Source organism: Oncorhynchus kisutch, linkage group LG18 (assembly GCF_002021735.2).
Source record: "Oncorhynchus kisutch isolate 150728-3 linkage group LG18, Okis_V2, whole genome shotgun sequence".
In the NCBI taxonomy this organism is placed as follows: domain Eukaryota; kingdom Metazoa; phylum Chordata; class Actinopteri; order Salmoniformes; family Salmonidae; genus Oncorhynchus; species Oncorhynchus kisutch.
This window is the reverse complement of record NC_034191.2, coordinates 47,018,794-47,268,415: the sequence shown is the minus strand read 5'-3', so window position 1 is coordinate 47,268,415 and position 249,622 is coordinate 47,018,794. Positions and strand designations below refer to the sequence as shown.

Genomic DNA, 249,622 nt, shown 5'->3' with positions numbered 1-249,622 from the left:
TGACACCGCCTGGTATAGAGGTCCTGGATGGCAGGAAGCTTGGTCCCAGTTATGTACTGGGCCGTTCACACTACCCTCTGTAGTGCCTTGCGGTCGGAGGCCGAGCAGTTGCCATACCAGGCAGTGATATAACCAGTCAGGATGCTCTCGATGGTGCAGCTGTAGAACCTTTTGAGGATCTGAGGGCCCATACCAAATATTTTCAGTCTCCTGTGGGGAGGTTTTGTCTTGCCATCTTCACGACTGTGTTGGTGTGCTTGGACCATGTTAGTTTGTTGGACACCAAGGAACTTGAAGCTCTCAACCTGCTCCACTACAGCTTCGTCGATGAGAATGGGGGCATGCTCGGTCCTCTTTTTCCTGTAGTCCACAATCATCTTCTTTATCTTGATCACGTTGAGGGAGAGGTTGTTGTCCTGGCCCCACACAGCCAGGTCTCTGACCTCCTCCATATAGGCTGTCTTGTCATTGATCAGGCCTACCACTGTTGTGTCATTGGCTAACATAATGATGGTGTTAGGGTCATGCCTGGCCGTGCAGTGAACAGGGAGTACAGGAGGAGACTGAGCAGACACCCCTAAGGAGCCCCTGTGCTGAGGATCAGCGTGGCGGATGTGTTGTCACCTACCCTTACCACCTGGGGGTGGCTGTCAGGAAGTCATGGCGGGTATCTGTATGGCTTGTTTTTGTGGCTGAGCTCTGCCTAATCGCCCAACATTAGTCCCCGACCTCACTAAGTCCCCACAGCAATGTTCCATCTAGTGAATGCCTTCCCAGGAGAGTGGAGGCTGTTACAGCAGCAAAGAGGGGACCAACTCCATATTAATGCCCATGATTTTGGAATGAGATGTTCGATGAGTGGGTATCCATGTACTTTTGGTCATGTAGCGTATTATAAAATAGGATTGGTGGAGTTACAGTTGAAGTCGGAAGTTTACATACACTTAGGTTGGAGTCATTAAAACCAGTTTTTTATTTTTTTGTTTTTTTTACCCCTTTTTCTCCCCAATTTCGTGGTATCCAATTGTTTAGTAGCTACTATCTTGTCTCATCGCTACAACTCCCGTACGGGCTCGGGAGAGACGAAGGTTGAAAGTCATGCGTCCTCCGATACCCAACCAACCCGCACTGCTTCTTAACACAGTGCCATCCAACCTGGAAGCCAGCCGCACCAATGTGTAGGAGGAAACACCGTGCACCTGGCAACCTTGGTTAGCGCGCACTGCGCCCGGCCCGCCACAGGAGTCGCTGGTGTGCGATGAGACAAGGATTTCCCTACCGGCCAAACCCTCCCTAACCCAGCCGACGCTAGGCCAATTGTGCGTCGCCCCACGGACCTCCCAGTACTTTGTAGATTATTGCATGGTATGCAGAGGGAGGTGTTTAGTCCCAGGGTCAGCTTATTGATGAGCTTTGAGGGCACTATGGTAGCTGAGCTGTAGTCAATGAATAGCATTCTCACTAAGGTGTTCCTTTTCTCCAGGTGGGAAAGAGCAGTGTGGAGTGCAATAGAGATTGCATCATCTGTGGATCTGTTATGGCGGTATTCAAATTGGAGGTTTCTGGGATAATAGTGTTGCTGTCAGCCATGACCAGCCTTTCAAAGCACCTCATGGCTACAGATGGTCATTTAGGCAGGTTACCTTAGTGTTCTTGGGCACAGGGACTATGGTGGTCTGCTCAAAACATGTTGGTATTACAGACTCGGACAGGGAGAGGTTGAAAATGTCAGTGAAGACACTTTCCAGTTGGTCAGCGCATGCTCGCTGTACACATCCTGGTAATCTGTCTGGCTCTGCGGCCTCATGAATGTTGACCTGTTTAAAGGTCTTACTCACATTGGCTGATGAGAACGTGATCACAGTCTTCCGGACCAGCTGGTGCTCTCATGCATGTTTCAGTGTTATTTTCTCTCGAAGCGAGCATAGAAGTAGTTTAGCTCGTCTGGTACGCTCGTGTCACTGGGCGGCTCTCGGCTATGCTTCCCTTTGTAGTCTGTAATGGTTTGCAAGCCCTGCCACATTCAATGAACATCAGAGCCGGTGTAGTATGATTTGATCTTAGTCATGTATTGACGCTTTGCTGTTTGATGGTTCGTCGGAGGGCATAGCGGGATTTCTTATAAGCTTCCAGGTTAGAGTCCCGCTCCTTGAAAGCGGCAGCTCTAGCCTTTAGCTCAGTGTGGATGTTGCCTGTAATCCATGGCTTCTGGTTGGGGTATGTACCTATGCTCAATGTGGGGAGGACGTCATCGATGCACTTATTGATGAAGCCAATGACTGAAGTGGTGTACTCCTCAATGCCATCGGAGGAATCCCGGAACATATTCCAGTCTGTGCAAGAAAAACAGTCCTGTATCTTAGCATATGCTTCATCTGACCACTTTTTTTATTGATCGAGTCACTGGTGCTTCCTCCTTTAATTTTAGATTGTAAGCAGGAATCATTACTATATGAAATGTCATGGGGACAATCAATTATAAGATAAGCAGACTATGCATATGGAACTTTTTGCCCTCATAGTATTGTGTATTCATTTTATTTCATATTATTCAATAACAATTGCTTTCTAAAAAATAGGCCTACTGAGATTCCCAGCACCATTGCTCAGAATCTCAGACATTCTTTAATGCTGTTTTTTGGTTTCTAGTGGCAATTGTACTTTCTAAGATTAATTTGGTGCCTAACAACTTGTATAAACAGGTTCAATATTAGAAAGAACTTTGTTTTTTAAATATTAATATTCCACAGAGCAGCAGTATTGTTTTGTTAATTGAGGGAATATGAACATTGAGGTCACCCAAGACGATAATTTTGGGGTTAATTAGTACTTTGATGGAATGATGGTAAAGCCCGTCTTGAACCTGTAACCAAAATGAAACTACTGTCAGACAGTACCAAAACCTATGCATTAGGCCTATATCCTCTTCATTACAGAACCTGCATTTTGAATCTTGCTTAAAACCTGTTAGGGGGCAGTATAGGGGGCAGTATTTTCACGTTCGGATGAAAAGCATGCCCAGAGTAATCTGCCTGCTACTCAGGGCCCAGAAGCTAATATATGCATATCATTAGTAGATTTGGAACACTCTGAAGTTTCTAAAACTGTTTGAATGATGTCTGTGAGTATAACAGAACTCATATGGCAGGCGAAAACCTGAGAAATATCCAAACAGGATGTGGGAAATCCTCAACACGGAGGCCCCAACAGGGTTGCGTAGTAAGTCTCTTCTTGTACTCCCTGTCACCCACAACTCCAATACCATCATCAAGATTTTTGATGACACAACGGTGGTAGGCCTGATCACCAATGACGATGAGACAGCCTATAGGGATTAGGTCAGAAACCTGGTAGTGTGGTGCCAGGACAACAACCTCTCCCTCAACGTGGACAAGACAAAGGAGCTTATCGTGGACTGCAGGAAATGCAGGGCCGAACACCATTCACATCGAGAGCTTCAAGTTCCTCGGTGTCGACATCGCTAAGGTCCAAACACTGGTTCAAACACACCAACACAGTCATGAAGAGGGCACGACAAAGTCTCTTCTCCCTCAGGAGGCTGAAAAGATTTGGCATGGGCCCTTAGATCCTGAAAACGTTATACAACTGCACCATTGAGAGCATATTGACTGACGGCATCACTGCACCGCATGGTGCTACAGAGGGTAGTGCGTACGGCCCAGTACATCACTAGGGCCGTACTCCCTGCCACGCAGGACCTCTACACCAGGCAGTGTCAGAGGAAAGCCCTAAACATTTAAAGACTCCAGCCACCTAAGTCATAGACTGCTCTCTCTGCTACCACACGGCAAACAGTGCCGGATTGGGACCAATAGGCATCTGAACAGCTTCAAACCCCAAGCCATTAGACTGCTAAATAGTTAATAACTTTTTGACTCTATGCACACACACTGGACTCTACACACACATACCCACACATAGGGTGCGTTTGAAAATTCACACTGGTTATCTACTCCGATTTCGGAGCACTCTCATCTGAGTGTGCCGGAGCGCAGAATAACAGAAGCATTTACAAACAGCATCCATTGAATATGACCGGTCATAGCAAAAACATCAGCAAAAAAATAGTAACAAATTCTTGCCAGCAGGACAGTTAGTCACCAACTCTCTAGATAACATGAAAACAGCATAACCGGCTCTGCTAGGGTGAGTAAAATGGTCAGAGTGAGGTGTTCTTTCTTTTGTGTCTGGAAGCTAGCCATCTTTAGCCAGTTAGCTTGGGTGCTTGACTGCCGTTCTGAGGTCAGAACTCTTGGATTGGTGTGCACTCAGAACGCTCCGACAGCGAAATGCTCTGAATTTACTGATGGACAATCTGACAATGCTCTGAATTTACAAATACCCAGAGCAAACTCTGAGCACACTCTGGCACTCCAGGGTGAATTTCAAATCAAATCAAATTGTATTGGTCACATACATGGATAGCAGATGTTATTGCGAGTGTATCAAAATGCTTGTGCTTCTAGTTCTGACAGTGCAGCAATATCTAAGTAATCTAACAATTCCACAACAACTACTTAATACACACAAATCTAAGTAAAGGAATGGAATAAGAATATTTACATATAAATATGGATGAGCAATGACTGAGGGCATAGTTACACTGACACTCCAACACATACAGACATACACTCATTCACATTAACACGAACACACATTCGCCACACACACACTTACATACTCATCAAATACTGTATTATCTATCCTGTTGCCTATAGTCACTTTACCCCTACCTATATATCTCCATTTCCTCATACCCCTGCACATTGACTCTGTACTGGTACCCCATGTACAGTGCATTCGGAAAATATTCAGACCCTTTGACTTTTTCCACATTTTGTTACGTTACAGCCTTATTGTAAAATGGATTAAATGTTTTTTTCCCCTCATCAATCAGCACATAATACCACATGACAAAGCAAAAACTGTTTTTTAGAAATGTTTGCAAATGTACAGTACCCGTCAAAAGTTTGGACATACCTACTCATTCAAGGATTTTTCTTTATTTTACTATTTTCTACATTGTAAAATAATAGGGAAGACCTCAACTATGAAATAACACATGGAATCAAGTAGTAACCAAAAGTGTTAAACAAATTAAAATATTTTATATTTGAGATTCTTCAAAGTAGTCCCCCTTTGCCTTGATGACAGCTTTGCACACTCCTGGCATTCTCTCAACCAGCTTCCTGGAATGCATTTTAATTAACAGGTGTGCCTTGTTAAAAGTCACTTTGTGTCACACCCTGATCTGTTTCACCTGTCTTTATGCTTGTCTCCACCCCCCCCCCCCCTCCAGGTTTTGCCCATCTGCCCCATTATCCCCGTGTATTTATACCAGTGTTATCTGTTTTTCTGTTGCCAGTTTGTCTTGTCTCATCAAGCCTACCAGCGGTTTCCCGTACTCCTGTTTTCGCTCGTCTCTTTTCTAGTTTTCCCGCTTTTGACCATTCTGCCTGCCCTGACCCTGACTGCTGTTCTGTACCTTTCGGACTGCTCTGGATTACTGACCTGTCGTTTGCTTGCCCACTGTTTTTGTAATAAACTTTTTTGTTACTTCGAACTGTCTGCATCTGGGTCTTATCCTGAGGTCTGATAAGTTTGTGGAATTTCTTTCCTTCTTAATGTGTTTGATTCTCAGTTGTGTTGTGACAAGGTAGGGGTGGTATACAGAAGGCAGCCCAAATAAATGCTTCACAGAGTTCCGGTAACAGATATATCTCAACATCAACTGTTCAGAGACTGTGTGAATCAGGCCTTCATGGTCAAATTGCTGCAAATAAACCACTACTAAAGGACACCAATAATAAGAGACTTGCTTGGGCTAAGAATAAACATTAGACCTGTGGAAATCTGTCCTTTGGTCTGATGTGTCCAAATTTGAGATTTTTGGTTCCAACCGCCATATGTCTTTGTGAGATGCAGCGTAGGTGAACGGATGATCTCTGCATGTGTGGTTCCCACCGTGAAGAATGGAGGAGGAGGTGTATTAAAGGAATTTAATTGCTCTGTTTTAATACCCAATTAAATTAAACACTGTCAATTCATAAGGATTTGTAAGACCCTTATTCTATAATAATGGACAGAGCCCAGTCTTAAAGTCAATCAGCAGAGTTTATTCACGAGAGTACTGAATACGATACAGTTTACCACAGGTTATAAACTGAAAATGACGTCATTAGTTTCAGCACCAACCCGTGCCATCTCCGTTCCAGTACAAAGGCTGTATCTCAAGCCTTCCCACATCCGTCTCCCTACCAATTTAATATAATTTACGAGCCAAGGTCTTCTCGTGTAGATAAGCATTCTAGCCAGTCTGAAGATATCGTCCATTCATTCCTACCAAGGAACAGACAGTCATTGTTGTAACTCTTGACCACATTCACACACATTATATTCAGTACTGGGATAAAGAAAGAAAACTCATACATATACAGCAACATAATAGTATTCTGATTAGTCAGTCCTGATTGAAATATATACATAATTAGTCATCATTGATAAAAATTCCCTTAACAAGGTGTGATGGTGCTTTGCTGGTGACTGTCCATGATTTATTTAGAATTCAAGGCACACTTAACCAGCATGGCTACCACAGCATTCTGCAGCGTTACGCCATCCTATCTGGTTTGCACTTAGTGCCACTATCATTTGTTTTTCAACAGGACAATAACCCAACACACCTCCAGGCTGTGTAACAGCTATTTGGCCAAGAAGGAGAGTGATGGAGTGCTGCATCAAATGACCTGGCCTCCACAATCACCCGAGCTCAACCCTATTGAGATCATTTGGGATGATTTGGACCGCAGGGTGAAGGAAAAGCAGCCAACAACTCCTTCAAGACTGTTGGAAAAGCATTCCAGGTGAAGCTGGTTGAGAGAATGCCAAGAGTGTGCACAGCTGTCATCAAGGCAAAGGGTGGCTACTTTGAAGAATCTACAATATAAAATAACTTTTGACTTGTTTAACACTTTTTTGGTGACTACATGATTCCATATGTGTTATTTCATTGTTGTCTTCACTATTATTCTACCATTTAGAAAATTGTAAAAATAAATAAATTGTAAAAATCCTTGAATGAGTAATTGTGTCCAAACTTTTGACAGGTACTAATATATATATATATATATATATATATAAACTGAAATTTACATAAGTATTCAGACACTTTTCTCAGTTCTTTGTTTGTTGAAGGACCTTTGGCTGCAATTACAGCCGTGAGTCTTCTTGGGTATTACGCTACAAGCTTGGCACAACTGTATTTGGGGAGTTTCTCCCATTCTCCTCTGCAGATCCTCTCATGCTCTGTCAGGCTGCACAGCTATTTACAGGTCTTTACAGAGACGTTTGATCGGGTTCGTCCGGACTCTGACTGGGCCACTCAAGAACATTCAGAGACTTTCCCAAAGCCACTCCTGCATTGTCTTGGCTGTGTGCTTGGATCGTTGTCCTGTTGGAAGGTGAACCTTCGCCCCAGTCTGAGGTCCTGAGTGTTTTCATCAAGGATCTCTCTCTACTTTGCTCCGTTCATCTTTCCCTCGATCCTGACTAGTCTCCTAGTCCCGGCCACTGAAAAAAAAATCCACAAGTCATGATGCTAACACCACCACGGGCTGTCATGTGCATTTTTACTGAGGAGTGGCTTCCGTCTGGCCACTCTACCACAAAGGCCTGATTGGTGGAGACCTTCAGAGATGGTTGTCCTTCTGGAAGGTTCTCCCATCTCCACAGAGGAACTCTGGAGCTCTGTCAAGAGTGACCATCGGGTTCTTTGTCACCTGCCTTATCAAGGCCCTTCTCCCCTGATAGTTCAGTACGGCCGGATGACCAGCTCCAGGAAGAGTATTGGTGGTTCCAAACTTCTTACATTTAAGAATGATGGAGGCCACTGTGTTCCTGGGGACCTTCAATGCTGCAGAAATGTTTTGGTACCCTTCCCCAGATCTGTGCCTCGACACAATCCTGTCTCGGCGCTCTATGGAAAATTCCTTCGATTTCATGGCTGGGTTTTTGCTCTGACATGCACTGTCAACTGTGGGACCTTATATAGACAGGTGTATGCCTTTCCAAATCATGTCCAATCAATTGAATTTACCACAGGTGGACGCCAATGAAGTTGTGAAACATTTCAAGGATGATCAATAAAAACAGGATGCACCTGAGCTCAATGTCGAGTCTCATAGCAAACGGTCTGAATTTTTATGTAAATAAGATATTCAAGTTTTTAATTTTTTTAATGAATTTGCAAACATTTATAAAAACTGTTTCAGCTTTTTCATTATGCGGTATTGTGTGTAGATTGATGAAAACAATTCATGAATACATTTTAGAATATGGCTCTAACGTAACAAAATGCGGAAAAAGTGAAGTGGTCTGAATACTTTCCGAATGTACTGTATAGCCCCTCGAGTCATTTCATAGAATGCATAGAACTAGAAATGCTAACCCAACAAGGAACTTGTTCTATGGTTGAACGTGCTCCATGGTTACCAACGCAATGACGCTTTTCCGTATCCAAGACATCTCCAGCGCTGAAGAGGCGAGCTAGCTGATGTAATATTTTCAGATATCACCGTCAATAAACATAGACAGTTAAAAGCGTTGTGTAACTATTCGTTTGTCTAGCCAGTTAACATAACAAATAGCAGTAAAAGATTTGGGTGTTTGGCGTCAACAATGGTGAGTACATTAGCAAGCTAAGCTACTTTAGCCCAGCTAACGTTAGCTAGCTAGCTTATGTATCTAGCAACATGATATGGCCAGCTTGCTGGTGTGGATTTAGCAAGGGATCAAATCAAATTGTAATTCGGCGCATGTGACGAATACAACGGGTGTAATGTTAGACTTAACCGTGAAATGATTGCTTACGAGCCCTTCCCAACGATGTAGAGTTTTTAAAAAAAATGATTCAAAGAAAAATAGTAGCTAACACAAGAGGAATACAATACCCAAGAATTGAGCTATATAGTTACGAGTACCAAATCAATGTGTATGCGGTATTTGAGGTAGATATATACATGAGTCATGTCATGAAGGCAGGGTAAAGTGACTAACGACGTTAACGTTAGGCATCAGGATACAGTAGACATAATTCGAGTAAAATAAAGAAAAGAGTAGCAGCATTATGCTTTGTGACGTCTGGTGCGCGAACAATCTCTGTAATCGATGCGGTCGTCTGCACGGATAGTTAGCTTGCTGACGTTAGTTTAGTCAGTGAGTAGCGAAATTGTAAACATTCGCTAGCTAGACCTCTAGAATGTACAATGGCGTTTCCATGACGACGCAGCGCTGCATGCTAATTAGCTAGAGTTTCCACTAATTGCCACAGTCAAAATGGACTATCGTAAAAATTTAGGAAAACTCAAATGAGCTATTTGGTCTTAATTTAAGGTTAGGCATAAAGTTAGCAGTGTGGTTAAGAATGGGGTTAGGATTCAAATCCAATTTGAAGTAGAGAAATTGTTCGATATTGTGCTTGAAACAGTAACTTAACCTGAAGAGGGCCACAACCACAGATCCGTCTTCTAGTTTATGTTACTTAGCTGGAAATTGACATCCATCCCTGCCCCTCTTTCTATCTCCTTGAAGGCTGAGTTTGGTTTCAATGAGCACCATCAGAATGAGGCCATCAACTACATGCGCTTTGCACGCTCCAAGAGGATCATCAGACTCAAGACCATTGACTCCTGCTTCGAGGACCTTAAAGACAGCAGGTGTTGTATCACACAATTTTTTTTTTTTAAATCACAGCTAGTCAACAATGTTTGTTAGAGGAATGCAAGTCTGTCTTTTTAGGACAGCTTTGAAGGGTATTTGTGTGTATCTCCAAAGAAGAAGTTCCCCCACAGGGAGAAAGAGTTATTCTATTTATATTCTATTATAGGCTAGTGGAGGAGACATTCACAGTGGACGAGGTGCGGGACATGCTGGACGGGCTGCAGCTGGTTGTGCGAGGGGAGGTGGAGACAGAGCTCATCAACACGGCCCACACCAACGTGCTGCTGCTTCGGCAGCTCTTCTCCCAGGCTGAAAAGTTCTACCTCCGTCTGCAGACTGACATATCGGAGCTGGAGAACAGGTGGGCTGTGGGGAGGGGTGGGATGGCTCGGAAGTGGACTGTGGGGATGAGGGGGGGCTTCAAGGACAGGCTGAAGCCCATTTTGCGGCTCAGTTGGTAGAGCGTGGCGCTTGCAACGCCAGGGTTATGGGTTCGATTCCCACGGGGGACCAGTACAAAAATGTATGCACTCCTAACTGTAAGTTGCTCTGGATAAGAGCGTCTGCTTAGTGACTAAAATGTAAAAGAGTAGGTAGTACTGAGAATTAGGGAGTGTATGTGAAGGTATATTTCAGTTTAACATTGGAAACTAGCTGGTGGCTCAATGAATCTCAATAGCGCACTTCCTAAATCTAAACTCAGACTTAAGGCTATTGAAGCAATTACGCAATGGGTCAATAGCAGATAGCGGTTTCTCTCACTTCACTACACTTTTCCCCCAACAATACAATGAAGTGGGTGGGTGAGGTTAAAGACCCTTCCCTCACTCACTGCTTCACTCTGAGGATGGATCTGAACTTGCCACTTTGAAATGTATAACATGGCTCTGTGATGTGGAGTACATTTCCAGGCTGAGGGACTGTGTTAATGTTTTTTTTGTTTTTTTATAGAGAGGGAGGGGAAAGCCATTCCTTTTACAGTCCCAACTTTTTGATGTTGAAAAACTGACAGTCCATCAGCAATGTAGAATGGAGACAGTGAATACATGGCGAATTGTATTAGAGAGACCATTTTCGTACTTTACGAACAAAACTTTGATTTGCCTCTAAGGATATTGTGAGGTTGTTGTGAGATTGGTACATGAGTGTGAGGGAATGAGAGATATTGGTTTAATTCAATTTTTCTAACAATTTGGGTCTTTTGTTTGTATTTGCCATCTAACATCTGCTGAATTGAGAATATTAACCAGCTGTGTTTAAACTACATTTGACCTTTATTACACAGACACCAGTCATAGTACAAAAACAAAACATACAAAATCAAGCCTGTGCTTTTGTAGATTATGTTTTTGTGTTTCTATTATGTCTACAGTCACTCAATAAGATAACTTACCAAGCCCCTGAAGGTGTTCCGTAGGCCTCAATCCCGTGTGGCTGTCAGAAGCAGGGAATACGCCCATAGTAGCCAAAGAGCTACATGCATTCTGCAGCTTTTTCAAACCACATATAAGCGTGTAGCGGGGTGCTTTGTTTATCACAGACATTTATTTAAACTATCTTCAGGAGGATAACAATTGTGTTTTATTTTTCTTCTTAAAGATACATACAGTAACTGCCAGGTGGCTGCTTCCCTGTACTCCACGTCAAATGTTTTGCACAATGTTATTCTGTTGATCTCTTTCCTAAAGAAACATGCTAAGCTGTTAGGCCAGTTGTCCCCTACTTTCAGAAGCCCAATGAGTCAGTACACTCAATGAAACTCACTTTATGGTATCAAACATTAAGGTTAGAATGTTATTAGTCATTACTCTGGTTCGTTTATAAGCTATAAATGTGCCTAAAAGTATAAAATGTTCAAATTTTTTGTACATCTCTTTTTCTCATCTCCTTTGCTCTTTTTCATTTTCTACAGAGAGTTGTTAGAGCAAGTGGCTGAGTTTGAGAATACTGAGTTTAAAAACCCAAATAAGGTGAGTGCCCAACCACTTTGAACTATTTCCCCTTTATAAAAAAGAAGTGTGCATGTATTACATGTTTAGGGTTAGGGCTGAAATGTTGCACTTTCATAAAATACACAGCACTTGAATCCTATCACAATTGGAAATGGCAGACCTTTTTAAGTGAATGTTTTAAGTCCACATTATCAAGGTAATGGACAGCTGACAACATATATTGATGCCATTTATTGATGGGAGAGTATGTGCTCACTTACATGCCTTACTTCCTTACCCAGACTAACCAAGAAATTAGCAAGCCCAAGTTAGCACCGCTGAATGAAGGTGGGGTATCTGAACTTCTCAACAAGGTAAGGTACTCAAACCTCATCTGGTAGTACAGATGTATTTTGTAATAGCACCAGCTCAGCAGCTATATCACCAGCCATCTCATCAACTGTTTCTTCACATTGGTTTTTCATCAGGAGATATCAAGGCTACAAGAGGAAAATAATAAGCTCAAAGGCAGGCTCCGGACTTTGGAAACCCAGGTACCTTACACATCTGAATCCATAAAGTGTATTTCTGATTGACATGTTCTTACTTAGTTATGACGTTGCTTATCAATGGTGTGGTACTGTAGATTTGGACATAATTTTGTCAAGTTCTGTACCTGATCACTTCCATGATCATGATTAGTTTATAATGGCACGACAATATTCACCTGAATGACTCCTGATTTCCTAGTAACCACAGAACAATCATGAGCTGCTTGTCTGCTAGAGTGGAATGGATAGCCGACCAACTGCCTGGTTGGTTATTTGGGTAGCTATTTCCTCGGAGAGGGGTTTGGAAGGGGCTCCTTTTCATTAATGTACATAAGTAATAAAATAAAAAAATTGTAATATAAAAAATAGTAATATAGTAATATGCATAGTCTGGAATCCGTGTGTGTAAACTGCGTATTGAGGATTAACATATTCAGGATTTCCATTAAAATGTTGGCAGTGCCATACTCCTAAAATAAACAAATGAAAGACACTGTACTGTAGCAAGCTAGCTATCTGGCTAGAATAGCCTGCTATGTTACTAACTAAGTAAGTTATGTTCAAGTACTCTAGCTATTGCCATTCCAGCTGACAATCAGAGCTTGCATTTCAGAGCAGAGCGTCCAGAGTGAATTTACGAACACACCCTTTAATGCACTCTACTCTAATGCACTCTGCTCATGTTTCCACCTGACCTACACCTGACCTTGCTAATTGAATGATCGTATCACTTATATGTTTGTATCACTTATATGCAGTATACTGATTGTTTTTCAGGCCATGGGTGCGTTGGATGAGAAGACCAGGGCGGAGAGAGCTCTCAAAGACTTGCAGAAGGTCAAGGGGGAACAGCAAGTACTGTAGCACCATAAAAGGGCCATGGGTTCAAGGTTTTGGGTTAACAATATAACAAACAAATCTGGTTCAAAAGACCATAGAATGACAACTGCACTTAACTTTTCAGTTGTATTTCCTGTTTACTTTCTGATTTTTGTGCATTGTATAATTTTTTTCTTTTTAGTGAAGTTGTCCACATGCTGGACTTGTGTTTATGATGTGTTGAAACTTTTGTCCTGCTTTTTTTCTAAACGATTACTATTATTTAATTTGCTTTCATGGAAATCAACTGGTATGTATCAATCTGACCCTATGCTTTGTGTGTTGAATATATGTCAATCTGAGTGTGCATCTCAAATGGCACCCGATTCCCATAGAGCTCTGGTCAAAAGTACTGCACTGTATCGGGAAAAGGGGGCCATTTTGGAACGCGCATAAAAGTTCACCCACTGACATGCTGTGTGTTTCTCCCCAAGATGGCCACCCGTTCTCAGGAGATCACTAGTCTGGAGGACACGGTGGCAGCACTGCAGGAAGACTACCAGAAGTCCCTGAGTGTCAACGCTGCCTCCCAAAGAGACCTGCAGGACAACCTGGTGTCTGCCAAACATGACCTGCTCAGGGTACAGGAACAACTGTCCCTGGCAGAGAAGGTACGTGCTTGGTCCGTACCCTATACTGGTACCTACCTGATGCGTTTCACATAAATCCTGCATTGATTTCAACCAATGGACAATTGTGTGAACTTCAGTCTCAAAATACAGTGTTTCCTGAAAGTATTCTGACCCCTTGACTTTTTCCACATTTTATTACGTTACAGCCTTATTCTCAAACTGATTAAATATTTATTTTCCTCATCAATCTACAAACACTACCCCATAATGACAAAGTGAAAACAGGTTTTTAGAAATGTTTGCAATTTTTTAAAATTATTTACATAAGTATTCAGACCCTTTGCTATGAGACTCGAAATTGAGCTCAGGTGCACTGTTTTCATTGAACGGCACACACCTGTCTATATAAAGTCCCACAGATGGCAGTACATCTTAGAGCAAAAACCAAGCGATGAGGTCAAAGGAATTGTCCGTAGAACTCCAAGACAGGATTGTGTCGAGGCACAGATCTGGAGAAAGGTACCAAAACATTTCTGCGGCATTGAAGGTCCCCAAAAATACAGTGGCCTCCATCATTCTTAAATGGAGAACCACCAAAACTGCTCCAGAGCGCTCAGGACCTCAGACTGGGGCGAAGGTTCACCTTCCAACAGGACAACGACCCTAAGCAGACAGCTAAAACAACACAGGAGTGGCTTCGAGACAAGTCTATAAATGTCATTGAGTGGCCCAGCCACAGCCCAGACTTGAACCAGATCGAACATCTCTGGAGAGACCCGTAAATAGCTGTGCAGTGACACTCTCCATCCAACCTGACAGATCTTGAGAGGATCTGCAGAGAAGAATGGGAGAAACTCTCCAAATCACTATAATCACTGCCAAAGGTGCTTCAACAAAGTACGGAGTAAAGGGTCTGAATTCTTATGTAAATGTTTTCATTTTTAATACATTTGCAATCATTTCTAAAAACCTGTTTTTGCTTTGTCATTATTGGGTATTGTGTGTAAATTAGTGAGGAGGAAAAACAATTTAATCCATTTTAGAATTAAGGCTGTAACGTAACAAAAAGTTAAAGGGGGTGAATACTTTCCGAATGTACTGATCTGAAGTTATCATTTGAGCTATGGACCCAATTGTATATCTGCCATTTCGAGGTTATCATGCAATCGAGTTTTGTGTGTGTAGGAGCTGGACCGGAAGTTCCAACAGACTTCTGCCTACCGCAACATGAAGGAGATCCTCACCAAGAAAAATGAGCAGATCAAGGACATCAGGAAACGGCTTTCAAAGTGAGTCGGTTGATTATTATACAAATTTGTTATGTATGACTGGTTGATTAAGATTCTTCTCCTGAAAGATGATTATGTTTGCAGTTCCTGTCTAACAACCTTCTCTGCTAACAGTTCCAATGTATCAATTCTAGATACGAGTCTGATGAATGAACCCTTTGCATCACACAACAAGACACAAAATGGAGGTTAAAATATACGACAAGAGGGTAGAAATGGCCCAAAACCGGGGACTTGTCACTCTGGAGAGGGTTTTTGCCCATTTACCATTTATTCTACCCCACTGCAGGAGCAGGTGCTTTGAACAAAAAATTGAATTGAGAATATCACCTGTAGTTCAGAACCTTTCAGAAGAATTGTATCATCTTGCTGATCCAGCAGCTTTTGTAGTCATTGGCTTTAGGAGATGATTGCGGGGTATTAAGGGTTGGGGGCTAATCGACAGCCTCCTATGGTCAGTCTCACTGGGAGAAGAACCTTGAATGTCTCTGTCCCTCTGCTACTCCGTGCTGTCCCATATCTAGGAGCTGGAGCTTTGTGTGTTTAGTAGTAGGTTTTCCTCATTGCACTATGCAAGTACTTTCACGTCCTTGACTTGCTGTCTAAAACGGAGGCCTTCTGAATAGGAGAGATATGCTTGAAGCTCTGGTGCTGTCTATATCTGATGGTGATGGGTACATTTTCCCATGACACCAATATAAATTATTGGCTCTTCTCAAGACTGTATAATCTTTTTCACCTATTTCTATGTAGCTGGGGTATCATGCAACATCTGTTTATATGTATTCAGCTGGCGGATTTGAGCTCCAAGTTTTAATGATAGTGAATAGACATGGCTAATGGTACATATTATGAATCGCAGCATAACATTCCAAAATATCTTGAGGGGAAGGTTTTGAGGGAAACGTTTACGTATGATTTGACATGTTTTCTTATTTTTCTTACAATTTTTATCCTGTTTTCGCATGTAAAAATTATTGGAACGATCAGAGGTTGGACCTAAGCAAATGTATAAGTACTTCCCTACACATATAGAATATTTTTATGGGAACAGTGAACTTTTTTGTCCTTAACCCTGATAATAGCCTGGTATCAAGGCATATATTGTATTCCGTCTGGTACCAGGCCAGAGGCATATGTGTGTAATATGACAAAAATTCTATGTTGCTGTCTTTGACGTAATGCTCTTGTAGAGTATGATACACGACCACCTATGTCATATTAGACGTGTATGTGTGATATGTTTGAATTGTTGTGGGGTAATAAAAGCTGTTACCAAAATGTCAGCTTCTTTCACATTTGTTCAAAGTACACCCTGGGACAGAATATAAAAGATGTGGGCCTGCAAGCAGCTATCAGTGTATCACACTACAATGAATGGGATTGGCCTGGATATGGGTGGTGGCAGTGCTGCCTTCTCTATGGGTCGCGGCAGGGTGCTGGGAGCGTGTGCAGCTCTGGCTGTAGCATCTGCTTCTGCAGGGCCCATGCTGGCTCGGGTCTGCTCATGGGCTGCAGAGAAACACACCCTCTCTAAGCTTAACAAGCGCTTCTCAGGCTACATGGCGCAGATATGACCAACGAGCCCAACCGGAGCCACCACGGCTGAGTACGAGACAGCTGATGGAGTACCGCGGAAGATCGGGCTGGACGGCATCCGGGGAACCCATGAGATGAAGGCCATGGTAAGAGTCTAACTGCATGTCATCTCTCTGAGAGAAGTGCATGTGTACTTCCCAAATGGTACCCTATTCCCTATATAGTACCCTACTTTTGATCAGGGCCCATAGGGGCCTGGTCGAAAGTAGTGAACTATAAAGGGAATAGGGTGTCATTTGGGATGCTACTGTTTTTTATTTTATAAAAAATATAAATAAAATCTAGCTATCCCTTGTCTGCTAAACCAATTTTGAGAAGATGTTTGATTACCTGTCACCTTTTGGTCATGCAGGTATGAATTTGAACAAGGCTGGAAGCATGAAGAGGGTTACTGCAGAATCTATGCTTATAAATATCAGATTTTGTTAAAGATCTCATTCAGCCGTGTTTATCTCGATATCAAATTATTTCTTGATACCTTTTCTTTTCAATTAAAATGGTCAAAAATAGCTTCTTAGCTAAGAGCAATTTCTCATCAATAATTATGCTAGGACTGTCTGGGAGTGATCTGAGTGGGGAGGGGAACATTTAAAATTAGCTGTTATTGGCAGAGAGGTTTGGAACTCCCTTTCTTATTGGTCTATTAACTAATTTATCTCATGGTGATGTCACCAGGCAGACCAAAACTCCATCCCACCAAAACAGGTTGATATTTCAGGTGGTCTTTTCAAACAGCTCTTACACTAAAAGGGCATTATCATAAAAAAAAATATATATATATATATAACAGGTAAAAATGTTTACTGCATTGTCCCTGAATTTCCTGTTCAATTGGACAACAATACCCAATACACTATAACTATCCATACTGTAGGGTGTTGACATAAGTGGAGGTTGGTGGGAAGCGCTATAGGAGGACTGGCTTATTGTATTGTCTGGAATGGAGTAAATGGAACGGTATCATACACATCGAAGATATGGAAACCACATGTTAGACTCCGTTCCAAGTATTACATTTCAGCCATTACAATGACCCCCATCCTCCTATAGCTCCTCCCACCAGCCTCCACTGGTTGACGTGGCCCACGAGATGCCAAACACTCAAGCCTTAAAGGGCAACTGCACTTCCTGATTTGGCCTTGTTTTTAGATGTGGTTCATTTAAGAAATGTTAGCGGCTATGATTGATTTCAAACGTGAGTTCGTTTCGGGTGTGGTTTGATGTGGGTGTCTCGTGTATGTGTTGGCAGGTGGGATAAATTAGCCAAATTATTTAGTCAATTAGCTTCACGCCTCATATCCACCAGAGGCATCCGATGGAACGCAGAGTCAATGGAGCAACTCTGTTGGGGAATGCCGCACTAGGCAGCGATGCGTTCTGTGTGCAGCATATGTTCAACTCGTTCGTTGCTTTAACGTGCGGTGGTACACATGGAAGTACCCACACATATTCCAACTAGCTAGCTTTTATCTAGTTGAAAAGTGAAACATGTAAGTACGGAAAAGACATCCAGCAAAAATAATATGCATCTGATTGACAGCAGGCGTCAGCTGGCTGGATGGTACCAAATAATAGCCAATCAGAGTTGAGTTTAAAAAGTGTCAAAGAAGCCAGTTTTGGGATTTGGCTTCACACCAATCACATCAAAAGCAACATGTCGTTGACAGAACTTAAATTGTGGCATCTAGTTGTGTCGTCCTCTGATGGCTGACTAGCTAGATAAAATGGGCCCTTTCTTAAATGATCCATGGATGGAGATAGGGATTTGGACTTGTGGTTTTACTTAATTCTCCATACTGGCCGGTGATTCTGATCCAACCATAAATGTATATATTGGGCCTCCTGAGAGGATGGAAGTTCAATATGTAGCTAGAAGCGTGTCCTGTACCAAAGGCCCGAGTCATAGACTGTTTGTCAACATGAAAGAGAGGAGGATGGCATTGGCATTTCTCTACAAGTAGGGTGAGTCAACATGTTTTTTTTCCACACACACACACACACAGACACAGACACACACAGAGAGAAATCAGAACAATGGACAGGCACATATTTAGCTTACGTTTACTGGACTAAATCGTTTTTGGTATCTTTTAGTTGTCACTGTATTTGACATAGGGGATTTGATCATGTTGAAGTTGAAATGGTGCTGGAATAGTGGAGGCAGCTCCTGTTTTCTTTGTGACTTGCGGTGACTCTCCATGGTTCTAAATCAATAGTTGTTTAGTAGTCCGAAAATGGCGGAAACATTAACTTGCTTGACCATGCTGTAGGTCATGTAACTGTTTGTTACATGCAATATGCTTTGTGGACTTCACCGGACAGAGGTTGCTCTCTAGTTTTGTGATGAAACAAATGTGTGGTTGAATTTATTCTGGCACTGTGTCTTCTTACTGTCTCGGCGTTGGGGCTATATATCACGGTGGCAATGCATATGAACCGAACTGGGCAATTATCACAACACGAGTTATAGTATGGCTTTTTGTTTCTGGCTTGGCTTCCAGTGATTTTTACCCATGTACCACTACTGCTGGGGGTGGTGGTTTTACAGGAGCTGTTCAGGCAAACTCGGGATCTCGTTTTCTGTGAAATACACGCTCTGTCCACTGGGGGTCAGTAGATATGGCTACACCATATAGTTCTGGGCCCGGAGCCGCAAAGCATCTCAGAGTAGGAGTGCTGATATAGGATCTGTCCATGTAATCTTTGTCATTCTAGTCTAAATGCTAAAACAGATCATAGCTCAGTACTACGACTCTGAGATGCTTTGTAGATACGGGTGCTGGCTACACATTTAGCACCCTTGTGCGGATGAGAATTCCAAGTCAAACTATCTCGACAGGAAGATGAGACATTTTTGGGGAGCAGAGCATTATACAGCCTTTGAAATCTGAGTAATGAAATTACTATTGCATGGTTACCAAATTTTGAAAAGCAGACCAGGATGACTAGTTACCGAATGAGGATGAAGTGCACTTTCTTTTTATAGAAAATAAATACAAATCAGGGATTCTTGGAAGACTGGACAATCTCCCTTTTCCAAATATTAACAACATTTGAAATATACACTGAGTATACCAAACATTAAGAACACCTGCTCTCATGACAGACCAGGTGAAAGCTATGATCCCTTATTGATGTCACTTGTTAAATCCACTTTAATCAAATCAAATTGTATTTCACATGTGGCGAGTACAACAGGTGTAGGTAGACCTACTTACTTACAAGCCCTTAAACAACAATGCAGTTTTGAGAGAAATACAATTTTTATTTATTTATTTATTTTAAGCCTTGAAACAATTGAGAGATGGATTGTGTATGTGTGCCATTCAGAGGGTGAATGGGCATGACAAAATATTTGTGCCTTTGAACGGGGTATGGTAGTGCTGGTTTGTGTCAAACTGCAACGCTGCTGGGTTCCTGTGGAATGCTTTCGACACCTTGTAGTTTCCAGAGTTAGTTTCCAATTTGGCATGTTTTTCTAGATTCAGAACATAAAACAACATTTAGAAAGCAAACATCCCTTGGATCTAATAACACAGCAAATATGTCAATATGTTGCAGAACAGTGATTTACATTTTTTTTCTTCAGAATATGGACAAAAAGATGAAGGGGGTTAGCCATCAGTGACAGAGTTGACAAGCCATTGAAGGAGTTAACAGCAAATACTAAAAACATACATACTTTTGCCTCTAAAAATACAAGTTCAATACAAACTTTTTGTAAAATATAGAACATTATTATTTTGAAACCCCCAAATAAAAATAGAACCATTCTAGCAGTTCTTTCAGCACGTTACACAAAAATCTGACAGAGTTGATGTTTTCCAGAGTTGACAAAAATGTAACTTGTCTTTTTCATTCAAGTGATATGCAAAGTAACAATTTGTTTTTCTTCAGTTGCTTTGACTCTAAAATTGGATAAAAATAAACGTTAACCAAATTAATCAATTAACCAAAATGAATATCCTATCGGGCAGATGGAGTTGTTTAAATCTATCAAAAGTAGAGAACTTTACAGACCCTGAGTGGTCTTGTTGCACTACATGTAATGAGGACATGAAGAAGGGTTCCTTATGGTGTAATCAAACCATGTACGAAAGTCAAACAGTGATTCTATGACAGTTTCGGGATGCAGCTGGCAAGCTGATGAGTATCAATGTGTGAAATAAATCCGTGCTAACAGTCACACAGGAAGTGGTTACTATTGTGTGTCTGCGTGCCAAACTCCCCTGCCGCTGAGGGCACAAACAGCAACTTTCTAGAAACACCCGGGCAACTGTCTGCTTATACACACATCACAGAGATTCACAGCAGCTTCCTGGCCAATTTAAAGACCGGGGACTAAGGGGGTTTACCAAGGGACTTTTCTCAATTCTAACTCAAAATCAGTGTCAGCTGTAAATTGTTTTTCTTCAGAAATTTCAAGTGAGGTCCTGTTTATGGGAAATAGGGTGCATTGACTGGCTCTTTGATTTTGAAAGACTTTTGGTCACATGGTCATGGTGATTTATGTTGTGTTTCCCAGTTAATTAAACATACTGTATGTTCTAACATGAGCTAGTGAGTTAACAGAATTATGGTTCTGACCTTCCCCATACTGGACTCCTGCCAAAACCACTTCCTCCCCTCTGTAGAACATGTCCCTGGACAACCTGGTCTCAGAGCGTTTTGTATTATTCTGTACGTGAATCTGAGAAAATCCATTTAGTATGATATAAGTTTTTCTTATGGTACAGTATGTATTAATTTGTGGATGTCTATCACTCATTTTGTATGATATGTGACAAATAACCATTTTTATTTATGTTACAAAATGTTACACATTTTCTAAAAGTAAAATATTTTACTTGTTTTCATAGCATTAAATATTACGAATTCTAGCTAGGTGGCTAATGTTAGCTAGGCTATGATTAAGGTATTAGGGTTAGGGGAAGGGTTAGCTAAAGGGGTTAGGGCTTAAATTAATAAAACGATGGACAAGGGGACACTTGAACGCAGCATCAGAGCTCTCATTCAATTCCATTCATTCTTTATTCGATTCATACTTCATTGCCAATCGACAAAGGTTGATAGGGAAATGGATAGGAACTCACGTCATTCACCAGTGACAGTGAGGCAATAACCAGTTGGCTGTTGGCTGTCCTTCCAGTTTCCCCATCGAGTTCTTTGGAGCCCCGCCAAGCCTGTGGCTCTCTGGCAGAGCTCGCGGCAGGGATGAAGAAACAGGAGAAAATAAACATGTAGTTTGAGATTAAATTGTCACGTCTGAGCTATCAGCAAATGTCTTGCATCATTCAATATAATTGACAAATTAAATAGTTACCTGTTCCTTTTAAAACCACCCTTATATTCTAAAATAATGTTTTTAACCTATCTTTCAGGTATCTGCAAAGACCATGTCTTTCACAGAGACTTCCTATACTTACACAGGTGAGAGAACATTTTGGAAACCACCAGCACAACAGGCATCTGTTGCTTACAAGGACGGACTAGGACCAGAAATCGGCCTGGGCATTTCTAACACACCAGCCTATTATAATTTTTTTCCCTTCACCGGCCCATTGTTTTCCTCAAGGCCCACATTATTGGCCAAATAATGATAATTATGTGCAAAACAAATAACTTTAGACAGGACCAATGGGCTAAAGATTGTCCAGCCATCTGGCATTTGCCCAAATTGTCCAATGGCCAGCCTGAGGATATGGGTAATTTAATTACTAGGTAATTTACAGATGTCACACCAGCAAAACCACACAACAACTGTTTTTCTCAATATCAATATCTATGCATAACTGTGCCGTGTCATTCTTCTTAGGAAGAGTACCAATCAATTTGCCAAATAAATCTTTGATTTAAGAGCTGATTCTCTGTGCAGTGACAGAGGTGGTGATGAGAGTGACACCAAAGAGGAAGTCGTCACTGGTGAGTCCCTGTAACCAATTTCATTTGACCAGACAGAGCCAATGTGTTGGTAGACCAATGATCCAGTACCATGTGGTTTAGGGTTATTGTCTGTTATGAATCACTGTGAAGGTGAATCAGTTTCAAGCACTCCGATTGTCAGGGTTTCACATAGTATCACCATCAACCACATATTGTTATGTACGTAGGCCTATTACTAATCAGCAATTCTAATGAATAAGGCTTGATGTCATCTCAGAAGGGGTTGCTGGGACTCACAATGCTTTCTTTCAACAGAAGCCCACTCTGAGACCACCACTAACACGTCTGATGCGGAGTCTGAGTCCTAGAGTTCAGAGTTCAGACCTAAGCAGCACAGCATGGTGACCCTATATAACCAATACACTCTGCTTCATCATGTAGGATTTCATTGTGGTCGTTATTGTGTTCTGGTGAATAGCAAGATTTCTGTTAGAATGTCCATAATGCACGCAGAATGTAGATGTGGTGTTTCCTTCTGTGTGATTTGAATAGTTTATGCAAGAAGCCCAATATCATTTGGTGACTGGCTTTGTCATATTTAAGTATCAGTGTGTGTGTGTGGATGTGTTTTCAAGCATTATTCGAGTTTAACAGAGAGGTCTGTCCTGAGGTTGCACAGGTGTTCGCAGCTACCACGCAGGTTACAGCTCCAGTAACACTGCTTTGCCGTGTGTCAGTTTGAACTGATGTCACCACCAACACCTCTCTTGTCTGTCACTTTATTCAAGAGTTTTTTTTCATAGGCACCCTGAAGCATCCTTAGCCCAGCTTACGGCCGGTTTCACTTTGCCTCTTTGTGGTCCAAACCGAGAAACGCAACCTGAAAGAGGAGACTGGTAGCTACTCTCAACCGCCAGCATCTCACCCCTGGGTCCTATGAGAAACCTGAGACAGAAACTGCTACATCAAGTTGGGTAGTGAAACTTTTATGACGATTCCACACTTGTCTGCACTATGCTCTGTTGTACTCAGTGCCCAAATCTGTGTTGAAACACAGGAGGTTAGAAAATACTCTTCCTTACACTACTCACAGGAAACAAACAGACATGAATGAACTTCCCTCTCCCTTTGTTTCTATCATAACAGTCACTTTGGCTTTGGAAACTCAAAAGATGATAACATATATTGATTTATTTGTATTCATTTATTTTCACCAAAGAAAACAAGTAATAGACAGCAATACAGATAAAAACAATGCAATCAAAAAGCAATATGCAGGTGTGGTTGGAAGCCTGAAATGAAAACCACACATGGTATCAAGTTGTCAAACTATTGATTGTTGCTGTAACCTGGAACACAGCCTGATTTTAAAAAACATCAAAACTATCACTACTGCCTCTTTGTTTTGATGTGTCCATAAACAAGTCCTAGAATACCGGGAACCTATGATGCAGTGTTTTTGTGGTATACTGTACATGGGATTTACCGTGCCCACATTGCAAACCAGTATTTTGTCCCTTTGTTTAAATTCCCCCTTGCCTTTCACATCTGCTCATAGTAGCTGCACTTCCTATGGCGTCTGCTTCTTTCTCGCAATTGTTAACAAAGGTGGATATGCTAAGATGAAGTTCAATCGAGGACAGACTAACTGAATGAGTAACAGAGCCAGTGTAATATGAACATTTTATTAAAATAGTTTTGGGAATAGCCTCGTCTCCGAGGAATAATCCTCGGAGCCAGATGATAGGATGGCAGGTAGCCAGCCCTATGGGGGGCAACTGGCATTGAGACCCTAATGCTGGGAGAAATGAGGTGGATGGGTGGGGAGGTGGATGAGTGTCAAACTGTGAGAGAACATGGGTAAGTTGACATATAAATACATCTCAAGATTTCTGCCCTATGGTTGAGAGAGGGGGAGGTGATCATAGGTAAAACAGCAAGCATGAGGAATGTACATAATTGTGCTATGCTCATAGGCTATAAGGTCAATAGGTGAATGACATTCCGCATGTGGCAAATAGAAAAGAAGGCGAGATATGAAGCCATGATGATAATGTTTGTAAACACTAACATATACAGGTAACTGCCAAAATAATGGAAATGCTTGAATAAATTAGTGATACAAAGTACAGTGGCAAGAAAAAGTATGTGAAACCTTTGGAATTACCTGGATTTCTGTATAAATTGGTCATCAAATTGGATCTGATCTTCATTTAAGTCACAACAATAGACTGTCTCCTCCCCTTCATCTACACTGATTGTACATACTGGGCGGTGTCAGAGGAAGGCCTGAAAAATTGTCAAAGATTCCCGTCACCCTACACTCATAGACTGTTCTCTCTGCTACTGCACGGCAAGCGGTACCGGAGCGCCAAGTCTAGGTCCAAATGGCTCCTTAACAGCTTCTACCCCCAAACCATAAGACTGCTGAACAATTAGTCAAATGGCTAACCGGACTAACCATTGACACTCCTCTCTGTTAATTATCTGTGCAGAGTCACTTTACCCCTACCTTCATGTACAAATTACCTCGACTAACCTGTACCCCCACACATTGACTCGGTACCAGTACCCCCTGTATATAGCCTCATTATTGTTATTTTGTGCTTTTATAATTTTTTTACTTTTGTTTATTTAGTAAATATTTTCTTAACTCTATTTCTTAACTGCATTGCTCAGTAAGCATTTCACTGTCAGGTCTACTACACCTGTTGTATTCGGCGGATGTGACAAATATATGATTTGATGGAAGTGGATTTACCAAGTGACATCAATAAGGGATCATAGCTTTCACCTCGATTCACCTGGTCAGAGCAGGTGTTAATGTTTCGTACACTTAGAGCATTATACTTACTGGATGAAGTTAAAGAAGCAAGCCATTCAGTCCGATTTACTGATTGAACTTGAGTTATCAGCTACATTACTTTAATTTAGGCAACATCTGGGCATTTGACATATTCCAGAAGATTGATTGTCAGCCCACAATGAAGTTCCCCCTCACCCTCTCACGAAGCTGTCGTTGTCTTACTACCAAGTTTATCCATTTTCATACATCACTAAGTGCTTCACTTGAGCATACTGTGTTATGGAAAGGGTTTTTAGAGGGATGAGGCAGAATTGTTACAGCTGCATAAGACTGGTGATGTGAGATCCAATGCAGAGCAGATATGCCTAATAAAGCCTGCATTTAATTCTATGAGTGACTTTATGTGAGGTGTCTCATAGAACAAATGCAAGTAATCTCTGGCTGACATGTTTTATAGAGTATGCCACAGGTTCCCCAAAAAGAGACAAGTTTCTCAATTGAATGCATACAAAGTTGATTAGAATTGTACACTGGTATTCTGTATGTTAGAAAAAACAGAAACTACTGGCGTAGGCAAAGCAGTCTATCGACATGTGACATTGTGGTTAGGACGACAAATCCTAAAAGCTGGTGATGATGAGACTGGTAGCAGTATTCATCAAGGGCTAGAGGCGTCTACTCAGAGAAAGAGACACAGCATTGAAGTCTCATCACTGACTGGGTAAGTGCATGTAACATTGTCTTTGTCATCTTGCTAGTGAGTTTTGTTTCATAATAGTGGATAGTATTATTTTGTTAACATTTTTGTTAGGTTGAAATTGTTTTAATTGTGGATCAAAGGTCATATACACTTAATTTATGTAGTACTTTTCCCCCTCATTTTTTAAAAAACATTTGACTTCTGACAGGTAAAATGGAGTGGCCGTTGTTCACTGCACTCCCAACTGATGAAACTGTAAGTATTATTTTAATCTTAAATGCTTGTATTGACAATTACAAAACAATTCCATAAAATGAATTGGAGAGCAGCATCAAACATCAGAGAATGAATTCAATCCAAACATGTTGATTGTAGCCTAAACTATCTACTGTTTGTCTTTTGAACTCACATACACAGACCACATAAGATTTCACATCAACATTAATGTGGCCGGTGAGAATTAATTTTTAGTACCCAAGATTCAGATCAGATTTTAGATCAGTTTTCTGGAGGGTTGCTTATCATGTTTGCAACAGTGTTTTTGTGGTCTGTTTTCGTGAGAGTGTATGACTGTGGACAAGTATGTGATCTGTCTGTGTGTATGTTATTACAGTACACACATACTGTACGTAGATGCTTTTAGTTATTTTCCATGATACATAAACATTAATTTAATTATATATATTTTTCAATATTCAGTTGATCAGATTCAGTGATAATTTTCAAGAAAAAGATCAATGAGGCTTGGAGTTTGTGAATTTAATGCTTGCTTGCCTTTAAGCTAGGCAAATGTTTCCAATAAACACACACACACAAATTTCGCCACAGTAGGCTAAAACATCAGTCTAAAAATGTCCATGGTGTGCATGCTGTCACCGCTTCCCCCAATTTAATCGCCATCCTACATCTGTTTGTGTTGGTGTCGACAATGAGTGCTGTGTCGTTGACGTGCATCATGAACCCGAGCCACTCTGTAGCCCCTGTGGAACGTTATCCCGCCATCTCTCATCCCCTCCATCTCTCAGCGCCTCCATCTCATACAGGAGGAAGTGGTGTAGTGGTAAGGTTTCTCCTGTAGAGACAGGGAGACACATCACCTGCATCTGAGAGCAGCCAGAGTAGCATCTGGTTTAGATAGAATGTCACTACCACCAGATCTTGGTGTCACCCTGCTGTGCTCCACTGAATCCACAGCATTATGAAACCCTGTAGTGTAGGTAGATGGTTTGGGGGAAGAGACAGGCAGTCAACCAAGTGACGAAAAAAAATAGGAAAATAATAGTTAAATTAAAAGTAGGCTAAATTGAAATCTGTCTGTCTTTTAAACCGACAAAATAAATGATTAGGGACACCTGTTACACAAAATCAGAGTAAAAGTCTCCCATTAAAGAATGCTTGTTTGTGTTACAGCTTTCTGGAGATTACACAGACGACTATGGGACCTTCACTGAGACCCCAGGGGGGCTATGTGACAAGAGCTGGGTGAGGGAGTTTCGGGGTCTCTACGAACCCCCGCTGTTCTGGCTCATCTTCATCTTGGGCGCTGTGGGCAACCTGATGGTGGTCTTCATCTTTACCACGGTGCGCCACCGCCTCAAGACCATGACGGACGTCTACCTACTCAACCTGGCCGTGGCCGACCTTCTCTTCCTGGGCACCCTGCCTTTCTGGGCTGCCGACGCCACCATGGGCTGGATGTTCGGCCTGAGCCTCTGTAAGCTCCTCTCGGCCATCTACAAGATCAACTTCTTCAGCAGCATGTTGCTGCTCACATGTATCAGCGTGGACCGCTATGTGGCTATCGTCCAGGTTATCAAGGCCCACAACCAGAAGAACAAGAGGCTGTCTGTCAGCAAGCTGACCTGCCTAGCTGTCTGGATCATCTCAGGCCTCCTGGCCCTGCCGGAGTTAATCTTCGCCCAAGTCAAGCCTGACCGTAGGGGCAATTCCTTCTGTGTCTTGGTCTACCCAAACAACCTCTTCAATCGCACCAAGATCCTGGTGCTCGTTCTGCAGATCTGTGTGGGGTTTTGCCTGCCGCTGCTGGTCATGGTGCTGTGCTACTCTGTCATCATCCGCACCCTGCTGCAGGCCAAGAGCTTCGAGAAGCACAAGGCACTCAGGGTCATCTTCGCTGTGGTGGCTGTGTTTGTCCTCTCCCAGCTGCCGTACAATGGGCTACTGGTGGTCGACGCCACGCAGGCCGCCGACACCACCATCACGGACTGTGCTGTATTGGAACTTTTCGATGTCGCTGGTCAAATTGCCAAGAGTCTGGCGTACACCCACGCCTGCATTAACCCCTTCCTGTACGTGTTCATTGGCGTTCGCTTCCAGAAGGATCTGCTGAGGCTGCTGAAGCTGTGCACCTGCGGCCTGAGCCAAGGAGGTGTCAGTAAGCTGCAGGCCGTCCCCAACCGCCCTTCTGTCATGTCTGACACTGAGACTACCTGTGCCCTCGCCTTGTAATCGTGCCCACTGAAGCCACACACACATTCAACATCACCTCAGATCACATAATTTCATTGGTAAACACCTCATTCCACACCTTTCTTCTTCCATGATATCATATGCTGCTAGGTGGGACACTCCCACCTGTTGCATCCTGAGTACATTGGTATTTTACCAGTATAGAAATGTAATTATTTTACCCTGTGCTGACAATCAAGAAACATGAAAAGCATACCATTCTCTAAGACATTGTATTAAAGTGTAAATTATTGTATATATACTGAACAAAAAATAAACGCAACATTCAACAACAACAACAATTTTGCTGAGTTAGTCAGGAAATCAGTTGAAATAAATTCATTGGGCCTTAATCTGTGGATTTCACATCCTCCTATGGAGCAGTGGCCCTGGTCTTACCATGACTGTTTTAATATGATCTCTATTTGCAGACTTAGTGCTGGTCTAGAGTGTAAAATCCTCATTGTGTGTGTTTTTATAATTGTTTAACAAATTTGAATAACATTTACAAAACCCAATTTCTCTCAGAACAGAATGCCTCATCTTGGGCTTTATCATCACAACTTTTTTTTTCAGAGTACAATGAGGTCACTTGAGTACGTGTGAGGCACTCTCTATCTAACCTTTTTAAGGTAGCAAGATTAGAATAAACAGCAATTAACAAAGTCTTAATGAAGCAATGCTTTGAACCACAAGAGCAGCATTCACTTAAGGTCATCTACTTTGTGTGAGAAAGTAGCATGCTGTGTGGCTTGTTGCATTCACAATACTTTCACTATGACTGCAGCCTAAGACTATTCTTAGGTGGCTCTTCAAACATCATTGACTATATGCTGAGTTTCCACCAACAAAAGCAGTTGTACTCTATGTTGGTTGGGGAATGACTTGAAAGTGTCCCCTTTTTAATTTTACCTTTATTTAACCAGGCAAGTCAGTTAAGAACACATTCTTATTTTCAATGACAGCCTGGGAAAAGTGGGTTAACTGCCTGTTCAGGGGCAGAACGACAGATTTGTACCTTGTCAGCTCGGGGGTTTGAACTCGCGGTTACTAGTCCAACGCTCTAACCACTAGGCTAGGCTACGCTGGTATGTGAGAAGTTTGCACTCATTCACCTCTCAACACCGTTGACTCTGCACCTTTGGTTCAGACAGGGTGAAAGTAGCATGCCGTGAAATTTGACGATTGAGAATTTGATCGTGATCCCACTGAAATACAAAAATAAGTTTTGTCTGCTGTCTGATTACCTAAATTCAGGTTGTAGGCAGGTGAAGTGTAGTGTGAAATCGGATTGCCATTTTAGTATCATTTACACATTACACTAGCTTCGGATTTGAATCACCGTTGGTAGCATCAAAACACTTGTCTTTGAAGATGTCACCAGCCTATATTACATCGGTACATACAGTTGAAGTCGGAAGTTTACATGCACTTAGGTTGGAGTCATTAAAACTAATTTTTTTAACCACTCCACAAATTTCTTGTTAACAAACTATAGTTTTGGAAAGTCGGTTAGGACATCTACTTTGTGCATGACACAAGTTTTACAACAATTGTTTAGATTCATTCACTGTATCACAATTTCCAGTGGGTCAGAAGTTTACATACACTAAGTTGACTGTGCCTTTTAAACTTTAAAATTCCAGAAAATGATGTCATGGCTTTAGAAGCTTCTGATAGCCTAATTGACATCATTTGAGTCAATTGGTATTGTACCTGTGGATGTATTTCAAGGCCTACCTTCAAACTCAGTGCTTCTTGCTTGACATCATGGGAAAATCAAAAGAAATCAGCCAAGACCTCAGAATTTTTTTTGTATTTTTTTTGTAGACATCCACAAGTCTGGTTCATCCTTGGGAGCAATTTCCAAATGCCTGAGTGTACCACATTCATCTGTACAAACAATAATACACAAGTATAAACCCCATGGGACCCCACAGCCGTGGCGCTCAAGAAGGAGATGTGTTCTGTCTCCTAGAGATGAACGTATTTTAGTGCGAAAAGTGCAAATCAATCCCAGAACAACAGCAAAATAACGTGTGAAGATGCTGGTCGAAACAGGTACAAAACTATCTATATCTACATTAAATCGAGTCCTATATCGACATAACCTGAAAGACCACTCAGCAAGGAAGAAGCCACTTCTCCAAATCCGCCATAAAAAAGCCAGACTATGGTTTGCAACTGCACATGGGGACAAAGATCGTACTTTTTGGAAAAATGTCCTCTGTTCTGATGAAACAAAAATAGGACTGTTTGGCCATAATAACCATTGTTATGTTTGGAGGAAAAAGGGGGAGGCTTGCAAGCCGAAGAACATCATCCCAACCGTGAAGCACAGGGGTGGCAGCATCATGTTGTGGGCGTGCTTTGCTGCAGGAGGGACTGGTGCACTTCACAAAATAGATGGCTTCATGAGGGAGGAAAATGATGTCGGGATATTGAAGCAACATCTAAAGACATCAGTCAGGAAGTGAAAGTTTGGTCGCAAATGGGTCTTCCAAATGGAAAATGACCCCAAGCATACTTCCAAAGTTGTGGCAAAATGGCTTAAGGACAACAAAGTCAAGGTATTGGAGTGGCCATCACAAATCCCTGACCTCAATCCTATAGAAAATGTGTGGGCAGAACTGACAAAGCTTGTGCGAGCAAGGAGGCCTACAAACCTGACTCAGTTACACCAGCTCGGTCAGGAGGAATGGGCAAAAATTCACAACTTATTGCAGGATGCTTGAGGGAGGCTACCTGAAATGTTTGACCCAAGTTCAACAATTTAAAGGCAATGCTACCAAATACTAATTGAGTGTATGTAATTCTTCTGACCCACTGGGAATGTGATGAAAGAAATTAAAGCTGAAATAAATAATTATCTCTATTATTCTGACATTTCACATTCTTAAAATAAAGTGGTGATCCTAACTGACCTTAAACAGGGAGTTTTTACTGGGATTAAATGTCAGGAATTGTAAAAAACTGAGTTTAAATGTATTTGCCTAAGATGTATGTAAACGGACTTGGTGTGCCTTAATACTCGTTGTAGAGCCAATATTCTCCACCCAACAGGTCCTGCCAACATCTCAACCCTAACCAGCCACTAACAGAATAGACACAGATATTTAATATGATCCAGTGCTAGGCAGACATGGGAGTGTTTTTCTATATTTGGCCATGCTACAAAAACCATGGGAACATCAAAGACCTGTAATGGTGGCCAGTTACTGGTAAGGCCTCATCTCTTCACTCCGGAGTGCAACTGGAGATTGTGAAGCAGGGTGAGCCATTCTGTAGGCTGTCTGCCCGTTGCATAATCTCAGTTCCATAACTCCCCCTCAACTCAACCTGCTGTCAAAGCATTTGTCTTAATTCAGGCTGAATAGCAAATAAACTGAGATTGACTGAAGTTGGGGTTGGCATGGGTGCACGCCATAGAGTTCCATCCCACTGGGGACACACTGGTTGAATCAACATTGTTTCAACGTAATTTGTCAACATTGAGACGTGGCATCATCGTGGAAAATACATTTGATTTGAAAAATGTAATCAACCAGTACTGTTTTCATTTAATTTCAACCAGTGGTGTAAACATTGACATTAGGGTAAAACGTATACTTAAATACATTGACTTAACCTGACTGACAGGTTGTTGCATCAATCTAATTTCAACATAATCATCAGAACTATGTATATGTAAAATTCTGTTCATCCTATAATGTCAAGTTGTACTGCAAAGAGGGTTTCTCCATTATATAAAAAGGTTTTATTGGAGCTATGAAATTCTACAAAGTAGAATGTGATTTTGTGACAAATGTTTTATTGTGTGCTCACTTGAGAATGTGTTCTATTTGAAACTCACTAAAGATACCCTAAAAGAAAATTACTCAAGTAAAAGTGAAAGTCACCCAGTAAAATACTACTTGAGTAAAAGTCTAAAAGTATTTGGTTTTAAATGTACTTAAGTGTCAAAAGTAAAAGTATAAATCATTGAAAATTCCTTATATTAAGCAAACCAGACAACACAATGTTATTGTTTTTATTTATTTATGCACAGCCAGGTGCACAGTTCAACACTCAAATTAAAGCATTTGTGTTAGTGAGTCCACAAGATCAGAGGCAGTAGCCATGACCAGGGATGTTCTCTTGATAAGTGTGTGAATTAGACAATTTTCCTGTGCTGCTAAGCATTCAAAATGTAATGAGTACTTTTGGGTGTCTGAAAATGAAAGGAGTAAAATGTACATTATTTTCTTTAGGAATGTAGTGGAGTAAAAGTTGTCAAAAATATAAATAGCAAAATAAAGTACAGGAACCCCAGAAAACGACTTAAGTAGCACTTTAAACCACGGGCCCAGAGCCACTGTACTTGTGCAATGCAGGTGGGATCACAGATGCACCACTTTCATTTGTCTCTTTTGTTGTGTCTGCCCATCTCACAACAGGAAGCCATCAGTCATGTCAACAACAGGCTCCACTACAGCTCCCTGTTCTACTGCAACACTATAGACAGCTAGGCCTCCACAGGGAACCCAGCCAAATTACTAACCTCCATCAAATAACAACTTTCTCTCAGTTTCTCCTCTGCTTTTTCTGAAGTGACTTATTTCATTTTATTTTACTGTCATGTGGCCATTTTTATTACCAATGTGGGTATCAAAGCATCCTTCACTCATGCTGCCAAACATACCCTCGTAAAACTGACCATCCTACCGATCCTCGACTTTGGCGATGTCATTTACTTAATAGCCTCCAACACTACTCAACAAATTGGATGCAGTCTATCACAGTGCCATCTGTTTTGTCAACAAAGCCCCATATACTACACACCATTGCGACCTGTACGCTCTCATTGTCTGGCCCTACATTCATACTCGTTGCCAAACCCACTGGCTCCAGGTCATCTACAAGTCTCTGCTAGGTAAAGCCCCGCCTTATCTCAGCTCACTGGTCACCATAGCAGCACCCACCCATAGCACGCGCTCCAGCAGGTATATCTCACTGGTCACCCCCAAAGCCAATTCCTCCTTTGGCCGCCTCTCCTTCCAGTTCTCTGCTGCCAATGACTGGAACGAACTGCAAAAATCCCTGAAGCTGGAGACTCTTACCTCCCTCACTAGCTTTAAGCACCAGCTGTCAGAGCAGCTCACAGATCATTGCACCTGTACATAACTCATCTGTAAATAGCCCATCCAACTACCTCATCCCCTTACTGTATTTCTTTATTTATCTTGCTCCTTTGCACCCCAGTATATCTACTTGCACATTCATCTTCTGCACATTCTACCATTCCAGTGTTTAATGGCTATATTGTAACTACTTCACCACCATGGCCTATTTATTGCCTTACCTCTCTTATCCTACCTCATTTGCACATGCTGTATATAGGTGTTTCTACTGTATTATTGATTGCATGTTTGTTTTGATGTTGAGTCTTTGCCTGACAAAGTGAATATTTCAGTTATCCCATACAAGCTTTTGTGCCAAATACATTACGTTGTTACAGATGTCAAGCTCATGGGCATGTGGCAGCAATGTGTAGAAGGGAGGTTGCTAGGTGTGAGACAAAGGCATGTATAGTATTGGGGAAAGAAGCGGTATGTGGGCCTCCCGGGTGGTGCAGTGGTTAAGAGCGCTGTACTGCAGCGCCAGCTGTGCCATCAGAGACTCTGGGTTCGCGCCCAGGCTCTGTCGTAACCGACCGGGAAGTCCGTGGGGTGACGCAAATTTGGCCTAGCGTCGTCTGGGTTAGGGAGGGTTTGGCCGGTAGGGATATACTTATCTCATCGCGCACCAGCGACTCCTGTGGCGGGCTGGGCGCAGTGCGCGCTAACCAAGGTTGCCAGGTGCACGGTGTTTCCTCCGACACATTGGTGCAGCTGGCTTCCGGGTTGGATGCGCGCTGTGTTAAGAAGCAGTGCGGCTTGGTTGGGTTGTGTATCGGAGGAAGCATGACTTTCAACCTTTGTCTCTCCCGAGCCCGTACGGGAGTTGTAGCGATGAGACAAGATAGTAGCTACTAAAACAATTGGATACCATGAAATTGGGGAGAAAAAGGGGTAAAAAGAAAAAGAACACATACCGCTTATTTTTTTCTTTTTCTTTTTACCCCTTTTTCTCCCCAATTTCATGGTATCCAATTGTTTTAGTAGCTGGAGCTGGGATCAGAAATGTGCGGTGTGAGAGAGGCAAGTTGAGCTTACCATGGTTACAGTTTGGACACACTCAAGAGTTTTTCTTTATTTTTCTTTGTTTTTCTACTATTTTTTATAATATAGAATAATACTACTGCAGAGTGAAGAAAATTGCAGCCAACAAGTGCTCAGCATATGTGGGAACTCCTTCAAGACTGTTGGAAAAGCATTCCATGCCAAGGGTATGCAAAGCTGTCATCAAGGCAAAGGGTGGATACTTTGAAGAATCTCAAATATACAATAGATTTTGATTTGTATAACACTTGTTTTGGTTACTAGATGATTCCATATGTGTTATTTCATAGTTTTGATGTTTTCCCTATTATTCTGCCATAATAGGATTGTCCAAACTTTTAACTGGTACTATATGCTTCAGTAAAATTGGCTTTTTAATGTTCATAGCAATGGTTATCAACTGTACCGCATGGATGGAATGTCAGTCGCACAAAGTGGATGTTGTGACAGCTGCAGAGAAGCATTTGGGTGTACAATATTTGACGTCCGAAGAGTTACAGGGTGGGTAAAAGGATGTTCTCATTCATTTAAATCTATTTAATTTTCTTTGTTTGGTAGATAATATTCCTGTGTTTGTTAATGACGTGCTTTCCTAGCCCTGTTTGAAATTAAAGCTCATGTTCATTTATCCTTTCTATAGACCTTGATGTGTTTAGTTATTTGTGCTTTTGTGTTTTTCATGCCTTGTTTCGTCATCCGTCTAATGGTCAAGTGAGAAAGATGGTCCTAGTTTTCTGATAGACAAGACACTCAACTGCAAAGCTGTCACAACCACACTGACATCCCTTTCAGTGTTTTTTTCTGGTAATAATTAAAGTTCACAAGTAATCTACTTCACTAATGTTGTACTGCTACTTATTGTTCACTTGAATTCTTCACGTCAAAACTTTGAGGAGAACGTCACAACATTAGGAGAACATGAGGGCCTCTATTTGTAACAAACATTTGAGAACTTTCATTCTGTGTGAAAGGAGAGGACTGTATCTGCCACATAGAGAATGATAGATACCTCTAGTGGACAAAAGGCTGTGGGCAGCACTGTTGAGGGCGGGACTTTCAACTTTATTGGCTGATCCCTCCTGGTGACCCTGTAGGAGTCATGTCCGACCGGGTCATCAGGAGGGATCAGCCAATTGTGAAGAAGAAAATGGACTACTTCAAAATGCTGTCACAGACGCTATAATGGCACAGAAAGATGAGTCCTGGCACAAGCTGGAATAACTAGCGTTGCTAGGGATACCTCTGACTTTAGTCTATGGTGTGAATATTATTGGTGAATTAGCGCCATCTAACGGCAATGGAAATAACTGCCTGAGATCCTTTGGTCAAACTGACTTGAGAAATGCTTATCTTTCAGTGCAAGACAGTCGGTGACAAACAAACTTTTCCAAAAGACAGGTTGATTGATCTAACATTATATTCAGCTCTCTTTACTCTGTATAATGTTATGACAATTAACACAGGGGAGAAGAAGAGCGTATAAAACTGAGCCAGAAGGAATGCGTGGGAGAACTCACAAATGGAACAGCACCTGTGACCCAAGACATCCCATCCATCTTTCCTCTTCCTGGGATTTAGGTTGTGTGTGTGTGTCATAGGATTGTATAAGAACAACAGTGTGTGTGTGTGTCATAGATTGTATAAGAACAACAGTGGGTGTGTATGTGAATGAATGCACAGGCATGTGTGTGTAGGTGCCTGTGCGCACATGTGCAAATGTTTACAAGAGAGCGAGAGAGAAAGGTCTCTGAGTAATGGGTCGGGATTGGTTGAACCATTAACCCGGCTGCATTCGGGCACCACAGAATATTCTGTACTGACGGACCATGGCTTATGGATCAACATTGACACAATGGCCTGCGACACACTTTACATTATGACAAATGCACTGTGTTGCAAAAGTTTGGTATTATCTTAAAGGTTCATTTGAAAAAAGTTTATCTGTGAGTTCAAGCTATCTAGAATGTAATATAACACTTATATTAAAGGCAAATAAAAGCTTAAAGGATCTCCATAACATTTTTAGAAAACGTAACAGCACGTGGACCTCCTCTGCAATCGCACCCTAAACAGTGATCCTATTATACTACGCCATCTCTCCATCAGTTAATATTTCACTTCAGCCTCCCAGGTCCACAGAATGAGAGATGTTTCCATTTCATGTCTGTCATTTCCAGGCCTGTGTGCTACTTGTATGGTGATAAGCGTGTGACTGACTAGGAGTGTCATTTGTCACTGTCCACCTCTGAGGGACAGCCACAGATTGACGACGTAGGGCTAAGGGGAAAATACGCAGGTATGCACACACGCATGGACACAAACACACAGACACAATCACACACGTCACATCATTTCAGAGCATGTCATTTTATGAAAATGTGTTGAGTGTACAAATCTGGCGACAATGCAGCATATTGCACATACAGTAGCAACACCATAGCGATATTAATGTGATCCTTCCTTTTGATTTGATTCAAAAATAGTTTTGTGTTAAAATGTTAGTGCTTTTCCATTTTTAAAACTGGGTATTCCGTTTCTTTGCTTAGGGTCCTTACATCATCCTTGTGTTATGAAAGAAGAACAACTCAAACACAAAATCAACTTTGAAAAGAAACTAGATTCTTTCAACCACAACAACACATCAAAGTATCCCCCAACAACCAATTATCAATGCTCTTCCTGCTCCCCCAGCTAGAGAGCTCTCCAGGGAGTTTGACGTGCTCCCGGCAGGTTTGGCATGTCAGACGGTTCCTCTTTATGGCCTGTCTGTCCCCCCTGCTGCTCTGAGTCTTCTGACCACATGTTGATGTCCTCAAGGTACACTGAAGATTTTATGAGAAAGTGTGTGTAGTGTAGCTGAGAAACTGAGAAGAAACACCAAGGCCTTATTTTACTCCACTTAATTGTACAATCATTTCCCCCTGCATATGTGATTCCACCATTCCTTGGACATCCTCAGAGTAAGTATATCTTCTCCTTTCTAATCCCAGCCCTCCCCTTTGCGCCTCATCTTCCAAAACGTGAGACAGTTAAACACGAGACAGACTAACACTGTAACCGAGAGTTTTTTTTTTTTAAAGGAGAGCGGGGGAATCGCTGTTGTCTCTACAGCCATACCAGAGGAGCAAAACAAAAGAGCTGTACCTGTAGGATTATAATGGGAGCGGATAGCTTTGATGTGGGCCAGAAAGAGAGAGTAGTTTGATGAAATATTGATGTTACTCTTTTTTTAACTGTGTCCTGTGGGATCTCTGTTTGCTTTCAGGATGTGTGAAGTGTGTGTAGTGCTCTGGTCCACATTGCTGCTGCTGTTACTGCAGGAGAATGGACTGGGCTATCAGTTGAAGGAGTCTTATTGGTCCTAATGGTCCTTAATGTGGATGGAAGGCCCCCTTGACGAGGTGGAAAGTTGGTCGGGATCAAAAGGAGAGAGGTCTTTTTGCTGTTCTTCTCCAATTAATATTAGCCAGTAGATTTACAGTTTGTGGGTCTGACAACAAATGACTTAAAATGTCTGGGATATTTCCTGTCAACATTCAGCCAGAAGGGTGTGAATCCTTATGTATTAGTGTGTATGAATACTCAATAGGAAGTGTGTAGAGTAGAGGAAGAATGTTCACTTGAACATTGACAACTTTGTAATCGTGGGTGGGGGGCAGGTAGCCTAGTGGTTAGAGCGTTGGGCCAGTAACTGAAATGTTGCTAGAACGAATCCCTGAGCTGACAAGGTAAAAAATATATTGTTCTGCCCCTGAACAACACAGTTAATCCATTGTTCCTAGGCCGTCATTGTAAATAAGAATTTGTTGTTAACTGACTTGCCTAGTTAAATAAAGGTAAAATAAAATAAATAAAAATGTCATAGTTGAAGAAACTCTCCTCAGCAAAGTGAAATAATACTTTTCTGACCCAATATTCAAATCCTTACTTACTTACTTAGCCTAATATCAGCGAGCGTGTAACACGATTTCCAATAGTGGCTCCAGAAGTTTGATTTGAGTTTGTAGGAAAGTGAACCACATTATTCCAGCAACAAAGAGGATGTCCACGCATGGAGAATAATTATGAATATTGATAATCGCCTTGAGAGCTTTTGTCTGAAAGCTAAGAGAGAGCAACACACGCTCCAACAGGCCCAAAGAAAGAAGAGAGGGTAAAAAAAAACGAGTGAGATTAAACTCTGGCTCTCACACGCTCACGTTCGTACACATACAGAGATACCCAGCACACATAATGACTTCTGCTGAGGAGAGCTGCGATTATTTAAACTTAAAGGAAAGGAGAGCGGGAAGGAGGGAGAGAAAGGGGGAGAAAGGAAGACGGACTACTTCAGAGGAGCCAGGGGCAGGAGACAGGGCTGGGTAGGGTCTCGCGTTTAAGTGGAATTAACATGCTTTTCCATTGGAGTCCATTAGATAGTCATATTCATGCCACACAAGGCTCCAAACCCCCTCACTTTGATTATTCCCTTTTAATCCGCCCTGATAAGGGGGTGCAGGCGTCGTCGTTTCATTATGTCGTCATTTGGAAGCTGCACGAGAACCCTTGGGATGTTATCACAGGGAAATTGCTTAAATAGCCGAAGTGGATATAGTTTTGCGTTTATTATTTCTGACAGATTCAAAATAACCCTGCAAATATCCCTCTCTGCGATTATAAGGGGGAGGGGCACTGAGCGCCTGTTATCAGTCATGCACGCTAATGGGCCACTCATAGACACCTGATATACCTCCAGCAGGCACAGAGAGACAGGAGAGAGAGCAGAGTAACGGAGAGAGAGAGAGCAGAGAGAGAGGCTTTATCTCAGTCGTGTCTTCACTGTTTGCTCTTTGGTTTGGCAGATGGCTGCGAGGCCTCTGTGTGTGTGTGTGTGTGTGTGTGTGTGTGTGTGTGTGTGTGTGTGTGTGTGTGTGTGTGTGTGTGTGTGTGTGTGTGTGTGTGTGTGTGTGTGTGTGTGTGTGTGTGTGTGTGTGTGTGTGTGTGTGTGTGTGTGGAGGAGCACTTGAACCCTGTGTACACAGCTCTAGGATGGATGGGGCCTAATGCTCTCTTCAGGAGTAGATTAGTGGTCAGTAAAGCAGTTCTTGTGGTGTGTTCATTTGGCCCCAGTAACTCTGGCCCCTCTGTTCCCTGACACATTGGGAAGCAGGGACCACTGGTAGCCCTAGTCTGTTTACTGCCTTGTCAGGCCTTGTCATGGAGAATAATGGAGTAGCAAACAAGTGGGGATCAAGTAAACAGTGAAGGGCACTCTGTCAATTGAAAATAGTGGAAAAAACAAGGCTAAACGAGTCCCAGCGTAGAATGTCATTGGGGCTTTTTAGTCAAATCCTGAGTTAATAAAATTGTAATTAAAAAACCATTACAATATGTGAATGTATTGTCTTATTCATGAAATGAAAGCTTTAAAATATACTCTATTGGTTCAGAAGGAGTGGAAAACTGTTCCTTATATTGGGACCCTTGGTATTAACTTGAGAGGAGACTGCATGTAGTTATCAACTGCACAACTCACTGAACAAGCCTGCCATTCTCTTGGTAAGAACCCAAAATAGAGCACTATTCCTTACGTAATGCACTACTTTTGACTGGGGCCCATTGGGCTCTGGTCAAAAGTAGTGCGCTATTTAGGGAATAGGGTGCAATTTGGAACTTAGCATTGGTATGTCCAATGCAATGCTAGAGGTCAAATCTGGATGGATATCATATGCTTCTCTGCTAACATATCCCTTTCACTGTGACATCTGTCCAATGAGAGAGAATTGGAGACAAAAATTAAACACTGTATTGCCAAGTAGTAATTGTATGTTACTTGTGTAACTTAGACATAGATCATTGCATGATATTTCAATGAGAGCATGAAATTACTTTTGGGGAAAAGACTGTTCTAGTATTAAATGCATATTTGTTGTGATGTATCAATCAGTGTGTAGATGAAGACAAACAAATTAATGTGTATGTTACAGTTTATAACCATTCTGTTTTTTTCGAACACAATTCCAAAAAGCCTCCAAAATTAATCACAATATATGTACTGAGAATATACTGTTTGTTTGTTTGTATGTCTTGTTAAACCATGTAATATTAGTGTGTGTGTGTCACTCTCTCTCTTTCTCTCTCTTGGTATGTGTGTGTGTCTATCTCTTTCTCTCTGTGTGCCTGCCTTGGTGTGCACCTCCCTGACTGCAGTAGATCTCAGGTCTGGAACAAACAGTAGATCCTCCTTAATTGGGGTGAGATCTGGGGCTTAGACGGGGCCAAGAAGGGACCCCTCACCCCTTTCTTTCTCCTCCAGAATCGCTTTGGCTCCAGAGGTGCTTTTGATGTGTGTTTTGGCTCTCTGAGTTCTACTTTGGAATATGTTCTTGGGAGACCATTGGTTACTTGCCTCCAGGCAGAATCTCAATCCCTAGGATCCTAGCCCTCTTTGATGAAATACTTTCGGGAGTTGCTAACCCCACTGATGCCAATGTGCACCCCCACCTCCCTCTCTTCATCCCTCCTTCCCCTCACCCCACACCCCTCCTACTATCTCCCCTGCCCTCCCCTGCTCCTCCGATCATTCTCTTTGAGAGACTCATGCAACAAGGACTTTATCTCGGTGTAGTCTAGTCCAGCGGAGCACAAGCCTTCACAAACAGACAGGCGGATTAGCCATGTTTTACAGGGGACCTTTGACTAGGCACTCCATGTTGCTTGGTTTGCTGTTGTCACAGTCACTTATTGGCCCACTTCATGCTTGCTGCTTATAATTCTGTAGAATAGAATAGAAGAAGGGATATTCTATCTGTAAAGCTGAAGCTGTACAGATTCCGCGATAGACATGTACATGTAATTTCCGATTGAGCCGACATAAGCAGCGTTTACCTAAAAATTTCAATTACGCTGCAAAGCTGAATGTCCGTGACGCAGATTGAATAGAGATCTCACTGAATTTTTCCCAGAGGAAAGTTCAGTCTGTACAATCTATGTTACATTTACTACATGTGTACATCCCTCCATCAACTTGAATTAAACTGAATATCTAGGCCAAATGTTGATGAAGACAGAATTATTGCTCTATTTGATTCTAAGGAAAATGTTGTGGAGGCACAGGCTATCCATGACAGCATACATACAGTATAGATCAGAACATATGACACACTGATTGTTGATTAAGAGAGTAATTTATCAATATTACATTTGGAAGACCCATTTGAAACCAAGCTTTAACTTCCTGACTGATGTCTTGAGATGTTGCTTCAATATATCCACATAATTTTTTACTTTCTCATGATGCCATCTATTTTGTGAAGTGCACCAGTCCCTCAGGCAGAAAAGCACCCCCACAACATAATGCTGCCATCCACGTGCTTCACGGTTGGGATGGTGTTCTTCGGCTTGCAAGCATCCCCCTTTTTCTTCCAAACATATCGATGGTCATTATGGCCAAACAGTTCTATTTTTGTTCTTTGTCCCCATGTGCAGTTGCAAACTGTAGTCTAGCTTTTTTTATGGTGGTTTTGGAGCAGTGGCTTCTTCCTTGCTGAGCGGCCTTTCAGGTTATGTCGATATAGGACTCGTTTTACTGTGGATATAGATACTTTTGTACCTGTTTCCTCCAGCATCTTCACAGGGTCCTTTGCTGTTGTTCTGGGATTGATTTGCACTGTTCGCACCAAAGTGCGTTCATCTCTAGGAGACAGAATACATTTCCTTCCTGAGCGGTATGACGGTTACGTGGTCCCATGGTGTTTATACTCACATACTATTGTTTGTACAGATGAATGTGGTCCTTCAGGCATTTGGAAATTAATCCCAAGGATGAACCAGACTTGTGGAGGTCTACAATTATTTTGGGCTGATTTCTTTTGATTTTCCCATGATGTCAAGCAAAGAGGCACTGAGTTTGAAGGTAGGCCTTGAAAAACATCCACAGGTACACCTCCAATTGACTCAAATGATGTAAATTAGCCTATCAGAAGCTCCTAAAGCAATGACGTCATTTTCTTGAATTTTCCAAGCTGTTTAAAGGCGTAGTCAACTTAGTGTATGTAAACTTCTGACCCACTGGAATTGTGATACAGGGAATTAGAAGTGAAATGATCTGTCTGTAAACAATTGTTGGAAAAATTACTTGTGTCATGCACAAAGAAGATGTCCTAACCGACTTTCCAAAACTATAGTTTGTTAACAAGAAATTTGTGGAGTGGTTGAAAAACGTGTTTTAATGACTCCAACCTAAGTGTATGAAACTTCTGACTTCAACTGTATGTAAGTCATAATGATCTATATAGGTAAATACTCTCTCTATGCGATACACTGGATAACAATGCTTTAAAAATCACAACAATTGGAAAATAATTGTTACAGGGAACATTGATTTGACCATTATCCTGCTTGACGCAACTGCATTTCATTAGTATTTTTCCCCCTTCTTCTTAGTGGAGACCGTGACGCAATTCCCCACTACCATAACTTATGGAGTCAAGATTCCCACGTTTGGGGAATTCGCATGGGGTCAGCACGGCCGGGCTTCATCCCTAGGTGAGCCTCTCCCCTGCCAGGTATATATATCAACTGCATTTCTGTGGTGCCTCTACAACATATAGAGTGACATGCTCTGTTGTTGTGATACCTAAATAGAATGATCTACTGTAGGTCTAGATCTAGATCACGTTGTCCAGTGGTCTACAGATGTGTCCCAAATGGCACCCTATTCCCTTTATAGGGCATTACTTTTGACCAGGACCCATAGGGAATAGGGTGCTATTTGGGATAAAAAGGACATCTTAACCACACACACACACACACACTGTTAGATCCTGCTTAAATGATTAACTGGGGATTTTGCACATCTTCATTGATTGATACAGAACCGTGTAGACCTCTCTTACTACATAATTTCCCTGTGTATTGATTGTATATTGATCATACCTAACACTACAGGAAAGCTTTCCCCCCTCCTTACCATAACATTAGGTCTCATTCAGAAGGCTGGCCCAGGGGACCACACGCCCACTTTCCGCGGCATGACTTTCCTCCGCATAAATCATAAGAAGCAAGATACATCACATAATTGCCCTTCATTCGTGAATGGGATTTTATATTTGGAAAACCCAGAGCGAGTGACCTACGTCAATTGGCTGTTTTTTTAGGTTGAATGTATAATTGCAGAAAGGTAAAACTGTTGTAAGTAGGCTGCTATGTAACTATGTGTACCTACTCTCTGCAACTACTCTCTACTTTCCCTTTCCTAATGTAAAGAGGGACCAGGTTAAACATAAGCCTACTTTATGCTTATCTGAAGGCGGAAGCCCGATGAGCTAGCTGAGGCACCCCCGGTTCCATCCACGATGGCACCCGGACCCGACGTCACCAACCAAAACAAAAAACAAAACTCCCCAATTCTTCTTTTAGTGGTGTCAGCATTCTGTGAAGATCAACGCTGGAGACGAGAAGCAGGTACAGGGAGTGAACAGCTAATGAAATACGGACATGAAATAGGACAGGACAGCGTCTGGACATGAACACAACGGCATTAATGCTGACACAGGGAACCAACGGAGGAACAAACACAAATAGACGGGGCAATCAACAAAGGGAAGGAGTCCAGGTGAGTCCAATGAGCAGTGCTGCACGTAATGATGGTGACAGGTGTGCGTAATGAAGGGCAGCCTGGTGCCCTCAACCGCCATAGAGGGAGAACGGGAGCAGGCGTGGCAGGTTTAGAGAGCTGAGCCACAGCGACCCACACTCCAGATTTAGAGAGCTGAGCCACAGAGACCCACACTCCAGGTTTAGAGAGCTGAGCCACAGCGACCCACACTCCAGGTTTAGAGAGCTGAACCACAGCGACCCACACTCCAGGTTTAGAGAGCTGAACCACAGCGACCCACACTCCAGGTTTAGAGAGCTGAACCACAGAGACCCACACTCCAGGTTTAGAGAGCTGAACCACAGAGACCCACACTCCAGGTTTAGAGAGCTGAGGCTCAGTGACCCACACTCCAGGTTTAGAGAGCTGAACCACAGAGACCCACACTCCAGGTTTAGAGAGCTGAGGCACAGTGACCCACACTCCAGGTTTAGAGAGCTGAACCACAGAGACCCACACTCCAGGTTTAGAGAGCTGAGGCACAGTGACCCACACTCCAGGTTTAGAGAGCTGAACCACAGAGACCCACACTCCAGGTTTAGAGAGCTGAGGCACAGTGACCCACACTCCAGGTTTAGAGAGCTGAACCACAGAGACCCACACTCCAGGTTTAGAGAGCTGAGGCACAGTGACCCACACTCCAGGTTTAGAGAGCTGAGCCACAGAGACCCACACTCCAGGTTTGGGAGAGAGAAGAAGAAAGAAAGACACTAATGTACTTATTGGAATAGCATTCAACCCACAACTAAATGCAAACAGATCATTTATGCTCAGTGGTGTGAAGTACTTAAGTAGCAATACTTTAAAGCACTACTTAAGTAGTTTTTTTGCGGGTATTTGTACTTTACTTTATTATTATTCTTTTTTGACAACTTTTACTTTTACTTCACTACATTTCTAAAGAAAATTATTTCATTTTTACTCCATACATTTTCCGTGAGACCCAAAAGTACTTGTTACATTTTGAATGCTTATTTAGCAGGACAGAAAATCCAATTCGCACACTTATCAAGAGAACATCCCTGGTCATCCCTACTGCCTCTGATCTGATGGACTTACTAAACACAAATGCTTTGTTTTTAAATGATGTCTGAGTGTTGGAGTGTGACCCTGGCTATCCGTAAATAAATGAAAACAAAAAATTGTGCCATCTGGTTTGCTTAATTCTTATTTTACCTTTATTTAACTAGGCAAGCCAGTTAAGAACAAATTCTTATTTTCAATGTCAGAACAGTGGGTCAACTGCCTGTTCAGGGGCAGAATGATAGATTTGTACCTTGTCAGCTCTGGGATTTGAACTTTCAACCTTCCGGTTACTAGGCCAACTCTCTAACCACTAGGTTACCCTGCCGCCCCGGCATTAGGAATGTTTAATTATTCGTACTTTTACTTTTAATACTTAAGTATATTTTAGAAACGACAGGTACTTTTGTATGTACAAACAAATACTTTTAGACTTCTACTCAATTAGTATTTTACTGGGTGACTTTTACTTGAGTCATTTTCTATGAAGGTATCTTTACTTTTACTCAAGTATGAGTGCTTTTTCCACCACTGCTCATGCTTAATTAACATTAATTATTCATTACAGACACTTTATGATTGAATAATATTCATATTCATAGGATGAATTCATAGGATGATTCATGAAATGAACTCAGACTAAATAAAACCATACTCACCTTATCCTGCTTATTTATGATGCTGCATTATTGTTTGGGTGAAGAATAAATAGGCCTAAACGCAATTGAATACAGTTGTGTTATAGCCACTGGATTCTGGGCCACTGGTGTTGATGAAACTATTATGAATAACAAGACAATACTGGCACTAAAGATCACAAACTTCATCCTGAAGTAGAGGCAGCTACGTGAACTATGTGAGTATTTGCCAATCCTTTGCAATTTTGTGGGACTGGTACTGTACAACAGTTCATTCGTTCCAACCGTGTCTGCACCGTCTCAAGTAAATTGCGGCCCGGAGCAGAGAGGCAGGGAGGGGGAACGGGGGGGAGAATAGAAAGGAAGGGGGGTAAGAGAGCGAGGGAGCCCGATCTGAAGACAAGGGAGGAGTCAGGCAAGGGAAAGAGAAGCTGGATTTCCACATTTCGCCCTATTCTCTTCGAAAAGCATACTTAATGTAATACCAACAGTCCACGAGTTTTTGCAAACACATGCTTTCTTATTCATACAGGTTTAATATCTGATATCGGGCAGGTAATGTATGGGGTTCACGGTATTAACTCAGTTTTCGCTCTATTCAGCAAACTGTGAAAAGAAGAAAGACGCGGAGAAGAAGGAAAAGTCTGGCAGAGCGGAGTTGGAGTTGCGACGTCAAGTCACATAGTCACATAGATGCACATCTGCAACAAGCGAAAAAAGACTTCACTTACGAGAAGACAAAAAAAAGTTCAAGAATTATAGGAGGGGAAACATCATTCGAACACGTAAGTGCAAAAAACACAGCGAGTCATAATGAACTGTTTCCCTCGAACATTTTGTGATTTGCTGGCTTTGAACATGTTAAAGAGAAAACAAGTTTATTTCAAAAACTGTCGAGAGGCATCACGTTTAAAATAAATCATAGAAGTCCACAAACGGGGGGGGATGATATATAAACAGAAATTAGTATGAAAACACAACCTATTCACTAATATACTCACTTGCACAACATAAACTACTTTAGACACGCGTAACATGTATACTAACACTACATATTTTGCTGGATGTTGTCTACTTTCTTTAAAGTTACAAGTTGACCCATTGCACATTTTCGAAACTTTGCTGATGCATTTTCTTAGAAGGTGATAGACACTTGGCAATGGTTCTTATTCCCGCAAATCTGATTTAAAGGTGTGTTAAGGTTATTTGATGGAAGGTTTATACATTTTAAGTTTGTGTATTGGATACACTTGAATGCAAAAGTAATAGCATTGCTCAGAATTGTGATATTGGCTGAAACTTATTTTGGAACTTCCAATATTAACACAAAAACACTTCCACTACTTGGACTTTTGCCCAAAGACACGCATGGGAGGCATGCATATTTACATGTGATCACATTTCAGCAGGATTTTTACCATGTTATCGATTCGGCCTCTTATTCATGAGGCCTAATATGAGTTATGCCTGGATTGATGTACTATACTTTTATAGACTATTGTTCAGAATCACATAGCCTATTCACAACAAAAAAATCTCATGCAACCACTGAAGTCCCCATTTCTACAATCAAAATATGAAAGTAAGCCCGCGTTTATTTTACAATGCCATAGGCACATTTGAACGATTATACAGGCATGTAGACCTATATAATGAGCATTGTAGGCCCATCGTGTTTGACAATAGAAAATCAACTAGGTTTTATCAAATGAAATGGAACAGTTCACAATAGCAAATGTAATTTCTCTGTTTAAGTAGCCTACACTAGAGGCTACTTTTGGAGAACCCTTATATTCGCGCGTCCACATTTGGATGTACTTTCCGTTAATATTTTATTGACCTGGTTATAATTAGACCTACTTATTATGCTTATCATTTTTTGTGTGTCTTTTATCCATTTCGTTGTTTTTTTTATCGTATGTAATTTTCGGTCACTTAGGCTGTGTATCATGGCAGCGTACCTTCACATGCGGAGATATTTGTTTTAAACTTTTCCTTCTGCTCACAGCCAGCTGTTCCACATTTTATCTGCTTGTCAGATTCGGTGTGAGTGACTGGTGGACCGTTTGTGTCTCGGGTTTCACGCCGCCATACAAACGACAAGGGTTCGAGGCGTTTAGCCGTGCGGTGACGGCTCAGACAACCTTCTTTGACACTTGGCAAATTATTAACGTAGATCTACAGCAACTGGCAGTAAAGATTTGAATGCAAAACAACAACATGTTGATTAAAGATTTTATTTATTTTTAACCTCGGGTTAAGAACATGATCATCTGGACTGGCCAGTTTTAGGCCCCTATGAGATCTCTCTTGTGCTGCTTTTAAGAAGGAAAGAAAAATGACAAGACCATAGGCCTATAAACCCACTAAATTTAGTGATCGTTTTTACGCATAATTTTGTTTGCTTATCCCAAATCTTTATGCACTATTTTGAAATCATATGCTCAGTATTTAATCATTTAATTGATAATGGAACACCCCAACTATGTTTTATGAAATAATATTTGTTTAGAGTATGAACATCAAGGAAGCCATAAACCTATATTTTAGCGTAAGTCTCAATATGTCAATAGAATATTGTTCCTAATCAAAACTAGTGTTTTCAACAGTAATATGGTTCATTGTTATCCTTATCTATCCATGAAACGAAATCTAAATGTCATTTTATCATTAATGCATTTTTGCATATATGATATGTAATTTTAATCAAGAGAATGTTTTTGGCTTGCAAAAATCCAAATGTTATACCTCAATTTGATAAGGCCTACCAGCATTTTAAAACTATCAACTGTTATTTTATTTAGTGAGGATGCAATGGACTTAATAAACATACTTCAATTGATATATTTCTGGCATTGTGCTATTAAGTTTTATTTTTGTAGTGATTGATGGTCGACAGAAAGCTCTATGCCAGAGTGCATTTCTCATGATGAATGTGTGATTGCTTACCCCCAGATTTATTGATCACCAAAGCAACATTAAATGTAATTCCATTCATTTGAGCTCTATTTAGCTTTAATGGATAGCTGATATTTTCCACATGAAAACGGTGTTCAGAAATAACCACAGATTGGCTCTAAGTACATGCCTATATGTGTATGGAGCTGGATATAATTTATGATTTAATCATATTAAATATGAATGATATCTGATGAACACACTCAGTAATATAAATATGTATGGCGTTACTGTTTTACATCTCCAAAACAGAACGGAGCTCAGCTAGGGGCTGTAGCTTCACTTGAACAGGTGCATTTTTACAAAACAAGGACTGCATGTCAAATGATTCAGTAACAGTAATAAATACACACAATGTTTAAAAAAAAGGCTCAATGAAGAAGCCTGTTTTTTTCGTTCAACGGCCAAGATGAATCAATGCCCGTCTGATGAAGGGAACAATCTGTAACTCACAGTACCACAGATAGGGAAGGAAAGGCACGGATAACCCGTATTCCTCCCTCCCTATTCCTCCTCAGTGCTTCTGATAGCAGAGCAGCCCTTTATCTCTATATTAGCATACCTTTACATTCAATTATGTATAGCTGCGAAACACCAGGCAGTGACCTCCTGACCTTTCTAACTTGCCCAAAATGGGGCCTGTTACACAAGCAGATGTTAATGCACAAAGATGACACACTATTACCCTTAAATTAAGGGCCTCTCAAATCCACTATTCTAGGCAGGCCTCTTGTCTTTAGGCTCCTTTATATCCTAGAGGAAGAATACCTGTTAAAAGGTGTGTATGCATGAGGCCCTAATGACATCTGTTGTTGTGGTAATGGAACTCAATAAAGACCCAGTCAGAGGTACCAAGTGTATTGTTCTATGAGGGTATTCTAGGGTAAGTTGATTTAATCTAAGGTAACATGTACCAAGGCTTTTTTTGTGTGCGTTTATTCACATTTTTGGTTTGATGTGTTGTGGATACGTCGGTGTGTGGCAGATATAGTGTGTGATTTCTTTTGTGGTACTCAAAGGTTGTTATAGTTGGTCACAGATGTTAATATGATGAAAGGTTTATCTGTGTCTTTCAATGGAAGCTCAACTCTTTAGCAGAGCGCTAAGTACTTCTATCCCACAAACCACAGTTTGCATTAGCAGGTGAGGAGCCGTTACCTCAGCTATTTAGAGCATGTTGGGCAGAAATAAATAAACACACTATCACAATAGTTACCCAATCAAAGTTTGGAATCTTTCCCCTAAGTGATTTGATTCGCCAACGCTGCCCTGTGAATATAGACACTACATGAATAGATGGCCCCCAATAGGAATCCTTCACTTTGATGATTCTGAACTTTGATATATTGACATCAAATGGAAAAGTTACAGTGGGGAAAAGAAAGAGAATGGAGAGAGATTGAGAGAAAAAAGGCAGCGAGACAAGAGACAGAGGTGTGTGTGTGTGTGTGTGACGTGTGAGTGACTCCTTCACCTCCTTGTAAAAAGTTGGGGCCGTGGCAGTATGCCGCTGAGTGTAGTCTACATCAAAGTGTCTGGATGCATTTGCGTGTGAGCGGCGAGGAGGCAGGCAGGCGGGCGGGCGCGAGGCGCGGCTCAGCATGAGGGGCTTCTCCTTGGCCCTCCTAATCCCCAGGCCCAGCCATCCCTTCAGGGCATGCCTCAGATCTGGCTCTCCAAGCTCTCCGCATGGACGTACCCAGCCTCTGCCGGCCGATTTAATATGCTATGTGTTCCTGCTCCCCTCCACCTTCACCAGCAGCGTCCTAGAGCGGGACCCCATTCACCCCCATTCCCTGATTCAAGGAGTCCCACTTAAGGCACCTTTCATTGGGCACGTCTTTGCACAGTGAGGGGGTGGGATGGGTGATCTGATGATAATATTTTGGTGGGTGCTTATATTTGTCACATTTCACACATGTACAAGTGTGTATTAATGAGCATCTGTGAATTGGAAATGTGTATTTTGCATATCCCATCTGCCCCTGAGACACCCTCGGAGAGTCGGGTCATGGCCAGGGTCTGACATTATCAATGGGGACCCTGGAGCAATTGCGGTTAAGTGCCTTGCTCAAGGGCACATCGACATATTTTTCACCTTGTTGGCTCGGGGATTCCAACATGCGGCCTTTAGTTTACTGGCCCAGCTCTCTAACCGCTAGGCTACCTGCCGCTTACGCGGGTGCGAGGGAGATGCATAGTGTAATGAAATGCATAGTCAGCTCCACACCATACGCAGAGGCTCCCAAATGTACTCTTACCCCCATATGCATGTTTTTTTTTAATGTTTCAAAAATGCAAATGTACCTTTGCATAAAATATCCCCATCATAGACATATTTTACACACACACACACACACACACACACACACACACACACACACACACACACACACACACACACACACACACACACACACACACACACACACACACACACACACACACACACACACACACACACACACACACTCACACACACACACACACACACACACACACACACACTCACACTCACATAGAGAGAGAGAGGAGCGTGCAAGCAGAGTAGCCAGTACTCCTTCTTCAGGAAATAAGAAATGAGAAAAGAAGCCAGAGCTCAAGCTGCCTTACCAGAGGCTGAGAGTCAGAGTGATGTTTTGTTTTCCAGGGCTTTAGTCTCACTCAGACTGGACCTACCAATTAGCCTGGTCAACCTCCCAGAGAGAGAGAGAGAGAGAATTTAGTCTGGGGAAAAAATGAAGATGAATACAGGTGTGAAGGAGAGCTAGTTGTCCTGGATGACAGGACTGTGAACCCCAGAGCGTGATGACAGGACTGTGAACCCCAGAGTGTGTCAGTGGGTGCCTGCCTTTTCTTTTCCCACACACTCGAGTGCAAACAGAGGCAGGTCGCGCCTGGGTGACGACATCGCTTGACGGCGCTCGTCTCCTCTGTTTGCCATGAGCCGCCGTACAAGCGTCTTTACGGCTGCGGTGTGAGTATGGCAGCAAGGGGTGAAGTAAGCTGCAGGCCCATTTGCTTGTGGCGGGGCTGTATAAACTTGAGATGCTGAGCTGGGAAAGTGGTGATGTAGTTCTCGAATTCCCAAGTTTCGGGTCTGTTATTGTTATGTGGCATTGTGTCATGGGCTTGATGGGAGCTAGTTGTGGCATCCGTAAGGGGGCTTGCTCTCCCTCCTCGTCCAGGGAGCGTGGTGATGGCCAGGGGACAGATGAGGCGGCCAGATAACTGTGAACAATGATCTGTCACCTCCACCTCCTCATCCTGATTTCTTTGTGTATGTGGAAAGCCTTGTGTCAGGCTGCTGCACTAAAGACACACACACACTTGCACAGGCTCAGACAGGCACACACACGCACACACACACACAGCAGCACTGCCAGAGAGGTTGATTGAAGGGTCTCTGATTATTGTGATTTAAACTGAATGTAGTAAAATAAATGTACACCCAAAAGTGTATGAAAAATGATTTACAATAAGGAAAATACAATTAAAATTCACTGGGGAAAAGAAATCAATTACTAATATTAATTTCATAAATATCTGTTTGGAATTCTTTAGTTGCATAGCTAAATACTGTTCTGATACACATAACAATGGTAAAGTTGTTTTAATATGTATGTAGGTGCAGTGCCCCATGCTGGCCTGGTTATCTTAGTGAAACCTGGGGGTTGAGGAGGGGGACATTGTTTCAATGTCAAATGCAAATCCCAAGGATAATACATGCATAAAGTTCAGGCCCACTTTCTCCCTCCCTTCTGCAAACATGTTTAAATGTGTGCCTCGTCCCCTCTTCTCCCCCTTTCCCCAACTCCTTCACTTCTGTCCTCTGTTGCAGGGATTGTGAACCACGTTCCCCTCTTCTCAAAAGGGGAACACTACTATCGGAGCAAATGTCTTGCCCGACTTGAAAGAAGGCCTATTTTGTCAGGATGTCATTTGAAGGCTAATCCGGGATAGAGAGAGAGCGGGAAGGAGAGAGAGGGGGTCCAATACTTCTCGCAGGGAGCGAGAAGGAGCAGGGGTTGGAGGGGCGGAGGGTGTGGACGGGGTATTCCTCTCCTTTGCCCAGTTCCTTGCAGGGTGGGAGGGGGAGGTGGAGGTGTGGGGGATCCAGGAGTTTTTAGATCCTTGAAAATTATTTTTAGATCCTTGAAAAGAGAGAGGGGGGGGGACGACGACGACGACTCCAGCCATTTGTAATGATGGTCTGTCATCGGGGCTGCCCTACCTGCCAGAGGAAACCTCAGGGCGGGCCCCTACCCTGCAACGTAGAGACAATTGCCCTATGTAGAGTGGGGCAAAAAAGTATTTAGTCAGCCACCAATTGTGCAAGTTCTCCCACTTAAAAAGATGAGAGAGGCCTGTAATTTTCATCATAGGTACACTTCAACTATGACAGACAAAATGAAAAAAAAAATCCAGAAAATCACATTGTAGGATTTTTTATGAATTTATTTGCAAATTATGGTGGAAAATAAGTATTTGGTCAATAACAAAAGTTTATCTCAATACTTTGTTATATACCCTTTGTTGGCAATGACAGAGGTCAAACGTTTTCTGTAAGTCTTCACAAGGTTTTCACACACTGTTGCTGGTATTTTGGCACATTCCTCCATGCAGATCTCCTCTCCTGCAGTGATGTTTTGGGGCTGTTGCTGGGCAACACGGACTTTCAACTCCCTCCAAAGATTTTCTATGGGGTTGAGATCTGGAGACTGGCTAGGCCACTCCAGGACCTTGAAATGCTTCTTACGAAGCCACTCCTTAGTTGCCCGGGCGGTGTGTTTGGGATCATTGTCATGCTGAAAGACCCAGCCACGTTTCATCTTCAATGCCCTTGCTGATCGAAGGAGGTTTTCACTCAAAATCTCACGATACATGGCCCCATTCATTCTTTCCTTTACACGGATCTGTCGTCCTGGTCCCTTTGCAGAAAAACAGCCCCAAAGCATGATGTTTCCACCCCCATGTTTCACAGTAGGTATGGTGTTCTTTGGCTGCAACTCAGCATTCTTTGTCCTCCAAACACGACAAATTGAGTTTTTACCAAAAAGGTCTATTTTGGTTTCATCTGACCATATGACATTCTCCCAATCTTCTTCTGGATCATCCAAATGCTCTCTAGCAAACTTCAGATGGGCCTGGACATGTACTGGCTTAAGCAGGGGGACACGTCTGGCACTGCAGGATTTGAGTCCCTGGCGGCGTAGTGTGTTACTGATGGTAGGCTTTGTTACTTTGGTCCCAGCTCTCTGCAGGTCACTCACTAGGTCCCCCTGTGTGGTTCTGGGATTTGTCGTGTGATCATTTTGACCCCACGGCGTGAGATCTTGCGTGGAGCCCCAGATCGAGGGAGATAATCAGTGGTCTTGTATGTCTTCCATTTTCTAATAATTGCTCCCACAGTTGATTTCTTCAAACCAAGCTGCTTACCTATTGCAGATTCAGTCTTCCCAGCCTGGTGCAGGTCTACAATTTTGTTTCTGGTGTCCTTTGACAGCTCTTTGGTCTTGGCCATAGTGGAGTTTGGAGTGTGACTGTTTGAGGTTGTGGACAGGTGTTTTTTATACTGATAACAAGTTCAAACAGGTGCCATTAATACAGGTAACGAGTGGAGGACAGAGGAGCCTCTTAAAGAAGAAGTTACAGGTCTGTGAGAGCCAGAAATCTTGCTTGTTTGTAGGTGACCAAATACTTATCTTCCACTATAATTTGCAAATTAATTCATAAAAAATCCTACAATGTGATTTTCTGGATTTTTTTTCTCATTTTGTCTGTCATAGTTGAAGTGTACCTATGATGAAAATTACAGGCCTCTGTCATCTTTTTAAGTGGGAGAACTTGTACAATTGGTGAAAGACTAAATGCTTTTTTGCCCCACTGTACATGGTCACTTTAATAATGTTTACATGCTGTTTTACCCACTTCATATGTATATAATGTATTCTAGTCAAGGCTCATCCTATTTAAGTACTGTTGTACACATATTTCTATTCAATAATAAATATCCACACTGTCCATACTGTCTATACACACCATCATATACATATATATTTATATTCTGGACTCTGACATTGCTCGTATTTCTTGATTTCTTTTCTTTGTCTTTTATTTGTGTGCATGGTTTTGTATTGTTTACATTAGCATTTTTGTCATTTAGCAGACACTCTTGTTCAGTATTTCTCCACTTATGTAGCTGGAAACAAAAGTGTTTCACTGAACCTGTGATAACATCTGCAAACTATGTGTATGCGACCAATAACATTGTATTGTATTTACAATACCCTGACTCCGACAGGCTTGGCCTGGGGAATAAAAGTGGGCCTCAAAAATGTATCGAGCAACAAAAATATGAACGTGTATATGGGCCCCTAAACCGTCTTTGGCTATTTCAGGCCTGACTGGTGTTTTTATTAAGAGAGGTTGACATGCTTTGGAAATGTATCTTATTCATGAAGAAAAAAAGCCAGGGCTGGACTTCCTAAAGAATTCATTATGTTCCCCTTTCCCATAAGCCTTGCTGCTCCGCAGGTCCCAGCCGGGCCTCAGAGGACGTTGAGAGTGTTGAACGACATTGTAAAGCCTCCCATAGCGAGCAGGGGAGTGCGAAGGGTTCCATTAGTCAAAGGTGCACGGACGTTTTTTTCTCTCCTCCCCAACACTTTCCCGGCTCTGTCGCAAACTCATTGTCTGAGCTAAGGCAGGACATTAGTCACTGCGGTGCTAGTGGAGCCTGCAGGGCAGTGGGACCAACCAACACTGCTTTGGAGCAGGGACTGCTAGCCGGACAGAGAGAGAGAGAACTAGAAGAGAGAGAATGAGTGAGGTAGAGTGTGTGGAAAAGAGAAGGGGAGGGAGAGAGAAAGAAAAGGGAGAATTTCTTTCTGTGTGGGTGCATGTGTTTGAGAAAGAGAGTGTGGAAGAAGGAGAGAGAACGTTAGAGGTGTGGAGTCTATAGCTCTACCTCAGGGCTCAGTATGTAAGCCCCTGTTTTCCCCCCAAAGCTGCTTTCACAAAGAGATTTACAAGACAGGTCTCGTGTGTGTGTGTGTGTGTGTGTGTGTGTGGGTTAAATGTGCACTGCTAGAAGATGTTTTTTCCTATCTTTTACATTATCTTAGGTTTTCCTAAATGAGTGGTTACTAACTGCTCTGTCCTAACCAGAACCAAGGGATGCCATGAGATGATTTATTCTACCTGATGAAGGAGGCATGCGAGGCGGTCGGCGGTATCTTTGGTGTATGTATGTTGAGGGGAGTCAGCAGTCACACATCACACATACAAGGGATCCTGTTTGCTTTTGGAATTATTTATAAAGCTTGGCTTTTGTGTGGCTTTATAGTTCCCTGTCTCCTCCCATTACTGCCTATGACTTCTACCTGTGCCACCTTCAACCCCAACCAGTCCCTCTGCCACTGTGCTGAGTCTCAGAGTAGGAATGCTGACCTAGGATCAGTTTAGCCATTTAGCTCATAATGAATAACATCAGGGGTAACTGGTCCTAGATCAGCACTCTTTCTACTCTTACACAGTTTATATGGGCTTGTGTTTTTTATATTCAGAGTTTTTTTAATGGGTTCACAAGTAGGAGAATAAACAACTGTTGGTCCAATAGTTCCTCTATGGGTTTTATTATTTAGTGGAATTCTAGTTGTAGTGACAAGCACAATTTTGAGGCATCAGAGAAAATCACAATGTTATACCGACCATTACATATGGGCTTGATTACACTGTAATCCAGTAGAGTTTTGTGTGTATTTATACTGAGTCCGGGTAGAAGGTTTAGTGTGTTTTAGATGGTATATGTTAATGTTTTCTTTATTGATACAAGCAGGGATGTGATTATGGTTCAGCTCAGTGTATATGAGCAGAGCGCTGATCTAGTTTCCTATTTCTCCCTCTGGCATAGAGATCAATGCAAACCAGCTAACACAGCCTAATAAGCCATTTACACATACATTGTGGAAAACATTTACATACATTGAAAATTAAACTGATAAAGTAGGTCCATGTCCTAGAGGTAAGAGTTATTGTGCTTGTGTGTGTGTGTGTGTGTGTGTGTGTTTGTGTGTGTGAGAACTCTCCCGTGACTGCCAACCAGTCCTGTGTGTGATAGGTGCCAGATTGTATAGCTGCTAGCCAGACTGTCTCGGCCTGTCAGAAAAGAGAGAGAATGAGAAAAGAACAAGAGCAAAGAGAGGGGGATGATTACAGTACACTTTTCCTCTGATCTGATTCATCACTAACTGTCTCTCATGCAAAGGGTGAACTTATTATCCCTGTCTCAACCTCCAGTATGGTGCCAGCTGCTCACCATGTTTCCCAATTAACCCCCCGGCACCCATCTAACTTGCCAATTAAGGTCTCCTCCTTAGCTCTTTTATTTGTGTGTGTTAGCATTTTCGCTGGAGCCCTGGGTTGTATTTATTGTGCACTAAATAGAATAAAACAGGGAGGGACAACCTGTACCTGTCCAATAGACAGACAAGAAACACACATTTTGTATCCCGTTGCAAAATGTTTTAAAATGTTTGTGCCCTAATGAATACGACCCTGGTGTGGAGGAATGCAGTGGAGAGGGGGAGGTGAGTGAGTGTTAACCAAGTAGTAAGAGTGTATGTTTAGGAGGTGTCCTAAGCAATGGTTTTACAGCCCCCAGAATTTATTTGAGGCGGCGACGCAAACAGCTGAAAGGCTTAAACACAGCCAGATGTTAGTTAGCTTCCTGACTGACGACTGCTAAAGTGCCCGAGAGGGCTGCTATTGTAAGTCTTCTTCCCCATGTTTATTTGTGGTCTTTTCTTTTGGGAGCCATTTTGGAGCATTCTGTATGTCCCCTTTGAGTTTAGGGGAAAGTTTTTGTTTCACACTTGGAAATGCTGTGAGTTTTATGATAAGTCATGTGGATGTTATTGCATATCGTATAGGAGTATGGGTTTTGAAGAGGATGTATATTTTCTTCGCCTGACTTGCAGTAAATGACTGGCATTTCAACTTCAAATTCTGTATTCACTCCAAAGATATTCACTTGTGTGTGTTTTTAAAACCTAAAGTACAACCTCAGTAGACCTATATGCCGAGCTCTGGGACATGTGTGTGTGACTGTGTGTGTGTGTGTGAGTGTAGGTGCAGCTTACTGACGCTGTGGGAGGGATGCGGGCACGTTGGGGAGCGCCAATCCCTCTGTGTGTGTGTATGTACAGTATGAGCGAGCAGGCCCTGATGGGGGGGGGGGGGGGGGGGGGGGTGATAGTGAATTGTTGTCTCCTTACCGACCTAGCTGTGCTGTTGGGAGACATGTCAGCCGTGGGGGAGCTGGCTGAGTGGAGCTGCATGGGAGTCTGACTGGGACTCCCTCTGTGTCTCTACTTTCTTTGATCTAACACTTCCTCAACCATACTCCTTATACAGTACAGTATAGTCTCACCCCCCAGCTTCATTGAAGTGTCTTCACCTCTAGCTGAAGTCAGTTGAAGTCAGTGGTTGATGGCGCCGATGGTCTGGGCTGTGTATCTACAGTATCTACTGAATGGAACTTTGTTGAGCGCAAACAGAAACGTCAAACAACAGAATAAAGAAAGTGTTCGCTTTTAACTTTCTCAGCATTGTGGGTAATGGGAACAAGCTATTAGGAACAAGCAAACAAGGGCAAGTAATTACAAATGGAATGTCATGTGGAAATGGCGTTTGTTTTATACATGTGATTGGGGGCACCCGAATGGCGCAGCGGTCTAAGGCACTGCATCTCAGTGCAAGAGGCATCACTACAATCCCTGGTTTGAATCCAGGCTGAATCACATCTGGCTGTGATTGGGAGTCCCATAGGGCGGTGCACAATTGGCCCAGCATCATCCGGGGTAGGCCATCATTGTAAATAAGAATTTGTTCTTAACTGACTTGCCTAGTCTGAGACAATAAGGAGACAGTGGCAGAATAAATTCAACCACACATTTGTTTCATTACAGAACTGGAGAGCAACATTTGTCCGATGAAGTCCACAAAACATATAGCATGTAACAGTTACATGACCTACAGCATGGTCACGCAATGTAATGTTTCACACATTTTTGGATTAAGCAACTATTGATTTAGAACCATAGAGACTTTGAGCCGAACGCGCCGGGGAGGGGGTACCGTCACGTATGCTCTCTCTCCAGGGCTCGTCTCAGCCGGACTGACAAGATTCCCGCGCCTCAGCAGAGGTGACCGGTCCCCTCCTGATCCCCGGGATTGTAATTTTGGCTGGCGTCCTGCGGCTGGAGCCACGTTGGGGAAGGGGTACTGTCTCGTGTGCTCCCTCTCCGGCCTCTAGGTCACCAGGCTGCTCGTTATGGTGCACACCTGTCACCATCGTTATGCGCACTTGCGCGTCACCTGGACTCATCACTTTCCTGATTACCTTCCCTATATATGTCACTCGCTTTGGTTCCGTCCCCAGGCGTTACTGTTTCTGTTCCTGTGTCATGTCTGTGTGTTGTTCGTGTTTTCTTGTTTTGTATTATGTTACGTTTATTTATTAAAACACTCACTCCCTGAACTTGCTTCCCGACTCTCAGCGCACTCGTTACACACCATTTCAACTTCAACATTTCAACATCATCTAATCACCTATTCTTAGTCTAATACAGTCACAACTAAAAGATACCAAAAACAATTTAGTCTAGTCAACGTAAGCTAAATATGATGTGGCTGTCCATGGTACTGATTTCTGTGTGTGTGTGTGCAAGGAGAAAAAACATGTTGAATCACTCTACTTGTAGAGAAATGCCAATGCCATCCTCCTCTTTCATGTTGCCTAAACTGTCTGTGACTCTGTCATACAGTACACACTTTTAGTTTTTGTTGTCCCTAGGCTACCTGGCTAAAATACTTGCCCACCAGCCTAACTTCCTTTCATGGGCGCATCGCTAGGCCAGCTAGTTAGCATTAGCATACCACATCTAGCTACATGTTGAACTTCCATCCTCTCAGGCCAGGGGCATGATGTATTAATTTATGGTTGGATTAGAATCACCGTTATAATCATTGGCCAGTACGGCGTATTAAGTCCAAATACCTATCTCCATCCATGGCTAAATTAGGAAAGGAGTGATTTTCGCTAGCGAACTAGCCACCAGAGGACAACAACACAACGAGATGCAACAATTCAAGTTTTCTTTCGGTCAATAATGACGTTTGGCTTGTGATGTGATTGGTCAGTAGCCAAATCCGAACTGGCTTCCCTGGACACTTTTGTTTGGTGTGCCAGGACCATTCAAAGCTGTGTTCACTCAGTTTAGCTCAACGCTGATTGGCTATTATTTAAAAAAAATGATCAAGGGAGGACAAATGCTCGCTGGCTTCCCTGGCATTCATACTCTTTCTGATCAGACTGTATCAGATAGATTCCCTGCACAAACTGAGACAGAAGGGAGCTGTTTGTTTTTGTACATTTTTTGGGGAAGCCTGGCTTCCCATGGCATCCATGAATACACGCCACTACCCCCTATATTTCCACTGTCCATCAGTGCCATGCTAAATTACTATTGGAGCTGCATAACATGCAGATAGCATGAGCACTCACTAGGTGTTCTTGGCTGAGGCTGTTTGAAGGTATTTCTTAGGCATATGGGCCCTGGTCAAAAGTACTGCACTAAAAAGGGAATAGGGTGCCATTTGGAACTCAGCCTCAGTCTCAGTGGGTCCAACTGATAAAACAGAATTATCAGAATCGGGTGTTGTCTGTAGTGTGGAATGTATGACTCAATAGCTCTTTGGATGTGAGCCCACCCCTCAGACAGGAAAAGCGGTATTAAAGCCATGCCTTTCCTACTTTTTCGCTTCCTCCATCTGTTCATCCTCTCCATCTTCCTCCATCCCTCCCTCACATTCCATTGTGCAAGGGTCTAATTCCAGGACAACTGCATTTTGCAATGTGATGGCATTCCTTTAATTTGCCCTCCCTTTCATCCTCCCTTTATCGGCAGAAAGCCAAACACTAGTGCGACTTCATCTCGCCCAATCATCCTCCCTCTAATACGCTTTAAATGGCGCGGCCGCGAGGGCTTGGACGGAGAATTAATAAGAGCCAATAAAGCGTGCTGACAGGGCATGTCGGTGAGTCTAAGTAAACATTATGACTTCTTGAGGGGGGCATCGGGGGTTGTTGCGACTTGATGAATCGTTGCGTAGCTCAGCGAGGGCTAATTTCTCACTTAGCCGTCCTGATGGGGCCTACCTAATAGGGCCCTTTACTGCCTGATTTGGCTTGCTGATTGTCTGCTTCATGGGTTGATTATTGTGCTGTATTATTATCACGCTGCCCCCTGGCTGTTGTTCCACCACGTGCCCCGCAATGGCCCCGCTCTGTCATTAATCACTTCATTCACTACCCTCCTCTCCTCCCCTCACTCTGGTCTGTGTTGTACTGTTTATACCACTGACACAGAGGAAAGAAAGAGCGGGGGTGGAGGAGAGAAAGGCAGCAAGAGAGAGGGAGGGAAAGAAAAATACAAGAGATAGAGAAAGAGAGTGATGGAAAGATGGAGGGAAAATAGACAGAGACAGAGGGAGAGTAGGAGAGCCCAGAGGGAACATGGGGATTAGAGTGTAGAAATGAGAGAGGGGCCACAGTAACTTGTGGCTCAGCCTCATAACAGACAGACAGACACTGTCTGGGGGACAAGTTCCACAACACACTGGAACTGACTCAGGCTACATCCCAAATGGTGCCCTATTCCGTTTGTAGTGCACTACTTTTGACCAGGGCCCTGGTCAAAAGTAGTGTACTGCCAAGGGAATAGAGTACCGTGTGGGACGCAGCCTGTTTCAGGGAATAGAATTCCATTTGGGATACACCCAGTGTGTCCAGCTGTATGATTTGACCATACAGTATGTCCACTATGTAAGTACAGTGGGAAGAATTCCAGAATCTTGGGAAGAATTCCATTGCCTGCTCAATGCAATGATACAAGTTTAATGATATGAACAGAGGTTGTATGGAGACATTGCATTAAAGAATAATACAGTATAAAGATATGAATTGGAGTTGTACTGTATGTGGACATAAACTCAGCAAAAAACGTCCTCTCACTGTCAACTGCGTTTATTTTCAGCAAACTTAACATGTGTAAATATTTGTATGAACATAATAAGATTCAACAACTGAGTTATAAACTGAACAAGTTCCACAGACATGTGACTAACAGAAATTGAATAATGTGTCCCTGAACAAAGGGAGGGGGCAAAATCAAAAGTAACTGTCAGTGTCTGGTGTGGCCACCAGCTGCATTAAGTACTGCAGTGCATCTCCTAATGCACTGCACCAGATTTGCCAGTTCTTGTCGTGACATGTTACTCCACTCTTCCACCAAGGCACCTGCAAGTTCCCTGTCATTTCTGGGGGAATAGCCCTAGCTCTCACCCTCCGATCCAACAGGTCCCAGACGTACTCAATGGGATTGAGATCCGGGCTCTTCGCTGGCCATGGCAGAACACTGACATTCCTGTCTTGCAGGAAATCACGCACAGAACGAGCAATGGTGGCATTGTCATGCTGCAGGGTCATGTCAGGATGAGTCTGCAGGAAGGGTACCACATGAGGGAGGAGGATGTCTTCCCTGTAATACACAGTGTTGAGATTGTCTGCAAGGACAACAAGCTCAGTCCAATGATGCTGTGACACACCGTTCCAGACCATGACGGACCCTCCACCTCCAAATCGATCTCGCTCCAGAGTACAGGCATCAGTGTAACGCTCATTCCTTCGATGATAAACGCGAATCCGACCATCACCCCTGGTGAGACAAAACCGCGACTCTTCAGCGAAGAGCACTTTTTCCCAGTCCTGTCTGGTCCAGCGATGGTGGGTTTGTGCCCATAGGCGACGTTGTTGCCTGTGATGTCTGGTGAGGACCTGCCTTACAACAGGCCTACAAGCCTTCAGTCCAGCCTCTCTCAACCTATTGCGGACAGTATGAGCACTGATGGAGGGGTTGTGCATTCCTGGTGTAACTCAGGCAGTTGTTGTTGCCATCCTGTTCCTGTCCCGCAGGTGTGATGTTCGGATGTACCGATCCTGTGCATGTGTAGTTACACATGGTCTGCCACTGTGAGGACGATCAACTGTCCGTCCTGTCTCCCTGTAGCGCTGTCTAAGGCACGTTCATGCAGATGAGCAGAGATCCTGGGCATCTTTCTTTTGGTGTTTTTCAGAGTCAATAGAAAGGCCTCTTTAGTGTCCTAAGTTTTCATAACAGTGACCTGAATTGCCTACCGTCTGTAAGCTGTTTGTGTCTTAATGACCGTTCCACAGGTGCATGTTCATTAATTGTTTATGGTTCATTGAACAAGCATGGGAAACAGTGTTTAAACCCTTTACAATGAAGATAAATAATTTCGATTTTTACTAATTAACTTTGAAAGACAGGGTCCTGAAAAAGGGACATTTTATTTTTTTGTTGAGTTTACTTTATTAGACATCTCAAGATCTTTATGCATGTGAGTAGTTGTATGTGGCGACATGGAGAAAAGGCCTCCTGTAAAGGGGGAGGGATAGAGAGAGGGAATTATCTGGTCCCCAGGGCCATGCAAGGGGACCCTCTCTCAAAGCCTTACCTGGTCCCTCTACAGCCCCCCCTATCATCCCTCTGCTTTATCCTACTCACCTCGAAGTTTGTGTGTGTGTATGTATTAGTGTTTGGGAGTTTTTCACAAAGGAATTCCTCTGCTTCCCCTCATGCAATCCCTGGGGTCCCCTCTCTTCTTGATGCTGAGCACACACTCTTGTAGATGGAAAGGCACACACACTCTCAAATACAGTACAGAGCATCTCTCACTCTCTCTTTGACACAGGCTGAAAAACCTATAGTGAAAAACACAGTCATACATATATACAAAGCAAAGCACAGGAGGGATGTGTACAGTAGGTACTGTGGTTTTAGTTTTTGTGGTGTCTTCCAAAGTGTTGTGAATTGTGTCTTTATAGGTCGGGGCTGCCTTTGCTAAAGAAGAGAGGCCCATTGACAATATGACCCTCACTCTTTCCTCCACTTTGAGTTCCATGCGGTCACTTATATTATATTATATTGTATTTCTTTGGCTGCCGCAGTGTATTTTAGCTGGATACCAGTTTGCAATTGTTGGGTTCGGCTTGGAAACGAAATAGCTGAACAAGCATCTTTTCCCTCTTTCATGCTGTTTTCAAGGAGTGCAGAAAGTGTACAGAACAAACAAAGACTCTGTGGCATCGTGGGGGGAGTCAAGAGTAAAAGCACGAGAGAGAGCAACCAAGTACCACATAGTCCTTTTCCCATGGTGGAGTGGTTGACTGCTTTTTCTATTGTTTAGGTCTTGGGGACTTTTTGGTTCCCAGTTGCTCTTAGCTCTAGCATAATACACAAGTATTAGGAAAATAAATAAGCAGAGGGCTGGGTGAGTGGGGAACGCCGGAGGTTTCCATTGTGGCCCGCCTCTTTATTTGCCCCTTATCTACTGGGTAGCAAGCGCAAAAGAGGCCTTGTGTAAGCATTAAGATTACATCGTGTGGTTTTGTTACCCACGAATGTAAGATGTACTCCACTCGTTGCTGTGCGAAACGACACATGGTCCCTCGCCAGTCCTCCAAAGCATCTTAAGTGGAGAGGTCTGGGAGACCGAGGCGCGCGACGAGGATAATCGCATTAGCTCCGCCGAAAGCCACCCATGGGCCGCGTTGTTGCACTGTTTGTCCTTGAAAACAAAATGTAAACCAAGCCTCTCACTCGTTCACTTTGCAGTCGTGCCTCCCCACTCCCAAATAACTACACAGTGTTGATACCTAGGACAAAAAGCCCCAGTTTTGTTGAAATGATTCCTCTTGAATGTATCTGTGTGTGAGAGGTAGATGTTGACAGACTTCTTTGAAGGCTATTAGACATAAAACTTAGCTATTTCTCTACACTGAAGGCCTTTTTCACAAGACACTTATCTAGAACTCATTGCCCCACAAACAGTTCGGATTTACAGTTGTGGTGTCGCCCACTCTGGCAGAACAAATCAAATCAAATTTACCTGGCCGGGGTATCCTGGAAGGACATTGACCTCATCCCGTCAGTAGAGGATGCCTGTTTTTATTTTTTAAATGCCTTCCTCACCATCTTAAATAAGCATGCCCCATTCAAGAAATGGGGCATGTAAATGACAAAGAGTTTGAATAGCCGGACCATGTCACTGATCACAAAAGGGTGAGGAGGTCTATAACTGAACCAGTTGAATTGTGTGTGTGTGTGTATGTATGTGTGTGTGTGTGTGTGTGTTTGTGTGTGTGTGTGTGTGTGTGTGTGTGTGTGTGTGTGTGTGTGTGTGTGTGTGTGTGTGTGTGTGTGTGTGTGTGTGTGTGCGTGTGCGTGTGCGTGTGCGTGCGATGAGGCGTGACTAATTGCTACTAAATGTCACTTACTTCAGGGGGCGACCAGACTTAGTGCCATCTGGGAACAATGTTAAGTCTCAACCTTCTTGAAAGGAACCCACTACCCAAATCCTCCATCCAGCAGAGAATCCCACTCCCCTTCCCCTTCCATAGGGCCAAGGGCAACCCCATATTCCCACCAGTGCAGTGTAGCACACAGTATGACATCCTAAGTATGTGCTATTCACTCAATGACCATTGAGCTTGTGATTGTGAACGTCTCTCTAGTCTCTTCAATAAAGGCATTGAACCAGGGAACAACCTTCGACCATTTGGTCACACTTGAGGTTTGCTTACCGCTCTACCTTGCAGCAGTTTCTCTTGGTCTGCATCCCAAATGGCACCATATGTATCCTGGTCAAAAGTAGTGTACTAAATAGGGAGTAGGGTGCCATTTGGGATGCATACTTGGTTTATATGTGCTCCTTTTATAGGGCCCTTTCCTTTAACTACCAACCTCTATCTCAAAAGCAAACACAAATCAAATCAAATTGTATTTGTCACATGTTTTGTCAACAACAGGTGTAGAGTAACAATGAAATGCTTACTTATGGGCCCTTTCCAACAATGCAAAGAGAAACATTTCAGAATAATAGAAAAATAATAACACAAGCAATAAATATGAAATGAGTAATGATAACTTGCCTTCATAAAGTAGTCATGTCCTTGACTTATTTCACATTTTGTTGTGTTACAGCCTGAATTCAAAATCTTCTCACCCATCTACACACAATACCCCATAATGAAAAGATGTTTTTAGAAATCAGGAACATTCAACATTCAATGTCGTCTTGGTAAGCAACTCCAGTGTATATTTGTCCTTGCGTTTTAGGTTATTGTCCTACTGAAAAGTGAATTTGTCTCCCAGTGTCTTTTGGAAAGCAGACTGAACCAGGTTTTCCTCTATGATTTTGCCTGAGCTTAGCTCTATTCTGTTTCTTTTTATCCTTGCCGATGACAAGTGTAACCGGTGTGAAATGTCTAGCTAGTTAGTGTTGCGCGTTAGTGGAATTTAAATCGGTGACTTCACTCGTTCTGAATCCTGAAGTAGATGTTTCCTTGCTTTGCAAGGGCTGCGGCTTTTGTGGAGCGATCGGTAACAATGCTTCAAGGGTGACTGTTGTCGATGTGTGCAGAGGGTCCCTGGTTCAAGCCCAGGTTGGTGCAAGGAGAGGGTCGGAAGCAATACTGTTACACAAGCATACCCATAACATGATGCAGCCCCCACCATGCTTTAAAATATGAAGAGTGGTACTCAGTGATGTGTTGTGTTGGATTTGCCCCAAACATAACACTTTATATTCAGGACTTGAAATACATTTCTTTGCCACATTTTTTGCAGTTTTACTTTAGTGCCATATTGCAAACAGAATACATGAACCAGAATACACAACTGGACCAAGCAGCGTGCCTGGGACGTGATGGCATCCTGGTCTTTGGAGGAGGTCGAGGAGAGAATATCCTGGACTTGGGAGGAAGTCTTGGCAAGATACAAAAGCCTGCCGTGGAAACAGACGACAGAAGAGACGGGAGGACAGCGACGACGCCGGGGTTCGTGGCCAGGAAGAAAGCCACAAAAACAGCCCACATTTTTGGCGGTGGGGGGCACACGGGGTGGTCGGTGGAGCCGAGGAATGAGCCAGAGACCGTCAGGGAGTCGAAGGAGGAAATCGACGAAAGATTCCGGAGAGAGGTGGTGGCGATGAGAATGCTGCAGAGCGGGCGTGCTGAAGAGCGTGACACCAGTCCGGTGTCATCTGCATCAGTTTCACGCATCTGGCCTCCAGTGCGCCTCCCCAGTCCGGTATGTCCTGTGTCTCCTCCCCGCACTCGCCCTGAGGTGTGTGTTTCCGTTCCGGTACAAGTTGTGCCGGTTCTACGCACCAGGTCACCAGTGCGCCGCCACAGCCCAGTACGTCCTGTGTCTCCTCCTCGCACTCTCCTGGAAGTGTGTGTCCCCAGTCCGAGAAGTCCTGTGCCTGCTCCTCGCACTCTCCCTCAAGTGCGCCTTCCCAGTCAGGTACGTCCTGTGCCTGCTCCTCGCACTCTCCCTTAAGTGCGCCTTCCCAGTCAGGTACGTCCTGTGCCTGCTCCCCACACTCGCCACACTCGCCCTGAAGCACCAGTCTGGTGCTACCTGTGCCGGCCCCACGCATCAGGCCTCCAGTGCGCCTCCCTAGTCCAGAGCCTTCTGTGAAGGTTCCCAGTCCGGATCCTCCTGCGAGGGTTCCCAGTCCGGATCCTCCTGCGAGGGTTCCCAGTCCGGATCCTCCTGCGAGGGTTCCCAGTCCGGAGCCTCCTGCGAGGGTTCCCAGTCCGGAGCCTCCTGCGAGGGTTCCCAGTCCGGAGCCTCCTGCGAGGGTTCCCAGTCCGGAGCCTCTGGCGAGGGTTCCCACGGTCCGGAATCCCCGGCGACGATCCACGGTCCGGTTCCTCCGGCGGCGATCCCCGGTCCGGAGCTTCCGGCGACGATCCCTGCACCAGAGCCGCCACCGAAGCTGACGGATCCGCGAGTGGAGTGGGCTGGGGTCTACGTCCTGCACCGGAGCCACCACCGAGGCTAGATGCCCACCCGGATCCTCCCCTATAGAGTCAGGTTTTACAGCCGGAGTCCGCACCTTTAAAAAATATATATATTTAATCCTTTATTTAACCAGGTAGGCAAGTTGAGAACAAGTTCTCATTTACAATTGCGACCTGGCCAAGATAAAGCAAAGCAGTTCGACACGAACAACAACACAGAGTTACACATGGAGTAAAACAAACATACAGTCAATAATACAGTAGAAAAATGAGTCTATATACAATGTGAGCAAATGAGGTGAGATAAGGGAGGTAAAGGCAAAAAAAGGCCATGGTGGCGAAGTAAATACAATATAGCAAGTAAAAATAATAAAAAATAAAAATAAACACTGGAATGGTAGATGGAAGAATGTGCAAAGTAGAGATAGAAATAATGGGGGTGCAAAGGAGCAAAATAAATAAATAAATACAGTAGGGGGAGAGGTAGTTGTTTGGGCTGAATTATAGATGGGCTATGTACAGGTGCAGTAATCTGTGAGCTGCTCTGACAGCTGGTGCTTAAAGCTAGTGAGGGATAAGTGTTTCAAAGATTTTTGCAGTTCGTTCCAGTCATTGGCTGCAAAGAACTGGAAGGAGAGACGGCCAAAGTAAAAATTGGTTTGGTGACAAAATGGATGCACTGTGATAGACTGCATCCACTTTATTGAATAGGGTACTGGAGGCTATTTTATAAATTACGTTGAGGATCGGTAGGATGGTCAGTTTTACAAGGGTGTGTTTGGCAGCATGAGTGAAGGAGGCTTTGTTGCAAAATAGGAAGCCAATTCTAGATTTAACTTTGGATTGGAGATGTTTGATGTGAGTCTGGAAGGAGAGTTTACAGTCTAACCAGACACCTAGGTATTTGCAGTTGTCCTCATATTCTAAGACAGAACCGTCCAGAGTAGTGATGTTGGACGGGCGGGCAGGTGCAGGCAGCGATCGGTTGAAGAGCATGCATTTAGTTTTAGTAATTGGAGGCCACGGAAGGAGAAATTGTATGGCATTGAAGCTCGTCTGGAGGGTTGTTAAACACAGTGTCCAAAGAAGGGCCAGAAGTATACAGAATGGTGTTGTCTGCGTAGAGGTGGATCAGAGACTCACCAGCAGCAAGAGTGACATCATTGATGTATACAGAGAAGAGAGTCGGTCCAAGAATTGAACCCTGTGGCACCCCCATAGAGACTGCCAGAGGCCCGGACAACAGGCCCTCCGATTTGACACACTGAACTCTATCAGAGAAATAGTTGGTGAACCAGGCGAGGCAATCATTTGCGAAACCAAGGCTATCGAGTATGCCGATGAGGATGTGGTGATTGACAGAGTTGAAAGCCTTGGCCAGGTCAATGAATACGGCTGCACAGTATTGTTTCTTATCGATGGCGGTTAAGATATCGTTTAGGACCATGAGCGTGGCTGAGGTGCACCCATGACCAGCTCTGAAACCAGATTGCATAGCGGAGAAGGTATGGTGGGATTCGAAATGGTCGGTAATCTGTTTGTTGACTTGGCTTTCGAAGACCTTAGAAAGACATGGTAGGATAGATATAGGTCTGTAGCAGTTTGGGTCAAGAGTGTCTCCCCCTTTGAAGAGGGGGATGACCGCAGCTGCTTTCCAATCTTTGGGAATCTCAGACGACACGAGAGGTTGAACAGGCTAGTAATAGGGGTTGCAACTATTTCGGGCAGATAATTTTTAGAAAGAAAGGGTCCAGATTGTCTAGCCCGGCTGATTTGTATGGGTCCAGATTTTGCAGCTCTTTCAGAACATCAGCTGACTGTATTTGGGAGACGGAGAAATGGGGAAGGCTTGGGCGAGTTGCTGTGGGGTGCTTTCCAGGTGGAAAGCATGGCCAGCCGTATAAAAATAATAGTAGCCAGGTGGAAAGCATGGCCAGCCGTAGAAAAATGCTTATTGATATTCTCAATTATAGTGGATTTATCGGTAGTTTCCTATCCTCAGTGCAGTGGGCAGCTGGGAGGAGGTGTTCTTATTCTCCAAGGACTTTACAGTGTCCCAGAACCTTTTTGAGTTTGAAGCTTGAAAAAGCTAGCCTTGGCTTTTCTAACTGCCTGTGTGTATTGGTTTCTAGCTTCCCTGAAAATTTGCATATCATGGGGGCTGTTTGATGCTAATGCAGAACGCCATAGGATGTTTTTGTATTGGTTAAGGGCAGTCAGGTCTGGAGAGAACCAGGGGCTATACCTGTTCCTGGTTCTAAATTTCTTGAATGGGGCATGATTATTTAAGATGGTGAGGAAGGCATTTAAAAAAAAAACAGGCATCCTCTACTGACGGGATGAGGTCAATGTCCTTCCAGGATACCCCGGCCAGGTCGACCCCGGCCAGGCTGACCCATTACGGATGCAGGCAATGAGGCAGTGATCGCTGAGATCTTGGTTGAAAACAGCAGAGGTGTATTTAGAGGGCAAGTTGGTTAGGATGATATCCATGAGGGTGCCCGTGTTTATGGCTTTGGGGTGGTACCTGGTAGGTTCATTGATAATTTGTGTGAGATTGAGGGCATCAAGCTTAGATTGTAGGATGGCTGGCTGCGGTGTTAAAGCATGTTCCAGTTTAGGTCGCCTAGCAGCACGAGCTCTGAAGATAGATGGGGGGCAATCAGTTCACATATGGTGTCCTTTGGGGGGGGGGGGTACTGTCACGCCCGGACTTTAGAGAGCCTTTTATTCTCTAATTGGTTTAGGTCGGGTGTGACTAGGGTGGGTACTAGTTTTTGTATTTCTATGTTGGCCTGGTATGGTTCCCAAACAGAGGCAGCTGTCTATCCTTGTCTCTGATTGGGGATCATATTTAGGCAGCCTTTTCCCACTGGGTCTTTATGGGATCTTGTTTTTGTGTTGATGCCTGTCAGCTCTACAGAACGTCACGTATCGTTTAGTCTTTATTGTTTTGTTGTTCGGTTCCCCTTTAAAATAAAAGATGCCGAACCGATTCCACGATTCCCGGCGGCTCTGGCAGCTCAGGACAGACGGGCGACTCTGGCAGCTCAGGACAGACGGGCGACTCTGGCAGCTCAGGACAGACGGGCGACTCTGGCAGCTCTGGACAGACGGGCGACTCTGGCAGCTCAGGACAGACGGGAGACTCTGGCAGCTCAGGACAGACGGGAGACTCTGGCAGCTCAGGACAGACGGGAGACTCTGGCAGCTCAGGACAGATGGGAGACTCTGGCAACGCTAGGCAGGAGGAAGGCTCTGGCAGCTCAGGACAGACGGGAGACTCTGGCAGCTCAGGACAGACGGGAGACTCTGGTAGCGCTGGGCAGGAGGAAAGCTCTGGCAGCGCTGGACAGGCGGGAGCACCTGTAGGGAGGAGATGGAGAGACAGCCTGGTGCGGGGGTCTGTCACCAGAGGGCTGGTGCGTGGAGGTGGCACCGGATAGACCGGACCGTGAAGGTGCACTGGAGCTCTGGAGCAACCTTACCTGGTTGAATGCTCCCCTTAGCCAGGCCAGTGCGGCGAGGTGGAATAGCCCGCAATGGGCTGTGCTGGCGAACCGGGGACACCATGCGTAAGGCTGGTGCCAAGTACCCCGGCCAGAGGAGACGCACTGGAGGCCAGATGCGCTGAGCCTGCTTCATGGCACCTGGCTCGATGCCCACTCTAGCCCGGCCGATACAAGGCGCTGCTATGTATCGCACCGGGCTATGCCTGCGCACCGGGGACACCGTGTGCCTCACGGCATAACACGGTGCCTGCCCGGTCCCTCTCTCTCCACGGTAAGCACAGGGAGTTGGCTCAGGTCTCCTACCTGACTTAGCCACACTCCCCGTGTTCCCCCCCCAGAAATGTTTGGGGCTGCCTCTCGGGCTTCCAACCGCGCTGCCGTGCTGCCTCCTCATACCACCGCCTCTCGGCTTTCGCTGCCTCCAGCTCTGCCTTGGGGCGGTGATATTCTCCAGCCTGTGCCAAGGTCCCTTGCCGTCCAAACTCTCCTCCCATGTCCAGGAGTCTTGAGATCGCTGCTGTTGCCCGTTACCACGCTGCTTGGTCCTTTGGTGGTGGGTGATTCTGTATCGTTCGTCGTCTTCCTCTGATGAGGAGTAAGAAAGGTTGGACCAATTTGTAGCGTGGTAAGTGTTCATCCTTTTAATAACCTGAACTGAACACTAAATACAAAGTAATAAAAGTGAACAAACGAAACAGCTCCGTCAGGTGCAACACACACTAAACAGAAAATAAATATGGTTCTCAATCAGGGACAACGATAGACAGCTGCCTCTGATTGAGAACCATACCAGGCCAAACACAGAAATAGCAAATCATAGAAAAGCTAACATAGACAACCCACCCAACTCACGCCCTGACCATACTAAAACAAAGACATAACAAAAAAACTAAGGTCAGAACGTGACAGAGTTGATGTGCAGGGGTATGAGGTAATTGACGTAGATATGTACATATAACTAGGAATAAAGTGACTAGTAAACAGGATAGATAATAAACAGTAACAGCAGCATATGTGATGAGTCAAAAAATGTTAGTGGAAGAAGGGTCAATGCAGGTAGTCCAAGTAGCTATTTAGTTAAGTATTTAGCAGTCTTATGGCTAGGGGATAGAAGCTGCGCAGGGTCCTGTTGGTTCTAGACCTGGTGCATCGGTACCGCTTGCCATGCAGTAACAGACAGAATGTTCTATGACTTGCGTGGCTGGAGTCTTTGACAATGTTTAGCCTTCCTCTGACCACACCTGGTATAGAGGTCCTGGATGGCAGGAAGCTTGGCCCCAGTCATGTAGCTTGGCCCCAGTGATGTACTGGGCCGTACGCACTACCCTCTTCAGCACCTTCCAGTCAGATGCCAAGCAGTTGCCATACCAAGCGGTTATGCAGCCTGTCAAGATGCTCTCAATGGTGCAGCTGAATAACTTTTTGAGGACCTGGGGGCTCATGCCAAATCTTTTCAGCCTTCTGAGGGGGAAGAGGCATTGTCGTGCCTACTTCATGACTGTGTTGGTTTATTTGGACCATGGGGGCCAATACAGAGCGTTCTGTTTTATTGCTAGATTCAGCTAATCTTGCAGAGAGGTTATGGTTATACTCCCCTCCTCCTCCTCCTTTCCCCTCTACAAATCTCCTCACTCTTACCAGATATTTTCCTCCGTTGATGGAATGATATGGCGCGCTACCTTTTTTCCTCTTTCATATTCCTTTTTATCCTCTATATCCTTTTCTTTCCCCATTTTCCCCCTTCACCCTCCTCTCTCCATTCATCCCTCCTACCCTCTCTCTATTTATCCCACTTTTCCTCACAACCTCTCTCATTCCTCAATCTCCTCTCCTCTCCCCCTCTACCCCCCCCCCCCCCCCCCCCCCCTCTTTGTGCTGTAGTGTGTTTGTGCACTGTTGATAAGCGCCAGATAAAGGTTCTCAGTGGTCACTGATGTAATGATGATGAATGCTGCAGCGCTGCCAGTACTCCCCCCCCAATGAAATGAACACAAATTCAGTATCCCCTCAGCAAGGGGTGGGGGTCGCCAAATCTAAGAAGACACTTAGAGTTCATAGAGAGATCTCCCCCAGTGTGTGTGTTTGTGCGTGCTTGCGTGCATTCTAGATGAAATGGTGCAATTGGAAGCACACCTTCAGTATTTTGATCTGTGATATTACTTTTGTTTCTATAAGTTTCCATACTGTGTTTAGTGTGTAACGACAGGACTATTTCCATACCTTCGATAATGGTCTCCTTTACCAGTTGCAGAAATATATATATTTTTTCAAAGGCAATGTTTTTTTAGCTTGTTGTTTAACCCGATGTAAAAACCCTCCCACTGCTTTAAAAAAAATCCACGGCCCTATTCCTACTACGAGAGATGAAGGAGAGTCTGAGTGGCAAAGTGGCGAAAGAGATTTCTACTTTTCAATTTACATTACATCCTTGCTTTACCTTTTATGGTAGCTGGCAATGCAACATTCTTAGTCCGCAGCTCAAATTGACCGTAAATATCACAGTAGCCACTAGTTCTTAGTCTCTTCCTCATCACAGAACTCTCTGAAACAAATCATTTGATTGGGCAAACTTATCAAGCACAAACTATTTAACAATCCTAGCAACTTTTCTTCTAAAACCTATTACAATATTGAATAATGCAACCAAACCATATTAGACTCTTGAATAATAAAACAATCCACAAGCATGTGCAGAATATTAAAGGGCTTATTTTCTCATCTGTACACATTAAATTAGCTGAGAATACACAGCTAACTCCTAGCTTACTAAAATTAACAACATGCTTCATGATCAAGTAACGTTAGCATATCAATAAAGAATGTTTACCCCCACCATAAGATTCTAAAAGTACAGTTATGTTATCATATAGTGTCATTCATATTATAATTTAGGCTACTCAGCTAGGTAAAGTTAGCTAGCAAGTCCCCCATACCCTGTGGGAATTTCGCCTATGTGTTAGGCTAACACTAGCTACCATATTAAAGCTACTATAGAACACTATGGTAAAAGCAAATTGTGACTGAAACCGTCTAATGTCAATTGCTCGTGTTTCTTGGCCCAAGCAAGTCTCTTCTTCTTATTGGTGTCCTTTAGTAGTGGTTTCTTTGCAGCAGTTCGACCATGAAGGCCTGATTCACGCAGTCTCCTCTGAACATGTCATGTTCTGACCATAGTTCTTTTGTGTTTTCTTTGTTTTAGTGTTGGTCAGGACATGAGCTGAGTGGGCATTCTATGTTGTATGTCTAGTTTGTCTATTTCTATGTTTGGCCTGATATGGTCCTCAATCAGAGGCAGGTGTTAGTCATTGACTCTGATTGGGAACCATATTTAGGTAGCCTGTTTTGTGTTGGGGTTTGTGGGTGGTTGTCTTCTGTCTTTGTGTTTATGCACCAGATAGGACTGTTTTGGTTTTTCACATTTGTTGTTTTTGTATTTTGTAGTGTTCACGTTTATTGTCCTTATTAAACATGTTGAACACTAACCACGCTACATTTTGGTCCTCTTCTCCTTCAACGGAAGAAAACAGTTGATGTTGAGATGTGTCTGTTACTTGAACAGGCCAGTAACTCTAACTTATCCTCTGCAGCAGAGGTAACTCTTGAGTATTCCTTTCCTGTGGCGGTCCTTATGAGAGCCAATTTCATCATAGCGCCTGCGACTGCACTTTAAGAAACCGGATTGACTGACCTTCATGTCTTAAAGTAATGATGGACTGTTGTTTCTCTTTGCTTATTTGAGCTGTTATTGCCATAATATGGACTTGTTCTTTTACCAAATAGGGCTATCATCTGAATACCACCCCTACCTTAACACAACTGCTTGTCTCAAATGCATTAATTCCACAAATGAACATTTAACAAGCCACACCTGTTAATTGAAATGTATTCCAGGTGACTACCTCATGAAGCTGTTTGAGAGAATGCCAAGCGTGTGCAAAGCTGGCATCAAGGCAAAGGGTGGCTACTTTGAAGAATCTCTGATATAAAATATATTTTGATTTCTTTAATGCTTTTGGTTCCCACATGATTCCATATGTGTTATTTCATAGTTTTGATGTCGTCACTATTCTACACTGGAGCAAATAGTGAAAATAAAGGAAAACCTTTGAATGAGTAGGTGTGTCCAAACTTTTGATTGGTACTGTATGTTTTATTTGACACGCCTGTGTGATGTCTGGTATACATGAATACAAATGTTTTCACCCTGGACATTTACTTTAGACCCTCATACGACCTTCATACGAATCATATGCTTCAAGTGTTATCTATGTGTTTAACTTATCACAGAAGTTAGTAAAAGTTACTGACAAACATACTATGAAAAAGTTATTGTTTTGTAATCTAACAAAAATTTAAATGAGTTTATACATCCCCAAAATGTGGCCTTTGAAAGCCTTGGCAGTTGCATCCAACCTCAGGTAATTGTCTGCATATACAGTTGAAGTCAGAAGTTTACATATACATTAGCCAAATACATTTAAACTCAGGTTTTCACAATTGCTGACATATAATCCTAGTAAACATTCCCTGTTTTAGGTCAGTTAGGATTACCATTTTATTTGAAGAATGTGAAATGTCAGAATAATAGTAGAGAGTGATTTATTTCAGCTTTTATTTCTGTCATCACATTCCCAGTGGGTCAGAAGTTTACATGCACTCAATTAGTATTTGGTAGCGTTGCCTTTAAATGGTTGAACTTGGGTCAAACCTTTTGGGTAGCCTTCCACAAGCTTCCCACAATACGTTGTGTGAATTTTGGCCCATTCCTCCTGACAGAGCTGGTGTAACTGAGTCAAGGTTTTAGGCCTCCTTGCTCACACAATTTTTGAGTTCTACCCACAACTTTTCTATAGGATTGAGGTCAGGGCTTTGTGATGGCCACCCCAACCTTGACTTTGTTGTCCTTAAGTCATTTTGCCACAACTTTGGAAATATGCTTGGGGTCATTGTCCATTTGGAAGCCCCATTTGCGACCAAGCCTTAACTTCCTGACTGATGTTTTGAGATGTTGCTTCAATATATCCACATCATTTTCCTCCCTCATGTTGCCATCTATTTTGTGAAGTGCAACTGTTCCTCCTGCAGCAAAGCACCCCCACACCATGATGCTGCCCCCTCCGTGCTTCACGGTTGTGATGTTTTTCTTCGGCTTGCAAGCCTCCCCTTTTTCTCCAAATATAAGATGATCGTTATGGCTAAACAGTTCTATTTTTGTTTCATCAGACCAGAGGACATTTCTCCAAAAAGTACGATCTTTGTCCCCATGTGCAGTTGCAAACTGTAGTCTGCCTTTTTATGGCGGTTTTGGAGCAGTGGCTTCTTCCTTGCTGAGCGTCCTTTCAGGTTATGTCGACACCGGACTCGTTTTACTGTGGATATAGATACTTTTGTACCTGTTTCTTCCAGCATCTTCACAAGGTCCTTTGCTGTTGTTCTGGGATGATTTGCACTTTTCGCACCAAAGTATGTTAATCTCTAGGAGACAGAATGCGTCTCCTTCCTGAGTGGTATGACAGCTGTGTGGTCCCATGGGGTTTATACTTATGTACTTTTGCTTGTACAGATGAACGTGGTACCTTCAGGCGTTTGGAAATTGCTCCCAAGGATGAACCAGACTTGTGGAGGTCTACTATTTTTTTTCTGAGGTCTTGGCTGATTTCTTTAGATTTTCCCATGATGTCAAGCAAGGAGGGACTGAGTTTGATTGTAGGCCTTGAAATACATCCACAGGTACACCTCCAATTGACTCAAATGATGTAAATTAGCCTATCAGAAGCTTCTAAAGCCATGACATCATTTTCTGGAATTTTCCAAGCTGTTTCAAGGCATATTCAACCTAGTGTATGTAAACTTCTGACCCACTGGAATTGTGATAAACTGAATTATAAGTGAAATAATCTGTCTGTAAACAATTGTTGGGAAAATTACTTGTGTCATGCACAAAGTACAGTGGGGCAAAAAAGTATTTAGTCAGCCACCAATTGTGCAAGTTCTCCTACGTAAAAAGACGAGAGAGGCCTGTAATTTTCATCATAGGTACACTTCAACTATGACAGACAAAATGAGAAAAAAAAATATTTGCAAATTATGGTGGAAAATAAGTATTTGGTCACAGTATTTGGTTGCATCCAAAGAACACCATACCTACTGTGAACAAGCAAGATTTCTGGCTCTCACAGACCTGTAACTTCTTCTTTAAGAGGCTCCTCTGTCCTCCACTCGTTATCAGTATAAAAAACACCTGTCCACAACCTCAAACAGTCACACTCCAAACTCCACTATGGCCAAGACCAAAGAGCTGTCAAATCAACTGTGGGAGCAATTATTAGGAAATGGAAGACATACAAGACCACTGATAATCTCCCTCGATCTGGGGCTCCACGCAAGATCTCACCCCGTGGGGTCAAAATGATCACAAGAAAGGTGAGCAAAAATCCCAGAACCACACAGGGGGACCTAGTGAATGACCTACAGAGAGCTGGGACCAGAGTAACAAAGCCTACCATCAGTTATACACTACGCCACCAGGGACTCAAATCCTGCAGTGCCAGACGTGTCCCCCTGCTTAAGGCAGTACATGTCCAGGCCCGTCTGAAGTTTGCTAGAGAGCATTTGGATGATCCAGAAGAAGATTGGGAGAATGTCATGTGGTCAGATGAAACCAAAATATTACTTTTTGGTAAAAACTCAACTCTTCGTGTTTCGAGGACAAATAATGCTGAGTTGTATCCAAAGAACACCATACCTACTGTGAAGCATGGGGGTGGAAACATCATGCTTTGGGGCTGTTTTTCTGCAAAGGGGCCAGGACGACTGATCCGTGTAAAGGAAAGAATGAATGGGGCCATGTATCGTGCGATTTTGAGTGAAAACCTCCTTCCATCAGCAAGGGCATTGAAGATGAAACATGGCTGGGTCTTTCAGCATGACAATGATCCCAAACACACCGCTTGGGCAACGAATGAGTGGCTTTGTAAGAAGCATTTCAAGGTCCTGGAGTGGCCTAGCCAGTCTACAGATCTCAACCCCATACATTTTTTGGGGAGGGAGTTGAAAGTCCGTGTTGCCCAGCAACAGCCCCAAAACATCACTGCTCTAGAGGAGATCTGCATGGAGGAATGGGCCAAAATACCAGCAACAGTGTGTGAAAACCTTGTGAAGACTTACAGAAAACGTTTGACCTCTGTCATTGCCAACAAAGGGTATATAACAAACTATTGAGATAAACTTTTGTTATTGACCAAATACTTATTTTCCACCATAATTTGCAAATAAATTCATTAAAAGTCCTACCATGTGATTTTCTGGATTTTGTTTCTTCTCATTTTGTCTGTCATAGTTGAAGTGTACCTATGATGAAAATTACAGGCCTCTCTCATCTTTTTAAGTGGGAGAAGTTGCACAATTAGTGGCTGACTAAATACTTTTTTGCCCCACTGTAGATGTCCTAACCGACTTTCCAAAACTATAACAAGACATTTGTGAAGTGGTTGAAAAACTAGTTTTAATGACTCCAACCTAAGTGTATGTAAACTTCCGACAACAGGGTGGCATGTTTTTTTTGTGTTGTTTGATGTGCTGTTCTAGAGTCTGGGAGACTTTTACAGGGAGGAGAGAGCATGAGTTTTGGCTTGAGTACAGTGAATCCAATCCAACCAGTGGCTGTGGATAATATGCTATGTCATCACACAGGCAAACTGTTACTTTGAAGGAGGTGTACATGTTGCAGCAAGTATACTATTATGAGCGTAGCTTACTTCTCTGTGCTCTGGAGAGATCGCAGGTAGTTGACTAGAAGGCTCTGGAGGTCCTTGGACCATTCTGTCTCTGTAGTACCTGGAGAGAGATGGATAGAGGTAGTGAGTGCTAGAAAGAGAGAGAGCCCTCACCTCTGACCTCCTACTGGCCCAGGGCCTCCTGTCTAGTATCATGACATAGTGTTCCATGTTCCTGCTGGTAGCAAACCTCAACCTGGATGCAGAAAAATGTCCTGCCTTGTTGTATGGTTGCATCCATATCCACCAGGCTCCAAGAAATCAGATGACAAACCTGCAAAGACTAACAAAATCAAATCGTACCTGTATTTAAGATTCATGTATCAGTTTGCCTATTTCACATTCATGTATATAAATGACAACATTAGATCTGATTTAAAAGTATGCGTGCCATTTTGGGATTAAAGCTATGACAAATTACATGGCATACGTGAATTTATAGCTAGCAAAGATATTATTTATATTTTCATCTCACTAACAATTGCTTAGGCGAACAGCAAATTCCAGTATTGTGGCTAATCCGTATTGTGGCTAGCTTGACATAGAATAAGTCACCTATCATGACAACATCCTCCTTATTTGACTGTAGCTAGCTAGCTGCTAGCCTATTAAGTGTCCACTCTATTGCTTAATAACTGATGTAGTTAGCATGAGCTAGGAAACAAGCGTTGCTTCTGACATGCCCCCGATCCTGCTTGCTTTACATCTGACAGGTATTTGACTACCGTATGAAGCTAGATTATAATGGTTTATGAAAATTGCAGTTTAGTTAATTAGCTAGCTAGCTAAGTGTAAAACGGAGAGTATTGTTGTAAAATGCAGCTAGCTAGCCAACTGGACTTTATCAGTTGTACCCAAGCTAGCGATCTTAATCCTCAGTAACATTAGCTTACCATGCTTTTCTGGACATTCCTCTTGCCCATCCTGGTCATTCCTCTTGCTCATCCTGGTCATTCCTCTTGCCCATCCTGATCATTCCGCTTGCCCATCCTGGTCATTCCTCTTGCCCATCCTGGACATTCCTCTTGCCCATCCTGGTCATTCCTCTTGCCCATCCTGGTCATTCCTCTTGCCCATCCTGATCATTCCGCTTGCCCATCCTGGTCATTCCTCTTGCCCATCCTGGTCATTCCTCTTGCCCATCCTGGTCATTCCTCTTGCCCATCGTGGACATTCCTCTTGCCCATCCTGGTCATTCCTCTTGCCCATCTTGGTCTTCAAAACTATAGTAGTCTGGTGCCTTATTGTCAAATGCAACCCACTTGTATTTTACACTTATTTAACTTGGCAAGTCCGTTAAGAACAAATTCTTATTTATGACAGCCTACACCGGCCAAACCCAGACGTCGCCCTATGGGACTCCCAATCACGGCCGGTTGTCTTACAGCTTGGATTCGAACCAGGGTGTCTGTAGTGGCACCTTAAGCACTGAGATGCAGTGCCTTAGACCACTGCACCATTCGGGAGCCCACAGACGCATGGTGCAGGCAGGCAGTCAATGGCTCAGTGTTCCAAAACTGTTCACCAGTTTCTATGCCAAGCAATGACAGTGTTCCATTTGTTATTTTTATGTTTTTATGGTGCACAGCAGCATATAATAGATTTTATTTCCAATTTCCCCCCATAAAGTGACATATTAATACATACAGTAGCTATATGTGCGACACATTATTGTTTGGGGATTCTAATGGGAAACATAGCCTTTAAACCTTTAACATGTTCTGTCATACTGAACGCAGACCAGGCAAATGCAATCGATCAACGCACCGTGACATTGATCAACCACTGGTGTGTTAGATACCACACACACACATTTGCTTGACACGCCCTCATTATCATATTGGAGGCAGAAATAGAGAAATTATATAAATGAATAACATTAATTAAAATAATTATTTATGTATTTATGTGTGCATTTATTTATTTAATTCTAATTATGGCAGCTTTGGTCCTCCATACAGTGTAGGCAAGTAAAAAAAATAGACTGTTGAGACTGCCCTGCTTAGAGGGGGGCAACTGTTGGGTGAGTGTCGTCCAGACATTACAAGTTCGCAAGTTTATATTCCAAGTTTATATTCCAGTATATGTGTAGTCCAGGGTATTAGAATCCCCAAACAATAAAGTTTAGTAAGTGTGAAGACCCTCAAAGAGAAAAGTTTATTTCAGTGTTTGACTTTGATGCACAACTGGCAAATGACTTTAAACTCAGAGCCTTTGTCATCAAAGTGTATAATTTATGTTAATTTGATTGGCTTAATGTGCTTATAATACAAGAATGTTTATTTTTCTTACCAACAGTCTGAATAGTGATATTTTTAACCTGATTAATCGCCTCCCTTTCTGTGGGAAAGGATTATGATGGCATACAAATAAAGACACACCCTTTCATTCTCCATACACTAATTGAGTGTGGGACAGTCATTTCAAGGAATAAACATTCATATGAAATGTGGATTTATTTTGGGTAACGACTTCAACCGATGCGTGGTTCATAATGCCTTCTTTTGTAAGGTGCTTACTGAGCATGCAAAGACCAGCCCTTCTGTTATACAGCGAGGCTGAACATTATACAGCCTCCGTAAAATGTTGGTTCGTTTTTTTGGTGATATCTCATGCGAACGTGGTGAAATATTTGATTTTCTAATGACATGTAAATAGATTAGTATGTATTCTCTGCAGCTAAGGTTTATGGTAGATGCCCTACAAAACATGACAACATACAGTATCATGACTTTCAAAAGAATTGCATAATATTTACACTATACAAAACATTAAGGACACCTGCTCTTTCAATGACATAGACTGACCAAGTGAAACCAGGTGAAAGCAATGATCCTTTATTGATGTCACTTGTTAAATCCACTTCAATCAGTGTAGATGAAAGGGCAGAGACTGGTTCAAGGAGGATTTTTAAGTATTGTGTATGTGTGCCATTCAAAGGTTGAATGGGCAAGACAAAATATTGAAGTACCTTTGAACGAGGTATGGTAGTAGGTGCCAGGCGCACCGGTTTGTGTCAAGAACTGCAATGCTGCTGGGTTTTTCATGCTCAACAGTTTCCTGTGTGTTTCAAGAATGGTCCACCACCCAAAGGACATCCAGCCAACTTGACACAACTGTGTAAAGCATTGGAGTCAACATGGGCCAGCATCCCTGTGGAACGCTTTTGATACCTTGTAGAGTCCATGCTCCAACGAATTGAGGCTGTTCTGAGGACAATTTAACATTAGGAAGGTGTCCTTAATGTTTTGTACACTCAGTGTATGCGCCTTCCTGAGATAAATCCTCAGATAGAAAAATAACATTAGCATTACCTGACCTAGATTATAATTTCCAAAAATGGCACATCCTGTAGGTACTTACAATATGGCATACTTATGACTTATTATATAATGATAATGGTTATAGCAAGGCTAGGTTATGACTAGTGCCCAGAGTTGATCCTGGTCAGGTGGTCACAAAGTCAGGAAAAACTCTGGGCCCCACTGATAATCCAGGTACTGTACTACCCCTGAGGGACCCCAGTGTTAAGGATCAGCGTGGCAGACGTGTTGTTGCCTACTCTTACCACCTGGGTGCGGCCCATCAGGAAGTCCAGGATCCAGTTGCAGAGGGAGGTGTTTAGTCCCAGATTCCTTAATTTAGTGATGAGCTTCGTGGGCATTATGGTGTTGAACACTGAGCTGTAATCAATGAACAGCATTCTCACATATGTGTTCCTTTTGTGCAGGTGAGAAAGGGCAGTGTGGAGTACGATTGAGATTGCATCATCTGTGTATCATTTGGGGCGGTAAGCGAATTGGAGTGGGTCCAGGGTGTCCGGGAGGATGCTGTCGATGTAAGCCATGACCAACCTTTCAAAGCACTTCATGGCTACCGACGTGAGTGCCACGGGGCGGTAATCATTTAGGCAGATTACCTTTACTTCCTTGGGCACAGGGACTATGGTGGTCTGCTTGAAACATGTAGGTATTGCAGACTTGGTCAGGGAGAGGTTGAAAATGTCAGTGAAGACACTTGACAGTTGGTCTGCGCATGCTTTGAGTACACATCCTGGTAATCCGTCTGGCCCAATGGTTTTGTGAATGTTGACTTGTTTAAAGGTTTTGTTCACATCGGCTACCGAGAGCGTAATCACACAGTCATCCAGAACAGCTGGTGCTCTCGTGCATGCTTCAGTGTTGCTTGCCTCGAAGCGAGCATAAAAGGCATTTAGCTCATCTGGTAGGCTCGCGTCACTGGGGAGCTTGCGTATGAATTTCCCTTTGTAGTCCGTAATAGTTTCAAAGACCTGTCACCTCCGATGAGCGTCAGAGCCGGTGTAGTAGGATTCAATCTTAATCCTGTATTGACGCTTTGCTTGTTTGATGGTTTGTCTGAGGGCATAGCAGGATTTCTTATCAGCGTCCGGATTATTCTCCTGCTCCTTGAAAGCGGCAGCTCTAGCCTTTAGCTCGATGCAGATGTTGCCTGTAATCCATGGCTTCTGGTTGGGATATGTTCGTACAGTCACTGTGGGGATGACGTCATCAATGCACTTATTAATGAAGCCAATGACTGAGGTGGTGTTTTCATCAATGCCATTGGATGAATCCCAGAACATATTCCAGTCTGTGCTAGCAAAACAGTCCTGTAGTGTAGCATTCACATCATCTGACCACTTCCGTATTGAGCGAGTCACTGGTACTTCCTGCTTTAGTTTTTGCTTGTAAACAGGAATCAGGAGGATATAATTATGGTCATATTTGCCAAATGGAGGGCAGGGGAGAGCTTTGTATGCATCTCTGTGTGTGGTGTAAAGGTGGTCTAGGATTTTTTCCCCCCCTTGTTGCACATTCGACATGCTGGTAAAACTGATTGAAGATTGCCTGCATTAAAGTCCCCGGTCACTAGGAGTGCTACCACTGGATGAGCATTTTCTCCTTTGCTTATGGCCTTATAGAGTTGGTTGAGAGCGTTCTTAGTGCCAGCTTCGGTTTGTGGTGGTAAATAGACAGCTACAAATAATACAGATGAGAACTCTCTTGGTAGATAGTGTGGTCTACAGTTTATTATAAGGTACTCTACCTCAGGTGAGCAATACCTTGAGACTTCTTTAATATTAGACATCGCGCACCAGCTGTTATTGACAATAAAGGACACTCCTCGTCTTACCAGAGGTAGCGTCTCTGTTCTGCCGGGGGATGGAAAATCTTGCTAGCTCTATATTGTCCGTTTTTAATGTCCCGTTGGTAGAATAGGTTACACAAAACGCATTTAAAAAAAGAAAAATAGCACAATTGGTTGGGAGAATGTAAAACGTCAGCCATGTTCTTCGGCTCCGTCTATCAACTTTGCATTGCTTGACTGTGAAGACTGATAAAAGTAACCAAGAAGTGGAAAGAGAAGGTTAAAAGATAAACAGAATGAGAGAAAGAGACAGACCGAGAAGGAGGAACACTTGTAGAATGGTGTGATTGGGTGTAGCGGTGGTGTCCAGGTCAGAGGGATTATGGGTGAAAAGGTCCTGCTTTTAATTGCTGTCTCTAAAACCATGGACTGCTCTGAATGCTTCATAACACAAAAGGGTGGTCAGCCACACTTGAGTGGCCAGGAGCTGTGAATATTTGTTGTACCAATGGAATGTGTATGGCCCTGCTTTTCTCCTCACCCCGCACTCCTCCCCCAATATATTTCTCTTCTGAATCTGAATATCCCTCCTTCCTTCCAACCTTTTCTGACTCACCTGGGGGGAGGGAGGTAGAGAGGTTTAGTGGTTCAAACATGGAAGGGAGCCAACGCACGCATACTTACGCTGGCACGCACCTCGCACCCACGCAGGGACACACGCAAACACCGGCAAAAAGCACCGGCAGGTCGAGGGTGTAAACAAGTTTCTCCTTCTTCACTTTTTCAAGGAGTTCAATTGTCAGAACGGTGCAATTTAAAAGAGGGCAGAAAAAAAACCTTTGTCTGATCTCCCCTCTGCCAGAGACAGAATGTCAGTCGAGGAGTGCCTCACATTTGAGTTTCTATGGTTGCAGGCCAATGAAAGTGGGTGAGTGGCTTGCTGTCTCTCTCAACCCAGGACCTGAATCGATCGAGTGCTCAGGAACTCACACATACACACTCACTCACTCTTGTTGTTCTACAAAAATTGAAAAAAGTTCTGAAACTAACCCCAAAACTCAAACACTCATCAAACGCATACCAGTGATTTGAGATGAGATCTGTTATAGAAAGATAGAAATTAGGTCTGGAGTGACATGGTACACATGTATTCATGTGGGACTGATTAGAGGAAGAGTTTGTTTAATTCTGTCTTGATTGGTCGGGGAGTAATTGTGCTTTGTTTTTTTTTTCGTTTTGGGAGGGGGGCAATTAACGATTGCTTACAGATGTTGTTGTCAGCTTAGAATGGACGGCAGGAGGGTTGGGAAAAAAAAAACTAAGCGCACCTTGTTTGTCTGAAGTTGCCCCCCCCACCCCCACCCCCCACCCCCCATCCTCTACACCGCCCTCCCAGGAGAGTTTTGGTAACACCATCCACTTCTCCTGTAAATTCAACATCAGCCCTGTGCATTTCAGCCCTATTCACCAACTCCCCTCTTTCTAATCTGCTAGTGTTTATGGGATGGAAGGCAATTAAATAGTATCGTTTGGCAATTAGGACTCTATTTGAAAGAAATGTTGCACAGACTAAATATTTCCAGCAATTATCCTTGAACAATGGTGTGTTTCGGGGTCTAAGTGAAGGGCTTGCAGTGGATTTAAATGATCCCATATTTTATGTTGTGGTTTAGCATGTTTGGTTGCTGTCTCCATGGCTAGGGTTCAGGGATGACTTGACCCAAATAGAGGTTCTGAACTGAACTGAGACGGTTTGCTACTATAGACTGTTGGCTGAATCTCTTAGGGGCAATCTGAGATTCTAGTCCCAAAATCAATGTACCAAACCCAGATTTGCCCTTCAAAATGGAGAGACAGCATTAACCGAAACAATGTTTGTTCTTTGAGAGAAAGAAACATTGCCAGGCACCATGATATTCCCAAAAGCACCACAGACGAGCCTTAATTGTTTGAGGCTGTGAATGTTTCTCTCTCTGTAGTATCCCCTGAAGGTTTCTTCTTTCTCTCTGGAAGAGGAGGAATTATCCGTACGTACCTATCCACAACCTTCACTTCCATATACTCTAAGATACAGTATAAACTGAGCTTACTGAACAGCAACATCCTTAACTAATATACTTTGAAATAAAATGTATAGAACTTAATTCCCCCACATTACCGTAAGTTTACGGAACTATTACGGAACTATGTCATAGTTCAAAATTAGGTGAGATGAGAAGTTAGCTAGCTGTCCCATTTTTGAGGTTGCAAAATTATCTTATTAGGTTTTTACAGAAATCCCGGTTGGAAGATTCATGCTATAAGGCCCATTGGGTGCATTGAGAGGGCAGTGGGAAGATCAAACATAACAATTATGAGTGAAAATAAACCGAGTGGAGCTGGTGGATTGACCCATGGCCCTCTCTGTGGCCAGGGATAAAAGGGGATTGACTGGAAGGACTTCCTTATGGTATGGAGGTCAGAGGTCAGCAAACATGAAGCGCCAGTTCCATGGGATTGTTTTCTTGAAGACTTTTAGATTTCATGCTTTCATACAGTCTGTTTCTAAAGAGGTGGAGCCATCCCACTGGGCACAGATGTCAGTTCAACGTCTATTTTTTATTGACATTTGGTTGTCACCATGTCATTAGATTTAGTTTAAATATTGGATGAAAAAAATACGAAATGCCCTTAAGTTGTTGACTTTTTGCAAATCCAGTTAGTTTTCCATATTGATTCAATGTCATCACAGAATTTTGGGGTTGAGGTGACGTGGCAACAGTGTTGATTCAACCTGTTTTTGCACAGTGGGATACTGTTGCATCTCTATTGTTGAGAGAGTGTGACATTAACCTTTCGAGCAATTCAACAACGATGTCTTTACACTTAATTGCACTTTGTCTTGTTAAAAATTGGGTCAGTTTAACCATTTCTTGAAGCTTTAAACGAAACAAAAGTGTTAAGAGTTTTACTATGATAGACACTCCTTGGACAATCATCGCTGGAAGACCAATGCACCTGGAGATAATGTTAGGAAAGTCTGTAGCATGACAGTTTGCTCTAATAAAGCTCTGCAATGGGACATTTTACTGTAGGTCTGCTCTTGTTGACATCTCCTTGGACACCTGTTCCCTACCCCCCAGGTGTCCTGTCTCCATGAGGTGCTGAGGAATGAGCTGTCGCCATGGAAACCCAGTCCCAGGCCAGTTCTGCAGCTGAGAAGAAGAAGAAGGTGGTGACCATCGTGGCAACCAAGGGCTTGTCCACGTCCGCCGACATCAGCGAGAAGGCTGTGGCCTCCAGCACTACATCCAATGGTAAGGATTGTTTCCAGCTTTTACCTCCTCTTCTTTCCTTCCTTACCCTCTCTGGTCCCCTCTCTTGTTCTCTTCCTCACTGGTCCCTTCCATCTCTCTCCTGTCGATTTCTTGTCTTGTCTGACTACGAACAGGAAGTTGTAAGTAGTTGAATGGTTTGGTCATAAAGTTAAGATATTGGTGTTTCTTCATTTAGGATGCTGTTTGTAGTGGAATGCAAGATGTGAAGGGATCATGTTCTTACAAACTCAATCATGTGTAATGTTGAAAACAAGGTCAGGCCCTTTTGGAGAAAGTTGAGTTCATATACAACAATCGTATATGCAACATATGCAACATCTTGAATACACAACAAAAGATGTTCATTGTTCAGTCTTTTGGCCCTCACAACACAGCTGCAGAAATGAAGAATATTCGAAAACAAAATATTTTTTTCTCCAGGAGTGACTGGGACTGCCAGACAAAAGTCATAACAAAACCAGAGGACAAATGACCATGACTTAAGTTGCAGCTGTGGTCATTAGCTGCATCTGGAAGAGTTATGTATTTTTTTATTTTTTTTTGGGGGGGGGGGGGGGGTTGTTGAGGTGGTAAGAGGTGTGTGGGGGGATGGGGGAGTAGTAGACTTAGGGGTGTCAGCGGAGAGAGAGAGGTAAGGAAGCCCTCTGTCGCCCTGGGTTTCCATCTGATTTGTAGCATGTCAAATGTAATCATTCCAGGTCCACGGCAGAAGCCTTCAAACACTCCAGGAGAAGGTTGATGACTCAGAGGGTCTCTCTCTCACACTCACACTCACTGTCTCAATCTCTCACTTTTTCTCTCTCTCTCTCTCTCTCTCATATATATATATATATATATATATATATATATATGGGAGTTATTGCAGGAAGTTGAGTGGGGTGGGGGTGGGGGTGGCGTGTAGGGGGGAATGCATCTCGATCCGTCTTGGGAACACTGTCCCTCTTACTCATTCCCATATGGCAACACTATTTTATTAATTAAAGGAGGGAAGATAAAAATATGTTTTGCGGTGTGGAAAATGCATGGATGTAATTTGGCTCTGGTGATTGTGCATTTTTCTTTGTAATGCTCTGGTAATTACTCCTACTAACAACGTAATGTTTGTCTTGGAAAGGTACTCCCGCAATGATCTGAACTTACACAAGGGGCCATACCTGGGGTTAAAGAGTAGTGAAACAAAAAATACTATTCTTATCCAAGATCATAGGAGAGAGAGAGAAAGAAAGATAGAAGGAGGGATGATACTTATCCACAGAGAAAGAGATAGCTTACACATTTTTTGAGCAGGTTCTAATGACAGCACATTCTCCAAGTTGCCCCAGAACTCATAACATCTTATCAGGTGTAACCTTATACACCCCTGTCAACTTTAACCTCTGTAGCCCCCCTGTCCCCTCTCCTTCCCCATACAAACAAAAGGTAATTGTGAGCAGCTGTGGAACCCCAGTGGCTGGCTCTTCTCAGGAAGGCCCAGGTGAATATTTCCCCCATCATGCTGCAGAGGAGTGGCCCCTGAACCCACACAGGGGAAACCCTGTAGGACACCCCTCCACCACAGCATGCTACGATTAGAACTGAAGAAGTAAAAGCTAGCAAAAAGTAAAAAATAAATTGAGTGGACTTATGGGCTGTTTATAGCTTTGGTCTCTCTGAAGTGTTTTCTGTTGCAATACAATTACTACACGATTGCGTGTTTTGGTTTTGTTTGTGATTAAGGCATATGGAAATAATTTTCTGGAAAACCTCGCCTGATAGGCTTTGTGTCTAAGTCCACATTTTTGGGGGACTTAATTGATTCAAAAGTTGGCAAGTCCTGGAGGTTATAATTTGATTAAATTATGTTTTTTTTTGTGACAAAATTGACTTCATGACGTTACTAACCACTCTCCCAAATCTAATTCCAGAACACAAAGAACAAAGACATAAATATAACTTTTTTCTTTCTAAAGATTAGAATGTTTTGGTTCTTTATATTGTGTATAGATGACACAAGTAAAAAACACAGTACTTATATTACACATACACTATGTAACCGTGTGTGTACATATGTCCTGAGCAGTTCCCTAACTCAATAAAAATCAGAACAGTGGAAAACTTTTGTTTCTTCCTTTCTGTCCTTTCTTTGCTCCTTTGCTCTTTTCTCTCACTTTTATATATCCTACTACCCTCTCTTTTCTGCCAATGTGCACTCCTCTCTCTTCCTCTCTTATTCTTCTATGTAAGTTTTGTCGGAGTTGAGAGAGCTTGCTTGGCTTTGTAATGTGCAGTCTTGGAGGGGGAGCTAGCGAGCTAGCGTTCCCACATGGTTGGCTAAATGGTGGCTTCATCCCGTGTACTATTCATCTTTTCGCTGCTCCCCTGGCCTGACAGCTCAAAAGGGCCGACTGAGCCACAACAATGCTGTGATTGGTGTTCTTTAGGAGGGGCAAGGGGGAGACCTCCCCCCACCCTCATCATTCTCCAGGCAGGTGGACCACAAAGTCTCCTGATTCTTTTGTTGTTTCCCCAGGCCTTCCAAAAAAAGATGTCCATGCTCTTGGCTGAATAAATCCTGTCGTCATGGGATAATTTGCTAATAAAAAAAAACTAGAAAAGAAGGGAGGGAAAGGCCCCTGCTTATTGATTGAGGAGAGAGAGGGTGAAAAAAAAAAGTTTCTGGTTGGTTGGTTCATTGGATTTTTTTTATATGGATGCTGCTGAATTAGGAAAGTGAGGGAAGAGAGGGACAAAGAGGAGTGAGAGAGAGGGAGGGCTAGAAGAGAGGGAAAGAGTGAGCGAGAGAGGGGAAGTGAGGGTTTGAGTTAGCGAGCTAGTTTAGGAAATTGTAGTGGAATGCATGCCCTAAAGTAGCAGGGTTTTCTGTAGACCAGAGGATGTTAGCGGGAGGAGCTATAGGAGTATGGGATCATTGTAAAAGCAAGGAATGTAAATCAATGGAATGGTACCAAACACATTGAAACAAAGTGTTTGACTCCGTTTCATTGATTCCATTCCAGCCACCATTACAATGAGCCCGTCCTCATATAGCTCCTCCCACCAGCCTCCTCTGCTGTGAACCTAATAGTTTATGAAGGAAGGACTCAGAACCTTTTAAAAGGGTGCTTTATCTACTTCCCCAGAGTCAGATGAATATGGATACCATTTTCTCTGCATCCAGTATGAAGGAATTAGAGGTCATTTTGCGAGTCAACGCTAACTAGTGTTAGCGCAGTAACTGGAAGTCTATAATATCTTATAGCATGCTAGCAGTTACCATAGACTTCCAGTCATTGCACTAGCGCTAGTTAGCAATTGGGTTAACACTATTTAGCAACTTCCTTCAAACTGTACGCAGAGACATAAATATAGTATACGTAAGTTTATCTGACTCTGGGGAAGTAGATAAAGGGCTTCCTTGTCAAAATCCTGAAGTATCCCTTTATAACGGTCACGCTTGGAAGGGCAGGAGCAGGAGTCTCAGAGGCCCAAATTTTCTGCTTACATGTAGAAGGTTACCAGCGAAATCCCTAACCCAAACAGAGATCGTGGCAAAAGTGTTTAGGAGAAAAAAAAGAGCTGTTGACTGCTTTAAAAACATACAAAACCTCAGAGAGAGGAGAGGAGAAGGGGAGATGCAGAGAGAGAAGGGGAGAGATAAAGAAGAAAAAGTAAGGGGACACCTTTTTAGGTAGCCATTTAAATGATCAATTGTAAATAGAAGGGGGATGTCATCTATCAGAAATAAAGTTTCCGTTTAACAGCGGGGATGGAAAGTAATTTACAGATACGCTGTCCCCGGCCATCTTTGTGCCGCTCAGATAAGGTTTCATTTCAGAAACGGATAGGAGACATTTTCACTTACGGGGCCCCTATTCCGCGACACCTGTGATAACAGCTTGTGGGCCCTAATTGAAAATGGGTTTCAAAATGGATTTTCACATTTCTTCTCCTCCCTCCCTCACCCCATTCCTTACTCATTGCCCCCCTCTCCCCCACCTCCTCACTCCCATCAAGACAAACCCCCCACCTCTGCTCCCATCCCTTTTCCGTGGTGTTCCGTGTGTCTGGAAATATTGGAGGAATGGAGGGCCAGGGAGGGGGAGGAGAGAGGCCGGTTTTCCCGGCGTTGGGGAAAATGGAGCGTGGGGAGCAGATTATCCCTCAGCACCCTGTCAGTGGTATGACAGCCTTGCGATCCGTCTTATTAATGAAATCATTGATCACTTGATGGGACTCATAATCAACTTTCATCAAAGTGTCCTCCTGCCCCCCTCCTCACACACGCACGCACACACACACACACACACATTTGTTTTACTATCCTTGTGGGGACCAAACAATTGATTCCCATTCAAAATCCTATTTTCCCTATCCCCTAACACTAACTGCCACCATCACTGCTCTCCACATTTCATCTCTCACTTTTTCTCTCTTTAGATTTACTACTCTACCTGTCTGATTTTTTGTTAACAAAAAAAAAGAGATTTTATGAGTGGCTTGATCATTATATAAATTAAAGAAATGAGTCGGCGCTGCTAGTGGCTGGGGACTTTAATGCAGGAAAACTTAAATCCATTTGATCTAATTTCGACCAGCATTTCACACGTGCAACCAGAGTAAAAAAAAACTAACTCTAGACCACCTAGAGATGCGTACAAAGCTCTCCTTCACCCTCCATTTGGCAAATCTGTCCATACTCTATTTGGCAAATCTGACCATCCTGATTCCTGCTTACATGCAAAAACTAAAGCAGGAAGTACCAGTGACTCGCTCAATAAGGAAATGGTCAGATGATGCAGATCCTAAGCTACAGGACTGTTTTGCTAGCCAAGAATGGAATATGTTCAGGGATTAATCCGATGGTATTGAGGAGTATACCACATCAGTCACCGTCTTCATCAATAAGTGCATCGATGAAGTCGTACCCACAGTGACCGTACGTACATACCCCAACCAGAAGCCATGGATTACAGGCAACATACGCACTGAGCTAAAGAGTAGAGCTGCCGCTTTCAAGGAGCGGGACTCTAACTCGGACGCTTATAAAAAATTATGCTATGCCGTCTAACGAACCATCAAACAAGTATTGGGTCGATACAGGACAAAGATTGAATCCTACTACACCAGCTCTGTCACTTGTCGGATGTGGCAGGGCTTGCAAAGTATTACAGACTACAAAGGGAAGCCCAGCCGAGAGCTGACCAGTGACGCGAGCGTACCAGACGAGCTAAATGACTTCAATGCACGCTTTGAGGCAAGCAACACTGAAGCATGCATGAGAGCACCAGCTGTTCCAGACAACTGTGATCACGCTCTCCGTAGCCGATGTGAATAAGACCTTTAAACAGGTCAACATTCACAAGGCCGCAGGGCCAGACGGATTACCAGGATGTGTACTCAGAGCATGCGCTGATCAACTGGCAAGTGTGTTCACTGTCATTTTCAACCTGTCCCTGAGCGAGTCTGTAATCCCTACTTGTTTCAAGCAGATCACCATATTCTCTGTGCCAAAAAATACCAAGGTAATCTGCCTAAATGACTACCGACACGTAGCACTCGTGTCTGTAGCCATGAAGTGCTTTGAAAGGCTGGTCATGGCTCACATCAACACCACCATTACAGAAACCATAGATCCACTCCAATTCGTAAACCCCCCCAACAGATCCACATATGACGCAATCTCTATTGCACTCCACAATGCCCATTGCCCCCCTGGACAAAAGGAACACCTATTTGTGAGAATGCTGTTCATTGACTACAGCCCCACATTCAACACCATAATGCCCTCAAAGCTCATAACTAAGCTAAGGAATCTGGGACTAAACACCTCCCTCTGCAACTGGATCCTAGAGTTTGACTCAGTACTGGTACCCCCTGTATATACAGTGCATTCGGAAAGTATTCAGACCCTTTCACTTTCTCCAAATGTTATGCTACAGCCTTATTATCAAATTGATGAGGAAAATAAATATTTCATCCATCTACATACAATACTCCTTAATACCAAAGTAAAAAAGGTTTTTGCTCATTTATAAAATAATAATGGAAATATCACATTCACATAATTATTCAGACCCTTTATTCAGTACTTTGATGAAGCACATTTGGCAGTGATTACAGCCTAAAGTTTACCAGTCAAAAGTATAGACACAGAAAAACCCTTGAATGAGTAGGTGTGTCCAAACTTTTGACTGGTACTGTACATTTAGGGAGTTTCTCCCATTTTTCTCTGCAGATCCTTTCAAGCTCTGTCAGGTTGGATGGGGAGCGTCGCTGCACAGCTATTTTCAGGTCTCTCCAGAGATGTTAGATCGGGTTCAAGGATCTCTCTGTACTTTGCTCCGTTCTTACCCTCAATCCTGACTAGCCAAAGAGTTCCATCTTGGTTTCATCAGACCAGAGAATCTAGTTTATTATGGTCTGAGAGTCCTTTAGGTGTCTTTTCGTAACAGGTTTGTGCCTTTCCAAATCATGTCCAATCAATTTAATTTACCACGTGGACTCAAATCAAGTTGTAGGAACATCTCAAGGATAATCAATGGAAACAGGATTCACCTGAGCTCAATTTAGACTCTCACAGCAAAGGGTCTGAATAATTATGTAAATAAGTTATTTCTGTTAAAAAAAATGTTTTTTTTATACATTTGCTAAAATGTATAAAAATTTGTTTTCACTTTGTCTTTATGGGGCATTGTTTGTAGATTGATTAGATTATAATAAAAAACATTTTTTATTTGATTATGGCTGTAACGTAACAAAATGTGGAAAAAGGGAAGGGATCTGAATACTTTCCGAATGCACTATATTGTTGTTTTATTCTTTTATTTTTTATAAAATGTGTTTTCTATAAAACTGCATTGTTGGTTAAGGGCTTGTAAGTAAGCATTTTCACAGTATGGTCTACGCCTGTTGTATTCGGTACATGTGCCAAATACAATTTGATTTGATTTGAAAGGAGGGAACACCCAGACACTTTATTGCTGAGGGATGGAGCTCTGGATGGCATCAGAGAGAGAAGTGAGGAAATCTGTTGGTGATATGAAAATATGCCTGTGTAATCATAATTTATTTCATAATTTAGTGGCTACTTGTACATCTCTTTCTGGCTGGTAGCTCTAGTATGGTAGTGGTGTCGTCATTTCTTGTGAGAAGTTTATAGATCTGCTAGATTTATGTCTATGGTTGGGGCTACGATGGAATATGTTTGTAGACTTGCACAATGTTTGTAGACTTGTAGTCTCCTTGTTGTAATAGTAGTTTTGACTGTGAGTGTGCTAGCGAGGGCTATATAGATGTATAGGTGTAGTGTGGCTCCTGTGGTAGAAAGCAGGGAGGTGGGTTCTCTTCTCTTCTCTTTCTCTCTGACAGCCAGGGGTTAATGAGAGAGGGGTCTGATGGGGGGATAAGGGACCTCAGAGGGAGTGCTGGCTGCACACCATGGGTCAAACAGCACAATGGAGGGGGCAGGACGCATACACGTGCCCATGCATGCACACGCAAACACACATGCACAGATATGTGAACAGAGAAGCACACACACAAAAGGAGTGACCACCTTCTATTATTATTTTTCACTCTCACTGGGTTTTAGGCACACAGCATAACGTTACAGTAAGATGGGTTGAGTGGTGGCTGTTGTTAGATACAGAGATATGAACAGAAAGTCGATGTGGCCCTGTACACATGCACACGTACAGGCACACACACAATCGTGCAGTAAGCTGTGGACTCTATCAGTGAGCCAGCCATCTCATGGCCCTCTGCACTGAAGGCAATTTCCTGCAGCAGTGGGGCGACAGGCCTTGGGAGGGACGCCTCACAGCGGCCTGAGACACAGGATTAGGGTGGCCTGCTGACAACTCAGGTGGAGGGGCCCTCAGCTATCCCCAGCCCAACAACCTCAACCCAGCCTGGCCTCCTTCTGCCTGTCTGGCTGCATGGAGGAACCACACGGATCCATTCAGCATCCACCACCTCTGGACCTCTTTCACCTATTGGGTAAACTGGAAAAAAGTCTCCAGTGCTTTCACCTACTGGGCAGCAGGGGCCACCTTCAGCAGTATTCAACTGTAGCATGCAGAATCTGAATCACCATAATCTTGCTCTCTCTCTGGTCCATAAGGGGTAGGTGGAGGTGTTTTGCCCAGTACCCACCTCTCCTAATCTATGTCAACTGTCTTGGAGGGATCTGGCAGAGGTGTTTCTGGCAGAGGTGTTTCTGGGTCTTGGTGTTTTGCTAAATGTTGGTGTTGTCCTATTATGCTAAAATTGTTCAATGTGGGTCAGCAAAAGAGGAATGAAAAATGCCTTGAAAACAAACATATGGGTAATTCTATTAATGTATCTAGTAGTAATAGATTTGAGTTTAATCTGTTAGTAGAGTTTTACCTCCATTGAAGCTCATGGAGTCATTTTCTATGACGTGGTGAAAGGCATTGAGGCCTATGATGTCAGGGTCAGGAACATGAACCCTAACCAATGAACATCCTTATTGCTCACAGAGGGAGATCCGTCTGCGCAGAAGGCAGGAGGAGGTCCCTCTCAGTCTATTCCAGGACACAGACAGACAGAGAGTCTGTAAGGTAGACATAAAGCAGTAAAGTAGGGAAACAGTAGTTGATTATTTTTGCTACTCTGTCCATTTGTCGGTATGCATCAGTGGCCTCCCTCCTACTGAGGGGAACAAAGCAGGAGTGTCCTGACCCTGCCAGCAGAATGTATTGTATTGGTATGTATTGGTCTGTGTCCCTCTTCACTTCTTTCTTTCTCTTTCTTGTTCACGAGTTAGCAACAAGAAAACGAGCCTAGCTAGCCATCAATACCATGCAAAAATGATAAACAATGATAAACAAGTAGCTAGATTCATTCAAAAACCAAACAATTGAAATTCCGTCACAAAACCATAGCTAGCATGCTAACACACAATGTTAAGTGAATGGGTGATAGTTAGGCAATCAGCTTAGCATCATCGGAACTTATAATACTAGAATAAGCATGTATAAAACATAAATATTCTAGAAACACAATTTGAATTAGCAAAAGCATGTTCTAATAACTCGAAAGGCCTAGTAAGATAGACAAGCTCTATTTTTCTGTCTGTTGTTGTCGCTCTGATTGTTCTGACAGGAAATAGCTCTGAACCAAAAGTTGGCTAATTAAAAGCTACAGTATCCACATTTGCCACTATATGACAACATAGAACAATATAATACTTTGTACAGAAGTAGGCTGGACAATAGAACTAGTCAAAATTCACCCACGGCTGAAAAATGGCAAAAGAACGTTGGCTAAGCTGGAACACTAGAGCCCATAGCAAATGAATGGAATCGAACTTTCGCACAGCCTCTTCTGACTGGAGTGACGCTTAGAATTCCATTTCGCCTAAATGGCACCAACAAATGTAGCTCTTTTTATTTTACCACTACAATCTCTTCTTAGGACGAAACTGAAAAATAACAAGTTGTGTAGAAAGTTAACATCCGCACCTCGATGGTGCCAAGTGTGCTTATGTCTGCATAACGAGGAAGTAAGAAAAAATGGTCATCTTCTAACTATTTCTTGTCTAGCGATTTGAACAAGTCAAAATATAGACATTGCGAGATATTTGGCGAAATATATCAGCATGCCTCTCCATAGGAAAACAATGGGGCTCAGCGTTCCAAGGGCAAAAGGTGTTTCGGGGCTAGCGTGTGATGACAAAGAAATACACTATCCAGCCTTACATAATTAGAAAGAGCAGATTCTCATGATTAAAATGGTGTCCAATTTTGTAAAAATCTACATATACACATTGTGAGATATTTGGTGAAATAGACAGACATACATATATTTCCATATAGGAAACAATTGGATGACCTCAGAGTTCCATGAGTAATTTTTTGTTGTTGTTTGCATTATAACTACCAGCAACGTGGGCAGGTCTCATTGCCAACAATAGCAAAGCAGGCATTGTGACGTAGAACAAAAGGCTGGGAATAGAACTTTCAGAAGGCGAGTTGGTGCCACAGTGCTCAATAGAACTAATAGGAGCTGGCAGGGTGAAAAAGGACCTAAAATAAGGCCTGTTTTTACATGATTACTTCAAAACTAGGGCAAGCAGCTGGGACATATGGATATAGTCTGAAACTTGGCTCCACGGCGGATGCCATGATCTAGTTTTTATCAGAAAAATGCATTGTTTAAAATGTAATGTGTCCAGCCTAACAGAAGTACAGCTATCGGAACTGTGTGTGTGTGTGTTTGTGTGGGTGTGTGTGTTTGTAAGTATAAATACTTGTGCTTCAGGGAGAGGTCTGTTATGCTGTATGTGAGCTTTGGTGAGACAGTGTTTTTGTGTTTGTCAGTGAATAAGATGTACTGTAAGTTGTCCAGAGTGTGTATATATGAATGATTGAGTGTTTAATTGTGTATAAATTTGTATTTGTTTTCTAATACATCTGTGCGGAAGACATGATCTTAGGTTTCTGGGTGCAGGGTGTGTACAGTGGTTCCTCCTTTAAAAGTTGCATCATACTGCAGCACACCTTATGGGATGCTGCAGAATTCTATGGCACGTTATTTAATTGTCAGCCATTTTTACCATGAATTCTATTTAGTGCTAGTTTAACCAGAGAGCGATTTGATAGTCATCAATATTGGCATTATTAGAGAATGTAAAACCTTTTTTGTAAGAATATAGTTTATGGGATTGATTTTAAGAAATGTAGCTTAATTAATTTGTTTAATATTATGGTGTTTCTATTCCAAGAAAATGGTTTCCGTTAGGATGGAAAGGAATGTATGGAAAATATTGCGCTGTACAATGTGATGTTTGGGAGTAGGCTACAGTACTAAGAGCATAAGGAAATTGGAGGATTCCAAATTGATATCTAAGGGGCATTTTTCATTAGGTCAAATTGGATCTGTTAGAATATCTAAGGGCTTTTATATATTTCTAAATGAATTAATAATAATAATCGCTTTGTTTAAAAAATAACAATATTTTGGAGATGATTTCATTTTCATTTAACCTAGAGTGAGCGAGAAAAAGGCCATTCTTGAACATGGGGTGAGACATTCTCAATAATTTGTAAATAAAGCCAGTTTGTTAGAATTATTTATTTCTGTTTTTAAAGGGAGAAAAACCAAATGCCGCCTCATGGGTCTCCCAGTGGTGGCCGGCACGGGTATCAAACCAGCATCTGTAGCAACGCAGTTTGCACTGCGATGCAGTGTCTTAGACCGCTGCGCCGCTCCGTTAGGAAAATATGGCGCTGTACAATGTGACCGGTCGGGAGTAGGCTACAGTACTAAGAGCATTACATTTCCACACCCTAATTATAGTGTAAACAATACCCAATCAGATATTCAGTGAAAATAAAAATCTAATTGATTTATCAAGACCAGTCCCCATGCTTGTCTCAGAGCAGCGCGAAACGATGTTGCAATACTTTTTGCTTCAAATCGTATTGCTTCTAACTTCAATATGCTTTTTAAATAAATAAGACCTACACCACTTTTAACAGCACATTACTCAACACTAGTGAGACTAATTTCGCCTACGGTAGGCCTACAGTATATCTACAAATATTTTTTTCAATGACGTGACTCTCCGCCAATAATTACATTGGATTGAAGGTGCCACGTTCTGACCTTTAGTTCCTTTGTTTTGTCTTTGTTTATATGGTCAGGGCGTGAGTTGTGGTGGGCAGTCTGTTTGTTTTTCTATGTTTGGTTTCTGTGTTCGGCCTAGTATGGTTCTCAATCAGAGGCAGGTGTCGTTAGTTGTCTCTGATTGAGAATCATACTTAGGTAGCCTGGGTTTCAGTTTTGGGTTGTGGGTGTTTGTCTTCCGTGTCAGTGTTTGTCGCCACATGGGACTGTTTTGTTCATTTCACGTTTCTTGTTTTGTATTTCGTAGTGTTCAGTTTATGTTTTAAAATAAACATTATGGACACTTACCACGCTGCGTTTTGGTCCTCCGATCCTTCTCGCTTCTCCTCCTCAGAAGAGGAGGACGTGATCCCTTACAGAGACACCCAACTCACGGCCCTGACCATACTAAAACAAAGACAAAACAAAGGAATTAATAAGGTCAGAACGTGAAATTAATGTCTAAGGGGAATTTTTCATTAGGGCAAATCTGATCTGTGAGAATATCTAAGGGGCTTTTATATAATTCTAAATGAATTAATAATAATAATCATCACTTTGTTCAAAAATAACGATATTTTGGAGATTATTTTATTTTCATTTAACCCGCGAGAAAAAGGTCACTCTTGAACATGGGGCGAGGTGGCCGGCACAGTATCGAACCAGCATCTGTAGCCCTGCAGTTTACACTGCGATGCAGTTTCTTAGAGCCCTGCGCCACTCAGGCGGCCCCATGCACAACGTTTTTAATGCTGATCAATTGCCTTGCACAAAGCATCAAAATACAGAGAGGTGTTGGTAAGCGTATATTGTCCTGCTAATAGCGTATAATGGGCTATTATAATACTGTACATGGTGTCCAGGTCAGGATAACCAAAACATGTATTTATTAAAGACTATCAGAAAGAATGTTGGTACTTATTTATTTTGATCCAAAGCCACGAATGAGTGAATCACTCAGGTTGTATGTCTGTGCCATCAACTTTATTATTTAGCAGACATCACTTGCTTATATTCAGTCAACACATACAGTATATCTTAAGAATATCATGGAATATAATTGAACATTTTCTCCATGCTTGTCTCAGAGCAGCACAAAACTGTGCTGAAATAGTTCACCACAGTGGGTAGGCTATATATAACGATATTTTGGAGAGGATTTTGTAAAAAAAAAAAAAAACGATAGTCACCGATTTGTCATCTGAATAAAGACCAAAATAATATTTATAAAGGCCAAACTATGTATTTCTGTTTTTAGAGGGAGAGAAACCAAGGACATCCCGGCCAGCCAAACCCGGATGATGCTGGGCCAATTGTGCGCCATCCTATGGGACTCACAATCACGGCCAGATGTGATACAGCCTAGATTCGAACAAAGGACTGTAATGATGCCTCTTGCAATGCCGCCTGGCTCTGGACCAATGCATCAGCTGTCGCCCGTATCTCTGCCCTCAGATAATGTTTCTCTTTCTGCTGGTCTGCCTTCAATGACTCGATCTCGGTCTTCAAAGTTTGAATCTGATCCATGTGCACCTTCATCAGATGAGCAGAATAGAATATGATAGAAACGGTAGATCAATTAAAGAATTAAAAGTGACTCCAACACACAAATGCTGCATACACATAAGAACACTGATCTCTACAGATGGTTGTCGACATGGTTATATGCTCTGCAAAAACACATTCACGAATTTAGAACACAATTATTTTTACTATTATTATTTAATTATCAATTTTATTACACAGTATGCCTACTACACATTGGGAGGCTATATCATTTTTTAAAAAGAAAATGCACTGAAACCAAAATACCTTTAGTTTTGGTGAGACTCTCAGCTCCGGTTCATTTTCAAGTCCTCTTGAATCACTGGAACGGGTAGCACCATAGAAAGAAGCTGGCTTGATGAAAACGATGTCCATTTTGTCTGTTCGCTTTGGTCGCAAGTTGGGGGATGTTCACACCTACAGTAGCCGGGCTATACAGAGTTGTCCTATTGTACACTTGTGAAAAACCTGTTTTCTAAATGCCTCCAGCTGTCCATTACTACTGTAAATAAAAACACAGCATCTTGTTTACATCCTGTTTTCATTCCAGTTCAGATTTAAGTATAACTTTTGACTGACACCTTTAGTGAGAGGACTAATGCTCTATTATTTAGTCATTTCTGCCTCCGAATTCATGTCTAAGGGGCATTTTTCGCGCCATTATTAGTTACATTTTTTAGTTTGAACGTGCAGACAGGAACTAAGAACAGCGGGAACAATTCCCTAGTCACTGCCATTATTAATGCAATGCCCCTTAAAAATGTTGCTCTGTGTTACCCAGTGGGGCGGGGTCCCCCCCCCTCCTCCATGGGCTAGGTCCGTCTTCTGTGCGATGCTCTGCGGTCCGTCCCGTGCTTCCTGCCCTCATGACTTGAACCTTGTGCGCCTACCACTATCTCAGTGGATAAAGCTGGAGAACTGCAGGACAATCCCATTGTGCACCACTCTGGAGCCATGACCAATAGAACCAAATCTAACAAGTAATCTAACAATATACCCAAATCTAAAGGGGTGAATGAGAATATGTATATGTAAGTATGGCCGTGCGGCATAGGCAAGGTGCAATAGATGGTATTAAATACAGTTGAAGTCGGAAGTTTACATACACCTTAGCCAAATACATTTAAACTCCGTTTTTCACAATTCCTGACATTTAGTCCGAGTAAAAATTCCCTGTCTTAGGTCAGTTAGGTCACCACTTTATTTGAAGAATGTGAAATGTCAGAATAATAGTAGAGAGAATGATTTATTTCAGCTTTTATTTATTTTATCACATTCCCAGTGGTCAGAAGTTTACATACACTCAATTAGTATTTGGTATCATTGCCTTTAAATGGTTTAACTTGGGTCAAACTTTTTGGTAGCCTTCCACAAGCTTCCCGCAATAAGTTGGGTGAATTTTGGCCCGTTCCTCCTGACATAGCTGGTGTAACCGAGTCAGGTTTGTAGGCCTCCTTGCTTGCACACACTTTTTCAGTTCTGCCCACAGATTTGTTTATGTTTATTTTTGCCCTGCAAATGCAGGGCGCTGGCACAGGACGCACTGGGCTGTGCAGACTCACCGGAGACACAGTAGGCAAAGCCGGCGCAGGATATCCTGGTCCAAGGAGGTACACTGGAGACCAGGAGCGCTGAGCTGGCACCCTCCTTCCTGACTGGATACCCATTCTAGCCCGGCCAATGCGAGGAGGTGGAATAGAGCTCACCGGGCTAGAATAGCGCACTGGAGACACTGTGCGCTCCAACGCATAACACGGTGCCTGACCAGTAACACGCTCCCCACAGTAAGCACGAGGAGCAATCACCCCCCCCCCCCAAATCTTGGGGCTGCCTCTCGGGCTTCCGTGCCAGCCGTGTACCCTCATATCTACGCCGTTCCTCCTGTGCTATCTCCACCTGCTTCCATGGCAGGGTCTTGTCCCCCTGCCATTACCTCCTCCCAGGTCCAGGATATCCTCCTCTCCTCTTTCTCCCGGGTCCAAAATGTCCACTCCTTTTTAGCACGCTGCTTGGTCCTTTTATGGTGGGTTGTTCTGTCACGTTCGTCATAACGAGGAGACCAAGGCGCAGCGTGATATGAATACATTCTTCTTTAATGAAAGAGAACACTGAACAAACTATACAAAACGAACGTGAAGCTACATATAACGAGTGCTGACATGCAACTAACCATAGACAATAACCCACAAAATACCCAAGGAATATGGCTACATAAATATGGTCCCCAATCAGAGACAACTATAAACAGCTGCCTCTGATTGGGAACCAATCTAGGCAACCATAGACATATAAACACCTAGATACACAAAAACCCCATGACATACAAAAACCCCTAGACAATACAAAAACTACACAAACCACCCTCGTCACACCCTGACCTAACCAAAATAATAAAGAAAACAAAGATAACTAAGGTCAGGGCGTGACAGTAGGGGAAGAGGTAGTTGTTTGGGATATTTATAGATTGGCTATGATGCAGTGATCTGTGAGCTGCTCTGACAGCTGGTGCTTAAAGCTAGTGAGGGAGATATGTGTTTCCAGTTTCAGAGATTTTTGTAGTTCGTTCCAGTCATTGGCAGCAGAGAACTGGAAGGAGAGGCGGCCAAAGGAGGAATTGGCTTTGGGGATGACAAGTGATATATACCTGCTGTAACGCGTGCTATGGGTGGGTGCAGCTATGGTGACCAGCGAGCAGAGATAAGGCGGTGTAATATTTGTGTTGTGGAGAAATGACCAGGCAGGAGACGGGAGTACAGTTAGTTTTCGTTTAGTCAAAACCCCTCGTGCTCTACAGTTCGCGGCATTCCAGTGCGCATGTGCATTTCCTATTAGGTGTAGTAACGTAACACTGCCGTAATGCATTACTGCTTAGTAACAGCACAGTAACTAATATAAACAGATGTAGATCCCAGATACTACAGGCGGGACTTTACCTAGCAGGGTCTTGTAGATGACCTTGGAGCCAGTGGGTTTGGCGACGAGTATGAAGCGAGGGCCAGCCAACGAGAGCTTACAGGTCGCAGTGGTGGGTAATATATGGGGCTTTGGTGACAAAACGGATGGCACTGTGATAAACTGCATCCAATTTGTTGAGTAGGGTGTTGGAGGCTATTTTGTAAATGACATCGCCAAAGTCGAGGATCGGTAGTATAGTTAGTTTTACGAGGTATGAATGAAGTAGTGACGCAGGGTACCCCACTAAACCACAAATGACCTCAAAATCCCGCAGCATAATCGCAAAACTTTTAGTTGAGCAACCACTGTACCATGTTCTAGTTTGCACCCTACACCCCTTAATCTCTCCCCTCTGACCTCACCACCCCTGGCTCTCCCTTTCTACTCTCTCCTGTCCCTTCGCTACTCTCTCCCTCACTAGTGCGAAAGAGGAGCCTGGATCAAAGAGTGTAAAACCCTGGCAGCGATTTCTGGTGATAGATTAGAAATCAGCAGCGGCGCTTTCCTCGCCGTCTTTTCTTCCCACCTTCTTGTCGGCGGTGTGCGCACCCTCCCAAGATCCTCATAAGTAGCTCAGGTTTTCAAGCCAGTGCTAATTGGTAGCCAGTACCAAGAAATACCAAGTAACAACATCCATGTTGGAACGAGCTCTGAGCTCAGGCTGTTTTAGGTTATGGATGTGCATGTTGGAAAGCAGGGGAGGGTCGGTTGATAAGATCCGTTTGTTGTCTTCCTACTGTCTAATAATCCCTTAGTCCTGGTACAATCTGTTGTAAACCAGGGGAGGAGAGGAATGGAGGAGAGGAATTGATTTACAGAAAAGGAGGGCATGCAGAGATTTGAACTCAGATGTGTAGTGGAGACGGAGGTTTGAAAATAAAATAATAAATGTCAGACTGACGGGGAAACTGAACTCCCGTCTTTTGCTTACAGCAGACGGGCATGCAGTTTGAATATGAGCAAAGCCCTTCTCATGTTAATCAATGCCATAGCTGTCTCTCATCGTCTCCCCCTCCCTCCTTCCTAACACAAGCCAATCCAAGGCCATGGTCCCCTGACAACTGAAGGGCCCCCTAAAGGCATATTAAAGTGCCATGCTTATTCAATTTTATTGAGATAAATATGCTGTAATGGGAGCAAAAATGCAAGCATATGCACACAGGAATACATGCATACATGTACATCAGTGATGGTCGGTGACGTTTAAGATGAGGGAAGATGATTCTTTTTTTAATAAGCATGGCTTTATAGCGATTACAGCATCTTGGATGACTGTCATTCATATTCCATTCACCCACTTCAATGTAAAATCGATAGGTTTAGGCTACTACATACTCAAATATTCCCTATACCCATCATGAGGTTACTGCAACCTGCAGTGCATTCGGAAAGTATTCAGACCCCTTGACTTTCCACATTTTGTTACATTACAGCCTTGTTCTAAAAATGTATTAATTTGTTTTCAACACATAATACCCAATGATGACAAAGCAAAAAAGTGTTTTATTTTTTTGGGGGAAATTTATTAAAAAATAATAAACAGAAATACCTTATTTACATAACTATTCAGACCTTTTGCTATGAGACATGACATTGAGCTCTGTTACATCTTGTTTCTATTGATCATCCTTGAGATGTTTCTACAACTTGATTGGGGTCCACCTGTGTTCAATTAAATTGATTGGACATGATTTGGAAAGGCACACACCTGTCTATATAAGGTCCCACAGTTGACAGTGCATGTCAAAGCAAACTCCATGAGGTTGAAGGAATTGTCTGTAGAGCTCGGGGACAGGATTGTGTCGAGGCAAGATCTGGGGAAGGGCACCTAAACATTTCTGCAGCATTGAAGGTCCCCAAGAACACAGTGGCCTCCATCATTCCAGAAGCAAGCCGCTCTTCAGTAAAAGGCACATGACAGCCTGCGTGGAGTTTTCTGAAAGGCAGCTAAAGGACTCAGACCATGATATACAAGATTCCCTGTTCTGATGAAACCAAGATTGAACTCTTTGGCCTGAATGCCAAGCATCACATCTGGAGTAAACCTGGCACCATTCCTACGGTGAAGCATGGTGGTGGCAGCACCATACTGTGGGGATGTTTTTCAGCGGCAGGGACTGGAAGACTAGTCAGGTTGAGGGAAAGATGAATGGAGCAACGTACAGAGAGATCCTTGATTAAAACCTGCTCCAGAGCGCTCAGGACCTCAGACTTGGACGAAGGTTCACCTTCCAACAGGACAACGACCATAAGCACACAGCCAAGACAACGCATGAGTATCTGAATGTCCTTGAGTGGCCCAGCCAGAGCCCGGACTTGAACATCTCTGGAAGGACCTGAAAATAGCTGTTCAGCGACGCTCCCCATCCAACCTGATAGAACTTGAGGATCTGCAGAGAAGAATGGGAGAAACTCCCCAAATACAGGTGTGCCAAGCTTGTAGTGTCATACCCAAGAATACACGAGGCTGTAACCGCTTTCAAAGGTGCTTTAACAAAGTACTGAGTAACGGTTCTGAATACTTATGTAAATGTGATATTACAGATTTGTATTTTTAATACATTAGCAAACATTTCTAAAAACCTGTTTTCGCTTTGTCATAGATTGTTAAGGGGGGAAAAACGATTTCATCCACTTCATCCAGGTTGTAAAGTAATTAAATGTGGAAAATGTCAAGGGGTCTGAATACTTTCCGAATGCACTGTATTCACTGAGGAGTATGGCCCTCCCCTTCCCCCTTTGAGGAGCCTCCAGTGATATACATGCATACACACACAGTCTTGTACAGCTAATCTTGTAGGGACACAATTCAGTCCCATCAAAATCAAAAAAATTCTCTAACCCCAACCCTAAACCTAACCCTAACCCGTACTCTTACCCCAACCGTAACCCTAACCTTAAGCCAAAATTCTAATCTTAATCCTAACCCTAAACCTAACTCTAGCTCCTAACTCTAACCTAGCTCCTAACCCTAACCCTTAACGTAATTCTTACCCTAACACTAATTCTAACCTTAACCCTAAAACCCCTAGAAATGGCATTTTACCTTGTGGGGACCAGTTGGTCAAATGTTTGTTCTTTTACTATTCTTGTGGGGACTTCTGGGACACACACACACACACACACACACACACACACACACACACACACACACACACACACACAGCCCCATTGTATCTCTCTCTCTCTCTTAGTCTCTTACTTTGGGTCTCACCTGAAGCTGTGAGCCTAATGATGTTGAAGTTTCTGCCTCGCACCACAGCTCCAGTCCAAGGGAGATCAGACTGCGCGCCAGACAGACTCTGACAGAGGGAGAAGGGGGGGCATACGCCCCTATCACTGGACCCAAGCAGAAAACTACTGGAGTAACTCTCACTAGATCGTATTGTGTTTTATCAATGACCTGTACACATGATCATGCAAGTAATTACACACACACACACCCACACACACTCCACCCACCCCCCACAATCTCCTCTCTACACAAACACTCCCTGGGAACTGAAGCAGGATGGGCCTCCTCTGCTTACTAACTGTTTGACGACCTCATGACTTCATCTGTGGTGCTTTCAGAACGGAGGAGAGGATAGGCATTACGTTTCCTCAGTCCTGGCAGCACCGCTTACTCAATAGGTTCTTTGTTCTGGTCTGGCATGCTGCTACAGCATAGGGCTGTCTCAACCATACAGTCCCAGGGAGAGAGGGAGGGGGGACAGGGAGGGAGGGGAAGGAAGGAGGGGGAGAGGGAGGTGAGAGGTAGAGACTGGGGGGAAAGAGGGGTGATATAATATCTAGGGGTTTATAGTACAGTACTTATAGTACAGTATGTTTAGTTTGGTTTCATAACCATTGGTAGCCGACCTTCTCGATTCGGTCTTATGTAGCAAAATTATAAATAGTGTTTTTTACATTGGATAAAAGTACAGAGTCAGAGCTAGAAAATTCTGCTTTGAAAGTTGATAAACTTGTAACCCAACTTTTGAGAAAATGGCCATTGAATGTTTTTGGTACAGCTACTGTACTGGAGAACTCTTCTTTGTCTACACCCATTCAGCATCGTTCACTGGATGGGTGTTGCAGCCCCACCCATCTCTTTAAGGATTCACATGTGTGGCCATGTGGTAAACATACACTATATCAAATCAAATATTTGTCACATGCACAGGATACAGACGGTGTAAATGCTACAGTGAAATGGTTACTTGAATAGTAGCAATATCAAAATATAAAGTGTCCAGATATAAATATTTTATAATTATTAGATGACACTTACCAGACATGCTATAACCATCCCCCAGCCACATCAAGCTAAGTGGATTGGTCAGTATTGTCTAGAAATGTACACATGTTCATGAAATACAATAGATGGCCTTAAATACCCCCAGACACACCTGGCTAACTTGATGGGTCAAGCTAAACAATGAACCAGCATAATCCCAACTCATACTAGCTACTACCAAAACAAACATGTTCATGGCTGTAGTATGAATCTGCAGGAAGCTAAAGCTAACAAACTAGGTTCAATGTTAGCTAGCTAACATTAGGCTATAACTAGCAATAAAAATGAATTTCTGATTTGATTAATATTACTACACATATCATACACTTAACGTTAGCTAGCGAGCCAGCAAGCTAATGTTCGCTAGGAAACTAACAGTACGCTTTAACTTGCAATGAAAACAACTTTCGGACAAAATTAGAAACCTATATCTGAAAATGTACCTAGACTCTTACCTGTATACATGGATGAACTAGTTCACACTGACCGTGGAGTGTGTAGAAAGTAGCTCATCACTTTTTCCAACTGATCTGTCGATAGTACCTGCTAAATTCAGGACATCAATGTTGTTGACAAAAGTAGCAAAACTTTTGTAGTTCTCAATGTTATCTTTAAAAAACGGCACGGTGGTAAGGACTATCAATCCATAGTGATTATCTCACGTTATAGACAGAAGTTTGCTACATGGCAGACCAATCCAAACTCATCTCCCGGCATGTCCAGCCCATCCATTATCTCAGCCAATCATGGCTAGCTGGAAGGTTCCTGTCTTTTTCCGTGGCTAAACCAACTAGGTTCGTAATTTAACAATTTTATTTGTATTTACCGATGGAATACAAGTTTGTTATTAAGCCACATGAATGTTCACATGTTCCAGAAGGTATTTCTGCCAATAAACACATTTTGATAAAAAAAATATATAATATATGTTTACGTTCAAATGCCTCTCCTGTGAAGTAGTGACGTGCAACATAAGCCTAGTTTCCTGAAATGAGTTACATTTAGCATTTAGATTAGCTCCTATCATGATTGTGTTGGTACATGATGTTCAGTACAGTCTACAAGTCAACATAGTCCTTACCCACCATTTTAAAGTCATGATCATGTAAACCATAACAGAGCTGTAAGACAAAGCTGTTGTCCTTAGGGAAACAATTTGAGAAGTGCAATGTGTCGGTTGGTCATCTCATCTGTGTGTGTGTGTGGAATGTTGGGATTAATGGGAATTTAATGGGCTGATTTAAAGAGTAGGGGAGTTTGGTGGCAGACACATCTCTAGAGCAACGGAGAGGATGATGAGGAGAGGAGGATTTCACAGGCCGTGGTGACAGGATAGGTCACAGAGGAGTAAATCTCATTACTGAGAGGGGACAGCAACAGGAAGCAATACCCCCAAAAAGAGAGGGAGGGAGGGAGAGAGAAAAAGGGCAGAGGGACAAGGTTGAGAATGATTATGACAGAGAGAGAGAGGAAGGAGTATTAGGGAGAAGGGGGAGAGAGTGATCGAAAATGAAATATTATGTAAGCGACAGATGTAAGTAGAATACCAGTGTGAGAAAGTATGGATAATCGTTGAGGTTGATGTAGGAGAGGAAAAAGGATGGTGAGAGCACATCTAGTAACAAGCACTTCCTTTCCCACAATGCACTATTGTGGTCCCTGCTCAGCTCCGACTTGAACTTAACCTTCTTCTATCTTCTCACTGCACTCCTCCAACTCTTTCCCTCCTCTTTTTTAACCCTCTAGCATGGTGACCTGGCTTTGGCTAAGTTGGCTATGTAATCATAGGGAGCCTTGTTCTCTACCCACCTCCCCCTCTCCTCAGACCCAGACTGTGGTTAAGTCTGTATGGCCAACATGACAGATCCTTTAATCTCTAATGCTTTCTCTGTCTGCCTGAGACAGTGTAATGACGGGGTCTGCACCTCACCTAGGTGTTTTGGGGACTGAATTACACTCTGTTTACAGTGGTCACTCCCTCCCAGATCACAGGAGGTGAAAATGAACTGGAGATGGCGGTTTAAGTTGTCCTACACATCTGCTGAGTGTAAAAAACATTAGAAACACCATACTAATATTGAGTTGCTACCCATTTTGCCCTCAGAACAGCCTCAATTCGTTGGGGCATGGACTCTTCAAGGTTTTGAAAGCATTCCACAGGGATGTTGGCCCATGTTGACTCCAATGATTCCCACAGTTGTGTCAAGTTGGCTGGATGTTCGTTGAGTGGTGGACCATTCTTTTTTTCATTTTTTTCATGCTTTTTTATAGATTTTTCCACTAATGTACAGAAATTTACCATAGAAAAACAAATGCAAAAGGCCCGAGGTTCAGGGATACATTACGTACAATACTCACATCACAACATACATGCAGTTATGTCATAAGCACATTTAGTAGTTAAAGTCCCATTACTGAGCCTCAAACCCTATCCATTTCTCACATCTCACATCTGTCCTCAAACTCTCACATCTGTCCTCAAAATGTGGACATTTTCACCTAGGGGTGTACTCACTTTTGTTGCCAGCCGTTTAGAGATTAATGGCTGTGTGTTGAGTTCTTTTGAGGGGACAGCAAATTTACACTGTTATACAAGCTGTACACTCACTACATTACATTGTAGCAAAGTGTCATTTCTTCAGTGTTGTCACATGAAAAAATATACTCAAATATTTACAAAAATATGAGGGGTGTACTCACTTTTGTGATATACTGTATAGACTGTATATATGCTTTACTAATAGCTCTCAAAATTCCCATTTTAGTCCATGGGGGAGTTTGGCTGCTTTACCCCCTTTATATAGTATCTAAAAAATCCTGTTTCCTTTAGATCCTGAAAACTCATAATTTTCCAATTTTCAACAATAGTACACGATGCCGTTATACCCTGATTAACCCACTTTTTAAACCATTGATCATACGTTCCAGGTTTAATCATCATATGCACACCATCTCATCATCCTAATTCCTCTCTCCAACTTGTGTTTCCACACCATATCAAACCAAATATCTAACATGAATGTTGTTATTGGGTCCAAAATGCCCTCCATGGTCTTAAATAGTTCCCTATCTCCCACCAACGGTTGGATTGGCTTTCCTGTTATTCTTCTCTCTATATCCTTCCATCTTGCACAGAGATTTTTTATCACACCAGTAAACTATGGATCTGAGTGGTGCTACTTATAAATATTATCTCAGGTTGGGTAATTCCTTTATTCTTGGGAAGTTGCAATATCTAATCCTAGGTTTTGTACCATCCCAAATAAATCTCAATATCAGTTTGTCCCATACTCTAAATTGACTTTGATGTATTATAATTGGAATAAGTACAACATTCTGGGTAGAATATTCATCGTCACTACTTCTATTCTGGAGCTGAAATCCATTGGGAGTATGGACCATCTCTCAGCATCTCTCTTGATATCTAAATGTATATGGTCGTAGTTAGCTTTATATATCTTTGAGGTATTTTTGGTTAAATTCACACCCAAGTATTTAATTTATTTAGAATTCCAGTTCAAACCAAATTTGGGCTTAATTTTTAGAGAAAGGAAATAGTTAAATGTGAGGGTCTGCATTTTATGCACATTCCATTTATATCCAGAATAATGACCATATTCCTCTAATAGATTCATAAGCTTAGGGAAACTTGCCTCTGGCTTATTCAAATACACTATGACATCGTCTGCAAATAGTCCAATCATATGTTCCAAGATTGTGTCAAGGCACAGATCTGGGGAAGGGTACCAAAACATTTCTGCAGCATTGAAGGTCCCCAAGATCTCAGTGGCTATCACCTTTAATCTCCTCTATTTGTCGTTAATTCCCTTAATACTTTCAAAATGAACTGAGTTTTGAATAAGCATCTCCACCCTTTTTTTGTGTTTCTGTTTAAAAGAGCTGCAGAATGGTTTTTAAAACCTACTTTTCAGTTTTTCATGTTCCAATTGTGATAAATATGTTTGTTGGAGGTTTATTTTTTTATTTTTATTATTTCAACTTTATTTAACCAGGTAGGCTAGTTGAGAACAAGTTCTCATTTGCAACTGCGACCTGGCCAAGAAAAAGCATAGCAGTGTGAACAGACAACACAGAGTTACACATGGATTAAACAATTAACAAGTCAATAACACAGTAGAAAAAAAAGGGGAGTCTATATACATTGTGTGCAAAAGGCATGAGGAGGTAGGCGAATAATTACAATTTTGCAGATTAACACTGGAGTGATAAATGATCAGATGGACATGTACAGGTAGAGATATTGGTGTGCAAAAGAGCAGAAAAGTAAATAAATAAAAACAGTATGGGGATGAGGTAGGTGAAAATGGGTGGGCTGTTTACCAATAGACTATGTACAGCTGCAGCGATCGGTTAGCTGCTCAGATAGCAGATGTTTGAAGTTGGTGAGGGAGATAAAAATATGGCCTGTGCTTTCTCCTTTTTTATTCTTGCAATAACCATACTTCTCTTAATAGGATTGTTCAAACCATTCACATTTAAGGACACCAACCTAATGTCATTCGTCATATGCTGCATTATTTTTGTACATCAAGACGGTATTGGGTCCCAGGTAATAAAACCATTTAAACCCTGAACATCTGGATACAAAATCCCAATAAAATAGACCTCCAAAAAATGGGTTGCCCAATGCAGCCCTCCCCACACACACTCTGTGTTGTTCGACCAAAAAAATCCACGCACTCTCTAGCAGTGCGGAGATGGCTGAAAATTCTCCCTATGCACACTCGAGCTATGACCAGTTTCTGACTCACACCCACTGGTCTTGGTTACTATTCAAAAGAGTCAGTGTTCCATTTGCAAGATTCCCTTCGTTTGTGAGTTTCCAAATAAAACTTTATTGCGGTTAAAGTAAACAGTCGGCCTTACAGTCAGCCTTTTGAGCGATCATTTTCTGGAAATAAAATTGTGTCAGTATGTTAGTCGATTGGCCTTAATCCTCAAGTTACCCTATCCAATGCTGGGTTATAGCCTATAAACAATTACAGTTTTAGCCCCAAAACAAATTAGCCGGGCTGATGTTACAGGCTGTTTGGCTAGCTATAAATTGGTCAAACCGGCCCAGCAATATGATAGCCAACCAGCCAGCCATAGTTGCTATTAATATACCCTAGCTAGCTAAACTGCCATCTATTTATGTTATCCACCTACCTCATATTTCAGCCCTAGGAAATTCCTCACACCCATTTCTACAAATCACCTATGTATCCTTAGAATTAGGTCTCAGCTTGAATTCCTGCAATCTGTCCCTTGCTCGTTGTACCGTCTCCTCTCCGCCCCCTCCCACACGCCTTCACGTCAACACTCGTTGTAGTTGTCCCTCACTGTTGGGCCCCTCCTCTCCTCCGGCCGGTACCTCGATAATGAATCCCCTTCCTCACGAGCATCCAAGAGGGTGTAGTAGTCAGACGTGTGTTTGTCTTTTCCCGTCTTGTCCCATGGAAGTAGTCGGTTTCATCGTTTTTTCCCGTCTCACTTTCCACCTACGATCTAAAAAGACTTTCCTGCAACCCGTCTCACCCAATGTGGTACGGATCTGCTATTTTTATACATTATAACTGGAACCCCCATCAGAAGCTAGTCAGCTAACTAGCTACTAGCTAGTAGTCACTGCTAGCCATGGCTAGCAATCTTCACTTTTAGCTCGGACACCAGCCAGCTTTAGCTCGGTCAATACCTGACAGTTTGCACAGCGCAATATCGGACTGCTTTTCTCCACCACATCACTGGATTCCTGCCTCAAACACTGGGCCATTACACCGGATCATTGCAGCTAGCTAGCTGCAACCGAGTGGCTACCGCTGGCTAACACCTCTGTCCCGAAGCAAGCACCAGTTAGCCTTGAGCTAGCCTCGAGCTAGGCCCATCTCCCGGCTAGCCGAAGACGTATACCCGCTAATTCGTGGGCTACAATACCTCTTTTGCCAATTGGACTGGACCCTTTATTGCCGACACGGAGCCCTGCCGATCCATCACGACTGGTCTGCCGACGTAATCGTCCGATGGGGCTTCATCAGGCTTTTCCGTTGCGGTGTCGCCGAAGACCCATCTGCTAGCCCCGGGCCGCTACCTTTCTGAATCGCCGTGTCTTCAACTCGCCTAGCATAGTAACCACTACCGAACGGCTGCCGGACTCACCTATTGCTGCTCATTGGACCCTATGATCACTCGGCTACACATGCCTCTCTCTAATGTCAATATGCCTTGTCTTCTGTTGTTTCGGTTAGTTATTGTTTTATTTCACTGTAGAGCCCCTAGTCCAGCTCAACATGCCTTAGATAGCTCTTTAGTCACACACCTCACACATGGGGAGACCTCACCTGGCTTAGCTGGTCACTCAATGCCTAGGCTTCACTGTACTCACATCCTACCATACCCTTGTCTGTACAGTGCCTTGCGAAAGTATTCGGCCCCCTTGAACTTTGCGACCTTTTGCCACATTTCAGGCTTCAAACATAAAGATATAAAACTGTATTTTTTTGTGAAGAATCAACAACAAGTGGGACACAATCATGAAGTGGAACGACATTTATTGGATATTTCAAACGTTTTTTAACAAATCAAAAACTGAAAAATTGGGCGTGCAAAATGATTCAGCCCCGTTAAGTTAATACTTTGTAGCGCCACCTTTTGCTGCGATTACAGCTGTAAGTCACTTGCGGTATGTCTCTATCAGTTTTGCACATCGAGAGACTGAAATGTTTTCCCATTCCTCCTTGCAAAACAGCTCGAGCTCAGTGAGGTTGGATGGAGAGCATTTGTGAACAGCAGTTTTCAGTTCTTTCCACAGATTCTCGATTGGATTCAGGTCTGGACTTTGACTTGGCCATTCTAACACCTGGATATGTTTATTTTTGAACCATTCCATTGTAGATTTTGCTTTATGTTTTGGATCATTGTCTTGTTGGAAGACAAATCTCCGTCCCAGTCTCAGGTCTTTTGCAGACTCCATCAGGTTTTTTTCCAGAATGGTCCTGTATTTGGCTCCATCCATCTTCCCATCAATTTTAACCATCTTCCCTGTCCCTGCTGAAGAAAAGCAGGCCCAAACCATGATGCTGCCACCACCATGTTTGACAGTGGGGATGGTGTGTTCATGGTGATGAGCTGTGTTGCTTTTACGCCAAACATAACGTTTTGCATTGTTGCCAAAAAGTTCAATTTTGGTTTCATTCTTCCACATGTTTGGTGTGTCTCCCAGGTGGCTTGTGGCAAACTTTAAACGACACTTTTTATGGATATCTTTAAGAAATGGCTTTCTTCTTGCCACTCTTCCATAATGGCCAGTTTTGTGCAATATAAGACTGATTGTTGTCCTATGGACAGAGTCTCCCACCTCAGATGTAGATCTCTGCAGTTCATCCAGAGTGATCATGGGCCTCTTGGCTGCATCTCTGTCAGTCTTCTCCTTGTATGAGCTGAAAGTTTAGAGGGACGGCCAGGTCTTGGTAGATTTGCATTGGTCTGATACTCCTTCCATTTCAATATTATCGCTTGCACAGTGCTCCTTGGGATGTTTAAAGCTTGGGAAATATTTTTGTATCCAAATCCGGCTTTAAACTTCTTCACAACAGTATCTCGGACCTGCCTGGTGTGTTCCTTGTTCTTCATGATGCTCTCTGCGCTTTTAACGGGCCTCTGAGACTATCACAGTGCAGGTGCATTTATACGGAGACTTGATTACACACAGGTGGATTGTATTTATCATCATTAGTCATTTAGGTCAACATTGGATCAGAGATCCTCACTGAACTTCTGGAGAGAGTTTGCTGCACTGAAAGTAAAGGGGCTGAATAATTTTGCACGCCCAATTTTTCAGTTTTTGATTTGTTAAAAAAGTTTGAAATATCCAATAAATGTCGTTCCACTTCATGATTGTGTCCCACTTGTTGTTGATTCTTCACAAAAAAATACAGTTTTATAACATTATGTTTGAAGCCTGAAATGTGGCAAAAGGTCGCAAAGTTCAAGGGGGCCGAATACTTTCGCAAGGCACTGTATATTATGCCCTGAATCTATTCTACCACACCCACAAATCTGCCCCTTTTATTCTCTGTTCCCAACGCACTAGACGACCAGTTCTTATAGCCTTTAGCCGTACCCTTATCCTACTCCATCTCTGTTCCTCTGATAATGTAGAGGTTAACCCAGGCCTTGTAGCCCCCAGCATCACAGCTATCATTTGTTGACTTCTGTAACCGTAAAAGCCTTGGTTTCATGCATGTTAACATCAGAAGCCTCCTCCCTAAATTTGTTTTATTCACTACTTTAGCACACTCCGCCAACCCTGATGTTCTAGCCATGTCTGAATCCTGGCTTAGGAAGGCCACCAAAAATTCGGACATTTCCATCCCCAACAACAACATTAACCGTCAAGATAGAACTGCCGAAGGGGGCAGAGTTACAATCTACTGCAGAGATAGTCTGTAGAGTTCTGTCATACTATTCAGGTCTGTGCCCAAACAGTTCGAGCTTCTACTTTTAAAAATTCACCTTTCCAGAAATAAGTCTCTCCCTGTTGCCGCTTGTTATAGACCACCCTCAGCCCCCAGCTGTGCCCTGGACACCATATGTGAATTTATTGCCCCCCATCTATCTTCAGAGTTCGTACTGTTAGGTGACCAAAACTGGGAAATGTTTAGTACCCCGGCCGTCCTACAATCTAAGCTAGATGCCCTCAATCTAACACAAATTATCAAGGAACCTACCAGGTACAACCCTAAATCCGTAAACATGGGCACCCTCATAGATATCATCCTGACCAACTTGGCCTCTAAATACACCTTTGCTGTCTTCAACCAGGATCTCAGCGATCACTGCCTCATTGCCTGTGACCGTAATGGGCCCGCGGTCAAACGACCACCCCTCATCACTGTAAAACGCTCCCAAAAACACTTCACCGAGCAGGCCTTTCTAATCGACCTGGCCCGGGTATCCTGGAAGGACATTGACCTCATCCCGTCAGTAGAGAATGCCTGGTGGTTCTTTAAAAGTGCTTTCCTCACCATCTTAAATAAGCATTCCCCATTCAAAAAATGTAGAACTAACAACATAACCCTTGGTTCACTCCGGATTTGACTGCCCTTGACCAGCACAAATACATCCTGAGGCGAACGAATAGCCCCCACGATATGCAACTTTTCAGGGAAGTCAACAGTCCGTTAGGAAAGCTAAGGCTAGCTTTTTCAGACAGAATTATTTTCAACTGCCCGGGAGCTTGTTTTCTACATGGCCATTCTGTCGCTCGCCAACCAGGAAGTCGTGAGGGACCATTCTTGATGAAAACCCCAGCAGCGTTGCAAGTTCTTGACACACTCAAACCGGTGCCCCTGGCACTTACTACCATACCCCATTTAAAGGTACTTAAATATTTTGTCTTGCCCATTCACCCTCGGAATGGCACACCATGTCTCAATCCATGTCTCAATTGTCTTCAGGCTTAAACATCCTCTTTAACCTGTCTCCTCCTCGTCATCTACATTGATTGATTGATGTGGATTTAACAGGTGACATCATTAAGTTATCGTAGTTTTCACCTGGATTCACCTGGTCAGTCTATGTCATGGAAAGAGCGCTGTTTATAATGGGGGTTGTGTAGGGTATAGGAAGTTTGGTACCTTTGTAATAAGGGATTCTTTGTGGATTTTTGAATGTGATTTGACGGAGGGACTTCGACTGAAAGAAGCAAGTCTCGAGCTGGGAGGAAACGTGAGAAAAATGGCATGGTAAATCAACAGATGGCTTTCAAATGAATGTCGTGTCAAGGTAGAGAATGTTGATTCGATTTACCTTGAAGCGTTTTTTTCTTTTTCCTTCTGACTTTAGGTGACTGCATGTGTTGAGAGTGTTCAGAAAGTCCTGGTTACCAGGTTGGGGTAGTTTTATGGCTTTGGGCAAGTGGTGCAGAAATCTGTTTGGTCCTGTTTATTTTTATGACGTTTGGCTTGTAGTTTGGAATTCTGATTGTCATGCTCTCCCTGTAAAAAGAGGCCGTATGTCTGAATGTGACGGCTGAGAAACGGTAAGCATTAACAGCTGCTTTATCAAAGGTGCCCGGGCATGTTATGCATTTAACTCAAATCCGTCACGCTCGCACACAGCCCCTGATTCAACCTGTAATGTAGACATTGAACAGAAAGCGTCAGACCACAACCAATAAGAAATTATGGACTTTAATTAAAAAGCTGCCATGTCTCAGTAGAATGAAAAGGTTGAATCAACTTTTTGTTGAGCTGTTAAGTATGTAGTTACAGCCAGAATAGATCAACAACTAAGGGAGTACCGGCCAGGGCAGTGAACTGATCCATACATTGAGTGTAACATCAGAAGAACCATAATAACTATGGCCACTGAGCTGGGGAGAGGGAGAGAGGGTCAAGGAGATGAACTGAGCGATGGATGTTCCACTCCGAGTCTGAGACATTTACCAGTCATCAGGCAAATTAATGAATCGAGAGAGAAAGAGAGAGATAGATTTTTGGACTTAGGGGGAAGGAGGAGGGCAGTAGTGGCCCCAGGGGGAGGGCAGTAGTGGACCCGGGGGGAGGGCAGTAGTGGACCCGGGGGGGGGCAGTAGTGGCCCCAGGGGGAGGGCAGTAGTGGACCCGGGGGAGGGGGGGGGGCAATATCTGATCCCTCTCATTCCTCAGGTATCAAATGTCAAAAGTTAAATTAGCCTGCTAGCCTCAGATACGAGTTAATATGCATTTAAACGGGGTGAGGGGGTGTGGAAGGTGCCGGGACAGTTGGCGAGCAGGTGCCTTTGAAATGTCTACTTATCCCTCTGACTAGTAAGCACTGGCTAACTCTCTTAATATTCACACACACATGCACACACACACATTTTTTATTTATTTTTTATTTCACCTTAACCAGGTAGGCTAGTTGAGAACAAGTTCTCATTTACAACTGCAACCTGGCCAAGATAAAGCAAAGCAGTGTGACACAAACAACAACACAGAGTTTCACATGGAATAAACAAGCATACAGTCAATAACACAATAGAAAAAAAAGACAGTCTACATACAGTGTGTGCAAATGGCATGAAGAGGTAAGGCAATAAATAGGCCATAGTGGCGAAGTAATTACAATTTAGCAAATTAACAATTAACACATCAATAGATGAGCAGATGGTGATTGTGCAAGTAGAAATACTGGTGTGCAAAAGAGCAGAAAAGTAAATAAAAACAATATGGGGATGAGGTAGGTAGATTGGGTGGGCTATTTACAGATGGGCTATGTACAGCGGCAGCGATTGGTTAGCTGCTCAGATAGCTGATGTTTAAAGTTAGTGAGGGAAATAAGTCCTCAACTACAACTAACTACATAAATCACAGTATACATCACATCAAAACAAATGAAATACCGTATACAAAAAGGTGGTAGTCAGTCGGTCAGTCAGACAATCCAATCCGCCAATAGATCTCCAGCGGAGAAAGGCCACGAAGAACGGAGAGGTGTAGTCCACGGACGCAAAGAGTGGATCCGATCCTAGGTAAACTCTCTTAGGCTACAAAACACACGTTTAACGGCAACAAAACAACAGAATAGAGAAGCTTCGGAACTGAGGGTTGAACACATCCTCATTCACGTCTCCATCACAACCCCACTTTTGCGCAGCTGATGCTGGCTATTTAATTGTGAATTAAAGGGAAAGCGCCCTATTGGAAGGAGCTGCACTGAGACGGTTCAGAATAATTCAGGGCCGTCACACCGTGACCAGCTCAAAAAACGGATTGCACGGCAATTCGAAATGGTCAGTGATCTGCTTATTAACTTGGCTTTCGAAGACTTTAGAAAGGCAGGGCAGGATGGATATAGGTCTATAACAGTTTGGGTCTAGAGTTTCTCCCCCTTTGAAGAGGGGGATGACCGCGGCAGCTTTCCAATCTTTAGGGATCTCGGACGATACAAAAGAGAGGTTGAACAGACTGGTAATAGCGATTGCAACAATGGCGGCAGATCATTTTAGAAAGAGAGGGTCCAGATTGTCTAGCCCAGCTGATTTGTACGGGTCCAGGTTTTGCAGCTCTTTCAGAACATCTGCTATCTGGATTTGGGTGAAGGAGAAGCTGGAGAGGCTTGGGCAAGTAGTTGCGCGGGGTGCGGAGCTGTTGGCCTTGGTTGGGGTAGTGCGGAGCTGTTGGCCGTGGTTGGGGTAGCCAGGATTTTAGCATGGCCAGCCGTAGAGAAATGCTTATTGAAATTCTCGCTTATCGTAGATTTATCGGTGGTGACAGTGTTACCTAGGAGGTGCTCTTGTTCTCATGGACTTTACAGTGTCCCAAAATGTTTTGGAGTTAGTGCTACAGGATGCAAATTTCTGTTTGAAAAAGCTAGCCTTTGCTTTCCATCATCTATCCATCGCAATGTGTTAGCAAAGCAGCCTTGAGACTCTTCATAGAGTTTGCAGAAACTTTAGTGAAGTAAATGTATAATATTTTGCATAATTCTGTATTGTTTCACTACCACAGTGGCATGCTCTAACTGTTGGTTGTCACTTCCCCACCTCTTGCTTTGGCTTGGTGTCCAGATTCTCTTGGCGAGTGCCTCCTAATCTGAGTGCCACCGCTACTACACTGAACAAAAATAGAAACGCAACAATTTAAAAGATGTTACTGAGTTACAGTTCTTATAAGGAAATCAGTCAATTGAAATGAATTCTTTAGGCCCTAATCTATGGATTTCACATGACTGAGAATACAGATATGCATCTGTTGGTCACAGATACCTTAAAACATAAAGTAGATGCATGGGTCAGGAAACCAGTCAGTATCTGGTGTGACCACCATTTGCCTCATGCAGCGTGACACATCTCCTTCGCATAGAGTTGTTCAGGCTGTTGATTGTGGCCTGTGGAATGTTGTCCCACTCCTCTTCAATGGCTGTGCAAACTTGCTGGATATTGTCGGGAACTGGAACATTCTGCCAGACACATCGATCCAGGGCATCCCAAACTTGCTCAATGGGTGAAATGTCTCGTGAGTATGCAGGCCATGGAAGAACTGGGACAATTTCAGCTTCCAGGAAATTTGTACAGATCCTTGCGTGCATTATCATGCTGAAACATGAGGTGATGACGGCGGATGAATTACACGACAATGGACCTCAGGTTCTCTTCACGGTTTCTCTGTCCATTCAAATTGCCATTGATAAAATGCAATTGTGTTTGTTATCCATAGGTTATGCATGCCCATACCATAACCCCTCCACCACCCTGTGGCACCCTGGGGCACTCTGTTCACAACGTTGAGATCAGCACACCGCTCGCCCACACGATGCCATACACGCTGTCTGCCATCTGCCTGGTACTGTATTCATCTGTAAAGAGCACACTTCTCCAGGTGCCAGTGGCCATTGAAGGTGAGCATTTGCCCACTCAAGTCAGTTACCATGCCGAACTGCAGTCAGGTCAAGATCCTGGTGAGGACGATGTGCACACAGATGAGCTTTCCTGAGAGGGTTTCTGACAGTTTGTGCAGCTGTCCGGGTGGATGGTCTCAGACGATCCCGCAGGTGAAGAAGCCGGATGTCTAGGTCCTGGGCTGGCGTGGTTACACGTGGTCTGCGGTTGTGAAGCCGGTTGGACATACTGCCAAATTCTCTAAAACAATGTTAGAGGTGGCTTATGGTAGAGAAATTAATATAAAATTATCTGGTGATAGTTCTGGTGGATATTCCTGCAGTCAGCATGCCAATTGCACACTCCCTCAACTTGAGACAAATGTGGCATTGTGTTGCGAGACAAAACTGCACATTTTAGAGTGGCTTTTTATTGTCCCCAGCACAAGGTGCACCTGTGTAATGATCATTCTGTTTAATCTGCTTCTTGATATGCCACACCTGTATGGATTATCTTGGCAAAGGAGAAATGCTTAATAACAGGGATGTAAACAACATTTGAGAGAAATAAGCTTTTTGTCTATATGGAACATTTCTGGGATCTTTTATTTCAGCTCATGAAACATGGAACCCAAGCCTTATTTTTTTTCAGTTTAAATGAATATAGTGGAAATTGCCTTTGTTATTGCCTTTGTGGTTTTGAGCACTGATCAAATGCATCTCCTGGGTTTGATCCTTAAAAGAAAATGAGCCAAGGTGCCCTTTGACTGAAATTCTTAAACATTCTAAAAGGCATGGATACCCATGGCCCAAACCCATCACCGTGCATTTTAGCCAGTGCTTGTGGCTCTTTGACTAGAACATCACTGCTTCTTCACAATGTGCTCCTGATGAAATGGGTTGAGGGGCTGTAGAGAGTGCTCCGTGCCCCAACGGTGGGCCTGCGTCAGGCCCCTGATGTGTGAAAGGTAGTCATTGGGGATTGGAGTGGGGTTAGGCACAGCCCTGCTGTGAGGCTGATTTGAGCACAGAGAGCACAGAGACAAGGTAAAGTGGAAGAAGCCTAGCTTTCTTTTGATTCCTCCCCTTTCTTCCCTCTGCCTTCTAGGCCAGGGTTTCCCAAACTCTGTCTTGGGTCCCCCCATGGGTGCACATGTTTTGGTCGGGGCAGGACTGAGTATGGGAAACCCTGCTCTAGGCTATGGCCTGTGACTGAGAGCCCCAGCGCCAGAGTGTGGGACTCCAGGCAGGGGAGATGAGGGGGGTGCCGGGGGATTGGGGCGGTGCACCACAGAGCCAAATTGAGACATGGGAGCCGTCAAAAATGACCCTAGATGAATATTGAGGAGAGCAGCAGTCGGGGCTGTGGGGGAAATCAGAGGCTGACAACGGGTTGCCAGTGTGGAGCAGGAATCATCCCGACTTGCCCACCGCTTCTCACTGTAATTACTCCAAGCATCACTCACAGTGCCCGTATTTAAATAATGCGGCAATATGGGACCACTCTGCAGAGAGAAGTAATAAGACAAGGACTAAAGGTTACAGAGGGAACTCTGGCGTATTGCGCAATTGCACACTTTTGTGTGGTTTCCACATTGACTTTATAGATTGGTAATTGTCTACTTTTCTCTGTTGGTATCCTGAAAATAAATATTATCAAAGTTATATTCATACATCTATGATTTGTGATTGATAAATGGGAAGATGGCCAATAGTCTATTGTCCATGATGCTACAGATCATGGCTTGGGAGGTTAAGAGAACAGGTTGTTATCTGATGTTGTGCTAGTGTCGTGACATTCGACAATGACCCGTTTCCATGTGAAAGACACTTGAAAAAGTTCCGTTAAGACTCAGTCACCTTTAACACAATACACAATTGAACTCTGTTGTGGGAGATGCCACTGAAGCTCCCTCAGCAGGGGTTAAAAAGGAAACATTCTTGCAAAAACCTGCATCCTATAGGACAGCTAGCCAAGAAGTTGATCAGAAAAACACAGACAATTGCACTTATCCATGCTGATCACTTCTCTTGTTCTGTTTGCGATTCCTCCTCTCGTGGAGTTTGAAGGTTCTCTCTCACTCTCTCTTTCTCCTTTCAGCCTGTTCTGCTAATCGTAAATTATTCCCTCCGTCTATAGATAAGCACAGGTGCCAGGTACAGCAAGCTCTCCCTAAGCCGCTTGGAGAGGTAGCTGCTGCGCTCTTATTAAACCCTAGCCAGCTGCTGTAATTTCTCCTCCTTCTTTCATTGTTAATTGGGTAGTCTTGAGTCTTTTTGCCGGGAGTTGATTTACAAGAGAAAGAAAAAAAGATGAGAGAGAGAAAGATTATTGCACAGGAGGAGAGGAGCTTTGAAGAAGCGTTTTGTGTTTTCCGTCTGCATCCTCCACTCCTCCTCTCCCCCTTCCTCCATCGGTTCTCCAGCCAAACCCCATCACCACGCCACCGACAACATGACTTGCAAAAATGTGCAGGTGGAGGAGAATAGTTGTGTTGCTGCTGGCACTTGTTCAGAGGCTCAACGAATGACACCTCCTTAATGATAAAGGTTCCGCCCAACAAAGCTGGTTCTGTGTGTAGAATGTGCAACAATGTGCAAATGCCCCTTCGTGATCCTCTGACTGAAACACATGTAGTAGCGTAAGGCGGAAAAGACTACTAAATCATCTTGTCTGTAGGGTACCAAGTCAAATGTCTGAGAGGCTGGAGCAGATTGGCACTCCAACCCTTGTTATACACAACGGCTGCTGCCTTTGAGAAACACTAACTCCCTCCGAAGCAGCCAGGCTTTTTGTCTTCTCTCCCTCTCATTACTTTGAATTAGCCAGGCACCCTTAACTTCAGCCCCCTTGTCCCAGGGCCCAACTCTCTATCTCTCTCTCTTTCCCCTCCTCAAAGGAATTGGCTCCTCTCCACTCCATACCTCATTATAATTACATTTTGTCATTTGTTGCATGAGTTCCCTCCTCCTTTATGCTCAGCCATTAAAGGCCCTCCCCTGCTCAGGCATGGGGCTTCTCTAAAGGTATCCAGAGCAGCCATTTACATTGAACGGCCCCAGAATGAAAAGGGGAGAAACCTGGGCATTAGGATTTAATGACTGGCTGGCTGGGCGAGAAAGAGAGATCGAGAGAGAAAGAGAAAGTGAAATAGAAAGTGAGAGCATGTGGAAATGAAGAATGAGAGAGGAAGAGGAAAAAGTGAGTGAGGAGGTGGGTAGAGAACAAGAATGCCAGGGAGAGAGGGTGGAGAGAGCACTAGGCTCCATTATAGTGGCAGAGAAATTCCCTGAAATACTAGCGTGCGCTCTGATCAGGACGGCAAGTGAGCACAATTACCTTCTTTTCAAATCCTTCAGTGACACTGCAGGAGGAAGGAGGACTTTGAAACTTGAAAGGTAGGAGCTCACTTTCAACCTCAAACGCGAGCAGGAAAGGGCTCTGAAATTTGTTCAGTGCTCCCCATCCACCATTAGCTTGTTTCTTCCTCTCGCCTCCAGGCATTTAAGCGCTTTTTTGAAAAGATGTTAAGAAATTCAATCACCATAGAGAGACCAGGACAGTCCTTTTTTCATTTTTTTTGTGTGTGAGGCATGCTTCCCCTTGGTCCACTGAGGACCGGCTTGCTGCTTTGTGTTGTTGCTGAATAGACCTGTGAATCGGTGGAGGAGAAGAGGACGGGATGGGGGCAACGATGGGAAAAGGGGGGGGAAATGAAAGAGGAATGAAAAATGAGGGAAGGAAGAAAGAGAAAAATCCAAAAGGGTCTGTTTGAGGCTGATGATGGTCAGGGTTGGAGAGGTGCTCCTGAAGTTCAGGCTTTTCAAAGTGTTTGCAGACACCTGTGTCCTCCACATCAGAGCAAGAGCACTCAGTGCCACCGCAATGGATGAGAACTCTGACTGGAAAGTCTCTGAGCTAAATTGTATGCTCCAATCTTTTTTTTGCTTTACATTAACTTTACAGAGTACCAGGACATTTTAGCCCAAAATCTGGTTGCCTCTGCCAGGAGGCTGAATCTTGGCCGCAAGTGGATCTTCCAGCAAGACAATTAACCTCAAGCACACATCAAAATTCACAAATAAATTGTTCACTGACCACAAAATAAACATTTTGCAATGGCCCTCTCAGTCTCTGTGTTTGAACTCCTTTGAAAACCTGTGGTTTGAATTGAAGAGGTCAGTCCATAAGCGCAGACGAAGGATATCAAGGATCTGAAAAGATTCTGTATGGAAGAATGGTCTAAGGTCCCTCCCAATGTGTTCTCCAATCCCTTAAAACATTTAAGAAAAAGGCTCAGTGCCGTTATCCTCGCAAGGTGAGGTATTGAAAACAGGGGTGCCAATAAGTTTAACCCGTATCTTTTTGAGAAGACAAGAATATTACTTGTTTAACAAAATCGCTTTCTCTGAGCAATTGCATTAGAATAAAATAATATAATTTCCTCTTTTTTTGAGCATTCAATATAGTTAGGTGTTTGTATTATTTATTTTATACAGTCTATTGCTTATTTTTACCAAGTGTGGCGTTTTGGACCTGATTGTAAGAATCATTATCAGTAAACTGCACACATGAAGCTCAGAACGGTTAAAATAAAGTAAAATAAAAGTTTTCCAGCCATTTTGGTTGGATGACATTAGAACGGGATATAAATATAATAAGCCTTGGAGTATTCCTCCTCTTTTAGCATCACCATTCAAGTGGTAGTTGTTGACCTTCTGCTGCCCAGTGTTTGTTAAACCATTTAAGGTGGTACAGTTGAAGTTGGAAGTTTACATACACTTAAGTTGGCGGCATTAAAACTCGTTTTTCCAACCACTCCACAAATTTCTTGTTAACAAACTATAGTTTAGGCAAGTCAGCATCTACTTTGTGCATGACACAAGTAATTTTTCCAACAACTGTTTACAGACAGATTATTTCACTAATAATTCACTGTATCACAATTCCAGTGGGTCAGAAGTTTACATAGACTAACTTGACTGTGCCTTTAAACAGCATGGAAAATTCCCCAATGGCTTTACAAGCTTCTGATAGGCTAATTGACATCATTTGAGTCAATTGGAGGTGTACCTGTGGATGTGTTTCAAGGCCTACCTTCAAACTCAGTGCCTCTTTGCTTGACATCATGGGAAAATCAAAAGAAATCAGCCAAGATCTCAGAAAAACAATTGTAGACCTCCACAAGTCTGGTTCATCCTTGGGAACAATTTCCAAATGCCTGAAGGTACCATGTTCATCTGTACAAACAATAGTACGCAAGTATAAACACCATGGGACCACGTAGCCATCATACCGCTCAGGAAGGAGACGCGTTCTGTCTCCTAGAGATGAACGTACTTTGGTGCGAAAAGTGCAAAGCAATCCCAGAACAACAGAAAAGGACCTTGTGAAGATGCTGGAGGAAACAGGTACAAAAGTATCTATATCCACAGTAAAACAAGTTCTATATCGACACAACCTGAAAGGCGACTCAGCAAGGAAGAAGCAACTGCTCCAAAACCGCCATAAAAAAAGCCAGACTACGGTTTGCAACTTGCACATGGGGACAATGATCATATTTTTGGAGAAATGTCTCTGGTCTGATGAAACAAAAATATAACTGTTTGGCCATAATGACCATCATTATGTTTGGAGGAAAAAGGGGGAGGCTTGCAATCCAAAGAACACCATCCCAACCATGAAGCATGGGGGTGGCAGCATCAAGTTGTGGTGGTGCTTTGCTGCAGGAGGGACTGGTGCACTTCACAAAATAGATGGCATCATGAGGCAGGAAAATTATGTGGATATATTGAGGCAACATCTCAAGACATCAGCGAGGAAGTTAAAGCTTGGTCGAAAATGGGTCTTCCAAATGACCCCAAGCATACTTCCAAAGTTGTGGCAAAATGGCTTAAGGACAACAAAGTCAAGGTATTGGGGTGGCCATCACAAAGCCCTGACCTCAATATTATAAAAAAATTGTAGGCAGAACAGAAAAAGCGTGTGCGAGCAAGGAGGCCTACAAACCTGACTCAGTTACACCAGCTCTGTCAAGAAGAATGGGCCAAAATTCATCCAACTTATTGTGGGAAGCTTGTGGAAGGCTGCCTGAAACATTTGACCCAAGTTTAACAATTGCTATCAAGTACTAATTGAGTGTATGTAAACTTCTGACCCACTGGAAATGTGATGAAATAAATAAAAGCTGAAATAAATAATTCTCTCTAGAATTATTCTGACATTTCACATTCTTAAAATAAAGTGGTTATCCTAACTGACCTAAGACAGGGAACTTTTACTAGGATAAAATGTCAGGTATTGTGAAAAACTGAGTTTAAATGTATTTGGCTGAGGTGTATGTAAACTTCCGACTTCAACTGTATATGCTGAAATAATTAACCCATTTTAGGTGGTAAACACTGAAATAAAGAACCCATTTAGATGGTATGTCACGTTTCAGGTATGACCCAGATGCAGACAGTGTCGAAGAACCAAAAGTTTATTTCTAATACAGGGGCAGGCAAACAACGGCAGGCAGGGGTCAATAATCCAGAGAGGGTGCAAAAGGTCCAGAACGTCAGGCTGTCTCAGGGTCAGGGCAGGCAGGGGTCAATATTCCAGTAAGTTGGGGCAAGGTACAGAACAGCAGGCAGTTTCAGGGTCAGGGAAGGCAGGGGCCAATATTCCAGTAAGGTGGGGCAAGGTACAGAACAGCAGGCAGTCTCAGGTCAGGGCAGGCAGAGCGATAAAAAATGGGAAGGGCTAGAAAACAGGAGCAAGTAACAAACACTGGTAGGTTTCACGAAGAAAAAACGAAGTGGCAACAGACAAACAGAGAACACAGGTAAAAATACACAGGGGATAATGGGGAAGATGGGTGACACCTGGAGGGGGGTGGAGACAAGCACAAAGACTGGTGAGTCAGATCAGGGTGTGACAGGTATAGACTGAAAAAATAGACACCCTTAAGGTGGTATACGGAAGAATGATGAACCCCCCTGACTCAGTTCACCATGGCGAAGTAGAGGGAGGAGGAGAATGACGTGACACTGGTTTGATTTTACTATTATCTGCTTGACATCTCAGAGACATGAGTGAATAGGGCTGGATTTCACTGAGAGAGAAATAGATAGAGAGGGGGAGGGAGGGAGAGAAAGAGAGACACCCAACTGGGGAGAGGGGAAGAAGCCAAAGAGAAAGATAGGAATGTAGTGTAATAATATCTTTGGGAATAATGACCACAGTATTTTGTCTCTAGAAAGAGTTCATATAAACTGTTTAGCTGGGCTTGTGGGAGTTTGGCTTCACTTGCAAAAGTCCAAAGATCATTGCTACAAGCACATTGTGTATGTCAAATCTATGGAACTCATACATAAATAAACTAGAACAAGGACCAGAAACTTATCCCGGGTCTACTATAGATGCAAGGTCTTATTCCCGGCCTCTGCACTGTGTTTGCTGGATGAGTATTCAGTACATATAGGCCCACACTCCTCTCAGCAGCACTATCCTTTGCTCTATTGGCTCCCAGCACAGTTTACAGTCGCGACTTCCTTCCTTAAATCCAATTCATGCGAGAACATGAACCCAGAGTCTGAAATCCCTTTATGTTAATATTGCGCTTTGCCAGAGAAGACCCTATTAATCCAGCTTTAACAGCATAAATGCCATTATTCCCTTAATAAGATCAGGGGCTGTGCAGTATAGGATTAAATACTTATATCATAACTGACACTGTCAATTCCTGCGGATGAGAGCGTGAGCCTCTGCTCTCTCACTTGTCAGTTCCGCGTTAAGACTCGTGGAATTTTCTGCTCCTAGCGCCGTGGCGCCATTCGGGGCATGGCTGGGCCCTAACGCAGGTAATGGATGTGGGAGAGTGAGAGGAATTAATGACAGACCCGTGGGTCTCTCTCTTTCTCTCTTCTCTCTCTTTCTCTTTCTTTTCGTGCCACTCTCTCGCTACTGTAGCGGCCAACTCGGGGTGCTCGGGGTAGCGCTCTTTAATCGAGCCCTCTCTTCTCCTCTTAATTGGCTTTTGGAGGGCTGCAGTTTTCCGCTGCCTGCAGTTCATAGGGGGGCCTTGCGGTGCTAGGCTGGTAAGTGCTACAGAACCTTTGGCACCGGCACCGCGGCACTCTGCCAGGGCCCTCAGTGAGACATTTAAAAGAGAGAGACGGAGAGAGAGAGACAGAGACAGGCTGTGGGTAATGGGCACTGGACCATGCTGATCATCAACAACCACAGTGAAATTAGAATCAACCAGGAACTTGGACCAGGGGAGATTTCCCAGCAGCGTCTAATGAAGTGAATCTGTTGCTCAGTCAGGATAAACTTGGTGGACTCTGGATCTGGTAGAGGAATAGGTTGGATATGAGGCATTGAGAAAGATTGATAGAATCGTATGTAACTGAATCAAACTGCCTCCACAATAGCTCTGAATTGCACAAGGCTAGAGCTGCCAGTGTAAAACTTTCAATCGTACAAAGCATTTACCTAAAAATATTTAGCTCTAATAATTTATCATAATCATACTATAGGTTCTGATGATAGGAATAATCTCAGACCAGAAATTTTTTGTCCAGAGTATCTGCTCTTTAGGGACTACTCCTAATAAGTCCGTACAGTATCACCCACCAGGTCAGGGGCCAGGCGACCCCATGAAGGCCAGGGTCAGTGTTTAGGTCAAAGGTCAAGTTTTTCCAAAGCAGATCAGCCCTTGAACTCTCTTCACTTTTATCCCCACAAACTCTGCCCAGCACACTAGGGATAGCTTCTCAGGGGAACTCTCCTTTCCGTCTCTCCATCTCTCCTCTTAATTTCTCTCCTTCACCCTGAGAGAGAAAGAGAGCGAGAGATTACTCTGGATGACGGGGGTTGAGGAGGAGGAGGAGGAAGAGGGGGGGGGGGGGGGGGTTGATACTACCCATGAGGCTGGTTAATGGGCAGTTTGGAATGCAGGCGAGAAGACCCGGTTGCTTTCTCCATGGGAATCCATTTATTTTATAAAAAGAACAGAGCTGCCTTTAAGATCTGACTTGTGGGAATCGCTCCCCCTCTGACTGTGGCCACGATGCAGGGGGTTGGGTTTGTTTAGTTGGTGAGAGCACCAGAGATGAGTCCTATTGGATGTTATCTGACTGCTGCTTGAGAACTCAAAAGTTCAGATGGCTCCTATGGAGGCTAAACCCAGGTGGATTTGCGTACTTGGTTGGTTGCAGGTGTACAAAACAAATCTACTGCCCCTCACAGGAGTATGCTACGTGATCTTACTTCTTTCCCATGTCCATGGGTGTCTTGTCTTGTGTGCACGCGTGTTTGTGTGTGTGCATACTCTGAGAGGTAAAGAATTTCCCTTTGTCGGCAGCAGCCGTAAGTCACTGTTATGATTCTACTGACAGTGAAACCACTGTCACAACCAAATGGATTTCAGGTTGTGAAGAATTAAGCAGCCTTTCGACTCAGTGTCTTACAGTATATTTCAATGTACCGAGATCTATGCTGTATCGTCAGTAAATATGGACTCCTATTTTTACCCAAATATATAATTTCACCCTCTCTCTTCCCCCTGTCCCCTTAAAGAAGATGAGCGATTGGGCACGCAGTACCACCACCACCGCGAGAGGCGCAACGCCATCAGCACCCAGGCCTCCACGCCTGGCACCCCTGGAAGCAAGCTGGGTGAGGAGCCCTCCACGTTCACAGAAGAGCGCCCCCCACTGGTAAAGAAAGAGCTGCACAGCTCACTGCCCCACCTGGCGGACCACGGCCTGCCCTATCGCGGAACGCTGTTTGCCATGGATCCCCGCAACGGATACCTGGATTCCCACTACGGTGAGTACATAAAACAGAACTCAGTTTAAAGAGGAGTGGTTGGATAGGTTGTTCTTTTATGATTGTTAGAGTGTTTATGAAGTCAAAAGTAGTGGGTACATGGCTAGTTTGTGTCAACGGGGCTTTACGTCATCAGACAACTTGAATTGCCTCAGTGATTTAGTAAATTGATGGATAATTACATAAAACCTAACATACAATATTTTCGGGGGTTAAGATAGAACATTTGGTCTTGTTCTATGTATATTTATGAACAATATACTGTAATTTGAGTGAGGCGGCAGGCCCCCCCCCCCCCCCAGTCGCACCAAGGTTCTCTCTGTACAGTAATAGGTAAACGGCAGGGCTGCTAGTCGCTTGATTAGGCCTGACGGATCAGCTGCTTTCTCTACCTCTCTCCCTTCCTCCCTCTCCTTTTCTCTCTCCCTAATCCTGTCTCTCTCTCTCTTTCGCTCGCTCTCTGGGAAGTTAGTATGTGGAGCGTTCAGCGTAGCTTCTTAATTCTCTCATTAGGGGCCTGCCTGAGCACAGTACTCCACTTTCACTCATCAACACACACATCAAAGCCCCAACACAACACTGCACTGCACTGCACAGTCAAACCACTCTCACTACCCCCTCGTCTCCCTTCTCTCTCTCACTGGGACGGAGAGAGTGTGGGGAAGGGGGATGAATAGAGGAGTGAGGGTGATAGAGTGAGGTAGAAAGATACTGTTGATATGAAAAGGGAGGGACATGAGGTTTGAGGGAGAGGGAGAGTATGCTAGAAAAAAAAAATATTAGAGAGAGAGAGGAGAGGGAAATAGAACAAAGGAATAAGAGAAAGATGCAGTTATAGAATGAGAGACAGATGAGTGGAGAGCGAGAGGGGGGTTGCGGCGTTTAGGAGGTCAATTTCGTGCATGTGCGTGGCCTCCGGACAAGGATTTGATGTGATGGCCTGTTTAGTTTCGCTAAATTGCCTGCGAATTGAGCCTGACCGAGTAGTTTTAATCTGTAGGCTGTAATGAAAAGGTCTCTCTCTCCCTGGCTCCGGCTTTGGTCCTTTACAGTAGCTGTATGTATTTAGTTCATTAGCCGGCATCTCCTTTGTACGCACTGGTGCGTACATCCACCACAAAGCTACAGTACTAATGTGAAAGGTTACTTAAATTCGGGCCCAGGGTCTGTTCTTTGGCATAGCCGACAGGATCCTCGCAAGCAGAACATTATTGCCGATTACAGCCCGGTCTTAGCTCAGCATGTGTGTGTGTGTGTGTGTGTGTGTGTGTGTGTGTGTGTGTGTGAGAGAGAGAGAAAGTGTGTGTGTGTGTGAGCACTGGTGGTAGAGGGTTCCAGACCACTGAAGCCAAGGGAAACTAGGGGCCGTGGTTGGGGTGGCTTGTGGTTGGGGGTCACAGTAAGGGGTGGCAGTGCCTCGGGGTAGTGCTTAAAAGTCACAGTCAAATGTAGAGTTCAGAAGCAGTAAGAAAAGTCAAAGGGGCCATAGAGCCTGAAAGCGCTCCATTCTTTCTGCAGAACAGGCAGTGGATGGAGAGAGTCATACCGCTATTGGGGCGCACTGTCTTCCGTTTCTTTCTCTCTCTCTCTCTCTCTCTCTCTCTCTCTCTCTCTCTCTCTCTGTGACTCAGATAATGATGAAATATTAATTCCATTCCAATGTTTTACCAGAGGCTGTATTTAACAGAATTTAGATGCCTAATGGAGCACATGCTGAAATGCCAAGGCAGTTGTTTTACCTCTGAGGGTGGAGTGTGCTGTAAATGGATGTCGTTGGAACGTGCCCTCACCCTGACTCAGTTCAGAAAGAGTTACGACCAGAGGTGAGAGAAAGGAGCAGGCCGGGGGCTGTGTAAAATGGCTTCCTCTGGTACCAGGTGTGGGGAACACGAGGTGTCCCTGAAGGCGCCTGCCGGTCGGCCGGTCCCATTCTGTCTGATTGGCCCATGTTCCAGGCCCCTAGGCTCCTAATCCGCCGATGGCCCCTTTGAACACGAAGCCCCATGGCTCCACCACTGCTACCCCCAGAGGCTGGGAAGTGTGAAGAACATTGATCCCTGTGCTTGGTTGAGCACCCCCTTCCCGCCCATCCTTCCATGGTTTCACTCCACCAACACTCCCCTCTCCCTGGGGTCTCTGACTGACTATCACCTTCCTAAATGTATCCCAGCTGTGTGTTGTGCATGTGAGGGTGATGGAGAGGGAGTCCTGGGTCTTTGTGCTGCGCTTGCAGAGTGCGGGGCGCTACACGACCTGGCCACGGCTGACAGCCAGGTAAATGTGATTACTCTTCCCGCTGGTGTGTTGTCAGTGCTTAATGCAGCTAAACACGCCGGCACCTGCAGCCTCAAGCGCACTTGGACTGCTGGGTTGTCATGGTTGTCGCTGTGGCGGCGATGGGGTAGAAGAGTGGGGGGACAGCCCATTCTGTGCTCTATCCTACTCCCCTAAGGACTCTGTGTTTATTCTCACCTGTACACCCACTTGCGCACATCAAGGAGGAGGCATTAAGAAATAGCCCCTATTACGTGCATTAGCTAAATCGCAGTGATGCATAGAGTCTAAGACTCTTTTCTTGGGCCAACACTGGATAAGTGTCCATATCCCGCTTACCACAACACTAATACGTGGGGCTTTTGCTTGGATAAGGAGAAGGAAGCTTTGGGGAGGAGGATGAATGAGAAACTTGAGTTTTTAAAGATTTGTGTATTGCGAAGGAGATGTGTATTGTGAAGGCGTTACCATGGCGGCACTAGCGACATCTGTTTACATTGTGGGCTTATTAGCTGGTCAATAGTCCTCAGCAACAGTGGAACACTTGCTGGAGTTCCGTCTGTTGTCTCCGCTTACTCTCTCCACCGGGATCCCTCTTCTTCCTCCAAGTGTTTGTCTTATTCTTAAACACTTTTTCTTCCTTCCCCAGCCAGTCAAAACATGTCCCGTTACAGGATTGTAAGCACATTCTCTTCAATGGACAGCTTTCTTATGTTTCTTTCCAATCCTAGCAGTATTGAAACATCAGAAAAAAAATTGTCAAAGGAAGGCGACTGGGGAGGGTGGGAAAATCACTAAGCTTTACCCACCCTCTCACCCTCCCCAGCACTAAGTATGTTGGTTGTTTCCTCAATGACCAAGGCTGCTTGATGGTTGTGTGTGTCTGTGATGACACAGTAGTAGGTCATTATGTGGACCGAGACAGACTTTTATAGCTGAAGTATACGTGGGTCTATATCAGCCTTATACAGTCTGTCATCTGCAGACTGATGGAATCAAGATCAAGATCCTAGGCCAAGCACCACCAGCTGGTAATCCTCAGACCAAAACCTTGGTCATGTCTCACCTCTGAGACATCTTAGACCAGGGCTGCTAAAGCCATAGCAAGGTGGAAGTACAGTACAAATTGATGGCTGGTCTAGTGGATGGTTTGGATACCATCAGGCTATATCCCTTAAAACCTTGCTCTTTTTGGCCAAAGCTCTGACAGAAGTGACCATTACCTGGGATTGTGGGGAGCCAGCCAGCTCTCAACCAGACCCAGGGCGAATGGATTGGGGGGTGGGATGATCTCCAGCTCAAGACATGGGTTAAGTTAACCTCCAAGGCTGCATTGTAGAGGAGAACTCAGGTCTACTGGTCCGTAGCATGGCAAGTACTGGGTCCACGTCAATCTGTCTGCCTCTTTATCAAACTACAGCAGCTGATCAGTGAACTGAATGAGCTGGCTGTCACAAAGTTAACGACTGCATTACTGCTCTCCCTGATTCAGAGTCAGAAGTATAGGCCCTACAGGAACTATAGGAAAGATTTCCTGACACAGAAAAAAGTCGTGAAAATAACCCACACTGGAAAAGTACTTTATAAAACATTTCCTCGCTCAAGGAGGCCAACTTTCTGGGTTCCACATTGGTTCCTTGTCACGGGTTCTGGCAAAACAGTTTCAAGCACTCCTCCCCATAGCAATTATATTACAGAGGAGCGGGGGTGGTGGCGGGGATGCGCTGGGAGACATGTACCCATTTCAAGAACAATTGGGGGGGGGGAGAAACCCGTGGGGAACCCGGGGGCCACCCTACAGTACAGGCCACGGAAAGGAATCTCTTCCATCCACCTCCTTTGATTATGAAAGAGAAACATGGCTGGGCAGCTCTTGAATTAGCTCCGCAGTCCAGCGCACCAGGGATAATCGCTGTGATCCCTTTTATACAGCTTATTACAGGAATCTCACAGTATAATGCGGGTAAAATATGAAGTGGTCAAAGAAAGACACTTTCGCTCTAAGTGAAGGTCAGGCTTTCTTGCATTTACTCTTAGTACCACAGAGCCCGAGAACGTGCGTGAATTGCATTTTTAACAATAATGTTGTTAATAATATTGTCACAATAGCAATATTCATTTGGAGTGGCTCAAAAAGAATGAGAAATATCTTAACAAATGAGTACTCGGCGTTTCTTTATATCATTCATGCAACATCTGTCTGTGTTTTGAACCCCCTTGTCAAATGAAGAATGGCTAATCGGTCAGAAAACGCGCAGAGGCATCACATGCCTAAAACAATAGGCGTGCTTTGAAGTGGCGAAGGCTTAAAAAAAAGACTTGCAGCGCGTTTCTCTGACTGTCCGTAAGGATACGTCACCACCACAACTAACATCAACAAACACACCACCAACCACAACAATAACGCCATTCAACATAATGTCCATAAAGACGTGAGTGCAGGCAGGAACAACATGAGGCTCATGGGTCTTCTCTTCCTATTCCTGATGGTTTTTAAACCATGACATCTTGAGCCTTTTCTTTTCTCTCCCTCCTGAAGTGTTGAGTGGGAATAAGAAGCAGGATAATCACCCGGCGTGGAGTGAGACAGTCACACTCATTTCATGCCTGCCTATATGTTTGTTCACTGTAAGCAAATCTCACCGCCCGGCCTTGTAGCGCAGCGATTTGTGTCCCTCTTCTCATAGAGTTAGCACCCTTATCCCTTCAACCAACCCCCAACTCCTCCCTCCCCCTCTCCTCTCTTCTTCTCTCCGGAGGATGGACTGTACCTATTATTCTATAGGAGGAGGGGGCTGAGACATGCTGGGTAATTAACATGTTTCCTCTCAGCTCCGTTACGGGCTGGAGCAACTAAGTAGACTAGAGTACATCCTCTTGTCCATACCACAGGGTAGAGACTTAAAAAAAAGAGAGAGAGGGAGAGAAAAAGAGGCAGAGCGTAAGAGACAGAGAAAGTGAGAGAAAGAGGACTGGAGAAAGGGAGGAAGAAAGAGAGATGGAAGGGCAAAAACGGGTGAGAAGAAGTGCCAATGAGAGAGAAAGTGAGACTGGAGAAGGAGAGGAGTGAGGAGTAGGAGGGGGGATGTAACAAAGCAGAAAATGAAGAGAGACATAAAGGAATGGGAGCTCGAGGAGGTCAGGCCCATCATAGGCTTAGTGTTTCCTTCAAAGATGGCTGGGACAGGTGGCAGTTCCAGACAAGTTCCAGCAGCATCCTCCCAGGAGGAGATAAGGGATTCCTCCATCCATCCATTCAGTCCTCTCCTCTCCTCTCCTCTCCTCTCCTCTCCTCTCCTCTCCTCTCCTCTCCTCTCCTCTCCTCTCCTCTCCTCTCCTCTCCTCTCCTCTCCTCTCCTCTCCTCTCCTCTCCTCTCCTCTCCTCTCCTCTCCTCTCCTCTCCTCTCCTCTCCTCTCCTCTCCTCTCCTCTCCTCTCCTCTCCTCTCCTCTCCTCTCCTCTCCTCCATCTCCTCCTCTCCTCTCTCTCTTCGGCTCGGCTCCCTCAGCCGGGGCTGCTTTGATGTGGCTCGGTGTGAGCAGTTTGAGCTTAGGCTCATGGCTGGGGCCTGTTGGACCGCTGGGCTGCTGCAGGGGTCTCCGGGAGCCAGACTCTCTGGCCCGGCTCAATCAGCGTTGCTCTCCGGTGCCCGCAACTTTCAGGTCTCATTAAAACACTCCGGCAGCGTTAATCCTCTTTAAGTTTTTACATGGCGCCCCTTTTTTTCTCACAGGCACAGGAACCATGGGGACCCCAGGGCGCCGCCTGCGTGACAAAATGCAAAAATATCACTGTGACACCAAGTTCCGCTCTTTTCTCTTCTCTTCTACACTCCCTCGCTCCTCTGTGTACAGTATTGCATGTTCTACTCTCCTTTTCTTTTCTCTTCTCTCTTTGGGTGCAATCGCTCCTTCTCATTGTGTGTTCTCCCTTCTCTCTCTCTCTCTCTCTCTCTCTCTCTCTCCCTCCATTCCCTTGATAGTACCTAGCTCTGGTTGTAAGTCATTCAGGATTATTTTTGGTGGGGGAATTTGTTGACAAGAGTGGAGTAAATGGATTACAAGTTGTCCTTGTTTTTGGGAGGGGGAGATCAGGCTCGGCTTTGAGTAAGGGACAAAGAGAGAAGGGGGAGAGAAAGAAAGGGGGTGAAGTGAGGAAGAGACAGAAATATAGGCCCATGTGGAGAGAGACAGAGAAAGACTTGGAAGAGTGTGAGAGAGAGTGAGAGAGCTACAGAGAGTGTTGCGGTGCGGAGGGGAAGAGCCAGGGCTGTAATTGGCCCAGAGGTGACGACCCCAGTCATTTGTCTGCTTGCTGTTTGCTGTGACTCTGCGTCCAAAATGGCACTCTATTCACTAAAATGCACTACTTTTTAAGTAGGGAATAGGGTGCCATTTGGGACACAGCTCTGGGTTTCCCTTTTGCTTTACACTGCCTGGTGTGACCCACCGTTTCCTCCATTAGACACCCATAATGGACAATAGATATAATCTACTTAGAGAGATTGTCTATAAACAAGCATGTGCACTACATATGCAAATTCCTAACAACTTAGTTTGTTATGTGAATAACGGACAGAATTCTTGAATCTTGAATATCACGTTTAAAAAAATTTAGAAATCTATCAGACCGCAGAATAAATCAACACAATGTAAATGTAAAATGTACATAACTAATGAGGGAAATAGATAGTAATAAATAAACCATGTCTACTAAGTTCCTAGTTTTCTCCTAAACTGTCCCCATAACACATCAACTTGGATGCCCTTGGCCACAGTCATGCTGACCAATGCCATGTTGAATCCCAACCCTGCTCACTAGCTAGCTTCTTTCTCTCTCGGTGGGTTAGAATTGAGCTGGGTCCGAGTGCCTCTTTCCCATGCCGTGCCAGGCCTGTGTATTATTAGCCTTACAGCCAGAACAGCTGTATTAGCCTCAGTCATTGACTCTCACACAGCAGAGTTACTCTCCTACACGCTGTCATGCTGGGTCAGCCCCAATAGGACCTGCCGTGGGGCCAAGGGGGAGCTGCACCGTGGGGATATCGAGGCTATGGGGCTATGGAGGGTCAATCCAGAGTGGACCTGCATCATTAGGCTGTGAGAGAATGAAAGGATAGCGCACTTTCCCATTGACTCAGACTCACACCAGCCGTCACACCAGCCGAGACAGTTGGGATGTGAGCATAAAATACACATTTCCATTCAAGTCTTATCATATACTTATAGTACTACATATACACGATGCATTAGACATGCTTAAAATATATTTTTTCGTGGACGGTCTGGCACAAAATGTTCCTATTTATTTTTTAATTGGAGTTCGACTTTAAAAAAACACAAATCTGAAAATAGTATGGTCTCGGTCAGACCAAATAAGTGTGTAGCTTGGTCCTGTTGAGTTAAGCTGAGGTTTAAATAATTTCCTTTCTACCGCAAGATGTATGATTGTGTGGACTGGCTGGCAGGCTGCTCGGGGGTCATGCACTGGGCAGAGAGAGATAGAGAGGGAGAAAGAGAGAGAGGGGGTACACAGTGGCAGAATACCTGCCTACTATGACTAACCCAAGATTAAGGAAAGCGTTGACTATGTACAGACTCAGTGAGCATAGCCTTGCTATTTAGAGAGGCCGCCGTAGGCAGACGGCTATGTGAGAAGAAGAGAAGACAGGCTATGTGCACTCTGCCCACAAAATGAGGTGGAAACTGAGCTGCACTTCCTAACCTCCTGCCAAATGTATGACAATATTAGAGACACATATTTCCCTCAGATTACAAAGATTCACTAAGAATAAAAAACAAATCCAATTTTGATAAACTCCCATATCTATTGGATGATATACCATCACTGAGAACAATATTTGTGACCTGTTGCCACATGAAAAGAGCAACCAGTAAAGAACTAACACCATTGTAAATACAACCCATATTTGTGTATTTATTTTCCCTTTTGTACATCGTTACAATAGCTGTAATATAACATTTTGAACATCTTTATTCCTTTGGAACTTTTGTGAGTGTAATGTTAATGTTTACTTGCTTTGGCAATGTAAACATGTGTTTCCCATGCCAATAAAGCCCTTTGAAATTCATTGAGAGAGGGAGAGTGGGAGACAGAGTGTAGACTAGAGAGTTTTAGTGCAGTTTTTCTGCCACTAAATCGCTGTGTAAATCTCTACCCAGCTGGGAAAGGGGGAGGGGAAGGAGAGGGAGGAGGAAGAGGAGGGTGAGCCGACGCACGGCGCTTTGTTCTGCTCCCCAGCTTAGGCAATCTGGAGGAATTCACCAAATGCAGGAGATAGATTGGCGCTCCGCAGAGGACCCCATGATATAACCTTCACTTCTTTTCTGCTGCTCTGGGAGGGAGGGAGGGCCCTTGTCGGGTGCGCAATTTGTTAATATTGACTCCACTTGGTTAATCTCTTGCACATGCGGGACTTCCATTGAGCTGTTTGAGGTGGGGTAAGAGGGGTACGGTAGGGGGAATAAGGGAGGGTAAGTTACTTTGACCAAACATATTTGTCTGCCTAATCTCAACCCTGATCTCTAGCCTGCTTCCTGATTGGTTTAAACAACTACACTATGTGGCCTTATTGGTTTAAACGGTCAGCAATGCCTAGACACAGACCAAAATACTTTGCGTAGAGTGACTTCTGCAGTAGAGAGAGAGACCGAGACAGAGAGGAGAACTGTATTGATTTACTTGTAAAGGAGAAAGTGTGAATGTCTCTCTCGTTGATGAATGGGCAGAGAGAATTAAAACGCTCTTCTTTTATTTAACCTCTACCTCTCTCGCCTTGTCTTCTCTCTCACAGTTAGTCTTTGCTGAGTAAAGGATTTGTTTGCTCCTCAGTCACACACACACTAGCTGTTTTCCTGAGTCTAGGCCACTCACACACACCTCGTACAGTACTGCAGAGAGCCTCAGCACAGCTGGAGCATTAGGCTAATTTATTCAGCGGTAATTAGCCTATTAGACGTACAACAGTCTGGGACTGTAATTAAGCAAACCACTCCAAAAGTCAACAGCAACTCCCACTGAGCTTAGCTAAACAGTCCCGGGAATGTGTTATTTACATGTTCAGTTTGAGGTCTCAGTGTGAGCAAACACAAGCAAGCAACCAGAGCAGGGGTTGATCCCCCAAAATAACCTCCAACATCACACTCGCATGGGGTTCCTTTCATGTGAACAGTTGTAGCCAATCACAGACACAGGTGTGCTGGTGTGATTGGTATTCATGCAGAGGTGTTTGCGGTGGACATGTCACACAGTTTGTGGAGTGGAGAGACAAGGAGGGGATTGCAGGGGGGTTACGTTAGGTCTTGCTTAGCGGTACATACACACACGTGTGTGTATGCACACACTCACTCATTCATTCACATATGTTGTTACTCACAGTAATTTACACACGCACACACCTCCCCCCCCAGACACACTCAATGAGCATCTCTCACACACTCAACTAAGCTAGCACTCCTCTACTCGCTCCTCAGCCATCGTCTGGCGAGCGTGCCCGAGTGCTGAGATCATGAGCGAGGAGAGAAGTGCCGTAATGAAACTTGGCAGGCCCAGCACCACTGTCATATGTTCCACATTACCCATTCACAAACCTCTGGAGCAGAGCAGGCCCCGGCAGCAGCCCTTTTCTCACTCCGCTTTAGTCGGTTATGACAATCTGTCAGTGCGTCTTTGTGCTATTGCACCAGAACTTCGAGGCGCAGAGGAGAAGCTCAGTGGGTTCTGGATGACTGTTCTACCTCAGTGTCAAGCTGCAGATGACACAGTGGATGCATCCCAAATGTCACCTTTATCCCCTATTTAGTGTATTGGTCAAAAGTAGTGCACTATACGTAATAGGGCACCCTTTGGGGGGGTGCCATTTGGGACGAAGCCAGTGCCAGAGGAGAGTCAGGGAGCACTCAGTATGGGACAGGAGGAATCTCAGTTATGACAAGTCATCAACTCTTCTGATTAGGTAACAGAGATATTGTTTATGTCAAATTACGGTTCAGATTCGATTCGAGTGTAGTTGACTATTCAGATTATTTTCAAGTGCGGCAACACAAACTATGGCCGTTGCCTATTTAAATAAAAAATAATGATACACTTTGTATTAGACCTTACATTTCTCACATAACGGAAGGAAATGATCTAATAACAACCAACTAGAATGATATGCTTCAGGCTTTATTCTCTCTACCCCCCCCTCTTTAAAATCCTTTGTGTTGTATAAAATAAAAAGTAATTATCATCCTCTTCGTAATGAAGGGGAAGCAGCAGGCTTTTGGTGCTCAGTAACGGTGTGTTTTGTGTTGAATTACAACTAATGAGTCTGGTCAACGTTGCCCACTAATTGCCCTTTCATTACAGACCCATTTGTAATCATATCTTAATGAGTTCCATCTGTAAAAATATGAAACAAAAAAATGCTCCCATGCAAAGTTATGCAGGGTCATTAAAATATTTCAAAAGAATTGTAAACTTATTTGGTACTGAATAGTGATGAATTGTTGATGAGTTGCTGTTTTGGAAATGTACTCAAATGGACACATTTTGATACACCCCCCCTCCAAAGCAAAAAGTTGCCTGACTGTGCCCCATTATTTCTGAGGGTTTTGTTCTGTTAGTGACATACTGTATTTGGTTGGTACAATACAGTATGGATGCGTCCCAAATGGCACCCTACTCTCTATCTACACTGAGTGTACAAAACACGCTCTTTCTATAACAGACTGACCAGGTGAAACCAGGTGAAAGCTATGATCCATTATTGATGTCACTTGTTAAATCCATTTCAATCAGTGTAATCACTGGCTCTCAGTCCTGGTCCTGAGGACCCAAAGGGCTGCACATTTTAGTTTTTGCCCTAGCACTACACAGCCGATTCAAATGATCAACTCATCAAAAGGTGAAGGGGAGGAGACAGGTTAAAGAAGGATTTTTAAACCATGAGACAACTGAGACATGGATTGTGTATGTGTGCCATTCAGAGGGTCAATGGGCAAGATTTAAGTGCCTTTGAACAGGGTATTTTAGTAGGTGCCAGGCACACTGATTTGAGTGTGTCAAGAATTGCAAAGCTGCTGGGTTTTTCACGCTCAACAGTTTCCCGTGTGTATCAAGAATGGTCCACACCCCAAAGGACATCCAGCCAACTTGACACAACTGTGGGAAGCATTGAAGTCAACATGGGCCAGCATCCCTGTGGAAAGCTTTTGACACATTGTAAAGTCCATGCCCTGATGAATTGAGACCGTTCTGAGGGCAAAAGGGGGTGCAACTCAATATTAGGAAGGTGTTCCTAATGTTTTGTACACTCAGTGTAACGCATAACTTTTAACCAGTAAAAACGAGTGCACTAAATATGGAATAGGGTGCCATTTGGGATACAAGTTATGCTTTACCCTGTAATGGTTTACTATATCAGCGGTGGGGATGGTAAAAGCTGTGACACACGCATTAACTTTATATAACCTCCAGCTGTGTCTGTATTCTAAAGAGGCCCCTGAATACATTCAGGGACAATTTACTCCCAGTCAACCAAGTAGTCCCCACAGGAGACAGTGGAGATGGATTGTGGGATGGAGCACACTCTCTCTTTTTCTCTCCCTTGTCACCCCCCCCCCCCCCACTCACTCTCTCTCTCTCTCTCTCTCCCCCCCACTCACTCTCTCTCTCTCCCCCCACTCACTCTCTCTCTTCCCCTCCACTCACTCACTCACTCCCCCCCCACTCACTCACCCACTCACTCACTCCCCCCCACTCACTCACTCTCTCTCTCCTACCCCAATCACTCTCTCTCTCTCTCCCACCCCACTCACTCACTTTCTCTCTCTCTCTCCCACCCCACCCCACTCACTCACTCCCCCCCCCCCCCCCCCCCCCCACTCACTCACACTCCCCCCCCCCCACTCACTCACTCCCCCACCCCCCCACCCCCACTCACCCACTCTCTCTCTCCCCCACTCACCCTCTCTCTCTCTCTCTCTCCCTTGTTCTCTGAACTGTATACATTCCCTCAAGTGGCACACAGGGCTGTTTGCCTTCCTAATGGAGGTAGTGTGGCAGAGCCTATTTAGATAGGGGCCCTGCTAAAGTAAACTTCAGACAGGGATTCAAATAAAGCAGCTCCCTTAACTGACTGCTGTAGGCTGAGGCGAGGGAGGAGTGGAGGAGTGTTGGCTAAGCCCAGGAGGGAGGGAAGGAGGATAGGAAACTCCAGGAGGAAATAAGGAAGAAGGAGGGGGAAGGCACAGGGGTGTGTTGAGTGAGCAGCTCCAGAGGGATCTGGGTAATCCAGAGTGGAGAGGCGGGTGTGGTAGAGGAGATGGAGGAGGAGAAGTAGTATTATTCAGACTGGAGCAGGAGAGGTTCTGCAATTTGAAATCTCTATAGTCCCTCCGTAGACCTCTGCCCTGCCTCACGGGTTGAAGTTTCAGCCCAGGGTTTCCCATGAGTAGTCAAGGAGACGGCTTAGAGACCCTAGCTTTAAGACTGCGTTAGATCAACACAACTGATAGCAGAGTCCAGATTCCTCTCCTTCAGAGAAGACCTGGAAATAGAGAAGGAGAGCCGGGCCAAACAGGATTCATCAGAAGGAAGCTATCGAAGAGACAGATAGTCAAACACAGTGCCAGAGGGCTGCTGCAGTAGGCATTTAGCTATCACGTCTCTTTGACGTCCTATCTTTCTTACAAAAAAACTAGTTCAGTTCAAATACATTTTCACATTTGTGTAAGACACTGGAAAGGAATTTAATAGCACAGATTTGTTCCACAGTATGTTTTTGGGCCTCATGATCAAAGTGTCATTTTCCATGTTAAAGCCAGGATTTGTGCTGTATACTCTATTTTGATAAACAATGCAAGACATTATTTAGAAAGGCTTACACAACTGGTATGCAATCATAGAAAACATTCCTAATCTATTCACCAGGATGCATCTGATTTATATCCATCTGCTTACACGATGCGTGATACAACACCTTTCCCTTTTAAGACCTGCATGCGCTGCAGTTCCACTAAACAAGGCCTGTCCGAGTTGTCCTGTTGGTAGAGCTTGGACAGGGTAGGTAGTGAGTGTTTAGATAATAAGTGCTTAGATAATGAGTGCTGAGGTAGTGAGTGTCGAGGTAGTGAGTGTCGAGGTAGTGAGTGTCGAGGTAGTGAGTGTCGAGGTAGTGAGTGTCGAGGTAGTGAGTGTCGAGGTAGTGAGTGTTGAGGTAGTGAGTGTTGTGGTAGTGAGTGTTGAGGTAGTAAGTGATGAGCTAGTAAGTGATGAGCTAGTTGAGGTAGAGCAGCAAGCCTGAGTGAGGCAGGGGGGGATAAACCTCTCTGTGTTGCTGCCCAGCAGTGGGCCCTATGTTTGGCGTTGACCAGGGTGCACAACTAGATCCAGCTGTTTGGCACCACTCCCCCTGGCTGCCTGGCAGCCTGCCCATCCCACTACTGCTGGCACACGGGCGCCAGATGTTTACACGCTAAAAACACTTCCTATCACAAAGCGCCCTCCTCCCCTCCCTGTTTGTGTGTGTGTGTGTGTGTGTGTGTGTGTGTGTGTGTGTTTTAACCCTTTCCATTTTCATAAGGGTTCAAGTAGCCCCTCGTGTAGTGTGGGCAAGATGCACTTAAATAGACATAGCTCATACTGAACTTGTCCTACAATGGATATCAAAACACAGCATTCTAGCACTTGCTTGAGGGATTGTATACCATAGGGTAGATGTTGCAGTTGAGGTGAGGAGACTTGAACTTATATAGTTGTATGTTTCCAGCCCATGCAACAACTCAGCAGCTTCTCTCTCAGGGGGTAAAAATAGCAAAGTGCTGATATTATGCAAATGTTTTATCTGGGGAATTAGATACTTCTCTCTGACAGTTGTGACGAATCATTTCCCTGCCTGAAATGATTTCCAAACGCATCCTCAATTTTTCTCCCTATTCCCTCTGTTTCAATTGCTGTTCCTCAGTGTAAAAAGTGTATTTATGCCTGATCAGCCTTACAGCAAGACAAAAGGCACAAGTCTTGCAGTTAATTTGTGTCTAGGTTTATTTTGAGATGTTTTAAGTGCACTTCTTAGTGAACATTCTAAGGCAGTGAGGCTTTTTAGTTCAGTTATTTTAATGAGGTCTCATTTGGGCAGGGCCTCCTGAAAGATGGCTATCAACCACTGCTTTTCATTACTCTGTCCTGAGACTGGCTGAAGAGGAACATTACTTAGTAATTCCCTCAAAAACACATTGAGTCAATACATGCAACCATGATTCAATGGCATGCAAAGAGATATGTGCTTTGTCACAACTTCTGGCGTAAAAAGGGCTTTATAAAATAAATGTTATTGGCTTTAAGGCTGATTGTCTGTAGCAGTGTCATCTCTAACATTTTTCTCTCTCTTTTTCTCTTTTCTCTTTCTCTTTATCCCCATGTAGCACCGCCACAGTTTTTCCCTGCTTTCCATCCACCGGTGCCCATCGACGACAGACATGCCCAGGGTCGCTACATCTACGAGCCGTCCCCCGTTCCCCCTCTACACGTGTGAGTGTCACAGACTGTACACACACACACACACACACACACACACAACCCCCCCATCCCTGTACACATCCACTTCTTCTTTACATAAAATAATGCAAAGGAATTTGTACAATTCTACCAGTGGGAAGTGATTTGGATATCAGTATCATATCATTGGTATCAGCAAGAACCCCCAGTAGTGTTAATGGCAATATTAATAAGATGCTCCTGTTTCCAACACCCCAAGGCATGTTGCATCCTCCTCAGAGGTGCTCTGTGCTCCCCTGCTCTCCAGATCAAAGGTCATGGCCCTGTCTGGGAGTAACATGATCCACATGTCAGAGACACGCAAATTAACATGTGCCAGAAACATGGAAACTAGGGCCTCTGAGCATGTTATTCTCATAAGCACAGTGATCAAGTCTTGTCAACTCCCAACCTGACATACCTTCACTGACACACACATCTCAACTGACACACACACCTTCACTGACACACACACACATCTCTTCTGACATACGCACTGCACTGTACCATGTATGCACTCCCCCCCCCCCCACACACACACAAATAACACACATATTAGAATCCCTCTCATTCTAACTGTCTTTCACTCTCTCCCTTCTTTCTCTCTCTTTCACTCCACCGCTTTTGCTCTCTGTTCTGCCTGAACAGTGAGTGCTGGTAGTGGATGCTCTGTCGCCCTTGCATCACTAATTTCTCACCCAGAGACAGCAAGGAAGCGATCAGTGCGCGGCTGGGACAAATTGGATGGGGCAGCTACTTGGGCCACATTATGTTTGAAATTCTTCTTCATTATCAACCCCCCCATCCTCAGGAGTCATATCTCTCCCTTGCTGATGTGCCACTAAGCATAATGCATTTTTTATGTCTCCCCCCACCCTCACCCCCCCACCCCCCCCCATCTCAGAAGAGAGAGGGAGAGGCAAGGAAATAAAAAAAAGGGTTAGTGATTGATGCCCCGTGTCAAAGCAAACAAAATGGCAAATATAATTGAGCATTTAGCTTCTGCAGAGAACATGTGCCGCCAATACGGCTCAAACAAACAGCCGTGTTTGTTATCAGTCAGAGGCGCTTTGGAGAGATCTGGAGCACAGGTTAGGGGGAAGGGGGAGACATGGAACCCACTGAATTAAATGAAGGGGTAAGAGAAGTTGCGCAGAACGAACGTGTTCAGTCACTCGATCTCTGTCCGGATAAGAGTTATCTGGCTGGCGCGCTTCGTTTGCTCAGCCTGTCAGGGGAGTCGTGGTCGTGAGTCGTTGCCGTACTTATGGGCTGTTTATCCACTTGTATTGCTGCTTAATATGACACGCCACGCTGAAAGGCCCCATTTTTCATTATTACAAGGCAGTTTAGTGGATGATCTTATTCAAATTGACTTGGGTACTAGTACACACATTATCGAGTTACACGTGTTCCTTTGAGATCTCAAATCAAAGTTTATTTGTCACGTGCGCCGAATACAACAGGTGTAGACCTTACAGTGAAATGCTTACTTACAGGCTCTAACCCCTCTGTTCTCAATGCCATTACTCTTGCTGCTTTTCAGAGTAGGAAACAGTGTTACATGGTGTTACTGTTTAGGGTAAGTCCAATCGACAGATTACCGAGTTATGTAGGCTACTGTAGTTCCTTGGTTCAGATTTGGACTGTAACATAAACTCGGTATTGCTTGGGAACAATTTCATCTGGCAATTTGGTCTCATTGGATAGTGTTTTGGAATTCCTTACGAAGGAGCATTTTGATCCAGTCACCCCCAACAATGCCATCATGGCCCTGCACACAGAGAGAACATGCATGGCCCTGCAGGGGACAAGTGGGGGGGTGTTCAGACAGAAATATAGAATTGTTTTAAGACAAGCTCTCCTTAGTGAGCAGAATTAATCGTTATTAGCCCTCTTAAAGATATGGTTAAGTACACAGTAGAGTATTATTGGCATTACTTCCCCATACAGAGGTTTCATTACAGCGGGTAATTACAGTGGGTCTGGCCCCGCGGCGGTACAATCAATCTAGCTTTGAAATGCTAGCCGTCACGCTAACGCTAGCAGCGCTAAATGCTAGGACTTGGTCCGGTAGAAAAACACGCAGCCTCCTCATATTCTCATGATACATTCTGCCGTCCAACCGACGTTGCAAATTAACAGAATCCTGTCCTATTATTGTGACAGGTCTAATTGAAACATGTTTATTTATGTCCCGGCGCCGCAGAAGAGGGAGGAAGGACGGAGCGTTTGGCGAAGGCGCTAAGCTAAAGGCATCCGGTCGAAAAAATGAGACCGACGGAATTAAATTAAAAGCTCATAAAATGAAATATGCTCTGTATTAGCTGCTTGACACTTAATTTGCCTTCAAATGAGCGGAGGAAATCACAAATTAACTGTCCTTTGTTTTTCCACTCTCTCTCGCTCTCTCACTCTCCTGCTGCACGCCACCCCTATTAGGCAGGGAAGAGTGCAATTACAGGCAGGAGCTAGGATAATCGTTTAGTTTATGAATTATTGCATGGGAAGGCACCCGTGTGCCATTCAATATTAAAGATAGGATCAGGGGTTGCCTTCCTTGTGTGGGTGCATTGATGATGTACTGTTTCTGTGTGGAAATGGAAGTGATCCATTTCCACACAATAGAGGATGTCTATGTCTATGTCCTACATGTCTAAAATGGGAAACTGTGGAGTCTTTTATCAATACCCTCGGCATATAGAGCTCTGACCAACCACTTTTTAATGACTATAGAATAGGACCTCAGTGCAGCTGATCTAGGATCAACAGCCCTCTTCCCCACTACCTCAGTGTCTCTGACTAAGAAACAGCTGACCTTTTCCTCCTCTAGAGAGTATGCTTCCTCACTTCCTGCTTAAATAAACACATGAATCAGTGAAGAGCAGACTCCATGGAAGCTCTCGTCCCCACCGTCGCTCTCATTGTGTTGGCCTATATTCATCGGGAACTGGGGGGCTGTGGGGCTTTGTGGGGGATGCTGGGGCCTTTCATAGGGGATATTATTGGCCGACTGACGACTACCGGTGGAAACAAAAGGCCCTCTCTTGTGGCACAGTGCCTGGTCTCGGTCACCCGGAGACGGGCCGAGAACAAACAGAAGTATTTGACTACAAGTAAATTATCTGCATGGGAGTTTACTCGCGAGTTAGAGGCCCTTATGCTTGAATGTGGCCACTGAAACAACAAAACACTCTTAGGGGATAAGTAATTGACTTGCAACTGTTTGCGTAGTCACAGTCGTTGCCTTCGGAAAGTATTCAGACCCTGGACTTTTTCCATATTTTGTTACATTACAGCCTTATTCTAAAATGTATTAAATAAATAAAATCCTCAGCAGTCTACACACAATACCTCATAATGACAAAGCGCAAACAAGTTTTACGTTTGAATTTTTAAAATTAAAAATAAACAGAAATACCTTATTTACATAAGCATTCAGACCCTTTGCTATGAGACTTGAAATTGAGCTCTGTTACATCCTGTTTCTATTGATCATCCTTGAGATATTTCCACAACTTGATTGGAGTCCACCTGTGGTAAATTCAATTGATTGGACATGATTTGGAAAGGCACACACCTGTCTATATTAGGTCCCATAGTTGACAGTGCATGTAAGAGCAAAAACCTTAGAGCTCCAAGACAGGATTGTGTCGAGGCACAGATATGGGGAAGGGTACCAAAAAATGTCTGCAACATTAAAGGTCCCCAAGTTTGGAACCTCCAAGACTCTCCCTAGAGCTGGCCGCCCGGCTAAACTGAGCAATCGGGGGAGAAGGGCCTTGGTCAGGGAGGTGACCAAGAACCCGATGGTCACTCTGACAGAGCTCTAGAGTTCCTCTGAGGAGATGGGAGAACCTTCTAGAAGGACAACCATCTCTGCAGCACTCCACCAATCGGGCATTTGTGGTAGAGTGACCAGACGGAAGCCACTCCTCAGTAAAAGGCACATGACAGCCCGCTTGGAGTTTGCCAAAAGGCACCCTTAAGGGCTCTCAGACCATGAGAAACAAGATTATCTGAAACTAAGATTGAACTATTTGGCCTGAATGCCAAGCGTCACGGAAACATTGCACCATCCCTACGGTGAACGGAGCAAAGTACAGAGAGATCCTTGATGAAAACCTACTCCAGAGAGCTCAGGACCTCAGACTTTGGACAAGGTTCACCTTCCAACAGGAAAACAACTATAAGCACACAGCCAAGGCAACGCAAGAAGTCTCTGAATGTCCTTGAGTGGCCAGAGCCCGGGCCTGAACCCGATCGAACATCTCTAAAGAGACCTGAAAATAGCTGTTCAGCAATTTTGGAATAAGGCTGAAACCTAAGAAAATTTGCATTTGCTTAGGAATTAGCTTGAATGATCTACTCCTGAGTACAATACACAATGGAATGTTTAAACGTAGGTACTGTATCTCCACAGATTCGTATCCCACTCAGATAACGTGTGCGATTTGTCATGTTACCGTTTAGTTCTGCCACTTGTTTGTAAAGTCTCCTGAGGATTCTCTATGACATCATTTGTGTCGTAGTAATGATGTCAAAGTCACAATGTAAAGATGATAATGGAAATGGAAAACATACTGATTTGGCACAATGTTCTGTGTAAGTGGTGAATAGACACGTGGATTCTGACTCTGGAAGGGGGTGAAGGTGTGTCTGTGCGTATGTGCGCCTGTGTGTGTGTGTTGGGCCTGTAAAGGTATGCTAAGTCCTGTATGTGGTGTTATTGCATTCAGAAGTGTATTTGTACAGCTGTGGTCCCCAAACGGACTGTAAGGTATTCTGTGAGGCTACCAGGGGGAAAAGCAGCAGGTCCCATTCATTTCAACACAACATCAGCACTCTGTTGTCAGCTGCAGTGAAACCATCGTTAACTGCCCAAAAAATAGTGTAATTTATTTTCATGATCATTCCATCTTAGTAACAACATACTGAAACCTTTTTGAACATATTAATTGTTGTGCTCTCTCTCTCTCTCTCTCTCTCTCTCTCTCTCTCTCTCTCTCTCTCTCTCTCTCTCTCTCTCTCTCTCTCTCTTCTCTCTTCTCTCTCTCTCTCTCTCTTTCTCGCTCTGTGTCCTTTTGGCTGAGAGTAGAGTGTGTTCTTGAGGTGTACGCCATTTTGTTTGGTTATTTACATAAACTGTTGTCAGAGAGCCAAATGTGGACATTGAGGAGCGGCGCGCATAAAGACCACAGTCTTATCTCCACACCTCCCTCCAGATTTCTCATCTACTCCGGATGGTAAGACGCCTGGAATTGCACACACACACACACACACACACACACACACACACACACACACACACACACACACACACACACACACACACACACACACACACACACACACATACACACACACACACACACACACACACACACACACACACACACACACTTACTTCATGACAAAAGAATGACAAAGGCATAGTGTAACAGCTTTCATTGCAATTTCATGTGTTGAGGGTTTTATTTATTTTGGGCTGATGTTTCACCCTTTCTTACTGTATGTGAAGCTGTTTTATCATTTTTGTATTCATTCATTCAACGTTTGCAAACATTAGCAGTTTTCATTTTCTGTTTATTGAGTATACGTTTATTAATATGTTCATAAATCTCTCTAAACCATTTGTAAATTCCCTATAAATGAACCTGTTTAGTATAAGCCTATATTTATTCCTTTACCCTAAAAAAATCATGGTAATATTAAACCTTTATAAATTGTAATAAATATAAAATGGGACTCTAAATTCTATTAAATTCCAATGATAATTTTCTTATCATCTCTAGAGGATCTCTATGTGGCTTCTGTCAGTAATGAGAAGGAGGAGAGCAAGCCACTTTTCTCATCTCCCTCCCTTTTTTCCCCCTTATCCCCCGTTCCCTGCGAATTCGTAGGTCACCCTCCTTTTGGTGAAGTCACCAGGTTCCCCCCATCCACCCCTCCCCTCCTCCTCCCTTCTTTTTAAAAGACTTTCTCTGTGGCGTCAGGCTGTATTCGTTGGACAGGCAGTCACGCGGTAACTGGCTTCGTGATTAATGGTGTTTATTCTTGACAAAAGTCCCCTTTATTTATCTGCATTGCAGTTTCACCGATACTATCAGTCACCTGAATGAAACATTTTCAGTCATACCAATTTTGCAGTATAATTGAGTAGAGTCACTCCCCCCCCCTCCTCTCACTTTCCTCTCCCCTCTCTTCTCTCCTCTCTCTCCTCTGCCACTCTATCTGGCAGTCTTATCATGGCCACAGTAATTTTCGCGCTGCGTTGCTTGATATGGAGTGGCTGGCTTTAGCCTTATTTGACATAAAGCCCCTTCAATTTTCACTGGAGAAAAAAAAGGGAAGAAAAAGAAAGTTGCGTGCCACTCTGTGAAATGGGCGGGAGAGGCGGGGGTAAAGTCTCCCTCTCTTTTTTTTCTCAAGCAATTTCAGGATATAGAGAGAAAATGAGATAAATGCCTATAAGCATAATTGTGGGCAGTTTGAAGTTATATAATTTTTGTTGTAATACACCAGGTTTGAAAACCTAAATGGATGGTGTCTTCTTTTTTCCCCCCCAATGACTGTGCGATGAAGCGGGATATTTTCAAGGCACCTGTGCATTTTGTGGTTGATGGATACTGCAGGTTTAGAAAAAATAAAGTATTTGGTAGAGTAGACATGTGACAAGCCCTGCTCTGGTTTACAGTTGAGTACCCAAGGAAACCTGTTTAGACATGTTGCTAAATTCTACTTAAGAGCTGCTGTTACTACCATATAAATATATTTTAGTGATTCTATTACTATGCATTTGTTTTTTTAGGGCATATGGATTACATCTTTTAAAAAAATAATTCTGCTGAAACTGTGTTTTAAGAATCAAGGGTATTTATTCACACTAAACTCACAGCTACATAACCATTTTAATTGCAATAGTTGGTTGTACTGTGTACGACATTGTTGTTAGATTTGATGTCATATATGTTTGTTTCAACCCAGCTCAACAGCTGTTGAAATGCCCCTTTCATTCATTTGTAAATGTACCAAAAGAAATGAGAATGTGGCACTGGTGATTCACATTTTTATTGAGTAGTAACAATATGGGTCAAATGAATAACCCAGTCAGTCATTTCGCCGTACATTTCCTTTGATCTTTTGTAGGTTTAATTAATTTAAGACTATTACAGCAAATGATTTATTTGACTACAAGAATAATATCTATCTTTCTACTAGTGGCCTTTTGAATTTCCACATGTAACACAGTAGTACACTTGATTTTCTGTACAGAAATCTATTGCCCTCCTGTTTATATTTGAGATCTCAATTTGTAGCTCGCCCATGTTGCACAATGGAAGAGAAAGTCTGGAGGAGAGGAGATAACAGACAGGTGCTAACAGCTAGCTGTGTGTGTCAGTCAGCCTGTCACTGTGTGTATGTGTGCGTGCGTGTATGCGCGTGTGTGCGTGCGGGCCTGTGTGTGTGTGTGTTCAATCTGCCTAAGGTTAACAAAGCCTTGTGCTCAACTGTCAATTCCATAATGGGAAGATTCGACAGCCATGTCATTACATCACTCATCATTTCAAATATTAAGAAGGGTTTGTTGAGTAATGCTTTTCATGTTTAGATTTGTCTTCCAAATAAAGATTCAGAAAATAAAATGCAGATACAATTGTAACTGTATAACCTAAGTGTATGAACCGTTTATATGCTATAAAATAAATGTCAATGATGAAAGTGATTCATTATTATGATTTGAATTGACATTTAAATGATTCCCAAGTCACCATTATCACAGTGTTTTATACAAATGCTCTAAACCTTTTACAGGCCCTCTGTTTTAACATTTTAAATTGCATTTACCAACATTATTGACATTACAAATGTTGGCTAATTGACTTTAATATTAAATATTGATTATGGTAATGCTGTTGATAAGCAAGACCTCAGTATATCCCAGAATTCCAGGGCCCGTATTCATTAATAAACCTCTCAGAGTAGGTGTGCTGATCTAGGATCAGTTCTGCCTTTTAGATCATAAGGAATATGGTTATATGGACAGGGAGGACCTGATCCTAAACTGCACTTCTACTTTGAGATGCTTTATGAATACATTCCCAGAGGCCTGTCTGTTGATGAAGGGGGTAATGGGTTTGTGGGAGGGGCCAGCTGTCACATCAGTGCCTTCGCTTAATTGGCTTTGTAAAGGCCCCTCCCAACTTTCTACTGGCCTGGAGGTTCATGTGTGTGTTTGTTTCTTGATGTTTTTTTCATCTTAGAATATTATTTTCATAAAAAACAAAAAAATGTATATATATATATAGTAACAAGCATTTGTAAAAAGAAAACTGGAAAATAGATATTGCTATACAGAGTTCTGCATTTGAGAAAACACAACAAATATAATTATATCATGTCTGTCGGCATACTAACCTACTATTTAGTTAATAATTGTTGTTAGGTTAAAGGGGCAGTCTGGGATTCTAATCAGAATTCATGGCTATAGGGCCATATTTAATTCATTTAAAAGTGCCAAAAAATATGTACAGATTGCCACTTTTAAAGTGAGTCAAAATAATGTGATTGAAGAGAGAGTGCAGTATGTAGTCAGTGTTGGGACTCAGACCCTTGCTTTGTGGAGGCAGGCAGAACCATCCCGGTGGGCCGTCAGAAGAAAGTGTAGAAAATGTTGACTTTCCATTATTTCGACTTGTGCTCGGGGCCCTGGGAATTCACTCTGGGGGCCAGTTACAGCAAGTAACGAGATCTAGGGAACAGGGTCGTAAATTCTGCCTGCTTTTTGCTAGAAATACTTTCTTTTCCCCCTCTGTCCACTCCCTCCATCTCTCCTCTCGTCAAGCTTTAAGTAAATGGGGGGGAAACATAAAGGTAACAATGTATAATATTACCACATGTTGTCGATTTAAAAAAAACATTTGTTTAACATTTGTTAAACTGTTCTGAAGGCCATTGACAGCTTTAACGGTGAAGGAAATGAGATCATTACCTCCTCTCCTGCACTGACTCTACCTCTCCTTCTCTCCGTTTCACTCCTCCTTGTTTTGCCCTTTATACATTCTCATTCTCTCTTATGAGCTATCGTGGCATTTTGTAATTCTTCTTCTTCCTTCACCTCCTTCACTAAGGATATTAATCACACTCACATACGGCTACTCTATTCTTTGAGCACCGTGTTATCTCTTATCCAATCAAATCTGAAGTCCATTATTCATGTGTGAGAAGAATGTTTTCATCTCTCACACTGTGGTTTGGACCTTAACTGTTTGGAATGAGCAACAGACAGAGCCCATCTCTGCTGTCTTCATCTTCCATGATACCTCACTCTCTCAGAAGAGGGGTCAGCGTGTCAAGTATCTCTCTGCACGCATCATCCAGCGGGAGTGGCACAGTCCTGCACACAGCTGCGGGGTGCCGGAACTGTTAAAAGGAATGCAACTAGCATTTGGTGCTGCTCTGTCTGTGTGTATTTGTCAGTAGGTTGCATTTTGTGTGTCCAAAAGCGATCGCTTTTTAATAAATGAGAGATGCAAGTTGAATTAAATTGGACTGGAAGACTGGAAAGTTCAGCCAAATTTGGATATACAGTGAGTATACAAAACATTAAGAACCACCTGCTCTTTCCATGACATAGACTGATCAGATGAATCCAGGTGAAATCTATGATCCCTTATTGATGTCACAGTGTAGATGAAGGGGAGGAGACCGGTTAAAGAAGGATTTTTAAGCCTTGAGACAATTGAGACATGGATTGTGTACGTGTGCCATTCCGAGGTTGAATGGGCAAGACAAAATATTTAAATGGGGTGCCTTTGAACGGGGCATGGCAGTATGTGCACCGGTTTGTGTCAAGAACCGCAACACTGCTGGGTTTTTCACTCTTAACAGTTTCCTGTGTGTATCAAGAATGGTCCACTACCCAAAGGACATCTAACAAACTTGACACAACTGTGGGAAGCACAGTCATGGCCAGCATCCCGGTGGAACACTTTCTCTTATCTCTATCTATGTCATACTCTAATAACTCTATTTAATGCACCAAACCACTCTGAAGACAATATATCATTTATAGAGAACCTTTTGATGTTAGTGATGTGCTATGTGTGCACCTTACTGTAGTGGGTGAGATTGTGTATGTGTGTGAAACGTCTTTCTTCCTGATGAGGCTCAGGAATCCTCCGCCGCCTCTGTACTTAACCAACATAGACCCTGATAAGGTCAAGGGCCGGGGCTGTGGCCTGGGCTGGGGCCAGAGCTGCGGGGTCGGTGGTGCTGGGGCTGGGTACCACTATGCAGCTCAGCCCGTTCATGATTAAATATCAGGCAACTCCACTTGACATTTTATTAGTACAACTCCAGCAAGATGGATGAAATGGTAAGAATAAAGTAGGCTGTGTGTGTTGACTTTCCCACCTGCCCCTGCCGCCTGCCTGCCTCCTCTAACCAGTCTTTGCTTTCTTTTCCTTCCCCCTCTTCTCTTTCTCCTCTAACAGGAGTATATATTAGAAAACATTTGATGGATTTCTTTTTTCAGTGCTTGAAAGAGGACAATTATGTTTTTCTAAAGGTCCAATGCAGACATTTAAAAAAAATCTCAATATCAAATCATTTATGGGCAACAATTAAGTACCTTACTGTGATTGATTTCAATGAAAATAGTCAAAAGGCAACAAAAATAGCTTCTTAGCAAAGAGCAATTTCTCAAGCAAGAAATTTGCTAAGACTGTCTGGGAGTGGTCTGAGTGGGAAGGGAAAACTGAAATGTAGCTGTTATTGGCAGAGAGGTTTGGAACTCTCTTTCTTATTGGTCAATTAACTAATGTACTGCCTGGTGATGTCACTGGTGATGTCACCGGTGATGTCACCAGGCAGGCCAAAACTCATCCCACCAAAACGTTCTGAAATTTCAGGCGGTCTTTTCAAACAGCTCTTACACTAAAAGGGCATTATAATAAATTTCACAATTTCACAGTATTATTCCACACCTCGTAGTGTGGAAATATACAGTGCCTTCAGAAAGTATTCATACCCCTTGACTTATTTCACATTTTGTTGTGTTACAGCCTGAATTCAAAATAGATTAAATATATTTTTTCTCACCCATCTACACACAATAATGCCCCATAATGACAAAGTGAAAACATGTTTTTAGAAAATTTAGAAAATGTATTGAAAATTAAGTACAGAAAGATCTAATTTACATAAGTATTCACACCCCTGAGTCAATACATCGTAGAATCATCTTTGGCAGCGAGTCTTTCTGGGTAAGTCTAAGAGCTTCACACGTGGATTTTCAAAATTCTTCAAGCTCTGTCATATTGGTTGTCTTGCTATAGATTTTCAAGCCGATTTAAGTCAAAACTGTAACTCGGTCACTCAGGATCATTCACTGTCATCTTGGTAACCAACTCTAGTGTAGATTTGGTATTGTGTTTTAGGTTATTGTCTTGCTGGAAAACTTTTCAGTTCTTAACAAACGATTTCAAGCGTACCCATAAACATGCAGCCACCACTATGCTTGAAAATATGGAAACTGGTACTCAGTAATGTGTTGTATTGGATTTGCCCCAAACATAACACTTTGCATTCAGGACAAAAAGTTCATGTTTTTGAATATTTTTATTCTGTACAAGCCTCCTTTATTTTCACTCAATTAAGTTAGTATTGTGGAGTAACTACAATGTTGTTGCTCCATCCTCAGTTTTCTCTTATCAGCCATTAAACTATGTAACTGTTTTAAAGTCACCGTTGGCCTCGTGGTGAAATCCCTGAGCAGTTTCCTTTCTCGTCGGCAACTGAGTTAGGAAGGACGCCTGTATATTTGTAGTGAGTGGGTGTATTGATCCACCATCCAAAGTGTAATTAATAACTTCACCACGCTCAAAGGGATATTCAAGATCTGCTTTTTTTTACCCATCTACCAATAGGTGCCCTTCTTTGTGAGGCAATGGAAATCCTCCCTGGTCTTTGTGGTTGAATCTGTGTTTGAAATTCACTGCTTGACTGAGCGACCGTACAGATAATTGTATGTGTGAGGTACAGAGATGAGGCAGTTATTCAAAAATCATGTTAAACACTATTATTGCACACAGAATGAGTCCATTCAACTTATTATGTGTCTTGTTACATAATTATTTCGATCATGTTTTAATACTTATTGACTCAAGACATTTCAGCTTCTCATTTTTAATTCATAAAAAAATATATATTCCACTTTGACGTTATGGGATATTGCGTGTAGGCCAATGGCCAACATTTTAAATGTAATACATTTTAAATTCAGGCTTTAACACAACAAAACGTGGGAAAAGTCCAGAGGTTTGACTACTTTCTGAAGGCACTGTATGTAAAACACAGAGAATTTCACGTTTTTGACTGCACTCAGCCTTTAACCTGATAAATCCTCTTTGTTTTTCCTCTTTTCTCTATCTCCCTGTCCTCTCTTTCTCTCTCTTTCTGTCTGAAGGATTAGCCCTCTCCAGCAGCGGGACTCTCCTTCTTGGTCGCTGTATGTTTTGTTTGTGATTTGCTTGAGTCCGTCTGTGCAGTGGTTCATTTCATGAGGCCCACTGTGACAGAGTGAATTGAGGTGGTTCACGGGGCTCTCTCTCTAGCCAGTACACTGATACACCGCTGCCCTATCAGCCCTGGGCTACGTTCCCCTCTGGATCCCCTCTCCTCTCTCACTTAGGATGGGATATACACATACACACGCATGCACATATACACACACTCCCCGACCGACTGGCTCCAACCCCAACACCACAACTCATTACAGGCTAGAAGGGTTAGTGAGGCTATGGAGCGTAGAGGATACCTGACCCTATTTGTCTGCAGGCGTCAGTCTCTGTCACTGTGTAAGACACTGTGTGTGTGTGTGTGTGTGTGTGTGTGTGTGTGTGTGTGTGTGTGTGTGTGTGTGTGTGTGTGTGTGTGTGTGTGTGTGTGTGTGTGTGTGTGTGTGTGTGTGTGTGTGTGTGTGTGTGTGTGTGTGTGTGCGTGCTGCGTACGTGCGTTTGTAACACACAGGGGCTATGGAGACATTCTCTGAGAGGATGTGCTGGCGATAGGTGTACTCTTTCTGAAGCTGTTTTCTTTCAACACCCAGGAGTCCCCTATTCTCCTCTCTGTAGCCTGGGGCATGCCAGAGGAACTCAAACAAACCCTGTGAAAAAGGTTAAGTCCACCTGTATTTACTGTTGACTCTCACTTTGAACGAGAGCAACCTAGTGTGACTTTTTGGAAAAGTGAAATGAAAGAGAGTGGATATTTCGGTGTTACTTGGAGCACATTTATCGAACCGCAATGAACCGTAAAGTACGAAAGAGGAGCATAAAAATGGACATTGGTCTCATGTTTGTTGCCTGAACTTCCAAGCCCACTTGAAATTACATGAAAAAAGGCAGGCTCATTTTGTATGATTTCACTTTCATGTTTCTTTTTTTTTGTGAACACTTTGTTGATTTACTTCGATAGACATCCTTATCTCGATGGCTGAAATTAGGTTTAATTACGGTGTGGAAATGGTTTTCCAAACAGCCTGTGAAAAGCCTGCAGAGAAGCAAGCTGAAACATAAATGTTTCTTTAAAAAGGCTCATACACTCATTCATGGTAATAGTGTTTTGCCATAATTTGGAACAGTGCTATAGGGGCTTTTAAAGACAGCTGAAAAGTGTGTGGTACTACAAGTTGACCTTGCCTGCCATTTTACTCCATGGTAATTTCCAAGGTCACACAGTACAGTAAGTATGTAGACACTGTTCTAACGTTGGGTTTGCATCTCCTCCCTAATGATTACGTGTTCTTAATGCTTTGTACACTCAGTGTATATCCAGTGAAATGTGAAACACTGAGTATGACCCATGGGTTGTTCATCTCACTGACACTGCTCTCACAGGTTTGTGTCTTCACATTGTCGGAGCGCCGAGTTCACAGGAGTGTGTTTACTTGTGTGTGTTTGCGTGCGTGCATTTTTCTTTGAGTGTATGTGCGTGTGTGTGTCTGACACCTGGGCCCGGTTGTTATGACTTGAGCCTGTCACACTCATTGCCTCCTGTTGAACAACACCTGTTATCTTCGTCATAGCATGGAGTATCGTACGTGCCTGCTGAGATGTGCATTCTCCTAGCAAGACAACGATGTGTGTGTGTGTGTGTGTCTGCTTGTGAGAGAGAGATATCGAGCGCTCCCCCTCATCTCCACACAGCTTCCTGTGTCCAGTGATAGACAACAGTAGCGTGTAAAATATATAGGACATCCTTGCACACGCCCAGAGCTATCTATACCATAGAGAGTGATCCCCCCCCCCCCCCAGCCAACCCTTTGATGTAAGGGGTCACAGAACTCCCAGCCCCCCTTCTTAGCGCCAGGTGGGCATAGTTAGACCCCGGCACGATTGGCAACCCCATAGGTGCCCCTAAACACAACTACACACATGCAGCGTTATTGTTCAGGCAGGGTGGAGAGGAGACGGTCCAACTCATCAGGAATGAGGAAGTTCAGTAGGGGTGTCTGAGAGACATTCTAAAGCAGGGGTAGGCAACAAGATTCAGCCGTGGCCCAATTTTGGTCGGAGCGGATGGTCGGGGGGCTGGAACATAAATATAATAATTTGTACACTGCAAATTGACCACAACTAAACCCCAAAATAGGTTAAATTGGATAATATCAATAATATCATACCTTGATTACATTTTTCTATTTTCTTTATTAGTGGAAATACATTCCTATTTTTAGCTGAATTCCTGGTGATCTTTTTTGACCAAAAACGAAAATCCCCCCCCAAAACCCTGTTCTAAAGGATGATGGTATCAGGTATGAAGTTAAGACCCAGATGCAGACAACGTCAAATTAACAATGGTTTAATAATCCAACAGGGGAAGGCAATAGATCAAGGCAGGCAGGGATAAGTAAACCAGAGGTGGGGCAATGCTCAGGGTCAGGGGCAGGCAGGTGTACTCAGAGTCAGAACAGGCAAGGGTCAAAACCAGGAGGGTGAGAAAAAGAGAGACTGGAAACAGCAGGAGCTGAAACACAAAAACACTGGTTGACTTGACTAACAAGACAAACTGGCAATAGACAAACAGAGAACACGGGTATAAATACACAGGGGATAATGGGGAAGATGGGCGACACCTGGAGGGGGGTGGAGACAATCACAACGACAGGTGAAACAGATCAGGGTGTGGCAGATGGTTTCTTCACTGCGGTGGCAGGAGACAAACACAACATGAAGGTTAATGGTAGGATAAGGGTTTATTTAGTGTTTATAGATGTCCCTTAGAGTTACAAGTACACTCAAATTATATTGCTTTGTCTTTGAAATCATTAGATTGTCTAAACCACACATTAACCCTTCCTTACATAAGCCAATAAACCAATACATATATTTCAAACCAGGTTTTACTTTTACTCTTACTGTAAATGTTACTCTTACTGTAAACGTTACTCTTACTGTAAATGTGCACAATTCCTAATACCTACTGCTGCTTTATTTAAACCATGCAGCCACACAGAACAATGATATTATTACTGGCTTGACTTCTGATTATGATTTCTTGCTGTCAGTAGCTCCCAAAGGACCTTCCAGAAGTTACCATATACTCTAGCAAACTGTTTCCCTTTGCTTTCCATATGTGCGCACACAGGCACTCTCTGGCAATTTCTCTGTTATATTCAGACCACAAACACACACTTTCTCTCAGTAGTGAAGGCTCATGCTCCTGCTCTCTCTCATTCCTTGTGTGTGTCTTGTCTCTCTCACTCCCTTTCCCCCTGTATCGCCCTCCCATGTCTCTAACCCCCCCTCTCTCTCACTATCCCTCCCATCACTCCCCCTGTCTCTCCCTCTCCCTCCTTGTCCCTCTCCCTCCTTGTCTCTCTCCCCTTTTGTCTCTCTCCCTCTCCCTCCTTGTCCCTCTCCCTCCTTGTCTTTCTCCCTTTTTGTCTCTCTCCCTCTCCCTTCTTGTCTGTCTCCGTCTCCCTCCTTGCCTCTCCCACTCTCCCTCCTTGTCCCTCTCCCTTCTTGTCTCTCTCTCTCCCTTCTTGTCTCTCTCCCTCTCCCTTCTTTTCTCTCTCCCTTCTTGTCTCTCTCTGTCTCCCTCCTTGCCTCTCTCCCTCTCCCTCCTTGTCCCTCTCCCTCCTTGTCTCTCTCCCTTCTTGTCTCTCTCCCTTCTTGTCTCTCTCCGTCTCCCTCCTTGCCTTCCCCTCTCCCTCCTTGTCCCTCTCCCTTCTTGTCTCTCTCCCTCTCCCTTCTTGTCTCTCTCCCTTCTTGTCTCTCTCTCTCCCTTCTTGTCTCTCTCCCTCTCACTTCTTTTCTCTCTCCCTTCTTGTCTCTCTCTGTCTCCCTCCTTGCCTCTCTCCCTCTCCCTCCTTGTCCCTCTCCCTCCTTGTCTCTCTCCCTACTTGTCTCTCTCCCTCTCCCTTCTTGTCTCTCTACCTTCTTGTCTCTCTCTGTTTCCCTCCTTGCCTCTCCCGCTCTCCCTCCTTGTCTCTCTCCCTCTCCCTCCTTGTCTCTCTCCCTCTCCCTTCTTGTCTCTCTCTCTCCCTTCTTGTCTCTCTCTCCCTTCTTGTATCTCTCCCTCCTTGTCTCTCTCCCTTTTGTCTCTCTCCCTTTCCCTTCTTGTCTCTCCTTCTCACTCTCCTCTCTCTCTGCTCAGTGTCTGGGCTGGCTCAGGCTCTGTGTAGCCATGGCCTCTTTGATCACAGTGAAAGGGTTGGAGCTTTAAAGCGTCTGCTATTTCCACTGTCAGGAGCCCCTCTCTTCCCCTCTGGTTTAGACTTTCAGAGCCGTGGCAGGGAGGGCTGGCGGGGAAGGAGGGATGGAGGAATCAGGGGAGGGGAAACGCTGTCAACCCGGGCCAGGAGAGGCCTCTGACACCTGACTGATCTCTGCTCCTCTCTTCTCTCATCCGGTCTGGGAGCACAAGAAGCTAACCCACCTCTCTCTCTCTCTTCACATTTCTTCTGGTGGATGGAAGGATGGATGGAGGGTGTAGGAAGTGTTGGGAGCTAAAGTGACCATGGTTCTGTACTGTGTCTTTGTAATGGTAGTTAGCTAGCCTCTGGACTCTCTGAATACATTCCAAATGGCACCTTATAAATAGGCCACAACTTTTTTTTTTACCAGAGTCCTAAATGGAATATAGTGTTGTCAGGATACCAGAATTTTGACTTTGAAACCGATACCAGGTTTATTATCACAAAACCTATCATGATTATTATTATACTCAATACCAAAACAATACCACGGCAAAAAAATAAGGCGTATTAGCTTAAGTCACAGAATGGCACTTGATCCAGACAGATAAACTCAGCTACTGCTCTGTTCAATCGTTGGTCATCTTTTGAGTTCAGTATCATTACATTTGAATGTTCTTACGTCAACATTTTTCACAGACAGCCATGTATTCATTAATTATACAATCATACAATCAATTTGATTTTGTTTTTACCAATATAACTACATAACAACATAATGGTAACCATTTATTTGAATGATAAATCTCTATTGATAAACTGGCTAAATCAAGATATAGCCTAGGTTCATTCACAGTACAGGTGAATTCATATTCATTTGGAGTATGTGCAAGCATTGAGTTATTGAGCTTGTTTTGGCTCATTGCATGGGGCTACAGATCACAATCTGTTTCCCTTCCATTTGGGACAGATTTTACTGTACTGATAAACAACATTTGCATAGAAGTAGCTTATTTTATAAAAGAGCGCTCTGTCTCTTTAACCAGTGATGACGTCATTCATGAGGCAAGAGGGGGGAGCCCTATTCACACTCTGGCTGAATCACAAATCACCCCCTTCCTGTCACTACTCTGCCCCTGATTTGCATGTTCACGAATGCCTCCGCCATTTGCACAAGTGTCCCAAAGCTGAGGGAGTGAAAATTATCGAGGGTTAGGGGCTAATTAGACTCTCAGATAGCCACGTCGACCGACCCAGCAAGGCTGCAGGCTTCAGAACAAAGTGCTATCCCAACATACACTGTGATATGTTTGGACTTGTGCAATTTCATACAAAAGAATGGAGAGAAGTGCCTAATTATATGTCACATGCATTTGTTTGTGTCTGATTTTGAGACTTGACACATGTAACAGATGAATACCCCCCAAATTAAATGTTTAAACTGTTATTGAGGTTTATATCTTGTAAAATTACAGGGGAATTTGTTCATTTGAATTTCATACTTGTTTTATTATTTAAAAGTCAGGAGTGTCTCCCGACGCTGATGGGTTTATTGTTCCCCTCGCCACTCTCTCGAAGTCACACTTGAAGTTTCGTCGGCAAAATGTGAGAACGGAGGGCCCTCAGAGCGATTTGGCAGGGGCGAGGGGATGGTTTGAGATTCACCAACAGAATCAGTTCGCTGAGGCATTAGATAATCTTTGGGAGAGATGTGAAAGGGAGACCGATTTATGTTAATAAGGTTTTGGTGGCAATCATTTTTTAAGTCAGCATATCTTGCGTACTAGGGGTAGTGAATTGATCTTGGCTTGAGCTGTAAATAAAATCAAATGCTTCATAAACAACAGGTGTAGAATAACAATGAAATGCTTCCTTACAGGCCTTTCCCTCCAATGCAGAGATAATTAGAATAGAAAGATAATAATAAGAGGAATAAATAAATAATGAATAACGATAACTTGGCTATATACACTGGGTACCAGTACCGAGTCGATGTGCAGGTGTAACGTCTGCTTCCAACTCACACCCTCAAACACGTAGATCTGAACGCAGCTCACTTTCCAGCTCACACTCTCAACATAGATCCCCTGAACGCAGCTCACTCTCCAGATCCCAATCAACTCAATTCTAATCACCTGTTCACACACCTGTATGTCATTATCACACACTATTTAGTTCAGTTCTTTGCCCCCCATCACTGTGAGGTATTGTTTGTTTTGTGACACAGCTTTCGGAGTGCTGGGTTTCCCGTGATTTACTCATGTAAATTATTTTTTGAAATCCTGCCTCACTAACGACTCCTTTTCCCTGCCTGTACTTTAGCCTATCGGATTTCCTGTTATCTACCTATTGCCTGGACTAAGTTACTAGTCTTTTCCCTGCCTGTACTGTTGCCCTTTGGGACCCCCTGTGAATGACCTTCTGCCTGCCCCTGGACCCAGCTACCTGCCTCCTCCTGTGGTCCTTTGCAATAAACACCCTGCGCTTGAAACCAGCTCTCTGTCTCCCCTCGTGTTCATTACAGCAGGGGTATGAGTTATTTGAGGTAGATACATATAAGTAGGTGTAAAGTGCGGGATTGTCTGAAACCAGCGACTCTGAGAACTGATGAAACTGTGGGCTTGCACAACCAAATCATTTCTGCACAAACTGTCAGAAACTGTCTCAGGAAAGCTCATCTCATGCTTATCGTCCTCACCAGGGTGTTGACCTGACTGCAGTTCGGCTTTGTAACCGACTTCAGTGGGCAACTGCTCACCACCGATGGCCACTGGCACGCTCGAGAAGTGTGCTCTTCAGATGGTGGTCACACCAGAGACTGACTGGTTTTCTGATCCTCACCCCTACCTTATTTGTAAGGTATCAACAGATGAATGTCTGTATTCCTAGTCATGTGAAATCCATAGATTAAGGCCTAATTTATTCATTTCAATTGACTGATTTCCTTATAGGAACTGTAACTCCGTAAAATCTTTGAAATTGTTGCAGGTTGCGTTTATATTTTTGTTCAGTGTAATAAGCATTAGCCACAAAGTATGTGATGAGTCAAAAGTGTTAGTTCAAAGGGGGGGGTCAATGCGGTAGCTATTCGGCTAACTAGCACTCTTATTGTTTGGGGGTAGAAGCTGTTCAGGGTCCTGTTGGTTCCAGACTTGAGGCATCGGTATCGCTTGCCTTGTGGTAGCAGAGAGAATAGTCAATGACTTGGGTGGCTAGTCTTTGATCATTTTTAGGGCCTTCCTCTGACACTGCCTGGTATAGAGGTCTTGGATGGCAGGGAGCTCGGCCCCAGTGATGTACTGGGCCTTACGCACTACCCTCTGTAGCGCCTTGCAGGTAGATGCCAAGCAGTTGCCATACCAAGCGGGGATGCAGCCAGGATGCAGCCAGTCAAGATGCTCTCAATGGTGCAACTGTAGAAGTTCTGAGGACCCATGCCAAATCTTTCCTGCCTCCTGAGGGGGAAGAGGCATTGTCGCGCCTTCTTCACAGCTGTGTTGGTGTGTGTGGACAATGTCAAATCCTTTGTCAGGATCTTGAAGCTCTCGACCCACTCCGCTACAGCCCTGTCGATGTGGATGGGGCGTGTTCGGCCCTCCGTTTCCTGTAGTCCACAGTAAGATCCTTTCTCTTGCTGATATTGAGGGAAATGTTGTTATCCTGGCACCACACTGCCAGGTCACTGACCTCGTCCCTATAGGCTTTTCATCTTCGTCGGTGATCAGGCCTACCAACATCGTTATTGCTGGCATTGGAGTTGTGCGCGGCCATTCAGTCGTGGGTGAACAGGGAAACAGTAGGAAACTAGGCACACACTCCTGAGGGACCTCTGTGTTGAGGGTCAGCGTGGCGGATGTGTTGTTGCCTACTCTCACCCCTTAGGGGCGGCCTGTCAAGAAATCCAGAATCTGTAAGGGCACAAGGCGAGACCCAGATGCAGACACAGGAGGCAGATGGTTAGAGTCCAAGATGTTTATTAACAATCCAAAAGGGTTAGGCAAGAGAATGGTTGTGGACAAAAGGCAAAAGGTCAAAACCAGTTCAGAGTTCCAGAGGTACAGAATGGCAGGCAGGCTCAAAGTCAGGGCAGGCAGAATGGTCAAGCAGTCAGGAATGGAGTCCAGAAAACAGGCAAAGGTCAAAACCGGGAGGACTAGTAGAAGAGAATAGAAAAGCAGGAGCACGAGGAAAAACATGCTGGTTGACTTGAACATACAAGATGAACTGGCACAGAGAGAAAGGAAACACAAGGATAAAACACCTGGAGGGTGTGGAGACAATCACAAGGTGAAACAGATCAGGGTGTGACAGTACCCCCCCCCCCCCCCTCTAGGGGCGCCACCTGGCATCCTACCTGGGCGCATACCGGGGTGTCGGCGGTGGAAGTCGCGATGAGGGCTGGATCCAGGATGTCTCCTCCGGGCCGTAACTCTCCCAGTCAACCAGGACTGGAAACGTGGTCGAACACGGCGAACATGGCGTTTTACCGTGTATGCCGGATGGCCGTCAATGACATGGGGAGGGTGGGTGGGTCTGGGAACCGAAGACAAGGAACAGTGAGACACAGGCTTAATCTTAGACACATGGAAAGTAGGGTGAATACGGAGGGCATGGGGTAACAAAAGACAGACAGCAGTGGAACTAAGGACTCTAGAGATGGGAAACGGAACAATGAAACGGGGGGACAGTTTGCGAGACTACCCGAAGGGGTAGGTCCTGTGTAGACAGTTATACACTCTGCCCAATACGATAGCGGGGAGCTGGAGTCCAGCGGCGGTCCGCTTGTTGACGATACCTGGAGTTGGTCTTGAGAAGTGCTACCCGAGCTCTTCTCCTGGTACATCGACAGCGGCGGACGAACATCTGGGCCGAGGGTACGTTGACTTCCAGTTCTTGTTCTGGGAAGAGAGGAGACTGATACCCCATGGAGTACTCAAAAGGGGAGAGTCCCGTGGCTGAACAGGGAAGGGTGTTCTGGGCATACTCCACCCAGACCAGTTGACTGCTCCAGGTAGTGGGATTGGTTGAGACCAGGCATCTTAGGGTGGTCTCCAGGTCCGGGTTAGCGCGCTCTGACTGGCCGTTCGATTGGGGATGGAATCCGGAGGATTGGCTGGCCGACACCCCAATAAGGGTGCAGAATGCCTTCCAAAACTAAGATGAGAATTGAGGACCCCGGTCGGAAACCATATCCACTGGGAGTCCATGGGTCCGGAAGACGTGCTACACCATGAGCTGGGCCGTTTCCTTGGCAGAGGGAAGTTTTGGGAAGAGGGATGAAAGGAGCTGCCTTAGAGAACCGATCCACTACTGTCAGAATGACGGTGTTGCCATCAGACGGGGGAAGCCCAGTGACAAAGTCCAGAGAGATATGGGACTAGGGACGATGAGGGACCCGTAGTGGCTGAAGAAGGCCAGAAGGAGATTGCCGTGGAGTCTTGTTCTGTGCGCACACCGTGCATGGGGCGACGAAGGCAGAGACGTCAGGAACCATTGTGTGCCACCAGAAACATTGTCTGTGGAATGCTCGGGTACGGCGGGAACCTGGATGACAGGTTAGCTTGGAGGAATGAGCCCATTCCAGGACCTGGGACCGGACTGAGTTAGGGACAAACAGCCGGTTAGGTACGCCCCCTTCAGGTCCAGGCTAGGAGCGTTGTGCCTTGCCAACCAGGGTCTCAATACCCCAACCCACTGTGGCTGCAAGGCATGAGGTAGGGAGAATGGTTTCGGAGACCGAGGGTGTGGCAGAGGAACTGTATAGGCGGGAGAGGGCATCCGGCTTCACATTTTTGGACCCTGGGTGGTAGGAAATGGTGAAGTTGAATCTAGTAAACAAGAGAGCCCACCGGGCCTGCCTGGAGTTAAGACGCTTGGCTGTACGGAGATATTCCACATTTTTATGGTTGGTCCAGACCAAGAATGTCTGTTCTGCTCCTTCCAGTCAGTGCCTCCACTCTTCCAACGCCATCTTAACCGCCAGGAGTTCTCGGTTGCCTACGTCGTAGCTATTCTCTGCAGGATTGAGACGATGGGGACAGGAAGGCACTGGGGTGAAGCTTTTGGTCCTGGGCAGATCGCTGGGACAGGATGGCCCCCACTCCAACATCAGAAGCATCAACCTCAACCACAAATTTATGAGACGGGTCCGGATGGATGAGAATGAACAGATGCTTCAGCTCCACAAAGGCTTTGTCGACAGCTGGAGACCATGTGAACGGTACTTTGGGGGAGGTGAGTGCTGAGAGGGGGGCCGTCAGGGTGCTGTAACCCCGAATGAAACGGCGGTAGAAGTTTGCAAAACCTAGGAAACGTTGCAACTGCACCCTGGACGTAGGTTAAGGCCAATCCACCACTGCTTTCACATTTCCAGGATCCATCTGGACCCTCAGCAAGGACATATCCCAGAAAGGCGATTGTAGAGCGGTGGAACTCACACTTCTCGACTTTCACGAACAATTGGTTCTCCAGGTGGCGCTGAAGGATCTGCCTGACATGAAGAACATGTCGTCAAGGTAGACGAACATGCATTCCAGGGGACTACCTCATGAAGCTGGTTGAGAGAATGCCTAGAGTGTGCAAAGACACCGGTGTTTTACCCAATAAATTGGGTAAAATTGGGAGTTTATATATATATATATATATATATATATATATATAGAGTGTGCAACTCTTTATTGAACTAAATATAATATTTGACACATCATTGTTCACATGTCGTTAGGCCTGGTAGCCTACGATGCGCCTCAGGAAGTTTCAGTTGAAGGGTAATAAATTGTGTGAGACAAAACACATCCTTTTTTTAAAAACATAATTTAAGGTGCAAATTACGCTTTTTAAAGACACCTTATCCATATGGAAATGTATAGTACAATTTTGTGTAATAACCTTCTGGTGTAAAAGCCATGGAAAACAATGTTTTAAATGATAAGTAGAGATTGGTCTGAAGCCGGAAAATCATGAGCACCCCAATGCCTACTTCACCCATGTTCTACGTAGGTTTTCCAGCACACAGCTTTGACCTACTAAACAGAGGCAGGTCGCCCATTATGGCATTAGGGGCAGCACCCCACTTGTGATTGGTCCAAAAAATAAGTACAAATATTTTTATTAAAAACAATATATGGATTATGTTTTAAATTCTCATAAATGTGTGGTAAATGTTTAATTTTCCTATTGAACTTTTCTAGCGCTAGCAGAACCCCTCGACAACATTCCGCTGAAAAGGCAGTGAGCGAAATTCTAAAATATTTTTTAGAAATATGTAACTTTCACACATTAACGTCCAATACAGCAAATGAAAGATAAACATCTTGTTAATCTACCCATCGTGTCCGATTTCAAAAATGCTTTACAGCTAAAGCACAACAAACGATTATGTTAGGTCAGAGCCAAGTCACAAAAACACACAGCCATTTTTCCAGCCAAAGATAGGAGTCACAAAAAGCAGAAATATAGATCAAATTAATCACTAACCTTTGATAATCTTCATCAGATGACACTAATAGGACATCATGTTACACAATACATGTACATTATGTTTTGTTTGATAATGTGCGTATTTCTATCCAAAAATCTCAGTTTACATTGGCGCCTTACGTGCAGTAATGTTTTGATTCCAAAACATCCAGTGATTTTAGCAGAAATACTCATAATAAACATTGATAAAAGATACTAGTGTTATTCACAGAATTAAATATAGACTTTTCCTTAATGCAACCGCTGTGTCAGATAAAAAAAAAAAAAAAGCATAATCTGAGAGCGGCGCTCAGAACCCAAAACAGCCAGAGGAATTAGCCGCCATTTTGGAATCAACAAAGTTAGAAACAACACCATAAATATTCACTTACCTTTGATGATCTTCATCGGAAGGCACTCCCAGAAATCCCAGTTCGACATTAAATGACTGATTTGTTCCATAAAGTTCCATCATTTATGTCCAAATAGCCACTTGTTGTTAGCGTGTTCAGCCCAGTAATCCATCTTCATGAGGCGCGAGCATTTCATCCAGACAAAAACTCGAAAAGTTCCGTTACAGTCCTTTAGAAACATGTCAAACGATGTATGGAATCAATATAAAACATCAATAATGTTCCAATCGGAGAATTCCTGTCTTCAGAAAAAGCACTGGAACGCGAGGTAACTCTGTTGGGAGCGCGCGTAATGAGCCCGAGGCTCTCTGCCAGACCACTGACTCAAACAGGTCTCATGAGCCCCTCCTTTATAGTAGAATTCTCATTCAACTTTCAAAAGACAGTTGACATCTAGTGGAAGCCCTAGGAAGTGCAACCTCATCCATATATCAATGTGTACTCAGTAGGCAAAGCTTTGAAAAACTACAAACCTCAGATGTCCCACTTCCTGGTTGGATTTTTCTCAGGTTTTCAAATCAAATCAAATTTTATTTGTCACATACACATGGTTAGCAGATGTTAATGCGAGTGTAGCGAAATGCTTGTGCTTCTAGTTCCGACAATGCAGTAATAACCAACAAGTAATCTAACTAACAATTCCAAAACTACTGTCTTATACACACAAGTGTAAGGGGATAAAGAATATGTACATAAAGATATATGAATGAGTGATGGTACAGAGCGGCATAGGCAAGATACAGTAGATGGTATCGAGTACAGTATATACATATGAGATGAGTATGTAAACAAAGTGGCATAGTTAAAGTGGCCAGTGATACATGTATTACATAAAGATGCAGTAGATGATATAGAGTACAGTATATACGTATACATATGAGATGAATAATGTAGGGTATGTAAACATTATATTAGGTAGCATTGTTTAAAGTGGCTAGTGATATATTTTACATCATTTCCCATCAATTCCCATTATTAAAGTGGCTGGAGTTGAGTCAGTATGTTGGCAGCAGCCACTCAATGTTAGTGGTGGCTGTTTAACAGTCTGATGGCCTTGAGATAGAAGCTGTTTTTCAGTCTCTCGGTCCCAGCTTTGATGCACCTCGCCTTCTGGATGATAGCGGGGTGAACAGGCAGTGGCTCGGGTGGTTGTTGTCCTTGATGATCTTTATTTCGCCTGCCATATGAGTTCTGTTATACTCACAGACATCATCAAACAGTTTTGAAAACTTCAGAGTGTTTTCTATCCAATACTAATAATATGCATATATTAGCATCTGGGACAGAGTAGGAGGCAGTTCACTCTGGGCACGGTATTCATCCAGAACTGCCCCCTATCCCAAAAAGGTTTAAAAAAAATATTGTTAAAAACAAGCTGTTCAGTTACTTACTACTCTGGCCCTCAGTGACTGCCAGCAGGAGCAACTATGCCTCTGTGCAGGCCATGCGAACATTGCTTGTGTTGTGTTTGCTAGCTATTTGCAGTGCCTGACTTAACTGAAATAGGTTCCTGTACTAATTTAGGGTGCCAGCACTGTTTATATTTAGATGCAGGCGCTCCACAATACTTTTGAGCTAATATTCTATAAGAGGAACTGGAGCTCAAGTAGTATACATTTGAGGTACCGGTACTCAGCTAAGGTGAGCTTCTGCTCAAGTCAAGCACTGGCTATTTGCCATGAGGGGGAAGAGCGTCAACAGGTTTTCATAGCATCAATTACAGTATAGCAGCAACAAGTAAATTGATCGTCCTGGGGCACTCAAATGTGTGTTCAGTAAGAACTTCTTTGTTTGCTCTAGTCTCCTCCTCCCAATGAGTTTTTCGCTCCAGACAGCTTACTACAGCATATGACTAAATTTGCTCTATCAGTTAATTAAAGATGGAGCTAAAGCAAATTGTAAGGAACTTGTAAATAAATAATCATAACAGTCATAGCAGCCTGGGACCTGATAAACCACATCCAATGAGAGTCGAGGGACAGAGGGATACACTAGCTAGAACTTTCTCATTGCGGCTCTGATAGGACAAAAAAGCATGGCTAATTCTATCGTTTCCCCCTTGAGGTTGTTTATCAGGTTCTACTGCAGGTGACAGAGCGACAAGTTGTTTGGACTAAAACAGCATAAAACCGGGTGTATCATAAAGCATGGTCAAATTAATTAGCCAGTTACAGTTATTTTAAGAAATTGTGAGAAATATTTGATTAATGTTTTGGTCAAATTACCGTTTATCTACCTTTGATAAGCAGCTAGCTATAGGTAGCTGGAAGCTTGCTAGATAGTTATCTCCCATGCCAATTTCAATTCTTTCTAAACTCACATCTTACTAACTCGGAAATATGAAGTTATTTCAAAATGAACTTTAACTGGCTAGCGATGCGCAATGTTAACTAGCTATCCCCAGACCCCAGTTAAATAATGTGTTTTCACTTATTGCATTTGTGTGGTTGTTTCATTCTCCCTGGTGTACTCGTTCGTTCGTGAGCTGGGTACTCGTTCTAAATAGTATGATCTAATCTGTTCAAAACAATGTCAGCATTTGCAGCAGTGGTCATTCGGTTTTTGACATGCAAAAGGTGTATTTATGCAGTTGTTCAAATGCACCGATCACTTTATATATCTTCTTAAAGAAACTACCGGTAGTTCGAAAACTTGGCATCGAATTTCTGTCATGCTGCTTTGTTGACACCTCCAACCGTCTCGCGCCCCAGGTATTCAGCCAATCAGTGTCTGCTACTGCTAGTACTGTAGCTATATTGGTCTATTGTACTTCAAGCAATGTGTATGCAGGTTGCTTACGATTTCAAACCTTCTCAAACAGCCTGATTCATACTCTTCTGGGGATAATAGACTAGCAGTGTCCTGCTATTAAATAATGTACAGTAAAAACACTGAGTGTACAAAAAATCAAATACACCTTGCTAATATTGGATTTGCCCTCAGAACAGCCTCAGTTCGGTGGGGCATGGACTCTACTAGGTGTCGGTGGGGCGGCAGCGTAGCCTAGTGGTTAGAGCGTTGGACTAGTAAACGGAAGGTTGCAAGTTTAAACCCCCGAGCTGACACGGTACAAATCTGTCATTCAGCCCCTGAACAGGCAGTTAACCCACTGTTCCACTTTCATTGAAAATAAGAATTTGTTCTTAACTGACTTGCTAAATAAACTAGTTAAATAAAGGTAAAAAAAAAAAATGTGTTCCACAGGGATCCTGGCTCATGTTGACTCAAATGCTTCCCACAGTTGTGTCATGTTGGTTGGATGTGGGTGGTGGAAAGCGTGGAAAAACCCAGCAGAGTTGCAGATCTGGACACACTCAAACCGGTGCACGTAGCACCTACTACCATACGTTCAAAGGCATTTAAGTCTTTTGTCTTGCCCATTCACCCTCCGAATGGCACACATACACAATCCATGTTTCAATTGTCTCAAGGCTTGAAAATCCGTCTTTTCCCCTTCATCTGGACTGATTGAAGTGTATACCAAACATTAGGAACACCTTCCTAATATTGAGTAGCAACTTGCCTTTTGCCTTCAGAACAGCAATAATTTGTCAGGGCATTGACTCTACAGGGTGTCAAAAGCGTTCCACAGGGATGCTGACCCATGTTGACTCCAATGCTTCCCACAGTTGTGTCAAGTTGGCTGAATGTCCTTTGGGTGGTTGACCATTCTTGATGCAAACGGGTAACTGTTAAGTGTGAAAAACCCTGGATTCACCTGGTTAATCTATGTCATGGAAAGAGCAGGTATTCTGAATGTTTTGTATACTCAGTGTATATGAGTGACTGTGTCCAACACACCAACACCTGTTGTTATGTTGGGCACCTACTGACCAACATTTTATTTCTTCTCAATGACATGTATTGCTAAAATAAAGGTTTAAGGAACTACAGGAAGGCACTACATTGCGACAAGACAAAACAGCTCGTTCAATCAGGCATAATGGTCTTGTAAGTATAAAAGCAAAGCTTGCTTTCATATAATTAAAAAAACTAGAGACGGTAGTGGAATGGGATTAGTGGGTTTGTGAAGAATCCAATGCTTTAACGTGTATGCGGTACAAATCACTTATTTGTGGGAGCACCTCCTCTAATGAACTGCTGCATGGTATGAATTAGGCTGTTTAAGAAGGTTTGAATCCTCAACAACCTGCCTACACATGGTTTGAAGTACAATACCAACATAGCTTCTGTAGTAGGTCAAAGCTGTGTGCTGGACAACCTTGGCAGAGCATGGGTGGAATAGGCATAGTGGTGCTCAGGTGAATTACTTTTCTTTTCAGCTTCAGACCAATCCCTACTTCTCACTTAAAATGTTTTTGTTGTTGTTGTTATTAATCTCCTCAGGTCTGTTTGTGTAATGGTCACCATGTGACAGTGACATCAAAGTGAGTTTCACTCAGCAGCTGTGTTGATCTGTGTAAATGAGGCGTACTATGGTGGCCTGTGGGTGCCTTATCTTCTGCCCTTGTACACACACACACACACACACACACACACACACACACACACACACACACACACACACACACACACACACACACACACACACACACACACACACACACACACACACACACACACACACACACACACACACACACACACACACACGTGCACCGAAGGGGAACAGGGACAAGGGTGCCCTGTTTACTCAGAGAAGGTGTCTCGTGACTCAGAGGATAGGAGACGTGCAGAACCACTGCTAGGGGATGGAGGTAGTGTCATAGTCAACATGATAACACTGGTATCAGTCATCATTTACCTTAATTCACTCTCTAATCATTGGTTCTCAAGGCTACTCTGGCTGTGTCCCAAATGGCACACTATTCCCCATATAGTGTACTTCTTTTGACCAGAGCCCTTAAGGGGACACATTTTGGGTCTCCCAAAGAGAAATTCCCTAAAGCGTCCAGCTAGTCCAGGAACATCTTAGGTTGTACTCCCAAACTAAACAATTTAGGAGCTTCCCCCCCTCCAAAATCCTCTTTCCCAACCTCCAACCTTTACTTCAATCAGCTTTCTTTGTATTGTTTCCTTAATAGAGATGACTCCTCTTGAGAAGACAAGAGCACTCCATACATACCTGCTACAGCATCACAGAGACTATGTTGTCATGCACTCAAACAGAAGGAAAAAGAGTGCTTAAAATTCACCTCATAGTAGTCCTTGTGGGTTAATTGGCGCAAGCTTGTTGAAAAGTAAGCGGTAGAAGAGGGTTTGTGTATGTGTGTGTGTGACTGTCTGAGTGTGTGTGTGTGTGTGCTCCAGTATTTCCGCTCCTCAGCGTTCATTATTGGCCTGAGCTCTTTCATTAGGGGGTTGTGATGGGGAAGGACATGAGGGGACGAGAGGGGCTTGGTGGGGGCCGGTAGGGGACTTGGGGACAAGGTCCAAGGGTGTAATTGGGCTGTTCCGGTCCCCTGGCCTCGCTCAAGGTCACTCGAAGCCAAACTCTGAGCCAGGCTCCTCCTTCTCTTTACATGGATTATTCTCTCTCTCTCTCTCTCTCTCTCTCTCTCTCTCTCTCTCTCTCTCTCTCTTTCTTTCTCTCTCTTTCTCTCTCTTTCTTTCTCTCTCTTTCTCTCTCTCTCTCTCTCTCTCTCTCTCTCTGCTACTCACTTGCTCACTCACTCTCTTTTCTTCATCTTGTTCTCACTCTCTCGCTCTCTCTCTCTCTCTCTCTCTCTCTCTCTCTCTCTCTCTCTCTCTCCCACTCCCCCCACTCCCTTCCCACACTCTTTTCTCATCTCGCCTGGGGACCATAGTGACAGGCCAGTCCTATGAGGAGCCACAGTGGATGAGATGAGGGTCTAATTCACTCTAATCTCCCAGCCTCTTAATGTCTAGGCTGATGTGGATTTCTCCTCATCCTCCAGGGAGGGTCTTTCTCTTCAAGAACATCATTATGAAGTTTTCAAGCCCTCTTAGCCAATTTTAAAAAGGGAAACAGTATTAGTTGATTCTTCACTTCAGTGTCCTGAGCTAGATGTTGAGGTTCTAATGTACACATTAGAACAGAGATGGATAGTACAAGTCAAAAGTCTGGACAAACCTTCTCATTCAAGGGTTTTTCTTTATTTTTACTATTTTATACATTGTAGAAAGGTAGTGAAGACATCAAAACTATGAAATGACACATATGGAATCATGTAGTGACCAATTTTTTTTTTCAACAAATCTAAATATATTTTATATTTGAGATTCTTCAAAGTAGCCTCCCTTTACCTCGATGACAGCTTTGCACACGCATGGCATTCTCGCAACCAGCTTCGCCTGGAATGCTTTTCCAACAGTCTTGATGGAGATCCCACATATGCTGATCACTTGTTGGCTGCTTTTCCTTCACTCTGCGGTCCAACCTATCCCAAACCTTCTCAATTGGGTTGAGTTCGGGGGATTGTGGAGGCCAGGTCATCTGATGCAGCACTCCAGCACTCTCCTTCTTTGTCAAATAGCCCTTACACAGCCTGGAGGTGTGTTGGGTCATTGTCCTGTTGGAAAACAAATGATAGTCCTAAACACAAACCAGATGGGATGCCGTATCGCTGCAGAATGCTGTGGTAGCCATGCTGGTTAAGTGTGCCTTGAATTCTAAATACATCACAGACAGTGTCATCAGCAAAGCCCACCCAAACAGCCACACCTCCTCCTCTATGCTTCACGGTGGGAACTACACAACCGCCTCACAAAGACAAGGCAGTTGGGACCAAAAATCTCAAATTTGGTCTCATCAGACCAAAGAACAGATTTCCACCGGTCTAATGTCCGTTGCTCGTGTTACTTGGCCCAAGCAATTCTCGTCTTATTATTGGTGTCCTTTAGTTGTGGTTTCTTTGAAGAAATTCAACCATGAAGGCCTGATTCATGCAGTCTCCTCTCAACAGTAGACTGCGTATATATCGGCTGCAATTTCTGAGGCTGGTAACTCTAATGAACTTATCCTCTGCAGCAGATGCAACTCTGGGTCTTCCATTTCTGTGGTGGTCCTCATGAGAGCCAGTTTCATCATAGGAGGATGGTTTTTGCAACTGCACTTTCAAAGTTCTTGAAATGTTCAGTTTTGACTGAACCCCTATCTTGTCACAACACAACTGATTGGCTGAAACGCATTAAACGCAAAAAATGTACTTTTAACAAGGCCTACCTGATAATTGAAATTAATTCCAGGTGACTACCTCATGAAGCTGGTTCAGAGAATGCCAAGAGTGTGCAAAGCTGTCATCAAGGCAAAGGGTGGCTATTTGAAGAATCTGAAACATAAAATATATAAAATATTTTTTGGGATCATGACATGATTCCATATGCTTGTTATCATGCTTGTTACAAATGTTAAAGTTTCTGGAAAGAAATTTCACAAATTAACATTTAACAAGGCACACCATTCCAGGTGAATAACTCATGAAGCTGGTTGAGAGAATGCCAAGCGTGTGCAAAGCTGTCATCAAGGCAAAAGGTGGCTATTTTGAATATATTTTGTTTAACACTTTTTTGGTTAATACATGATGCCATATCTGTTATTTCATAGTGGTGATGTCTTAATTATTGTTCTACAATGTAGAAAATAGTACAAATAAAGAAAAACCCTTGAATAAGTAGGTGTGTCCAAACTTTTGACTGGTACTGTGTGTTGGTATGGTTCACAATTCTTGTTGTGGGATAGACAGATATTGCTTTACAAGTCTCGTAAGACATATTCTTTACTTACAATAAAGCTGTTACAATACCTTGAGTTTGAAGGTAACACTTTTAAAATATAATGGTTCTGTCATGAAATGAACCTGATCTTAGATCAACTGTACATACAGTATGTACTTATTTCTTCTATTTTTTTCTCCCCATTTGTCTGTGTAGGCCTCCTTCGCTGGCCGGCAGTCCGGCGTTCTCCGACATCTCCCTCATCCGGATCTCGCCCCACCGGAACCCCTCCGTGGGGGCCGAGTCACCCTTTAACCCACCACATCCCTACATCAACCCCTACATGGACTACATCCGCTCACTTCACTCCAGTCCCTCACTTTCTATGATCTCTGCAGCCAGGGGCCTCAGCCCTGCAGACGGTAAGTCCCCACACACCCTATTCCCTATATAGTGCACTACTTTTGACCAGGGTCTGTCGATTTCCTATATAGTGCACTACTGGTCAAAAGTATTGCACTATATAGGGAATAGGTTATTATTTGGGACCCAGAACAAGCATTCGCCCTCTCATGAGTCCCCATACAGTCAAGTATTATTTTAAGGCACACAGAGTCCCATAATATGGAGTTGAATGAGATAAACGTACTACATACTCTTCTGTAATCTGTCTTTCACTTGAGCATAAATCCCAGAGCTGTAGTAAATACAATGCAGTTGTGCTGTATCACACAGATGTGCGCTCCCTCTCTCTTAAGGCCCCTCAGTCCCCATTTTGAAGAATAATAATGTACTTTGTTGTTGACCAATATGTTCAGCTAGTGCAATAAGAGTGTTCAGTTATGATCTCTTTAGGTTTGATCCCTAATACGAAGTGCTTCATGTCAAACAAAGGTCATGACAGAGGTGACCTCATTCATTTATTTGAACTGTGTGTGTCTGTGCGTGCATGTGTCTGTCTGGAACGTGCACATGTGACTTTCTTTAAGTCTGTGTGCAGCATGTGCAGTGTCTGACTCTTTCTGTGTTTATGTGTGACTGCGCATGAATATGTCTGAGTGTGTGTGTAGGGAGGCTTGTTTGAGGGAGGTTTTTCTTTGATCTGTGGATCATTTCAGTGGACCTCTGGAGGACGCATCATAGAGCGGCGGTCACGTACAGTACAGATAGACAGACGGACGTAGAGGGAGGCTCAGGTTCAAGGCCAGGGTCGGTGGTGGAGGGTGGAGGACCAGGGAGGGTTAGGGGGGGGGGGGGCATATGGGTTGTCTCCCAAATGGCACCCTATTCCCTATGTAGTGCTCTACTCTGGTCAAAAGTAGTGGACTATAAAGGGAAACGGGTGCCATTTGGGATGCACCCACGTTGTCCTGCAGGGACCGTTTTGGCTCCTGTGATGGAGACAGACTGGTTAATCAATTACAATGGGTCTGGAGATACAGTCTTGTGTGTGTGCTGCTTTTAAAGAGCCTCAGCACTGCTGCTCTGCTCCGGGCTCCTGGCCTGGACCTTTAATTGAAGCCTAGAGCTCAATTACTGAATAAGGCCAGCTTTCCCCACCCCTCCCAGGGGCTGTTTGTAATCACAGCTGGACTGAGCTTTGGCTGGCTGGTTTCCATTCTGCTCAAGGAAAAGTTGAGGTGATTGCATTTGAGGTAGTTTAACAGATTTATATGACCACATTGTTATGCCGTTGTTATAATACTAAACTAAACACAAATATTTTGTGGTGTTCAGTTCAGGCGGTTTGGCAACTGTCATGGGAACTGTAACTACTTTGTTGCTGTAGCCATGATCGCTTGTGTCCCAAATGGCACCCTATTCCCTATATAGTGCGATACTTATGACCAGTAAGACTCGGGTCAAAAGTAATGCACTATATATGGAAAATGTTGCCATTTGAGACATAGACAGGGTCTCCAACTAAGTCCCTCCATTCACCTCTCTCTCAGCTAGAGGTCCTATTAGAGCTGTACTGGTCTCGTACTGTACCTTGTCCGCAAGTGCCTTAATGAAGAGGTGGATAGAAGGGGCCACTTCCTCTATGCAGGAACTTCTCGTCCTCGTCTCCCGCTCCTCCCAACCTGCATTGCTCTCTGTGCCTTAGAAAGTGGGCACTTGAATTACACCTATCTTTTTAGACCTAGGTTCTCTTTTACAAAGGAAATTCTCTACTTGCGTTGCTTTACATCAAAACGCTGTGATACATCAACCTATTACAGCATGTGCTAAATTATGAAATGAGGCAAGTAATTACTATTTTTAAGCGATCAAATAGTTAATTAACCTATCAGCCTTTATGTTGTTAGTATATCATCTGCACAGATTTTTTTTTACTGGAATACATTTGAATAATGATGAATTAATTAGCAGAATTGTATGGAGACTTGAAGCGGGTGAGATTTAGTACCACCTATCTCTCGTTGTTTTTCATCTACAGTATACCTCCCTTGCATTCTCACTCTCTCTGGCTCTACCTCTTGCTTTCTCTGCCCCCCTCCCCCCATCACTCTCTCTCACCCTCTCATTCCTCTTCTTCTCTTGTGTGGTTCAGTCATATACTACTTGCCTCTCTTATCCCATTGTTGCTCTGAAGGAGGGCCCTGTGGCCCCACCAACCACCAACTCCTGAGGCACATTGAGCTGCTTCTCTTCCATGTCAAGTGCCACACTGAAAGCTCCCCACCCCCCTTGCCCCCAGGATGGCGCTACCCATGCCAGCATTTCTGATTTAGAAATTCCGCAAAGCCCTTTCTTCGCAAAAATAGAGAATGAGGCACATTACGGTTGAATGCAGAAGTAAAGCTAAAGCGGAACAACAAAGACAATTAAGAAACTCCCCACTCCACTTAAGACATAATACCCAAATCAAATTAATTTGGAAATTTCTTCTTTCATTCACTGAACCAATCAGCGATGCATATTGCCAGGCATACAGGCCGGCCTTCTGAGGAGATCTTTTCATCCTGCGTTTTATTTATTTATTTATTCTCTCCTTTCTTTAAAATGGGAAGAAAACACTTTGTGGGGCTGAACTGATTCCATATATGCATCCAAAACCACATTGTCAGTCTTTTATTCTCTCTCTTCTCTCCCACTCTTTCTGTATTTTTCTTGGTTGGGATATATGCAGATGGAAGCACAATGCCAGATGTTTATTTTTAGGATACGGTTCAAGGACTTATAGCGCTCTATAACTAAGGGAAGAGGTTGTAAGGAGAGACATATTCAGAGGGGGGAGAGGGACAGGGACACACACACGTCCTCCACATACGCACACCCCCTAACACCCCTTCTACACACACACACTTACCCATTGGCAAAAAACATATGATGAAATATGATATGCATACCTGCATGAATGAACAATACATTTAAAACCAAGACATGTAAATTCTGAGTAAGCAGCTTGGAATCACATTTGAGACCTGTAGTACATTACACTACCTCAGAGTCATGCTTCCCATACAGCTGTTCTCTTCCAATCTATATGTGATAGTGTTGCTAATGTGCTCACTACATTACATATATTTTTAGCGGTTGTAGGTTTTGCAGGCCTCTTCTGCTGTGTTATACAAGTCATTATCTCACCTAACATGCATGTCTGCCCCCTCTCTGTCTGTCTCTCTCTCTCTCTCTGTCTCTCTTCCTCGCTCTTTCAGCCTCTCTCTCTCTCTCTCTCTCTCTCTCTCTCTCTCTCTCTCTCGCTCTCTCTCTGTTTCTCTCTCTCTCTCTCTCTCTCTCTCTCTCTCTCTCTCTCTCTCTCTCTCGCTCTCTCTCTGTTTCTCTCTCTCTCTCTCTATCTCTTTCTGTCTGTCTCTTTCTATTTCTCTCTGTCTTTCTCTTTCTCTCTGTCTCTCTCTGTCTCTCTTTCTCTCTGTCTCTCTCTCTTTCTGTATCTCTCTCTGTCTCTTTCTCTTTCTCTCTGTCTCTCTCTGTTTCTGTCTCTCTGTCTGTCTCTCTTTCTGTCTCTTTCTCTCTGTCTCTCTCTGTTTCTCTCTGTTTCTTTCTCTGTCTGTCACTCTCTCTGTCTTTCTGTCTCTGTCTCTTTCTCTCTCGCTTTCTCTCTTTCTCTCTGTCTCTCTCTGTTTCTCTCCTGTCTCTCTCTGTTTCTCTCTCCCCCCTCCTCCCTCCTCACACCTTCCTTAGCCCCTCACACAGGCCTGACCACAGCAGAGTACTACCACCAGATGGCTCTCCTGGCAGGCCACCGTAGCCCGTACACGGACCTCCTACCCTCTGTGGCCTCCACGGCCGGAGCCACCAGCAGCGCCCTGCACATGGAGTATCTACAGGCCATGGAGAGTAAGTCTGACTGCACTGGGTTTAAGACACTGATGCAAACTCAGTGTTTCCCCTATGATTCTTTTCAGCAGTGGTGGGGTGGGGGGGTTGCTACTAGCATTAGTGCAATGACATTCTAGAGGTTCCCATAGACTTCCAGTCATTGAGCCAACAACTATCCATTTCAAAGTGTGTCTCTGCTGAAGTATACAATATATATATATATATATATATTTTTTAATCATATGCTAAATGAATATAGGGGATACACTGTAAACGACTATTTTATTACTTTGTTTGTATGTGGGGGGGTGAGGGTGTCTGTATTTGTGTTTTAAAAAACAGAGTATTCTAGATAGATTACAACATTACTTCCCTGCACCATACAACAATCTGTTTTACATGGAGCAAAACAACAATCCTACCAAATGAGGAGGGACTAGCTAGCGATTCTAAATTGACATGATTTAAATGAGCCATTGTCTTAATGTGCCAGGCCTGCCTGTGCAGAGGACTTATGCTAATGAGTTATTTTAAAGTGTAAATAGGAAATGAAATGCACACTGAATCTTAGGGAAGGTCGGACAGCCTCACCCCTCTCTCTTTGATGAGAAGGTATTTAGTCAGCCAGCCGCCGCTTTCATGGAAATCCGGGGTGAAGTCCCCCCTCATCCTTCCCCCCATTCCTCCGAACAAACTAATTAAAACTAGCCAAACTTGCACGCCTATTTGAAAATTAATTGCTATTAAGTGGGAATTGGAATGTCCCACCATTCATCATCACAGGAAGAAATTCTTTCTTCTGTATCAACACTTAAGATTAATAGAGTGAAACAAAACAATTAGGGCCTCGGTTTCAAATGGGAGAAGATGCCATGGCTATGCTACCTCTTCACTACTTCACAATCGGCTGTGATCATTGCTGGTAATACAGTGGCTTGCGAGAGTATTCACCCCCTTGGCATTTTTCCTATTTTGTTGCCTTACAATCTGCAATTAAAATATTTTGTTTGGGGGGGGGGGGGGGGGGGGGGGGGGGCTTGTATTGTTTGATTTACACAACATGCCTACCACTTTGAAGATGCAAAATATTTTTTTTGTGAAACAAACAAGAAATAAGACAAAAGAACAGAAAACTTGAAAGTGTCTAACTATTCACCACCCCCAAAGTCAACACTTTGTAGAGCCACCCATTGCAGCAATTACAGCTGCAGGTCTCTTGGGGTATGTCTCTATAAGCTTGGCACATCAAGCCACTGGGATTTTTGCCCATTCTTCAAGGCAAAACTGCTCCAGCTCCTTCAAGTTGGATATGTGTTCCGCTGAAGTACAGCAATTTTAAGTCATACCACAGATTCTCAATTAGATTGAGGTCTGGGCTTTGACTAGGCCATTCCAAGACATTTAAAGTGTTTCCCCTTAAATCACTCGAGTGTTGCTTTAGCAGTATGCTTAGGGCCATTGTCCTGCTGGAAGGTGAACCTCCATCCCAGTCTCAAATCTCTGGAAGACTGAAACAGGTTTCCTTTAAGAATTTCCCTGTATTTAGTGCCATCCACCATTCCTTCAATTCTAACCAGTTTCCAGTCCCTGCCGATGAAAAACATCCCCACAGCATGATCCCCACAGGATGGTGCTCTCGGGGTGATGGAGGTGTTGGGTTTGCGCCAGACATATCATTTTCCTTGATGGCCAAAAAGCTAAATTTTAGTCTCATCTGACCAGAATACATTCTTCTATGTGTTTGGGGAGTCTCCCATATGCCTTTTGGCGAACACCAAACGTGTTTGCTTATTTTTTTCTGGCCGCTCTTCTCTGTGGAGTGTACGTTTTAAAGTGGTCATATGGACAGATACTCCAATCTCTGTTGTGGAGCTTTGCAGCTCCTTCAGGGTTATCTTTGGTCTCTTTGTTGCCTCTCTCCTTGTCTGGTCTGTGAGTTTTGGTGGGTGGCCCTCTCTTGGCAGGTTTATTGTGGTGCCATATTCTTAAAAAAAATGTATAATGGATTTAATGGTGCTCCGTCTGATGTACAAAGTTTTTGATATTTTTTATATCCCAACTCTGATCTGTACCTCTCCACAACGTTTTGGAGAGCTCCTTGGTCTTCATGGTGCCGCTTGCTTGGTGGTGCCCCTTGCTTAGTGGTGTTGCAGACTCTGGGGCCTTTCAGAACAGGTGTATATAAACTCAGCAAAAAAAGAATCGTCCCTTTTTCAGGACCCTGTTTTTCAAAGATCATTTGTAAAAATCTATATATCTTCACAGATCTTCATTGTAAAGGGTTTAAACACTATTTCCCATGCTTGTTCAATGAACCATAAACAATTAATGAACCTGTGGAACGGTCATTAAGACACTAACAGCTTACAGACGGTAGGCAATTAAGGTCACAGTTATGAACTTAGGACACTAAAGAGGCCTTTCTACTGACTCTGAAAAACACCAAAAGAAAGATGCCCAGGGTCCCTGCTCATCTGCATGAACATACCTTAGGCATGCTGCAAGGAGGCATAGGGACTGTAGATGTGGCCAGGGCAATAAATTGCAATGTCCGTACTGTGAGACGCCTAAGACAGCGCTACAGGGAGACAGGGCGGACAGCTGATCATCCTCGCAGTGAAAGACCACGTGTAACAACACCAGCACAGGATCGTTACATCTGACCATCACACCTGCGGGACCCGTACAGGATGGCAACAACAACTACGCAAGTTACACCAGGAACGCACAACCATCAGTGCTCAGACTGTCCGCAATAGGCTGAGAGAGGCTGGACTGAGGGCTTGTAGCCTGTTGTAAGGCAGACATCACCGGCAACAACATCGCCTATGGGCACAAACCCACCGTCGCTGGACCAAGCAGGACTGGCAAAAAGTGCTATTCACTGATAAGTCGCGGTTTAGTCTCATCAGGGGTGATGGTCGGATTTCCGTTTATCGTCGAAGGAATGAGCGTTACACTCGAGGCCTGTACTCTGGAGCGGAACCGATTTGGAGGTGGAGGGTCCGTCATGGTCTGGGGCGGTGTGTCACAGCATCATCGGACTGAGCTTGTTGTCATTGCAGGCAATCTCAGTGCTGTGCGTTACAGGGAAGACATCCTCCTCTCTCATGTGGTACCCTTCCTGCAGACCTCATGACATGACCCTCCAGCATGACAATACCACCAGCCATACTGCCCGTTCTGTGCGTGATTTCCTGCAAGACAGTAATGTCAGTGTTCTGCCATGGCCAGCGAAGAGCCAGCGAGATCTCAATCCCATTGAGCACGTCTGGGACCTGTTGGATCGGAGGGTGAGGGTTAGGGCCATTCCCCTAGAAATGTCAGGGAACTTGCAGGTGCCTTGGTGGAAGAGTGGGGTAACATCTCACAGCAAGAACTGGCAAATCTGGTGCAGTCCATGAGGAGATGCACTGCAGTACTTAATGCAGCTGGTGGCCACACTAGATACTGACTGTTACTTTTGATTTTGACCCCTGTTTCTTCAGGGACACATTATTCCACTTCTGTTAGTCACATGTCTGTGGAACTTGTGCAGTTTGTCTCGGTTATGTTCATACAAATATTTACACACATTAAGTTTGCTGAAAATAAACGCAGTTGACGGTGAGAGGACGTTTCTTTTTATAGTTTATACTGAGATCATGTGACACTTAGATTGCACACAGGTGGACTATTTAACTAATTATGTGACTTCTGAAGGTAAGTGGTTGCACCAGATTTTGTTTAGGGGCTAGCAAAGTGTGAATCCATTTGCACGCACCACTTTTCCGTTTTTTATTTTTTAGAATTGTTGGAAATAAGTTTTTTTTATTTTATTTCACTTCACCAAATTGGACTATTTTGTGTATGTCCATTACATGAAATCCAAATAAAAATGAATTGAAATTACAGGTTGTAATGCAGCAAATAGGAAAAACTCCAAAGGGATGAATACTTTTGGAAGGCACTGTAACTCATTGCGTTTCAGCAACACGCAGGCCAGAAAAATTAACACTTTAAAGCTCTTCCCTTGTGATATATAGATTTTAGAGGAGAAAAAAGGCATAAGGTTAAGTGGTTAAGGGCGCTGTACTGCAGGGTTGGGTTTGCGCCCAGGCTCTGTCGCAACCGGCCGAGACCGGGAGGTCCGTGGGGCGACGCACAATTGGCCCAGCGTCGTCCGGGTTAGGGAGGGCTTGGCTGGTAGGGATATTCTTGACTCATCGCGCACCAGTGACTCCTGTGGCGGGCCGGGCGCAGTGCACACTAACCAAGGTTGCCAGGTGCACGGTGTTTCCTCCAACACATTGGTGCGGCTGGCTTCCGGGTTGGATGCGCGCTGAGTTAAGAAGCAGTGCGGCTTGGTTGGGTTGTGTATCGGAGGACGCATGACTTTCAACCTTCGTCTCTCCCGAGCCCGTACGGGAGTTGTAGCGATGAGACAAGATAGTAGCTACTAAACAATTGGATACCATGAAATTGGGGAGAAAAAGGTGGGGGAAAAAAGATCCCATCCTTCCCACTATTGCTCAAACAGTATTTGATTTTATTCAGTCCTGTTGAGGGAGTGGATTAGTTGTTGGACAGTATAGCTGTGTCCTATTTAGTTTTCATATGGTTATGATGATCGTGTAGGATACGAGAGGAGGAAATGAGAGGGGGAGAGAAGGGGTGTGGAGTTGTGCTGTGCTGTGCTGTGCTGTGAGAGGGCCAGGGTCTTCTCAGGTGTCCCTAACTCAGCTGTGTGGGTTAGGAGTTGTTGTGCTTTTGGGCTCCAGGCTCCTGGTTTATTTTCTACTGCCACCAGTCAGTCCAGCCTGTCTGGGCCCTCGCTGTCCTGTTCGTGTGAATTAATGACGCTGTACCTAACCAGCCGTCCCGTCCATAAATCACAGGGAAATTAGAGGGACACTCCAGCTACCCTGTTACGGGCCAAGGCGCTCCCTTCTCCCTCTCTTCTACCTCTCCCTCTCCTCTCCTCCTGGTTGGCCGATTTATCATTTGGCTGCAGCATTAATAAACATAACTCCCAGGAGGCCCAGCTGTGATGGGACAGCTACCCTCTTCTACCCCCTCCCCTGTTCCTTCCCCCCTTCTAACTCTCCACAAGTGGAGGCAGTCCCTCACCTGGGGCGTGGTTTTTAGGAGGTTTGTCATAGAGAGGTATGGTTTGGGAGGGCGTGTCTTAGGTCAACCAGGGGGTAGAAGTTTGATTGAGGAGTGTGGTTATTGCAGGTGTGTGAGATGCAGTGTTTGTGTGAGTACAACTGGATGATAAAACTGAGTCAGATTTCAAGGAACAAATTCCTCAAATGGCAAATGTGAGCGATTGCATGTATGTATGTATGTGCGTAGGGGGATTTGTGTGTTTGTATGTGTGAGTGTGTGTTTGCCCCCCCAAATCCCCTCTCTGAGACATTAAAGGAGAGAGGCAGGTTTTCTAAAGAGGCCAGAGCAGAGACAATGTAGAGGGGTGTTCCTCCTCCCTCCTCTCTCCCTAGAGCGCCATGCTCCAAACACAGGCGTACGTATGCCAGAAACTCCACCACACACACACACACACACACACACACACACACACACACACACACACACACACACACACACACACACACACACACACACACACACGCACACACACACACACACACACACACACACACACACACACACACACACACACACACACACACACACACAATCATACGACTGATTTCCATGTGAATGGAAGCCTCTGTAATCGCTGGATGTGTCAGGCAAGAGTGAGTGTTTGAATTTAAGGGAGGGAGAAAGGATGGAGGGAGGGAAAAGGGAGGGAGTACAGGGGCTGCGTAAGCTGGTTTTGTTTGCCCACGAAAAAAGAAAAAACAGCTGACATTTTTTTCCCGACCTACTCTGTCACAAAGTCATTGTGTCAGTTCACTCACAAAGCGTAACATCCCCTCAGCGTCTTTTCTATCCTTTTTCTCCTCCCTTCGCTTCTTTACTTTTCCTTCTGTTTTTCCCCCTGTCTTGTGACATCTCAGAGTGAAAAGGCAACATTGCATCTCATTGTGTGTTTAGAGAGAGAGAGAAAAAAGCTTGTGTTGTTGGCTGCTTGGTATTTTTTCAAAGCCACTTTTCCATTCAACATTGACTGCTTTTGAATAAGGAGGCACATCAGATTTGATTAGATACTTGATTGCCATAACCCAGTCAGTAAAGTGCTCTGACATACTAGGCACCCCTTGTATGAAGTTCATCCATTGACAGTTGCACTTTTTCATTCAAATTTGCCATTTGTTAGAAGACATTTTGTTTGTTGATTGGATTGAATAAAATGTTTCTGAGGCAGTGAAGCTCACTCTACCGCCCATCTATGTTTGTCTATTGTTAAATTAGAAGTAGGCTACAATGCTATAAAAGCACTCAAATCTATGAAAAATAAGTCAAGCCACAAATTAACATACAAAAATTTGAATCTGATTAAACACAATAGATAAATCACTATCTCTTTCACATACTAGGTTTCTATCCAGAGAGGTTCTGTAGACTACAACTTCTTGCGTAATGTCTCTACTGTCTTCTCTACTGCCTTCCTCTCTTCCAGGCTCCAGGTTCCCCAGCCCCAGGCTGACGGCAAGGCCAAGTAGGAAGCGGGCCCTGCCCATCTCTCCCCTGTCGGAGCACAGCTTTGACCTGCAGACCATGATCCGCAACTCGCCCAACTCCCTTGTCACCATCCTCAACAACTCCCGCTCCAGCTCCTCCACCAGCGGCTCCTACGGACACCTCTCGGCCGGGGCCATCAGGTATGGGATCATGGTTGCAAAATTCCAGTACCTTTTTTCAATACATTTTGGTTGGAGGATTCCATGATTTCCTGTTTAAACCTTCCTGATTGCAGGAATAATTTCCAATGGGGGTTCTGGAAAAAGTAATGTATGGGATGATAAAGACAACCAACATTCCACACAAACGTATGACACAAACCTTGTCCCCCTATTTACCCAGCGTCCCCGGTGGCATGTGTCAGTCATCCACACACCCTCCCAAACACCACTCCCCTAATACACACCGAAATGACAGAGAAAGACAAAGAGAGAGAAAGAGAGAGAGAGAGAGGTAGATCCATAGCCCTAGTCGTAGCCATTGATCAGCGATCTGGAAGGACAACCTGATCAATCACATGCCTCTGTGGCCCCAGTGCCAGGGCAAATGATAGGGCCTCCAGACTGATGAGTGATATGACAAGCAGATGGGCCCCCAAATGCGTCTTGGCCCATTGATTTCCACTCGGGGCCGGTAATAAGATCAGCAGACATATGGAGCCAAGCTGAGAGCAGGCATCAAGGAGGCAGGATGAATGGAGCCCCACCATGCGTGACTGCTATTGAACCATAGGAGCTGTGTTTACCTGGAGCTACCTATGTTTATAGAGAGAGCCTATGTGAAGGTGAGCAGTGGGAGGTTTGGATGTTGACTTCACCGATGATGTAAGTGAAATAGTAATTTAATGGTACGCAAACTATCTGCACTGACTATCTTGCACTGACCCTACGCACACTCACTAGACTATATATACAAACCATATACACACTCACTAGACTATATAAACAAACCATATACACACTCACTAGACTATATATACAAACCATATACACACTCACGTAACTATATATACAAACCATATACACACTCACTAGACTATATATACAAACCATATACACACTCACTAGACTATATATACAAACCATATACACACTCACTAGACTATATATACAAACCATATACACACTCACTAGACTATATACACACCATATACACACTCACTAGACTATATATACAAACCATATAAACACTCACTAGACTATATATACAAACCATATAAACACTCACTAGACTATATATACAAACCATATAAACACTCACTAGACTATATATACAAGCCATATACACACTCACTAGACTATATATACAAACCATATAAACACTCACTAGACTATATATACAAACCATATAAACACTCACTAGACTATATATACAAACATATACACACTCACTAGACTATATATACAAACCAAATACACACTCACTAGACTATATATATACAAACCATATACACACTCACTAGACTATATATACAACCATATACACACACACTCACTCACACACAAAACCCACACACATAAGATACACACGCAGACCAACACAACACAAACACACATATGCTGCTGCTACTCAGTTCTTTATTTTAGTCTTATTATAATCCTGATGCTTAGTCACTTTACCCTGCCGTCATGTACATATCTACCTCAAACACCTTCAACCTTTGCACATTGATCTGGTACTGGCACATTGTGTTACTATTTTTATTTTTAAACTTTGCATTGTTGGGAAGGGCTTGTAAAAAAGAAAGCATTTCACGGTAAAGTCTACACCAGTTGTATTCAGCGCATGTGACAAATAAAATGTGATTTGATGTAAACACTCTCACCTCAATGTAGATCTATGAGAAAGGAAGGGTGTCCATGATCTAGTTCTTTCACAGTAATCTAGTTCTTTCACCGCCAACAGGGATTTCTGGAAATCCTGGGAATTTTTGTAAAGTTATCAGAATTTTCCAACTTAGTATAACCTTACATTTTTCTTTTACTTTTCTTTTACCAGGCTCAATTAAGAACAAATTCGTATTTACAAAGGCGGCCTGGCAAGGGACACAGCATGAATTCACAGTGCTAACAATCTGAACATTCATTGCCAGGGATTCACCTTGTGGTGCAGTGGTCTAAGGCACTGCATCTCAGTGCTAGAGGTGTCACTGCCGACCCTGGTTCAATTCCAGGCTGTATTACAACTGGCTGTGATTGGGAGTCCCATAGGCCGGTGCACAATTGGCCCAGCATTGTTAGGGTTTGGCTGGGGTAGGCCGTCATTGTAAATAATAATTTGTTCTTAACTGACTTGCCTAGTTAAATAAAGATAAAATAAAAATCAGTGTTACAAGAGCATCACATCTCCTGTCAGATGAGGAGCTAGCCAGAACAATTTATTGTGCCATTGCATTTCCCACTCAAATATATCAGAATGTAATTTGATAGTGGTACATTAATTGTTAACTTTATAAATATTGATAATGGAAAAGGTGGGGTCTGCACAAAGCCTTGTTGCACAAAACCTTGTTGTATGTTTTATGTTTCACCCTTTTTCGTCTACCTAACACTGATTGTGATATTGTTTCCCTCCAGTCCGGCATTGAGTTTTGCCTACCCTCCGAACCCTGTGGCACTTCAGATGCATCAGCAGCTGCTTGGTCGGCAAACAGGGATGGTGGGTTCTGCGTTCGGCCACAGTCCGCCACTCATCCACCCCTCCCCGGTCTTCACCACCCAGCGGCCCATCCCTGGCATTCCTCCTCCTGGCCTCACACCCAGAGAGCGCTCTGTCATCTCTAACGACACCTCACAGGTGAGACTCCTCCCTCCTCCACATCAGAAGCCTCTGCGATTCATCATCACAGGTAATAGATAGATAGCACTGCCATGTGCTAGCCACGTGCTAGCTGCGTCCGTGGTAGTCTAAAGATACAAAGCTTAGACAGGTAGAAATAGGCTCCCCTCTGCGCTCTGGCCTCACGGGAGTTACGGTCCCCTGGATGTGTTATTTTCGACTGGGAACGTCGTTTTTGAACAGCATTTTTTTCACATGAGAAACAACAAGGGACTTGTTAGCATAGGATCCCACCACTGACACCATTAATCACACAGGAGGAAACAGGGATTCAAATGGGAATAGATGGAATGGATGAATTCCACAATGTCTCTCCATTCCGACTGTATGTGGGGGCTCGCATTTAAAGCTCACATTTTAGTTTGCTACTTTGTGGCATGTTAATGACACAGATCCACACTCACTGTTTCTAGCTATGAAGTAGTTGGTGGATGAGATCTCTTATTCAAGGTAGAGAGCTGACTATGTAAATGTATCTTCTCAATCTATTACAGAATTCTTTCTAGCTCTGAGGAAACAACCAGAATCATATACTACCTTACCGATTTGATATTTCTAGTCCAAATAGGACAAATACATTTTCACTGTGTCTATAAGCAGGATCTCAGTGGCTCGAGTGTCAAGATGCCCCACTGTTAATAACCTCTCTGGGATATGTGGGACGGTAGCGTCCCACCTCGCCAACAGCCAGTGAAATTGCAGGGCGCCAAATTCAAAACAACAGAAATCCCATAATTATAAATTCCTCAAACATACAAGTATTTTACACCATTTTAAAGATAAATTGGTTGTAAATCCAGCCACAGTGTCCGATTTCAAAAAGGCTTTACAACAAAAGCACACCAAACGATTATGTTAGGTCAGTACCTAGTCACAGAAAAACACAGCCATTTTTCCAGCCAAAGAGAGGAGTCACAAAAAGCACAAATAGAGATAAAATTAATCACTAACCTTTGATGATCTTCATCAGATGACACTCATAGGACTTCATGTTACACAATACATGTATGTTTTGTTCGATAAAGTTCATATTTATATCCAAAAATCTCAGTTTACATTGGCGCATTCAATAGTTCCAAAACATCCGGTGATTTTGCAGAGAGCCACATCAATTTACAGAAATACTTATGCATGGAATTTTAAATCCACTTTTCCTTAATGCAACAGCTGTGTCAGATTTCAAAACAATTTTACAGAAAAAGCCCACCATGCAATAATCTGAGTACAGCCCTCAGACAACAAAACAAGCCATACAGATATCTGCCATGTTGTGGAGTCAACAGAAATAGCATTATAAATATTCACTTACCTTTGATGATCTTCATCAGAATGCACTCCCAGGAATCTCAGTTCCACAATAAATGTTTGATTTGTTCGATAATCATTTATGTCCAAATATCTCCTTTTTGTTCGCACGATTAGTACACAATCCAAACTCACGACGCGCGGACAAGTCCAGACGAAAAGTCATATTACAGTTCGTAGAAACATGTCAAACGAAGTATAGAATCAATCTTTAGGATGTTTTTATCAGAAATCTTCAAATATGTTTCAACCGGAGAATTTGTTTGTCTGTAGAAAAGCACGCGTGATCAGCTCATGCCACTCTGCCAGACCTCTGACTCATTCAGCTCTCATTCCCCCCTCCTTCACAGTAGAAGCATCAAACAAGGTTCTAAAGACTGTTGACATCTAGTGGAAGCCTTAGGAAGTGCAATATGACCCCATAGACACTGTATATTCGATAGTCAATGATTTGAAAAACTACAAACCTCAGATTTCCCACTTCCTGGTTGGATTTTTTTCTCAGGTTTCTGCCTGCCATATGAGTTCTTGTATACTCACAGACATCATTCAAACAGTTTTAGAAACTTCAGAGTGTTTTATATCCAAATCTACTAATAATATGCATATATTAGCAACTGGGCCTGAGTAGCAGGCAGTTTACTCTGGGCACCTTATTCATCCAAGCTTCTCAATACTGACCCCCCAGTCCCAAAGAAGTTAAAGGGGAAATTACATTCCAGATTCCCCTGAGTAAACATTCTGAGAAGGCCAGTAGCACAGATCCGAGCCAAGGAATCTCTTCTGTTTTTCCAGGCCAAGTTCAGCTTTACTAGTTCATTTATTTTCCTGGCTCGCCTGCCTTGTAACAGGGAACTCCCCTCTCAGGCCAGGACCAGTCAGGCCAGAGTCAGGTCTACCAAAGGTGAGGTCAGATGTATAGAATCATTGGCTTATTCAATGACCTCGAATGAATAGACAACAGGCTGTACTATGCTACCTTGCCGTAGGATTAACTAGATCCCTTGAACAGTATCATACAGGATGTCGTCATACAACTGCATGTAAATGTTATTTTCTGCTCAACTTTCATGGTCATTCTATCATATAGTTTTTGAACTAAGTGATTTTATTGTGGTTCTTCCCACAGACCAAACCCACCAGTGAGTCAGCGGTGAGCAGCACGGGGGAACCCATGCACCACAAACGCTCCAAGATCAAACCGGATGAGGAGCTACCCAAGGTAAAGGTAAATTTAACTTCGCCAGCATTTATCATATAGTCCAATGAACAGACATTCTTATCTAGTGTTAGAAAAGGGGTATGTGTATGGTATTCAAAGATGAGATCAGAAGACGAGATGGTTTACTGCGTCCGCAGCAACAGAATAGGATGTGGTGCTTGTACTGTTAAATTCTGTTCACACAGAAAACACATACAGTGCCTTGCGAAAGTATTCGGCCCCCTTGAACTTTGCGACCTTTTGCCACATTTCAGGCTTCAAACATAAAGATATAAAACTGTATTTTTTTTGTGAAGAATCAACAACAAGTGGGACACAATCATGAAGTGGAACGACATTTATTGGATATTTCAAACTTTTTTAACAAATCAAAAAACAGCTCGAGCTCAGTGAGGTTGGATGGAGAGCATTTGTGAACAGCAGTTTTCAGTTCTTTCCACAGATTCTCGATTGGATTCAGGTCTGGACTTTGACTTGGCCATTCTAACACCTGGATATGTTTATTTTTCAACCATTCCATTGTAGATTTTGCTTTATGTTTTGGATCATTGTCTTGTTGGAAGACAAATCTCCGTCCCAGTCTAAGGTCTTTTGCAGACTCCATCAGGTTTTCTTCCAGAATGGTCCTGTAATTTGGCTCCATCCATCTTCCCATCAATTTTAACCATCTTCCCTGTCCCTGCTGAAGAAAAGCAGGCCCAAACCATGATGCTGCCACCACCATGTTTGACAGTGGGGATGGTGTGTTCAGGGTGATGAGCTGTGTTGCTTTTACGCCAAACATAACGTTTTGCATTGTTGCCAAAATGTCCAATATTGGTTTCATCTGACCAGAGCACCTTCTTCCACATGTTTGGTGTGTCTCCCAGGTGGCTTGTGGCAAACTTTAAACAACACTTTTTATGGATATCTTTAAGAAATGGCTTTCTTCTTGCCACTCTTCCATAAAGGCCAGATTTGTGCAATATACGACTGATTGTTGTCCTATGGACAGAGTCTCCCACCTCAGCTGTAGATCTCTGCAGTTCATCCAGAGTGATCATGGGCCTCTTGGCTGCATCTCTGATCAGTCTTCTCCTTGTATGAGCTGAAAGTTTAGAGGGACGGCCAGGTCTTGGTAGATTTGCAGTGGTCTGATACTCCTTCCATTTCAATATTATCGCTTGCACAGTGCTCCTTGGGATGTTTAAAGCTTGGGAAATCTTTTTGTATCCAAATCCGGCTTTAAACTTCTTCACAACAGTATCTCGGACCTGCCTGGTGTGTTCCTTGTTCTTCATGATGCTCTCTGCGCTTTTAACGGACCTCTGAGACTATCACAGTGCAGGTGCATTTATACGGAGACTTGATTACACACAGGTGGATTGTATTTATCATCATTAGTCATTTAGGTCAACATTGGATCATTCAGAGATCCTCACTGAACTTCTGGAGAGAGTTGGCTGCACTGAAAGTAAAGGGGCTGAATAATTTTGCACGCCCAATTTTCAGTTTTTGATTTGTTAAAAAAGTTTCCAATAAACTATACAATAAAATATCCAATAAATGTCGTTCCACTTCATGATTGTGTCCCACTTGTTGTTGATTCTTCACAAAAAAATACAGTTTTATATCTTTATGTTTGAAGCCTGAAATGTGGCAAAAGGTCGCAAAGTTCAAGGGGGCCGAATACTTTCGCAAGGCACTGTACACACGTGTGCATACACACGCACGCACACACATAACCACACACACAACCATACACGCACTCAGTCACTCTCTCAGACGCAGAGCTTTGGGGCCAATTATGTGATCTATTGTAAAACTATTTATTTATTTGCCTGTTTCATTCGGCTGCTTGTTCAGGCTGCTGCCTCTGAAACGATAAGCCCCATTGATCTTGGAGGTACCAGAAGGAAATTGTTTTCCTTTTAATCAGATGCTTAAGTGAATGGAAACATTTTTTGAAATTAGATTGCAGGTTTTCTAAAGGGCTCTCTGTGTGCTTGTGTCTGGAATGATGCTTCTAAAAGTGTCTCTGAGCTCATACAATGGAGGCAAGCCTGTAGAGAGATCCACATTCTGTGAATGAAACTCCTCTTCTCTCTGTTCCCCACCTTCACACACTCTCCTAACACCATGGCAGGCAGGTACTAACAGTAGACCGAGGTGGTTTTTACAAACCACAACTTTGCCCAGAGAGAAACCCCTGTACACCCCTGGTCTCCCCTGTTACAGTCTCCAGTACTCTCCAGGCTACCCAGCCATGTAATGCTAACAGTGACAGTAAAATATGTCTAGACTAAAGGAACAAGCTAGAGCAGGAAGAGGGGGTTAGATTCCTGAAATACTCTGCCCCAGACCTGTCGTATATCAACTGCCAACCCAGAGCAGAGCTTGCAGCGCTACATTTCCACTCCCAGACATTCTACTCCCTGTGTTTCCCGAACAGGGCCACATTGGCCAGATTCACTCGATTACACAAGTGGAAAAGTGAAACTAAATCGGTCTGTTGGGTTAGGGAAGGTTAGAGTAGAGGGAGGGAACGTTTAGGTTGGGATATGACTTTGTTACCGGTCAAGTGTGTTGTGAACATAATATATTAAGTCGTTTACCTAACCATAGTATTTTAGATTTTTTTCATCGGACCCATATGATCTGAGTTGATATGGGCTTACTTACTGTACATACTGTACAATATTTAATATTCTGCAGATCTCTGCTGGGTCATTGCTGTAACACTATGAGTGTTGTGTCCTTGCTGTAATTGCGTTGTGGTTTCTGTACTGTAGGACCATCCAGATGGGATGACACTGGTGAAGGAGGAAGGTGACAAGGACGAGAGCAAGCAGGAGCCAGAGATGGTGTACGAGACCAACTGCCACTGGGAGAGCTGCCACCGGGAGTTTGACACGCAGGAACAGCTAGTGCATGTGAGTACCTACCAGGTACCATATGACTATGGTGTCTGGCTTCGCTAAACTCCCTCTACCTCTATCAAGTTCAAGTTCAAAAGCTTTATGGTCCATTTAGAATGCAGATACTGTGCAGATAACAGCACAATAAATAGGAAACAAGTTTTAGGAGTCTATTTTAGGAGCCCCCAACAAGTCTCCTGGACGCCTGGCTCCAGCCCTCTCTGGTCCAGCAGTCTCTTCTGTATGTCACCATGTTCAGCGTTCAGTACAGTGTGTGCTGCAGCCTACAGGCGTTGAGTAATGCCCCTGCCGGATTCCAGATTGGTTTCGGGGACAATGGTTAATGGGCTCAAAGGCTGCCGAGCACGTCGCTGTTGGGCTATGGCGCTAACTGATTTGGCCGGCACCGACTCGACCTACGAGCCCTGCACAATCAGGCCTTAAGCCTTACATTCTTCCGTACTGTATACAAGTCTGTACCGTACTGGCTGTAATATACTCCCCCCTTCTGTCATACAGCTCCTCACACTACCCAGGAGATGGATGACTCTCATCTGGTAAAGCCTGAGGGCCTATTCTTAACCCAACTATTAATGATATTACAGTAATACTGTATCACAAGCACTATGGACGCCACTTACACTGATACTATTACTACGGCTTCTGCTGCTGTCGTTGGACTGGTCTCCCCTGTGACCTGCTGTGTGCTACTTACCACTAGGTCCACTGTGAGGTGAGATTTTACTTCACACATGTTTATTACATGACAGCTGGAGCTGAGCTCACACAGCTGACCATTTCATGTGAGCTGTGCCAAGATTTTCCTCTTGTAGGACAATAAACGTGATTCTGATTCTGATTCTGATTCTGATCAGCACACATCAGAAAGATCCCCAGCTCTCCACGGCTGTCTATCCCGGCGTCTGACATTGCAATCCGCAGCCGCAGCAGTAACCCCTATCTATAATTGATATCCTCAGCTCGGAATGGGCTGCCTCCCGCGTTTGAAGGGCTCTGCTCAAAGGTTGAGGATCTTGACAACTTCTTGCCCCTGTTTCCAGGGGCAGTGGGAGTTTGGCTGGGAGAAGGGGAGGGGCATCATACTGGGAAAGAGCTTGTTCACACAAGATATTCTCCATGAAGAAAATAATCAACACATCCTCATTGTCTTTTCCCCTTTACATTTTTTTATGTTGTATTTGAATTACTCATTTTAAATGCCCATGCAGATAGGGGGAGAGACATGCTAATAAAACTGTTCGCCTCTCATTCAGTGAGCGGGGAGAAAACCCTCTTATCTCCCCACCCCTTCCTCAACCCCCACCCCCCTCAGTAATAGGATAAGTACAGTATTTGGACCACATTGTCTGTTCTCCAATGCCCCTCCCCCTGTTTTCAACTTGTCATCTTGAATGGAGAAAACATATAATACTATAATATGCTTCCAGTCTGGCTTTGATTGGTAGTGTTCATGCAACATCGTTTTCAGTTCTGATACATTTATGGATTTTCTATCGATTGTTCATTAGATAGTCTTTGATATTAGTGAGGTGAAAACTTAAGAATTAAACTTCTGTTTGAAACAAGTGAGGTAAATTATTAACTATTTGAAGTGTTAAAAAAAAGTGATGGTTACGTAGATGAAGACAAAGAAATCCCTTTTTTTTTTCTCATGGCCTAATTCTAGAAATAAATGCCGCTGTTGCACCACCCTCATTGCTTTCTACCCTGTTCGAAAGCGTCTCCTGCCTCGCTCCTGATGCATATTTTTACACTCTACAAACGCGCTCGCACCATGACACGCTGCGCCGTTCCTTTATCATCCTCGTTTAAGCGCTCTCGGTGCCGCCGATAAGATAAACATCGCATCTACGCAATTTAGCTCACTTATCTGGCCTTCCCAGTCAGCAAAAGCGAGGCGGGTGTCAATTTTCGGTTGCTGTATTTATTTCATTAATTTTTCCCTCTCTCTCCATCACTTATTTTAACTCTGCCTCTCTACATCACCCTCCCTCCCTCAACTCCCTCAACCTCCACAGTACCTTTTTTTGGCATCACTCTCTCCCTATCTCTTTAATTTTCTCTCCTCTTCGAGGGAGCACTTTTAAAGATAAGGTCGTTGGTGCTGGATTATTTAATGTCTCCGTCTGAGATGTTTGGGGGGTTTGGAACTGGGGTGGCTTTGGAGAGATGGTACAAAGACTAAGATGGGGGAATACAGAAAGGGTCTCAAATGGGGTGACCCTGAGATAGGGTGTGTGTGCATATGTGTGTACGTGCACACAGTCAACATCCACTTTGACACTGTGCTTTTCTGGGTCAGCTCCTTAGGTGGAGCTGTAATTTCCTTGTTCTAAAAGGATGAAGATTACGTGATGTTAGCGTTAGCTCCCCCAGTATTCAAGCATGCTGTATGGCGGTGTTTGCGGCCTGGGTGCCTCCTCGGTGTTGAGGGGAGATAAAGTTGGGCTCAGTCAGAATGCGGTCCCCTCTCCTGCCTGCTGGCACAGCCCTTTAATTGGTAAAAATGCAGATAATTTTTTGATCAGGAGAAGGATTAGAAGCACCTTATCTGTCTGGAGTATCTTACTCCAAGATGAAAAGGCTCTGCTGAATTACACATACAAATTCTAGCCCCCTTCTCCTCTCCCTCACTCTCTCCCTCCATCTCCCTCCCTCCATTGCCTCTTTTTCCCTCTTTTTTTTCTTCTTTACACAAAGCGCTTCAGCAATTGACATCACAAAAGAGCATATGATTTATTAGGCTCTGTTTGATAAAGCTAAACGGTGTTGCGGGTCCCACAGCTTAGTGAAATTGCCTTGTAAACAGGCCTTCTTTTCATGCACGCCTGCATTCTAATGTATGAGGTGTATATACCAGAAAGTGCTTGATAAGGGGAGACTGTAGAGGGATTTTGAAGTCGGGCAAAATTGAGGAAAGTATTGATGTGATTCTGTGTATCTGGTGTCAGTGTGTTTATGTGCATGTGTAGCTATTATATGGGGGTGTAAATCCATAAAAGTCTAGAGTAATCTAAAAAACATTTCCTTTAGTATGTAGTAGCTACATGTCCTATACAAATAGTTCACATCAAATTGTGTGTGTTTGTATATCAGTGTGTTATACACTGTATTATTGGTATGTCAGTCTATACCTGTAAGCGCATGTGTACTCTAGGGTGTGCGTGTGTTTGCATGCCTCCGCGTGTGTGTGTGTGTATGCACTCTGTGCTCATCCCAGCCAGCCTCTGTGTCCCCATCCAGCGCATGTCTCCCTCCGCCCGTTTCCCTCCTAAATCCATCTCAGTGGCATTTTTACAGTATGTTGGCCGATAAGCTGGCAGGGTGAAAATGAATTAGCTGCTAACGCGCCACCACCACTGCTATCACCACCTGTTTGTCCATTAAGCCTGGGCCAACACTGCCTACCCATACGCTCAGCATGGAGATTATTGATTCATTACAAATTGCCATTAGATCATAACCATTAGTGTCGTCTCTAGCTCGGGCCCCTCTCTGTCAGCACGGGGCCCATGCATCACGACCGTCAGCGGCCCCTGGTCATATGTACGGGCTGGTGGGAGGGACGAGGGGGGACAGGGGAGCGTGTGCCAACAGCACAGCAACACCGGGGCACTCCTATCACTCAGGGGATATCGAACGGCGCGGCGCAGACTGATCGCTTGCCACAGGAATTCCCTCACAGAGGCGGAAGGGAAAAAAGGAGGAGAGGAGCTAGGATCGGTTTTCCGTGTTGTGATGGGGGAGGGAAGATCAATCTGAGGGAAACGAACATCCAATGCCCTCGATCTTACCTCCCCATTCCTTTCCTCTCTGAATTTTTTTTAGCACCAAATTCAAATGCGTCAAGTTGAATTGAATGGAGGGCCTTTGTTGATACATAAAGTCAATTGGAGACAGAAATGAACGATTGCATTGGCTAACATATTGATGTAGTTGTGAGAGCAGAGCAGGGCAGGAAAGTGCACATGGCTGGTGAAGAGATGCCGGTTTTAGTGCACTTCTTTTGTCATAGGGGCGGTGTACGACACCCCTGGCTCCCACTGCATAGGGGGTTAGTTAAGTGCAATTGTTCTGAGACTTGAGGGCCCATGGGGGTCTTTCTCTTGAAGTAAGGTCAGACTTCATAGGATACTGTCTGTTTGGGGGTACATCCCCTCCTCTGATGGGAAGAAAGGGCTGTGACGGTGGCCTGGTCAGGGCCCCACTGGACTAATGTGTTGGGTTACTAGCTGGCCAGGGGAAGGGGCTCCTGGCTGGGGATAATTCTGCCGTTGTCTGGGGACCGTCTTGTCTGGAGGTGCATGGCCAGTGACGCACTAGCAGGTCAAACAGGTTTGCAGGCGAACACAGATACACACACACACTTTTCTCAGGGCGGCAGGTAGCCTCGAGGTTAGAGAGTTGGGCCAGTAACAGAAAGGTTGCTGGTTTGAATACCGGAACAGTTAGGGTAAAAAATCTGTCACTGTGCCCTAATTGCTCCAGGGGTGCTGTGCAATGGTGACCCAATGGTGACCCACTCCCTGTGGGTGTCTCAAGGGGAGTTGGGATATGCAAGAAACACATTTCCACTACACACTTGTGTGTAACAGGACAAATATAACCCTCCCCCCAAAAAAGATATATATTATTATTATTATTACCCTCTCAATTCCTCTTCTCTTCTGCTCTTTCCCTCCACTTTTGAGGTTTTTAAATATAGAGATACTCTAACAACCGTTTGTTTCTCCTAGACATTTAAGACCTCTCAAAGTCAAGTCTCTATTTATCCCTGTCTTTCCCGTTCCTCTCTTTCTCGCTCTGTTTTCCCCGTAAGGCAAATGTCTCTCTCCCCCATCTCTGTTCAGGAATGTAATAAGACGGGTTCCTTTTGTTCAGGATATTGTGTCTGTCTCCCTGGGTTAAAATTGCTCTCGGAAAGGCCCTTCAGAGGCCACCAAACTAACACTGTTGTCTTTGTGAGAGGGCCAGATGTTGACTTCTTCCCCGAGGATTCCATGTCTGCCTTTTTTTCTTCTCTTTTTCTTTAGCCCTCTCTCATCCCCCTTCAACCATCCACTGCCCCCACCTGTACCCCTTTTACTGGTCAGTGTGCAAAGACAGAGCGAGTGGGAGAGAGAGAGACAGACAGAGCGAGTGGGAGAGAGAGAGACAGACAGAGCGAGTGGGAGAGAGAGAGGGAGTGAGAGTGACAGAGAGAAATCAGGGGAGAATGCATGCTCACTAGATACTGTATAATGCTTTGCTGGAGTTGGAAAAGCCATGGCATTTGAGACGCTTTGAAACGCCCCATCCCCTCACCTCCCTCTCCCCTTTCCCTCCCCTCCTCCCACACCCCTAAACCTCAGATTGGAAGTTGCCACGGCAGCACATCTGTCAGCAGGAGCCCCATGTGATTTGAAGTGACAGGGTTTTATTTGAAAAGCCAGTTCAGATCGGACACTGAGACTCACAAGTCTCCCATTTATTCCTCAGAGTACTAAATACAATGGAAGAAATGGAGAGAGAGAATATGAAACAATACGAAACGGTAAAGAGAGTGAGGGAAAATGAGTGGTAATACAATGATGGATGAATCAATTGAATCAAAATCCAGATTGACCTGTGATTAACCTCTGCTAGTTTCCTCTCTCAGCACATTAACAATGACCACATCCACGGGGAGAAGAAGGAGTTCGTGTGTCGCTGGGACGAGTGTTCACGGGAGAAGAAACCCTTCAAGGCCCAGTACATGCTGGTGGTCCACATGCGCAGGCACACCGGGGAGAAACCACACCGATGCACCGTAAGCACACTCCCACAACACTAGAGTCCTGCATTGGCCTGACTTTTAAGCCGAGCCCTACCCATGCCCGCGGCGTTCAGGCCGTACCCTCCCCAGGCCTGATTGCTTCTGCCAAATTTAAGACCGGCCCTCCCTGAAATCAGAAATAACTTCCTCCTTTTAGTAAATACATTAGCTGCTCCTCTCTGTACACTCGCTCCCTGCTCACAGCTTGCTCTGCTCATGACGCTCTGTGAGTATCCATAGAAATGGCTCGACTTGGGCTACTCTGCTCAATGATGAGACAGTTACTTTTCACTCTAACATTATTATTTTCTGTGAAATAATCTCTCCTATCTTATTGTGATGAGGTTGAAGCCATGTTATGATCTTACTCAGATTTGACTGTACTGCACAGCAGAGCACGGTGATCAATTTAGTGATACCCGAGCCCTGCCCATACCCTAGTTTTTGAAAAAACAGGCCCTACACGGGCCCTAACCTGATGTGTAGTGTTGGGGCCCGTCGGGCTCGGGTCGGGTAGTAGAGCTCTACACTCCCACAAAGTTGACTTTACATCCATGGCCTTAGATATAGGAATACATAAAGAGATAGTCGTTGTTAAATGGTTGTGATAATTACATTAAATCAACAATCTGTCACATTACTGCATAGGTCAGTAATATTGTTGTCTGCCAGGATGACGCAGAGCTGTGTTTGATGTATGTGTTCTTCTTCTTCTTCTGTGCAGTTTGAGGGCTGTCCCAAGGCCTACTCTCGCCTGGAGAACCTGAAGACCCACCTGCGCTCCCACACTGGAGAAAAGCCGTACGTCTGTGAACACGAGGGCTGCAACAAGGCCTTCTCCAACGCCTCAGACAGAGCCAAGCACCAGAACCGCACACACTCCAACGAGGTATAAACACACATGTTCACTCACTCACGCGCGCACACACATACAGTACATGTATGCACTCACGCAAATGCAGGGAAACATACGCGTGCGCACAAACACACACACAGCTCAGCGACAGGTAATTTACCTACACCACTGACTTTATGTGAACATGCTGTCCGTTGCTGGAGGCCTTTAGCGGCAGGTAGCCTAGCGGTTAAGAACTTTGGGACAGTAACCGAAAGGTCTCTCGTTAGAATCCCTGAGCTGACTAGGTGAAAAATCCGTCAATGTGCCCTTGAGCAAGGCACTTAACCCTAATTACTGCTGTAAATCGCTCTGGATTAAAGTGTCTGCTAAATGACTAAAATATACAAATTTAGAAACAGAAGCATCCCCATCTACTCTCCTTCCAGAACATTGAATTAAATAGAACAGTGTACTAATATAATGTTCTATACTAACAAAATAATACAATATAATGTATTTCTATGTTCCAGAAACCCTACGTGTGTAAGATCCCGGGCTGCACCAAGCGCTACACAGACCCCAGTTCCCTACGCAAGCACGTCAAGACAGTGCACGGGCCCGAGGCGCACATTACCAAGAAGCAGCGCGGCGACACCTACCCACGACCCCCTCCCCAGGAGGGGGGGAATGGACAGGGCCTGTCACCAGGGCAGCTGGGAGGGTACGCAGACCAAAGGGAGTACAACCACTCTACCTCGAAACAGGACGAATGTCTGCAGGTCAAGTCCATCAAGACAGAGAAACCCATGGTGAGCCCCTCTCTGAGGTCTAACACTGCATAATGGGATAACCATAGAAATAGAATTACTGCCGCTGGTCCACCAAACACGAATCATTGAATTGAATTGGGATGCCCATTCTAGTAATTATATTTCTATGGGGGTAACAGCCCAGCTCTATCTGAAATGTCACCCTAATACAGTAGCTTCTAACAACGCTCCATCTATTTTTACTTTAACTCTAACTGTGTAATGTACCGTGATGTTCACTTAAAACCCGTGTACAGTACGTGTGTTTTGTGTGTAATCAAACCACTTACGAATAACCCTATAACGAATTAATGTTTTCTTCTGTCCAATTTTCCATGCATTACTCGTCCCTCTCTCTCTCTCTATGGACAGTGGGTAATCAGGTGAGATTTAGGTGTCTCTTCATGTTGCCATGTTGCGTTTGTAAAAAAAATATATATATAAAAAAACGTATGTCTCGCACTCACCTTGTAATACCCATTCAGCAGCCTGTTGGCCGCTTTCCTTATCTCCTCTTTCCATGTGGCATCAGCATTTGTCTCATTAGTCATCTTTACAAAGCTGTCCATGGTCGTCGCCACTTGGGATTGAGAAATTCTCTTGATTATAATAATTTTCTTTATTTTGGAGAGTAACGTTTGCTCAAAGCAAGTTAAATGCCTTAGGGCAGAACTAACTGCATTTCCAACCATTTCCAATAATGTTTATGTGTAGAATGCCCAACAATGCCTAGGGCTCTATTGTGCAGCCAAATGCTTTGGGTGGAACCGAGATGAGACTAGGCCCATTCAAACTACAAATTCTTGTTTTGCAATTTTGTATGATGCTAAAAAATTTATCATTTTTCTCTTCACTCCATTTGGGTTAATCAGAGTAAGCCCTTCCTTAGTCAGTCTGAAAATAATCCTTTGTCCAAGGTGGTTTACAGAAGAAAAGACATTGGACAAACCCACAGCTCTAGGAGGGAAAGATTGTCTGTGTTTACACATATTGTAATGACAGTTGAAAGCAAACCTCCGATGGTTCTGTGGCCTGTAGATTTGAAGGTGGTATTTGGTCATGATCAGACGGAATGCGTTAATATGATCAATCATTGTGTTATTGTTTACTCCTGTGGAAAACATGTCCCAGGCAGCTGCATCACATGGTGTCATTGTGCGTTTTTATCACATGGCTCAGACCTTTAATAAAATAAAATGGTCCTTAAAGTGATACTTCGGGATTTTGGCAAGAGGCCCTTTATCCTTCTTTCACAGAGTCAGATTAACTTGTGGATACCATTTACATGTCTCTGTGTGCAGGAAGTTGCAAACTGGCTCTAGCGCAATTGCTAACTAGCGTTAACGAAACTACCTCTAACTTCCTTCATACTGGAAACAGAGACATAAAATCCCTTTAATGTGTCCCATAATAATTGAGCCCTCCTATTCTTCCCCTCCCGTCTTTTCTTTTCACCTCCCTCTTCCACCTGTTTTCATCACTTACTTGATACTCGCACCCCTATTCCCCCCCGGCAGACGTCTCAGCCAAGCCCTGGCGGTCAGTCTACATGCAGCAGTGACCAGTCCTCCATCAGCGCCTATCCCAGCCGTGGAGTCCAGCTTGCTGTGAGGGGAGGGGTGGGACTAGGACTGGGCGGGGGACTGGGAGAGTACGAGGAGCTGGAGGATGAGGAGGAGAAGGTGTTGGAGGAGTTAGAAGGGGGCTGTGGGGCCCCCATCATGGACTCCACTGTGTCCACAGCCACAGCGGCTACATTGGCGCTGCAGGCAAGGAGAAGTGTGGGCCGACCCATGAGATGGATGGAGCACATGAAGATGGAGAGGCTGAAGCAGGTGAACGGAGGAGGAGGCCCCATGCCCAGGCTGTCACCCACACCGCCACCCAAGGGACCTGCCACGCTGCCCGCCATCCTGGGGAAGGGTAAGGACCCACCATGGTCATATCCACCACCCTATCTGGGTCCTCTGAGGCTATACACAAAGAAAAATAGTGTTTCATTACAGGGACTTAGTAAGGGTGTGAAGTGTGTTTTACATGCTGTACTCCATGGGCATTCAATATCGCTATTAAACGTCCCTGGACGCTGTAAAGGCGAATAGATATGTAAAATAATATTGACACTAGTATTAGGTTGTGAAAATAACTCCAAATGTCTCAGCAGATCTCAGTTTGATTACTTGGAATTTCCCCCTGGCAGATCGGACTTGAATACACAGGCGTAAAAAATTCTTAAAATTCTCTGTTCCGCTGGAAATCACTTTCAAACCCATATCGTATCACGCCATATATCATATCAGTGATTAAAGCATGTAATAGAATTTCATGGCCAAACTGTGCCAGTTGTATTTGTGAGAAGGTTGCATCTGTCTGAGGGATCTCTCTTCACTTATATTGTGCTCATCTTTCTCTCTATCCCCACTCTCTCTCTTTCTCGCCCTCTTTTTTTCTTTCTCCCCCTCACACACCTCCACTACCCCTCCTTCTTCTTCTCTTTTTCTGTCGCCCTCTCTCTCTCCCTCCCCTATCTTTCTCCTCCTCTGTCTCTCCCTCCCTCTCTCTCGCCCTCCTCAGATCCATACCTGGGCAGGTTATCCCAGCCGAAGCCTCCCCCTCGTCCCGAGCTGGGAAGCACAGAACTTACGGTGCTCAGCATGCTCCACAGCATTGAGCGCGGTGACCGGCGGGACAGCTGTGGTAGCGCCACCAGCTCAGCATACCTGAGCAGCAGCCGGCGCTCCTCGGGTATCTCGCCGTGCTTCTCGTCGCGGCGCTCCAGCCAGGCATCCCAGAGCGAGGCAGCCAACACCTCTAGTCACCACTACCGCCACCACAACCTCAGCTCCGCCGACTCCTACGACCCCATCTCTACCGACGCCTCACGCCGCTCCAGCGAGGCCAGTCAGTGCGGGGGAGGTGGTGGAGGAGGAGGGGTGTTTGTGGGTGGGGGGTGGGCGGGTGTTGGGGGAGGGACCAAGGGGATGCTCAACCTCACGCCTGCGCAGCACTACTACCTGAAGGCCAAGTACGCTGCTGCCACGGGCGGCCCACCCCCAACACCGCTGCCCAACATAGAGTGCATGAGTCTGAAGACCCGCATGGCCATGATGGGCGAGGTCCAGGACGGAGCTGGAGGCAACTATGTGATGCCCCAGCTGGTCAGGTCGCGCCGCTGCAGCGATGGCAGCACCACCAACAGGTACGGGTGCCACGGTGGCTACCGAGACTACTGGCGGAGGGGCTTCTACCCCGGCGAGGGCCCAGGGAACGGTCCGGACCGGAGGGCCAGCGACCCCGTGCGGACCCACCCTCAGCAAGCACCGGAGTTCTTTGGGCTGCCCCAGGTCCAGTGCTTCAGCAGCCTTAACAACATACACCCTCTGCCCCCGCTATCAGGTCTCCAGCACCCCACGGCAAAGGGCCGCAGCTTCAGTCTGCAGAACTACACGCGCTCCGACGTGAACCTACAGAGAGGGGGCCTGCTCTCCTCACCCTGCCCCCCCAGCATCATGGAGAACACAGCCCTGGAGGCCCTGGCCATGGAGGAAGGGGGGATGCTGGGGGATGAGGACATGCTGCCTGACGACATGGTGCAGTACCTCCGCTCACAGGACAAGGCAGGCTCCTACAACAACTACATGGAGAACCAGGTGGCTGGGGACAATGGGCATCTCCCTGGGGGGGAGTTACAGGACCAGGGCCCAGGGCTGAACCAGTGCTTCCACAGCCCCCAGCAGCACCAACAGCGGCAGGAACTGGAGAGAAAGAGCCCTAGTAAAGACGACATGCCCATCCAGTGGAATGAGGTGAGCTCAGGGAGCGCTGAGAGGTCTCCACAGAGACAGCCCCAGGCCCAGTCCCAGCAGCGGTGTAGTCGATGGGCCGCCACAGAGCAGCACCAAGGTCTGGCTGCCGGTTCGCCATTAGGGAGGTTTGGGAACATGGTGGTGCAGCCGCAACAACCATTCGCCAGAGAGTTCCAGAACCAACACTGTGCCCAGCCAGCCCAGTCCCAACCTCAGCCTCCATGCGGGCTAAAGTCAGAGGTGACCACCCACTCCTGCATGGAGATGAAAGGGAATGACCACAACCCCACACACACCTTTGGCCGCCCTGACTTCTCCCAGATCACCCTGGGGCCTCTGCCCCAGGGCTACGGCCAGCAGAAGTATCACAACCAGACCCAGAACCACAGAACCTCCAGGCAGATCGGAGAAAACCTGCTCCTCAGCCGGGCCTCCATGGACAGCCTATCCAGCCTCTCCCCGGCACTCCACCACCAACTCCTGGCCGCCGCCTCCCCCCGCCTGCAGCAGGCCAACAGCAGGCACCCGGCCAGACCACAGCAATACCTGAATCTCCAACCGAGCACCACCAACGGTAGCCATGTCAACCTTACCCATCAGAACATTTCCCAGCAGCAGCAGAGTCTGAGCAACCAAGGCAGCCACTGCTCCCTGGCCCGTCAGGTGTCCGGGCTGAAGCTGGAGGTTCCTGACCAGGACTATCTGGACCAGGGCTTCAGCGACCAGGCTGTGTGCTTTGACCCGGTGGAAGCAAAGGCCTCGTCCTTCCCTCCCCTGGAGGAGCAGTGTCTGCTGGCCGAGCAGGTGGGTCTAGACGTGCACTCCTCAGTCCCGGCCTGCCTACTATCTCCGGGTGCCGACCAGGTGACCAGTACGGTGGACAGTGGCGTGGGCGGCTCAGCCAACGTGCTAGACGACGTGGTGGCGCTGGACTTCGACGCCATGCTGGATAATGTGGGGTTGGGCTACGACCAGAGTAGTCTGGTATCAGGGGTGATCAGCCCCTCCATCTTCCAAGGCCTGTCCCGGACCTCGTCCCGCCTCACCACTCCCCGGGCCTCTGCCACCTTCCACAGCACTGCGGGCATGGTGCCTTCCAACCTCAGCAACATGGCCATCGGGGACATGAGCTCCTTCCTCACCACCCTCGCAGAGGAGAGCAAGTTCCTGGCCATCATGCAGTAACTAACTCCGTCCTTCCTTCGCTCTATCCCTCCCTCCCCTGTCTAAAAGGAAATAGAGGAAAAACCTGATGCATGTAAAGAACTGAAAGAGGAAAAAAGATGGCAACACTTATGACAAAGCGACAAATTATCACAGTTTATTATACTTACCTAAAGTGTTTCCCGAAACAGATTTGTTGCCAAAATGATTTATTTTGTAAAAGTGTCATCCCCTCTCTTCTGAGGCAGGGGATGTGTCAAAAATTATATATAGGTATATTCAATTTCTGTAATGAAGGCTATTTTTGGAAGCCCTTCCCTTTGTATTACTGATGCGAGTGAGGCCTCTGATGGCATTTCTGGTCTTGTCCCTTTGGAACATTATTCTCTGTATCGTTGCTGTTTTTTTTGCTGTACACTGTTGGTATAAATGCATGTTGTATTCAAGGTCAAACATAAACACTGTCTTCATAAGTACATAGACTAGCCCACGTATCTAATCCTATTGGATGTGCCATTTACCATTATGGTCCAACAATCGCCTCATATAAATCCTTATGTTATCAGGTCATAAGAGGGTCAAAATTCCCCTGGTTGTTATCTTTCTGTTTTTACTTGTTATAGAAAGATTCAAATTTTGTTAGTATGTTACTTTTGAGAATATGTAAATGTTAGTGTTTCAGTGCTTCTACCAAGTCTTACCAAGTGGGTGTGTTTAACAGAGTATTACGATAATATTCAAAGTCTTTGAATTACAAGCGCCAAAACGTAGCCCTTTAGTTCATACTCCAATGGCTTGATTTGCAATGTCTGTAATGGTACTCACAGGTGTATATATACCAATGTGGGGTTTTTTCTCCATATTTTCTTTGTGAAAATCAGAATTTTGTTTTGAGGTGCTTTCTGTAGAAAACAAGCATTTATGGACAGTATGGGACATATTCTTTTTACTTTTTTTATACAACAGATCATCCATTAAATCTAAGCGTAGCACATGATTCACTGATTTAAAAAAAGGGTACCATTTGTTTTCTGTTTTTTTATCCACAATTGTATTTGACCATTTTAGAAATGTGATCCTTTTTTTGTCTGATAGACATTTATAGTGGATCATCCATATTCTATTCTCCAAAAGAGTACAATATATGTCCTGCTACTATGGAGTGCAGTGACCCTTTCAACAGTGTTAGTATCACCTTGCAATCCCACATGACAGTGTACAGTATTTGAAATAGTTTCCTTAATCTTCAGTGGCAAAGTAATGAGGTACAGAATTGTTTTGATGTTTTTTGGTACTTTTTTGTCTTTGTAGCTGTAGTTGTAGCTGTGCATCGGTGTTTTGTTTTGGAAGAAGTAAGAACTCATTCCCTCATGAAAGGACCAGAGTGAATGGCCATGAGGTATGTGCCTTAATAAAACCTGCCTGTCGGAAAATAAAAAGATCACTGCCAATCTTCCATTGTTAATTCTGAAAATAAACACATGTTAAGTGTCTTGTGAGACCTGTAAAATTCACATAAACATTTATATTTAAAAACGGATTATCGAAAAGACTGAAATGTGTGAAATGCATTAACTTTCATGTTTGTTAATCTTTTTTCTTTCTTTTTTTACTATTGCCTTTTTTTATACCTGTAAATATATGACTCTTTCTGTAGGTTTAGCTCAGATATGAGGATGAGGCAGAGGGGTCAATAAAGAAATGACTCTTAAAAGCAGGGATTCCCAGACCAGGCAGATTTGGCTCTGAGTGGTGAAGAGCCACTTTGCTCTTTTCTAACTGACCACAAATGTTTGTATGGTTTTAATAAAAAAAGGAAATTATATTTCAAGTCTTCTGTCTTGCATGTGTGCTGGTTTGGATACAATGAAACACAGACTCAGATGGATGTGAACCGATCTTCTATAGGTTACATAGGTTTGTTGGATTTAAAGTCATTAACCCACCACGACAAACAAATAAACGAGAGAATGATCCATTGACTGCGAACGTCACTGCCATTTCTGCATACGACAAACTACATTGGTAAGAATTACTGCATTACCAAGCATTACTAATAAAGGCACTGTCCTTGTAATGGGATTAAATCACTAAACAATCTCTATCAGGTTGAGAGGTTCTGTACTCTCTAATCAAATCTAGTTCCAAAATATTGGGTTAAAATCTATTTTTTTTATTTTAAAGAGGATAAATTACAGACACATTAAAAGGAAATGCAACTTCTGTTGGACCTCACTGATTGTCTGTACCAACCTCCATGGACCCTCAATTCTTACACATTGAATTATGGATAATCGAAGTCTGTGCTTTTGTTGCCCCCTTCTGATCATCAGTCAGAATTTAAATTCTACACTAACAGTCATGCATGCACTTCAGACCACAAGCCAGTGCCTATTCAAAAACATAAAAATAGATGTATTACCTTCGGGTTTGTCAAAAAATATTGTCATATCTTCTCCTCAATTGGCTTTTAAATGTATATATAAGCAAATGTAGAAATACTGTGGGTAACACTTCATTTTAAGGGGTCCTTTTTACATTCTAATTACCGGTGATGTATATAAACCCTGGATTGTATATGTATTTTTGTAGTGGGGACAGTAACATTAATTATCTACATTTGATTTGACTTTATGGACAATGTTTTAAGATATTATTTATTTTTAGCTCACATAATACAATTTAAAGGTACTGTATTCATGACATAATATCATTTTTTAAGTATTCATTAAGGTCTCTGTAATAGAAAAATGTGTGTAAAATGAATATAGACATTAATAAATGCATTTCTATAGCTTCCAAAATGTGTTTTACAATGGCGGGGGAGTGCCAAGATGGAGGCACAGCGGCTTCAACACAGCGCCCTCTATCAGTCATTTAGTGTATATACACTACCGGTGAAACGTTTTAGAACGCCTACTCATTCAAGGGTTTTCTTTATTTGTACTATTTTCTACATTGTAGAATAATAGTGAAGACTTCAAAACTATGGAATCGTGTAGTAACCAAAAAATATTTACATTTTGTATATTTGAGATTCTTCAAATAGCCACCTTGATGACAGCTTTGCACACTCTTAGAATTCTCTCAACCAGCTTCACCTGGAATGCTTTTCCAACCGTCTTGAAGGAGTTCCCACATATGCTGAGCACTTGTTGGCTGCTTTTTGGTTGGAACCAAAAATCTCCAATTTGGGCTCCAGACCAAAGGACAAATTTCCACTGGTCTAATATCAATTGCTTGTGTTTCTTAGCCCAAGCAAGTCTCTTCTTATTATTGGTGTCCTTTAGTAATGGTTTCTTGCCAGAAATTCGACCATGAAGGCCTGATTCACACAGTCTCCTCTGAACAGTTGATGTTGAGATGTGTTTGTTACTTGAACTCTGTGAAGCATTTATTTGGGCTGGTAACTAAATGAATTTATCCTCTGCAGCAGAGGTAACTTCCATTCCTGTGGCGGTCCTCTTGGGAGCCAGTTTCATCATAGCGCTTGATGGTTTTTGCGACTGCACTTGAAAAAACTTTCAAAGTTCTTGAACTTTTCCGTATTGACTGACCTTCATGCCTTAAAGTAATGATGGACTGTCGGTTCTCTGTTCTTGCCATAATATGGACTTGGTCTTTTACCAAATAGGGCTATCTTCTGTATACCACCCCTACCTTGTCACAACACAACTGATTGGCTCAAACACATTAAGAAGGAAAGAAATTCAAAAAATGAACTTTTAACAAGGCCTACCTGTTAATTGAAATGAATTCCAGGTGACTACCTCATGAAGCTGATTCAGAGAATGCCAAGAGTGTGCAAAGCTGTCATCAAGGCAAAGGGTGGCTATTTGAAGAATCTGAAACATAAAATATATAAAATATTTTTGGGGATCTCACGACATGATTCCATATGTGTAACTTCATAGTTTTTATGTCTTCACTATTATTCTACAATGTAGAAAATAGTACAAAATAAAGAAAAACCCTTGAATGTGTAGGTGTTCTAAAACATTTGACCGGTAGTGTAAAATCATTGGTAATTACATATGTAATTACACTGTAATACGTATTGCAGTTATTGTAATAATTGATGGTTACACTGCAGTAACAACATTGCAGTCTGTAATTACAGGGGTGTAACAACGAATGCTTGTTATTATGCTTTTTACAAATGTTAAAGTTTCTGATAGCATCCCAACGCACCATATTTCAGCCTGCACAAACCACGCGATAAGTGTTAGCCAACTGAAAACCGACCACTTCATTGACACAACTCTGTAATGAAGATCTGGAGTCAGATGTCTAGGCCCAAAGGCAAAAACAGGTTCACATAAATAAATACTTTAAATTCTTAAATCATTTATTTGTACATTTGATAGGTCAATTACTTTAACCATACATTCTTTTTGACACATTAATAAACACTTATGATTAAAATTGTGAGCTAGTCATTTGTGCTTGCCAAATTGTAAGCTTGGTTGAATAATGGTTTATAAATGCACTTAAAATTGCCACAAGACAAACTCTTAATCCATCATGTAACCTTGCAAGGTTATATGACTCTCTTAAGGTAGCCAAATGCCTCGTCATCTAATTAGTTAAGCGCATGAATGGATGAACGAGATTCCCACTTTCCCTCCACTGTTGAGGAACATTCTCCCTTTCGGATGGGATGGATTGGTGCAATTATTTAAGTATCCCAGGATAAAGGCATTGTGTCAAGATCTGTCAATCTGCAAAACAGTTTTCTAAAAACATGTTTTAAGAAAATGTTGCAAATATATTTAAATTAAATACAGTAATATCTAATTTTCACAAGTATTCATTACCCCTGAGTCAATACATGTTAGAATTACCTTTCTGGGTAAGTTTCTCAGAGCTTTGCACACCTGAATTGCCCAATATTTGCACATTATTCTTTAGAAAATTCAAGCTCTGTCAATTTGGTTGTTGATCATTGCTAGACAGCTGTTTTCAAGTCTTGCCATAGACTTTCAAGCCAATTTAAGTCAAAACTGTAACTAACCATTCAGGAATATTCACTGTCATCTTGGTAAGCAACTCCAGTGTATATTTAGCCTTGTGTTTTAGATTATTGTCCTGCTGAAAAGTGAATTTGTCCCCCATTGTTGGTTGGAAAGCAGACTGAACCAGGTTTTCCTCTAGGATTTTGTTTTTACTTTTCTCTATTCTATTTCTTTTTATTCCCCCCAAAAACGATGGTTTTCTTCCTCTCCGGCAACTGAGTTAAGAAGTACCCCTGTATCTTTGTAGTGACTGGCTGTATTGATACCAACATCAAAAGTGTAATTAATAAGGGATATTCAATGTCTGTTTTTTTTCTTCTCATCTACCAATCGGTGCCCTTCTTTGAGAGGCATTGTGGAAAACCTTCCCTGGTCTTTGTGGTTGAATATGTGTTTGAAATTCACTGCTCGACTAAGGGACCTTATATATAATTGTATGTATGGGGTACAGAGATGAGGTAGTCATAAAAAATAATGTTAAACACTATTATTGCACACAGAGTGAGTCCATGCGAGTGAGTCCATGACTTGTTAAGCATATTTTTACACCTGAACTTATTTAGGCTTGCCATAACATAGGGGTTGAATACTTTTCTAAAAACATTATTCCTAATTTGACATTATGGGGTATTGTGTGTAGGCCAGTGACCCAAAATCTCAATTTAATTTATTTTAAATTCAGTCTGTAATAACAAAATGTGGAAAAAGTCAAGGGGTGTGAATACTTTCTGAAGGCATTGTATATGCCTAAACTTTAGAAACCATGATGATGATAACTAGGAGTACTGCAGTTTCTATGCTAAATTGTCATCAATTCTTCTTCTCTGCCACAGTTTCCCACAAGGCCTCAGACTCCAGGATGGGAAAATGCTTACCAGAAAGAAATAGATGAAGACAGTCAGACAGAGTTCTCGATTTCCATTGGTACTTGTAATGTTAAAAAGGGAGATTAAAGACAATCCAATCTTTCAAGATTAGCTATGCCAGTGGTTCTTAATCCTGGTCCTAGGGAACCAAAGGGGTGCACATTTTAGTTTTTGCCCTAGCACTACACACCTGATTCAAATAATCAAAGCCTGATGAGTTGATGAATTGAATCAGGTGTGTAGCACAAAGGCAAAAACAAAAATGTACACCCCTTTGGTTCCCCAGGACCAGGATGGAGAACACCTGCTCTAGGCTATTCACCATACTGTTTAGGCTACATATTTGAGTCACCGCTAGAATAGTTATTTTTATGGTATTTAGTAGGCCTATATCTTTGTTTAATCTAAGAAATGTACGTTTTTCAATAAAGTTGACTAAGGTAGAAGCTCATCTTTTGTTTGTAGGTATTTTCACTTGGTTATTAAGCAATAAGGCCTGAGGAGGTGTGGTATATGGCCAAAATACCACAAACCCCTGAGGTGCCTTATTGCTATTATAAACTAGTTACCAACGTAACTAGTGCAGTAAAAATACATGTTTTGTCGTACCACGGCTGTCAGCCAATCAGCATACAGGGCTCAGACCACCCAGTTTATAATGAGTAATGAGTAATAATATAGAAATTGCTAATAGTTTACTATAAAACAACGCTGTAAAGACTAAATCCTAAATCCTGTGTAACTAGCGGTAACCTTGTACTTATGATATTACAGATATGTACTATATGGGGCGGCAGCGTAGCCTAGTGGTTAGAGCGTTGGACTAGTAACCGGAAGGTTGCGAGTTCAAACCCCGAGCTGACAAGGTACAAATCTGTCGTTCTACCCCTGAACAGGCAGTTAACCCACTGTTCCCAGGCCGTCATTGAAAATAAGAATGTGTTCTTAACTGACTTGCCTGGTTAAATAAAGGTAAAATTTAAAAAAAAAAAATTCAATGGTGTGTTCACTTTCTCACTTGGATGGCGCTTTCAGAAGCTGACGTCAGAATGGGTAACGTACTTTGTAGGTACACAATCATTTTAAGTAGGTACACCTCAAGATACATTTCCTTTAACTAGCGAAATCCTTTATAACACCTAGTAATTACATTGTACAGATATTACATGTACTCTGTGGGGTACTAGTTTGTTTATCCTCACACTTGGATGCCGCTTTCCAGGAGGTTTAACATAAGGACCAGGTTAAAGGATGGATAATGTACTGAAGTATATAAGTACCAGTGGCAGTCAGTGCAGTTTAAGATGAGGGAGGACAATTTTGTTTTTCATGAGCATGACCTTATTTCTATTACAGCATATCAGATGACTCTCATTCATACTCCAAAAATTTGAACTTAGAAAATAGAAAAACATCAGCCACCTTTTCAATGTAACAGCAATAGGTTTAGGCTATTAGATGATACTCAAATTTTCCCTATACCCATCATGAGGTTGCTAAGATCTAGCCTATGAATGAAAGTTTACAACATAGGTGCGCACATGTCGAGCGACAAATTTGAGGTGACAGACAGTGACATTCAATACCGCCTTGCACACTCTTTGCCATTATCTATCTGATATAAGGGTGTAATCATAAGTCCAACAGTTGCAAATTAGAGTTTCTATTGGACAAATGTAGGGGTTTGTCCCCATTTTGTTCCATTTGCTTCCGTGTTAAGAAACATTTTCAACAGAATCTGCAAAATTAATACACCCCTAATCATGCGTAAACACAGTTCACTTTCATGGCAGCCACGTTGTATTCCTTTTCGCATCCATGTTTCTCCTTCTCACCTGTTCCCTTCGCTTGTGGACTTCAATGCACAACATGCACAACATCAGCTGTATGTGACCAAGCGAAAAAAACAACATTTCCAAGCCAAACCGCTACACAGAGCCTACATCGTTGTCACCATATTAGCTAAGGTAACGTCATAGTCAGCATACGTAGCTACTGGAACTAATGCGTTAGTAAACCCGCTACAATCATGCAGTAACGTTACAGTGTACAGTTACACTGGCGGGCCCCGGTGGCAATAAATTAGTAATACCAAAAGCTTACCTTGACTTGGAAGACTTCCAGTGTTGTGTTGGAAAGTCATAGCCAGCTAGCTAACACAGCAACCCTCTGTTTGAGCAGGATGCTCCAGTAGGCTAAACTAGCTAGCTGCATTTGCTAGCTAAGTAAGTGAAACTGAAAATGAAAAAAAATGCTTCTCCTTCATTTTGGAAGAAATTAATTTGTTCCAAACTTTTAAACTATTGTCTTTCTCTTTGAGTCAACTACCCACCACATTTTATACACTGCAGTGCTAGCTAGCTGTATCTTATGTTTTCAGTACTAGAATAATTATTTGATCCTTTGATTGGGTGGACAACATGTCAGTTCATGCTGAAAGAGCTCTGATAGTCTGGAGGATGTCCTCCGGGAAGTTTTCATAATTATTATGTAAGTCTATGGAGGGGGGTGAGAACCATGTGCCTCCTATGGTTTGTATTTAAGTCAATGTACCCAGAGGACAGAAGCTAGCTGTCCTCCAGCTACACCATGGTGCTACCGTACAGAGTGCTGTTGAGGCTACTGTAGACCTTTGAGAAATAGTGTTTTAATCAGTTATTTGGTGACATTATTATATTTTGTGTAGTTTTATCTAAAATGGATACATTTTTTTACGTTTAATAGTTAAACATTTTATGATATTCACTGAGGATGGTCCTCTCCCTCCTCTGAGGAGGAGCCTCCATTAATAAGTACACATTAATTACAAGTAAGTACCGCTCAAGATACACAATATTTAGCTACATAAATGGAAGTGTAACATCTAGTAATCTAATTTTATTTATGCAGATATGCCATGGTGTTTATCCTCTCACTTGGATGGCAAGGAGGTTCAGGTTGTCATAATGGGTAACACACATTAATTCATTTTTTAATTTTTTTTATCTGGGATGACCCCCATATGGTGCACAATTTGAAACACCTGCTTTTTCCATGACATAGACTGACCAGGTGAAAGCTACAGTATGGTGTCACTTGTTAAATCCACTTCAAATCAGTGTAGATGAAGGGGAGGGGATAGGTTAAAGAAGGATTTCTAAGCCATTCTGTGATATGGAATAGTTTTGGTAGAAAATCCCTAATCTTCTCTAATACACTGAAATTCTTGTATTTTGACCAAAGGTTTTCCCTCTGAAGATTCCCTGTGGCTCCAGAGATCACAGGCAATGGATCATCTTGTCCCCTTGTGAGAGACTCTCGGATTGACCTCCTCGCCATTTCACAATGCCCATAATTTACCAATCCTTTAATGTGGCAACTCAACCCATTAGCACCCATTTCAAATCCTTTCGGTGCCCTTGACATAAGTAGAGCTATGCTTCATTTTATTTCACCTTTCCCCTGGACTTTGTAAGACTTCCTAAATGCTCTCTGCCTTTTAGAAGCCAGTGACTGAACACGGCAATCACAGAGATGAAATGGAGACTCTCAAAAGGGTAGCTTTTGGGTAGCATCAGAAGACTGGACACGTGAGATGGGCACTTTGACTTTGAAGCTCCCAGGCTGCAAATGTTTCAGACAAGAACAGTTCCCTTCAGAGTCATTTCTATCCCCTTTTGACTCTGTCTCTAGTTCTAGTTTTCCTCAGTCTGTCTGAAATGGTAGGGGTGTCAGGGGCCAGCCTGTCAGGGCCGTGGTTGGTGCTCTCACAGGGCAAGAACTTCAATGCTAAATGGAGAGAAATGGGGATACCTGTCAATCCGAATTCATATTTTCACAGGTCTCCTCTTCCTCAGTCAGCATCCAAACCTTAAGAGAAACTCAACTAGTCTTGCATAGAAAATACAATGAAGCCCCCTGTCCAGTTATCGATTTTCCTTAGCCACAGCACCACAAAAATCAATAATTAGAACGCAATGCTCAATACAGGAGAAAATACACTGTGCTGTACATTTGTATTGTACTTGAGAAAAGAGGAGCACCAAAACAATATTGAATATGAAATATTTTATTACTAAAAGTTTTGGTACACTGAAGGTGCTCTATTTACATCAGCTGAAACTCAATTCTTTACATAAATCACTTTTTTCCTCCGTGAAAAAACAAACGAATCAAACATAAAAATCTTTAAAATGAAGACGATGATAACAATGGAATATACACTCAGTTTATTAGGTACACCATGCCATTCCCAAAATAGATCGCGCCTATAGACAGTGAGTCATGTGGCAGTGGCTTGATACAGTGCATTCGGAAAGTATTCAGACCCCTTCCCCTTTTCCACATTTTGTTACATTACAGCCTTATTGTAAAACAGATTAAATAAAAAAAAAGTTTAGATTTTTTTGCAAATGTATTAAAATTAAAAATTCCTTTATTTACATAAGTATTCAGACCCTTTGCTGTGAGACTTGAAATTGAGCTCAGGTGCATCCTGTTTCCATTGATTATCCTTCAGATGTTTCTACAACTTAATTGGTGTAAATTAAATTGATTGAGGCACAGATCTGGGGAAAGGTACCCAAAAATTTCTGGAGCATTGAAGGTCCCCAAGAACATAGAGGAACCACCAAGACTCTTCCTAGAGCTGGCCACTGGGCCAAACTGCACAATCGGGGGAGAAGGGTTTTGGTTAGGTAGGTGACCAAACCCGATGGTCACTCTGACAGAGCTCCAGAATTCCTCTGTGGAGATGGGAGAACCTTCCAGAAGGACAACCATCTCTGCAGCACTCCACCACTCCACCATTCAGGCCTTTATGGTAGAGTGGCCAGACGGAAGCCACTTCTCAGTAACTCACATGACAGCCCGCTTGGAGTTTGTGGAAAACGCACCTAAAGGACTCGCAGACCATGAAAAACAAGATTCTCTGGTCTAAAGAAACCAAGATTGAACTCTTTGGCCTGAATGCCAAGCGTAATTTCTGGAGGAAACATGGCACCATCCCTATGGTGAAGCATGGTTGTTGCAGCATCATGCTGTGGGCATGTTTTTCAGAGGCAAGGACTGGTAGACTAGTCAGGATCGAGGGAAAGATGAATGGAGTAAAGTACTGAGAGATCCTTGATGAAGTCCTGCTCTGGAGCAGGTTCTCAGACTGGGGCGAAGGTTCACCTTCCGACAGGACAACGACCCTAAGCACACAGCCAAGACAAAGCAGGAGTGGCTTCGGGACAAATCTCTGAATGTCCTTGAGTGGCCCAGCCAGAGCCTAGACTTGAACACGATCGAACATCTCGGGAGAGACTTGAAAAATGCTTTGCAGCGAATCATTGTTCTTCCTCTGTCAACAATGGTTACCTGCAAGGAAACACGTGCTATCATCATTGCTTTGCACAAAAAGGGCTTCAAGGATATTGCTGCCAGTAAGATTTCACCTAAATCAACCATTTATCGGATCATCAAGAACTTCAAGGAGAGCGGTTCAATTGTTGTGAAGAAGGCTTCAGGGCGCCCAAGAAAGTCCAGCAAGTGCCAGGACCGTCTCCTAAAGTTGATTCAGCTGTAGGATCGAGGCACAACCAGTACAGAGCTTGCTCAGGAATGGCAGCAAGCAGGTGTGAGTGCATCTGCACGCACAGTGAGGCAAAGACTTTTGGAGGATGGCCTGGTGTCAAGAAGGGTAGCAAACAATTCAATTCTCTGATATAGACTGATATTCTGCAAAAGGTACAGGGATTGGACTGCTGAGGACTCTCTGATGAATCCCCTTTCCAATTGTTTGGGGCATTCGGAAAAAAGCTTGTACGGAGAAGACAAGGTGAGCGCTTACCACCAGTCCTGTGTCATGCCAAGAGTAAGCATCCTAAGACCATTGGGGTTGCTTCTCAGCCAAGGGAGTGGGCTCACTCACAATTTTGCCAAAGAACACAGCCATGAATAAAGAATGTTACCAACACATCCTCCGAGAGCAACTTCTCCCAACCATCCAGGAACAGTTTGGTGACGAACAATGCCTTTTCCAGCATGATGGACCACCTGGCCATAAGGCAAAAGTGATAACTAAGTGGCTCGGGGAACAAAACATTGATCTTGATCCATGGCCAGGAAACTCCCCAGACCTTAATCCCAGTGAGAACTTGTGGTCAATCCTCAAGAGGCGGGTGGACAAACAAAAACCCAGAAATTCTGACAAACTCCAAGCATTGATTATGCAAGAATGGGCTGCCATCAGTCAGGATGTGGCTCAGAAGTTAATTGACAGCATGTGGGGGCAGATTGCGGAGGTCTTGAAAAAGAAGGGTCAACACTGCAATTATTGACTCTTTGCGTCAACTTCATGTAATTGTCAATACAAGCCTTTGACACTTATGAAATGCTTGTAATTATACTTCAGTATCCATAGTAACATCTGACAAAAATATCTAAAGACACTGAAGCAGCAAACTTTGTGGAAATTTTTTGGCCACGACTGTATATAAAGCAGGCAGACAGGCATCCAGTTACTGTTCGGTTGAACGTTAGAATGGGCAAAAAGAGTGACCTAAGCGACTTTGTATGTCATATGATCGTTGGTGCCAGGAACGCCGGATCCAGTATCTCAGAAACAGCTGCCTCCTGGGCTTTTCACACACAACAGTGTGTAGGGTGTCCCGAGAATGGTGCGAAAACAGCTCATTGGTGAGGGGCCGAAGGAGAATGGCAATAATCATGCAAGCCAACAGGCTGGCCACAAGCAGACAAATAATGACACAGTGTGGTGTGCAGAAGGGCATCTCGGAGCGCAGATCTTGTCGATTCCTGTCACGGTTGGGCTATTGCGGCAGACGAGCACACCGAGTTCCACTCCTATCAGCTAAAAAGAAGAAGAGGCTCCAGTGGGCACGCGATCACCAACACTGGACAATTGAGAAGTGAAAAAATAGGGCCTCCCGAGTGGCACAGTGGTCTAAGGTACTGCATCGTAGTGCTAGCTATGCCACTAGAGATTATGGGTTAGAGTCCAGGTTCTGTCACAGCTGGCCGCAACCAGGAGACCCATGGGGCGGTGCACAATTGGCCCAGGGTGGTCTGAGTTAGTGATGAGACAAGACTAACTACCAATTGGATACCATGAAATTAGGGCGAAAAAGGGGTTAAAAAATAAATAAGATGTGGGAAAAAATACCCTGGTCTGTCGAATCCTGAAGCGTCATGCTGATGGCAGAGTCAGGATTTGGCATACACAGCAGGACCCATCCTGCCTGGTGTCAACGGTACAGGCTGGTGGCGGTGGTGTGATGCCATTGCGTTAGCAAGGACCAACATCCCTGTGAAACGTTTCAGACTTGTAGATTCCGCGCCCCAAATAATCCAGGCTGTTCTGGAGGCAAAGGGGGATCCGACCCGGTACTACATGGGTGTACCTAATAAACTGCGTGAACACAACATAGGAGAGCAATGAGGGAGAGTGGTGGCTTCCACAAGCTGGCATTTTTATGTGTTTTACACACAAGGCTCATGCATGAGGCTGAGAGCCTATAGCCAGGACCATGTCAGAGAGAAAAAGTGAGAAATAAAGAGAAGTTGTGAAATCATTGGAGTCAATCGAGGCTGTTCTGTAAAATAACACAATGACCGTGCTTGAAATGGAACATTCCTATTTTTCTGAGGAGAGTCCATTCCTTAAGCACAGGCCTGGGACCTGTGAAATTGGGCTTGTGCTGCCATTACATATGGGACATAATTGCTGCTACGCACACAGAGCATTTACATTACACAGGCCTGCGCTACACACATCTAGGGCACAATGAAAGAATGCACATTCAAAAGCATGCATCGTAGCAGAATGAGCAATGTTTGTAATCATAAAAAAGAAACTGCAGAAGATGTGCCATTATGTATCATCTTCTTGATGCGACTAGTACACGACCCAAATTTCTAGACTGATGAACACTGATTCTTCCAACAACGCAATAGACATATTTACAGTAATTATATTCTGTCAATGTCTGTCATTTCATTGCCAGTTAAAACATTTTTTTGAATGTCAATTTTCAATTACCTATTTACAATAAAACTAGATACCAGGTTATAGTACCCATCAATCAAAATAAGGGGAGGGAAAAATATACATCCATAACATTCTTAATGAGGAGTCTGGTCTTGTCTTTTTGGCTGCCATACTGCAGTATTCGACCTGACATCACTGCTCTGGGTGGTGGTGGTATAGTAGCCTGGTCCCAGATCTGTTTTGCCAACGGTTGTTGTTGTCATGCAATTGACATCAGAATGACCATAGTTGGCGAGACAGCACAAATGGATCTGGAACCAGGCTAGTGGTATAGTGTGAGCTGGTCTGAGGTCAGATTTTCTCCTGGATGAAGGGGTGCTGCAGGGCCTGGTTGATACTGATGCGTTTGGCCGGGTCCAGCATCAGAGTGCCGTCGATCAGGTCTTTGAGGATCAGGACCTTCTTCCTCTGCTCCTCAGGCAGCCGCTGGCCCCCCACCATGTCACACAACAGGTCCTTGGTGGGGTTGATGGTGCTCATCACTGTCACCTTCTCCTGTGGTGAGGGGTGGATGGAGGGAGGTGGAGGTGGAGGGGTGGAATGGCGGTAGGTGGAGGGGGTGGAAGCAGAAGTGAGATTTTTTGTAAGATAGTGAAACCATTCAAAAACCATTAAGCATCTGAATGAGCCTTCATGATTAGCCCTGGCAAACCTAGCAAGTTATTTATGCTTGAACCACAGACTGAAGATCGATAGAATCAGGGAACCACTTTGCCCTCTTTCTTAGATTGTTTCCTGAAAACGTAGCAGGTGAAAAGTAAAACATATACAAACCCTTTCAGTCACTTTATCTACTTCAATGTATAGGAAGTTGAGGTTCTGATCAAAGTGCTGGTCTTTGAACAGGCCTTTCCGGATCATCTGAGAAGAAAGGAAGAAACATTACATCATCTGTACCTTACAGCACAGTGTACAATGCCCCAGGTTATGACTTCATCTCAAAATCTAAATTTGAGAAAAATGTTGAGGCTAGGAAACCAGCCAGGTCCAGTAATGTGGACAGTTTACCTTGTTGGGCATCTTGCCCTTGAGGTCCATGGCAAGTTTGATCATGTGGTTGTTGGAGGAGCCGGGGAACAGGATCTTGCCAGTGTAGAGTTCGTATAGGGTGCAGCCCACCGACCACATGTCTATGCTGTAGTCGTACGGCTTCCCAATGACTGTGATAGAGAGAGACATCATAATGAATGTGATCCAAATATGTGAGACCATCATTCAGCGATAAAAACTGGTGAGGGCCCAAAAAGGTGAGAAATAAAATCTGCAAGGAAACACTCAAAAAAATCTGTATAAAATGCAATTTTCAAGGTGGGGTTAATCACAATACCAACATTTCACTAACGATGTGGTACTAGGTACTATTCTTAGCAATGATTCAGGAATCTTTGTGAGCAAGTATTAGCTGGGATGTCACTTTTTCCCCTTTGAAATTGAATTTCAGTTCTTGAAAATAAATAGCTAGCCAGCTACTTAACCCTGTTGCCCAAAGCTAACTTTATAAGCAGCCAGCTAGCTGCTATAAGATAGCAGCTGCCAAAGAATTAGGTTCAATAGTGGAATTTGCAGTTTGCCTTCAAAATAAAAGTATATAATTGACAGTGATGCAAATGAATATAAATATTTTGATGGCTAACTGCAAAGTCCACTATTGTGGCTAGCTTCACATAGATGGGTCCGACCACCATTAATCAAAAAAGAACTGTCTTTTAAATTAGGGTTATTTTAGATGATGACACCTAGCTGTATAGTTAGGCAGCTAACTATAGCTACTGAAACAGATTATGTCGTGTTATTTGACGCGTATCTTTTTTGACACGCAAAGACTCAAAAGGCATTCCATAGAAATCCTGGTTGAGGATGAAACAACAAAAATGAACAATGAAAGCAAGTAAATGAAAGAAATAGGTTTTGATGATGTTTTACTGGTAATGGGGACATATGTAAATGCCAACAAAATAATGTTTTTGTTAGTGTGGTGTGTGTGTAACCATTATTTAACTAGGCAAGTCAGTTAAAAACAAATTCGTATTTACAATTACGGCCCGAACGACGCTGGGCCAATTGGGCGCTGCCATATGGGACTCCCAGTCATGGCCGGATGTGATACAGCCTGGATTCGAACCAGGGACTGTAGTGACGCCTCTTGCACGGAGATGCAGTGCCTTAGACCGCTGCGTCCATGTGTGTGTGTTAACTATTTAACTGTACTAGAATGCTTAAAAGGCCGCTAAAATTTGAAATATCGGTTATGGTAGCGTTTCTTTTGGCGAGGAAATGATCGGTATCTGCCAAAAATGTCATATTGGTGCATCACTACTAACTAGTATTGTGATACCACAGGGTTTGCCCTGCCACCCTGTTCCTGTGTTCTATATGTTCTGCACACAAACCTGTCCCTGATATTCACACCAATACAACACATTTAATTTAACTTCACACTTTTTAGTGTATAATACAAATCGGCTACTGCAGAAAATGGCTGATTTGCGCATTTCCAAAGACCTACCTGTGATTGGGCAGTAAGGAATATAGAGTATAATGTATATTGCATAATGATCTTAATTTTCATTGTGGCATTAAGGAAAAAACACACTAGGCCTATTTGAAACCAACTTTACACACACACACACACACACACACGATGAAGCACTCATTCTGATAGGACATACTGTATATTATTTTTTGATTTGTAGTTGACGTATAGGGATGCATTCTGTGCCCAGTAATGAATTTTGATATGAGAAACATACATTATTTAGTGATCACACAGGGACAGGGCTGATTATAGCAAGATTTGGTTGCCCCCCCCCCCCCATCATGTGTTGGGCTGGGGCACTAAGCGGCCGCTTATGAATGCTCATGCCTATTTTATAGCTCAATGGGTGATAAACTTTTTGTCGGACAGATCAACACAATTCACGTGGATGAATTATCTCCATCTCTTCATTCAAAAACTCAATCATGGACACTTACTGACAGTATTTATATATATATATATATATATATATATATATATATATATATATATATATATATATATATATTCTTATTCCATTCCTTTATTTTACTTAGATTTGTGTGTATTAGGTAGTTGTAGAATTGTTAGATGACATGTTAGATATTGCTGCACTGTCGGAACTAGAAGCATTTCGCTGCACTCGCAATACCATCTGCTAATCATGTGTATGTGACCAATCAAATTTGATGGGACAGTTGTGTCTGCTTCGCGTGATATATTGTTGTCTCTACTCTCGTCCTTTTTAGCTGTTTTCTCTTCCCAATAATGTTTGTACTATGTTTTGTGCTGCTACCATGTGTACTAAGTTGTTGTCTTAGGTCTCTCTTTATGTAGTGTTGTGGTGTCTCTCTTGTCATGATGTGTGTTTTGTCATATATATTTTTATCCCAGCCCCCGTCTCAGCAGGCCTTTTGCCTTCTGGTAGGCCGTCATTATAAATAAGAATTTGTTCTTAACTGACTTGCCTAGTTAAATAATGGTTACACACACACCACACTAACAAAAAAGTTATTTTGTTGGCATTTACATATGTCTCCATTAGTTAAATAAAGGTTAAATAAAAATATATATATTTTGAGATCAAAGCAGGTTTAAAGTGAAGAGTTTTACATCCCTGATTATTACAGAAAAATCTTCATAGTCAAACACAACTTACTGATTTCGGGAGCTCTGTAGAATCTGCTGACGAGGTACGGTGTGATGTCGTTGTCCGCCACGTGGGATGCCGAGCCAAAATCGCAGAGTTTCAGGATGGTCTTCGACTCATTCACCTTGTGGGGAGAGATAGAGAAACAGACACTATCAAACCAGGATCTTATTCATTAGGGCAGTGTAGCAAAACGCTTAAATAAAAATAAATTTTTAAAAAACTACAGAAAACGAGAAAGAAAAAAAACCAAGTGATTCTTATAGGACGAATCCAGGCAGTCCCTCCGTTTCAGTCCGCTTTCTTCCATTTGGTGCCTTATGAACACGACCCAGCCTCAGTGCAGTGGTTAACAGTCATGTGATGATATATATAAATGTAGGGGTGTGAACGTTTATAAGCAAAATTGGGATCCGTAACGTTAAGAAAAACCCCTAACGGAATTTTTCCTTTTTACCTCCCAAAAATGTTAATCACAGTGCAGCTGGCTAGCCTGCTCTTTCTCTTCGCTAATGATGCGAGTCTGTTGTATGTAGAATATCCTAGCCTATTCTTTGATGACAGGCCCTGCTTTACTGAATTTGTGAGACATTGCATGCCAAGAAAATGCAAAAAACAGCATTCCATTGTGAGATAGAGCATTTGATTGTCGATAGATAGGCCGAGTGCACGGTTCTGACTATGTCTGCCTGGTGGCCGACCTGCCTATACTGTGAAGCTCCCCTCTCTCTTCGTCCCTTGCTATGAAAACATATGATTGTTTGTGTTCTTGGAAGTACAGCAATTAATAAGGCTCCTCCGTTTCAAAATGACTGAATCTTAGGAGTCGGTTCCTTGCAGAAGATGCATTTTCTTTAGACTAAATGTCTTGTTAAGTCACGGTATTTAACCAACTTTGAAGTACATTTTTAGGAGAGAGTGGTCTGCATGCAGACAGGTCAAGATTATTTGTAATTTTTTAATTTCACCTTTATTTAACCAGGTAGGCCAGTTGAGAACAAGTTCTCATTTACAACTGCGACCTGGCCAAGATAAAGCAAAGCAGTTCGACACATAACAACACAGGGTTATACATGGAATAAAATAAACATACAGTCAATAAAACAGTAGGAAAAAGTCTATATACAGTGTGTGCAAATGAGGTAGGATAAGGGAGGTAAGGCAATAAATAGGCCATGGTGGCGAAGTAATTATAATATAGCAATTAAACACTGGAATAGTAGATATGCAGAAGATGAATGTGCAAGTAGAGATACTGGGGTGCAAATGAGCAGGATAAATAAATAAATACAGTATGGGGATGACGTAGTTGGATGGGCTATTTACAGATGGGCTATGTACAGGTGCAGTGATCTGTGAGCTGGGTCTTGTAACTTCTGGTCGCCTATTGATGGACATTAGTCCCGCTTCAGAAGCAGCATTCCTTTTTCAGATAAGTAAAATGCCCGTTCAGTGGTGTTTCGAAACTATCTCCAGAGAAGGTTTCGCGTTGGCATTTAAAAAGCCGTAGTATACCCTTACAGACAAACAAACATACCGTAACCAAGACGCTTTCAATGGTATATCTGACAGCGGAAGATATTACTTTATTGCCCGGTACCTAGCGGTCATACATGCGTAATAGGACCATTATTCTGCATTTTGAATTCATGTGGAATATTATGTTTATTTTTTTTATTTTTTTACTGAAAACCGTAAAAAAATGCAGTTTAAAAGTTAAGCAAAATGTTCCATATGTCACATTCCTAATATAGTGATAGTATGGGCCTCGTACCAAGATGTTGTCGGGCTTGATGTCAGCGTGGAGGATGTTGCACCGTTTGAGGAGCTTGAGGGCCAGGAAGAGCTGCTGGGTGTAGGAGCGGACAGCCTTGATGTGGAGGCCCACATCCTTACCATACTTCTTCAACACCTCGCGCAAGTTCATACTGGGAAGAGAAAGACATGAGTTACAGCCAGTGAAGCCATGTGCCAGATGACAAACACGTTGCAGCGTGCCATTAAAGCAACTAAGGACATACGTTGTGTCTGAAAATGCACCCTATTCCCTTTAAATTGCATTAATTTTGACCAGAAGTGCCCTATAATAGGTCACCATTTAATACATAGCCATAGTGTGGTGACAGTGCAGTAGTGGTAGTCTTCCAGCCAGTACCTGAGGGGCTCAAACACCAGACACAGGTGCTGCTTGTGGTAGAAGTGTCTGAAGAGGCGCAGGCAGTGGAACTTGTCGTCGGGGTCGGCGTCGTTGAGCCTCTTGAGGAACTCCAGCTCCTTCAGGCCAGTCTTCTGCCTGGAGACCCAAAACAAAATCAGCAAGGTAAGCATTGATTGTTTTTTATTTATTTGTATAAATAAATCAGATAAATTCCCCTCGTTCAAGGAAACCCCGGATGCTTCACATAGATGTAGATGGAATACTTATAATGAGAGTGCACATTCAAATGTATGGGTGGTAAAGGCAATATGCTCCCATAACAATAAATGAAACAGAGACCAGACAAACCAAATGGCACCCTATTGCCTATATAGTGCACTACTTTTGACTAGAGAGCTATGGGCCCTGGTCAAGAGTGCTGGTCAAAAGTAGTAGACTATATAGGGAATGGGGTGCCATTTGAGTCCTGAGGCTTGCCTGCTTGAGGACCTACATGAGCTCGTTGTTGCGGATGATCTTGACAGCCACATCCTGTCCGGCGCGGGCCGTGTCCCTGCCCCTGATCACATTGCTAAACATTCCCTGGCCTGTGTAGCCATACACGTCGTAGCGCTTGTCCAGCGTCTCCCCGATGTTCACACCTAACATACAGGTGGCACACAGAGGGAAGAGATGAGGGGCATGTTTATAAAGTGTTGGACATTTCTCAATGAGATATCCAGTTTCCAGGCCTAAAATAACACTATATTGAATGATCGTGAAATCAAAGGACCACACTGAATACTGTAAGACTACATGGACTGTTTCCAAACAGGGCTGATTTATAGAGAAAAGAAAGCTCAGCAGCCTTTAATTGATGAATTAGTGAATGACAGTAACATTTCTACAGTGTACAGTCAAGGGCACATACGGTAATAACCCTCTGCGTCGGTCCAGTTGTCCCGGAGGTTGGGGTTCTCTTTGAAGTCCTTCCCCCCCACACCTGCTGCTCTCATCCTGGCACTCTGTACAGAGATATATGACCAATGGTTCAACCACAACATGACCAAACATTCAACCACACTCACATAATGATCTACTGCAACAGACAGATCATTCAGAAGATAAGGACGGGCTTGCGTGTCTAGTCCAGAGTTGCACTCTAAAGATCAGAGATACAAACATGGAGGGGAATGAGGCTCCTGTAAGACTTACATCAATGGCTGCTTCAAACATGTCGTCCGATTCTGTAAACATATCAGGGGCTGAGGGCTTTTTGAGTCCTAAAGGAAAGAGGGAGGAGGAAACAAGATTTTGTTTTAAAATGTTACATTTGTGAGTTATTAGTAGAAACATGCTCCGACTGGCACATGTTTTGGCCTAAAAATATGACCTGAAGGAATGCAACTGAATGACTATAGGGGACCGAAGACTAATTTACAACCCCTGCATTGGTCAATGTTAGTCGTATGTGTTAAGTCACTACTGCATTGTCAGCTTTCTCCCAAGCAGACAGATTCAATTTCAGATCAACTTTATTATCCCACTAGGGGGAAATTCATTTGGTCATGTGCTTAAAAAGACGGTACATGAAAACACAGAAACTACACAATAGAATCATTACGGCACTGTCAGCAATTTTCATGCTGCGGGCGGGAAAATACTTTTGTTGTCCGCCAGATTATTTGTAAACGGTTGTCTATCTGATTTGTATGCGTTATCCTACGGAATTGTATTAAAAGCACATATTTTTCCGCATAGCGCACCTAGTATGTGTGGTCTCAGGGAAATAGAGTAGGCTGTCTATACGAGCGGAGAATCACGTGGCTGTTAACTTAAATATGATTACACTGTAGTTTACTGGTGTCCGCAAATAAATACTGATAATGGAAAGGAGGGCGCTCAACCAACATGAGTCGACGTGCAATCAATTTTTAAAATCATCATTGAAAAGGCAAAAGGAACAACGCACACATAGGTTAGGCTACTATGGTGAGTGAGTGTTGCGCCTTTTCATTTTCAATAAGTATTGACTACCCATTTATTTTGTCTCTGCCTGCAAATCGTCCTCCTAAAACGTAGGCTATATCCTATATGCAAAACGTAGCAAGTGTGGCTGTCATCATTCCTGCTGCTTCCAGTTCAGTAGCCATACCTGCGAGACCAGGTGCGTGTGTGTGGTCTCAATTAAGTATAGTAGGCTATAGCCTATGCATGGTCATAGAAACACAGGTCAGTTATCTTTCCAGGGACATGTACTTCCTAAATATGATTTGGCTATAGTTCACAACATTGCCTGAAAATAAATATTGATCATCATATTTCTCAGTCTGAAAACATCCCACTCCTAAAAGTTTGGCTATAAAAATAGCTTGAAAGAAATTAAGTCTGCTCCCTTCAAACTACATCTATCATATGACTGTTGTACCCCAGTAATGCAGAAAGCCTAATATAATGGGCCACGTGAGAATCTCAACCTATTTCTTAAGGTATTTTTGCACATTTGATATTGCCCATTGGACGGAAAATTGCTGGCAAGTGAGCTGTGTCACATAAGCCCTAAAATAACATTGCGCGACAGCGGTTGGGAACAGTTCTTTTTTATTTGTTGTATTTTTCTTATATTTTCCTTCATTTTCCACTAACTCGATGACCCCTTCCCTAATTGGACTAAACTAATGAACAACACTTAGGCTTCTACTTCCAGTTCATACATACTATATACATTTCACGGACACAATCTATTATATAATAGTTATACATTGTTTGTTTTTACACCTATCCTTCCGCTACCCTCAACCCCTCCCATCTATCTCTGAAAACCATCCAGTTTCTATTTGCCATATATTATATACACACAAAAAATATATAAAATACAGTTGAGTCGGAAGTTTACATATTGGAGTCGTTTTTCAACCACTCCACAAACTATAGTTTTGCAAGTCGGTTAGGACATCTATAGTGCATTCCAACAATTGCTTACAGACTGATTATTTAATTTATAATTCACTGTATCACAATTCCAGTGGGTCAGAGGTTTACATACACAAAGTTGACTGTGCCTTTAAACAGCTTGGAAAGTTCCAGAAAATAATGTCATGGCTTCAGAAGCTTCTGATAGGCTAATTGACATAATTTGAGTCAATTGGAGGTGTACCTGTGGATGTATTTCAAGGCCTACCTTCAAACTCAGTGCCTCTTTGCATGACATCATGGGAAAATCAAAAGAAATCAGCCAAGACCTCAGAAAAAAAATAGTAGACCTCCACAAGTCTGGTTCATCCTTGGTAGCGATTTCCAAACGCCTGAAGGTACGATGTACATCTGTACAAATAATAGTATGCAAATATAAACACACTGGGACCACGCAGCTGTCATACCACTTAGGAAGCGTTCTGTCTCCTAGAGATGAACGTACTTTGGTGTGAAAAGTACAAATCAATCTCAGAAAAGCAGCAAAGAACCTTGTGAAGATGCTGGAGGAAACAGGTACTAAAGTATCTATATCCACAGTAAAACGAGTCCAATATCGACATAACCTGAAAGGCCGCTCAGCAAGAAAGAAGCCACTGCTCCAAAACTGCCATAAAAAAGCCAGACTACGGTTTGCAACTGCATGCACATGGGGACAAAGGTCATACTTTTTGGAGAAATGTCCTGTGTGTAACAGTGATAACACCAAGTAAAACTGAAATAACTTAAAAACACAAAATATAAATATTCATTAACAAACGTATAGCTTATTAGACACATTTCCACTTCCTGAACACATATTACTTAAATAAAAAGCATACAGCCTTATATTGAAAGTCAATATATATAAAAAATATTTAAATAAATAAAAAGAGTTCTTAACAGGGCGTGTTTTTTTTTACCCTCGCAGGTGTTTCTGATGAAACAAAAATAGAACTGTTTGGCCATAATGACCATCATTATGTTTGGAGGAAAAGGGGGAGGCTTGCAAGCTGAAGAACACCATCCCAACCGTGAAGTACGGGAGTGGCAGCATCATGTTGAGGGGGGTGCTTTGCTGCAGGAGGGACTGGTTCACTCCATAAAATAGATGACATCATGAGGCAGGAAAATTATGTGGATATATTGACGCAACATCTCAAGACATCAGTCAGGAAGTTAAAGCTTGGTCGCAAATGGGTCTTCCAAATGGACAATGACCCCAAGCATACTTCCAAAGTTGTGTCAAAATGGCTTAAGGACAACAAAGTCAAGGTATTGGCCATCACAAATCCCTGACCTCAATCCTATAGAGAATTTGTAGGCAGAACTGGAAGAGCGTGTGTGAGCAAGGAGGCCTACAAACTTGACTCAGTTACACCAGCTCTGTCAGGAGGAATGGGCCAAAATTCATCCAACTTAATGTGGGAGGCTTGTGGAAGGCTACCCGAAACGTTAGACCCACGTTAAACAATTTAAAGGCAATGCTACCAAATACTACAATTCTGACCCACTGGGAATGTGATGAAATAAATAAAAGCTGAAATAAATCACTCTACTATTATTCTGACATTTCACATTATAAAAATTAAGTGGTGATCCTAACTGACCTCAGATAGGGAATTTTTACTAGGATTAAATGTAAGGAATTGTGAAAACTGAGTTTAAATGTATTTGGCTAAAGTGTAAGTAAACTTCCGACTTCAACTGACTTCAACTGTATATGCATTTTATGGACACAGTATATTTTACATTAGTTACCTTGTTATTAGTCCCACCCTTCAGCTCCAGTCAACCCCTTCCATCTGTCTCTTAAGAAACTAAAACAAGAAGCTCCCACGCTGAGGTCTGTCCAACGCTGGTCTGACCAAGCTGACTCCACACTCCAAGACTGCTTCCATCACGTGGACTGGGAGAAGTTTCGTATTACGTCAGACAACAACATTGACGAATACGCTGATTCGGTGTGCGAGTTCATTAGAACGTGCGTTGAAGATGTCGTTCCCATAGCAACGATTAAAACATTCCCTAACCAGAAACCGTGGATTGATGGCAGCATTCGTGTGAAACTGAAGGCGCGAACCACTGCTTTTAATCAGGGCAAGGTGTCTGGTAACATGACTGAATATACAAACAGTGCAGCTATTCCCTCCGCAAGGCTATCAAACAAGCTAAGCGCCAGTACGGAGACAAAGTAGAATCTCAATTCAACGGCTCAGACACAAGAGGCATGTGGCAGGGTCTACAGTCAATCACGGACTACAGGAAGAAACCCAGCCCAGTCACAGACCAGGATGTCTTGCTCCCAGGCAGACTAAATAACTTTTTTGCCCGCTTTGAGGACAATACAGTGCCACTGACACGGCCTGCAACGAAAACATGCGGTCTCTCCTTCACTGCAGCCGAAGTGAGTAAGACATTTAAACGTGTTAACCCTCGCAAGGCTGCAGGCCCAGACGGCATCCCCAGCCGCGCCCTCAGAGCATGCGCAGACCAGCTGGCCGGTGTGTTTACGGACATATTCAATCAATCCCTATACCAGTCTGCTGTTCCCACATGCTTCAAGAGGGCCACCATTGTTCCTGTTCCCAAGAAAGCTAAGGTAACTGAGCTAAACGACTACCGCCCCGTAGCACTCACATCCGTCATCATGAAGTGCTTTGAGAGACTAGTCAAGGACCATATCACCTCCACCCTACCTGACACCCTAGACCCACTCCAATTTGCTTACCGCCCAAATAGGTCCACAGACGATGCAATCTCAACCACACTGCACACTGCCCTAACCCATCTGGACAAGAGGAATACCTATGTGAGAATGCTGTTCATTGACTACAGGTCGGCATTCAACACCATAGTACCCTCCAAGCTCGTCATCAAGCTCGAGACCCTGGGTCTCGACCCCGCCCTGTGCAACTGGGTACTGGACTTCCTGACGGGCCGCCCCCAGGTGGTGAGGGTAGGCAACAACATCTCCTCCCCGCTGATCCTCAACACTGGGGCCCCACAAGGGTGCGTTCTGAGCCCTCTCCTGTACTCCCTGTTCACCCACGACTGCGTGGCCACGCACGCCTCCAACTCAATCATCAAGTTTGCGGACGACACAACAGTGGTAGGCTTGGTTACGACGAGACGGCCTTACAGGGAGGAGGTGAGGGCCCTCGGAGTGTGGTGTCAGGAAAATAACCTCACACTCAACGTCAACAAAACTAAGGAGATGATTGTGGACTTCAGGAAACAGCAGAGGGAACACCCCCCCATCCACATCGACGGAACAGTAGTGGAGAGGGTAGCAAGTTTTAAGTTCCTCGGCATACACATCACAGACAAACTGAATTGGTCCACTCACACAGACAGCATCGTGAGGAAGGCGCAGCAGCGCCTCTTCAACCTCAGGAGGCTGAAGAAATTCAGCTTGTCACCAAAAGCACTCACAAACTTCTACAGATGCACAATCGAGAGCATCCTGGCGGGCTGTATCACCGCCTGGTATGGCAACTGCACCGCCCTCAACCGTAAGGCTCTCCAGAGGGTAGTGAGGTCTGCACAACGCATCACCGGGGGCAAACTACCTGCCCTCCAGGACACCTACACCACCCGATGCTACAGGAAGGCCATAAAGATCATCAAGGACATCAACCACCCGAGCCACTGCCTGTTCACCCCGCTGTCATCCAGAAGGCGAGGTCAGTACAGGTGCATCAAAGCTGGGACCGAGAGACTGAAAAACAGCTTCTATCTCAAGGCCATCAGACTGTTAAACAGCCACCACTAACATTGAGTGGCTACTGCCAACACACTGTCAATGACACTGACTCTACTCCAGCCACTTTAATAATGGGAATTGATGGGAAATGATGTAAATATATCACTAGCCACTTTAAACAATGCTACCTTATATAATGTTACTTACCCTACATTATTCATCTCATATGCATACGTAGATACTGTAGTCTATATCATCGACTGCATCCTTATGTAATACATGTATCACTAGCCACTTTAACTATGCCACTTGGTTTACATACTCATCTCATATGTATATACTGTACTCGATATAATCTACTGTATCTTGCCTATGCTGCTCTGTACCATCACTCATTCATATATCCTTATGTACATATTCTTTATCCCCTTACACTGTGTATAAGACAGTAGTTTTTGGAATTGTTAGATTACATGTTCGTTATTACTGCATTGTCGGAACTAGAAGCACAAGCATTTCGCTACACTCGCATTAACATCTGCTAACCATGTGTATGTGACAAATAAAATTTGATTTGATTTAACACCATCCATATTGGATTTCTATTTGCCATATATTTTTCAACTGTTCTGTGATGTTTCACAAAAGTTCTGAACCTTTCTATTGTCATAGTTTCTACAGATTGTAAATTAAAGATAAAAATGTTTGCTAAAAGTATTAATATTGATCGATTGACTGACTTTTTAGATCACCCAGTAGCACTTTCTGCAGAGTTAGCTCCAAGTAAATGTTGCAATTGTACAGCCATCCCTGGACATGCAACCAAAAACAAGCAACATATGGAGAGTACCAAAACATATAATCTAATGATTCTGTCTCTTCACAGCAAAATCTGCAGAGCTGGGATGGTTGTATCAACCATATACTGTAGGAAATAGGGCGCATATATTTTCACCTTGCCTGACCCTTTACTCACCATCCTTCTCCTGTGTGATGAGGCCTTGCTTGGCCTTAATGTTCTCCTCAAACGTGTCCAGGTTCTCCAGCTCGTACTCCTTCACGTCGGCCGCCACGCGCTCCAGGATATCGTCTGGTGAGGGCGAGCGGCTCCGCGTGCTGCTCTGGGGGCTACTGGGATCCGACGCCATCGACGTCATGCTGTCCTCGTTGCCGCCACGGTATTTCTGCGCAGGGAGAAAGGTGTCAGGCATAGAGAGGTCACAACAATGGAGATCCGGAAAAATAAGATATTGGTTTGGATGTGGGACAATTTCAGCAGTGTATCATGAAAATCAAATCGTGAAAATTCCCATATCTGAGTAGAAAAAAATAGAGGATGTGTCTTTAAACAAACGAAACACTGGACTTGGGGATCCCTGAAACAGCTATGGACCGTCCAACAGCAGAGTGAGAGAGGAACTGACCTGGACGATAGCTAGACGCTGCTGGCGGCGCTGCTCTATGAGGGCCTCTTCATCCACCTCCTCACCGTCAAAATCCTCGAACCTGAGCACAAAATAAACCCACTTACAAGAACACACAATCACCCAGAGAATTACCATATTGCCGAGTATAGCATTTGTGTGTGTGTGTTCTCCCTCTACTCACACTTCCTCTTCGGAAGACTCCTTGTCAGCCTTCATGCCCTCAGAGAGGCTGCCCTTGAATTTGTCCTCGTCCCGGCCATGTCTCCTCCTCCTGTCCCGTTCCCGGGAGTTGGAGCGCCTGCCGTACTGTCTGAGACGGCCGTACCTGTCCCTCTCTGGTGACCTGCAGCGCAGAGCAAAGGAAACGCTCTGTGTTGTTCTGAATGGTTTGTTAAACACTTAACAAACCCTTAGACAACCTTGGCTTACGAGCCTCCTACTCTGACATCACTAAAGCTTCATCAATAGAGCCAGACAGAATCTGAAAGGGAATCAGTCGGAAAGGAACTAGCTATACGAATCTAGTATCTTCAATAATAATACAGTATTATTACTATTACTATAATTATTCAGGCATCATCTCAATACATTTCTGAATACATTTCTGACGGATTGAGGAAGAACTCTTGCAGATTCCATTTTGCCCAGCTCATCCACACACACAAAGTTTCAGCTTGTCTCGTCTAACCTGCGTCTCAGTGGAGATCTACTCCGTCTCCGGAAGGGCGAGGGAGACCTTCTTCTGAAGGGAGAGCGGCTCATCCTGCGACCTTGGGGAGCACCTCTGGGGCTGGTCTCCCGTGACCTCGCTCTAACCCCTGGTCCTGCTTCTGGCCGTATTCGCTTCCTGTAGGAGAGAAAGCTTAAAAGATCAGTGGTGGATAGTAGCACATTCTTAATGCCCAATCCTAAAACACAAAAGTAATAGTTGCCCTTGCCATGTACAGACCTCTACTGCTGTTCAGTACGGGACAAGAAACAGGCACTGCATAAACATTTCATAATAATATAGGCTTAAATAAATGATGGCTCATTAAAAAAAAAAAAAACATTGGGACTCAAAGTTGGAGAAATAGGGGGTGGACTGCAGGTTATTCCATAGTAATGGACCTTAGTGGTGAGGAGCCCTGTCTGTCAGCATCCCTCCTCCTGGCGTCTATGGAGCGACTGCTGCCTCTCCTGGCTGGGGACCTGGCTGCTCTGGAAGGAGAGCCCTGTTTGGAGGTAGAGGCTGAAGCTGATGCCCGGTGGGAGTCTCTGGTGGAGCGTGGGGAGGTGCTGCGTCTCCTCTGGGGGCTGCTGAGCTCCCTTCCTCGTCGCCTTTGGGGAGAGCGATTCTCTTTCCCTGACGAGGTGTCCTTAAACGGGGACTTGGTCGGCCTCTTGTCCGGCTCTTTCTCCGCCTCCGATCGTCCTGGACGCTCCCGTGATCTGGACTTCCGGCTGCCGTGCACCGCGTTTGGTCTGTCATCGTTCTGGGGCGAAAAGCGTTTATCCAAGCGGCCACCCCTCTGCTCTGATCTCCTGCTAGAGGGGGAGGGAGACTTCTTGCTTCTCTCTTTGGACCTGCTCCGGGAGCGTTTCCTCTCCTTTGATTTGCTGCGGCCACGGTCTTTGGCGGAGGTGTTTTTGGTGCCTTTGGTCGTTTTGTCTGACTTGGACTCCTTGCCAGTCTTCTCCCTGGACTTGCTCCGACTGTGGCGCTTGGAGCTGGACTTGCCTGCTTCTGTGGTGTCCCGTCTGGATTTACCACTCCTACCCCTGGGGGAGGGGGGCTTTGCCATGCTGCCCCTCTGGTGCTGCTCCCCATTCCGGACCCCCCCATCTCCATCTCCCTCCTCAGAGCCAGAGTTATAACCCTGTAGGATGAGGCCCATGCCTGACTGCACCTTGCCCCCCTCCATCATCTGGCTGTCTAGCTCTGCTTTGATCATGGCCCTCTGTTTCTCCAACTCCTCCAATAAAGCCTTGTCATCAGATACAGGGGATATGTCCGTTTTTCTGTGGCTGGAGGAGCTGTTGATGCCAGGGGCGGATGGAGAGGAGCCATCTTTACGTTTGTGTTTCTTGTGTTTGTGTCTATGTTTGCGCTTGCGGTCCTTGTCCTCTTCGGAGGCGTGTTTGTGTTTTTTGTGCTTGCTGCGGTGTTTGTGCTTCTTTTTCTTGTGTTTGCTGCCACTGCTGTAATGTTTGGACCTCTCTGCTGTCTTTTCTCCATTCATTTCAGCTGCCCCCTCTCCAACCTCTTTATCGTCCTCTTCATCTTCAGAATTTTCAACACTCTCCTCCTCGCTCCCACTCTTCTCATTGCTCTCCAAATCTTCTTTCCTGTGGAGATAAAAAGAGATTGGTGAAAGATATAATTTAAACCAATAACTTTTTTGTAACATGGTTAGCGACAACATTCATCGACCAAAACATTACTATCCTGCTTCCTGACTTTACCGCCATTGCTAACATTACTTAGCCTACTGCTAGCTGGGTGATTCTCATGAAACCAGTTTTAAACATATCTGTAGATTGTAATTGAGTTACAAAACTATGATGCATATGCAAAAATCCACTATCATTCTGAAGACTAAGATGTCAACTTTTTTGCCAAAGTGTCTTATTTTAAATAAATTAATATGCATTTTTAACCCAAAATTCTCATTACTGAAATGCTTTCGGATTAAATTCACAGAACATTTTTATAAAATGTTACTTTCGAAAAACCTAACTCACTTGAATAAAACACTAAATATGTTGCCGAATTTTGTCCATAAATCATAAAAATTGTATACTCATTGAAGTTTACATTAAACTATAATATTTATTACGTAAAAACACTGACTGTGGACATGTCTCATTACCGCACCCCTCGTTGGTGGATAATTTTTGTAGCAGGTTAAAGCTTATCTCCTGCAATTCTACACATTTTGTCATGGGGTCCAGATTTTTTTGGTCTGTTTTAAAGGCAATTTCCTACAATTCTACATGTCTTGTGTGTTCATGTGATATTTGAGTAACTCAATTACAACAAAACGGGCTAGTTTATCTGTACATTTATGAAATGTTATAAATAGGTCTGTAATGACTGACATGACAAGAGGAAAACTGATGATGCACTACCCCATTTAAAACTTGCACATTGTACTATTACAACTTTCAGGAGTAAGTACAGTAAAAATCACGTTTTTCATGAAATTGGATGATATTTGGATGAAACCAAAATAAAGTGCAATAGGGCGGCGCACAATTGGTCCAGCGTCGTCCGGGTTAGGGGAGGGTTTGGTCGGGGTAGGCCATCATTGTAAATAAGAATTTGTTCTTAACTGACCTGCCTAGTTAAATAAAGGATACATTTTTTAAAACAAGTATAATTACCAAAGTATGAAAAATCACTGTTGCTTCTACATTGATGAAGTTTGATCATAAAGTTAGTGGTCCTCTTCCCCATGTCAAACACTTGGATTCAGGAGGCGGGATTATTAAGGGGATAGGGTGACATCACCCCAACTCTCATTTTAATACATCAATGGTAACATGACATTCTCTTACCGAATTTAAATAAGTACAGCCTTGTAACCAACATCGGAGAAGGCGTGTTTGCGGAGGGGCGTGGTTTATATAGCTAGATACTGTAGCTACTCTACTGGTGCCAACATTTGACTGTAGGGTGTCAGCAAATATAATGAATCATGAATGAATAATGAATATGACAAATCTAAGGTGCCACCAACCTCCTGTGTTATATGTCTCCCCTTTCATCTGTGTCTGGTGTTAGACAGTTACTGGCTAGCTAGGTCTTCAGCCAGCATGGAATAAAAAGGGTGACGGGTAGTTCAAAACTCTGACACAGTTGTCATGTCAACACATCTGTCAGTGCTGCTGTGAACCGCATCACAAGAGACATGCCATTAATATAAGCTCCCCGCCCTCTCAGTCGGTCTTTTCAAACTTCCTGGTAGTTAGCCATGAGAAAGCAGTACTTTCCCAATTTTTGGGGGGCATTTCTATCCCCAAAATATTTTCCCCACGGGTGTACCCCAGAGTTTCTGAACCACTAATCTAGAAGGGTAGTCCTTAGATGAGCACAAATTGTTAATTTATTCACTTATATGCCTTCAAAATGAGATTCTTATTCTCAAACACCCCCTTGTACTTCTCATTACCAGCACGGCTAAAAAGCTCAAATTGTGAAAAAATCAGAACCATTACCTTACCAACATGGAGGTGTGAATGGGTCAATTGTTTTCTGACTCATAATGGCTGTCTCCTATTATTTGCATATTGAGTTAAGGTACTCATTACCAAAACACATTTCCCATTACAACATCATTTTTAGGTCAGTTTAGATAATAAGAACCTTAATTTCAGTAATGATAATAAATTATGTATCATTTATAGTCAATTGGTGAGCTGTACTGGAAACTTTATCTATTTACTAGGCCCATTCCTTAAACCTTGATTTTTTTGTAAAAACAACATTTGATTACGTACAAGAAATATAACTTACTTTAAGCCACAATCGGCAGTTCGTGTTTCAGCAAAGAGCAACCCAAACACTTAAAGTAGGATATCCACCATTTTTACATCTGTACTTGTTTTCACACTCACCTATAGTGGCAAGAAAAAGTATGTGAACTCTGGAATTCTGCATAAATTGGTCTTAAAATTTGATCTGATCTTCATCTGAGTCACAACAACAGACAAACACAGTCTGCTTAAACTAATAACACAAATTATTGTACTTTTCTTGTCTATATTGAATACATAATTAAAACATTTACAGTGTAGGTTGGAAAACGTATGTGAACCCCTAGGCTAATGACTTCTCCAAAAGCAAATTGGAGTCAGGAGTCAGCTAACCTGGAGTACAATCATGGAGACGAGATTGGAGATGTTGGTTAGAACTGACCTGCCCTATAAAAAAACACACACAATTTGAGTTTGCTTTTCACAAGAAGCACTGCCTGATGTGAACCTTAACTCGACCAAAAGAGTTCTCAGAAGACCCAAGATTAAGAATGGTTGACTTGCATAAAGCTGGAAAGGGTTACAAAAGTATCTCTAAATGCCTTGATGTTAGTCAGTCCACGGTAATACAAATAGAGAAAGTTCAGTACTGTTGCTACTCTCTCTAGGAGTGGACGTCCTGCAAAGATGACTACAAGAGCACAGCATGCTTAATTTGATTTATCTTCATTTAACTAGGCAAGTCAGTTAAGAACAAATTCTTATTTTCAATGACGGCCTAGGAACAGTGGGTTAACTGCCTGTTCAGGGGCAGAACGACAGATTTGTACCATGTCAGCTCGGGGGTTTGAACTTGCAACCTTCCAGTTACTAGTCCAACGCTCTAACCACTAGGCTACCCTGCCGCCCCATGAAATTTCTGGAACATGCTAACATCTCTGTTGACGAGTCTACGATACGTAAAACACTAAACAAGAATGGTGTTCATGGGAGGACACCACAGAAGAAGTCACTGCTGTCCCAAAAAAACATTGCTGCACGTCTGAAGTTTGCAAAAGAGCATCTGTATGTTCCACAGCGCTACTGGGAAAATAAATATAAATAAATATTCTGTTGACAGATTAAACTACAGTTGAGTTGTTTGGAAAGAACACACAACACTATGTGTGGAGAAAAAAAGGCGCAGCACACCAACATCAAAACCTCATCCCAACTGTAAAGTATGGTGAAGGGAGCATCATGGTTTGGAGCTGCTTTGCTGCCTCAGGGCCTGGACAGCATGCTATCATCAACACAAAAATGAATTCCCAAGATTATCAAGACAATTTGCAGGAGAATGTAAGGCTGTCTGCCAACTGAAGCTCAAAAGAAGTTTGGTGATGCAACAGGAAGAAGAAAATATACCTTCTGGAGTGGCCCAGTCAGAGTCCTGACAGATGCTGTGGCATGACCTCAAGAGAGCGGTTCACACCAGACATCCCAAGAACATTGCTGAACTGAAACAGTTTTGTAAAGAGGAATGGTCCAAAATTCCTCCTGACCATTGTGCAGGTCTGATCCGCAACTACAGAAAATGTTTGGTTGAGGTTATTACTGCCAAAGTAGGGTCAACCAGTTATAAAAACCAAGGATTCACATACTTTTCCCACCCTGCACTGTGAATGTTAACATGGTTTGTTCAATAAAGACATGACAACGTATAATTGTTTGTGTGTTATTAGTTTAAGCAGACTGTGTTTGTCTATTGTCGTGACTTAATGAAGACCAGATCCAATTTTATGACCAATTTATGCAGAAGTCTAGGTTCACATACTTTTTCTTGCCACTGTATACTGTTGTTTAAAGGTAGACTCAGCAAAATGACATTGCCACAAGCAGCACCGCAGATATTGAGATGAGCGAGACACAAGACTTAGCTCTAAAACAGTGATACACAGTATCTGTGCATGGGTTCGCTTCACGCTGTTCACAGCATGGTAGTCAGGGCACCAGAACAGAGGAGAAGTTGGGGTTTGCGCTTCAACGCTCTTAGTTGTGGCGGAAATTGACCCCCTAATGCTGTTTACTTTCTGCAGCTACGTCATATCGCTGAGTCTTCCTTTAACATCCCCAAGACAGTTTTTGGTCCATAACTCATGTATTTAGATACTTTATAGGCATATTGTGTTATGCCGTTTGCCCCTAGCATCCCATTCAATCCAGAAATACATCTAAAATGCCTTAAAACCACAAATGTCCAAATACAGCAATACTACCTGTAAAGACCTTAAAAATACAAAATAAATCTTACTTTTGAAAATATATTCATGTGATTACAGTACTTGTACTGTAATTAAGGGGTATTTTAGTAAATTGCATTAGTGCTTTTAGTATTATGCAAATCATTAGGGATTAACAAATTACTAAATCTCAGAGAAGAGAGATCAGTAGAGTTTTTCAATGGCAAACTATCCAACACTCATTACCGAAACATGCGGTCTCCAAAACCTGCTCATCATTACCATAATGCACCATTTGTTTTTGAAATATTAGGAAAAATAAAACTTTGGCTTAATCAAATAGTTTTACTTTTGTTCTTTATCCAAATATGTGTACATAAAAATAAACATGTATACACAAGTGATGACAAAATATTAAAACTGCTATGTTACGGTAATGAGAAATTACAAAATACATAAAAATAATTGTATTTTTTATATATTTTATTTTCAGTGCTGTTTAACTCAGGCCTTTTCATTACGGGAAAAGAAAAATATTAATGTAAAAAAATGTAAAATATGGATTTATTAAACTTTTTTGGACTGAAAACTGTTAGTGTAACGTTACAGTATGGAGCATTTTTGTATTGGTAGTTGTGGAAATTTAGGTAAAATGCATAACTGTAAAAACAAAAAAACATAAGAATAATCATGAAATAGATAAGTACATATCCTAATCTCAGTGATCCAATATAACATTTCGTGAAAATGTTTAATTGTTTGGTCAAATGTCAAGTTTTGTGAGAATTACCCAGCTAACGTGTTAGCTTGCTCGCAAACACTGGCTAGCTTGCTACCTTAACTTCTTACTGATGCAATTGGTATTGTTAGCTAGATAGCTAGCGATCAAAATAGCTAGAATATAAAGTCACATGTTATGGCACTAGGGTTTGAATGGTTTATGGTATAGTTTATCTGTGGTTTATGTATAGAAAACATGTAAACATGTCAGCAAACACGTTCGACCACTCGGTGCTAGCTAAGTCGAGATGGCAGGCTAACTCTATATAGTTAGCAAACTAGCTAGCCTAGTACTGTTTTAATGCTGAAGAAAACAGATACAACGACCACAAGGTTGACTTGCCAAAATCACTGAGCCGAATAAACGTACAACAAATAAATTGCATGACTGTGTAATCTTCTAAAATGTCTTACACGTGTTCGTTTCCATTATTATTCATTCTTGTAGACTCGATTTCCAGCTCTACGTCGGCCATTTTCCTCAGCCGGGGAAGGCGGGGGTCCTTCCTTCAAAGTATTGTACACTGTACACACAACTGCAATAAATTGTACATCTGCCCTCTACAGCACCGGCGACGTACTGTGTTGACTGAAAATGCAAACGTTCTACTTCTGTTCACCAGGGGACAGTGATGTATCAGAGTATGCTGACAGTGACAAGGAGAAGGAGGTACATTCTCTACTAGTCTTAGCCTTTGACTTTACCCAAGTGTTGGTCTATTTTTTATTTATTTCACCTTTATTTAACCAAGTAGGCAAGTTGAAAACAAGTTCTCATTTACAATTGCGACCTGGCCAAGATAAAGCAAAGCATTTCGACACATACAACGACACAGAGTTACACATGGAGTAAAACAAACATACAGTCAATAATACAGTAGAAACAAGTCTATATACGATGTGAGCAAATGAGGTGAGATATAAGGGAGGTAAAGGCAACAAAAAAAAGGCCATGGTGGCAAAGTAAATACAATATAGCAAGTAAAACACTGGAATGGTAGATTTGCAGTGGAAGAATGTGCAAAGTAGAAATAAAAATAATGGGGTGCAAAGGAGCAAAATAAATAAATAAAATAAAATAAATACAGTAGGGAAAGGGGTAGTTGTTTGGGCTAAATTATAGGTGGGCTATGTACAGGTGCAGTAATCTGTGAGCTGCTCTGACAGCTGGTGCTTAAAGCTAGTGAGGGAGATAAGTGTTTCCAGTTTCAGAGATTTTTGTATAGTTTTTCATAGTTTAAAAGCAGAAACCTAAGACCAGGGTAATCTCTCAGGTGTTCCCACCACTGGGATTTGTCACTCACAATCCATCTCTGATCTAATAATATCAGCCCAACACAATTGACACAATGTTATTACATCTGACTGCTACCATCTGAGAGGTCAAAGAGCAGAGCAAGGTGATCATAATCAAGCATTTATGTACCACTTCACAGTTAGTGCTTGACTTGGACTAAAATAGGTGGCGGAACTCAGAGTTAAACCCTGTAAGGTTGTTATTTTTAGCTAATAGGTTTATATTTAGCTAATATGTTAATATTTAGTTAATAGTATGTAAGAGGTGCAGGAACTAAAGTAGTAAGGTGTCCTACTCAGTTCCGGTGAGCTCCTGCCCAAGTTAAGCACCGTTCACAGGACAGTTACAGTCTAAGTTTGAGGTTACATATAAATGATCTTAATTTTAGCCAGTTTGTTACAACAGGTAAATAATCCTGCAGCAACAGTAAATGTGAATTATTATGTGGATTATAGTTAATGGGCATTTTTGTAGGGGTAGATACATGTTTCATAAGGAAAAATCAAGTCTCAAATCAAGTGGAAATTACAACTGTCCGAAGCCTTTAACCTCAAATACACTACCAGTCTTAAAGAAGTCCTCCAGCTATTTTTGAAATTTTACTGTTGAAAAGCAATATCCCAAGTATAAATACAGTAAAGGACACACACTAAAGGGTAAAAAATGTATATGTTTTGAGCAAAATATTGTTAGACAACTGCAACTGCATATTTTTAGACAACTGCAAACTTCAAGGAGTAGGGCATTCAATGAGTTGGTCAGATAGGAAAGCGTAAATGCAAAAAAAAAAGTGATGTCAACAGCCTCCCCTTTGCTTGAAGAACAATAGTGGAGCAATAGAGAACAAAAGAGGAAAGACTGGAGTGCCACTTTAAATTTCCTGCATTGCAAGAAAGTTCCCCTGCAACAGGGTGCAACAGGGTGATCAAATTAAAATCCTACATCTGTAGGTTCAAGTTTTTAAAAATCTAGGTTCCTGCTGTTCTAGAGAGTTTTTCCTAGCCACTTTGCTTCTACATCTGCATTGGTTGCTCTTCTGGATTTTAGGCTGGGTATTTCAAATCATATAACATTTTATTTGTCACATACGCCGAATACAACAGGTGTAGACCTTACAGTGAAATGCTTACTTACAAGCCCAACAATGCAGTGTTAAGAAAAAATAAATACAAAATAAATAAAAGTAACAAATAATTAAAGAGCAGCAGTAAAATAACAATAGCGAGGCTAAATACAGGGGCTACCGGTACAGAGTCAATGTGGGGGGGGGGGCACCGGTAAGTTGAGGTAATTGAGGTAATAAGTACATGTAGGCAGAGTTATTAAAGTGACTATGCATAGATAATAAACAGAGAGTAGCAGAAGCGTAAAGGGGGGGGGGGCAATTCAAATAGTCTGGGTACCTATTTGATGAGATGTTCAGGAGTCTTATGGCTTGGGGGTAGAAGCTGTTAAGAAGTCTTTTGGACCTAGACTTGGTGCTCCGGTACGCTTGCTGTTCGGTAGCAGAGAGAACAGTAAATGTGTCAAGTTCTGGCCTTAGTTCCTTTGTTTTGTCTTTTGTTTTAGTATGGTCAGGGCGTGAGTTGGGTAGGTTGTCTATGTTAGTTTGTCTATGTTTTTCTATTTCTGTGTTTGGCCTGGTATGGTTCTCAATCAGAGGCAGCTGTCAATCGTTGTCCCTGATTGAGAACCATATTTAGGTAGCCTGTTTTCCATTGTGTTTTGTGGGTGGTTGTTTCCTGTTTAGTGTTTTTGTTTCACCTTTCAGGACTGTTTGTTTGTCGTGTTTGTTGTTTTGTCTAGTGTTGCATATTTCATTAAATAATATGAACACTTAACACGCTGCACGTTGGCCCTCCTCTCCTTCCCCAGACGACAAGCGTTACAGAACCACCCACCAAGAAAGGACCAAGCAGCGTGGTAACGGGCAGCAGCAGCAGCGGCCGGAATCGCAGGACTCCTGGACATGGGAGGAGATTCTGGACGGCAAGGGACCATGGGCACAGGCTGGAGAATATCACCGCCCCAAGGCTGAGCTGGAGGCAGCGAAAGCTGAGAGGAGGTGGTATGAGGAGGCAGCACGGCGGAGGCAGCCCCAAAAATTTATTGGGGGGAGGCACACGGGGAGTGTGGCTAAGTCAGGTAGGAGACCTGAGCCAACTCCCCATGCTTACCGGAGAGCGAGAGGGACCGGGCAGGCACCGTGTTATGCCATGAGGCGCACGGTATCCCCGGTGCGTGTGCATAGCCGGGTGGGGTACATTGCAGCGCCTCGTATCGGTCAGGCTAGAGTGGGCATCGAGCCAGGTGCCATGAAGCCGGCTCAGCGCATCTGGTCTCCAGTGTGTCTCCTCGGGCCGGTGTACATGGCACCAGCCTTACGCATGGTGTCCCCGGTTCGCCAGTACAGCCCAGTGCAGGCTATTCCACCTCGCCGCACTGGCCTGGCTACGGGGAGCATTCAACCAGGTAAGGTTGGACAGGCTCGGTGCTCAAGAGCTCCAGTGCGCCTTCACGGTCCGGTCTATCCGGTGCCACCTCCACGCACCATCCCTCCGGTGGCAGCCCCCCGCACCAGGCTGTCTCTCCGTCTTCTCCCTACAGGTGCTCCCGCCTGTCCAGCGCTGCCAGAGCCTCCCATCTGTCCTGAACTGCCAGAGCCTCCCATCTGTCCTGAGCTGCCAGAGCCGCCAGTCTGTCCTGAGCTGCCAGAGCCGCCAGTCTGTCCTGAGCTGCCAGAGCCGCCAGTCTGTCCTGAGCCCTCAGTCAGCCAGTCAGTTTGTCGTGTGTGTTGTTTTGTCTAGTGTTTCATATTTCATTAAATAATATGAACACTTACCACGCTGCACCTTGGTCCTCCTCTCCTTCCCCAGACGACAAGCGTTACAATATGACTAGGGTGGCTGGAGTCTTTGAACATTTTTAGGGCTGTCTTCTACACAGCCTGGTATAGAGGTCCTGGATGGCAGCAAGCTTGGCCTCGGTGATGTACTGGGTCATGCGCACTACCCTCTGTGGTGCCTTGCAGTCAGAGGCCGAGCAGTTGCCATACCAGGCAGTGATGCAACCAGCCATGCTCTTGATGGTACAGCTGGAGAACGTTTTGAGGATCTGAGGACCCATGCCAAATATTTTCAGTCTCGTGAGGGGGAATAGACTTTGTCGTGCCCTCTTCATGACTGTCTTGGTGTGTTTGGACCATGATAGTTTGTTGTTGATGTGGACACCAAGGAACTTGCAGCTCTCAATCTACTCCACTACAGCCCTGTCAATGAGAATGGGTGCGTTTCCTGTAGTCCACAATCATCTCCTTTGTCTTGA

At 43.6% G+C, this 249,622-nt stretch overlaps 4 protein-coding genes and 1 pseudogene across 14 annotated transcripts; 3 read left to right on the top strand and 2 right to left on the bottom strand.

Annotated features, from left to right (window-relative positions):
• The first annotated feature begins 8,447 nt into the window (after nucleotides 1-8,447).
• lztfl1 (leucine zipper transcription factor-like 1) lies at nucleotides 8,448-15,181 on the top strand. Of its 6 annotated transcripts, none has more exons than XM_031796289.1 (10): nucleotides 8,448-8,574; nucleotides 9,610-9,734; nucleotides 9,905-10,099; nucleotides 11,651-11,708; nucleotides 11,972-12,043; nucleotides 12,158-12,223; nucleotides 12,998-13,057; nucleotides 13,534-13,710; nucleotides 14,857-14,960; nucleotides 15,095-15,181. In XM_031796289.1, exons 2-10 carry the CDS (start codon nucleotides 9,658-9,660, stop codon nucleotides 15,111-15,113), a joined length of 828 nt encoding a protein of 275 aa, XP_031652149.1. In that variant the 5' UTR covers nucleotides 8,448-8,574; nucleotides 9,610-9,657; the 3' UTR covers nucleotides 15,114-15,181. The 6 variants fall into 6 exon arrangements, with proteins under 6 accessions (XP_031652149.1, XP_031652148.1, XP_020363126.1 ...); XM_031796288.1 differs by having other exon boundaries at nucleotides 12,998-13,075; nucleotides 13,552-13,710; XM_020507537.2 differs by having other exon boundaries at nucleotides 8,449-8,574; nucleotides 12,998-13,075.
• A 2,510-nt stretch (nucleotides 15,182-17,691) lies between these two features.
• On the top strand, nucleotides 17,692-28,930 carry LOC109909118 (C-C chemokine receptor type 9-like). Of its 2 annotated transcripts, none has more exons than XM_031796907.1 (6): nucleotides 17,692-17,754; nucleotides 21,941-21,989; nucleotides 22,435-22,481; nucleotides 22,758-25,969; nucleotides 26,157-26,203; nucleotides 27,359-28,930. In XM_031796907.1, the coding sequence occupies exons 5-6, from the start codon at nucleotides 26,162-26,164 to the stop codon at nucleotides 28,415-28,417; spliced, it is 1,101 nt and encodes a 366-aa protein (XP_031652767.1). In that variant the 5' UTR covers nucleotides 17,692-17,754; nucleotides 21,941-21,989; nucleotides 22,435-22,481; nucleotides 22,758-25,969; nucleotides 26,157-26,161; the 3' UTR covers nucleotides 28,418-28,930. The 2 variants fall into 2 exon arrangements, with proteins under 2 accessions (XP_031652767.1, XP_031652766.1); XM_031796906.1 differs by lacking the exon at nucleotides 17,692-17,754 and adding an exon at nucleotides 17,768-18,049.
• Nucleotides 28,931-43,040: 14,110 nt separating this feature from the next.
• LOC116354892 (uncharacterized) lies at nucleotides 43,041-43,171 on the bottom strand (annotated as a pseudogene).
• A 3,122-nt stretch (nucleotides 43,172-46,293) lies between these two features.
• Nucleotides 46,294-211,575, top strand: LOC109908822 (transcriptional activator GLI3). Of its 5 annotated transcripts, none has more exons than XM_031796175.1 (16): nucleotides 46,294-46,393; nucleotides 46,518-46,700; nucleotides 87,347-87,520; nucleotides 130,858-131,106; nucleotides 145,808-145,913; nucleotides 178,347-178,552; nucleotides 182,280-182,435; nucleotides 188,989-189,190; nucleotides 191,627-191,846; nucleotides 194,323-194,421; nucleotides 197,187-197,327; nucleotides 202,972-203,121; nucleotides 203,852-204,016; nucleotides 204,496-204,774; nucleotides 206,292-206,697; nucleotides 207,349-211,575. In XM_031796175.1, the coding sequence occupies exons 3-16, from the start codon at nucleotides 87,388-87,390 to the stop codon at nucleotides 209,763-209,765; spliced, it is 4,929 nt and encodes a 1,642-aa protein (XP_031652035.1). In that variant the 5' UTR covers nucleotides 46,294-46,393; nucleotides 46,518-46,700; nucleotides 87,347-87,387; the 3' UTR covers nucleotides 209,766-211,575. The 5 variants fall into 5 exon arrangements, with proteins under 5 accessions (XP_031652035.1, XP_031652037.1, XP_031652036.1 ...); XM_031796177.1 differs by having other exon boundaries at nucleotides 130,855-131,106; nucleotides 182,292-182,435; XM_031796176.1 differs by having other exon boundaries at nucleotides 130,855-131,106; nucleotides 194,323-194,415.
• Nucleotides 211,576-219,657: 8,082 nt separating this feature from the next.
• Nucleotides 219,658-245,520, bottom strand: LOC109908823 (serine/threonine-protein kinase PRP4 homolog). The gene is made up of 15 exons (XM_020507539.2): nucleotides 245,416-245,520; nucleotides 238,655-239,872; nucleotides 238,233-238,391; nucleotides 237,726-237,887; nucleotides 237,542-237,623; nucleotides 237,094-237,301; nucleotides 230,675-230,742; nucleotides 230,391-230,484; nucleotides 229,974-230,121; nucleotides 229,478-229,615; nucleotides 229,097-229,250; nucleotides 227,332-227,446; nucleotides 224,666-224,817; nucleotides 224,432-224,518; nucleotides 219,658-224,152 (listed from the first exon to the last, which is right to left on the bottom strand). The coding sequence occupies exons 1-15, from the start codon at nucleotides 245,475-245,477 to the stop codon at nucleotides 223,949-223,951; spliced, it is 3,051 nt and encodes a 1,016-aa protein (XP_020363128.1). The 5' UTR covers nucleotides 245,478-245,520; the 3' UTR covers nucleotides 219,658-223,948.
• Nucleotides 245,521-249,622: the final 4,102 nt, after the last annotated feature.

Coding starts and splice junctions, on each gene's coding strand:
- lztfl1 (XM_020507534.2), top strand. Junction 10,100..11,650: donor ATATCGGAGCTGGAGAACAG/GTGGGCTGTGGG, acceptor CATTTTCTACAG/AGAGTTGTTAGAGCAAGTGG. Junction 11,709..11,971: donor AGTTTAAAAACCCAAATAAG/GTGAGTGCCCAA, acceptor TTCCTTACCCAG/ACTAACCAAGAAATTAGCAA.
- LOC109909118 (XM_031796907.1), top strand. CDS start 26,162: ATGGAGTGGCCGTTGTTCACTGCACTCCCAACTGATGAAACT. Junction 26,204..27,358: donor CACTCCCAACTGATGAAACT/GTAAGTATTATT, acceptor TTTGTGTTACAG/CTTTCTGGAGATTACACAGA.
- LOC109908822 (XM_031796174.1), top strand. CDS start 87,388: ATGGAAACCCAGTCCCAGGCCAGTTCTGCAGCTGAGAAGAAGAAGAAG. Junction 145,914..178,346: donor CCCGTTCCCCCTCTACACGT/GTGAGTGTCACA, acceptor TTGTCTGTGTAG/GCCTCCTTCGCTGGCCGGCA. Junction 182,436..188,988: donor GTATCTACAGGCCATGGAGA/GTAAGTCTGACT, acceptor CCTCTCTTCCAG/GCTCCAGGTTCCCCAGCCCC.
- LOC109908823 (XM_020507539.2), bottom strand. CDS start 245,477: ATGGCCGACGTAGAGCTGGAAATCGAGTCTACAAGAATGAATAATAAT. Junction 238,392..238,654: donor CAGGGCTCCTCACCACTAAG/GTCCATTACTAT, acceptor TCTCTCCTACAG/GAAGCGAATACGGCCAGAAG. Junction 229,251..229,477: donor CTGGTGTTTGAGCCCCTCAG/GTACTGGCTGGA, acceptor TTCTCTTCCCAG/TATGAACTTGCGCGAGGTGT.